The sequence below is a fragment of the Amphibalanus amphitrite genome, unplaced genomic scaffold (assembly GCF_019059575.1).
Source record: "Amphibalanus amphitrite isolate SeventyFive unplaced genomic scaffold, NRLGWU_Aamphi_draft 000246F_arrow, whole genome shotgun sequence".
Taxonomy (NCBI): domain Eukaryota; kingdom Metazoa; phylum Arthropoda; class Thecostraca; order Balanomorpha; family Balanidae; genus Amphibalanus; species Amphibalanus amphitrite.
The window spans coordinates 307,361-529,231 of record NW_024881741.1 but is presented as its reverse complement, the minus strand read 5'-3'; the positions used below and the strand labels follow the sequence as shown (position 1 = coordinate 529,231).

General features: G+C 49.4%; 7 protein-coding genes and 1 long non-coding RNA gene across 13 annotated transcripts; 5 read left to right on the top strand and 3 right to left on the bottom strand.

Annotated features, from left to right (window-relative positions):
• The first annotated feature begins 3,118 nt into the window (after nt 1–3,118).
• LOC122386296 (ionotropic receptor 25a-like) lies at nt 3,119–75,292 on the top strand. Its single transcript, XM_043375369.1, has 17 exons — nt 3,119–3,129; nt 6,956–7,029; nt 18,762–18,911; nt 19,122–19,325; nt 26,298–26,464; nt 31,853–32,038; nt 32,482–32,643; nt 43,297–43,494; nt 53,575–53,796; nt 53,960–54,059; nt 54,490–54,667; nt 54,972–55,155; nt 67,890–68,011; nt 69,344–69,491; nt 72,799–72,968; nt 73,376–73,497; nt 74,844–75,292. Exons 1-17 carry the CDS (start codon nt 3,119–3,121, stop codon nt 75,002–75,004), a joined length of 2,559 nt encoding a protein of 852 aa, XP_043231304.1. The 3' UTR covers nt 75,005–75,292.
• On the bottom strand, nt 46,911–52,661 carry LOC122386316. Its single transcript, XM_043375389.1, has 2 exons — nt 52,534–52,661; nt 46,911–49,854 (listed from the first exon to the last, which is right to left on the bottom strand). Exons 1-2 carry the CDS (start codon nt 52,538–52,540, stop codon nt 48,653–48,655), a joined length of 1,209 nt encoding a protein of 402 aa, XP_043231324.1. The 5' UTR covers nt 52,541–52,661; the 3' UTR covers nt 46,911–48,652.
• An 8,543-nt stretch (nt 75,293–83,835) lies between the features above and the next one.
• On the top strand, nt 83,836–90,320 carry LOC122386303. Its single transcript, XM_043375376.1, has 4 exons — nt 83,836–84,003; nt 84,793–85,001; nt 87,985–88,147; nt 89,569–90,320. The coding sequence occupies exons 1-4, from the start codon at nt 83,860–83,862 to the stop codon at nt 89,905–89,907; spliced, it is 855 nt and encodes a 284-aa protein (XP_043231311.1). The 5' UTR covers nt 83,836–83,859; the 3' UTR covers nt 89,908–90,320.
• Nucleotides 90,321–90,546: 226 nt separating this feature from the next.
• On the bottom strand, nt 90,547–133,182 carry LOC122386304 (serine/threonine-protein kinase PRP4 homolog). Of its 6 annotated transcripts, none has more exons than XR_006257360.1 (17): nt 132,942–133,182; nt 129,164–129,352; nt 128,527–128,884; nt 127,906–128,105; nt 124,828–125,238; nt 124,423–124,545; nt 123,799–124,008; nt 122,839–123,108; nt 117,191–117,307; nt 116,303–116,456; nt 106,227–106,376; nt 105,634–105,855; nt 104,174–104,305; nt 103,733–103,828; nt 92,958–93,005; nt 92,386–92,534; nt 90,547–91,817 (listed from the first exon to the last, which is right to left on the bottom strand). XR_006257360.1 is itself a non-coding variant. In XM_043375378.1 (16 exons), the coding sequence occupies exons 1-15, from the start codon at nt 132,962–132,964 to the stop codon at nt 92,970–92,972; spliced, it is 2,691 nt and encodes an 896-aa protein (XP_043231313.1). In that variant the 5' UTR covers nt 132,965–133,148; the 3' UTR covers nt 90,547–92,534; nt 92,958–92,969. The 6 variants fall into 6 exon arrangements, 2 of the variants coding, with proteins under 2 accessions (XP_043231313.1, XP_043231312.1); XR_006257358.1 differs by having other exon boundaries at nt 92,958–93,255; nt 132,942–133,148; XR_006257359.1 differs by having other exon boundaries at nt 92,391–92,534; nt 132,942–133,148.
• Nucleotides 111,399–112,671, top strand: LOC122386307 (replication termination factor 2-like). Its single transcript, XM_043375380.1, has one exon. The coding sequence runs from the start codon at nt 111,506–111,508 to the stop codon at nt 112,367–112,369; it is 864 nt and encodes a 287-aa protein (XP_043231315.1). The 5' UTR covers nt 111,399–111,505; the 3' UTR covers nt 112,370–112,671.
• On the top strand, nt 121,106–122,679 carry LOC122386306 (tubulin beta chain-like). The gene has a single exon (XM_043375379.1). It carries the CDS (start codon nt 121,235–121,237, stop codon nt 122,573–122,575), a length of 1,341 nt encoding a protein of 446 aa, XP_043231314.1. The 5' UTR covers nt 121,106–121,234; the 3' UTR covers nt 122,576–122,679.
• Nucleotides 133,183–166,179: 32,997 nt separating the features above from the next.
• Nucleotides 166,180–176,702, bottom strand: LOC122386315. Its single transcript, XM_043375388.1, has 2 exons — nt 176,493–176,702; nt 166,180–167,347 (listed from the first exon to the last, which is right to left on the bottom strand). Exons 1-2 carry the CDS (start codon nt 176,526–176,528, stop codon nt 166,661–166,663), a joined length of 723 nt encoding a protein of 240 aa, XP_043231323.1. The 5' UTR covers nt 176,529–176,702; the 3' UTR covers nt 166,180–166,660.
• Nucleotides 176,703–199,263: 22,561 nt separating this feature from the next.
• On the top strand, nt 199,264–203,020 carry LOC122386314. Its single transcript, XR_006257361.1, has 2 exons — nt 199,264–199,502; nt 201,941–203,020. It is a non-coding gene; the product is annotated as an uncharacterized LOC122386314 (long non-coding RNA).
• The last annotated feature ends 18,851 nt before the right edge of the window (nt 203,021–221,871 follow it).

The following is a 221,871-nucleotide window of genomic DNA, read 5'->3' as shown; positions in this document are numbered from 1 at the left end:
AGGGCCAGATACTTCTTTTTTGTATCCTGCATCTTTTGTTACGTCATATATGACAGCACACAGGTCATTTGAACCTTGAGGTCATTATAGTTTTTTTCTACGAAGACTCCCGAACTTGAATAAGTGGGTGTTGGACACCGTTAAATTCAGAATGAGGACAAATGTCCTGACCTGTCAGTAACGAACTTGAACTCGACCTCCGGTCAACACGCCGGATGAACTGCATCCAAGCACATTCGATGCGGCCGAAATGGAAAAATGCGAGTCGCAACTGTTTCAACATCGCTGCTCTGCGATCTCATTGATACCGAGACTGGTGTCTAAAAACCAAAAACGAAGGTCACAAACTGGCCCGACCATAGGATTCACTAGCGAAAATTCGAGACATACGGTGCACAGTGCACACCTCTTATCACTCTCATCATCGCTGAAATCTTCAAAGCAGTTATACAGTATGAGTGGATGTGGGAAATATTTAACTGATTTCTCAGTCTAAGGTGATGGAAAAATTGCAAAAAAGACGACATTTTTCGACAGGGTAGTGGGTACCGGATAAAAAGTTTATTTACCGTTCGATCGCGCTCGAAATGCCACCAAACGACGCGTCGTGACGAAAGCTAGCCGCACACTCAACACAATTTCCGATCTAGGTAAAAATAATGTTTTTTTTGCATATATGATCTTAACCTTTGGCCTCGATCGGCCATTTTGTTGAGTGTGCGGCTATCTATCGGCACGGCGCGTCGTTTGGTGGCATTTTGAGCGCGATCGGACGATAAATAAACTTTGTATCCGGTACCCCGTCCAAAAACGGCTTTTAGCCCCTGTAGGTCAAAGTATTTGATCTAGGTTAAAATGAATGATATTTTTGGAACCAGCGTGCCAAGATCTATCGGTTAACAATAATTTGGTGAAGTTTTGAACTTGAAGCTGGAAACGAAAACGAATACGACGATAACTTCACGCACATCTATTGCCGTAGCTCTAGGACTATTTTTGTTGAAGTTATTTGCGAAAACTAAAACCCCAGCTCGCGGTCGTTGATCTCATCTCTGATCTCTATTATTCCCTAGGTCAAACGCAACACAACCGTCCTCGTAGTTTGTCTATATCTCTAAAACTCTATTTTTGACAGCACTTCGAAGTTCATGTCTATGACGCCGAAGTTTGCCGTGCAGAGGTCTAGCAAAATCGACCTGCAGTCACGTCATCAAGGGGAATAGGTCGAAAATGTCTACTTCAGAAGACGTCTAATTGATGGGGGAAAAGATACTGGAAGTTTCGTTTTCCTATCCCTAAGCGTTCGGAGCTATTGCCATTATTCACGGGGGGGGGGGGCAGGGGGTCGAAAAACGTCCCCGGGCCCGCTAGGGTTAAAAGACGGGGCGTTTCAAAAGTGCCTCAAGGCCTCGTCTGACGCCAAAATAATGTTTAGAATCGTCAATCGATTCCTCGAGTCAATATTTAGCCGTAGCCTGCCTTGGGTTCCAGATGTGTGCAACTGCATCCTATCCCTTAACTTAATGGGTCATTAAAGCACTTTCTAAAATTTTGATTAACCCTCTCCGGGCCTATTGATTTTTTTACATACGCCCGGGCGAGGGGGTTGGTACGACCCCTCTTGCCGTTTAGCCTCTAATGGAGCTAGAGCCTCGCAGAAAAAAAACAAGCGTGTACGCCGTTACAAGGCGCAGCACTTGGTACCCGAGGCCGATTTTAAGGTTTCAGGTCAACCGGTGACTTCTGAGGTCAGGTCAAGTGACCCAAGTCAGGGGTTTGGTTTTTGGTAAATAACTTCGCACAAAATGGCTGCAGAGCCGCGATTTTGGCACTATCGTGTTCACCTAGCTCAAGTACGTCGAATAGTATGCTTTTTGTTCGGGCGAGATCAGCTTAAGGTGATGACCTTGGGTCAAGGTCAGATCAGAGCCCCTCAGTTCACGAAGCTGGTTGAAGGAGGTCATCTCTCATATCATTCGATTTGGCAGCTCTTCCCGAGTAGATTGGTGGAGTTTCTCGACTCTCTAGCTCAATTTTATCAGGAGTTATTGACGAAACCTGGTGAGTTATGACCCTAGTGACGTCATAAATGACATGAGATAGTTTTGGGTATGAGATAGTTTGACCTGAGCCCATGCGACCTTAATGAAAAATCTCAGATATTCAAGTTGTGAGACCTCAGCAGGCTAATACGTCCTGTACGTTTCACCTTGTGAATTGGTTCCTCTGGCACTGAGGGCGTTGCAAAGTTGCGACATCTGATGGCCGTGCAGAGGTTCACTTATGACGTCATAGTTCAGTGACCTGACCTGACCTGAAAATGCGGTTGATGTCATAAGATCTTACTTAGATCAAAGGCTACGTTTCAGCTCTTTGGCTTAGCCTGAGCTACCGTTTTAAAAAAAGTTAAAAACCCTATGGGGGGGGGGGGCACCACCTCGGCCGGCGAGGGTTAAGGCACTGATATGCGTCAAAAAGATGTTCCATAGAAATATGTCCCAAATTTGGTGACGCTACGTGGCACCGTTTTAACGCCATCAGCGTGAAGCTCAGGTAGTTATTTCGATGCCGCTAAATTGTTCCAGTTTTACCCAGACTGTACCGGTTTTTGTGACCCGGTGACCTGACCTGAGATGACTGGGAGTTTGGGGCTCCACTTGACCCCCGAGTCCTCTGTCACAGTATCCGACTGTTCCAGCTCTGAGCGTGACCCCACGCCCCGGCGCTGCGGCCGCTCCCTGTTGGTCCGTCTCCGGGACAACGGCTGCACCTCCGGAGCCATCCCATCGCGTGCGGCTCGGCCAACGCCGCCGACGCCGCCCGCTTAGCCGGCCTTCACTGCGACAATGCCCGTAATAGCGGCCGGGGGAGGGGGGCTATGCACCGGGGCAGCGTGACTGGGGGGGGGGGGGGGGCGTGAAACACTCGAGGTGATCAATAAGGAGTCGGCGGTCCGCCGGCCTGGGTCGGTCGGTACTCAGTACCGTGCCGCCGCCGGGCCCGGCGGCTGACCTGAGACTGATCCGTCTGACCTGCGTCTGACCCTGTCTGACCCCATCTGACCGGAATCTGACCCGCGTCTGATCCGTGTGACCCCGCTGCACGGCCGGCCAGCGAGATGGGCAGCAGGTGAGTTCCAGAGAAAATACAAACACTTGGGTGCTGCGTATGCATATGTAACTTCTTACTAGTATGGTAACCGAAGGTTTGTGTTCAATGATTAAAAACACTTCTAATTATGATTGTGCTGTTCTATTGAAAAGCAGCCCTTGTCTTCTGTACATAAGCGCGGGCGCCTGCTTGGCTTGCTAGAGCCCGAACGAACCCAACTAAAAATGTATGCATTTTAACATAAACGCTTTGACGTTAGGAGGTACATGTTAAAAATTGTTTTGGTATGCTCCAACTAATCGTTAGAGCCCTACCAATTAATTTCATAAACTGATATGTTCGTGCGAGTGACTATGAGTAAAACTGTATGTAAAGTAAGTCGGAAGTGCAGTTGACTACAGCATGACGTTTCACTCCTCACGGGCAATAAGCTGTCTGAAATGTTATGCTGTACCGCTTAGCACACAACTGATTGCATCTTTGGTGAACGTGGAGTCACAGAATTGATCTGAGCTATCGAGCCTGTGTAATGCGGCACAGCCTACCATTCCAGGCAAGTAATCGCCTGTGAGAAGTTACATCGTTCTGTAGTCAAGTACATATACCTATACACTGACATCGCTATGCAGTAAGCTTGCATTCATACCTATTTCCCAGCTGTACTTACGAATAGTGTTTGTCTAATTCAAACAGCCTGCGGTTAAAATAATTAGTGAGATAAGCTGGTGCTTGGATAATTGAGTTTAGATAACCACACACAATATACCTACCTAATGTTCGTGTTTTACAATGTCCGTTTAAATGAGATGTTTCGGGTTTGAATGGACTCTTATTCCACCCTTTGTCTAATCTTTATCCATATCTACCACGCGCTAAAACTATATACTACAACACGTGTACCTACAGGTCTCGCGAGATTAAGCGGTAGGTTTTGCACTTTTAGGGGAAGGAGGGTGAATTGCGCCACCTTTAGGAAAAACGCTAATTGCAAGAAAACCGCTGGAGATATAAGCATGCACTGGTAACCATTTCAAAGAGGAGCTCATTGGCTACGATTTAAGAGCCTCCCGATCAATTAAGAATGTATCGTTTGCTTCTGACAGCTGCTTTTTCAGAAACATGTAAAAGGGCGCATTTGCCAACAACTGCTGTAAATTGCGCCAGGGGGATGGCGCAATTAGAACCCAATTGCGCCCTATACTTTAACATGGCTAAGTGAATGAGACGGAATGCATACACCCTGGCAGTCTAATGTCATTGCGGCTTACTTAAACATTTATAATGTTATTCAGGCTGGATGAATAATAAATGTAGATATAAATCGCGATGTTTTTTGCCCAGGTAGATAACTTAACATGTGTCCGTACGCTTGTAAAAGTGCAACGAAAACGTTTACTGTAACCGACTAGATATATGTGAACGTATGCGCCTATACAGTTAAATTTTCAATCGGTTCTCTCAAAAGTAATAATTTTTATCGTTTTGACAACTTAATGACATCAGTTTTTACTTTTTTATCATAGCTGTCACTTTTCACGCCTGAGTCCATGTTGAAAATGTCGTATTTTGTCAATTACACCACAAGTCGTGGCCTAAATGGCAGCTGCATTATAAGTTTGAAGATAGAGATAATTTGCGGACTGACGACAGCGGGCTGCTCCCTTGCCTGACATTAAACTCCTTCTTTATTGCAATCAGTTAATGATGCATTCATACTGTCGTGATACAATGGCTACACCATTATTCTATTTGCGCCCCCCTGGCGCAATCGCCATGGGCGCAATTAAAATTGCGGCACTTTTTAACAAAAGCATAGAAGTTATCATAAAGATGTTGCAGGAAGTTTACGGTTTCAGTGATATACAATGAAAAACGGGTTTTTCTTTCTAAATATCACTCTGAAAATCACACAAATATCGTAAATTTTTAAAGCCAACGGTTCAAAATGCTGCAAAAAAGTTAAGAAAACGCCATAACATCTTTGTTGGCGTAATGAGCCTTGCTGATTGGCTTCATCGGAGTGTTTGGGCCATAAAATGAACAATCCAGTGGTGAAAATAATGTTTTCGAACACAAAATTCTAAACATGCCATTGAATCCGTGGGAATGTTGGTGGGCGCAATTGGTTAGGAGGGCGCAATACACCCACTTTCCCCTACATTTCCGGTTATATCTCAGAAACTAATCGATCTACGATGAAGCCATTTTACACGATCATGGCCGGCTTGTAACCCAACAGGCAACAAGTCGATCGCATCTTCAACACTGAAAAGCCAACGAAGATATAGCCTGAAGTACCTACACTAAATTTTCTAGGTGCAAAACCTACCGCTAAAACCCGCGAGACCTGTACATGACAGCCACAGCGGCAGGCAAGGTGTACTGTGTCCTTCTTCGGTAGGATAGACTAGGTATATAGGCACACTTTACGAGTATAAAATACGAACATTGAGTAAGAGAGAGAGAGAGAGAGAGAGAGAGAGAGAGAGAGAGAGAGAGAGAGAGAGAGAGAGAGAGAGAGAGAGAGAGAGAGAGAGAGAGAGAGAGAGAGAGAGAGAGAGAGGGAGGGAGAGGGAGAGGGAGAGAGAGAGAGAGAGGGAGGGAGGGAGAGGGAGAGGGAGAGGAGAGAGAGAGAGAGAGAGGGAGGGAGGGAGGGAGAGAAAGAGAGGGAGTAGATTGGCATTTGATCAGGCAGCTCGAATTCATCCGTAGGTACATATTCTAACAAAGAAAGACATGGGCAAATTGCGTAAAATGCATATAACATATAACATATATGGTACCTTATTTGTAACATTTTGCACATACTGAATACCTACCTAAGCCATTTAGTTCCCAAGTTTTTTTTTTAACAGCATTTGATCTTCGCAGATGCCTAATAGGCAGAGGTTGCAATGAGCTGTTGCCCCAGATAGGGTTAAAGGGACACTTAGATCATTTATAAATATGTTGCAGTTACTAAAGCAGCCACAAAAATAATAGCCGCTGTCAGCCATTGTCATGGCGTATTTGGCGAGTTGGTTTGCGTTGTTCGACGAATGTATGCCCATAACAGTATCGAGCATCTATTGGGCGGCATTGTCAAACGTCATATGGAGAATTTCTCAGGCTAACGGTGCCCAATAAATTGCGTACGACAGGTATATGAAGGGAAGACATTAGCCAGCACGGTCGTAAGTGTCGGGCCGAGTTTGTTTCTATTCAGCTGGGTTCACACAATCATAAATTTACAGCTGTGAGTTGAATGCCAAACAGCATAGAATATGGGTGCTCTTCAATGGTTAAACTCCTGGGACCCGTCCTAAAAAGTACAATATACATGGCTGAACTATGCATGACATTCAATACATTTACAAAGTTAATGTCTCTTTAAGTGGCTGCGTTGACTGTGTTAACTGTCTTTTCAATACCTGCCTTCATTGCTGGCTTATTAGGTCGGTAGTCGGTACTCTACTTTTCAGAGTATCTAGCCCTACTAACCTTTACCTAACTCATTGATCGGTGTTTCGGTGTTCCCCTAGCTGGAGTAACTCGTATTGCTCACCGTATTATCTGTTCGCACTGGTCCCCTGCGTACCGAACCACTGACTCCCTGCTGCACTGACTGACCATTTTAAACTTACCATTTTATTATCTCCTATGGTACATACTAACTGACCGTCACCATTTTGTTGTCTCTTACACCGACCGTTTAAACTCACCGTTTCGATGTCCCTGAGGCACCAACTGACTGTTCCAATTCTCGGAACGTTTCAGCATTCCGCGCACTAGCTGACCGTTCGTTCTAACTCACCGTTTCAATGTCCCTGAGGCCCAAACTGACTGTTCTGGCCCTCCGTTTCAGCGTTCGGCTGCTTTGCGCCGCGGCGCTGGCGGCCCTCCAGCTCATCTCGGTCTCCGCCCAGGCCGTGACTCCATGTGAGTACCTACACCAGTCCCACGGACAGACGAACACACTCAGACCGTGACTCCATGTGAGTACCCACACCAGTCCCACGGACAGACGAACACACTCAGACCGTGACTCCATGTGAGTACCCACATACCGGTCCCACGGACAGACGAACACACTCAGACCGTGACTCCATGTGAGTATCCACACCAGTCCCACGGACAGACGAACACTTTCAGGCCGTGACTCCATGTGAGTACCCACACCAGTCCCACGGACAGACGAACGAATAGTGGGTATCTGCCCATACCCACACATCGGTCCGGTGGACAGACGAACGGTGGGTATCTGCCCATGCCCACACACCGGTCCCACGGACAGATGAACACTCGGTATCTGCCCAGACCGTGGCGCGTTCCTCGGCAGACCCCAATAGGGCGCGGGTTAAGCCCGACGCTTCCGACCCATTAAATGAACAATAGAAGCTTACTAGGGTGACCCGCGTGCTCCGCAACGCGAAAAGGGATATTTTCGATCGGCGGCCGGTGTTCGGTTGTTCTTGTGTCAGTTGGGTTATCTATCCATTTCGGTCGATTGCTTTTTGACGGCTAAACGTTTTGGTTTGTGGAAAAAATATCCACCGCATCGAGGTGCCCGTGTCTGATAAGCATGCTTTCCACTTCAGAATCTGTCAAATGTGCTTTATAATTGAGGTGCGTAGTTTTAAGACAAATGAAAGGCGTAGATAATTTTCTCTAAAAATCGTTTTGCAGAGGTTTAAAACGTTTATATTTTTAAGAATACTGTTGCTTGTCATGCAAACGTGATGATTGGATCTTGGAGAGAATTGAATGCTCTTTCTAATGATAGCATTTTCAATTGTCAAGCGTATCAGGTTAAGCAGCAAATCCCGTGTAACTTTTTAGTGGCACATTATGGACAAATACCATTTAATTCAGCGATTTTTTCCACATTGTTTTTGATCAATTAGCTTTTCACAATTTTTCCATGAGAGACGGTACATTTTTATTGCTAATAGGCGCTGTTTCAACTCATTCCGTCTGACGATCACCTGAAATTAATACAAGATATCTTGGCTCGCTCCGCGTCGCGTTGGCCATAAAAAGATTCGGGAGAAAATTTGGGATCGAATGGTGTTTTTCCGGTGACGATCGGACGTCTAGAAGCTTCGATATTGGCGAAAAACTTGCTGAACTTGCAAAAGTACTTGGTACTTGCTTGGTACTTGCCAAAGTACTCGGTACTTGCCAAAGTACTTGGTACTTGCTTGGTATTTGCATAAGTACTCGGTATTTGCCAAAGTACTTGGTACTTGCTTTGCATTTGCATAAGTACTTGGTACTTGCTTGGTACTTGTAAAAGTACTTGGTACTTGCTTGGTACTTGCGAAAGTACTTGGTACTTGCACTCGCCCCCCCCCCCGTTCCCCCGACTCTACTCCCACCCCTACCCCCTCGGGATAATTCCGGGTTCGTCGGGTAGGAAAGCTTGCCACTCTATCCCCCCCCCCCAGAGCCTTGGTATCGATCGGTGTTCGGTCGTCAATAAGCCGAGATATGCACGGCGAATTATTTCAATCGGCGCCGATCAGAATCTTCAGGACGGAGGTACCCACACTCATTCCTGGCCGTATCTCACTTTTCCGAGATTTACGTCAAACTACGTATTTAAAACTACATATTCTACAGCCGAATCTTCAAACTGAGGGTACCTCACTCACAATCGCACGTGAATCAGCCGCATTCCTGGTCATCGTCTAATGCTGAAGAGATATGTGTGTACGCAGCTATCTCGCAAGCCCTAACAGGAAAAGCTCGCTGCAAAAACTGAGCGTTTCAAAAAACCCGAAATCCTACTCAAATGGTATATCAAACAAGATATCTTGGCTCGCTCCGCGTCGCTTTGGCCATAAAAAGCTTCGGGAGAAAATTTGGGATCGAATGGTGTTTTCCCGGTGACGATCGGACGTCTAGAAGCTTCGATATTGGCGAAAAACTTGCTGAACTTGCAAAAGTACTTGGTACTTGCTTGGTACTTGCCAAAGTACTCGGTACTTGCCAAAGTACTTGGTACTTGCTTGGTATTTGCATAAGTACTCGGTATTTGCCAAAGTACTTGGTACTTGCTTGCTATTTGCATAAGTACTTGGTACTTGCTTGGTACTTGTAAAAGTACTTGGTACTTGCTTGGTACTTGCAAAAGTACTTGGTACTTGCACTCGCCCCCCCCCCCGTTCCCCCGACTCTACTCCCACACCTACCCCCTCGGGATAATTCCGGGTTCGTCGGGTAGGAAAACTTGCCACTCTACCCCCCTCCCCCCCCCCCCACACACACAGAGCCATTTGGTATCGATCGGTGTTTATCCCGTGTCAATCGGTCGTTAATAAGCCGAGATATGCACGGCGAATTATTTCAATCGGCGTCGATCAGAATCTTCAGAACGGAGGGACCCACACTCATTTCTGGCCGTATCTCACTTTTACGAGATGTACGTCAAACTACGTATTTAAAACTACATATTCTAAGGCCGAATCTTCAAACTGGGGGTACCTCAGACCGTGGGAACGACTCGGCTCAGCACTGCCGCACGCGCATTCAGCGGCGGGTTGTCGATTTTTCGAGTGTCGGCTGCCGATCTCCCGAGAGCCGGCCACCTGTCAGCCGCCGCTCGGCTCTGTGTTAAGCATATGGGGACGGCGAATTTCTCCCGGAGGGAAGCACCTCGCTCACAAAAGCACGTGAATCAGCCGCATTCCTGTGTGGCGCGCAATGCTGAAGAGATATGTGTGTACGCAGCTATCTCGCAAGCCCTAACAGGAAAAGCTCGCTGCAAAAACTGAGCGTTTCAAATAACGCCAAATCCTACTCAAATGGATATTTAAACAAGATATCTTGGCTCGCTCCGCGTCGCTTTGGCAATCAAAGTATGAGGGAGAAAATTTGGGATCGATTGGTGTTCGTCCCGTGTTAATCGGACGTCTAGAAGCTTAGATATTCACGAAAAACTTGTTGAACTTGCAAAAGTACTTGGTACTTGCTTGGTACTTGCCAAAGTACTCGGTACTTGCCAAAGTACTTGGTACTTGCTTGGTATTTGCATAAGTACTCGGTATTTGCCAAAGTACTTGGTACTTGCTTGGTATTTGCATAAGTACTTGGTACTTGCTTGGTACTTGTAAAAGTACTTGGTACTTGCTTGGTACTTGCGAAAGTACTTGGTACTTGCACTCGCCCCCCCCGTTCCCCCGACTCTACTCCCACACCTACCCCCTCGGGATAATTCCGGGTTCGTCGGGTAGGAAAACTTGCCACTCTACCCCCTCCCCCCCCCACACACACACAGAGCCATTTGGTATCGATCGGTGTTTATCCCGTGTCAATCGGTCGTCAATAAGCCGAGATATGCACGGCGAATTATTTCAATCGGCGTCGATCAGAATCTTCAGAACGGAGGGACCCACACTCATTTCTGGCCGTATCTCACTTTTCCGAGATGTACGTCAAACTACGTATTTAAAACTACATATTCTAAGGCCGAATCTTCAAACTGGGGGTACCTCAGACCGTGGGAACGACTCGGCTCAGCACTGCCGCACGCGCATTCAGCGGCGGGTTGTCGATTTTTCGAGTGTCGGCTGCCGATCTCCCGAGAGCCGGCCACCTGTCAGCCGCCGCTCGGCTCTGTGTTAAGCATATGGGGACGGCGAATTTCTCCCGGAGGGAAGCACCTCGCTCACAAAAGCACGTGAATCAGCCGCATTCCTGTGTGGCGCGCAATGCTGAAGAGATATGTGTTTCCGCGGGTATCTCGCAGGCCCTAACAGGAAAAGCTCGCTGCAAAAACTGAGCGTTTCAAATAACGCCAAATCCTAGTCAAATGGATATTTAAACAAGATATCTTGGCTCGCTCCGCGTCGCTTTGGCAATCAAAGTATGAGGGAGAAAATTTGGGATCGATTGGTGTTCGTCCCGTGTTAATCGGACGTCTAGAAGCTTAGATATTCACGAAAAACTTGTTGAACTTGCAAAAGTACTTGGTACTTGCTTGGTACTTGCCAAAGTACTCGGTACTTGCCAAAGTACTTGGTACTTGCTTGGTATTTGCATAAGTACTCGGTATTTGCCAAAGTACTTGGTACTTGCTTGGTATTTGCATAAGTACTTGGTACTTGCTTGGTACTTGTAAAAGTACTTGGTACTTGCTTGGTACTTGCGAAAGTACTTGGTACTTGCACTCGCCCCCCCCCGTTCCCCCGACTCTACTCCCACACCTACCCCCTCGGGATAATTCCGGGTTCGTCGGGTAGGAAAACTTGCCACTCTACCCCCTCCCCCCCCACACACACACACAGAGCCATTTGGTATCGATCGGTGTTTATCCCGTGTCAATCGGTCGTCAATAAGCCGAGATATGCACGGCGAATTATTTCAATCGGCGTCGATCAGAATCTTCAGAACGGAGGGACCCACACTCATTTCTGGCCGTATCTCACTTTTCCGAGATGTACGTCAAACTACGTATTTAAAACTACATATTCTAAGGCCGAATCTTCAAACTGGGGGTACCTCAGACCGTGGGAACGACTCGGCTCAGCACTGCCGCACGCGCATTCAGCGGCGGGTTGTCGATTTTTCGAGTGTCGGCTGCCGATCTCCCGAGAGCCGGCCACCTGTCAGCCGCCGCTCGGCTCTGTGTTAAGCATATGGGGACGGCGAATTTCTCCCGGAGGGAAGCACCTCGCTCACAAAAGCACGTGAATCAGCCGCATTCCTGTGTGGCGCGCAATGCTGAAGAGATATGTGTTTCCGCGGGTATCTCGCAGGCCCTAACAGGAAAAGCTCGCTGCAAAAACTGAGCGTTTCAAATAACGCCAAATCCTAGTCAAATGGATATTTAAACAAGATATCTTGGCTCGCTCCGCGTCGCGTTGGCCATAAAATGATTAAGGAGAAAATTTGGGACCGATTGGTGTTTGTCCCGTGTTGATCGGGCGTCTAGAAGCTTAGATATTCGCGAAAAACTTGTTGAACTTGCCAAAATACCTGCCAGCTTGCTGTATCACCTGCTACTTGGTAATGTACTGAAAACTTGCTAATGTACTGAAAACCTGCCAAAGGTATTTACTTGCCTAAATACCGCAAAGAAACTTGTTGCTTTCCGACGTTTAAATCAGACGTCGTTAAAAACTTTTCAAATTTCCCTTGGTCGCAGTTTGTTTTGATTTGTTTTCAATGAATTGTTTGCAATTTGAGTTTTGTTTAATTCCAATTCGTATATTAATTCACCTATCTATCTTGTCTCTTATTTGTTGCGTCCTACCTATCAAGCGATTACACTTACGTTGAAAGAGCCGGTGGGTGGTTATAATGCAATACCCTGCACGGTGAACAGCTTGCGAGTTCTGCAGCGGTGCGATTGCTGGGGCTTATCGCTGACTGAAAAGGGTAAATACAGTAAATACAGATGGTTGTGTTGGATCCCTTTGCTTTTGCCCAACATTCAGCGTTGGAATTGTGGCTTTATCGTCTCTCTTATTAAAGTTATTAAACTTTTTGTAGATTCGTCAGGTTTGAAGCGACGCGCGGGGCGACATGCCTCTGGCGGCCGCACGCGGAACTACCGCGCACGGCGGCTCTGGCCGGACGACTGCACAGGTGGCAGCACCTGCCCACATTGCACACCGCCGCCGGGCCGGCCGGTGGAATTTTCCAGCCGTCGGCCGGCCGGTGGCCGGCGAATTTCTCCCGGAGGGAAGCACCTCGCTCACAAAAGCACGTGAATCAGCCGCATTCCTGTGTGGCGCGCAATGCTGAAGAGATATGTGTTTCCGCGGGTATCTCGCAGGCCCTAACAGGAAAAGCTCGCTGCAAAAACTGAGCACTTCAAAAAACCCGAAATCCTACTCAAATGGATATTTAAACAAGATATCTTGGCTCGCTCCGCGTCGCTTTGGCAATCAAAGTATGAGGGAGAAAATTTGGGATCGATTGGTGTTCGTCCCGTGTTAATCGGACGTCTTGAAGCTTAGATATTCACGAAAAACTTGTTGAACTTGCCAAAGTACCTGCCAGCTTGCTGTATCACCTGCTGCTTGGTAATGTACTGAAAACTTGCTAATGTACTGAAAACCTGCCAAAGTACTTGGTATTTACTTGCCTAAATACCGCAAAGAACTTGTTCCTTTCCGACGTTTAAATCAGACGTCTTTAGTCGACCAAAGACTTTGCGAATTTGCCTTGGTCTCAGATAATTTAAATTTGTTCCAATGAATTGTTTGCAATCTGAGTTATGCTTATTCCCAATTCGTATTTTGTTTCACCTACCTAACAATTCCCACTTGTTTTTGCGTCCTACCTTTTAAGCGATTACACTTACGTTGAGAGAGCCGGTGGGTGGTTATAATGCAATACCCTGCACGTTAAACAGCTTGCGAGTTTTACAGCGGTGCGATTGCTGGGGCTTATCGCTGACAGAAAAGGGTAAATACAGTAAATACAGATGGCTGTGTTGGATCCCTTTGCTTTTGCCCCACATTCAGCGTTGGAATTGTGGCTTTACCGTCCCTCTTATAAAAGTTATCTAACTTTTTGTAGCTTCGTCAGGTTAGACACGACGCGCGTGACCTCTGGCGGCCGCTGGCGGAACTACCGCGCACGGCCCGCACACGGGCCTGGCGGCCGCCAGTGGAACTACTGCGCAGGTGGCAGCACCTGCCCGTGGAGAAGCGGCTGGCAATCGGCCGCCCCACTCCCCACCCCGCCCCCACCCAGCTGGCCGCCAGACCGTGGGAACGACTCGGCTCAGCGCTGCCGGCCGCTGGACGGGGAAACCCCGCCCCGCCGCCCGCCGCCCGACACACTGCCGCCGGGCCGGCCGGTGGAATTTTCCAGCCGTCGGCCGGCCGCCGGCTGCCGGATCTCCGGAACGGCGGTACCTCGCTCATTTTCGCACGCGCATTCAGCGGCGGCTTGTCGATTTTTCGAGTGTCGGCTGCCGATCTCCCGAGAGCCGGCCACCTGTCAGCCGCCGCTCGGCTCTGTGTTAAAGGTAGTGTGCCAGCTTTCTTGGACCGTATGGAGTTAATGGCCCAGATAAGGAGAACCGGATTTTTAGAACTTATCCATACCTTCAAAACTCATGGAAACGTCTTAAATTCTTCAAATTTTGAGTACCCCAGTGCGAAATTCGCCCCGACGGGTTGTCGGTCGTACCCCAACCACATTTCACACCACTATGAGCAATAAATGCACACACTGAAATCGCTATTACCGATATGCTCATCCAATCAAGTTTCGATAAACCCGTTCGTCATCAGCTCCTGCGGTTTCGAACACGCCTGTTAGGTGATGCGGTAGACTACGCCCAAAGCCAGGGCCCCGGTAACGTGAGGTAGCCGAGTCAGGGCAGCGTGCGCTGACTCAAGCCGGAGCCGCGCGTCCTCCCGGTGTCATGTGATAGCCCGGGGCTGCCCGCGGAGATGCGGTAGACCGCGCCCAAAGCTGCGGCCCCGGCTTGGGTCAGCGCACGCTGCCCCGACTCGGCTACCTCACGTTACCGGGGCCCTGGCTTTGGGCGCGGCTTCTGCTCATACTTTGTGGTGCGGTGGTGGTGCGTCGGGCTGCGCGCTCTGACTTCGGCCAAGAAAAATGCGTCAGCTGATCATTGTCATTTCTGCCACTTGCGTGCGGTGAAATGGGGTCATAACTTATAAGACGGCTTTTTCATATCAATTATTTTACATAAAATCATATTTCAAACCATAAATAATGTTCGACAGCCAAATAAAAGAAACAATACCAATACGGGCTTACAGTTTAAGGCTCGACATTGTGTTGTCTACGATTAGACAGCTGATAACTCATTCCCGTACGTCGTATGGTCGTTACACTATAATGACCTTTGCTTATTGTCACAAGTGCGCCGCATTCGCGATTGTTGCCCGACGCCTGTTTGCAGGTGAGCCCACTACAGTTGTTATACATATCTAAAAACCGATAAACTTTTAGGCGAAAAAGGCACTATTCCAGGCCCATTTTTGATTTTTTTTGCGATATTAGGTAAAAACAGAAGCTTCTTATCCTAGGAAAATTAAAATGGGAAATCTTTCAAAGGTGGCACACTACCTTTAAGCATATGGGGACGGCGAATTTCTCCCGGAGGGAAGCACCTCGCTCACAAAAGCACGTGAATCAGCCGCATTCCTGTGTGGCGCGCAATGCTGAAGAGATATGTGTTTCCGCGGGTATCTCGCAGGCCCTAAGAGAAAAAGCTCGCTGCAAAAACTGAGCGTTTCAAAAAACCCGCAATCCTACTCAAATAGTATACTATACAAGATATCTTGGCTCGCTCCGCGTCGCTTTGGCAATCAAAGTATGAGGGAGAAAATTTGGGATCGATTGGTGTTCGTCCCGTGTTAATCGGACGTCTAGAAGCTTAGATATTCACGAAAAACTTGTTGAACTTGCAAAAGTACTTGGTACTTGCTTGGTACTTGCCAAAGTACTCGGTACTTGCCAAAGTACTTGGTACTTGCTTGGTATTTGCATAAGTACTCGGTATTTGCCAAAGTACTTGGTACTTGCTTGGTATTTGCATAAGTACTTGGTACTTGCTTGGTACTTGTAAAAGTACTTGGTACTTGCTTGGTACTTGCGAAAGTACTTGGTACTTGCACTCGCCCCCCCCCGTTCCCCCGACTCTACTCCCACACCTACCCCCTCGGGATAATTCCGGGTTCGTCGGGTAGGAAAACTTGCCACTCTACCCCCTCCCCCCCCCCACACACACACAGAGCCATTTGGTATCGATCGGTGTTTATCCCGTGTCAATCGGTCGTCAATAAGCCGAGATATGCACGGCGAATTATTTCAATCGGCGTCGATCAGAATCTTCAGAACGGAGGGACCCACACTCATTTCTGGCCGTATCTCACTTTTCCGAGATGTACGTCAAACTACGTATTTAAAACTACATATTCTAAGGCCGAATCTTCAAACTGGGGGTACCTCAGACCGTGGGAACGACTCGGCTCAGCACTGCCGCACGCGCATTCAGCGGCGGGTTGTCGATTTTTCGAGTGTCGGCTGCCGATCTCCCGAGAGCCGGCCACCTGTCAGCCGCCGCTCGGCTCTGTGTTAAGCATATGGGGACGGCGAATTTCTCCCGGAGGGAAGCACCTCGCTCACAAAAGCACGTGAATCAGCCGCATTCCTGTGTGGCGCGCAATGCTGAAGAGATATGTGTTTCCGCGGGTATCTCGCAGGCCCTAACAGGAAAAGCTCGCTGCAAAAACTGAGCGTTTCAAATAACGCCAAATCCTAGTCAAATGGATATTTAAACAAGATATCTTGGCTCGCTCCGCGTCGCTTTGGCCATAAAAAGATTCTGGAGAAAATTTGGGATCGAATGGTGTTTTTCCAGTGACGATCGGACGTCTAGAAGCTTCGATATTGGCGAAAAACTTGCCGAACTTGCAAAAGTACTTGGTCCTTGCTTGGTACTTGCCAAAGTACTCGGTACTTGCACTTGCGAAAGTACTTGGTACTTGCTTGGTACTTGTACTCGCCCCCCCGTTCCCCCGACTCTACTCCCACCCCTACCCCCTCGGGATAATTCCGGGTTCGTCGGGTAGGAAAACTTGCCACTCTATCCCCCCCCCCCCCAGAGCCATTTGGTATCGATCGGTGTTTGTCCCGTGTCAATCGGTCGTCAATAAGCCGAGATATGCACGGCGAATTATTTCAATCGGCGCCGATCAGAATCTTCAGGACGGAGGTACCCACACTCATTCCTGGCCGTATCTCACTTTTCCGAGATCTACGTCAAACTACGCATTTAAAACTACATATTCTACAGCCGAATCTTCCAACTGGGGGTACCTCACTCACAATCGCACGTGAATTCAGCCGCATTCCATGTAACGCGCAATGCTGAAGAGATATGTGTGTACGCAGATATCTCGCAAGCCCTAAGAGAAAAAGCTCGCTGCAAAAACTCAGCGTTTCAAAAAACCCGAAATCCTACTCAAATGGATAATTAAACAAGATATCTTGGCTCGCTCCGCGTCGCTTTGGCCATAAAAAGATTCGGGAGAAAATTTGGGATCGAATGGTGTTTTTCCGGTGACGATCGGACGTCTAGAAGCTTCGATATTGGCGAAAAACTTGCTGAACTTGCAAAAGTACTTGGTACTTGCTTGGTACTTGCCAAAGTACTTGGTACTTGCTTGGTATTTGCATAAGTACTCGGTATTTGCCAAAGTACTTGGTACTTGTTTGGTATTTGCATAAGTACTTGGTACTTGCTTGGTACTTGTAAAAGTACTTGGTACTTGCGAAAGTACTTGGTACTTGCTTGGTACTTGTACTCGCCCCCCCCCTTGTTCCCCCGACTCTACTCCCACCCCTACACCCTCGGGATAATTCCGGGTTCGTCGGGTAGAAAAACTTGCCACTCTATTCCCCCCCCCCCCCCCCAGAGCCATTTGGTATCGATCGGTGTTTGTCCCGTGTCAATCGGTCGTCAATAAGCCGAGATATGCACGGCGAATTATTTCAATCGGCGCCGATCAGAATCTTCAGGACGGAGGTACCCACACTCATTCCTGGCCGTATCTCACTTTTCCGAGATCTACGTCAAACTACGCATTTAAAACTACATATTCTACAGCCGAATCTTCCAACTGGGGGTACCTCACTCACAATCGCACGTGAATTCAGCCGCATTCCATGTAACGCGCAATGCTGAAGAGATATGTGTGTACGCAGCTATCTCGCAAGCCCTAAGAGAAAAAGCTCGCTGCAAAAACTCAGCGCTTCAAAAAACCCGCAATCCTACTCAAATGGATAATTAAATAAATTCCAAAATCCGTCCAAAACGTCCATTTTTCAAAAGAAAGTGTCCTCCCCGGTGCACGTGGCGCGTGCCACCCCTGCAGCGCACACCATTCGATAGCCCGTTCGATTCTCTACACGATGCTGTTTTCCCCGTACCGGTCGGGCCCACGGTTACCGAGATGTTGCACCGGGACCGGACCCGTGTCGGGCAAATTTGGCTGTTTTCGCCCGTTTTTGCCAGCCGATTAATACATGTAAAGTCTATGACGCGAATTTGCACTTTTTGGGCACGCGCCACGCGCTCGCTATCGATCCGATCGAGCCGAGACCGCTCAAAGGCACGTTGTCCATCCTTGTTCTATAACTTGCGCAAATTTCAGCGCGGTAGGTGCAACGGTGTGATCTGTAACCCGCGCTACGTAGCACCATGTCGCGACCTTCGTAATAGACAGAAACTACGCCCTCCTCAAATAGTAATATAGATTTGTTCAGCGCAATAACTGTAAAACCTGTAGAAAATTAAGTACCTACCTAAAGAAATCATAATAAACAGCCCGTCATAAAATAGACGGCGCACGACCGATGGGTTTAAACAATCGGGCCGAAGCTGGTCAGACAGGGTAAGTGTGCTGTAACTTCTTTGATAATGGTTAACGTAGTTGTGTAGATAACAGAACGAAAAGCATTTCTTGGCAAGAGAATAAAACAGCTGACAAATACAGACACGTAAAAACCCTTGTGGAGAACAGGTATCGTAAATTTTGAATGGAAAACTGTTCTCATGAATGCGTTCGTATTTTAGCCGCATTGTTAACTTGCACGTTGGACGAATGATCGAGACATTTGAGCGATAAAGATGGATATTTCTTTATTCAGTTTCGTGTTATTTATGTTTGCAGTGATTCTGCTGGACTCGACGGAGGGCGCTCTGGAGACGTCAATCAGCAGCGCCATCACCGACATGGTGTCGACGAACGAGGGTCTCAGCGTCAGTCCCCAGTTCGTCCTCGTCGACAGCCAGCTGCAGGACCAACAGAGAAAGGACTTTGGTAAGTAGTTAGGGGACTAAAACCAGCTGCAAGACGCGCAGAGAAAGGACTTCGGTAAGATAGTGGAACGCATGTTGTGTCGTTTCCAGTTTTACTTCATTTGAAACCTTGTATATGTTCTTTTCATTTCTCATTAAAAGTCATATCTCAAGCAATGGAACTGAAGTTCCCTCGTTTTCAACTGCCCTAACCGCTCCGATCGTTGGTCAGTGTGCGGCCAGGCGAGCTCTGCGCTGTCGGCGGTGGTTGACCTGACCTGGGACCCGGTCGAGGGCGTGGCCGAGGCAGCGCAGCTCTCGGACGTGCCCTGGATGAAGCTGGACGTCACCAACCGGCCGTACATCCAGGCGGCCGACGACTACCTCAAATACGCCAACGCCACAGACGCCGCGCTCATCTTCCAGGACCAGACAGGTGAGACCAGACAGCTCTACCGGCACGGGGACGGGTAGAACGGATACATCTTCCAGGACCAGACAGGTGAGACCGGACAGCTCTACCGGCACGGGGACGGGTAGAACGGATACATCTTCCAGGACCAGACAGGTGAGACCGGACAGTTCTACCGACACGGAGACAGGTAGAACGGATACATCTTCCAGGACCAGACAGGTGAGACGGACAGCTCTACCGGCACGGGGACGGGTAGAACGGATACATCTTCCAGGACCAGACAGGTCAGACTGGACAATTCTACCGACACTGAGACCACTGGCGGATCCAGGCTTGCGTTTTGGGGGGGGGGCCAACTCATGCTGGAGCCAAACCTAGGGTACCCCCAAATCCTGTTTTCTCATCGGATTTAGGCCACTTATTTTTCGTCACAGCCCCGACACTATGATTTTTTTTTTAACTAGAAAGAAAAATATATAAATGGTAGCCCACCCGACCCATGCCTTTATATTACTTTGTAAGCACTTACCATTGCTTTTGTCGACCAGTTAACCCGCTTCGAGTCAGTGCTTGGGTCCCTTTGCGGGCCGGGAGGTGGTAAAACACCCCCTGTCTAACTCGGCTCCTAGGCCACGCACTGATTGAACTATGTTTCATTATCGTTTGGGGGAGGGGGCAAACGGGCCACTTTAGACCTCTGGGAAGGTGGCATGGCCCATAAATGCCCCCTCCCTGGATCCGCCAGTGTAAGAGACCATTGGAGCTGCAGTTGGGTACCTCAGACGTCAGGGTACGCCCTCAGATGTATAGGACTCGCATGGAGACCTCTTATGCTATAGTGGACTGAAAGGACCCAAAGGAGCCTGTCAAGGGCTCCCGGAGATAGACGTGGGCCCTCAGGAGCCCGCCAGAGCCCCCAATAAGGGATAAGTGAGGCATACCAAGTGCCTGCAATTGCATATTGCATAAGCCATAACGCCTTTACAAATCAATATATTATGTATCAGTGGCAGATCCAAGGGGGGCCACATGGGTCATGACCCCCCTTGGTGCCCGGGGGCACCACAGGCGTGTCAGGGGCACCACCGGCCTAGCAGGGGCACCACCAGCCCGCCAGGGGCACCACAGGCCTAGCAAGTAGCAAGGGCACCACGGGCCTGTGAGGGGCCCCACAGGCTTGTCAGGGGCACCCCAGGTCTGTCAGGGACACCAGAGACCTGCCAGGGGCGCCGCCGGCCTCGCAGGGGCACCATGGGCCTGTCAAAGGGGCACCAGAGACCTAGTAGGGATACCACAGGCCTTACAGGGGCACCACCGGCCTTACAGGGGCACCTTGGGCCTGTCAGGGGCATCACAGTCCTGTCAGGGCCCAGGGGCACCAGCGGCCTAGCAGGGGCACCACAGGCCTGCCAGGGGTACCACCGGTCTAGCAGGGGCACCACCGGCCTCGCAGGGGCACCACCGGCCTCGCAGGGGCACCATGGGCTTGTCAGGGGCCCCACCGGCCTCGCAGTGGCACCACCGGCCTCGCAGGGGCACCACCGGCCTCGCAGGCATCACGGCATCACGCAGGTCGCAGGGGCACCTTGGGCCTGTCGGGGGCATCACGGGCCTGTTGGGGGCACTTAAGGCTTGTCAGGGGCACCACAGTCCTGTCAGGTCCCAGGGGCATCAGCAGCCTAGCAGGGGCACCCTAGGCCCGCCAGAGGCACCACAGGCCTGTCAGGGGCACCTCAGGCTCCCGTGCTACCCCCCCCCCCCCCCGGGATCCGCCAGTGATGCCACACCACGCGAAACACCGCCAACTACCAGCTGCCGCGCCATAAACACGTGCCAACAACAGTCTTTTTTTGAAGGTCGACTCCGCTCGCGCAACTTTTGACTGACCCTCACTGCTACCATATTGCTTCCATATTATGCTGTGGAAGCTTTACTTCACCAAGTGGCTAAAAACCTCCATCAAGGTATATTTTCTTAGAAATTTTTCTGACGTTTTGGGGGGGGCCAAACAGGCCACTTTAGGCCTTTGGGGGGGGCCATGGCCCCCGTGGCCCCCCCTGGATCCGCCAGTGAGTCTGAGACAGGTAGAACGGATACAACTTCCAGGACCAGACAGGTGAGAGCGGAAAGAGCTGCAGACACTGAGACAGGTAGAACGGAGACATCCTGTAAAATCCATCACCAAAAAAAAAAAATAGTATGTCACTGACCCTATTCAATAGGCATTCACATTAATGTGAAAATTAAATGCTTGGTTATTATCATGACCTTCACTCCTGTCAAAAATAGGTATAGGTACTGAGACAAAAATATATTATTTTAACATTTTCAAATATATCGGTCACAGACATTCATCAGTGAAATATAAAACAAATCCATTGTTCCGTCCCCAAAGAAGAAGAAGACATATGGCCGACACATTTGAAAACGCTAAAACAATGCAACTTTGGCTCAGTATATTTTTGAAAGGAGGAAAAGTACACTTTCACATCCAAAATTATATAAAGTGCTCTGTCGTCAGCTTGAGGTGATCGCTGGTATGACAATTATGCCGGCGATAATTTAAGCATCCATCTTGTGTTTGCCTGTGGCTGACAGCTGAATGACCGGCTGTACAGCGCCGTCAGGTAGGTCTGTCAACAGCGCCGTGGAGCCCGCAGAGCGCTCTGCCTCGGCTACATTGTGGTATAGTAGCTGCCGGATGTCCCAGAGCTGAACAAATTCACCTGGCTGGCGGCCGTGCCGGAACAATGGAGCTATAAACAGTCGACACCGCCCCGGCCATCACGGGAGTGCTGCCCGCCGCCGCTGCCTTTGTGCTGTGTGCTCGCCAGTCGCCTAACAATCAACTACCTATATACCGGGTGGCCCAGAAAAAACGTTCCCAACTTTAAATCAATATTTCTCAGAAAGTGATAAAGATACAACATTAAAACTTCGAATAGTCAATGCGGCACACATTTTCAGTAAATTGTGTGATTTTCATGCTGTTCGGTAAATTACTTTTTAAACGGTTCGCGTTTCAATAATGTCATGTAAACATTACTTTTTTGCACAGATGTTTACTAAAAAAATGTGAGTGAACGGGGCACTTTCACCCCGCGGCACCGCGGCCTACAGCCATGACTGCTACTGGCAGCTAGTCTCATTAAAGGTTCAGACTTCAGGATGACACATTCCCTCAGGCAACCACGATCGCTCTGTGCCAGCGGCAACATTATTGGAAGAAGTTTCCAGTGTTCTAACCATCTTGTGGCTCAAATGCTTTCCTGGCTGACATTCCTGGGAAAAGGTAGCTTTTCAACCAGTCTTTTTTTGTCATCTGCTGGCAATGTTGTTTTTCATAAGCTATTCTGTGGTCTTCTGTCACAGGAACCAGTCTGCTTTAGTTTGTTTTCCTTATCCGGTCGATTTACTGTTTGATCTACTGAAAGGAGGGTAATCACTAATCAGCAGTAATCCATGCACCGTGCCACTCCTGCTCGAAACATGATTTGGTGTTGAAACGAATGGCATCCATGAGCAGTGAGCACCATTTTGGCTCAGTATTTGAATATTTGGCACATAAGTGAGACAAAAATATTTAAAATAAGAACATACGTGTTGGTTTCATTAACGTGCTCTATTTTTTCTATTCTTTTTTATAACATGGGACGGCTAACCCAATCATCACTATCGTTCGACATCGGAAAAAAAGCAAAAACGTCTTGCTTACTTCAACTCAAGATTGCCAGCTTGAAAATGATGGTACAGTGCTATAATTTGGCATACCAATGCGCAAAGAAATGACGCAAACTTGATGAAAATTTTGGCTCGTTATTTACACTCGAATTTGAGATATAGGCCTCCAAAGTTCGGAACGTTTTTCTGGGCCACCCGGTAGTTGACACGTCTTCCATACTCCATAGGTACCTATACTTGCATAAACTTGCAAAATTCAAAATACTTGCAAAGTGTTTCAAAATTCAGATGGTACTTCTGTTAGAGTCGTTTCGCATTTTGTGATGTTGCTTGTAATTTGTACATCAATCTCCTAATGTATTTGATATGCATTTATGTGCCACGTTGAGAGGGACCAAGTAAAAGACGTCTGCAAGATTGACTCCAAAAAATTGTTTCTGTATTGCCTAAAGGTGATATACATAACATTGGAACGCTTTCGTTACAATACGTTGACGAATGACTAGTCCACATTCGGTTTTTAACAAATGGCTCGCACTGGTCACTGTCATCCTCTACTCCAGAATGATGGTCTAAGTAATCAAACAATGGCCTAATCGTTTTCCTTCGAACTGGCACTCGGCTACCGGTCTATGGAAACGAATTAGGAAAGGACAAATCGATGCACCGCCACCCACATTGTTTGTCCACTCACCGTCCTCCTCGCGACGAACGAGCAAAAAAAGGTCATTGCAAAAAAGAAATGTTTACATGATATTTACACAGGGTTTGGGAGGCTAACCGTGAAACAGCACGGGGTGATTACTGCCGTTTTTATGCCTGACGATCACACGCAATTGTACACACGCAATTGTTCTGCCATTATCTTCTGGAACAAGTTTCCAGACACCAAACAAATACGGGTATTGTTGACGTCTGAAAAAATACCGCACAACGGATTCTTAGGCATCTATATATGTGTCTCGCCCATCATAGTCGTCGTTAATGCAGGGATCTAACATGCATCGTTAACCCTCGCCCTGGCAGGGAATTTTTCATAACGCGGCGTGGAAGGGGGGGGGGAAGTCAATGCGAATTTTCAAAGGTCAAATTTAGGGGAAAAGCTGTAATTTTCCAAATTACTAAGCCAATACCTATTGGTGAATCTATGAAAGATAGTGACATGCAACTTTCGCGACCGTGTTTCTCAACGAATTAGCAACAAAAAAAAAGATGTATAATTGCTTGTATTTCAGTCATTTAATGGCGTGACATATTCCCCGGGAACACGGGAGGTCACACCCGCCGGCGGCGGCGACGGTCGCTAATATCTAGAGCTGACCTAGGTTGACCTCGTAAAGGTCAAGGAACAGTTTTGAAGGCGCTTACATAGGTGAAAATTGAAACACAGATTCGGATTCAGGGCCTCAAGAAACCTCACTAACCAAAGCTCATATCACGGAGGTCAGCGTGTGAACATGCGAGGTCATTGACCTTGGTTGACCTTAGAAGGGTCAATGTACAATGTTAAGCTTCCCGTGCAGTCGAATTCTGACATAAATCGCACGGAATAGTTTCGTTCCTGTCGGTAAGATCACGTCCAGTTACGCGGTACTAGGTATGTGTATGATTTTGCCAAAAATGGTCGGAGTTCGGAGGTTTAACCTATTATGACATCATAGCTCGGTGACCTGACATGACCCGGAAATGTTCTTTTTTTTTACCAAAAGCTGCGCAAAGGATGCCTTACAAGCTTTTGAAAATTTCAGACTGATAGTTCGGCGCGCATCGCAAAAAAAACCCTCGGGGGGGGGGGGAGTCGCATCGACCCCGCTTCGACCCCCCTGCCAAGGCAAGGGTTAAGAGTTACCCAAGGAGAGTTTTTAAAAGTTTGCATTATAAGAAGTATTACTTAACTGCTGGGAATGAAACCGTCGCTTCATATTAATCGCCAACCACAAAAGCTAAATTTACGACTATGTATCCTAATGACGATGTATTTAGCCGAAGGACCATGATTTAGCAAGTGCCCGCCTACATTCAACTGAACGACTGATAAAATGACAGAAAGACCTGGCATCAATTTCAGTTCGATCGGCACGATGCTATTACATACTTTGTCAATGGATTACTCAGGCCTATTTGCTGCAAGAACCAGTCAATCGTAAGTTGTAGCCCAGTTGCAGCCTGCAGGCATTCAGTCCAAATAATCATTCAAATGTTCACTACTCGACAGAGAGCCTATCGAACATATCAAATGATCACTGAGCCCCCGCAATGCAGCGTGAACCTACGGGTAAAAACTCTCGGCATACTGTTGCATGCTTTAGCGCATCATCCTTGCTGAGCAGTAGCGGCATGGAATATCTTCAATTAGGGGGGGGGGGGGGCACTGACGACTTTTGGTCCCATTCTTTCCATGCAACGGCCATACGGGTTATGATAAAATGGCAATATCAAGGAGGCATGGTGCCCGGTGCTCCCCCCCCCCCCGCCGTTCCGCCGCACACAGAAAAATATTGACACCGTTAGCGGTGTAATTGCACAGTACATATCTGAGCACTTGAGGAAAGTTAATTTAGTCCCTTCCCCGCTTAAATTACTCGCGCTTCCAAATGAACACCAGGAAGAAGGTAACAGAACACTGTTAGGAGGGTTGGGTGTTTTACTACATGTAGCAAAACACCCAACCCTCCTAACAGTGTTCTATTACCTTCTTCCTGGTGTTCATTTGGAAGCGCGAGTAATTTAAGCGGGGAAGGGACTAAATTAACTTTCCTCAAGTGCTCAGATATGTACTGTGCAATTACACCGCTAACGGTGTTAATATTTTTCTGTGTGCGCCAATGTTGCGGAGGACATTCTGATTTCTGAAGGTACGACCGGGCGGACTCTGTGCGAACCGACTGTTGTCTGTGAACACTGAACATGTTCCAAAATCCCGGCACAAGCCAGCGGACGCCGGATGAAACGACTGTTTCTCATTGAACCCCTCTCAGGCATGAACGGGTGGAATCTGTTTAAACTATTGTCTTTCTGAGAACGTGTTTCAGGTAGGTACGTACAGTCTGTCTTAAAAGTACCGCGCAAAGTGAGGGTGGATCCATCAAGCCTGACCAAGGAAGGGCCTGCTATAATTTGAAAGTCACCGAACCAATTGACCTGAGGAATGGACGAGGATGTCAACTACTTCGGTGACTCAAATTTTGCAGGCCCTTCCTCGGTCAGGCTTGATGGATCCACCCTCACTTTGCGCGGTACTTTTAAGACAGACTGTACGTACGTACGAGCAGACTCCGGATGAACCGACTGTTGTGTGTGACCGTGTTGCAGGTATGAACCAGTCGATTCTGTACCTCCTGGGTAACACCATGCTACGCGTGGTCGTCATGGAGGGCCTCGAGACCAACATCGTCGAGGACCTGAAGAAGATCCGTCCCACGCCCACCTATTACGTCATCTTCGCCGACACGGAGAGAGCCAATCAGCTGATGGCCGAGGTGGGTGGTCTGCGCTGATAGCCAATCAGCTGCTGTTTGGGGTGAGGGTAGCCCGCGAGGAGAGCCAATCAGATAATGACCGGGGAGAGACGTCACACAGAGAGGGCCAATCAGATGACAGTTTATAGTATCAGCTGACGGATGCATATAAATACTGCAACAATGCCAAATACATACTTGTTACTTTTTATCCCAATAATTCCCTCATGCGCAATGTTAACCGAAAAAGCACACCACACACTTTTTCACCATTAATTGGAATTTGGATATGTAACGGAAGTTGGCACAGATTCAGCACAGATTCAGCACAGCACAGATTCGGTAGGGGGAAAAAAGGCCCCGGTAGAGGGAAACCTTTATGACCCGTTTTCCCCTAGAAATGACGTCACAAAGAGGTAAAAATGGGTATCAATCGAAAGCTCTCGTTTACCCAGACACAGTCCTGCAGGAAAATTTCACTTTTTCCCCATAGGAAAGTTTGTACGGGAAAATCAAAATTTTGGGTCAATGGGGGGTCCCCCCCGATTTCGTTCAAAATCGGCACACAGGTGCCCCACCACCAGCCGAGAAACTTTCCCCAAAACGGTCCCCGTTGCATTGACGTTTAAGGCCCGTAAAGCCCCCTAGACTCGTAAAATATCCGTAAAATCGCCTTTGTACGGACAAAAAAGTGGTGCTATGGTAAAAATGGGTATCAATCGAAAGCTCTCGTTTACTCAGACTCAGTCCTGCAGGAAAATTCTACTTTTTCCCCATAGGAAAGTTTGTACGGGAAAATCAAAATTTTGGGTCAATGGGGGGGTCCCCCCCGATTTCGTTCAAAATCGGCACACAGGTGCCCCACCACCAGCCGAGAAACTTTCCCCAAAACGGTCCCCGTTGCATTGACGTTTAAGGCCCGTAAAGCCCCCTAGACTCGTAAAATATCCGTAAATTCGCCTTTGTACGGACAAAAAAGTGGTGCTATGGTAAAATTGGGTATCAATCGAAAGCTCTCGTTTACCCAGACACAGTCCTGCAGGAAAATTTCACTTTTTCCCCATAGGAAAGTTTTTACGGGAAAATCAAAATTTTGGGTCAATGGGGGGTCCCCCCCGATTTCGTTCAAAATCGGCACACAGGTGCCCCACCACCAGCCGAGAAACTTTCCCCAAAACGGTCCCGTTGCATTGACGTTTAAGGCCCGTAAAGCCCCCTAGACTCGTAAAATATCCGTAAATTCGCCTTTGTACGGACAAAAAAGTGGTGCTATGGTAAAAATGGGTATCAATCGAAAGCTCTCGTTTACCCAGACACAGTCCTGCAGGAAAATTTCACTTTTACCCCATAAGAAAGTTTTTACGGGAAAATCAAAATTTTGGGTCAATGGGGGGTCCCCCCCGATTTCGTTCAAAATCGGCACACAGGTGCCCCACCACCAGCCGAGAAACTTTCCCCAAAACGGTCCCCGTTGCATTGACGTTTAAGGCCCGTAAAGCCCCCTAGACTCGTAAAATATCCGTAAATTCGCCTTTGTACGGACAAAAAAGTGGTGCTATGGTAAAAATGGGTATCAATCGAAAGCTCTCGTTTACCCAGACACAGTTCTGCAGGAAAATTCTACTTTTTCCCCATAGGAAAGTTTTTACGGGAAAATCAAAATTTTGGGTCAATGGGGGGTCCCCCCCGATTTCGTTCAAAATCGGCACACAGGTGCCCCACCACCAGCCGAGAAACTTTCCCCAAAACGGTCCCCGTTGCATTGACGTTTAAGGCCCGTAAAGCCCCTTAGACTCGTAAAATATCCGTAAAATCGCCTTTGTACGGACAAAAAAGTGGTGCTATGGTAAAAATGGGTATCAATCGAAAGCTCACGTTTACCCAGACACAGTCCTGCAGGAAAATTCTACTTTTTCCCCATAGGAAAGTTTTTACGGGAAAATCAAAATTTTGGGTCAATGGGGGGTCCCCCCCGATTTCGTTCAAAATCGGCACACAGGTGCCCCACCACCAGCCGAGAAACTTTCCCCAAAACGGTCCCCGTTGCATTGACGTTTAAGGCCCGTAAAGCCCCTTAGACTCGTAAAATATCCGTAAAATCGCCTTTGTACGGACAAAAAAGTGGTGCTATGGTAAAAATGGGTATCAATCGAAAGCTCTCGTTTACCCAGACACAGTCCTGCAGGAAAATTCTACTTTTTCCCCATAGGAAAGTTTTTACGGGAAAATCAAAATTTTGGGTCAATGGGGGGTCCCCCCCGATTTCGTTCAAAATCGGCACACAGGTGCCCCACCACCAGCCGAGAAACTTTCCCCAAAACGGTCCCCGTTGCATTGACGTTTAAGGCCCGTAAAGCCCCCTAGACTCGTAAAATATCCGTAAATTCGCCTTTGTACGGACAAAAAAGTGGTGCTATGGTAAAAATGGGTATCAATCGAAAGCTCTCGTTTACCCAGACACAGTCCTGCAGGAAAATTTCTTTTTTTCCCCATAGGAAAGTTTTTACGGGAAAATCAAAATTTTGGGTCAATGGGGGGCCCCCCCCCGATTTCGTTCAAAATCGGCACACAGGTGCCCCACCACCAGCCGAGAAACTTTCCCCAAAACGGTCCCCGTTGCATTGACGTTTAAGGCCCGTAAAGCCCCCTAGACTCGTAAAATATCCGTAAAATCCTTAAAATAAATCCGTAAAATATCGGCACCTGTGTGCCGATTTTGAACGAAATCGGGGGACCCCCCATTGACCCAAAATTTTGTTTTTCCCGTTAAAACTTTCCTATGGGAAAAAGTGGAATTTTCCTGCAGGACTGTGTCTGGGTAAACATGAGCTTTCGATTGATACCCATTTTTACCATAGCACCACTTTTTTGTCCGTACAAAGGCGATTTTACGGATATTTTACGAGTTTAGGGGGCTTTACGGGCCTTAAACGTCAATGCAACGGGGACCGTTTTGGGGAAAGTTTCTCGGCTGGTGGTGGGGCACCTGTGTGCCGATTTTGAACGAAATCGGGGGGGGGACCCCCATTGACCCAAAATTTTGATTTTCCCGTAAAAACTTTCCTATGGGGAAAAAGTGGAATGTTCCTGCAGGACTGTGTCTGGGTAAACGAGAGCTTTCGATTGATACCCATTTTTACCATAGCACCACTTTTTTGTCCGTACAAAGGCGAATTTACGGATATTTTACGAGTCTAGGGGGCTTTACGGGCCTTAAACGTCAATGCAACGGGGACCGTTTTGGGGAAAGTTTCTCGGCTGGTGGTGGGGCACCTGTGTGCCGATTTTGAACGAAATCGGGGGGACCCCCCATTGACCCAAAATTTTGATTTTCCCGTAAAAACTTTCCTATGGGGAAAAAGTGGAATTTACCTGCAGGACTGTGTCTGGGTAAACGAGAGCTTTCGATTGATACACATTTTCACCCTAGCGCCCCGTTTTTGGCCGTACAAGGGCGAATTTACGGATTTTTTACGAGTTTACGGGGCTTTAAGGGCCTTAAACGTCAATGCAACGGGGACCGTTTTGGGGAAAGTTTCTCGGCTGGTGGTGGGGCACCTGTGTGCCGATTTTGAACGAAATCGGGGGGGGACCCCCCATTGACCCGAAATTTTGATTTTCCCGTAAAAACTTTCCTATGGGGAAAAAGTGGAATTTACCTGCAGGACTGTGTCTGGGTAAACGAGAGCTTTCGATTGATACCCATTTTTACCATAGCACCACTTTTTTGTCCGTACAAAGGCGATTTTACGGATATTTTACGAGTCTAGGGGGCTTTACGGGCCTTAAACGTCAATGCAACGGGGACCGTTTTGGAGAAAGTTTCTCGGCTGGTGGTGGGGCACCTGTGTGCCGATTTTGAACGAAATCGGGGGGACCCCCCATTGACCCAAAATTTTGATTTTCCCGTAAAAACTTTCCTATGGGGAAAAAGTGGAATTTTCCTGCAGGACTGTGTCTGGGTAAACGAGGGCTTTCGATTGATACCCATTTTTACCATAGCACCACTTTTTTGTCCGTACAAAGGCGATTTTACGGATATTTTACGAGTCTAGGGGGCTTTACGGGCCTTAAACGTCAATGCAACGGGGACCGTTTTGGAGAAAGTTTCTCGGCTGGTGGTGGGGCACCTGTGTGCCGATTTTGAACGAAATCGGGGGGGGGACCCCCCATTGACCCGAAATTTTGATTTTCCCGTAAAAACTTTCCTATGGGGAAAAAGTGGAATTTACCTGCAGGACTGTGTCTGGGTAAACGAGAGCTTTCGATTGATACCCATTTTCACCCTAGCGCCCCGTTTTTGGCCGTACAAGGGCGAATTTACGGATTTTTTACGAGTTTACGGGGCTTTAAGGGCCTTAAACGTCAATGCAACGGGGACCGTTTTGGGGAAAGTTTCTCGGCTGGTGGTGGGGCACCTGTGTGCCGATTTTGAACGAAATCGGGGGGGGGGGGACCCCCATTGACCCAAAATTTTGATTTTCCCGTAAAAACTTTCCTATGGGGAAAAAGTGGAATTTTCCTGCAGGACTGTATCTGGGTAAACGAGAGCTTTCGATTGATACCCATTTTTACCATAGCACCACTTTTTTGTCCGTACAAAGGCGATTTTACGGATATTTTACGAGTCTAGGGGGCTTTACGGGCCTTAAACGTCAATGCAACGGGGACCGTTTTGGGGAAAGTTTCTCGGCTGGTGGTGGGGCACCTGTGTGCCGATTTTAAACGAAATCGGGGGGGGACCCCCCATTGACCCGAAATTTTGATTTTCCCGTAAAAACTTTCCTATGGGGAAAAAGTGGAATTTACCTGCAGGAATGTGTCTGGGTAAACGAGAGCTTTCGATTGATACCCATTTTCACCATAGCGCCCCGTTTTTGGCCGTACAAGGGCGAATTTACGGATTTTTTACGAGTTTACGGGGCTTTAAGGGCCTTAAACGTCAATGCAACGGGGACCGTTTTGGGGAAAGTTTCTCGGCTGGTGGTGGGGCACCTGTGTGCCGATTTTGAACGAAATCGGGGGGGACCCCCCATTGACCCGAAATTTTGATTTTCCCGTAAAAACTTTCCTATGGGGAAAAAGTGGAATTTACCTGCAGGACTGTGTCTGGGTAAACGAGAGCTTTCGATTGATACCCATTTTTACCTCTTTGTGACGTCATTTCTAGGGGAAAACGGGTCATAAAGGTTTCCCTCTACCGGGGCCTTTTTTCCCCCTACCGAATCTGTGCTGTGCTGAATCTGTGCTGAATCTGTGCCAACTTCCGTTACATAATTTGGATTGGTCCCTGCCGTATTCGGAGCATTTAGACAAAGAGACGGGAAGCTCGGGTCTAAATCTGATGCCCCTTTATCCCCCTCCCGCAGGCCACCAGCTCGGGTATGACGCTCCCCCTCTCGTCTGCAGGCCACCAGCTCGGGTCTGATGACCAAGGACTCGTGGTGGACGGTGGTGCTGACGGACGGACGGGCGGCCGGCTTCAACCAGGAGGCGCTGACGAGGGCCATCACCAACATCCAGCCGGCGGCCGAGGCATGCTGCAGCTTGGCCGGCCTGGCGGCCGACTGCTCCGCCTGCCCCGCCGACTTCCAGGTCGGTCTGTCGGCCTCGCCAGCAAAGTCCCGTGGACCACCGCAGCATATCCCGTAGCTGGTAGCATCATACCCCGTTGGCTCGGTGATCAGAGAGCCACAAGGCCATGCGGTGTCTTGTCCGGGAATAGTCGGTTTGGCAGGGGAGGAACAGAAACTCCCGACTTGAGGGTCATCAGAACTGCTATTCAATTAGAACCCCAGCGTATCAAGAGAATAGCACACTTCTAACGAACAGTGTTTGTCTATTTTAAAAAGCCTGCGGTTAATATTAACGCGATTCAATTTCAGATAACGGTGCACGCCAGGCGTTTCGATACTCTGAATTAGGTACGGCAAATTATTATTTTCTTCGTAATGAAGCTCAACACCACTTAAACCGAATGAGGTAGCTCGTATAAAAGGAACCGGCTGTATTCTGACATGTGTGTTCTGTCGTTTCAGCTGCCCAGTATGACGGCCAAGCAGGGCATGATGGCCATCCTGCAGGCGTTCGTTCAGATGACCAAGGACGGCCGGCCGACGGCGGTCAAACAGCTCAACTGCGCGCTGACTACGGCTGTCTCGGACACCTTCCGCAAGGACTACTACGCCCGACTACAGCCGGTGAGTGTACGACGGGGGGGACTACAGTCGCCTCAGACACCTTCCGCATGGGCAACTACGCCCGACTACAGCCGGTAAGTGTACGACGGGGGGACTACAGCCGCCTCGGACACCTTCCGCAGGGACTACTACGCCCGACTACAGCCGGTGAGTGTACGACGGGGGGGACTACAGTCGCCTCGGACACCTTCCGCAGGGACTACTACGCCCGACTACAGCCGGTGAGTGTACGACGGGGAGACTACAGCCGCCTCAGACACCTTCCGCAAGGACTACTACGCCCGACTACAGCCGGTGAGTGTACGACGGGGGGACTACAGCCGCCTCGGACACCTTCCGCAGGGACTACTACGCCCGACTACAGCCGGTGAGTGTACGACGGGGGGGACTACAGTCGCCTCGGACACCTTCCGCAGGGACTACTACGCCCGACTACAGCCGGTGAGTGTACGACGGGGAGACTACAGCCGCCTCAGACACCTTCCGCAAGGACTACTACGCCCGACTACAGCCGGTGAGTGTACGACGGGGGGACTACAGCCGCCTCGGACACCTTCCGCAGGGACTACTACGCCCGACTACAGCCGGTGAGTGTACGACGGGGGGGACTACAGCCGCCTCAGACACCTTCCGCAGGGACTACTACGCCCGACTACAGCCGGTGAGTGTACGACGGGGGACTACAGCCGCCTCGGACACCTTCCGCAGGGACTACTACGCCCGACTACAGCCGGTGAGTGTACGACGGGGGACTACAGCCGCCTCGGACACCTTCCGCAGGGACTACTACGCCCGACTACAGTCGGTGAGTGTACGGCGGGGGGTGGGGGGGGGGGGACTACAGCCGCCTCGGAAGGTTTTCCATCTTTGTGACTTGTGCACTGTGCACAATGCAAGTTCTATATTCTGTGATCATGGGAAAATCTAGCAAAAGATAAGGATAAAAGTCAATTAGGGTGCCGGTGGACAGTGAATTACGAGTACGAATGGAATGTAGCTTCACGAAACGCGCCAGCTATTCGCGATCCAATTGCGGTCCGGTTTAAGCATGTACCGTCCTTTCCTTTGCGACTATTTGAATGCCTGCAATGTTTTTAAGTGCTCTTAGGATGGAATGCATGGAAAACTGGTCCTATTCTGTCTCAATGGTCATGGAATGGCGCCGCTGTTGCCCTGTTTGTCCAATCGACAGCTCGCGGCGCCGTTTGGTGACAATCGATGGCGCTCACCTCCGGGAGACAGTGCCGGCGTGTGGCACATAATGTCACCGCTCCTTTGTGCCGCCGGCCGGCCGCCTGACGGCCTCGCTCATACCGAGTGCACACAGTCATAGCGGCGGCGGTGGGCCGGACGGCCATTCAGCGCGCGCGCCGGACACTGCAGGGCGGCCCACATGGCCGGGGCGCAGGTAATTCAGCGGGCGCTCAATGGACCTCATTAGACGAGTAGCGCGCCATTGACGAGGTGCCGAGCAGCGCGTGAAAAACGACCCTGCACCGCTGCAATGCGCCGCCCGCCGAGCGGTCAATGCATGGACGAGCTAGTGAGGGATGGTCGGCAACAGCTGCGCCACTCGGCGCGACAAACGACCCGTGGCGCGCAATTCATCACAGGACTGTTTGAGCGCTATAAATTCTTATTGAAAGCGCATTTGATCCTCTCAAAGTTGACTTTTGAGGTGGCATTTTGCCACGCTAACGAGCCCGCGCCTCACTGGGGGAGGGGCTATTCATAGCCCCTCCCGTTTTTCTGCAATAACTTCTAAACCGCTTATCATATCGCCACCAAACTTTCATTACCTTCGGCTGCATCAAGTTGACACCTTGTGTCAAAATTTGAACTTCGTATCTATCATAGGTCGGCCAGAAATGACTCAGAGTGACGTAATGCTCAGCCGATTTCGACGCAAAACATTGAACCACGGGAATCGCTCCCAAGAGCTCAGTTTTTGAGCTAGATGCGATTCTTTTTTGCATGAAAGGACTCAGAATAGACTGCGCTATCGAGCTGTTATCTCTGATGTACACAATTTGGAACATTTTGAAAATTATATATATTAAATTTCAAAATTTGTATTTTTATCTTTTTCAAAAAGTTTTTGATTTTTCGAGAAAACCGGAATATATATGATAGAACACATGCTTATGACCTACTCTAGCAAGTTTTAGCTAGATAACTTCAAAAATGGCCAAGTTATACGCATTATAGCAAAAAATTCACAATTTAAAATTTTTCAAATCAATTTTTCAGTACGAATTTGACATCGTACACCAATATAAATAGCACCATCGTGTTCTTGAGATCACACTGCATCCGGTAGACATGTTTTTTGTTGAAAATTTTCAACTTAAAAATTTGACCTTTTTTGACCTGAAAGTGACCTGACCTCAGCTATATTCAGATGAAAATGGCCCAAGGGCGGATCCAAGGGGGGCCAACGGGGCCATGGCCCCCCAAGACGGTCAAAGGGGGGGGGCCATACTATCTTTTGCCCCCCCCCCCCAGACATAAGTCAAGTAAACTAAAAAATAAACATTCTCAAAGTTCCTATGCTGAAAAACTGAAATACTGCTCAGCTTTGATGATTGAGTGACCTTGGGGCAAACGTGAAAAACTCTGCCAACCAGAGTCAAAATGCCTGCCAAAATGCTAAATAGCGGCCCTGGTGGCGCAGTCGGTTAAGGCGTCGGCCCGCGGTGCGGGCGGTGCCGGATTCGGGTTCGATTCCCGGTTCCGCCCGTTCCGCGGGCGTCGTCCCCGGCTGTGTCACCAGGTGTGGGGTAGGCTCCCACTTCAGCCGTAGCCTGGGGGCCGGGAGGAGATGGAGCCTTCCTATAATTGGGACAACACAAGAGCCCGTTGGAGGGAGGCCTGAATAATAAAAAAATGCCCTGTGCCGGCGAGGGTTAACATGTAGGAGAAATCGACATGATATCACATTGTTATTCGCATTCATAGGCACGTGTTCTGTACCTATTGTGTACTGGTTGGTTTTAATTGCAAATTTGTTGGAAAATTAGATTGTCGTTAGGCACTTTCTTAAAGAAAAGGGTATTTTCAACGTTTGCCATGGCCAAATGTGTGATTCTTGTCAGAAAACTGAGGAATGATCATAACAACACTGAGTATAATCAACTTCAGCTTGAGAGATTTCAGAAGCTTCTTAATAGCTGAAGCTTCTTCATAGTTCATTAATACTATTAACCAGGAGCTTTCTTGTCTCATGCCTGAATGTAATATGGATTTAAACCTCACCCGTATTGGCGTTTTGTCAGCCGCGAACGTATAGGGGGGGGGGGGGGGGGGGCGTTGCCCCCATTGCCGTTTGGCCGCTGATCGAGCTAGAGCTTCGCGAAAAAAAAAACGAGCGTGCTGCCCGTGACAAGAGGAAGACGATGATACCCAATTTAAGGTCCTAGGTCATTGGTTCATGGTTGACCTTCCAGGTCAGGTCAATGACCCAAAAGTCGGGTAAATTGGGACCTTAGAGCGTCGTAAGTGTGGCTGAGCTTTTTCGGGGTGCTGATCACGAATATCGTGTTAGTGTTGATCCCAGAAGATGTCTTCATGCATTTAGGCCAGGTTGGGTCAGGTCAACCAGTAGTGGTCCTGCCGGGTATTCGTAGTACGTGTCAACCGCCTCTCACAGCTTCGTAACATGTTACGAAGGCACCAAAAGTACTTCGTAAATGTTCAAATGGTTGCTGAATTCGAGTTCAACTCCAAAAACTAGCCTAGAAACATATAAAACTCGAAAAAGTGAACTGAGGTCATCAAAGGTCAATGACCTGACCTGCCCTTCAGGTGACCTTCACACCCATCCAAATGCATGGGACCAACATCATATCACATGTTTGAACGCTTGAAACCACGAAAAGACTGCAAACGCGCGGCTAATGCGAGCCAACATACGCCGAATCGCGATCCCGGCCAAACATGGTCTCGAGAAATAGGTCACAGGTCAAAGGTCACTTGGGTCAGGGTAATTAAAGTTTTAGGGTAGATGCAAAATTGATTAACTCGAGGGTACTGAAGTTTCGTCGCGATTAGCCGTTTTTACGCGAGTTATTCGCGAAAAACCGAGGGGGTGGGGTCTGTTCGACCCCTCCCCCTATACGGGCGAGGGTTAACAGAGGAAGACACAATTTCCCCTTACCTGTACTTGTTTTTGAAGTGTTTCAAGCGTCATTTTGAGAAGGTGCTTTATTCAGTTAGGGGGTGCATGTGCACCCCTAAAACCCCTAGTGCTCCACCATATGTCACTAACTAAACCCACTATTTGAAGTTATGCTTAATGACACATGGGTAGTTTTCACTCAACATAGTATGATAATTAAGCATTAAATGCAAAATTAGAGCTTGAGATTGTCCGGCATTTAGCCCAACAGGATACCTCTTCAATCGTCCTAGCTGAACCCAGCATAAGCTCAGCTTGTCTGAACTCGGACACACCATCGACATTGCCGAGTCTGAATTTGAGCTCGACGCCGGGCCATGGGCCTGAACTTTGTGGTCATGGGCGCGGGAGCTGGGGGTCAGTGGGGGCAGCCTGCCCCCACAACTCTGGGGCCGTGGGGGCGCTGCCCCACAACTTTTCATAGGGCTAGGAACCGTCGGGACAGCTTGCCCTCCCTGAATTAGCGGTTGTGGGTCACAAAGGAAAACTAAAGGGAAGAAAACATTTAAGAAAAAATCCCCCTCTTTACCTGGCTTGACAGCTCATGTGGAAGATTTAAGCCTTAATTCTACGTTACCAAAAAGGTAATTCCTTGACTCAGCTGAGACAAAATATCTCACTTTTTGCAAATGTTTTCGTTTCGTTTTTTTTTTTCGATGAAAAGGCGAAGGGTGAAAAATAAGTGGCCCAAAACCGGTGAGAAAACTAGATTTGGGGGTACCCTAGGTTTGGCTAGTCCCAACTGGTTGCCCCCCCCCCCCCCAAGACGGCCGGCTGGATCCGCCCTTGATTAATGTCACCGACTCGCCGTGACAGTGACGGCGCTGCTGCCCGGCGCCGGCCCCGCCCCCGGGACACCGCGGCTCCCTCGCTCACCGGCCACACTGCCGCGGGGCATGAGAGAGGGACGGAGTCGGCCGACGCTGGTGGTGTCCCTCCGAGACTCTGCACGTCCAGCCACGGTGGCGCGGGACAGGTGCGCCGGCCGTCATCCGGCACACGTACTGACCCGCCTCGGCTCCGAGCTGTCAGCTCCTCGGGCGCGGACGCCGGCCTGTCAGGTCTGGCCGCTCCGGCTCCGGGCAGCTCCCCTCCGTCCGGTCGGCGGACACACCGCGGTCGGCGGTCTCACCACCGTCAGCGGGGCTCCAGGGGTGGCGCCTGGCGGCCGGCCGACCGGCGCTCGGGCCTCATGCTGGCGGGGCTCAACGTGCAGTCACTGAAACCGAAGGTGTTGGAACTGCGACAGGAGCTGGCACGAAATAGATACGATGTCATTGTTTTGACGGAAACATGGATGCGACCCAACACTCCGAACCGGCTTATTAACCTACCCGGCTTCGTCATTCACCGGCGCGATCGACCGGACGGGTCCGGCTACGGTGGCGTAGCAATAGTCACCAGTGAGACTATGAGCTACCGCGAGCTCCCCCAGCCAAGCCCCGGTGACAACAGCAAGCTTGAGTCGCTGTGGGCTGTTGTGGGGACGGGCAGCGGGCGCCGGTTCATTCTGGCCGCCATCTACCGGCCGCCGCGGCGTACGGTGGCCGCGCTCGAGGCGGACTTTAGTGACTTGGAGCGACAGTACCAGGCCGCCGTGCTCAGTCACCCCGGACTGCCAGTCATCGTCACCGGAGACCTGAACTGTGACATGCTATCCGCCGCCGCTGAACCACCGGGCCGGCGACTGAGTGAATTTATGTCGGATTTTCATTTGTCCCAGGTGATTGATTGCCCTACTTATTCGTCTGGTTCTCTGCTCGATGTTATTCTGGTGAGCAGCAGGGAGATTGTCTCGCGGGCCGGCACGCGCACCTGCCACTTTAGCCCTCACTCGTTCGTGAGAGCCGAGTTAGCGTTACCGCGTCCTGACAGGAAGCCGGTTACCGTCGAGTGCCGCGGGATACAGCGTATCGATGAGCTCGCCTTCTGCTGTGACTTGTCGGCCGCTGATTGGTCCCCTGTGTACCAGACCGACAGCACAGCCGAACAGTGGCAACATTTCCTGGACGCATTTACACCGGTGCTTGACAGTCACGCACCGATGAAAAGGGTCAAGATCCACAACCCTACCGCGCCGCCAGTGTCTGATAACACGAAGCAGCTCATGGCTACTCGGCGGCGTGCGCTGCGTGACGGCGACACCGAGCTCTACCGCGAGGTGAATCGCCAAGTCAAGGCGTCAATCCGCCGTGACAGTCGAGAGCACATCAACAACAAGATCAGGGAACAAGGCCCCCGCTCTACGTGGCGCAACCTACGGTCAGTGGTCGCTGGCAAGAAATCACAGGCAGTGCTCCCGTCTGTTGGGGCAGACGAGATGAACTCGTACTTTGTCCAGGTCGGGCCGCGGGTGGCGCGTGAGGTGCGGGAGCGAGACGGTGACCGCGTAGTACCGTGCCGGCTGCCGCGTGTGGGCTCGTGCGGGTTCACAGTCCGGCCTGTGGACATCGATATGCTGCGCAGGGTGGTGTTCTCCATGCGAGGCACCTCTGCGTGTGGACTCGACGGGGTGTCGATCAAGATAGTTAAGCTGTGTTTTGATGTGATTGGTCCGATCTTACAACATGTTATTAACAACTGTCTGACCCGAAACGACTTCCCTGGCTCTTGGAAGCATTCTGTGGTGCGACCCATTTTCAAGTCAGGTGACCCGACTTTGCCGGCCAATTATAGGCCGATATCGCTTGTGCCCGTCATCGCCAAGATCACTGAGCGGATCGTCCAGCGTCAGCTCCATTATTACCTCTCTAGCAACTTTCTTCTCTCGGACAGTCAACATGGATTTCGGCCCAACCATTCGACTGCTTCCGCTCTTATTAACGTCTCCGATAGTATACTCTCAGCCATGGACAACAGCGAAATTTCTCTCCTGTGTCTCATTGACCTAAGTAAATGCTTTGATATCATCAACCATTCTAAATTACTTGACAAGCTCCAACTACTTGGGATTGACGCTGGATGGTTCCGCTCATATCTCGAGGGCCACACACAGAGTGTATGTATCAGTGATGGTAGGGGTCACCGCGTACTCTCCAAGTCACTGCCAAACCATGTTGGTGTGTTCCAAGGCTCGGCCCTCGGGCATTTGTTGTTCACTTGCTTTGCGAACGACATGAGCCTGCATGCCCTTGATGCGCGTATCGTTCAGTACGCCGACGATACGCAGGTGCTCGTCAGTGGCCGTAGGACAGCGATGAGCGACACAGTGACCAGAATGGAGACGACCCTGGCAGCCCTCAGTGACTGGTTTGCGGCCAATGGGTTGAAAGTCAATGCCACCAAGACTGAATTGATTGCGTTTGGCAGCCGGCAGAGCATGCGCAAACTGCCTGACATAAATGTAAGATTTAGAGACGCCGTTTTGAAACCGTGTCAAAAGGTCAAGAATCTGGGCGTGACCTTCGATTCTTACCTCACCTGGGATGACCATGTTGCTGCCATTGTTGGTAAATGTTTCGGAGCGCTGATAGGATTGAGCCAGGTGCGCCACTACATACCAGAGGATACGATTGTGACGCTTGTGACTGCCCTTGTTCTCTCACATGTGCGGTACTGCCTGCCCGTTTACGGGAACTGCTCGAAAGGGAACCTCGCACGACTTGATAAGGTCATTAATTTTGCCGCAAGGGTTGTGTCTGGCCGTCGCAAATATGACCACGTGGCTGATGTAAGGGACGCGCTGGGGTGGCTCTCGGCTGGTGACCTATCGTCGTACGATACGATGGTGCTACTGCACAACACAAGGTTATCCGAACTGGCGAGCCAGCTGACATTGCCGCTATGTTTCGCCGAAATGAGGAGATGCGCGAGCGAGCGACTAGACGGGATAGCAGGCTGTGGCTACCTGGCATCCACACAGAGGCGGGGCGTCGAAGGTTCAGCTACCGTGCAGCCATGCAGTACAACGCTCTGCCCAGTGATTTTCCGGACATGTCAACAAACAAGTTCAAATCATCGCTCAAACGTCGCTTTCAACACTGATTTAGGCTTATGCATATGGGTTGCATGTATGTCAGCTGAAATCTATTCATGCATAGCCATGCGTTTTGGTGAGTTTTGTGTGATATGTTGAGTGTGATGTCTTTTTGTTCCATTCTCATATGACGCGGGAGCGTAATAGCCACAACTACCTGTGGATGCCCCCCATATGTTAAATACAATACAATACAATGGCCTCAAATGACACAGGCGACACCGAATTCGAAATCTATGGCCTAAATGGACCATAAAACATGTGTCACGTGACCGACTTATAATATAAGATTTCCGTGACCTGTGATGACCTGACCCTGACCCGAAAATCAAAGTACAAGTTTGGTACCCTCAGGGTATGTAAAGCATCTGTTGACGAGTGTGTAAACCAAAAATCAGTCTGATCTGACTTGTAAGATGGCAGCCAGAGCCCAAAATGTGAACAATCCTATACGCAGACCCCAGTGGGGCGCGGGTTAAGCCGTTTCGTACCTCGTTTGTCCTCAAATACCGCCGCACGCTGAAAGTATGCAACCTTGCAAAATCTACATAAACTGAAACAATGTTGTTTTTGAGGGTGATCTGTTCTGCCTTTGCTGGCTGTCAAGACATAGGTACTAGGTAGACTATCAATAACTATATACTAATGCTGTTATATCGTGGATTGGAAGCCGAACGAAAAGCTTAGTGATGATCAAAGCGGCAATTTATCAACTTGGAAACTTGACTTGTAAACAAGACCAACTTTGTTGACTGACTATGCCCATAGAATAAGCATATACCTAATACCTACATATGTATAATCCTGCATTGCATCTAGTCGTTATGCGAGTATGTATGTCTGCTCTTTGGGCGCCTCAATATTGCGTGAATATTCGCACAACTACCGTGGCTCAGTGCTCACTAACCCGTGAGGGACAGGGCCATAAAGCTGCACTGCACCCCAGCCATGCGATGACGAACATAGTTCCAGGGCGCTGTAACGACCAAACACCACCGGCATTAACGCCCGGGACGTGTGCCACTTCAGTGTATAATCATACCAAGTGCCGCACACTTTTCCACGCCGCCCGCAGCGCCTGACAATGCTGGCAGTGCCAGGGCGGAGCTGCGCTGTCGTGACAGGCCGGAAGCCCGCAAGGTTCAGCCACTGCCAGCCCACAGTAGAATACGGACACGGATTGTTTAATCGTGACTTCAGAAGCACATTTGTCTTAGGTAGGTATACCATTGGCAGGACCACCAACTGGCTTTGGACCAGCGATATCATCTTGATTCATGTCCATCCGGCTTAGAGACCTAGGAAGGCTGAAGTTGAAGGCTGAATGCCAGCCTGTATGAAGGTAGTCCAACCTAAAGGCCGCCCCACACTGGAACTCGCATGCGGGTTGCGAGTTTGCGGGTTTTGAGTTTGCGGGCATAATACTAATTCATAGAGTGATTAGACCGCTCCCATATGGTAACTATAGGAATGCAGTGAAGCCGGTACACCTTCAGAAACTTACATATAGTCGCAATATCAGCGCAATGAACCAAAATCCGACTCCAACGAAAAACCCGCAAACCTCGCAGAACTCGCAGACCTCGCAGCGAGGAAAATCGAAAGTTGACTCAAAATCAACTTTTGGAATGCGATGCAAGGTGGTTTGCAAGTTAAAAATATGCAGACTCGCTTGCTACATGGTAGCGTGGGTCACTCAGCTTAGATTGTATGATTTGTTTTTGAAGAAACCCGAAAACCAAAAACTCGCAACCCGCATGCGAGTTCCAGTGTGGGGCGGCCTTAATCCAACTGATGTCTTCGTGACGTCACCATTTGACACCGACGGCTGCCGCTGGAAAAGACGAGCGCTGGACAAACAGCCACGTACATACTGCATGCTGCCTAGGGCACTTGTGTGCCTCCTTGTGCGAATAAGTCGACATCGCGTGCACAATGCCCCTCAGTGACTGAATGCGCCCGTGCGAGGACACTTGCCTTGCTGATTGATGAAGGCGTGCTTCATGTATGTGTACCGAAACACGTACCATTATGGGGCTGATGATGATGCATTGATGAATACAAACGCAATTTTGGAAAATAATGCAAATATGTTGACAAGCGAGCGTGAGTGTTTCCTGCCACCTTCTACAAAGTTATAATGTAGGTAGCTATGAAACAGCCAGAGGCTTTCCCGTTGATAGGCAAGTGCCATCTCCCCCAGATTCCTTGTGTGTCTGTTCATTTCTTCTGTGTATTTCCGATCGACCAGCCATGTTAACCTTTCTTTCGTGATTGACAGATATGCGCCATTCAACTTCTAAGCCATCTATCAAGCCAGTTACTGAGCGGCAGATAGCCGTACCTACCGTTCCAAGACACCGCTTCTTCATTAACTAAATGATAAATTTCGTCCCAACCAGTACTGTGACACCCCGCACTGACCTGCGATACGCCACCACACGTTACCTGCACGGCGTCCGGAGCTGACGGACAGTGACGGCGCCGGCCGTACCCGCAGGCCGCCGCCGTCAGAAAGAGCATCCGCTGGGAGCCGGCTCAGCACAGCCTGCTGCCCGACGTCGCCATGAACCTGTGGCAGATGAACGCCACCAAACAGAGCAACCTGGGCACCTGGAGCCTGCCCGGCCGTTTCGCCGTCAACCCCGACCACGTCTTCACCAAGATCAAACGACACTTCAAGATCGGCGTCATTGTGGTCAGTCACAGGGGGGGGGGGGGGCGGCTGCTCCGTGAACGGGTCCTCAGTGCACGTTGCAAAATGCACGCTGCAGCGGGCAGGTGACGCAAATTCGACTCGGGATTGGGGCATGCATGTTTAAGTAAAGATAAATGAGTTGAAGTGTCCTGCTTAAATCATGATGATGAAAGTGTCTCGCATGTATATATGAACGCACATTGCACTCAATAATGTAATGTCACAATAACGCTAATGATAGTTGCATCAATGCAAGCAAAAATGCCAGCATATGCTTATACGTTATATATTTGACTGATTAAAACCATACGACGCGGGTGGTTCTGGCGGTACACTGTGTCCCATCAACATCAGCACGTGCCAGACTGACCTGACCTGACATGTCATACATGTCGCAATTTGTAGAGTGCACACTCGACAGCGCCGTGGTCCCGGTGCAGCCCCTCGGCAGCTTCCGAGACACCGTTATGCGCATGTGTTACACCCCCACAGATTACTCCAGTGCATGTAGTACGTGCGCCGGCTCGTGTACCAGTTCAGGGGGGGGGAGCACGCGTCAGGGGACAGGGGTCCGCTTCTGGGAACGAGAGCCCACTTGTGCGCTACGTGTCCGAACCAAGGCTGGTTGAACCGGTACGCTGCTGAGGAATTGCAGGCCTACTGAGCACTGTTAGACGCGCCTCGCCTAGCCCGTGGCTGATTGGCTGAGTGTAGTCGGGAAAACGGCAACGGTCAGTTGGCTATTCGACGAAATGTGATGAGACCTTGGATGTCAGCGAAGTAGCCCATAGGCGACTTTGAGGTCACGTACTATATGAGGGTTAATGAGAAACGCGCTAGTTGATGTTACCTGCGTCGCACGATCATCTTTAATACTCAGAATCGAATATTCAATATTCAGTTCAATGCGTAGCTACAGGTGACAACATAGGCCTATCAGTCCAAATAAATCTTCAACTTTTATTTTGAGCAGCTAAGAAGGTGCGATACCGTGGATCATCGGAGGTTTTGTGAAATTTGTAGTTACGGAGCGAGCGAAGCGAGCGTAGTCTTTCCTTAGATTAACGGAAATTTCTGAGTATGAACGGCCGGCCGGCCGGCCGGCCGTGCGGACGCTTTTGCGAAGCTTATATCTCAGCAACCACTTGACCGATTTACATGCGGTAATTTTTGTAGGGTAGCTTCATTCCTTCTACCAAGTATTGGACTATTGCCGATGCATTTGGGTGACCCCTTACGCACGTGCCACGTGCAAAACGAAGAGGTGTCATTTAAGTAATTGTTGCAATATCTCGGTAACTACTTGGCCGATTGCGCTGAAAGTTGACATGTAGGTAGGCACCCACTAGGCACTGCATACCCATGTGTCAGAGTTGGGGTGCTGCTGCACGTGCGCACGTGCAGGGGTCGTTTCCAGATCTCGAGAACGGCTGGACCGATTGCGCTCAAATTTGGCACACGGTTAGGGACCAGTTAGTAGGGTGCCGTGCACAAGTCAGTTGGGACCCATTTTGCACGTGCGCACGTGCAGGGTGCCGCTCCCAGATCTCGAGAACGGCTGGGCCGATTGTGCTCAAATTTGGCACATCGCTAGAAACCGGTCAGTAGGGTGCCGTGCACAAGTCAGTTGGAGGTACCCCCTCGCAATTTCGCACGTGCAAGACTCACCCCCTCGCTCGCTCCGTTAGTCGCCCCAAAAGGCGCTATACTGGTAGGTAGGTAGTCGTTAATCGTTTACGTAGATTTCGAAATAAAGCTAGCTAACGTTCCATAGAATAATAATAAATAAACTAATCATTAAACTATAGGTATATCTTTTTATTAGACTAATTATAATTATTTGAAATTCTAACAACTTTCATAATTTTACCAAGAGAGAACGTGTCAGAATTATTGAGTCTAATATTTTGTCACAACTTCTTTGGAATTACTTCTGAAAACTTAACGAAATTTTCGGAATCTCTTTTCGCTTTTCTCACGCATTTTCAACGTGTTACAGCAATACACTTTTCTCCAGCGGTTCTAAGACAAGAGCAATTCGTTATTATACCGCGAAGTCGAACAACTTAGCACGATAAAGCCGCCCCCGTTGTCCAGGCCAGTGCAGGCCATATGCCACAACTGTCAACTGGCGCACGGCCACCCTGATGCAACAGTGTGCGGCCTGATATTTTATGCACGCCACCGTCACCACCTACATGAATAAGACATACTCAGTAAAACCGGCGGAGACGTAGGTGCTGTCGGATCGCGCAGACACCGCGCAGGGCGCAGCCGTGTCTCCGCTTCCTCAGCCGTGTCTCCGTGCCCATCCCCAGCGGCCAGCCGTGTCTCCGTCTACACCTGCGCCCCCGTCCCCAGCTGTGTTGTTCCCGTCTCCAGTCGTGTCTCCGCTTCCTCAGCCGTGTTAGCCATGTCACCGTCCCCAGCCGTGTCTCCGTCCCAGCCGTGTCTCCGCTTCCTCAGCCGTGTCCCCGCCCCCAGCCGTGTCTCTCTGCCCAGCCGTGTCCCCGTGCCCAGCCGTGTCTCTCTGCCCAGCTGTGTCTCCATGTCCAGCCGTGTCCCCGTCCCCAGCCGTGCTCACCCTCCTTTTACCCAGACATCGATAAATCGATGTGTCTGCGTGGGATGGTCAGCGGTGCCATGGGGGTGATCTGGGAGGCCCGGGTGACGCCCAGCTCTGTGAGACGGCGCCCTGGGAGCGCTGAGTAGCCGATTAGGGTGTCTCATGCCGTTCGCTCATCACATGCATTACCTTTGGCTGTTGATGGCCGTCTGCACCCGACTCGTATTACCGCTCGTGTCCTGAGCGGTAACAATACGGGCCGACGACGAATGATGCTAGGAGGCGTTACCTAATATAATAGTCATCATCATCATCAAAGTAACAATAAAATGGGGATGGAGGGTGGGTTACTTTTCCGTTCTCGCCGTCTGTCACTCCGACGCGTTCTCTACACCCTCCTTCACCTCCGCGCTCGCGTCGCCGACTGTGTCACCCCACGTGTTTTCCTCTCTCTCTCCCCTCCCCTCCGCTCCATCCCCTCTGTTTGTCGTGCGCTATCTCGGCGCGGCCCGGCCCAGCGCCCCTGTCCCGTCTCAGGCCACCTCGCTCTCCGCGCCGGCCTCCTCTTGTCGCCGCCCGCCGTTTACCGCCCATGTTCTTTTCGATTGCTCGTTCTGTGTCACCCCCGTCTGCTCACTTTAATCGAGCCCCTAATCGACGATAGGCTGTCCCTATCCCTGATTAGGGTGTCTCATGCCGTTCGCTCATCACATGCATTACCTTTGGCTGTTGATGGCCGTCTGCACCCGACTCGTATTACCGCTCGTGTCCTGAGCGGTAACAATACGCCAAACACGCCAACGGAGCAGAATGTATAAACGGATATACAGAAAAGGTGTGTATTCTCGACTAGGCAAAACAACATTCCAGGCAGGAGGCTGGTGGGGACATGCGCCCCGTTACACAGCAGGGGTCAGCACTCTAGAGCTGAAAAGCCTGTGAGCCGATGGGCGCCGGCGACGGGGTCTGCCAAGTACGAGCGCAGCGTGCACGGCAACGGGACCGGTCGTGGCGATGCATGGGGGCGCAGTCGCCGGAAACGCGCAACGTCATTCCGGCTGAGCGCATCCGCCGCTCCGTTCTGTTTTGTGGCGACGTACGCGATGTCGATAATGAACTTCTTGTATGCTGTCCAGAATAGGAGCTGGCGGATCAAAGACATTATCTGTGCATTCCCGGACCATCCCCTACCCCACACTCCTATGACGCCCATATTGTCTGAGTAAATGCGCACCCGTTTTCCTCCCCATTTGTCTCCCCAGACGAGGCATGCGATCATGACCGGGATGAGTTCGAGCCACGTCATGGACAGAGATGTCGCCTGTTTGATCTCGTCGGGCCATTCCGCTGACCACCATTCGCCGCCCTGACACGCCCCCCATCCCCCAGCGCGAGCTGTCCGTGTGTAAGGTCACGGTAGCGGTCTCCACTTCTGCAGGTGGCACCATAGGGAAGCTGCCGTTCCAGAGCGGCAGGTAGCAACGCCACCAGTCCAGGTCAGCCCGGATCGCTGCATTGACGCGTATGCGTTTCTGCAAGCCGTTCACAGCATAAGCTGCATCTAGTAATCGCCGTGTGAATGCTCGCCCGGGCGGCACGCATTTGCTGGCCTGCGTAAGTTTTCCCACTAACGACAGTAACTCCCGCTGTGTGCATTTCCGGCGGCCCGCCAGCGCTCCGAGCGCCTGATGGAGGTCGGCCACTTTCCGATCTGGCAGGGCAACCGTCATGCGGTCCGTGTCGAGCACTACGCCCAACAGCTCCATGCGATTGGACGGAGGCAGACACTTGTCACTCGCCAACGGCACATTTAACTCGCGACACAAAGTCAGTATCTTGTCATACGTTTCTGCCGCGTCCGCTGAAAACGCGGGTCCGACACCGAAAAAATCGTCCAGGTAGTGTCGCACAAATACACCGCCAGCGTTCGCCTGAAATAACTTTTCCAGGCAGTCTGCAAAGTCATTGAACAGCCGTGGGCTGCTGCGACCGCCGAAGGGCAGACATACCTGGTAATACAGCGCATTTGACCATTGAAACCCTAACAGTCGCCACTGATCTGGCCGCACCGGTATTAACTTAAACGCGTTTTTAATGTCCGCCTTGAATAATTGGGCATTTTTGCCCCCGACTAAATAAATGAGCCGTATAGCCTCGTCGATTGAGGTGTACACCACTCGGAACTCCGCTGGATCGATCCCCTCGTTCACAGCACTGCCCACTGGCTGGGAGAGGTCCAGTATGAGGCGCACGTCCCCGTTTGGCTTGTCCCGAGCACTCAATGGGTTCACCGTGAAATTTTCGAACGGCGGTGATTCAAATGGGCCTCTGGTGCACCCCGTTTGCACTTCTCGTTCTATCGCGGCGGACACTCCCATCACTCGCGAGGTGGCCGAGCGGTTGTTGGTTGTGAACCGTCCGTGGCCTGGTCCGCAGTAGCCAATGTCCGCTCCCTCCCGAAACCGCCGTACCACTAGGTCCCCGACCTCTCTCCGTATGTTTGGACAATCACTGAACAAACGTTCAAGGCGCTCGACGTTCACGCCCGTATCAGCAGGGACGGGCCTGTCGTCCACACTGTCCCCTCGCCGACTATAATCGCGGACCGAACCATGACCGGCCCCGCTGTGCGTCGCCCTGCTGGTCAGCGGCCGTCCACCCGGCGGTGCCTCGGGGTGAAAAGGCGGCATGGAAGGCGGTCGCGTGCTGGGTCGAATTGCACGTCTGGCATGGCGGGTGGATGCGACCCGTGCGACACGGCGTGGTGCACTTGTTCCGGCGCACGTGCTGAAAACACACCTCTTTGTGATTCGTCCCCGCTCGCTCTGCTGTTGTAGCTGTTGAAGCTACACGTGTAGGCCAGAACTGATCGAGATCTAGGGTTGTCAGGAAATCCCGGGGACGCAGCGCCATTGCCTGCCTCGCCCTGCTGTCCGCCGTCTGGACGTCTCTCAGGGAGCGGCCGGCGCTCCGGCTGATCAGCCACGTCAGGTAGCTCGTTGCTTGTAGCCCACACTGTGGGAAGTAGTATGTGGTATGTGTGACGATCGCTGCCACTCGACCGATGTACTCTAGTACATTGTTGGGACTTGGTTCGACCGGATCGGCCGCATCACGCACCGCCACGTAGTTCCGCCGATTCCGCAGCTGCCTCGCTGCCTTGGTTGTGACTGCCGGCAAGCGCAGATCGGCCGGCGCCGCTCCTCCCCGCGCCCGCAGCGGCGTCATGCGATATTCCTCCCGTCTGTCTGCCGTGTCATCATCTTCTGATGACTCCGACGATGACGACTGGTCACGGCGCCGTTTACGCCGGGGCGGGCTGACACTGCGGTTAGATCGGCGGCGACTGCGCTCCCGGCCGTCGTGGTCCTGCCACGGCCGAGCCGGCGGCGCCACCGCTGGACCGCCGGCGACTCCAGCGGGAGGAGGCGGCGGCCGGTCGGCAGTGGCGTGCATGTACACCGTGTGTTCACCGCCTGTTCCTGGTCCCGTGCCCTGCCATGCCTGCTCCCCTCCATATCCGGTCGGTCCCCGGTCACCGCCGGCTCCGGTCCACGCATTTGTCGTTGGTGCAGGCGCCTGTGGCTGCGCGGCCACGTGTCCTGGTGCGTGGCCCGGCGCGGCGGGCGCTGGAGCCGCCATATTATGTGCCGGATGTGGTGTGCCGTCCATTGGTGGTCGCCATAATCCTTGTGGTGGGGCCATTCCCCCGGCGAGGGCGCAGTCCAATTCGGCGCGGAGCCGAGCGTCTATGTGCGCCTGTTCGCCGCTGGCCGCACTAAGCGGCCGTAGTTCTGTGCACACAGACGGGTAAACATCGTTAACGTTTCGTATATCTCCTTATATGGGCACCGCCGGTACCCTAGTGTCCCGCCGGCCGGCCGCCCTCCCCCCCCCCGTCTCCCATGACGGCGCTGCGTCCATTTGTCCTCCCTGACTGCGTGAGGGGTTATCCTGTGCAAATAACTCCCGACCGACTGCTGGAGTCGTGGGTCCCTTCCCAGTGTTATCGGACAAAAGGTCAACCACTTGGCCCCACAGAGGTGACCCCTGCGTCCCTCCCGCGCCTTCCCCTCCCCCTCGTGAACTGGCGGTGGTTTTACACGCCGCGACGCCCGGCGGCGGTGTCACGACGTGACGTAACGGCTCTATTACTGCTGACGGCCGAGTGTTGGCCGCCCGACCGGTGGGCGCGTGCAGCGGAATGGGTGGGGGTAGCCCCGTCCGCGAAAACACAGCTGGCACTCCCCGGCGGCCATCACGGCGACAATGCTTTGATGTGTGCATTTGTTCTGGTGACGTCACCCGGCACCCGACGAATAGCGTCATTGGCTTCATCTTAGTCAGGCGGGGCGCCGCGTCGATATGGTTTAGGCATACCTGACGAACAGCGAATTTAACTGACAACATGATTCATGCATGTTGAATCGCCGCATCAGTACGGTTCAGGCGTACCGGGCGCATGGATGAGCCCACATGGTTCAGGCATGTGTGACTTGGCGCTGCGTCGATATGGTTCAGGCATATCTGACGACCAGCGACTTTTATTCTGTCAACATGAATCAGGCATGTTGCATTGCCGCACCGATACGGTGCAGTCGTACCCGGTGCATAGACGAGCCCACATGGATCAGTCATGTGTGTCGATATGGGTCAGGCATATCTGACGAACCGCGAGTTTACTGTGTCAGCATGAGTTATGCATGTTGCATTGCCGTACCGATACGGGGTAGTCGTACCCGGCGCATGAATGAGCCCACATGGTTCAGGCATGTGTGGCTTGGCGCTGCGTCGATATGGGTCAGGCATATCAGACGAACAGCGAGTTTTAATGTGTCAACATGATTAATGCATGTTGCATTGCCGCAGCGATACGGTGCAGGCGTACCCGGCGCATAAATGAGCCCACATGGTTCATGCAAGTGTGGCTTGGCGCGTTATTGTTCAAGCATGTTTGACGAACAGCAAGTTTTAATGTGTCAACATGATTAATGCATGTTGCATTGCCGCACCGATACGGTGCAGGCGTACCCGGCGCATAAATGAGCCCACATGGTTCAGGGACAGGCATGTGTGGCTTGAAACTGCGTCGGTATGGTTCAGGCATATCTGACGCACAGCGAGTTTTACTCTGTCAACATGAATCAGGCATGTTGCATTGCCGCACCGATACGGTGCACGCGTGCCCGGCGCATAAATGAGCCCACCTGGATCAGTCATGTGTGGCTTGGCGCTGCGTCGATATGGTTCATGCATATCTGACGTACAGCGAGTTTTACTGTGTCAACATGATTCATGCATGTTGCATTGCCGCACCGATACGGTGCAGGCGTACCCGGCGCATAAATGAGCCCACATGGTTCAGGCATTGTGTGGCTTGGCGCTGCGTCGATATGGTTCAGGCATATTCGACGAACAGCGAGTTTACTGTGTCAACAAGATTCATGCATGTTGAATTGCCGCACCGATACGGTGCAGGCGTACCCGGCGCATAAATGAGCCCACATGGTTCAGGCATGTGTGGCTTGGCGCTGCGTCGATATCGTTCAGGCATATTTGACGAACAGCAAGTTTTTAATGTGTCAACATGATTAATACATGTTGCATTGCCGCACCGATACGATGCAGGCGTACCCGGCGCATAAATGAGCCCACATGGTTCAGGGACAGGCATGTGTGGCTTGAAACTGCGTCGATATGGTTCAGGCATATCTGACGTACAGCGAGTTTTACTGTGTCAACATGATTCATGCATGTTGCATTGCCGCACCGATACGGTGCAGGCGTACCCGGCGCATAAATGAGCCCACATGGTTCAGGCATGTGTGGCTTGGCGCTGCGTCGATATGGTTCATGCATATCTGACGTACAGCGAGTTTTACTGTGTCAACATGATTCATGCATGTTGCATTGCCGCACCGATACGGTGCAGGCGTACCCGGCGCATAAAAGAGCCCACATGGTTCAGGCATGTGTGGCTTGGCGCTGCGTCGATATGGTTCAGGCATATTCGACGAACAGCGAGTTTTACTGTGTCAACATGATTCATGCATGTTGAATTGCCGCACCGATACGGTGCAGGCGTACCCGGCGCATAAATGAGCCCACATGGTTCAGGCATGTGTGGCTTGGCGCTGCTTCGATATGGTTCAGGCATATCTGACGAACAGCGACTTTACTCTGTCAACATGAATCAGGCATGTTGCATTGCCGCACCGATGCGGTTCAGGCGTACCCGGCGCATAAAAGAGCCCACATGGTTCAGGCATGTGTGGCTTGGCGCTGCTTCGATATGGTTCAGTTCAGGCATACCTGACGAACGGCGGGTTTACTGTGTCAACATGGTTCAGGCATGTTGAATTGTTGCACCGATACAGCGCAGGCGTACCCGGCTCATAAAAGGGCCCACCCGAATCAGGCATCTGTGGCTGGAAGTACGTCGACGTAGGAGAACCAAAAATTCGATGACTTACCGGTCATGTCCGTTCCACGTGTGTCCTGCCCTCAGTCCTCGAACGCTTTTCCGCTTAAACACTTTTCCGTTCTCGCCGTCTGTCACTCCGACGCGTTCTCTACACCCTCCTTCACCTCCGCGCTTGCGTCGCCGACTGTGTCACCCCACGTGTTTTCCCCTCTCTCTCCCCTCCCCTCCGCTCCATCCCCTCTGTTTGTCGTGCGCTATCTCGGCGCGGCCCGGCCCAGCGCCCCTGTCCCGTCTCAGGCCACCTCGCTCTCCGCGCCGGCCTCCTCTTGTCGCCGCCCGCCGTTTACCGCCCATGTTCTTTTCGATTGCTCGTTCTGTGTCACCCCCGTCTGCTCACTTTAATCGAGCCCCTAATCGACGATAGGCTGTCCCTATCCCTGATTAGGCGCCACGACACGCAGGCGGGACGGGGCGGCGGCGTGCCCCTTCCCCATCGCTGCAGAACGGTCGCACCGCCGCGCGGTCGATACACCCGGCCGGCATTCGGCAATGACATCACTTACACCGATCTGCACCGTGACAGGCTCATTGTCGTACATTATTTATATCAGTTTCTGCAGCGGATGGCTTGGAATCTAAATTTGCCTCAGTCAGTGGTTTTAACAGTGACATTCGCGGTAATAAGGCTATTATAAAATGTCAGGTAGGCAAGTATAGATATACTTGTAAAGGCTTTTGAAATAAATTTGGAATTCTTAAGGGTTCATTTTAGACCGTGATCCATGTTTAAGTTTGACAGATCTATTACTTCAGCAGCCCTGGCTTCAGGCTGAAATCCCGGGCAAAATAAAAGTTACGTATTTCATAAAGATTACGCTTGTGTACTCGTACAAGGATAAAGTAAGAATCTATGCCAAGAAAAGATGGGCACCCTTTCATTATCAATTGTGACATCTGCGTGGGACACACAACAGGCAAACAGGATCAACCATTAGGACCGTATGCGTGTCCGCTGTACTTACATAAATGAATGATCGAGTGAACTGTGATGCCGTCCGCCCGCACTCGCCTCACCTCCCCGCCTCGGCAGGCCAACCCGTGGACGTACCAGAAGCTGGACTCAAAGGGCCGGCCGGTGCTGGACGACGCCGGCCAGCCCGTCTACGACGGCTACTGTATCGAGCTGCTGGACACGCTGGCAGAGAAGATGGAGTTCAACTACGACCTGGTGTTTCCCGAGGACGACGCCTACGGCGCCAAGGACGTGACCACCAACGAGTGGAACGGCGTGGTCGGCGACCTGGTCGCCAAGGTGGGTGCAAGCCGGACACCCGTCCCGCCGCGGCGGTCCGGTGCCGCAGCCGGTGTAGTAAGGTCCATGTGAAGTAACGACGCAATGTATAACCCCGAGACCACTGGGTTGCCCCAGACGTGTAACCTGGACGCTGAGTTCTGCTACTCCCCTCCATTCGCAGAAGACGGACATCGTGATCGCTGCGCTGACCATGACCTCGGAGAGGGAGGAGGTCATCGACTTCGTGGCGCCCTACTTCGACCAGTCGGGAATCAGCATCGGTGCGTGAAAAATGGTATAGAAAACACAGTCAAAATGTAGGCAATCCTGAGCATAACTTAACATGCTCCTCCGCAGCAGTCAGAAACACGTTACGACTTACTCTGATGACAAGTACACGATGCTGTTTCGACCCTGCTACCCATATCTAACTACATAGATACTGTTGTGTTTTGAAGCATCCAGCTATCCAGCTATTTTCTGCTATCCAGCGTTCAGTCTCTTTTCCACTTAACGACGCGCCTATTTAGAACAAGGTCCATATAATGGCTGCCGCGCTGGGCCCTCATACTCAGCGTCCGATATCAGCGTAAGTCTCCGCCCTTCCTCCCGGGCAGCGTGACGAGTAGCGCTAAGCGCCGACCGACCGCGTTTGTCGCCCCGTGTTCTGCACATCACGCCCCTCATCTCTCCCCTGTGGTGCGTCTGCAGTGGTGCGCAAGCAGGAGCCCGTCTACTCCATCTTCCGCTTCATGACGGTGCTGAAGAAGGAGGTCTGGTTCAGCATCGTCGGCGCCCTGGTCGTCACCGGACTCATGATCTGGGTGCTGGACAAGTTCTCGCCGTACAGCGCCCAGAACAATCCCGACAACTACCCGTACCCCTGCAGGTGGGCCCCGTATATACCTACTTCTGCAGGTGGGCACGGAACGCTGGCTGTCGCGCCGGCCTTTTCAATAGACCCAGCACGACTTTATAACTGCCGTATCCCAGCTGGTAGATCCTTAACTGCCATATCTCAGTGGGGACGTCCGGCGTCCAGTGTTCCAACAAATAATCACAGCTTACATAATCATCTCATCACAAACGCCTCAATCCGCAGCGGCACTGAGCGTGCCTCTTTAGCTACTCCCTGACACCACGACATATTCCCGTTCTGATCAGCCCGCGCCGGCGCCCTCTCCGCCCGGCAGGACGTTCACTCTGAAGGAGAGCTTCTGGTTCGCGTTGACGTCGTTCACGCCCCAGGGCGGCGGCGAGGCGCCCAAGGCCCTCTCAGGACGCACACTGGTGGCCGCCTACTGGCTGTTTGTCGTCCTGATGCTGGCCACCTTCACGGCTAATTTGGCCGCCTTCCTCACTGTGGAGAGAATGCAGGTGCGTGGGGGACGCTGGCGCACCGCTAGGGTGCGGTGTCAAGGGGACTGCGCCAGGGGCCTTTGAACTCAGCATAACAGAATCGTGTTTGTTTTGAGTGTTCCTGAGTAATTGTTCGTAAACTTTTGACGTTTTCGTAAAAGTAAGACGACGCAGTTGATAAACATGGATCATAAATTGTTTGTCATGTATGCATTTCCTTGAAATACCTCAAACAATTATACCTAAACCGCGCAAAAGCCTTTGAAGATACGGAATCAGTGCAGAGGCTGAGGAAATGTGACGATGCATACTTACTTGATGTGGGCCGTGTCGGGTAACGTCAACTCTGCTTTCAACATACTGCAACTGTATCTTCTTTCGTGACTAGAAAACGAACCAATTTTAAGCACATTTTGATGCAGCACGTGATCGTTTTTACAAAAAATATCTAGATAGATCTCGGGCCCTTATTTTCAGACAATACTTCAATATCAAGCCACCAACTTGCCATAAACGCTCCTGTGCATGTGACTAACATTGCATTCCAATGAAGAACGGCATCGTTATGGGATACGGGTTGTAAATGTACGCTTATGTGATTTGTGAATGTCGCCATGTGCCGAGCTCTCCAGCTCTCTCTCTCTCTCTCTCTCTCTCTCTCTCTCTCTCTCTCTCTCTCTCTCTCTCTCTCTCTCTCTCTCTCTCTCTCTCTCTCTCCGTCTTTGAGCTGTCTGATGTCTCACTCATTTCTCTACTCTGTCCCGGGACAGACCTCCGTGCAGAACCTTGAGGCGCTGGCCAAGCAGAGTAAGATTGTGTACTCGGTCATGGGCAACAGCTCGATCGCCGCCTACTTTGAGAACATGGCTCACGCCGAGAACGCCCTGTTTAGGTGGAGCAGACGCCGCGCTCTGCGGCCGCACGAGCCGAGCACGGCCAACACCCTGCACCGCCGCTGAACGGGCAGCTGCACACGTGCACCCACTACCTGCACGAGCACCCATAAACCAATCGGTCGTATATAGAGTAATTATATAATAATGCGTTCTTGTGTTGATACACATTGCACACATCGTTCGTATCATTGTCGTTGGTGTCATTACAAACTCACATATGACAAACTTCTTGACGATTCTCGATAGAGGGTTTTTTTAGGCGCGTCCAGCTGAAGGTGCTAGATTTCCACACCTCGCTGAGGGGTGTTTAAACACTCCCTTCTAACTCGGCTCCTTGAGCTACGTAGCGACAGGCAGTAAACGCCGTTCGAAAGAGCGTCAAAAATCATGAAGAAAGTACCTACTTCAGACATTTTTAGATCGGGCAGAAGTCAGGTCAAAAAAGTTCATCAAATATCAAAGTTCACCGATTTCGACAATTTTCGACAAAGTGGCGTAGAATTTGAGAACAGATAGTGATACAAGCCCCAGGAAAAGCCTTATCAATCATTTGTTAGGCTTTTCTTTGATAATGATCTCAGGTTTGACCTAAGGTCAACTATTTGTACTCCAGAGGGCAAAAACTGTTAAAATTAACATTTTCGCGAAAAGTTTCTCTTCAATAGCTGTTGGCTCGAAACTCCACCACACTAATTCCTTCGGTATAGTGTTTTTCTTGTCGAGACGCGTCGAATTAATTATTTTGTCTTTACCATGAAAATTTATTTTGAAAAGTTGACCAAAAGTTAAAGTTATAACCGACCGGAAAAGGTCATATGGCATATCATTCGATTCTTATCGTTAAACTAAGCCTTCACAAGGTATTTATATTTCAGATGCTGCTTTTATGGTCGAGACTTCAGGCTAGCTTAACCGAATTTCGGTAAAACTCGTTTTTTGCAAATCAGCGAACCAATTATACTCAAACTCTGTACAAAACAATCGGCATTTTTCGTTCCCAGTACAGCATTTTTCACTTTGTCTAGATTTTTGCTTCGATATAGGCATGCTTAGGTGTTTTCGCACCCTGTAGCAGCTTTGAACATGTTAACCCGCGCCCCATTGGGCTCTGCCGAGCAACGCGCCCGGTTGGGAGGGGGGAAATTTGCCCCCCTCCCTAAGATCTCAAGAACCACGCAACATAGCGACAAGCGGCAAACGGCGTTGGATAGCCCCAACAGGGAACTACCTTGTGACCAAATTTCATTGACCTAGGTCAAACCGATGACGTCACAGATCAGGTCAAAGGTCGAATTTCACCGTTTACAGGCATTTCAAGAAATGCGTTGTAAAATCAAGTAAAATGCATTTCATTGAAAATCATCGATGGGGTATTGCTCGTCAAACACATATTTTGCTATTTGAGGTCACTGACACCAGGTCAGGTCACAGAGGTCAGGTCACTGAGGGTCACAATATGAAAATATCATGTGATACATGTTTTATGGTCCATTTTATATGTCAAATGCGATTATGTGGGACAGGCAGCCCTTGGGGTCATTTTAGATTATGTTCTGGTGAAGGTCAGGTCATGGTCAGGTCAAGGTCAGGTCAAATTAGGTCAAATTTCAAAGTTGATATTTTTGCATAAAATGGGTATCGATTCGATGCAGCTCGTCACGGGGAGTTCAATGGTGGTCTTTGTTTTGCGCTACGTTCTCTAGAATTGACAAAAAATGAGTTCAAAAATTTGACGTCATCAATTTTGAACAGTTTTTTCGCTATAACTTGGCCAAAAATAGAGATATCGATCTAAAAATTGGTATGTAGATAGAAGAGCAGAGGGACTATCACATATATTCCGTTTTTTTCGAAATTCAATTTTTTGTTTTTTCATACGTTTTTCTAAAAAAAAGTTTTTTGAATTTTTGAGGGCTAAATCCAACAATTTTGAAAATCCGAGATAGTAGTTTTATAGCGCCGTTTTGTGTCTACATGACCATATAAAGAACTTTGAAATTGCTAAGTAACTGTAGCTCTGGTGAGCAGAGGCGGATCCAGCTCAGAGATTTGGGGGGGGGGCAAACCATAACAATTTATCGATTCTTTCCATGCATCGTCCATAAGCGTAATGTTAAAATTATGCCGTTTGGGGGGAATGCCCATTTTGCCCCCTGGATCCGCCACTGCTGGTGAGCGTTTCAAGATTTCATGTTTTTTCAGTGGCGCAGCCAGGGGGGGGGGTGAAAGGGGTGAGATCTCACCCCCGTCTCTTATCCTAGGGGCCCACCGTCGATTCGAACTGTAACGTTATGCAGCCTGACAATTTTTTATCACTAATGTCAAGGTCCGTCATAGGACTGAAAAACAGTTTTCAGGCCTGATAGCCCCCCCCCCCTCGGATTTATAGTCCCATTTTATGATTTAAGGGGGTATATCCAAGGCCCGATCGAATTAATCCAAGGCCTAGGAGGGCCCGTTCCATGGCATGAGAGGGCCATTTCAGGCCCGAGAGGGCCCATTTCAGGTCTGTGAGGGCCCATTTCAGGCCTGAAGGGGCCCAGTTGAAGCTTGAGAGGGCCCATTTCAGGCCCTAGAGGGCCTGTTTGAGGCTTGAGAGGGGCCCATTTCAGGCCTGAGAGGGCCCATTTGATGCCTGTGAGGGCCCATTTCAGGCCTGAAGGGTCCATTCAGGCCCTAGAGGGCATGTTTGAGGCCTGATAGGGCCCATTTCAGGCCTGAGAGGGGCCCATTTCAGGCCTGAGAGGGGCCCATTTCAAGCCTGAGAGGGGCCCATTTTAGGCCTGAGGGGGCCCATTTCAAGCTTGAGAGGGCCCATTTCATGCCCTAGAGGGCCTGTTTGAGGCCAGAGAGAGCCCGTTTGAGGCCTGAGAGGGCCCATTTCTGGCATAAGAGGCACCATTTCAGACCTGAGAGGGCCCAATTACGGTATGAGGTGGCCGTTTTTTCGACATGATAGGGACCATTTCCGGGCTGAGGGGGCCCATTTCAGGTCTGAGAGGGCTAATGTCAGGCCTGAGAGGGCCCATTTTAGGCCCTAGAGGACCTATTTGAGGCCTGAGAGGGTTCACTTCAGGCCTGAGAGGGGCCCATTTCAGGTCTGAGAGGACCAGTTCAGGCCTGAGAAGACTCATCCCAGGAATGAAAGGATCATCCTATGTGTGGGAGCGTCCGTACTCCGTGCTTGGTCTGGGTCTGAGAGGGCCTATCCCAATCCTGATTGAGCCGATATCATGTTTGATATAGGTCAACTCACCACATGCATATTGATGGTCCAGTTCATGTCTAATGGGCCCATCTCAAGACTCAGAGATTTTATGCTTCAGGAAGCCTACCCCAAGCGTGAGGGGGCCCATAGAGGTTTTTGAGGCTCATGGAGGTCCCGCAGTACGATATGTCAGCCTCTGAGAAAGCCATGCAGGGCCCTTAAGATGCCAAGCCGACATCTGAAAATTCCTCTTCTCTTTAGGCCCGTGCCTGCTTCCCTTCCCCTGCTATAGCTAGGTATCTTGGCTATAGCCTTGTGCTAGCGGGGATGCAAAATTTAAAAAAAAACTGCCTCACCGCCAGGCCCCACCCTGACGTCTAGGGGTTAGACGCCTAGGTATTCATCAGGACTCAACACCGGTCCATGATGGCTCCAACCTGACACCTGAGGCTCGCTCCTGCACCGGCTTTTGAGCATGGGCGTAACCACCGCGCTGGAACGCTGGAAATTCCAGCCCATTTTTTGGGGATGCTGAAATGCCGCCCCCGGTAGAGGAAGTCTGCAATTGGGGGTTTAGGGACTTCAAAACGAAGCAAAAGAAACGGCACTGCTCGGTCCACTACATACGCCTGGCCTCAACGTGCCGTTCCTCACTAAAATACCTAGGTAACCTCTATACATGCCTCCCCTCCCAGATGCCCTGCCGCCCCTCCGCACCGACTCTCCCTCAACTTCCTCGGAGCTGTCTATGTGCCGCCCCTCACAGAACCCCACCGCCCTCAATGTGCCGCCCTTCCGCATAATGCTCTATCGCCGTCTGTGCCGCCCTCTCCAGATGACTTGCCGCCCCTCCCCAGAGTACATCGGCGCTCTCTATGTGCTGCCCTCGCCACAGCTTCCCGCCGCCCTCAATAAGCCGCCCCTCCCCACAATGCTCTATCCAGCAGTCGGCGTCGCCCTCCCAAGGCACCTTGCCACCGCTACGTGCCGCCCCTGTTTTATGATTCGCCCCTCCCTATAACGCTGCATTATTTCACATATCTATTATCCAGGGGCGTAGGCAGGGGGGCCACTGGATCATGCCCCCCCCCCTTTGCGATTGGAGGGCGCCAAAGACGCCCTCCAATGGCGAATATGTTTACAGGAAAAATGCGGTTGGAAGGCGCCCTCCGGCGCCCTCCAACCGCTGTGTAGGGTGTAGCGCTCTTATCGTAGTGGTAGTCGCCAATTTAAGCCTGTTGACCGCAGCCATCCTACCCACTGGCGCCCTCATTCTGATCAGAATACTCCTACCTATTGGCGCCCTCCTATAAATCGGCGCCCTTACCCAAAGGCGCCCTCCTGTAGGTCGCCGCCCCGCTATCCGTTGGCGCCTTTCGACTGGTCGGCGCCCTCCTACCAACTGCGCCCTCCTGTAGAATTTTGATTGCCGCCGTCCTCCGTTCTGGCATCCTCTTGTTGATCGCCGCCCTCCTACCCATTGGCGCCCTCCATGGCTCCCTCTTGTTGAATGTTGATCGGAACCCTCCTACCTTTTGGCGCCCTCGTGTTCCCTCCCACCCACTGGCGCCCTTCTGTTGATCGGCGCCCATCCTACCCACTGGTACCTTCCTGTTGATCGCAGCCCTACTCATGCAGGCGCCCTCCTGTTCAATGTCACCCTCTTGGGCAAAGGCGCCCTCCTCACCATTGCCGCCCTCCTTTTGATCGTCAACCTTGCGCCCATCGGCGACTTCCTGTTGATGATCGCCTTTCTACCTATTGACGACCTGCTGTTGATTGCATGGTCATTCTGCCTATTGGCGACCTCTTGTTGATTGCCACCTTCCTATCTATTGGCGCCCTCCTGTTCCTCGCCGCCCTCTTACCTGGTGGCACCCACCTGTTGATTGTCGATCGGGCCCCTCCGTCCTATTGGAGCCCTCCTGTTGATCGCCGCCCTTCTACTTATTGGTGAACTCCTGTTAATCGCCGCCCTCCTACCTTTTGGCGTCCTCCTGTTGATCGCCGCCCTTCTACCTATTGGCGACCTTTTGTTGATTGCCATCCTCCTACTCATTGGCGCCCTCTTGCTGATCACCGCCCTCCAGATAATTAACATTCTTCTGTTTTTCGGTGCTTCCCCACCTACTGGCGCCTTCCAGGTGAAGGTTGGCCGGGGCCCTCCTTCCTATTGGCACCCTCCTGTTAATTGCCGCCCCTCTACCCATTGGCGCCCTGCTGCTGCTTGCCACTAGCCTACCTATTTATGCTCTCCTGTCGAATGTCGATCGGGGCTCTCCTATCTTTTGGCGCCCTCCTGTTTCATGCTGATCGGGGGTCCTCCTATTTGGCGCTCTCCTGATGATCGCCGCCCTCTCAGCCATTGGCGCCTTCCTGTCGATCGCAGCCCTTCTACTCATTGGCGACCGCTGTTGATCGCTGCCCTTAACCCGCGCCCTGGTGGGGTCTGTTTATAACGCGACCTGGTGGGGGGGGGGGCTATTTTTTGCCCCCCCTCGTATCTCCGAAACTACTGGACGGATCCGCAAAATTCAAACGGCGTTCGATAGCCCTGTCAAATTTGTCGAGGGAAACCAAATTTCATTGACCTCGGGGTCACTGATGACGTCACAGGTCAGGTCAAAGATAAAATGTTTCACCGTTCACGGGGCTTCTAGGGAAAGCGCTATAACACCGAGTAAAACGCATTTTGTTGAAAATCAGCGATAAGACGTCAGTTGTCTAGTACATATGTTGCTATTAGAGGTCACTGGTCATACCAGGTCAGGTCACAGGTCAGGTCACCAAGGGTCACCCCATGAACCCAACTTTACTAAGGTTGTGCGATGCATGTTTTATGGCCAGTTTTTCATTTCCAACCCAATGGTGTTGGTTATAAGACCATCAGGTACGGTTTAGGTCACTTACTGGTGGAGGTCAGGTCAAGGTCAGGTCAAAAAAGGTCAAATTTTAAAGTTGATATTTTTGCATAAAATTGGTATCGATTCGATGCAGCTCGTCACGGGGAGTCTAATGGTGGTCTTTGTTTTGCACTACGAGGTCTAGAATTGCTAAAAATTGAGTTTGAAAATTTGACGTCATCAATTTTGAACAGTTTTTTCGCTATAACTTCGCCAAAAAAAGAGGTATCAATCTAAAATTTGGTATGTGGATGGAAGGCGGTAAGGACTATCACATATATTCCGTTTTTTGCGAAATTCAAAAAACTTTTTGGATTTTTTGACTATTATATCCCAAAAATCTATTTTTTGATTTTTGGGGGTCAAAATCCAAAAATTTCAAAAATCCGAGATAGCAGTTTTGTAGCCCTGTCAATTCTACAGCTTTTATGTCCTTATCATTTTTCTGTATTTGCAAAGCTATAGGCCTGACAGCTCTTCCCGCGGAACCCTTTTTTGGGTCGAAAACGGCAGAACATGACGTCACTCTGACGTCATTTCCGGCCAACCTATCATAGCCTTTGGAAAAATTTTTGGTCACCATGTGTAAAATTGATGTCCGGGAGGGTACTGAAAGTTTGGTGACGATCGGCGCAGCGGTTCTGGAGATATATCGAAAAGTCTGGAGGGGGGGCAAAAAATAGCCCCCCCCCACCAGGGCGCGGGTTAATTTATCTACGTTTCCCAGCGTAGCGGCTCTCTTTCACATATTTGGTGCCTTGCCTGTCGAAACTGCCACAAATGAGCGTGCATTCAGCACAATGAATGAAGTAAACCAAAACTACACGCTCTATGCATGAAACCCGTCTTGGTCTTGACAGATTGATCTTACAATAATGACATTTAGGTGCAAGGATCACGATAAAGAAGTCAATGGGCACGGCCGCAACAACAAGCGTTTGAAATTTCGGCGATTGAAATTGGATATGTGTTATGTGCTAAACACTGGATGGATCTGTGAGAAGGCTCGTTCGTGCTCCGGTATCAATCCGATACGGTGATCTGGTGTGGATGCCGCCACCAATTAACTTTTTCTACACCGTCACCCATGGGCGGAGGTTCCTGTACAGTTGGTGTGGCAGTGGCCCCACCAACCTTTATTTTTGCCCCACCAACTTTGCTAAAAGAGTGAGAAGAGCTTTGAACAGAGAACAAATCAGGTGTGCTTAAAAAGCGGAGAAAGGGTTTGTTTTCGAAAATTTCGCGCGCCTTCGGCGCAGCATTTCAAGAACACTTTGTCAATAGGAACTCAGTAGGTACTGATGCCAATCACTTGCAACCTTTTTGCCACTGTGAGATTAACCCAATACCTACCAAGTTTTGCAGCACTGCGCGTCGCGGCTTTCCTTTATACACACGCGAAGAAAAACTGGTGGCGTGGTAAAAAAAAAAAACGCCTCCCCTCCCCCTCCTGAGCGATCGTTACGGATTTTTATCTCGTGACCGTATGGCGCCCTCCTTGGGTGAGGTGGCGCTCTCCTAACCCTTGGCCCCCCCTTCGCAATTTTCTAAATACGCCGCTGTCTATTATGTAAACTTTTAACTAGGATAGCTAACTTCCTGTGGCTGCCCTAGAATTGTCAGCTGGGTTTGACGCCAACCAGTCAGAACTCAGATCCCATTGCAATTTAACTACCCTGAATGAAGTGAACTATTTAAGAGTGTACCTATCATTTATCAATCCGGTGCGTAGTAGCAAAGTCAAACTGCTAGCAACGGGCTGACCGCCCATCTTACGCATGCATATATACCTCATAAAGTATCAATATCTCAAACACCAGAGCCGTGGCGGAGTGGCGGGTTATCTACGTCTGCGCCTCAGAACGTGTAGTCAGTTGACTGCTGATTATTGCTCTTATTTCCCAAAGCGAAAGTTCTTAACCCTTTCCCGTATTGGTGTTTTTATTTCAGCCGCGAACGTGTAGGGGGGGGGGGGAGGGGCCTTGCCGTTTCGCCCCTGATCGAGCTAGAGCTTCGCGGAAAAAATGACCGTGTTGCCCGTGACGAGAACAAGCCGATGCTACCAAATTTTAAGGTCTTAGGTCATCGGTAGACCTTGTCACCTTCCAGGTCAGGTCAATGACCCAAATGTCGGGAAAATCGGGACCTGTTAGAACGTCGTAAAGGGTGGCTGCTATGGAGTTGGGTACTGATCACGCATATCATGTTAATTATAATCATAGATGATGTCTTCATGCATTTAGGCCAGGTCGGGTCAGGTCAGGTCAGGTCAAACAGTAAGGGTTTTGTCGGGTATTCGTAGTAGGTGGCAACCGCCTCTGACAGCTTCGTAACATGTTACGAAGGCACCAAAACTACTAAGAAGTACAGAATTTTGACTCATAGGCCACTTGGCCTTTACGTCCGTTCCAGTCGAGCTGCTTAGTGTGGGTTTTACTGGTCTGTGTAAGGTATCGCGTGTACGAGGTCTGCCCAGTGGGTGTCTAGGTGGGTCTTGAACTGGTTGAGTGTACTGGTGTCGACAACTTCTGGCGGCAGAACTACTTCGTAAATGTTCAAATGGTTGCTAAATTCGAATTTAGCTCCAAAAACTAACCTAGAAACATGAAAAACTCGAAAAAGTGAACCGAGGTCATCAAAGGTCAATGACATGACGTGACCTTCCGGTGACCTTGACACCCACCCTAATGCATGGGAGCAACATCATATCCCATGTTTGAACGCATGAAACCACGGAAAGACTGCAAACGCGCGGCTAATGCGAGCCGACATACGCCGAATCGCAATTCCGGCCAAACATGGTCTCGAAAAGTAGGTCAAAGGTCATTAGGGTCAGGGTCATGAAATTTTCAGGGCAGGTGTAAACTTGATTAACGCGAGGGTACTGAAAGTTTCGTCGTGATTGGCCGCTTTTAACGCGAGTTATTCGCGAAAAACCGAGGGGTGGTCTGTTCGACCCCCCCCCCCCCCATACGGGCGAGGGTTAATACACAAACACGACGGCCCTCAAACACTCACCTGGCTCCCAAAATATAAGTGCCGCCCTTCCCTTCGCATTTGATGCCGCCCCCAGGGAGTTATTTCCAGCCCATTTTTTAAGGAGTGATTACGCCCCTGCTTTTGAGGGGCCCACCCACCTCTGATAGCCACCACGCAGGTCTCAACAGACCATGTCGATTGTTGATATCTAAACCCCCAAGTCTTGGAAGGCCTGTGCTCTATGCAGATTCTTGAGGGCTTTACGTGGGCTTGTAAACATTCCGAACTGGCTCTAGCCTAGCTCGACCGCGCCCCGCAGAGCAGGGCCCCAGGCTTTCCAGTTGTACGCTTCTAAGGGGGGTTTGAATATTCCCTTCTAACCTGACTCCAGGGTTACGTAGCGACGAGTGCGGCGGTAGGCGGCTTTCTAAAGAGCGTCGAAAATCATGGAGAAATTACTTCAGTCATGTTGCAGTTCAGACCAAAGCCCACGTCATCATGTTCATCGAAGGAAAAGTTTCGCCTATTTCGACACTCGAGGACATATAAAGCTATTATAGCGCGCTGAAAGTGGGTTCGATAGCTCTCTAACGCGTGCAATCAGCCATGGGGGGGGGGGGCGTATCGGCCAAACCCGATCATAATTTAAGAAGGCTAGAAAGACGAGAAAAGCAACAGATAGCTGTAGCATGCTTCAGAATCGTAGAGGTCATTTTTCGATTAGGTCATCGCTGAGGTCATTGAAGACGAAATTATGATAAAATTATGATAAACACAAAGACAAGATTACGACGAAAAAATTCTTGTTTTTATATTTTCACAAATAACCGTATAACTCGTGAACCAAAGAGCTAGAGCTTCGCGGAACAACTCATTCGATAGGCATTTCAAAACGCTTTCGCTTTTAAGATTCGACCAATGCCTCATGTCAATGGTTTGGCGACAGAGCAGAGGGCAAAACCATCTAAATAGTCGCATTTTACCAAAATAGTTTTGCTAAGAATTTTTGCAAGAACTTTGATGAGAAAAATTATGCGACATTTAATTTGACATCATTCTCTCGATGCATCGAATATTTACACCTATAATTTCACATAAAAAGTTCAACTTCAAAATGTGAATGCAGATCAAGGTCATACCCTTACTTGAGAAGTTCATGATGGTCGTTGGTCATCAATTGATCCGTATGGATGATTACACCTTCAATACAATTTCATTACTCTAATTCGTCTCCTATATCAAAAGTAAGAGTCGAAAAACTGATGTTGAGCTTTTTTAAAAGTTTTTTGACCTAGCCCGACCATTTGAGTGGCCACTGGCCATCAATTGCACGCTGTCCATCAAATATGGGCAGAATGGTCAGAATGTAAATATGCTGTTATTTTTTACGTGCCTTTTCAGATCAAGAGATATTTGTCCTTTTCCCCGATTTGGCTAGTAATGATCAGGACAATGATCTGACCTTTCGTTGTTGGTAAGGGGCCCCCATTAGGTTGAGGGGGGCCCACTTTGCTGGGGGGCCCATCGCGAACGTCTCTCACCCCCGTCGCCAGAGTTCTGGCTGCGCCACTGTGTTTTTTGCTCATTTTTGTTCGAACATGACCTCAGTTTGACCTCAATAACTCCTGACCTAAGGTGACCTAAGACTTGAAATTTTGTGTAAAGGTGTCAAATTGATGCCCGATAAGGTACTGAAAATTTGGCGGCGCTGCGCGCCGCCGTTTTCTTGTTATTCAGGAAAAACCACAGGGGGGGGGGGCAAATTGGCCCCCCAACGGGGCGAGGGTTAATAGGTGTTTTCAAACAATAGGGAGTAGGTTTTGGAAATTTTACAGCTTAATCAACCCGGATATTTTGAACATAATTTGTAGGTATGCATCTGTATTACGTACATTTATGAGGGTAGGCGTTTTTGAAGACCAGGGAATTATGGTTATGTGAGCTTTATATTCACAAAAATACAAAGATTGAAATCATCCCATTCATGTTTAAGTTCCTTAATTCGAATATAAATGGCTATCGATCAAGAGGTTTCGCATGCCCCAGCCGTTCCGTTTGGAAATGATACCTAAACTATAGCCAAATATTTTACTTATACCTATGCACATACCTGCAGTGCATTTGTTTTGTTCGTGAAAGCACAAGCATGTAGCACTGCATTTATCTGTGAATCCTAATCCCTCCCAAAAGTTCCTGGCAAGTCTCCGGTGGCCGAAGAGGCTTGACCCAATCTCAAATAAGCAGCCGGAAGAGAAGCCTTCATGCTAAAAGCATACACTGCGACCAATTTACTAAAAAAAATGCCTAAACAACTTCTGTTTGTATTTCACTGAAAGTTAGGCACTGCCGATCATTAAACAGTGTGTAACTTGGGTCATGGGTGAGAAATGATAAATACATATTTCATTCATGGTTGAATTCATTGACAAGGTAAATGGTGGAACACGTACTGCTGAAAAATTCAGTTGACAATAAAATAAAATGAATAAATCAATCAAATCAATCATGTCCACCTCGGACCAATTGTGGAAAGGAAGCTGCTCTGGCTGCCTTGAGAACTGGCGACCTGCCGTGGGCCGGTCAGGGTGACCTCCGGTTACCGTGAGGTCAGTAAGGGTGACTTCTGGTTACCGTGAGGTCAGTAAGGGTGACCTCTGGTTACCGTGAGGTCAGTGAGGGTGACCTCTGGGTGCCGCGAGGTCCGTCAGAGGTGAGCTCTGAGGTCACCGGTGTCGCCGGGGCGCCGCCTCCGCCGCTGTGCCGCAGACCACCGTCAAATCGCTGGAGGAGCTGGCCCGCCAGTCGCGGATTCAGTACACGGTAGTATCCAACTCCTCGATCCTTGAGTACTTCCGCAACATGGCCACCGCCGAGGAGGAGCTCTTCAGGTGAGACCGCCGCCGCTGAGGGGTGAGCTGTTTGGGTGAGACCGCCGTCCCCGGCCCCCGCCCCCGCCGTGCAGGTGGGGGCGGGCTCGCTCTGCGGGTCGGGGCGTCAGCTGGTGCACAGCAGCAAGGGAGACTTCCGACTGTTGTCTTGGGAGACTTGCGGCTTCTGGCCGAGTCGGTGTGATAATTAGTTCTGTGATCTGGGCCCGGGATCGCGCTTCGACGGCTGCTGCTGTGTGGTGAAAGCTATAGCGGTGCTATTAGAATCTATATATTTTATTAAAATTTTGCGGGGATTTAGTTCTTTCTTTTCTTTTGTTGTATGATGGCGGCTAAATATCACAACTTCTATGAGCTTCTGAAGTCCCTTCTGACCTTCTCCTCTGCCTACTTTATTTGGGTTTGGCTAATTGCTATCTGCTGAATCAAATGATGTCAATGTCAGTCTTGTCTACTCCCAGCCGCATGCTACATGTTTCTGTGTGCCTGTTACACATACGCACATGGTACAGCCGTGAGTGACTCCTTGTGGGTGGATATTTCGCACATTTCATCCTCAATCGTATGCTGCGTGTTCGGTTTCTTGGTATAGATGGTAATAACCTAGCATTGTTCTGTTCCACGGGTAACCGTCCACTTAAAAGTGTGCTTGTGCTCTTCACTATTTCATGGTTGCATGTACCTACTATTGATGAGAAGTCTGGTGTCCTGCTTATAAATTGTTCACGGTGTTTGAATTATTCATCAGTCACTGTCGGCTGCAGTCGTGTTCGGTGCTAAAAGCGACAGAAGTCACACCTTTACGAGGGCGTAACGCAATGCTTCAACACCTGTTCGCTAGTTTTGAAGCCAATGGATGCATTGCTAGCCATCGCAAAGGCATGATAACTTGAAGGTGAAGTGTTCACAAAAAAATGAAGAAAAGTTGAGAAAAACAGACTAGAGAAAGTCAAGTCTCCTCATTTACAGTGTTGAGGATATCTTTGTCTTTGTAGTAAAAACATATGTAGAAGAAACTCGGGAAAAGGAACGAGGAGGACAATGATGGCTTCAATTTATAGTTCTTGCCACTTATTGGGATTGCACGTTCAGTTGGGCTTTCAGTTACCCACGTCATACAAGCAATGGTAGAATCGGCGCATACCTACATAAAAGCGGTAAAATGGCTAATGATAAAGCAAACACACAATAAAACGCATACACACATTAATCAATCGTAACACTTACTATACAACCTTGCTAACACTTACTATTGAGTAGCTCAACGCTTCAAACTGCTCTCTTCGCTCAGTAATGTCTGTATTCCGTATTAATTGGCCGGGCCTCTGGCAGAGTGTGGAAGGAGATGACGCTCAACTCGACGACCGACCAGGCCAAGTACCGCGTCTGGGACTACCCCATCAAGGAGCAGTATACACACATCCTCAACGTCATCCAGAAAACCGGCATGGTCACCAAAGACTCGGAGGGATTCCAAAAGGTGCGTACTGCGAGCGAAAGTCGCCTGCAAAGTGCGCGCTACACCATCAACACGCATTGGTATAACGAGACTTGCGTGGTGCCAGTATAAAACTGCGCGTCTGTACTTAGTGCGCAAATGAAATATTAGCCGTTTTCACAACGGCTATCTGGTACATATCTAGTCCACATTTGATGCAAATGCCATATTTGGTGCATTTTTGGCCAAATTACGTTCATTTTAGCCGTTTTCACGGCGAGTCATCTTACAAATGCACCATACTTACCAAATTTGCACGTATTAATTTCTTTTTTAACATATATTTTCATGTAACGAATCTATTTCAGAGCTTTAATCGAAAATAATGTCTAATAATTAAAAAATCAGGTATATAAGCAACTGTGCAGCCCAAACTGATAACTAAAAAAACACAATGAACCTAACTTAACCAAATCTGCACCATGCATCAAATGTGAACCAAATGTGTACCGATAGCCGTCGTGAAAACGGCTGTAGTTATCAGTTTGGGAAGCACTAGTTGCTTAATATGCTTATGTATCTATTTTTTCAATTATCAAACATTACTTTCGATTAAAACACTGAAATAAATATGAAGACGATCTACGACATATTTTAATGACTCTTTAGTGCCCTGATTACGGAGCGAGCGAAGCGAGCGTAGTCTTTCCTTAGATTAACGGAAATTTCTGAGTATGAGCGGCCGGCCGGCCGGCCGGCCGGCCGTGGTCACGCTTTTGCGAGGCTTATATCTCAGCAACCACTTGACCGATTTACACGCGGTAATTTTTCTAGGGTAGCTTCATTCCTTCTACCAAGCATTGGACTATTCCCGATGCATGTGGGTGACCCCTTATGCACGTGCCACGTGCAAAACGAAGAGGTGTCACTTTTGTAATTGTTGCAATATCTCCGTAACTACTTGGCCGATTGCGCTGAAAGTTGGCATGTAGGTAGGCACCCACTAGGCAATGCATATCCATGTGCCAGAGTTGGGGTGCTGCTGCACGTGCGCACGTGCAGGGGTCGATTCCAGATCTCGAGAACGGCTGGACCGATGGCGCTCAAATTTGGTACATGGTTAGGGACCGGTTAGTAGGGTGCCGTGCAGAAGTCAGTTGGGACCCATTTTGCACGTGCGCACGTGCAGGGTGCCGCTTCCAGATCTCGAGAACGGCTGGGCCGATTGTGCTCAAATTCGGCACATCGCTAGAGACCGGTTAGTAGGGTGCCGTGCACAAGTCAACTGGAGGTACCCCCTCGAAATTTCGCACGTGCAAAGCTCACCCTCTCGCTCGCTCCGTTAGTCGCCCCAAAAGGCGTTATACTGGTATTAATATATGATACCAGCCCCCTCCAAAGTCATATGGCAGTATGGGCGTGACTTTTCCTACTAGCCCATAGGGTTTTATTCTCAGACGCTGTGTATGTAGATCGTAGATGCATATGTACGTACAACTACGTGCGATATTTACGGTAAGCCACACTTTAGCACCGAGCTGCACCGCGTAACAGGTACGGTGCCAGGTCTGGGTCATCCAGCGGGTCGCGGCTCAGCGCTAGGCCTTGTGCAGCAAAGCCAAAGTTCTCTCTCATTTCCTGGTAAATTTGTCTATATCTCACTAGACGAGTTGAGATGGGGCTGTTGGCTGGCTGTGGAGGTGCTGGGCATGGGTTCATGGGTCCAAGATGATTGTTTTAACCCGCGCCCGGCTGGGGGTCCTGGATTTCCACGCCCTGCTGGGGGGGGGGGGGTGTTTGAACACCCCCCCTTCTAACTCGGCTCCTGGGCCACGTAGCGATACGCGGAAGGCGGCGTTCGAAAGAGCGTCAAAAATAATGACGAAATCACTTCGGTCAATTTTTGGTCAGGTCAAAGGTCAGGTCACCAGAGGTCATTGAAGGCAAAATTTCGCCGATTTCCAGATCGAATGTCGAAAATTTCCAAGAAGCCAACGCATAACTCGGGAACCAATAGAGCTACAGCGCCGCGGAAAAGCGCATTCGATAGCCCTATTAACGCCCTTTCTGAATAATCCTCTCAGATTTGACCTAACGTCAACGGTTTTGCCTGCAGGGGGCAAAAACTGCAAAAATAGCCGATTTTTTTCGGAAACAGTTTTCCTGCAATAACTTTTGACCCAAGCCTTGTATGAGCTTACTTTTACCGGCATCGTGTTCCTCTCGTCAAGACGCATCGAATGAACTATAACTTGACCTTGAAAGGTCAACGTGAAAATTTGACCTCAGGTCAAGGTCATGACCTGACCGGAAAGGGTCATGTTGCATATCAGTCGATCCGTATCGTCGAGCTGAACACATCTAAGGCGTTTTCATCGCTCTAGCATGCCTCTATCAAAAGTTATTCGCGAAAAACTGTTAGATACCATTCGTGACCTAAGATGACCTCAGGGCATAAACAGGGGTCATGGACATTATTTTCATGTTCAGTGTGTCTAAACCACTTGTAATTCAGTGTTTGGGAGTGTTTATAATGTCTTTCGTCCAAAAGAGGCGCATTTCAATTTTCTCCCATTGACTTATAATGGGGAGGTCGCAAAATTGACCTGACCTTAGGTCATCGATATCAAAATACTGAGATATACATTTTGTACATGCTATTGCTCTTAGAAATCGCTGAAAGTTTCAAAGCGATCGGTCACTCGGTGTAGCTATGACAGACATTGAAACTTTTTATGAGGTGAGGTCACTTCAAGTGACCTGGTGACCTGACCTTGAACGACCTTGGTCTGAAATTTTCACAACATGTGTAGAATTGATATATTATAAGGTGTACCAAAAACGGCGGCGCTCCGCGCCGCCGTTTTTGAGATATTCGCGAAAAACCACAAGGGGGGGTGTTCAAATACCCCCCCCCCCAGCAGGGCGCGGGTTAAAAGAGATTTGGTGCAGATTTTGTCAAGTGTGGCTCGTTTGTAAGATAACCCGTCGCGAAAAATGCTTTTGTGGGTTCGTAGTCTAAGCATGCATCGGGCGGATTCGCAGCACGTTCTTAAGAATGACCAGCGCGCGAATGAGACTAAAACACTATATAGTTAGGAATTTACAGCGACTATTGTGAATGACTTTCGTGATATATCTGTGTCGGCATGTCCATGCGTACGGACCATACGACAACTATGGTGGGCTCGTATGATCTCACGGTAAAAATAAATACCTACGTGTACCAAACTGTGAATTTGCCTTTGTCATTCCATGCCTACGTTTGCGTGAAGCTGTGACTGTATCTCTTTAGATATAACTACCTCTGTGCGAAGCCGTGACCGTTTCCCGACCCTCCCGCGGGCAGGTGCTCGAAAACAAGAAGGGCGAGTACGCGTTCATCCACGACGCGTCCATCGTGCGGTACGAGGTGTACCGCAACTGTAACCTGACCCAGGTGGGCGAGCCGTTCGCCGAGCAGCCGTACGCCATCGCCGTCCAGCAGGGCAGCCACCTGCAGGACGAGATCAGCAAAAAGTGAGCAGCCACGTGCCGCACCCCGAGGCCATAGAACATTAGAACGCACAGACTGCACAGGCAGCGGCCGTAACGGCTGACCGTGGCTGCGGCGCTCGGCGAGATACGCTGAAATTCTGCGGAGAGCTTCATTTGCGCTTTGTAGAATCGTAAAATGTCATATACGTTGCGCAAGTGGCTTATGTCGTTGCTGCAGGATGTCTTTATCTCTTAACGGCAAGCGGTGCTACAAGCACCACTTTTCTGATAATCACTTCAACAAGAATTGGCTGTGCCTTGGCTCCACCTATCATTATTCCTTAGCTTTGTCTGACGCTTCATCCACTGCAAATAAATGTCCAACAATTGACACATGTATGCGGGTGTCACCGTGGACTCTTAACGTCATCCGTGGGTCTCTCCATCAGCATCCTGGAGCTGCAGAAGGATCGCTACTTTGAGGGACTGACGGCCAAGTACTGGAACGCCTCGCTGCGCGGAGAGTGTCCCAGCCGGGGCGACAGCGAGGGCATCACGCTGCACAGTCTCGGTAAGAGTCCACTCCGGTCCCAGCCGGGCGACACTTCCTAGTTCCTCGGTAAGAGTCCACTCTGCCCCAGCTGGGGAGACAGTGAGGGAATCACTCTGCACAGCCTCGGTAAGAGTCCACTCCGACTCCGGTCCCAGCCGGGAAGACAGTGAGGGCATCACGCTGCACAGCCTCGGTAAGAGTCCACTCCGGTCTCACATGCCTCGGTAAGAGTCCACTCTGTCCCAGCCGGGGCGACAGCGAGGGCATCACGCTGCACAGCCTCGGTAAGAGTCCACTCCGACTCCGGTCCCAGCTGGGAAGACAGTGAGGGCATCACGCTGCACAGCCTCGGTAAGAGTCCACTCCGGTCCCACAGCCTAGGTAAGAACCCACTCCGGTCCCACAGCCTCGATAAGAGTCCACTCCGGTCCCACAGCCTCGGTAAGAGTCCCACTCCGGTCCCACAGCCTCGGCATGCTCGATAAGAGTCCACTCCGGTCCCACAGCCTCGGTAAGAGTCCACTCCGGTCCCACAGTCTCGGCATGCTTGGTAAGAGTCCACTCCAGTCTCACAGCCTCGGTAAGAGTCCACTCCGGTCCCACAGCCTCGGTAAGAGTCTACTCCGGTCCCACAGTCTCGGCATGCTCAGTAAGAGTCCACTCCAGTCTCACAGCCTCGGTAAGAGTCCACTCCGGTTCCACAGCCTCGGTAAGAGTCCACTTCGGTCCCACAGTCTCGGTAAGAGTCCACTCCGGTCCCACAGTCTCGGCATGCTCGGTAAGAGTCCACTCCAGTCTCACAGCCTCGGTAAGAGTCCACTCCGGTCCCACAGCCTCGGTAAGAGTCCACTCCGGTCCCACAGCCTCGGTAAGAGTCCACTCCGGTCCCACAGTCTCGGCATGCTCGGTAAGAGTCCACTCCAGTCTCACAGCCTCGGTAAGAGTCCACTCCGGTCCCACAGCCTCGGTAAGAGTCCACTCCGGTCCCACAGCCTCGGTAAGAGTCCAATCCGGTCCCACAGCCTCGGTAAGAGTCCACTCCGGTCCTACAGCCTTGGTAAGAGTCCCCTCCGGTCCCACAGCTTCGGTGAGAGTCCACTCTGTCCCAGTCGGGGCGACAGTGAGTTCACCACTAGCCATCTGATTACCATTGCCTACCGTTTCTACCGGTCTAGCCGTCTAAACACGCCGGTCTGACCCGGTCTAACCGTCTAAAAACGCCGGTCTAAACCATTTTAACCGTCTGACCACGCCGGTCTAACCCTGTCGAACCGTCTGACAACCGCGGTGTAGCCCGATCTAACCGTCTGACCACCGCGGTGTAGCCCGATCTAACCGTCTGACCACGCCGGTTTTCGCGACAGGTGGCGTTTTCATCGCGACCCTGGCCGGCCTGGTGCTGGCGCTCATCACCCTGGCCGGAGAGGTCATCTATCACAAGAACAAGTCGCAGACCAAGGTCACCACCATGGAGCAGAAGAAGATCGGCGTCTCGGTCATCAACGTCAACCCGCACAAGGAGTGAGCGGCCCGCCCAGGGATGGGCTCGCGGCGCGGGCCTCAGAAGACGCAGAGACACGTTCAACAAAGGGGTAGTTGCTTTGTTGTCTATAGCAAAGATAATTCGGTCAAAAGATACTACATGTAAATAAGCAATCTTATCGGGTTGGAGAATATGCGAAATGGAAGATAATCTACATTCTGCTGCATGTGTACCGTTGTTAAATCGCGTGACAATGGCTTACACAGAGATTCTATGACGTTGTGAAGCCTTCACATATAAAAAGAGCTTATAATGTATATCTGCTATATCCAGGGGCGTCGCCGACGGGGGGGTCGGGGGGGTCGTGACCCCCCCTCTCTTGAAAACTGGGGGTGTCGACCCCCCCACTTTTTGCGATGCTGAGTATGCTTTTTTAGCTTTTATGTCAGTGAAGCAGGCGTCAGCAACACCAACAAATACATCAGATTCAGAATCGCTTCAAGAGCTCCCTAAAGCCAATTAGCCAATTACCTAAAGTTCAATTAGCTGTGGGCGGGGAACACCAGCACAACAATATTTTTAAGTAGCCACCATTCTAGTACCTTTTTATCCCTCAAAAGATTGGACGCGCCAAAACTGCCCCGAGCTTTCGTCTGATCGTTAAAAAAAATGGTCGCAGTCGATTCGTCGGATCAGTACCTAACTACAAAACTACATACTAGCCTCAGCCCCATGGTTACCGTCACAACTAGCTGTACAGTGCAAATGTCACCTTTCCGTGCTTCTATCCTCAGGATACTGAAATCCTTCTCCTCCACGCCGCAACCCCCCTCCGGGCTGGACAGGCAACTTTATCTCATGCGGGCTGCTCCCTTGGAGCGGCACCGCTGCTCCCGAGGGAGCTGCACCCCGTAGCCGGGTGCAGAGAATGCTTGGGGGGCTGGTCGGCCTGTCCTATGGACGGGCTCAGCCCCGGCGACTCTCTAGGGTGCCTGCCCAGACCAATGTCTCCCCCTAATTCCTATCATCCTTCCGGCTCTGCAATGGTCTTGTCGACCGAAAGGGCCTAACCCAACAAAACAAAACAAACAAGTGCAAATGTAGATTGTAGGGGAAAGGGAGTCAGATGAAACCGTCTCGGGCTTTCGCAAAGAAGTCGCGCAAAAAAGGAGCCGATTGCAACGAAACTTCCGGTGCGCTCGAGTTAATCACCTACTTAAAAATAAATCGATATCCCTGATTCAAATAAAGATGACCTTGGTTCACTTTTTCATAACATGCTTTTAATTTAGGCATATGTAGGATAGTTTTGGAGCTGATTTTGAACTTAGCGCCCATCTGAACATTTAAGAAGTAGTTGTGTTGCTTATACATATGTATAACATGTTAGGAAGCAATCAGTGGTGGTCATCCACTATGACTGGTCGATCTGACCTGACCTGATCTACCCGAAATGCATGGAGTCATCATCTTCGTTCAAAACTAAGATAACATTCGTAATCAGAACCTCGAAAAACCATCACAACTTACATTCGCAGAGTTCTAGCAGGTCCCGAGTTTCCTTACTTATTGGCGATGACCTGAGTCCTGAGATGATCCGAAACCTTGTAAATGGGTATCATCGGCTTTCTCTCGTCACGGGTAGCATGCTCTTTTTTTCCGCAAACCTCTAGATCGATCAGGGGTCGAAAGCATACCTCAGCGGTACTTTAGTATACGTTATACGTTAGCGACTGGGAACCCACCAATAGAAGGGCTACAGTGAAGCAGAAAACATATTCGATAGCTCTTTCAACGCTCTTTCGCTAGCTTCGCGTCAAATTTCATCTCAGGTCTATGTTTTGCCCGTAGAAGGCAAACAGCTAACTGGACAGATTCTGCCGAAACATTTGCTTTGCAATAACTTTAGATTTCGTGAATTTGTATGGTATTTACATATGTTGTCTTATCACCACCGTGTTTATCTCTTTGAGACGCGTCACATGAGTTAAAATTTGACCATTCAGAATTAACGTTAAAACGACCTCAGGTCACCGTTATGTCCTCGATCGATCGATCGAAAAAGGACCTCCTGCTGCATATGAATGGATCCGTGTTGTTGAGCTGAACAGTGAACACCTTCCAGGTGCTGTCATCGCTCTACCGCGTCTTCGTCAAAAGTTGTAGAAAAAAATGCTGGTGGCCATCGATGGACATTTCCACTAAGCACCTTTCGAGTCATCACTCGCCATAAGTTGCACCCTGTCCCTGGCAATGATGAGCTGATTTGTCATGGCTCCAAAGATATTTTGCTTTTCTGACGAACCTTTTCAAAGCAGGAGGCATTCGTGCTTTTTCTAATTTCTCATTATTTTCTAATGATGAGGTCACGTATTTGACCTGCCTCCAGATCATAGATGTAAATCCTCAGAATCATGAATTGCTGACACATATAACCCCATACATTAGGTATGCAGTGTACCAAATTTCGAAGTTATGGGAGAAAAGCTACAAGAATGGCGAGAGGGGAAAGTTTGAAAGAGGTATACCGTATAACTGAACTTGACATGGCGACCTGACCTTAAGTGACCAGTGATAATTTTTACGCAAGTGATGTAGGTAGGTATACCTACCTAATAGGTTATACCAAATTTCGTGGCGCTGCGCGCCGATTTCTTACACGCGCACACACATACATACGCACGCACAAAACTGGGAAGTGTGGCAAAAAAAAACACCCCTACCCATCGGGTGAAGACTGGAAATCCGACCCCCCCACTCAAAAATCCGTGGCGACGCCCCTGGCTATATCAATAGACATATCATATGCTACACAGTTGTACACTGCATCATTAGAACGGTGTCGAATGAAACTGGTTTACGTTGTATTGATCTCTAACGGTCTTATTCTCACACGTTAATGTGATAGCTAAGTGACCTTGCAATATTTGTATTTAAGTGCCTGCATTATTCATCTTCTCTAATTTGAAGGTGTGGAATGATCGTAACTTACGTCTGTTTGTCCAATATATCCTCACATATGAACGTATTTGTCGTAAATAGTTATGGTAATCTTGCATAAATCATACGAGGCCAAGCTTTTAGAAGCTGAATCTGTGTACCCGTCTGAATTGTATTAACGTGCTAGATAATTTAATTGCATCAGTTACATTGCTTGCACGATTTCGAGAATGCTCTGTGTTACCGTTGCGTCTGCCGTCCGTTTCCGCTGTTGATTCGTGTCTGGTTCAGAAATATTTTTAATTACCTATGCCTAATACCTATACGTGTTACTGCTAAACATATAAAGTTATACTCCGTCCGGCCATATAATACACTCGTTTCCCTGTTCTTGATGCAGTGTCTTGAAAAGAATGAAATGAATGGATGAGATGAGGCTAACATAGTCATACGGATGTGCACACTGCACAACATACCGGTCGAAGGTCCGTGCCACTTTTAGTGCGCGGAAATGGATAACGTTAACCCTCGCCCGCACATGCCATTTTCCCATCCTAGAACGCACATGGGGGGGGGGGGTGGTTGCCACCCCCCCCCCCGCGCCATTTCGTTCCTGTTGGAGATAGAGCTTAGCAGTAAAGACCAAAAAGATTCTTTGGGAAGAGACGAATCCAATGATACCCAGTTTTACCTTCTCAGGTCAGTCATTGACCTTCCAGGTCAGGTCAAACTAAAAAATGTTGCTGTTTTGGGTCACCGTTGGATATCAAGTGCGCTGCTTATCAAATACCGATGACGATGCTGTTTTCTGGTGCCAAGCCAGCTAGAACCTCTTTGTCACACTATCCGACCAGAATTTTGCTGCTGAGGTCATTTCAGGTCAAGCTAGGTCAAGGTCAATTATATGTGTTTGTATGTCTGTGTGTGTCTGTGTGTATACTGATGTGTGCACCGATTGTTTTTGGGTCCATATCACATGAAATCATGATCTGAGAAGCTTTTACCAAAAATGCAGTAAAAAAAAACTTCACAAAAAGTAAATTCAGCTTGCCTAAACCGCAATTATCTTAGATGACCTAGGTTGACCTTGACCCTGACCTCGACCCCTGTACATCGTCGAACAACATGTTCCATGATAGGTGGGAGGTAAGACTGGCAAAAAAGGCCGAAATCAGGGTGTCAAAAGCTCACAAGGCCCATGACAAACGCAAGATGTTGAGAATTGGCCATTTGGGTCATGACATGACCTGAAAACAAGGTCATATCTCCGAAACCAAAAATCACAGAAACTTGAAATTTTCAGTGGACATCAAGAAAGGATAGACGAGCAGCTATACGAAAAATCAGCCTTCTAGCTCAAAAAATGTTGAGTGCAGAGCAGAAAGACTGCCTGGGGGGGGGGGTGGCAACCACCCCCCCCCCCCATGTGCGGGCGAGGGTTAAGCAGTCACAACACCACAACCGACCAAAAAGGAGATACCTAGGGTCGTTTAGACTACCGAGGAAAGAAAGAAATGAGTGCATTTCCTTTGCCGTTTCATCTGGTACAAATTCAGAAAACACCCCCCACAGGCTGAGTCGATGGTCAAATAAAACAGCTTCCCCTCGAATAAGGTGGGGGGAAGGGAGGCCGATGACAGGGGGAGTTGTCCCAACAATTAATGCCAGATAAGTCATGAAACTCGCAGGTTTCAACTTTTGGTTAATACAATCCAATCGCTCTAACCAGATGCATTGCAAATATATCATAAGGATTATTACCTATTAATATTGTTTCTTCGTTTATTTCCACTAACCACCAGACGGTGGGCAGTTCATACAGCGCAATGTGCATCGCTCACTCATACACACGCTTTCGATGATTAGTGCAGTAGTTCCAAGGCAGTTGAATACCTGAGTACAGCGTAGTTAGCCTACACACAAGATCAGGACCATTCAAACGTTACACAGCGACGCATTGCCACAAAGCCAGCAGAAAACATTGATCTATCAGTAAGGTAACGTGCTTTTCAGTAAGATAGGTAGCGAATTAATTCAGTTCTAGAACGGTTTCGAAAATGAGTGGGCAAGACGTTCCATAGCTTTGTGCCGATGTACATTGTATGTACATACATAAAGGACGGTTTCTTAAACTCTTTTGCTTGGCATGGCTAGGTCTAAGTTGCTGCACTGCCTGGTCATTCGCTCTGATTGCCTTAGTTTGAAGAGTGACGATAACAACGGCGACTGGCGAGGTAGGGTAGTGTGGGGTAATTTGAACATATTTTTACGTCTTCTCCGTTGTACCAAATTCCAGTTCAACCCTGGATGAAGAAAAACTGCTTCAGTAGCGCAAGTGTCACTTACTTTCACCATGCAAGCCTCATTTTTGGACGAGCCGAGCATACCTTGAATAGCATAGCCTCACTTCTCCACCAAGTCACGGTGTGTTCAAATTGCCCAACCGTGGGGTAATTTGAACATACTGCCTTTACCTGTCATAAAAACGATAGTCTCGCCAGCACCGATGTTGTTTGACCCATAAACAAATAGGCAGAACAATTCTAAACATACCTTCACTTGAAAAATCAACACAACAGCAAAAATAACAGTTGCAGAGTATCAATATCTGCACGCTGCACACCGGTCAGTTGACAGAATTCGCCCCTCTTCAATTAACAGAACGTCTATCATTTTTGTTCGATAAAAACTCTCCCAACCGTACTACATCTGTTAAAGTGGTGCCAATCGAAACCTGGACATTTGGAGTTCTGATTTTGTCCAATGTCCAATTCGGAATTGTTTGGACAAAGGTAGCAGACTGGACAATATTGGACGATGGCTTGCTACACTTCAGCGCTTTTTATAAAGTAATCGTGCATAGCATTGATTGGCGAATGGAAAGCTAGTTAAGATCTCAATATAATGAACAGTTTTCGGCTGGTAAAATTACGTGATAAGCAATATGAATGACGGTTTTGAGTGTTGATAGCTGCATAATTTTCGGACATATTTGGACAAATAGTTGACTTTAACATTTTTGGACGGAAAATCAACAAAAATGCCGGACATTAGACGGATATTAGACGTAAATTTTCCAAAACTGGCATCACTTATCTGCTACTGCCTTGGGTCGAAAATATTGGCAAAAAAACTGGGAGCGTTGTTTTTTTTCGGAGCTATCCCTGTCTTCATTCAAATTCTCACACTATGTTCAAATTAGGGGAAGCCGGGGGAAGCCCGGCATAGTAAGCTCTTTTTCATTTTTATTACATACCATACGTGCTGTATAAAATGTTGATATCCTGTTAGCTAGCTAAGTTCATTGGCCGTGTTTCCCCAAAAATTCGGTTTCGTGGAATAAGTATAAGGTTGAGAAAATCGAGTTTTAAAAAAGTGTTGATTTTTCTGGGGTAAGCCCGGCATAGGGGTAACGCCGGCCACCTCCCCAGCGCTTTACAACGAGTTGATGAAACCATTATGTGTCTTCCAAATATTAACGGAAAGTGAAATATTAAGGTACTGATAAGCTCTGGACATCTTAGAGTTTATGTCACTACTGGTATTTTAGCTAGCGTCTACCACATATACAGTACAGGTCGATGAAAATCGTGATGCAAAATTGACAAAAAATGTGTATTTCAAAATTCCTTAAAATTTCTTTTTCTTTTTACCTTAATGCATCATATTGCATATCATTCAACTCGGCTGATGAAGAAGAACACAACGACACCATTTTTGAAGCTCTAGCTTCAGTGTCTGTCGCGTTATCTGCAAAAACGTAGTTTGACCCTAGTTGACCTTAAGTGACATGACTGGCTTTGTCTATGATAACATGTTTATTTTCGAAATTTATCTTTGATCTAGGTGTGAACCAAATCTGCTCAGTACCTATTATCTCATGGAAAACAGTGGTTTAGTGGCATTGCTCTCGGTTGGGGGTAAGCTTGGCCACTCGCCCAGGGTTACCCCAATGTGCTAATTTTTATTTTAGAACAGCGATATTCGAAAAAAATGTCATACTTAAGCCAGTCTGCCTCGTCACCCTTCACTACAAACAATTAAACGGTCCTTACATAACATTCGGATAAATATTAGTACTGTATGGTATAACATTAACAGTGCAACATATCTCACTTTTTAGCTAAAAACCCTTAAAATATCATTTTTGCGCTATAACTTTAACAATAAGCAATTTTTGTTAGCCTGAACTTTTTTGCTGGCGTTACCTTAGCTGCCACGCTGAAAGGACAAACAGTTGAGCATTTTATTGTGAATAATTTAGCCGGAAACGGGGTGGCCGGGCTTCCCCCGCGCCCGGGCTTCCCCCGGCTTCCCCTACCCCACGCTAAAAGTTATTTTGCAATTTTAAAAAAACAGGGTTCAAAAGCAAATTTCTTGGATTGACGGCGCTGATTAGGTCATTATACAACAAAAGCCGTTGCGTATTAGGCGCTAGCAATGCAAGATTTTGCGCTGCAATGAAGTTGCAATGACGTGTTGTTAGGCGTTTTTCCTTGCGAAATTGATTTTTTACACTGTGCGTCAACATCTTCATTCCCTGAAACTTAAAACCCCGTTCATATGATAGCCCTTTTAGTTACGATAATTTCTCTCATTGGTCTTATTGTCATGCCACTTATGGATTTTCCGTAATTTTCTGTTATTCACACTATGTTCAAATTGCCCCATATGTTCAAATTACCCCACCCTACCCTATATTCTGAAAACAACTCGTCAGTGTCTCCTTTCTTCAGATGTCAGAGTATACCTCGCCAGTCGCCCCAATCTTCCAAGTCCGCTTGGACTTGGAAATCGCCGCCAAGTCCCAATCTTATGCTCCAAGGTCATCCCGCCACGTTAGCCTATGAAGTTCATGGCCTGCAATGCACCTTGCATTGCAAATGGTTGGTTTAGTTACGAGAGCATTGGTTGGCACTTGGCTGTGGATAAGGCACCTAAGCAGAAGGCGAAGACTATGCCTATTGCCTATCCTATGGGCTATGATGGACTTATAGTGCCTATGGAAACTCTCACGCCTGCGCTGTTCCAAGCGGCGATGCAGAGCGCGGAAAATCCAGACCCATTATCCGGATCCGGATATTGAAACCGGGTGACTGGATGAAGATGCGAGACTTACCAATCCCTAGAGCAGACTTATCCCGTTTGGACACAATAGCCTACGTCACCTTGCATGGTATCGGCACCACGAGACAGTCAGCTGGCGCAGTTGACGGGGGGGGGGGGGGGGTTGCCATGGTAACTGGACGCCGTCGGCGGCTCCCAGGCTGGTCAGGCTCAGTAGCTCTGGGGCATCAGTCAAGGCCCAGCTGCAATAGGGCACCTACAGTGTCCCGTGCCAGCCCCTGGAAGTGAAGCGGAGCTTAGTGGCGTCAGCGCCTTTTCCTCTGTGAGGTGACTTTTCATTTATAACGGTAGCTTTTAAAAGCTTCGAGCTACTTCGCTAGTTCAGAAACAATACCTATAAGAAAAATAACAAACGCTTACGGTATTGTCTGCTGAGTGCTGACAATATAGATGAAGGAACATATGCGAAAAAGTGAAGGGGGCGGGGACCAGTTCACCTTCAAAAGCCCAAAACACGCTTCATCCTCAGGCAAAGTTTTGCAGTCTTATGCGCCATTTGCTTACCTCTACGAGATTGTCCTCCAAAACGGATTGCATAAATACTGTTTTTATCAACAATTTTATCCCGTATGAGTTCGGAAAATGCGCTATAAGACTCCCTAGTGGTGCTTTTCTCATACCTGGCCCGCCGTCGGAGTTAGCGCTTAGGACGTAGACTGTGCCGCAATGCGCCGCTGTTTAGCGGGTCAGTATAACCTTGCAGGCGCTACGCCGCACTGCAGTGGAGCCCGCTGCATTCGCTATAGGCCAGAGGCCTCCCAACTGCGAACTGTAACGCAACTCACAACTGGGCATTCTAGGCTCATCGGACATCGAAGAAGGGCTGAACGATGCCGTTCTACTTGGATGACATTCTTAATGAGAAGAAGGGACCGCCACCTGCCCTGGACCTATCCAAGGCACGAATGCCAACCAAAGAAGATTTCGACAAAGTCTTCGAGAAAGTTCCCGACTACAAGATCAAACCTGGAAAGGTCTGTTAAATCACTGTAGTCAAACCACGATGCATAATGTTTGGTGTGGTAATTGGTAACAATTATCATATAATAGCGTAATATATAATAATAATATGTGATATATAATAGTACCGTAATTAATTATAGCGTAATTAATAACACTATTATTTATTCCACTATGTAATTATTCTATACACTGTGTAATTATGTATCAAGGTGGCCTCCTAGCTCCTTTCATGAGACATTTTTAAGTGATGCAATGGTGGTAGCATGCCTAAATCCTTCACAATCGATTTCGTATGTTCATCAAGTTTGTTCCAGTTGTTTGAGTGCGGTCGTGTGTCAGGGCCCACTTTGACAGGCATGTATACGCATAGTCTGTCCGTCTGTCTGTCTGTCTGTCTGTCTGTCTGTCTGTCTGTCTGTCTGTCTGTCTGTCTGTCTGTCTGTCTGTCTGTCTGTCTGTCTGTCTGTCTGTCTGTCTGTCTGTCTGTCTGTTTGTCTGTCTGTCTGTCTGTCTGTCTGTCCGTCTGTCCTTCCGTCCGTCCATCTGTCTGTCAGTCTATGTATCTGCCTTCCCCGTCTGTCACCTGCAGGTGCGGCCGGAGGAGGGCCGGGTGTCGGGCGCGGGTACGCCCTGCTTTGTCGGTCTGTCTGTCTGTCTGTCTGTCTGTCTGCCTACTATAGGTAGGTATCTGCTCCTTCCGTCACGCAGGTGCGGCCGGATGAGGGCCGGGTGTCGGTTCCTACTGTTACAGACAGGTATGGTCTGTCTATCTATCTGCCTTCCCCGTCTGTCGCCTGCAGGTGCGGCCGGAGGAGGGCCGGGTGTCGGGCGCGCTGCACTTCCGCAGCAGTCGCTCCGAGCGGCAGCCCGTGCAGCTCAGCTACCCGGACCCGATGCCCGCCAGCATGGCCGGCGTCAGCCTGGACGATCTCTGCAGCACCGACATCAACTGGAGGATGCTCACCATGGCCCGGCCCAGGGGCAAACTGGAGGACGAGTTCTTCTCAAAGTGAGCCAACGTCTCACAAATCGAGGCCCAATGACCATAACACCGCCATAACAATGGGATCCATTCCGGGACAGGCGAAAGTAATGGCCTTTTTCATGACAGAACGCCAGGCACCTATCCGCAAAGAAGCAAAGGAATCGACATTTCATTCGAAATAGTACCTAAACACATACGATTTTTTCTGGAACCAAACGGATCAAGCCACTAATATATCTGCCCAATATTCCGTCGTGAATATTGTCTATATTGTATAGATAGAATATTGTCTATCTAGTCGTGAATGTTATCTATCGCAGGCAGACTTCGGCCGCATCCTTTTCACAATGACATGCGCATCGCGATTCATAGGTATTTCTTTTTACTGCAAACTATTGTGCTATTGCAATGTGAGATGTGGCTGCTATTCCTTATCTTGATTACTGTCGAGACCAAAACAAAGGTCAGAGCTAACAAAAGAAAAAATTTGAAAATAGTACATTAAAAACATACCTACTCAAAGACGACATCGAAGAACGCCAAAAATGTCAGTGTCACCTCTGCCGTTCACTCTCCATGGAGACATGGAAATTCTAATCTATTTAGTAACAAACGACAGGGCACGATGGACACCAAGCAGCGTCCGTCGTCAGATCAGGTCAGGTCAGGTCGGTTGTTCCCCATAACACGCGCTAGGAGATCGGCCGACGTATAGGCGAAGACGGGCCGAATTCCAGTGTGGCGAGTACGGCCCGTTATATCAGACAACCAGCCGAGCGGACCGGGACCGCCACCCGGCACGGCCGTGACCGTGACGAGTCGACGCCCACTGAGTCGGTGTCGACTACAGAATGATGTTCCACTCCTCAGAAGCTATCAGTTGTGCCGTTTATCACGCAAACGGTCGATTGTGAGCATTGGGACAAAGCTATGACATCAGCGTAATGGAAGTCAGCCTGGGACAATCCGGTTGGCCCCACGCGACGCGAGGGACACGGAATCAGCCTGGGATGGGGGGGGGGGGGGCGTCCCTGGCACAGAGTGGTACTACATGTCTGACCTGCAATACCTTCCTAGCATTGGTATTGCTTCTGGCACTATCGCCAATGGACACCAAATGTGACATCGTATTCTGATCTAAAAACAGAAGTGGCATTATTCATAGGTATGCGATGATTGGGACGAATTATAGTGACCTAAGTTGACACATGTCTGCTGCCCGTCAGACGACCCCAAAGCACTGACCTTAACCCGCGCACCGACGGGGGTCTGCGCCAACTTAGTACCGACGGGGGGGGGCGGATGACCGCCCCCCCCTGAGATCTCGAGAACGAAGCAAGATAGCGACAAGCGGTAAACGGCATCGGATACGCACGGACAAGGTCTACAATTTTTACTAAGGTCATTTTCAGGTCAGGTTAAAGATGACGTCACAGGGGTCGAAAAAGTCAAAATGGCGGCGCTAGATATGGAGAGGGTTTCTCTCGAATAACTTTCGAAGTAGTCTAGATAGGAACAAACTAAGGGCATCATCGTGATCCTCTCGTCAATCCGCATCGAATGATATATATGTTGACCTCGAAAGGTCAAGGTCAAAGGTTGACCTCAGGTCACGTGACCTCGAGGTCATCATGTATATCATTCGATGCGTCTTGACGAGCTGAACACAATGAGACCATCCGCGCGGCTGTATCTTGTTCCTGTAAGGAGTTATTGGCAAAAAACCTTTGGTGACCTTTGATGACGTCACATGACCTTACAGCTGCCCAACAGCAAAACAGACCTCAAGGTAGTGAAGGTTGATCGTATGTGAAGTCATGTATGGTATATGGGGCCATTCCGACCCGTTTTAGTGGTAAAAACAGGGAGTTGATTTTTCCCCCATTGACTTATAATGGGGAGGTCGCGAAATTGACCTGACCTTAGGTCACCGACATCAAAATTCCGAGATATACAAATTGTAGCTACTAATGACCTTATAACATCCTGCGACTTTCAAAGGCCTCCGACATCTACTGTAGCTCTGGTACGGTGACAAAGTTGCAAAAAAGTGACTTGAGGTTGGGTCATTCAAAGTGACCTGGTGACCTGACCTTAAAAGTTAGGAAGTTCAAACTTGCACACCATGTGTAAAATTGATAAGAGAATAGTCATACCAAATTTCGCGGCGCTACGCGCCGCGGTTTTCCCGCTATCCGCGAAAAACCTCAGGGGGGGGCGGATATCCGCCCCCCCCCGTCGGTGCGCGGGTTAAAGGAAATAGTTCACTTTTTAACATGGGTTTTGAACTGGAATAGCAGTTCCGTAGCTTGGGCTGAGACGAGCATAAATCAGGAGCTTTTACAGCCCAACGATCACCCTAGGCAAAGATATTCTATTTCTCGTGCCGAAAAAGGTGTCTTGCGTTGAGGATGTGTGCCTTGCATATATTTCCATCCAGTATGAAAAGAGCATGGGTCCCGAAAATTATTCAGAAACTAGAGAAATTATCTACGAGAACTCTAGAGAAATTCTCGTACTGATCAATTAGGACATTCAGGGGAACATTATCAGATCGAGCAGATCGCCCAAATGCCGGTGGCTGCGATAATTTCTCTGTTTCTGAAGAATTTTCGGGACCCATGCTCTTTTCATACTGGATCGCGTGTGCCTTACAGAAACTGAAAAGTTCTTCCTATATCAAAATATAGAAAAAAAATCTTTTGTTATAAAAAGGTTTTATTTTCTTTGCTGATTATTTTGAACATAAAAAATAATAAATCGTTGCAAAAAAAAAATAATTTCGTGAAAGTGAACTATTTCCTTTAATTAATGCCGGACCACAGTTGATAGGTCTGTAACCTGTGCGCTGTTCCCCAGACTCCTGAGACCCAATGGCCTCAGTCGACCAGCGACCTCAGTTGTCGCTTGTCCGCCTTTTCCCAGAAGAGCCCCGTGACCTCAGCTGCCCCCAGTGACCTTCGTCTACCCCAGTGACCCCGGTGACCTCTGCTGACGGCTGTCTCAGACTGGTGTCGCTGGCGCGGTGTCGGAGGGACTGCCGGAGGACGTACCAGGGCCCTCCGCTGCCTCAGCTGGTGCCCCGGACGCGCGCGGCCAAACGCGGCAAGGGCCAGGCGGTCGAGATGCGGTTCGCTTCGTGCCGCGAGTGTCACGAGGAGCTGTGCCAGGTCAGTGGGCGGCGTCACCGGCCGCTGCGCTGTCCGGCCGCCACCCCCAGTCAGTGACCATGCGACACGTCGAGAGTGGCGTCAGAGCCATCAGCCATCAGTAAAAGGAAACCGTTCCCAGTTTCTTCTGTTGCCTAAGCGTCACGGCTTACACTTCTGAGCCGTAAGTAGGTTTACCCTACCTATATCTACAATGCCTTGTCTAAATCAATGGTAAACTCTGTGTACGATAAAGCTATGAAAATGAAAAAAATGAATGGCTGTAGGGGAAGGTGGGGTAAGACGGACCAGCTAAGGTTTGAGGCCGCATATCTTGCTACACTGCTCTCGTAATTCATATTATTTATAGTCTTCGGAATGCTCAATCCTTCCTCTGTTGATATTTGTAAAGACTAAATTTCAAATTAAAGACATCTAGGTGGTGGATGCTCTTAAAGAGGGACATGTCAAAAACTCAGACAAGAAAAAACGTGGGGTAAGACGGACCACCCAGCAGTGCCGGCTATCCGCGCATGTGTGTTACACTTCTGCTCTGTACTCTTGTAAGAAAAAGATACCAGAATGGTAAAATAACAAAATGAGCCTTTATTCTTTACTCATGTGTGATGGAAGTGCAGCTAAAAGCTGGAAACATGTGTGTTGATTGTCGTTTGGCATGAATGCATGCTAACTGAGCACTTGCATGCATTGCTCACATGCAACAAAGACTCCTTCCTGAAAAATTAGCTTACTTAAACTTGTGTCAATGTTTTGGAAAAGAACTTTCCATATGCAGAGTACAATGGACCACCACAGGGTAAGATGGACCACAGTGGTCCGTCTTGCCCCAAATCTAAATTCTGTCATTATCATGACGTATATGTCAAATAGCCCAACAATGCAAAACCTTGCCTTTCCTAAAGTGTGACTATAACTAAGTTTATAACTTTGTTCTTCACAGTTAAGTGCAAAATAGAAACTAATCATGCAAGAAAGGCGCCGTAATTGAATCACCCGTAGACCTCTTATATTAGATCGGTTTGACGAAAAACAACATTTTTCTCAATAACTCAAAAGCTATGCATCCTAGCAGCATGAGCTCAAGGTGGCCATTGTTACGAAGGAAAACAAACATAGTGAGTGCATAAAGCAGTAGATACCAGCAGCGGTTCAGCCGGGAGGGCTGGTGGTCCGTCTTGCCCCGCTGGGCCGTCTTACCCCACCTTCCCCTATACCTAGATGAAGGGAAATTAATGAATATTTATGTTCCAGTAAGTGAATAAATGAATGAATGATGAATGATCTGACCAGTGACCATAGTCCAGACTCCAGGGTCCGGACGATCGTTGAGACCAGTAAAACAGATTTATTCCGACATGCTTCGTGTTCTATATTTTTATGTGCTGCAGCAGTCAATCAGCTGCCTGTCCCACGTTTTCCAGGGCGCCTGCAAGGAGTACAACTACGACTGCTACTCGCGGCTCATAGTGGACGATAAGGACGAAAAGCAGGACGTGGCCCAGGGAATCAGCGCCCTTATCAACGGCACGCCGGGCGCGGCCGCCGCCAGGAAGAAGACCGGCGCGCGCAAGCCGGGGGTGCCGCGGGTGCGCAAGAAGCGGCGCAGGAAGAGACGCCCCGAGCAGGAGGAGGCCGAGGGGGCGGCGGGCGCGGAGGCGGTGCGCCGGGGCGTGGCCGAGCTGTCGGTGGGGAAGGGCGCGCAGCCGCGTCTCACGCCCCAGGAACCGGCCACCGGCCAGCACTCGACGCGCCTCCGGTAGCCGGGGCGGGGCGACACGGCCTGTGATGGTGGATGAGCAATGGGCATGCTGCGCCGTTCTGCGGAGTCGTCAGTTTCAGAGCGTGCATTTTTGCGGTTAAACGGACGGAACCTGAGGGCTAGTCAATATCATCAACGTACCAGGTCACGAGCTCGTTATTTAAAATGTGTTGCTTGGTTTGACCAGTCTTTTTCATAAAACTAATCCGAATCACTGAATGAGTGGGTTGGAGACTAGGTCACACTGCGCCAGCCGCCGGACAGGGCAATCGTGGGACGCTATTGGGATGCTCGTCTGGTAGTTGCAACTGGAACGTGACCGGCCACGCAGTTCTTTCATAGGTTCAAGATGTAGCTATATTGTCTTGTTACTAAGTGGATGCAAATAAAAATTAATAAATCGCCTAGAATACCCAAGGTATTTTTGAAATTCAACAAAGACGCTGCAAGTCACCGAACTTCAGTGGCCTGGACTTGCCTAATGCCTTCATGTGACCTTAGTTCATTTTATGATAATCAATTTGGAAGTAGTTAGTAAACTACCAATGAGGCCCGAAGGTTCTGGAAGGAATATTTATAGTGAGTTCGACACTCTCCCCTTTCCAGCAGCGTATCCGCAACCAGAATCCATTTACACACATTCTCTGAACAGGTCTCTGTATTCTCTAGGCACATCGAAAGACAGGTTAGGTACACCAGACGGCACCATCAATCACAAGAGCGACCACTGCCGGCGACGGCCCGGAGCGACGAGTTCCGGAGCGCCGGCCGCCTCCCCGGCCCGGAGCGACCGAGCGAGGCCCGGGGCGACGGCCGCGCCCCTGGCCCGGAGCGCCGCCGCCCTTCGCTGCCGGTGGCTGAAGTCCCGGTGTTGTCAACATCAGCGTCCCTGCAACAGGAGCACACAGACAGACAAACGGCCGACTCACCGCTCGCGACACTCTCACCTCCTCTGAGCACTGAACTCACCTGTGTTAACTATCAGCTCACCCGAGCTCGCACCTCTGAGCACTGAACTCACCTGTCTCGGTTCACCCGAGCTCTGAAATTCAATGTCTCAGCTCACCTAAGCTCCCAGCTCCGACCATGTGGCGGTAATAACAGCGCCCCTCCGTATAGCGGTAGTAACAGCGTATAGCGGCTGATGCGCTATATAGCCTGATAATACTGACTCAACTCAGAATGAAGGACACCAGCGTTGCACTTAACAGAGATGCAAATAGATGACTTTTTTCGGGGAGATGTAAAAAAAAATAACCTAACCGTAACCACTGAATCGAATCATTTCACACATCTGCCTAGCCTACCGGCAAACGATTTAAGTCTTCACTAGTAGATAAATGATACCCACGATTTCGTTCAGTCAGAGATAGGAGGCTGAAACTTGACGACTGTCCCATACAAATGTATAGTGACGTTAAAAGAAGAAAACAGATTCGGTGGAAGAAAAAAATGTGGACAACGCTCCCAAAAAGTCGAATGCATGGCTTTCCCTCGCAAAACGATCGCAGAGGCGTCGATGCTGCCATTCTGCCTTACTGAAGCGGACGGCATGTGACCGCAGATTTGCGTTTGTCGCCGCTACGATTCGGGAGCGGTCTACACAGGCCGGCACCAGTCCCACGGCAGTGACCCGAAGCTGAGCCCCGCTGCGGTGACCAGAGTGACTCTATTCCAGCTCTGCTGACCTGTCCACCGTGCCTCCACTCCAACTGCCTGACCTGTCAACCAGACTCCTACGACCTGACCTGTCCACCACGCCTCTGACCCAACTGCCTGACCTGTCAACCAGACCCTCCTGACCAATCGTCAGCCACTGACCCGGAGGGACGGGCGGCCCGGGTCCTCGCAGGGTGACGGTGGCTCTCTCAGTGGGCGGTCCTCGCGCGCTGACCCGGCCTCGGGCCCCACCTGAAACAGCGTTAGAACAGACAGACAGCTGTCGTCTACGGGGCCACCGGCAGCGGGTGGGGAGCTCGGGAAGCCGGGAACACACAGGGGAGCGGGAGCCGGGGAGGAAGGACAGGGATATAGAGGCTCGACAGTGGGGCAGGGTGATGATTACGGGACAAGAGGATTGTGCTGCAGGAAGGGGTGCTTGGCCACATACAAAGTGCGGTGCCCACTGCTGCATAACACACTGAAGAAAAGACTAAAGAGAAGCCAGGAGCCCGGCCTTCGATGGCTTAGTTACCGTCACTGCAACGTGTAGGCGAAATCCTGACAAAACCAAGAGGAAGAGAACCACAACCTGAATGCTTCCGTTGACATTTTCGACTGCCAATGCAAACTGATATTTGGGCTGACATACATTAATCGTTTTTGAGAACGCTTGCGTCAGTGTAACGCAATTTAACCCTCCGCTATCAGCAAAGAGCTTCTTAAATGACTTGTGAATAGTCATTTAAGAAAGCCATCGCTGCGGCGTTCGGAAGCATGAGACGGTGGTTCTCGGCTCGGCGCGCCGCGCTGTCGGTACCCTTCCTTTGTGCGTGTGAGCGCCGTCGGCTGCGCTGCCGCCACACTGTAGATAGACCGGTGGACGCTCGGCGGCCGGCGCAGAGTCGGGACGGCGCCGCGCCGCTCCCGGGCAGCGGCTGCGCGGGCTAGCTGGCGGCCCGCGACGCGCTAGCGAATCGGGAAGTGTGTCAGAATCGTCCGGCTCAGCCCACGCTAACACAGACATGTATTTACAGGACATGTCGGCACGGGAAGCTGGTGGTCTGAACAGCAGATGATGGCACGGCCCGATCCCCGTATAGGTGACTGGCGAGATACGCCACTAGACCCAGTAAACGCGCCTCTTACAGAAGCAGCGGGGTAGCTCAGTCAAACACGGCGCTCAAAGAAAACCGGTGCGCCATCAGTCTACTGTTTGTATCATGACACCAAACTGCCTTCATGACATGACACCAAACTACCTTCCACTTACTTCTGTGCTTTACATCTACTGACAAGTCAATCGCGCGATTATAAGAACACGTTTGGTACAATTCACACAGTGTAACAGATGTATCAGTGTGTGGTAGTGCCCACTTTGCCTTTGTATACCTTCGCACCCCTCTACACCGCAGGCGACGGCCACTGCCGATGCAGCACCTGCACGCAGAGGGAGAGAGAGGCCACACTCGGTCAGAGCGCCAAACGACAGACACAGACTCAGTCACACACAGACACACACACGGACACAGCCGGCCCGGACACAGCTAGACCCGAGTGGAGACGGCGGCGCCCGGCGCCGTTAGAAGCTCTCCTGCACAAAGGCGTGCCGGAGCGCCTCCGACGGCGAGATCCGCTTGCTGGAGTCCATCATGAGCGCGCGCTCGAGGAGCTCGCGCAGCTGGTGCACCTGGGAACGGCCGGGGACGGTCAGCCGCCGGTCCGGACAGTCAGCGGACAGTAGCTGGCGGTGGGCACTGGTCGGCCGAAACACTGCCGCCGCTCGGCACACGGGCAGGGCCAGGGCGGCTGCGGCAACCGACAACCCTCAGCACGCTACAAGGAGAAAACGTACCAGAGCGGTCTCTAAATGAACTGAATTATAGCCATCCCTACATAGGACGTCAGCGCTGGAAATCTGGGATCAGCTTGACTTAGGAAAGGCCCATTACCAAACGACCTCAAACATCACGAACGCTGCCAGCAGAGTGAGGATACGTACGGCTTTAACAATGCCACAATTACTGACCCGCCACCAGAATAATTTTCAGTTGGTGCTTATGCTTAAAGGAAAAGGGCCGCCTTCGTGAAATATGAAGATATCGTTGTTTTTCATTTTGACATTATTATTTTTCATTTTCTTTTTAAAACTGGTGCCAGAAGCGCACAATTCGCTAAAAAGTATTTAAAACTATTTAACATATTGGTACTATGTTGATTGTTGATACTCTCTACGGCACCTACTGTATGATGGCATAGCGATGACGTCACACTCAAGAGCCAATCAGCGTTCAGAAGACAGACTCGTCGGATTGTGTCAGATAAGCTGATTGGTTAAAGCTGAGCAGGTTGGAGCTAATTGGTAAAAAACCAAAGCCTCGCCGCGGGTGGCTGTATTGTCGGATAAGAACGCATTCCTGGGATAAGGACGCAATCCTGGCGTATTTTCTTTTAAAATTGCCGATAACTACGAATGGAGGCCGAAATCGGCCGTAAGGAGGTAAACAGATAGGTTTTCGGAAACGGGCTACAAGATGGCTATCTCAGCTTCAATCCCCATGTTAAAGGTGGCCCTTTTCCTTTAACAGAGCTGGGAGTAGTTCTCAACATAAGAAAACCAGGAAAAATTGGTAACCGGACAAAAGATCGTAAAGCAGAAGATCGTATGGCAGAAGATCGTAGGCAGTTGATCGTATGCAAAATATCGTAATGGATAAAGATCGTACGACATAATGCTCGTATGGACAAAAGATCGTATTCGCTAAAGATCGTCAAGGAAAATGATCGTATGCCAAAAAGTCGTAATGGATAAAGATCGTACGACATAATGATCGTATGGACAAAAGATCGTATTCGCTAAAGATCGTCAAGGAAAATGATCGTATGCCAAAAAGTCGTAATGGATAAAGATCGTACGACATAATGCTCGTATGGACAAAAGATCGTATTCGCTAAAGATCGTCAAGGAAAATGATCGTACGCCAAATGATCGTATGAGATAAAGATCGTACAGTCAAAATATGGTATTCACATGGTGCAGCCCAACTCCAGCGCACACAAAGCTTATCAATTTCTGTGTTCGCGTAGTAAGTGGCCGTCGTAAGCTCGACCATACCTACATTGGTGTTATTTCAGAGCTTAGATGGCTCAATGACACCTAAAAGCAACGCGCTGTATATGTGCCGAATAAATGAATGTATGTGCTGCCGTTTTCATGTAGGTACCTATTTGAAGTGAATACAACTAAACCCATGTCCCCCCCCCCACCGCCTGGAAGGTTAAAATGCTGCTTAAGCGGCTGAAGTAAACGGCGTTAAAAATACTTTTTCCTTCGCACTGTTACATTTTCATTTGAATCGTCATCGCTTTACGAGTCATCAACAGATGTTTATCGCGTTATCACTATTGAAGTCGCAATTCTCCTAGTTATAGGATCCTAGTTTCAATCCAATCCTAGTTATAGGAGTCATTGTTATCGAAGGCCGGTTAAAGACGTCAATTGTCCATCATTGGTTCGAAATCGCCCCAGTAATTACCGAGTTACTGAAATGGGAACAAATTTGGCACCTCTTCTTTTTGTATTTTGCACGTGCATTGGGGGTCACTCACATAGATCAAGGGTACCCGGCCTTTGGTAGAAGGGATGCAGCTACCCTATAAAAATTACCGCAAGACAATCGCTCAAGCCGCTGCTGAGATATGGGCCTCTCAAAATCATTACTTTTGCAAAACTGCTTGAACACCCTTGACTTCTCACGTGGCACCAGGGCCTCGGCTAACATGTTAACTGGTGGGCCAAATGGCCCACCAGTGACCCGAAATGGCCCACCAGCCTCAAAGATTTGGCCCACCAGTAATTTTCCGAAAAATCTAAGCTTTCACGTTTTACATCACGACGTAGGTAACATTGTGATACAGACAGAGACAGAGGCCCTACTACATTGTTGCATTTATTAAAAGTAAGAACTTGATCGTCGTTGCCCACCTAATACCATCACCATTCCCGGTTTCTTGAGACAGCCGTAGGTTAAGCCTCGGTCACCCTTCACCGGATTGGACCAATGGACGAGAAACGGATGGCGTCCGGTGATGTCCGGGGTCCGGGGGATGTCCGTTCGTTTCCGTTGGACGTCCGTTTCTCATCCGTATCCGTTCCATGTCCGTTGGTGTCCGGTGTGCTCAACCGGACACCACGGGACATGGAACGGATATTAACGGATGACAAACGGACGTCCAACGGAAACAAACGGACATCACCGGACGCTGATAGTTCTCGTCCGTTTCTCGTCCGTTGGTCCAATCCGGTGAAGTGTGACCGAGGCTTTGAATTTTATGCAATAATTGTGAAAGACGTCTGCCTCTGTCAATTACAGATAGTGTCGGCGGCTTCCTGCCGATCGAGGTCTGCGAGAGTTCTTGCAAGCTTTCCTATCGATCGAGTAGTTGCAGTCACATATGCAAGAAAAACTACGAATAAAGAACAGACCAGTTCAGACGGTCGGGGATAAGCCTGCGAGCGATCTCAGACGGCTCGCCGATAGACACGGTATAAGCCAGAGTCAAACTAGAGGTAGTGTCGGCAACTTCTAGCCGATTGAAGTCTGCAAGCGATATTATGCGTCTTCACGACCGGTATGATGCTTGCAGTCGCACATCTGACCAGTCGGACGAATTTCAAACCGTTCACAGTCAGCGTTCCAAAAATTTCTCATTTGGGCTGAAGATGACACCCAAGAATAAGAATGGATAATTTTTCACTCTCACATTTTGGGTGGCTAGAATTTTCCACTCAAACACCCAAGAGAAATCTGAAGTTTGGGACACTGTTCACCTGAAGTGTACATCACTTGTTTTTTTTTTTAAGAAAATATTAGGGTTGCGCAGTGCGCTTGAGCTTTTTAGTCAATTCTTTTCCATGCGAGTCGCGACACCAATAGGCTTAATGATCATTTTCAGAGATGTTGGGGTTGCTGCTACAACCCCCTTTTGGGGTTCCTGCCACAACCCTTTATATATAAAGTTGCACTCGTGCTGTTCACAATTCCTCCCGATCCACCCGACAACGCCCGATCCCGTCCGACCGCTTTCGAATCTCCGACCAGTCGGCGAGTGATCCATTCAGGGCTCGCTGATTTTTAACATCCGACCGGCCGTAACTTATCGTCCAAAGTTGTATAATCTGCATGCCCTGTAATCTGCGTCAATATTTTGTGCATACTTTACTTGTGCGATTTTATGTGCACCGCCGGAGTATCACCACTGAGAGGTTTGTGGGTCCCTACTCCTACTCTCTCCTCTCTCTGAAGAGTCGGGGGGGGGGGGGTCCAGCCCCGCTTTTTGCATTTTTTTTTTAATGCCATCCTGACATTCTTTGCAGAATAAAGTGGCCAAAATCTGGGGAGAAATCGAAAATGGGGGAGGGGCTATGGCTACGAAGGTCAGTCCATGTCGCTGCCCAAGTGGCCCACCAGTCAAAATTCCTTAGCCGAGGCCCTGCGTGGCACGTGCCACGACGGCCACTGAGATGTATCAAAAGTAGTCAATTACGGGGAAGAAGGGATGGGGCTACCCAGCAAAAAAGACCGCAGGCCAATCGGTTCAGCGGTTGCTGAGATATAAGCCTCTCAAAAGCGTTACAGGCCGGCCGGGCCGGGCCGCTCATACTGAGATTTTCCCGTTATATTCAAAAGACTTCGCTTCGCTCGCTCGCTCGTAACAACACTATTCTATACGATTATTTACTTTACGAACGTAACGTTACGATCTTTTGTCGAACGATCTTTTACAACATACGATCTTTATCTTACGATCATTTTCCTACGATCTTTTTTGTACGATCCATTGCTTTACGATCTTTTGCTTACGATCCTTGGTCGTACGATTTTTTGCGACATACGATATTTATCTTACGATCATTTTCCTGCGATCTTTTTCATACGATCAATTGCTTTACGATCTTTTGCTTACGATCTTTTTGTCGTACGATCTTTTACAACATACGATCTTTATCTTACGATCATTTTCGTACGATCTTTTGCATACGATCAATTGCTTTACGATCTTTTGCTTACGATCTTTTTACCGTGCGATCTTTTACACCATACGATCTTTATCTTACGATCATTTTCGTACGATCTTTTTCCATACGATCTTTTGTCTTACGATCTTTTGTCACGTAATCGAAAAATTGGCATCTACAAATACCCTGTACCTCCTAGTCACTTGCAGATTAGAAAGAGGACAATCAAAACTAATCTACAAGTGAAAGCAAAGGCATGGGAGGAATAATATTAATGACAAAATAAAAACAGCCATCAGTTAGCAGCGGTGAGGCGCGCGTTACCAAACTAACCTATTTAACTGTTAATCAGGGAGACGAGGACGATCAGATATTTGAGACCACGAGGACGACCGAATATTTGAGACAGGAAGTAGTGTTCTGTTAAAACAGCATTCTCCGCACACATCCTGCAGGTTAGCGTGGGAACACAGTACCTACAAACTATCGGTTCACGACAGCCACATTCAGTGGCCGGCGCGGACCGGTACTGCGCGCGCCGGCTCGAGTGTCACAGAGGTTAGCACATCACCTTACAACGGTTGCCAGTCGGTGCGAGCGACTTTAGCGAGTGTCATTTGAGCGAACGTCATTTGAGCGAACCATTTTCAGCGACTGGCAACTTAGCGAATATCAAATTGAGCGATTATCAAATATAGCGATTATCAATTTAAGCGAAAACTATGTTTCAGCGACATAGACATAGACATAGACATAGAACATTTATTTCGCTCAAGATCCGACAATTTCGGGTTTTCACTTGCGCACGTCCGGTTGGTAAAATTGCACTAAAAATAGGATAACACATGTACCACACACCAACATCCATCCGCATAAAATTGGAGACACATGCATACACGCAGCTCAACTCTTTAGTCCGGTTCACGCCGTACAAATCGGTAGAGTGCTTTCCTGAATGAGTCGTGATCTCTTCTGCCCTGGCACACATCATTGTACATTTGTACGCCACTATACGCAAGCTGGCGCCTACCAGTCTCTGTTCGAATGGCTGGTAGTCTCAGCCGATTGTTCTGTCGTGTCTGGTGGTCGTGTCCGTGTTGGCGGTCTGCGTCCGTGATAATATCGTGTAATGCCTGGGGAAGCTCTGATGCCAGCACTTTGCTGACCATCTGGACGCGGTGGTATTGAGCAAGTTGAGATGCTGTTAGCCATTTGAGGTCTTTGAGCACTCCAGAAATATGTTCAAACTTTTTCTTTCCGCTGACCACTCTCGCTCCAAAATGTATGATTTTCTGTATGCGATGGAGTTCTGTTTTTGTGCACGTGCTATAGATGGACAAACAGTATCTAACGGCAGACATAACCAGAGCGCTGACCAGTGGCTTGAGCGAGGTTTTTGGAAGGCTATGCTTTGCATGCGTCAGCGCAACCAGAATGCCACTGCATTTTCCTACCACGTGGTCTACATGATCTACGTATGTCAGGTGCCTATCCATATAGAGTCCTAAATTCTTAACTACGCGGGATTCCTCGATGGCTGTGCCGCAGAAGTTTACCGATATCTTCGGCTGGTTTTTCAGCATCGCCCTCGTTCCAAAAAGTATCATTTGCGTTTTCGCGGCATTGACCTTCAGCCGGTTTTCATTGAGCCAATTTGCGAGTTGATCGAGAGCGCGTTCGAGAGTTGTGATCATCGCGTTAAGATGTTTCTTTGGTCCGGTTATAAGAAGTTGGGTATCGTCTGCGAACTGAATAACTTCTACATCATCAACGTAAAGCCCAATATCATTCACATAGATGGCGTATAGAATACAACTAAGAGAACCGCCCTGGTATACAGATACACCGCTGTCATTGGGTAAAGTGTCGGACATGATCGGCTCTCCCTCACCCGCACTGACTTTGACCTGTTGAGAGTGGCCGGCCAAGTAGCTCGCGAACCAAGTCACATCGATGCCATACAGTGCTAGCTTCGTGAGTAATCGCTGGTGGTCTACGCTGTCAAAACATTTAGACAGGTCGAGCAACACTAAAATGCTAACACTGCCTCCGTCCATCGCTCGATAAATGCGCTCAGTCACTACAGCTAAAGCGGTCTCTGTGGAGTGCGACGCCCTGTAGCCATGCTGGTGGTGTGTGAACAGACCGTTGTCTCTGAAGTATTGAGCCAGCTGTTGCTGCACGACGCGCTCAATCACTTTCATTGGAGCTGGCAGTACAGACACAGGGCGATACTGAGACGGTTGCGACGGTTTGGGTGTTTTGGGTAACGGTGTGATGACTGCATGTTTCCATGCCGTTGGTATTTCGCCACTAGACAGACTAGAGTTGATAATATTGAGCAAGACAGGCCCGATACTATAAAAGAATTTCTGCATCATTTGCACACTTATACCCTGAAGACCCGTGGCTGTCGATGGTTTCATGCTGTGCACGACAGTCATCAGCGTATCAATGTCCACAGTATCCACCTTAAACTGACAGGTATGGACCCGTGGCAGTCTCACCGGCTGGGTGCGAGTCGGTACTGGCACGCTATTGGCAGTCTCTCGCCCCATCTGAGAGAAGAATGCATTTAGTGCGTTTGGTGTGACGTGCGGTACATCACAAGCTCCCTTTTTGTCGCCTATAATCGGCTTCAACACACGCCACATTTTTGCAGGACCTTCTTTCTTGCACTCATTCTCTAGATAGGAGGCCTCGTCTGACCTGATTGCGGCTCGGCACTGGCGGTTGAGAGCCTTGTACCGCTCGCGTCCGGCGGCCGATGTATCTGCGAGCGCACGGCGCCGGCTGGCCATCAGGTCACGGGTAGCCGCGGTCACAGGTAGCGCCCCCTGTGGTCTCCCCCGCACTCGCCGTATCGGTGCTACCGTGTCCAAGGCTCGGGTAAACACGGCCACAAATGACTCCCACGCCGCCTCAGTGCTGCCACTCAGCCACACCCCGTTCCAGTCAATGCGCGACAAGTAGACATTGAACTCGGTTGAGTCAACGCTGCCCAGGCAACGCTTTCGGATAGAGACACTTCTGTGAGCGCGGCTCTTGCAGTTTTGTCGTATCATTATCCTAGTGTAGTCGTGCGGGCCTCCTAAATGGCACCGAGTAACACCGGATCTCACAACGTTTCCGCTCTGGCTAGTTGCGATAACGTCAATCAATGAGGCAGCTGGTCGGTATGTTGGCCTTTTCAAATTGACAGGCACTAGGCCGTTCAAGCGCAACACTTCCATTAGTCTAACGCCCGGTGTACTACCCGTGTTCTTCAGTAAACACGCGTTAAAGTCACCTGACAGTATCACATGCTTGCGTGGGTGAGCTGTCATCATGTAGTTTAACTGGGCGTTCAGGTCATCTAGGTCTGCAGTTACTTGATGTACCGTGTTGGTGGGGTGTCTGTAAGCTGATGCGAACAGGATCTGCCGACCATTTCCCGACTGTATCTGCGCCCAGATTATCTCCAAATTCGACTGTTCTTGATTTTCTGTCACTGGTGTGGGCAATACCACAACCTTGAGTGTTTCTTGCGCCAAAATTGCTACACCGCCGTGGCCTGCCGCTAACTTGCTCTGTTTAGGGCGGTCGACATATTTTTCATCGACTACAGTTTGAGCGACTGTCATTTCAGCGAAACACTTCATCGTCCCGTAACGGTGTATTTTTTTCTTTTTTTCTTTTGCGAGCGTTCGTGCAACGAATGCTTCCGGAACTTTTCATGGTTATCCGGAACTGGATGGCGGATGTCACGTCCAAAGTTCAGACGTTAAGCTCCAAATTTAATGCCACATGTCTAAAAAATTACATCGGTTCGATTTCACCCCCTCCCCCCCCCTGCTGTTTGCCAATAATGATGACCAAACGTTTGTTCAGAGATTCATATTGCTTGTGCTGTTTTTTCGCGAAATTCCCCTGCTTGAGTTTGGATCAGTTCCCCCCATGTTGTAAAATTTGTTCTTGCCCCAAGCACCGTACGAATTTCCAGATATTTGGGTGAGGTCCATGAAACATAGACTGGATCCCCATGTGCCATCCCTCGAGTTTATTATTGGTCCTTGGCATTCCTTCCATCGTCCTATCTCTCACGTTCCACATTTCCAGATCAAAGTGAGGCCAGATATTTTTGTGGTTTCCAAGCTTAATTTGCCGCGCGCAGCTTGAAGCATGACACATACCAAGCGGGTATTCCAAGGGCAAGAATTCCCGAAAAGTAGCAAATGATTGACTTCCGTCGCGTTCGGTTTCGCTGTAACTGTGTTCGCTCAATTGGTCCCCCATTGACCTCCATATATTCGCTCAATCTGGTTTCGCTGATTCTGGTCCTCGCTTAAGTTGATAATCGCTGTGATTGAATTCGCCGACTTGACAATCGCTGAAAAAGTCAATCGCTTAAATTGATAATCGCTGAAAAGGCTTCGCTCAAATGTCGTTCGCTGAAATGACGCTCGCTCAGGTGTCGCAGAACCGTTGCCAGTCACTGAGGACTGGGAAACCCAGATTTATATGAAAGATTAGGAATGGCGCACCACGAGTAAACAACATAATGCTATTCAATGCCAAAACAACTTACTGACGTGAGATAAACCACGTATAATAAACGACGTGAGCACTAGTCCAAGGTTGGCAGTGGGTGGCAAAAACTGGTCTTGCCAGTGGTTTTAACCGGTTTAAAACGGCTGGCAGAAACAATTGTGGCAAAAACTGGCAAAAACGGCAAAAGCTAGCTAAAACTCAAGTGGCCAAAATTTGGCTGTTTTTTTTTGTAGTAAGCCATTCGTTGAAATGTACAAATGCATGCCTGGATGTCATTGGGATGCACTCAACATCCTGAACTTTGCCTCGCTAGTTTTCTGCTGCTCAAAACGTCTACGGTGCGTATCAGCTGTGATAACTGTCATAAAGCTGCCCGATTGTGTCCTATGTAATTTTCGAGCTTATTTATGAAATTCCCAACTTGTCTATGACCTTTGCAGCCCCGCAACGCAAGGGATAAGAATACATTCCACATGCTGTCACTTTTCTAATCACCACAAGTCTGAAAACGCACGATAGTGTGCGCCGACGTACGCCGAATCGCAATTCCGGTCTGGCAGGGTCGAGAAACAGGTCACAGGTCAAAGGATATTTGAGTCAGGGACAAGGGTCGTGAAGTTTTTAGAGCATGTGCAAAATTAATTAGCTCGAGGGTACTGAACGTTTCGTCGTGATTTGCCGCTTTTTTATACGAGCTATTCACGAAAACCGAGGGGGTGTTCGTCCAAACCCCCCAAAAGTGCAAAGGTGAAGATATGAAGTACTCTGGAATGATATTATTATCTCACTTCTGGTTGAAAGCATATAGCTTTCACTGAACCATCCTCAAAATGTTTCCTATTCAAATGCACGCGTAGGCACAGCGTTAAGCTGATTTTTAGCTTTGGCCAGTTTTTGCCACTTTTTGCCGGTTAAAATGGCAACGGCAAAAATGCCTACCCTGAGCACTACCCTTGGCGATGTGTAGAAGTGGGCCAGCCTTGTTTACCATTCTTATATTTTCACAAATCACAGCACTGCACTGATTTTGGCACTTATGCATCACCACTGCTCACATTCGCCTGGCTCAGCATGTTCGAAATGGAATTAGCTTGCAATTGCTACAAAAAAAACGGTTCTGCTTTTGCAGATAATGCAGTCAGTCTTTCCGACCGTCTAAGGAACAAAAAGAAGCTTCGCCTATCACGGAAGCTCGGGTTCGTCGGTTTTCCTAAGATTGGCGGTCGAATTTTACGGGTAGATATTGAGGGTTTCAACTTGGTTTCAACCGTCCAAAAAGTGAAATCAACAGCAGGCATCATATCATCAATATGTATGTAATACAACTGAACTACGGGAGGGAAAAAAACACTATTATCGAAACTGTACCAAATGAAGAAAAAAGTTTCATCAAACTTCAAAACTAGGAAGCAAGTAAATTAATTACTTAACAGACGCCAACCTAAAAAATGGTGACTTTTAAGTTGACTTAATACCTTTGCATAAAAAGCGAACAAAAAGTATTGTTACTTAAAAAAAAGAACTGGAACAAGTGCAATGGTGACAGGAGACCGTGAGTGGTACCCCTGATCAGAAGCACCTATCGCCGGCCAGCCGCCGGCCGAGGCGCGTGACTTACCTTCTTCAGGTGTTCGGGGGAGAGGTTCTGCACTCCGATCAGCTCCTGCAGCAGGTCTCGGGTCGGAGGAATCGACGACATCACGATCGTCTTTTCCTGCGGACGAACAAGACAGACGTAAGAACCGGCTTACCGCCTACCGGCGTGCTACATAGGGTGCGGCGGTGCCCGACCAGCGACTCGGTGTCAGTGAGTCCGAGGCACCCTTGTTGTTCTGCACGTCAGATGGTAAATGGCGACAGATCCACGCTAGACATGGAGAACCCAGCCCACCATCTACCTCAGATAAGTAAAACTTTTGGATTAAATTCCTACCGGCGAGCCGGGTGCGGGATAGCATAAATCAGTATTGCAACGCATCTGTAATCTGCATATGCAATCTGCACGGAAAATGGAGATGTCGGCTCGGTACAGACTGCGTCCGGCAGGCAGAGGACTTACCCGCTCAGTGACCTTATCCACCTCCTGGCAGAGGAAGTTGCAGTTGCCATCGAAGTGCTGGTCCTTGAACTGACCCTTCCTCACCAGCTTGTTGGGGATCTTGCCTTTCAGGTCCATGAAGAACTTGAGCATCTGGGAAATAGAATAAGGCACATACATAGTTATTTCACATTGGTAAAAAGTAAAACGAGCGTTTTCCGACATTACTTGAGGATGGCAATGAAGGGGCTAAAAAATTGGGGCCGAGTGTATCAGCTGCAAAACTTTCTTACGCTCTCCCTCGTTCGCATCAGTGTTCGAATGGTTTTATAAACTTGCATTACGTAGCATAAACGCGTTTAAGTAGTCTGAGCCATGCGATCACGTATACCAGCGCCGGTTCATGACATACAGCCGTGTGAAAGGTGAGGACAGCCTGTCCGGCCACCTGGTCGGAAGTCGGCGCACGGCCAGCGGCTTTACTGGGGCATAGGAGTAAAGACTGATGATTATTTGAGCTTGGGGCGTCTGGACTACACGGGAAGGGAACGAAGACTCAACAATTCAGTTAATGGAAAGTGTTATACATTACGATGCACACTACATAACATTGCTGAACGCAGGCCAAGGATTTCGGGACGTCACTGAACAGACCAAGCTCGTGACCCATGCGCCTACGCCTTGATGTTTACTAGGAGCATCTAACAGCATTCTCAACCAAAGCTGGACACTCTGAGCGATTGGATAGTGTCTCGAACGGCAGTTCAGTTTCGGATCCCCGCCGGCGCCCGCCGACCGACCCGTCCCCGGCGCACCGTTCGTGTCCGCGGGAGCAGGGACGGACGGGGAGGGGCCGACGCCGCTCACCTCCCCGACGCAGCCACTCCCGGGGCCGTTACGCGTGACAGGTGCACTTTGAATTGCCTCCGGTCCGGTGGGCCGGCGTATCGACAAAACGCCGCCACCCTCCTTTGAACACTCAATAACAGCGGGCGACCAAGGAGACACGACTCGACAGGCACGAGAGCCGCCTCAGACCAACACCAAACGGCCCCACTTAATTACTCTCAACAGCGAGCGGACCTTAAAAGGCTTTGAAAAGAACAGATTAACTCTGAGCCATTTTCGAGTTCGACGCCTTAAAGACATTTTAAATCGCACGGAACATCACAAAACACAAAACAGTGATAATTGCAGCCTTTATCAGAAACAACCTATTCGTTAGATCTTTAAGTAGCTAGCTTAAAAATATTTTCAGGACCAGGCAGCTGCTTACGGAAGGCTGATAACGGCGGAAATTATTGGACGCCGTACATTTTGCGCAATCATGAATGATGCCAATGGCTAAATTTACGGGCCGCAAAGTGCAAATTTGAATGATTTTTGCGCATCAATCAGTTACAATCATGAACTGCTTTGCCCACCCAATAACACCAGCGACACACCCACTACCACGCCTGCCCACGTCTTCTGCCCCGTACCTGGTTGTTGGTTTTGCCGGCGAACATGATGCGCCCGGTGTAGAGCTCGTAGAGCGTGCAGGCCGTGGACCACATGTCCACGCCGAAGTCGTAGCGCATGCCCAAGATGATCTCTGGGCCGCGGTAGAAGCGCGACACCAGGTAGGGCGTCACCTCGTTCTCAGCCACGTTGCTCGCCGATCCGAAGTCGCACAGCTTCAGCACCAGCTTGTTCTCGTTCACCTGGCGCCGAGAGGGGGGGGGGGGAGGGGGGTCAGACGGGAGACGGGAAGCAGGGGAGTGGGGAGCTAATAAAAGACCTTTGTGAGACGTTGGAGTGCGGACATTTGGAATCACCTGACTGCTTTGCTGGCGTTCACATAGAAGGTATTAAAGCTACAGAACTGAAAATGATACTACAGCAAAAAACGTCTAAGTACAGACCAATTCAATTCTTCCCGATGCGCTGCAAAAGGCGACAATCTACCGTAGTTAATACTTAATTTATTATAACCAGTGATGCCCCTCCCCCGTCATCGTCTGCTGTCAGGGCACACCGCGGCGGCACCAGGGCTGCGGCAGACGCCGCTCAGGTGCGTCGCTCTGGTACGTACCAGAATGTTGTCGGGCTTGATGTCGGCGTGCAGGATGTTGCACTTTCGGAGCAGCCGCAGCGCCAGGAACATCTGCTGCGCGTACGAGCGCACTGCCTTCATGTGCAGGCCGATCTCCTTGCCGTTCTGCTTGCCGTACTTCTTCAGAATCTGGCGGCAGAACGGACAGGGTACGGGTGAGAATGGAGACGCTATTGGTAAACACACTAAGTATGCAGGTTCAAGGAGAGGAAAGACTTTACAGCTCATTTCAGAGAAATATTTCTAAATTGCATTCATATTTTAATAAGACTGGCTCTGTTCGACCGATAGATCATCGACGCCCGACGGAGCTGCTACCGATGGCCGCTTTAATTTTCAATATAGGCCTAAATGGAGGTATAACGGGCCGTAACGTTTCGCCTCCTACGTGAAAGACCCGGTGCCGAGCAGGACCCGGCCTTCAATCCCACGCTCAGGTCAAGCCCATCCGCATTCCCCCTCACGCTTCCCTTTCCGGGCTGGCAGTCACCCCCACTAGACAAACGGTGGTGAGGGCAAGCCCTCGTTGGACTACAGCCTCTCCCGGGTCACTGAGCGCCAGAGCGGGCTGTCCCATCGGGACATTCACGTCCCATCGGAATGGTCTCTGACTCAGTAAAACCGTCGGAGCACCGTCGGGTGTCCCGCGCCGTCCGATGTACGGGACTCGGTGCAGTGCTCCTGCACGTGAAATCAATAATTTTTGGTTTGGGTCAAAGGTCAAATTTGGCTTTGGGTGCTGAACTCCGGTAGAAGTCAGGTAAAAGCCAAGATTGTCAAAGCCACCCAGGTCACTAAGTTGATCGAAAGAGTTGATATCGCATACAATTCGATTTGGAAAGTCTTTCATAGTACAAACGTGGCTTTCCAGACTCGCTAACTCACTTTGATAGGGAGTTATTGACAAAAAACTCTGATGACCTTAGTGACATCATAACGACTCCACGCAAGCTCACAATGCAAAAATTAAACATCGAACCTTACAATGAGTGCAAGACATCACGATTGCAGGCGTTCGAGAAAGTCCAACATAATTTCCGGCGAAGAAAACCCCCATACCTATTTCCCCATTTCCCCATTGAGGTAATGCGACCATCATGACCTCAGGCGACCCTCAGGAAAAATTCGAGATGCACATTCTGTGAGGGCACGGGAGGCTACTAAGCATGTACTGTAAGCTTCATCGCCCTTTGAAGGATTCTCTAGCCTACAGGTTCCGAGCTATCGCGAAAACAAAACGTCCGGGGTGGGGTGGGGGGTAGGTATACTCGCCCCCGGCCGGCGAGGATTAGGCATTAGAGCCCTTCAAAGAAATTTTTGAAAGTCTTTGATTATATGGAGTATAGTATGTCATATGTGTAGGGGAGACCCGGGAGGTATGGGCCGGTTTCATGAAAAGGCAATTTTCTTCCAGTGGGCAGTGGCTAGACTCGGTTTTTCACTCTGTGTACGTGAAATTGCCTTTCGCCTGCAACGTGTGCCTGATATTAGGCATCTTGGATCAACTATTTTGTCTCGAGATAACTTTCAATAAATCATGTGCTTTTTCGATCCATCAAAATGCACCGGGAGGTATGGGCCATGGCCCGGGAGGTATGGGCCGGTGCCATGTTTCATATTATTTTCTCGACAATGAGAATAATACTCGTAGCTGGTATCTACCTCGATCTCTCTTAGAGCCCAGGATCCGCATAAGCGGCCAATAGCTTGCTTCAGTGGCCCAAACCTCCCGGTTAGGACGCCATAATGTGCGTAGCATCTCAGCTCATAATCTTGCAAGAAAGCTTCATATTGTCTATCCAGTCTTAATTTGCATGCTTTCAATAAATGAACTCCGTGTCGTTAAACACATAAAGCGACTTTATGTCGCTTTATGTTAGCGATGGTCGGACATCATAAAACGAGCCTGGTTCAAATTTATCACGAATTTTCTGTATGTGCCGTATTTTACTCGAAGAGGGCAACAACGCTTTATCGCCGCTCATTGCCATAGAAGACTGAGGAAGGTTTTGAAAATCACGTGGGATGTAATCACTGAATGGCTGGTACCAGTTAACACCGTCAAATGTGTAAAAATGCGCAACACTTCTTCAAAACTGCGATGGCCCATACCTCCAGGGGGCCCATACCTCCCGGGTCTCCCCTAAATCCATGGCCTCGTTTCATAAAGCGAGTCCGTAACTTACGCCAGTTTTTGGGCTTGTATTACAAGCGCATGTGAAGCGATAAATTTATTTCCCCTTCTCACTTCTGTTCTTGCTTGCAAGATAAATAAATTCAACGATTCAAACTATTGTCATCGCTTCACATGCACATGCAATACAAGACCAAAAACCGGCGTAAGCTACGGACTCGCTTTATGAAACGAGACCCATTTCATTTCGTGAATAATTAAACAGTGCAAGTAGTTTTGGTGATGCAGTACACCTTTTTGCGTTAGCTTTTGACCATTGGACAAAACATTTGTACACATTCGCCTTATAGGTGGCGTGGCGCCACAACTGGGCGGTTGGTCGCAAAGAATCGCCATCGTGCAAAACCAGAGGCGGATCCAGCTCAGAGCTTTTTTTTTGGGGGGGGAGGCAAACCATAACAATTTATCGATTCTTTCCATGCATCGTCCATAGGCGTAATGTTAAAATTATGCCGTTTGGGGGGGGGGGCAAATGCCAATTTTGCCCCCCCCCCCTGGATCCGCCACTGTTCAAAACTATTCGGCGGTCTTCCTCTACGACTCAACATTGAGCGAACGGTTCAACATTGTGCAAAACAAATCATCAGTGGTTGAAACTATTCGTCATATGCCGAGATGTCTTGCTCAATGCCGAAGTCTGGAGAAGTGTCAAACTGTTTTGCACAGGGCTGTGGAGTCGGAGTCGGAGTCGGAGTCGGTCGGAGTCGACAGTTGTGACCGGAGTCGGAGTCGGAGTCGATTTTAGAAACCCGAGCCGGAGTCGGAGTCGGAGTCACCGAAAATCTGTCGACTCCGCAGCCCTGCTAGGTCTGCGGAGTCGGAGTCGGGAGTTGGAGTCGGTCGGAGTCGACAATTCTGCCCGGAGTCGGAGTCGGATTCGGAGCTGGTTTTTGAAAGCCGGTGTCGGAGTCGGAGTCGGAGTCGCCGAAAATCCATCGACTCCGCAGCCCTGGGCCTCACTTGCAGATTTCTCATTTCAGTGTTCAATCTACTTTGCTGAATGGCTGAAATGAAACATACAACGCCGGAAAAGTTGTGCTCAATGCCGATTGTCAAAATGGCTCCTTAAACCCTTATGGCGAATGGTTGAATTCATTTAATGTGCAAAAAGGTGTAGTAGGGGAGAGTGGGGTAATTTGGCCGCTTTTTTTAGAAAACGATGTAACTAAAAATCGACAACACATTTCTGCATTTTCTCAACGCTGACAGGTGTGGCATACATTTTACTTTCTTGAACAGTAAACTTGAAATGATAGATTAACTACTTATATTGAAATTGTGACGTATTACAAAGGACTGCAAAGCGGCCAAATTGCCCCACTAGCAGGGTTATTTGTCCGTGGGTGTGGGTCAATTTGGCCGGTGTTAGTTTGAGGCCCTGATTTTGGTTATAGAAGAGTCAGCTTCACATTCAGCAATGGCGTGTGTCCTGCGACGCATTTGAAGCATTTTGGAGGTTTGACTCAGCCGTCACAGGGGTCGAAAATAGTCAAAATAGCGGCTTTAGATGCGATGACCTTGACCGTTTTTTACGAATAGCTTTTGAAGTAATCAAGCTAGGCCAAAACTAAAAGTACCATCGTAATTCTCTCGTCATTCCGCATCGAAACATGTATGTGTTGACCTCGAGAGGTCAAGGACAAAGGTTGGCTTCAGGTCACGCTACCTCAGGTCGCTTGACCTCAAGGTTACGTGAGTCCAAGGTCATCATGTATATTAGAGGTGGCAAAAGATGAAAATTTTGGGAACCAGACTCGAACCAGACCCGGTTGGACATTTCTGGAACCAGTCGGACTCGGTCTTAGTTGGAATCGGAACCAGTTGGACCCGGTCCCCAAAAGTCAATTAATACAAATTACTTGTAGACATCATTAGTTGCATCATGTATAACAGCCTATTTCCCACTGGGAATACTCATGAGCTTGTGTGCAAAGAAACATTCACTTCATTCACTTCATATTTTGCAATAATGTGTAGTGTGCAAGATGTATAGTTTGTGGTAGGACCCGGTTGGACCCGTCAGAAAATTTCCAGGAACCGGTCTGGACCCATATGGGTCCAGACTGGTTCTTTGGACCGGGTCCTCGGGTCCACATTTTGCCACCTCTATTGTATATCATTCGATGCGCCTCGACGAGCTGAACACAATGAGACCATTTGCGCGGCTGTATCTTTTTTCTGTAAGTATTTATTAGCAAAAAAGCGATAGGTAACCTTTGATGACGTCACATGCCCTTACAGCTGTCCAATAGGAAATATGGCATCAAGGTAGTCAAAGTTGGTCATGAATCGTGTCCTTTATGGTATAATTGACCATGACAACTCGGCCGTCCCAGCATAGTGACTCTGAGTGCACCGGCCAAGTTGCCCCGCTAGTCCCGGCCAAATAACCCCACATGGCCATTGTGAAATTTTTGTCTTTTAAGTCGTCATGGCTGTACAACACTAGATGAAATTGCTCTTGGAACCGCTGAACACCCTAAAAAATGGCGCTATAATGTTGGAATCCGTTTACAGCCCAAATACTACATGTTATACAAATAAGTATGTTATAAGTAAGTATGTTATACGGAAGTAAAAGTTACCATTTTCTAACGAAATTCACCTTTTATTAATTTTGAATAAAACTATGAGGGGGAAAGTTTTGACATTTGTTCTCGAGTTAGTTCTGCCGATGACAAATAAATAGACTAAAGGGACTAAAGTTATTTCATTCACTTTTATCAGCTTTCGTACAGGTGGGGGCGGCCAATTTACACCACCGGCCAAATTACCCCACTCTCCCCTAGATGCCAGATGGTGATTGTAGGTATGTAGCAGTGCAAACCACAGCGTATATTATAAATAGTGCAAACAGCGTTTTAGTGACGAGGACGAAAATACTGCAGCAATTTAGAGCTGCGTCGCTTTCGTCTACAGCGTAATTAAACTCGCCATGTTTGTATTCGAAAGTTGCATTATTTCGTGAGTTGTCTAGCGAAGGGGGTGTGCAAACCGCTAGAATCAGTTTTCATTATTTTTGCCATATTTTGCTTGCTTTGGACCACCCGAAGAAAGTGCCAAAATGGGATGCGATGGTGGCACCATCCCACGAAGAGACGAGCTAGTGAGGACAAAGAAACAGGGTGAGCAAAAAGACAAAGATTCTGTGAGAAAATTTAAGTGGCATAACTGTACTATCAGCCAAAGCAAGTTAGAGAAGCCCATTGTGGCATGCGAGTTGGGAGGCTTGTACAGTAAATCATCAGTGCTTGAAGTGCTGCTGGATAAAGATAGCAAGCCTGTCTCGGCTGAGCACATCAAGGGCCTGAAGGATGTCAAAGTCCTGAACCTCACTGAGAACTCGGCTACTTCAGTTGTGCCACATAAGGGTGATAGCACTCTGGACACAGAGGCATCAGAGTACATATGTCCTGTTGTAGGCCTGGAGATGAATGGCAAGTACAGGTTTGTTTTTCTATGGACCTGTGGATGCGTATTCTCGGAACGGGCCATCAAAATGGTCAAGTCAGACACCTGCCACCAATGCAACAAGCCATTCACTGATGATGATGTCATAGTTCTGAACCCTGATGATGATGAGCTGGAATCAATGAAAGTGCGGATGGAGGTGAGGCGGGCCAAGGCCAAAGCCCTGAAGAAGTCCAAGAGGACAGCAGAAGGTGATTCTGTGACTGTCAGTGAACCACTGGCAAAGAAGAAAAAGGTGGACACAGAAAGGAAGACAAAGGTGCTCGCTGGTCCCTCTATTAATCTACCAAATAATGGCAAACTCATGGATCCTGCTTATGCAAAGGCATCAGCCTCATACAGTGTTGCCAGGGATGAGCAGAAGACAGAAGTGTATAAATCTCTGTTTACCTCTCATGAGTCTGCCAAGACCAGGCAGACAGCTCACTGGGTCACCTACAATCCCTTGTTCAACTGAACAGCAGCACTAGTGCATATGCTGCTGTACAATGAGATGTTCCCCCTCATGAACTTGTGATTGTGTCTGCAACCATGCCTGCCAGGCCAAAGGCAGTGTTCATCTGTAGTTGTAAAGTGAGTGTCTGATGGTGTAATTCATGTGGTGTGCTCGTCAGGCAGTGTCTTGTATGGTTATGGTCCACTTAATGATGTCAATGGTGTTTGTAGCACCAAGAGTGTGATATGCATCACTGAAGTTGTATTTGTAATGTCAAAAACTATTGAATCTTGTGTAATAACGACCAACATCGGTGAGATAAATCTTTGTAGCCTGCTGGGTGGGAAATGTGGCAGATGTGTGACTGGACTGGGCACAAGCAGCTGGACTCTAGAGAAAGAACGCTCACTGACAGAGGCTTGGTAATTTAGCACATACATCAGCACCACTTCACCAGTCATTACCACACCACTAGGACATGAAGTTGCACACTATTCTTCTCAGCAGTTATGATTCATTCACAGATCAAACAAAAGCAACACATTGCTGCAAGTGTCCTCTGGCTGTTTGGCTGATGACTCCCCGACTTGAATGTTCTTAAAGATATGTCGCACAATGCTGAACTAATGGTTTCCATCCAGCGACATACCATGAAAGGTATAATAATAAAAATATGTAAATGTTGGCCAACTGTTTTAGGGAGCTTATAGGACAAAATGGTCCTCAGATTTGGCAAACCCTGAGACATGACAAAAACATATATGTATATCTCACAACACAAAACAACATCAGGCGTAGCACAAAATAAAACTCGAAATTGAAATCTATTTTCCTGATTTTGAATGTAAGTACCTACATGAAAACAATTAAATCCAAAATAAATAAAAAAAAAATCAGCACAGCTTATGATTTCGGTCTTTGTTGAAGGCAGTGTGTTCTGATTTCACACATTACTGGCCGGTCAATACAAATGTTTTGCTCTCCAATTTGTACAGTTCATCTAACAACACATGTACTGTGTGAGGTGCTAATTGCTATGTTCTGCACAAACTGAAGAAACATTGAAGGGGCGTCAGCATTCAAAGAAAGATGAAAAGAAAAGTTCCATTACCAGCTATCCTAACGAGCTCTAATAAGTACCAAAGAAAGATACGAATAATGGATCATCAGTCTAGGATCTAGCCATTGTACGGTGTGTCTAAAAAGTATGTCCCCTGGTTTGGCTCTCCCACCGTAGGCGAATCAGTAACTTGGCGGAATCCGCCGCCGAGGTAGGGAGGGTCGGAGAGGGGAAGGGAGGGGAAGGAGGGGCAACCGCTCGGGACCAGACGATACCTGGCTGACCCCGCGCTCCCTCCATGACCTCCGTCCTGCCCTCAGGCGAGGACCGATTTCCTCGGCCCGTAGCGGCCGAGCGGTGAAGCCGAGCTCGCGGGGCGTGACCGCACTGGCCCAATCTTATAAAGGGAGTGCTATTCTTTTCACGGCATTAGGTAATATTTATAGTGATACGAGCGCTCAGCAGTGGATGTGTGAAAATACAGTCCAAAACAAGCGGAAGCATCAAGCACACAATTCATTCAAAATATGCTCTCCCATTCCAATAAGTCACCACTTCTATGGCGGGAGTATTTTCTTAGAGCGTAAAATTCGCGCTGCTGCAAACGAAGACACTATCGAACTTCATGAAATCGGGCGCTGGGATCCCGTCAATATACGATGAAATTAAATGCGTTAAAACAATTTTGCACGTAATAGCCGTTTCCTTTAGCCAATGCCCAGTGACGTCATATCCATTCCCCGGCGTTTATAAGACTGCCTCCCCCCCAAGCACCGCACGAGGAAGAGAGAGAGAGAGAGAGAGAGAGAGAGAGAGAGAGAGAGAGAGAGAGAGAGAGAGAGAGAGAGAGAGAGAGAGAGAGAGAGAGAGAGAGAGAGAGAGAGAGAGAGAGAGAGAGAGAGAGAGAGAGAGAGAGAGAGAGAGAGAGAGAGAGAGAGAGAGAGAGAGAGAGAGAGAGAGAGAGAGAGAGAGAGAGAGAGAGAGAGAGAGAGAGAGAGAGAGAGAGAGAGAGAGAGAGAGAGAGAGAGAGAGAGAGAGAGAGAGAGAGAGAGAGAGAGAGAGAGAGAGAGAGAGAGAGAGAGAGAGAGAGAGAGAGAGAGAGAGAGAGAGAGAGAGAGAGAGAGAGAGAGAGAGAGAGAGAGAGAGAGAGAGAGAGAGAGAGAGAGAGAGAGAGAGAGAGAGAGAGAGAGAGAGAGAGAGAGAGAGAGAGAGAGAGAGAGAGAGAGAGAGAGAGAGAGAGAGAGAGAGAGAGAGAGAGAGAGAGAGAGAGAGAGAGAGAGAGAGAGAGAGAGAGAGAGAGAGAGAGAGAGAGAGAGAGAGAGAGAGAGAGAGAGAGAGAGAGAGAGAGAGAGAGAGAGAGAGAGAGAGAGAGAGAGAGAGAGAGAGAGAGAGAGAGAGAGAGAGAGAGAGAGAGAGAGAGAGAGAGAGAGGGTTTAGTGTTTTGCAAATTTTGCATTGTTGACCTTGCGTAACGTCATTTATGACGTCATTGCGGCCATAAGTTTTTCGTCAATAGCTCCCGATCAAATTGGGCTAGCGAGTCGGGAAAACCACCATTTACCAATGCAGTGGAAGACCTGTCGAATCAAATGATATGCGATATCACCTCCTTTAACCAACTTCGTGACCTAGGACTCTGACCTGACCTTGATCTGAGGTCAACCTCAGTTGACCTCAACCGAACAAAACGTATGCCTATACCATTCGACACCTCTGAGCGAGGCGAAATAAACGATTATGCAAAAACCGCGGCTCTGCGGCAATTTTGCGGTTATTTATCAAAAACCGATTTCTTGCCTTGGGCTATATTACCTGACCCTGACCTGGTTAACGCGTTATAAGTTTCCTCGGCGAACACTATTGTTTATTAGGCGTCTACCAAAGATGAACTATCCAAAGTTCTCACTTTATGAAAATAATGTAAAATTTCCTTTTTATTTCAATCTTGTTTTTCTTTCTGATCAATTAAAGGAAAACTGAAACAAAACATTAAAATAGCAAAAACAAAAATGACGAGTGTATTTTTCTGTCACAAATTTCCAGGAGTGTTTTTTTGCAGCGATAGTAGCTCGGCATCGTTTACTTCGATCCGGATATTGTTGTTCAATGGTGGCCTCTGCGAACTTAGAAAAGCTGTTTATGGTCATGAAGGCCTGCATTGGCACACTATTACCACGATGTGGTTAGCCAGATGTTTTTCTTCAACGCTCCCTTTTGGCTCAGACACGTCGCTAAACGTGGCACCCGTAGCAAACGTGTCAAACGTGGCAAAACTTCACAGTCCCTACGAACCCTCATCAGCACTCCTTGGCTTGGTGTGTGACCCCTACCCTTTGGCCGAGACAGCCGCCAGCCTATACCGCGCGCCGCGCGGCGCACCGCTCCTTAGCGGGCGGGGGAGCGCACCACGCGCTCCCCGCCCACACCCCTCCCTCCTTCCCGAGGTCGTGTCACGAAGGTTCGGGATTACGCTACTATCAGCCACTGCGTAGCTGCCGCCCAGCGCATGGGAATGCGTGGTTTGGTCCGGATTCAGCCAACTACCGGCTCGCGACACCAGCGCCGCGTGGTGGCGAGGGGACATTCTTTTTAGACATACTATACAATGTACATGTCATACTCATTGTTTTCTTTTTCAATCCCTCGAAAGTTGGCCTATGACGGATCCTTCATATATCTGATGCAGACATTGAAATAAATAAGATCTGTGCCGGTGGCCCTTAAAAGCGACATCTCAACTACCAGCACCAGCTGCCAGAGACCGGATTAAAGCACCTAACTTCGCCCACGGCAGGCGAACATGACTCCCTGAACCAAACCACATGCCGTCCCCGTCATGCGCCGAACTTTGGCAGTGTTCGTGGAGAGGGTAGCGCTGCCTGTCGCTGACTCACCTCCCGCAGGTTCATGGAGAGCGGCTCGAACACCATACACAGGTGCGACTTGTGGAAAAAGTGTCTGAACAGCCGCAGGCAGTGGTAGCGGTCGTCGGCGTCGGCGTCGTTGAGCTTCTTCAGCGTCTCCAGCTCCTTCAGACCCGTCTTGTGCCTGCAGATATATAGAGTGACGGGTTAAGGCCACCCCACACTGGAACTCGCATGCGGGTTGCGGGTTTGCGGGTTTTGAGATTGCGGGCATAATACTAATTCATAGATTGATTAGATCGCTCCCTTATGGTAACTTCATGAATACAGTGAAGCCTTCAGAAACTTACATATAGTCGCAATACCAGCACAACGAACCAAAATTCGACTCTAACGAAAAACCCGCAAACCTCGCAGAACTCGCAGACCTCGCAGCGAGGAAATTCGAAAGTTGACTCAAAACCAACTTTTGGAATGCGATGCAAGGTCGCTCGCAAGCTAAAAACATGCAGACTCACCTGCTAGATGGTAGTGAAGGTCACTCAGCTTAGATTGCATTATTTGATTTTGAAGAAACCCGAAAACCCAAAAACTCGCAACCCGCATGCGAGGTCCAGTGTGGGGCGGCCTTTAGAGATGGAATAAAGGAGCATATTCTGCCTCTTTGTTAGGTGATGTGTTGCGAAAGCTCAATCTACACATTTTATTGAACTCTGAAGGCTGCACTTCAAAGTTCGCTGGACAGGCGGCTCAGTACTTTTTCTACATTGGTTATCCAGCTGTCCAAGTGCCTTGTGACCAAATTCAAATGGTATTTTACAAGTGACGGAAAAGCCAACGTTTTGAAAAGCCAACTCAAAGGCACAAATAACGAAGGATGAATTCTACCCGGGCGGGGTGGAGGGAGCGGCCACTGACATGATCTCGTTGTTGCGGATGATTTTGACGGCCACCTCCTGGTTGCCGCGCGCCTGATCTCTGGCTCTGACCACGTTGGAGAACACGCCCTGGCCCGTGTAGCCGTACACGGCGTACCTACCGACAGGAGAACAAAGCCCGATCAGACTCCGGGGTACAGCGTGAACGTAGCATTATTTCGGTTTAGAGCGCACAAACAGTGTGTTTCACATCGTCCATTCACAGGGGATCGAAAAAAAACGCATTGCTTCTTTGTTTCGATTTGTCTCTTAACCCGCGCACCGACGGGGGGCGGATATCCGCCCCCCCCCCTGAGGTTTTTCGCGAATAGCGGGAAAACCGCGGCGCGTAGCGCCGCGAAATTTGGTACGACTATTCTCTCATCAATTTTACACATGGTGTGCAAGTTTGAACCTCCTAACTTTTCAGGTCAGGTCACCAGGTCACTTTGAATGACCCAACCTCAAGTCACTTTTTTGCAACTTTGTCACCGTGCCAGAGCTACAGTAGATGTCGGAGGCCTTTGAAAGTCGCAGGATGTTATGAGGTCATTAGTAGCTACAATTTGTATATCTCGGAATTTTGATATCGGTGACCTAAGGTCAGGTCAATTTCTCGACCTCCCCATTATAAGTCAATGGGGGAAAAATCAACTCCCTGTTTTTACCACTAAAACGGGTCGGAATGGCCCCATAAACCATACATGACCTCATATACGATCAACCTTCACTACCTTGAGGTCTGTTTTGCTGTAAGGTCATGTGACGTCATCAAAGGTCACCAGCGGTTTTTTGACAATAACTCCGTACAGGAACAAGATACAGCCGCGCGGATGGTCTCATTGTGTTCAGCTCGTCAAGGCGCATCGAATGATATACATGATGACCTCGAGGTCACGTGACCTGAGGTCAACCTTTGACCTTGACCTTTCGAGGTCAACATATATATCATTCGATGCGGATTGACGAGAGGATCACAATGCTGCCCTTAGTTTGTTCCTATATTGACTAGTTCGAAAGTTATTCGAGAAATCTCTTCATACCTAGCGCCGCCATTTTGACTTTTTTGACCCCTGTGACGTCATCTTTGACCTGACCTGAAAATGACCTTAGTAAAAATTGTAGACCTTGTCCGTGCGTATCCCTTGCCGTTTACCGCTTGTCGCTATCTTGCTTCGTTCTCGAGATCTCAGGGGGGGGCGGTCATCCGCCCCCCCCCCGTCGCACAGTGTGGCCAAACGCCAGATTAGCGCGAATTTAATCAAAAAACGAATTTTGGAATTTTGAATTTTAATAACTATCAGTCGATAGGAAATTGTCCAAAGTATGTCAATACCATAATACTTTGGTTCAATGTCTTCCTTTCGGTGTCCAAAAGGCTAGCTAAAGTGGACCTACGCAATGCCGGTCCCGGCTGTGCTGAAATCATCGAAAACCCGCGTCATGTTTACAACACATTTTGGCGTAATTGTCGGAAGGGTTTGGAAATAATTGGAGTGGCATATGACTACTGAGCCTATATTTGATAGTATACCCGAATTCTATACGTATCCTTGGAGTAACCGATGAGTTATGCTCATTTGAAAATGACCTTTTCAGACATCCCCTGAAAACACTGTCCATCTTAAAAACGTAGAGATATAAGAAAATGGCCAGAAAACTCCACGCCAAATCTACCATGAGAAGATTCGCCACACTTTTCTGGACATGATCCATTCAAGAAACCCTGCCCCAACCTGCCCCACGGCCTTTGGCTCAGCTTTGAACGTATCGGGTTGGCCCGCCCGGGGAGGTCCGGCTACAAGGTGGGCGCGGCGGCGGCTCCGTAACGTTACGCGGATGGCTCAACCGCTGTATTTCTGACTTGTTATATTGCAGAATACGGTCGCCAATGAATAAATCTTGACAATTTTTTAACCCTCGCCCATATAGGGGGTGAGGGTGGGGGTCGAAAGGACCCCTCTCGGTTTTTCGCAAAAAGCTCATGTAAAAAAGCGGCCGATCGCGACGAAACTTTCAGTACCCTCGAGTTTATCAATTTTACACCTACCCTTTAAATTTCACGACCCTGACCCCAATGACCTTTGACCTGTGACCTATTTCTCGAGACCATGTTTGGCCGGAATCGCGATTGGGCGTATGTTTGCTTGCATTAGCCGCGCGTTTGCAGTCTTTTCGTGGTTTCAAGCGTCTACACATGTGATATTATGATGTTGGTCCCATGCATTATGGTCGGTGTCAAGATCACTTGAAGGTCAGGTCAGTTCAATGATCTTTGATGACCTCGGTTCACCTATTTTAGTTTTACATGCTTCCAGGCTAGTTTTTGGAGCTGATTTCGAATTTAGTAACCATTTGAACATTTAGGAAGAAGTTTTGGTGCCATCGTAACATGCAACGAAGCTGTCACTGGCGGTTGACACCTATTAATTATGAATACCCGGCAGGACTGGTTGGCCTGACCTGACTTAACCCGACCTACGTTCGCGGCTAGCAAAACACCAATACGGGCGAGGGTTAATGACATGAAGGTGCTTATGGTGTAAGTCTTTGTTTTTACTCCCATTGCTGAGGTTCAGTCCTATCGGTGCGTGTATTTCAACAACCATCTAGGTACCGATTCATGTGCTTGACCAGGAACATTCACACAGAAACATAATTAGATGTTGATTTTTTTTTTCAAGCAAACTTTGGAGAATCATAAGAATTTACCAGAGAAATGATGGGAATTTCGTAAACGATTCCTCCTCCTAACATGCTCATCATTGCTGGGACCCACAATTTTATGCCTCTTATTTGCGGTTAAATTCCAGGATTTCGTAATCAGAGTCTGAGTCGTTCGGAGTCAACAGTTCTGACCCCAGTCAGAGTCGGAATCGGAATCGTTTTTGGAATCCGGACCAAGACTCGTAGTCTGAGTCACCGAAAATCCATCGACTGCGTGGACTTGCCATGGCTGCGGAGTCAGAGTCTGAGTCGATCGTATAAGTCGACAGTTTTGCCCGGAGTCAGAGTTGAAATTGACTTTTGAAAGCCGTAGTCGGAGTCGGAGTAACTCCATCGACTTCACAGCCCTGGCCTGGTAAGCACATCACCCGTCGTAAGCTAGTTCTCCTTACTTTTAGAGGCGGAACTATGCCATTATATGTCAGCAAGCATTTATCATGCATCGTAAAAGGTCTCACATATGTTTAAGTGTCAATTTTGCAACCAGCGGACCATTTTCAACGGATCCGAGCAGCGCTGGGATTTAATTCGCGCTAAACTGGTGTTTGGCCACACTGTGCGTCGGTGCGAAGTTGGCGCAGACCCCCGTCGGTGTGCGGGTTAAGTTTCAATTTTCAAGGTAGGTGCTAGACACAATTTTACTAAAAAAAAGTACGACGAACCCTCGCATGATGAAATCAATATTCCCTGAAACATTTATAAATTGTAATTAATGAAACAATATTTGAATAAACAACGTCTGGAAATAGTAGCGAAAAGCGCCTACAATATTATCGCTGGTACAGATAAATAGCATGTTGGTAATCCAGCACTTGTAAGCAATCATCAAACGCCCAAAGGATTAAATGCAAAAAAAAAAACACGCACACACACAAAAGTCGTGAAAATTTCTAGCCAACAGTATGGTAACAAAAGGCAACAGACACAGTACATAGCTCATGATAGTCTGGGTACAGAAGCACGATACTAAAAAAGCAGCATAATGCAAAATTTATTGTCTTATAAGCATCATGCATATTTCCCGCATAAAATCGCGTTAAAATAAACAGACAAAAGACAATTTTATATACCCTGAGAATGGCAACGGAAAACAAGCTCTTCAATTTACAACAAAATCCAAAACAAATCCTCTCAAAGCGAAACATGTCAATGGTGTACGCGCGCGCTTCACCTCGCGATTAACAATAGACGGTAGAAAAGCGACTAGAGTTTCACAGCAGGAAATTAAACTGGGGTGGGTATGTTATTTTACCGGTTTTAGTGTTAATTGTTTTGTCCTGTCTTTCGTCTCAATTGTAACAAACAAAAAGCAACGAAAATGAGAGAAATTGTCCACATTCAAGCAGGCCAATGCGGCAACCAGATTGGCGCTAAATTCTGGGAAGTTATTTCCGACGAACACGGTATCGACCCCACCGGTACCTATCATGGCGACTCGGATCTGCAGCTGGAGCGAATTAACGTCTACTATAACGAGGCCAGCGGCGGTAAGTACGTGCCGAGGGCGGTGCTGGTCGACCTGGAGCCCGGCACAATGGACTCTGTGCGCGCCGGGCCGTTCGGACAAATATTCCGGCCGGATAACTTCGTCTTCGGCCAGTCCGGCGCCGGCAACAACTGGGCCAAGGGGCATTACACAGAGGGCGCCGAGCTGGTGGACAGCGTCCTCGACGTGGTGAGGAAGGAAGCAGAGAGCTGCGACTGCCTGCAGGGCTTCCAGATGACGCACTCCCTGGGAGGCGGCACCGGTTCCGGAATGGGCACCCTCCTCATCTCCAAGATCCGTGAAGAGTACCCCGACAGGATCATGAACACCTTCAGCATTGTGCCATCGCCGAAGGTATCTGATACCGTCGTGGAGCCGTACAACGCCACCCTCTCCGTTCACCAGCTGGTCGAAAACACCGACGAGACTTATTGTATTGACAACGAGGCGCTTTATGACATCTGTTTCCGTACACTGAAGCTCACGACGCCCACGTATGGCGACCTGAACCACCTAGTTTCGGCCACCATGTCCGGCGTCACCACCTGCCTCCGGTTTCCCGGCCAGCTGAACGCCGACCTCAGGAAGCTGGCCGTGAACATGGTGCCCTTCCCGCGTCTGCACTTCTTCATGCCGGGCTTCGCGCCGCTCACCTCTCGCGGCAGCCAGCAGTACCGGGCGCTGACCGTGCCCGAGCTCACCCAGCAGATGTTCGACGCCAAGAACATGATGGCCGCCTGCGACCCGCGCCACGGCCGCTACCTCACCGTCGCAGCCATCTTCCGTGGACGCATGTCCATGAAAGAGGTGGACGAGCAGATGCTCAACATCCAGAACAAGAACAGCAGCTACTTCGTCGAGTGGATCCCAAATAACGTCAAGACGGCCGTGTGCGATATTCCGCCACGCGGTCTCAAGATGTCATCTACCTTCATCGGCAACAGTACTGCCATTCAGGAGTTGTTCAAGCGGGTTTCGGAGCAGTTTACCGCCATGTTCCGTCGCAAAGCTTTCCTCCACTGGTACACCGGCGAGGGCATGGACGAGATGGAGTTCACCGAGGCCGAGAGCAACATGAACGACCTGGTGTCCGAGTACCAGCAGTACCAGGACGCCACCGCCGAGGAGGAGGGAGAGTTCGACGAGGAAGAAGAGGAAGGAGATGAGCAATGAAATTCAACATCAACAGCACCTTACCTGGCAACCACTGTCCTGTCAAAATGTCTGTTAATACCATGTCCCCTGTCCCGTCCAAATTATACAAAGCCCAATTCCAACGTTGTTTCTTTACTTCCGACGCAATCCGCGGATTTACCAGTAACCAGTTCGTTCCTCCGCGTACATCTCTCCTCACCCAGCAGCACCCTGCTGCCCCCCCCCCCTCTATCGTTCCCTGTGGCCCCCTCACATCCCCCTTCCGCCGCCCCCCGTCTCACCGTCCGTCGAGCAGCTCGCCGATGCGGACGCGGTAGTAGCCCTCTGCGTCGTCCCAGTTGTCACGCAGGTGCGGGTTGTCGGTGAAGTGAGTGACCGCCTGGTCGCCGGCACCCGGACTGTCGAAATGCTCGGCGAATATGTCGGTGGCGGCGCTGAGGGCCGCCTCGCGGCTCTTCTTGCGCGCCGCCTCGCGCAGCTCGGCCTCCATGGCGGCGGCTCGCTCCAGTTCGCTGGGCCGCCGCTGCCGCTCCGGAACGGCGGCAGGCGCGCTGGGGAGAGGAGGGGTCAGAGGTCATTATCCTGGGACGGCGTCACGGCACCGCAGACACTGGGGGAAAAGAGGCCACAGACCATTATCCTGGTACGCTGAGGACTTTCAGAGGTCAGAGATCACAGCGACAGGAGAGGTGAAAGGTGACAAAACACTTCAGGTCAACGCTCTGGGGCGCTGCGGACAGAAGAGGTTACAGGTCACTTTAAGTCATCATTCCGGGACGGGGGGGGGGGGACATTTCGGGTAAAGTTCAGCCTAACTAGGGGAGGCAGCAGAGACGATGAAAGGAGTCAGGTCACAGGTCCCCTCGGGAACAAATATGCGTGCTAGCAAGTGAGACTGATGTCTACATTTTTATCGGCGCTCCATGCACACATCTCGTGAGTTATCATACAACAGCTGGTCAAAGATACAGGGTGCACCGCGACCAAGACAGGCACGAGGCTGGTGGCGGAGACCGATCCCCTGCGTATGGACAAGTCGGCTCTCACCTGGCGGGCACGGAACTGGCGGCGGAGGGCCCATCACAGGCGCACACACGGGCCAGTCGGCTCTCATCTGGCGGGAAATGGACTGGTGGCGGAGACCCATCCCCTGCGTATGGACCAGTCGGCTCTCACCTGGCGGGAAATGGACTGGTGGCGGCGGAGACCCATCCCCTGCGTATGGACCAGCCGGCTCTCACCTGGCGGGCACGGGACTGGTGGCGGCGGAGGCGTTCAGGCTGTCGAGCACCTTCAGCTCCGGCGGGCTGCCCGGCTGCGAGTGCGACCAGGAGGCGGCCGAGTCCTCGGTGCCGGCGCCCAGCTTCCTCAGCAGCTTCTCCCGCTCGCGGCGGCGGCGCTCGATCTGCGCCTCCTCGTCGTCGTCTTCGTTCACCTCCAGATCCAGCAGCCTGCGGCACCGGGCAGCGACGGTAAGGCGGCAGACGGTGAGCGGGCAGCGACAGACGGGGCAGAGGAGACAAAACAATCCCGTTCAAGGTCAGCGGGGGCTTGGCTGCGGTTATGGAACGGGATTGGCCGGACGACGCAGAATCTTCGTCGTCCGAGAGACTCCGAACGCGGGCTTAGTGTCCATTTATACCAGGTTTATCATCAGTGTTGAGTAAGATAAGCAGTAAGCTGGCAATTATACATATATGAATTATTTTATAATTTTTTGCTGAACCCTTCGGCTAAACCTATATGATCCAAGTCCGGACAGTGCGTCCCACACGGTCAGTGCCGGGCAGCGGGCACCGACCGGGGCCCGGGCGCCGGGAGGGCTCCCGGCCGGCCGGCCGCGGGTGTACCCGCCGGGCACTCACTCGTCATCGCTCTCCTCCTCCTTCTGCGCCAGCAGGCCCTCGGACAGGCTGCCCTTGAACTTGTCCTTGTCGTCGTCGTCGTCCCGCCGCCGGCGCCGGTCCCTGTCCCGAGAGCGAGAGCGGCTGCCGACAGACACCACACGGTTACCCACATACGATTACATCTGCGTACAACGAGCTCAGAGGGCGATCGACTGAAGAGTGAAGGCGAGCCAACGCTGTCAACACCGCGAGTTTAACTATTGCTCATACCAGAGGATAAAAATCCAAATTAATATATTCAGCATTTATGTCAATACCAACAACTCACAACCAATGCGCTGCTATCAACAGTTATCCCAACAGTACCCTAATCACTGAAGTGGAAAGTGACCCAGCCCGTCCGTCCGTCCGTCCGGTTCTCACCGTCGGTCCCGGCGGCCGTCGCGGTCCTCCTCCAGTCGCCGCTGCTCCCGCCGCTCCATCAGACGCTCGCGGCTCTCGCGGCGCTCGCGGGCCTCGCGACTGGTGCCGCGCCGGTCCGGCTCGCGGCCGCGGCGCCGCTGTTCGGCCAGCCGCTCCCTGTCCCTGTCCCGGTCCTCTGGCCGCTCGTCCCGGCGGCCCTCCGAGTGGCGGCGCTCCTCTCTCCTGGAGCGAGACTCCTCGCGGTGCGGCCGAGAGCCTTCGCGGTGCGATCTGGATTCGTCTCGATGCGATCTGGACTCCTCGCGATGTGACTTGGACTCATCTCTGTGTGACCTGGACTCATCCCGCCGTGACCGGGACTCCCCTCTGCCCGAACGGGACGATCGCCGGTGCGAGTCCCTCTCACTGGATCTGAAACGAGACGGGTCGTGTAACAATCTGGCATTCGACATGTTGAGTTGTAATGTGACAATATATATTCCCGACCGGGGCTGGGAAAATGCGTTTTATTCACCGAGGTTTTTGTGCGGAGGACCGAGTGCCGGTAGGCACGAGGTCCGTAGCCAAAAACCGAGGTGAATAAAACTGCATTTTCACAGCCCAAGGTTGGGAAGAGATTTACCACATGCCGTATCGGCGCAACAGTTACAGGGTGGGGCAGAAAGATTTACCTCTTGATTTTCTTAAATATTTCGGCCCCGAACAAAGATATGAAATTGATTTCTGGCACATATATGCAGTAACATGTACACATCTCAGCAACGGCATTATGACTCCATAGGGTCACCTTTGTCCTTCACCACTGCCTCGAAACGTTCCTCTGCGGAGGGGCACGAGCGCCGCACGGTGTCCCCGCCAAGATTCGACGGTGCCGTCTCGAGGGCCAGCTTCAGGGCGGCGATTCTGCTGTGTGCCGCTGCACACACCCTCCTCTCCAAGATGGTCCAGATTGCGAAGTCCATCGGGTTCAGGTCTGGACTTGATGATGGCCGAATGTCTTTGTCCCAGAACCCAGGCATGTGGGTCTCCCACCACGGTTGAGCGATGTTGGCCGTTTGCGGCGGCGCACCGTCCTGGACGAAGACGTATCCGTCTCGGAACGACTGAGTGACCCAAGGCAAAGCGTGTTTCTCCATCAGATGGACTTAATCCTGTAAATTAGCTTTTACAGCCTCCTTGATGAAGACCAAGGTTCCTTTTGAGCCGTCGCATGCGACGGCAGCCCAACCCAAGACACCAGCAAGCTGCTGGCGACGAAAAATGGTGCGAATAGCAGGATCAATGCTGGATGGACCATCTGCCAAAAATCTGACGCTTTGGGAGTGTCTCTGGGGCTCAAGCATGAAAATGTTGTCATTGGACCAGAAGAATGCCTTGTTACCGGCGCTCCTCATCTCTTCCAATGTCTTTTGGGTCCTGTGTAGCCGCTTTTCCCTGGATCCCGCCGAAATTAGGTGCCGATGTTGCACACTGTATGACATGAAGCCCAAGCCGTCGTTTATGATTCTCCTGGCGGTTCTTGGCGAAACACCGAGTTCCCTTGGCAGTTTGCGCATGCTTCGCCTAGAACTTGAAACGCCTTCTTGTGCACGATATTTACCAGCTTTTTGAAGCAGATATTCCTTGTTCTGCCTGGCATGGACTTCGTCGACACTAAGGCTGTCTTTTTAAGTCATTTAATTACATTGCAAACAGTTTTTACGGCAACACCGAGCTGTTTGGCAGCGCTTCAGGAGCTATGGCCAACCTACTTCAGCGCCGCAATTTGGGCTCTCTTAGTCATCTTCGCTATAGCTCGCCAACAGATATTACAAAATGCAAAAAGGATCATAATGTTGATACATGAGTCAGTTAGAAAGCTGCATGCAAAATTTTATCAAAATCCGTTTATAACTTTTTGAGTTATTGACCGAAAATAAACAGGTAAATCTTTCTGCCCCACCCTGTAATATTATATTTATTTGATATTATATATTATATTCTTAATATTGTCTTAATATTATATTAAAACTATGTTCATATTTATAGTAACCGTAATTATTTTTTGTGTTTTTCATTATTGGGCTGCGTTGAGTTGAGTATGAATGAGATGAAATTCCCTACTTCCCCCTTATTTAGGGTTTGAAAAAGCTGAGGATGAAGATGGTGGAGAGCCAGAAGATAGAATAAAGATATGGAGTCCAGCAGGAGTGAGGAAATCGTGAGGAAAACTGAAAATTGGGTGAAACTCTGAATCAAACACTTCTTGGATCCCAGCTGGAACAATATCAAATGTTTCATTGCGGCGCGTTAAGATGCTTCGCGCATTTAAATTGTTCGTTTTTGTTTTGCGTGCATTATGTAGTAATTATTCTGACCATGTTCTGCAGCAATAAATACATTGACATTGAAACGATAACCCTGTTTAGTTGAATTACGTTGACAGCAAAAGTAAGTAAACACGCAGCCACTGTTGCTGTTGCTGTTAGTGAACACACAATCCGTAAATATCTTCTTTGGATTTGGTTCTTCCGCTCAGAATATACAGTAAAATTTTGTCTGGGAAAATCAAAAAGCCCTAGGGCCGAATCGTTTCCCAAATACCTTCAACATTAGCCGAGGCGGGCCGAAGCCATTTCCCAAATGCACGTGCTAATGTTAAAGGGATATCTCGGCATGTGGTAATTATTTCATAAATATGCAAGATATTGCAACAAAAATTACCCGACGTTTCGTTTACTATAACTAACTATGCATTACCCTTGAAAAGTTATCGTAAACGAAACGTCGGTTTTTTATCCAGGCCTCCCTCCAACGGGCTTTTAATTGTCCCAATTACGGGACGGCTCCATCTCCTCCCGGCGCTTGTACCTCACCCCCAATTTTTGCTGCAATATCTTGCATATTTATGAAAGCTGGAATTCCCCGAACACCAGGCCGCATCATACCCATAAGTACATATAATTTCCACAGCGCTTTGAGCTCGAATCTCCTTTCATACCTAGCCTCTCACCCTCCCAGCTCCCCGCCCTACCCCGAGCCGCCCGCCCTCCTCCGCAGCCTGCCCGGCCCCCGGGCCGCCGCGGCCGCCGCCCTCACCTGTGCTTCCTGCGCCGCTCCGACCGGCCGCCGCCGCCCGCACCGCTCGGCTCGTCGTCACTCAACTCGATGACGTCCGGCATGGCCTCGACGTTGATGACCTCCTGATGTCCGGCGGCGCGCCTCTGGGCGGCGGGCCGCTGCGCCAGCTCCTCTCGCACCTCGGTGAACACCTCGTCCAGCCGGGCCTGCAGCAGCGCCTGCCGAACGGCCCACGGGAGGACGTCAAACAGATGAACGTCAAAGGCACAGAAACAACGATATCGGGCTTCACTGGGAGCCATTCGGCCACCACAACACGGAAATACGTGCACAGTCCATCAGGAAAGACGAGCAGAAATGCTGCCTAGACCGGCTCGCGCCACCAGTGAGCAGTAACCCGCCAGTATTTGTCATCGATTGGGGCCCTCCGCTGTTTATCACGAGTATTTAGTAACGCTTCCAAGGCTAAAATGTGTTTCCTAGCTACACTAGCCTACAGTTTCCTGTTCAGCCTATTTTCATACTGCCCATTCTCACTGCGACCTCGCCTGTCTCCCGTCCCGATCAGCCATTCCACCCCCATGCTCCTACCTTCTAGTGTATACCTACCGCTCAGCCTTTCCGCCCCCGCGCCCCCACCTTCTGGTGCATGAGGTCGTCAAGGTCGAGTGTGTCCTCGAGCGGCGCGGTGGCGTCCATGGTGTCCTCATTGCTGAGCGGCATGGAGGGTCCGCGCCGGCGCGCCTCCTCGTCTGACGAGTCCTCCACGTCCACCAGACGGATGACCGGCGCCGGAGGCGGCACCGGCTGCGGCGCGCCGTTCGACACGGCCGGTGCCGGCACAGGCGCGGGGACCGGGGCGGGGACCGGCGCGGGGACCGGCGCGGGGACCGGCGCGGGCGAGCCGGCCCGCTCGCCGTCGCTGTGCCGCGGGGACGCCGAGGACCGCGAGCGGTCCCGATCCCGGTCACGTCTGTGCCGGTCCCGCTTGTGTTTCCTGAGAATGAGCGGTGGGCTGTCACCTTCAGGCAAACTTTCCTCCATAATGCATAGGAGATATTTTATGAGCTTTGAGAGAAGCTTGCTTTGAATAACGGTGAGAACATTATGAAAAGGATTGGATGTCATGAAATGCTATTCACATAATTAGAGGACTTATTGTCTCACAGAAAAAAAGCTTAAATTGAATTTTTATAATCAAGAGCATCTTCACTTAACATAACAAATCACTAATCAGTATAGCTTATTTCACCCTCGCGCTGCCGACTCTTCTCACTTGTGTTTGCTGCTGGAGTGTTTATGTTTGTGACTCTTGGAGCGGTGGTGGTGCTTCTTCTTCTTCTTGGAGGACCTGTGTGACGACCGGCCACGCGCGTCGTCCTCGGGTGAGGCGCTGCGCGAGCGTTTGGAGGCCGACTCGCGACCGAACTCGTCCGGAGACGATATGTCTGACATACCCACGTAGCTGAAACGGGGCCACCCCATCAGCGACGGCTCGGGTCGGGGGTGGCGGGGCTGACAGGCTTGTGTGAATGTGATGATCTACCAAAACACTTCATAGTTCCGTAAACCAGAGCAACTTTGTACCACTTTTTAGGTTTTTGTTGAATATCTTTTTTAATTGTTGTCCAATCTGGCTAGTTTTTTGCAACGTGGAAGCTACAACCTTTGTCAACAGTTTGCTCTAGAGTAAAAGAATGCTAGCATCTTGAGTTATTTTATTCTTTTTATTGAACAAGTGGTCTAAGTTGTAGAGGGGTTTTACAACTTTGTACCACTGATTATAATCCTATTTTATTCAATGCTAACGAATAAAATGGTATTTTACAGAGCATCTTTGGTCCACATAAGTTCTTTTAAAAAATATCCTGACACACCAGGACTTCAACTGGCTGAAAACAATCACAGAAACACTGGTTTACAATGGGGCAACAGTTTCACAGTGAACGGCTGTTCCGGGCTTTGGATGGAGTAAAATCACATGGGCACTCTGGCTTTTAAATGAGCGGCTGAGTAAGAACCACAAAACTCAGCACCTTCAGAAGTCACTTGACAGTTCTCTAACAAATGAAGGTGAATTGTCCACGGGTGCCAACCGGGATGGGAGGCTGGAGCTTGCGGATGACATCGCTGAATAAGTAGGTAAGAATATCATCATGCCTAGGCCACTTAAACCTATTACCAAACTGCTCCATGGCACGGATTTTCGGCCCATCATCTGCGACAGCCACCACCTCACCCCGATACACCCTCCCTTCGTACAGGAACTCTACAAAATCACCAACTTGAATGCTGTTCCTGCTTGGAGCTGGTCCTTCACTTTGTTGTTCCTCAGGGTGTCCCTCTTCCATGAGGGACACCCTGCAGCATAACCAATCGACTATCAACATCAATAACTTCCAGCATTGACTGTCATAAATGACGAAAAAAGTATGCTATAGTGACGAGAAGCTTCCTAAGAATGATTTCCTGGTGGACCAAAGTTGTAGCATTTTGACGGAAAAAGTGCTTGCAACTTTGACCACCACCCCTAAAAAATGACCATAAAAAGAAAATGGGGGTTTTCTTCCTCTAAGTCTTTGGAGAACTCATGTACTTACTGTCTAGATAGCCAGTGTCGCTCCAGTTCTTACCAGTTCCGCTCCTTACATCATCCTAGCAACTTCTGTTTTTTTTTGCGCCAAAATCAAGGCTTTTATTATAAAAATTCTGCTGCTGTCAATGTCACATAACAAAAGCAGGTCTGTTCACACATAGTTAGGGCACATATTGGGCTAAATTGCCTGCATGAAAAAATGTCCTAAATATTACGATGGATTTATAAAAAAATCAGCAAAGTATCTTTTCCATGGTGGACCAAAGTTGCACCGATGGACCAAAGTTGCTCTGGTTTACGGTTCGAAAGAAATGTTTTAATGTTTGTAATCCACATATTGACAGGCTAAGAAAAAAAAAATGCAATCATATGACAATTGATCTGACAGCCATTCCAGTATGCAGAGCATGACTGTCATTGCTGACTGCTGAGCCAAGCATGGTCTACCAAACCAAATTTCTAAAATTTAAATACAAGATATTAAATTGAAATAGACTCTGGACAATTGCAGTGCTTAATAATCCAAGGTAGAGGCACTTAAGTAATGAATTGACACTATCGAATGTTAACAAAACACTGAAGGCCAATTAGCTTACTGACAAAGACTGCTTCACTGAAATGATAAAAATATGTCTTAAGCAGTTAATATTGAGGCATACAAAAATAATTACAAAAAAGGAAAAACTAGCTGGTGAGAATAAGGAATAAATGACAGTTTGACCAGTCACAGCTAATGAAATCTTGAAACCTGCAGGCTGAAGAAGATGTTAATGCAAAATGTTAATGCTGATTTTGCAAATAATGCACAACGGAACTTTAAGAGCCAGTCAATACATGAGCTTTGATGCTGAACTGCTTTCACATCCAGAAACTAGAACCATCACAATCAATATATTGTAATGCAATGCAAGTGATGCAACACTACCTGAATGATATATATCTATGCAACTAGGTGGAACAAAAAACAGATCAGGTAGAAATCTTCCTCAGAAACACAACATTCGACAAACTTGGTCACTCATGAGAACACTTATCATTTTATACCTTATCCCCATATTTTTCTTTGGCATGCACTCATGCTATGATTGACCTTTTTCTAATTATGTCTGTTTTGCTATCAATGAGTCCATTGTTGAGTCCAAAACAAACAAAAAGAGAGTGCAGACACTTAAAAGGAGGGAATTTATACCTGAGCTGTATAAACCATGAGTAATATCCTATTCAAATGAATTTCAGGATTCCTTTATCAACACTTCATAGCAAGTTGCATTGAGTTGAGTGATTAATTTATCATGTGTGACACAGTTAAGTGATTGATTTATTGAATATTTTATTTTTTAAACATCCAATAGCCACCAGATATTTTACAGCGGACAATTGTTAGTATAGTTACCATAGGATATACTGCTATACTGCCATATTTATAAGCTATACTGAACTTAAGGCCTTTAGTAGGTAATAGGTATGGTTACATCAGGTTTCACATTTTATAAATCATATTTCATGTTGGATAAAAATACCAATAGCTTTATGACATAAGTCAATGTGTGATATTTGTAGGGGAGAGCACTTCCATATTTAGAATCTACATTAACTACCTGGATGCTTCATTAAATTTCCCGTCCCACAGCCAAGTGTATTTTATAATTAATCCCAGATGCTAAGCAGGAAATTTAATGTTCCAGTGAATGATATATCTAATTGGTAAACCCTGGGTGGGAATGAACCATTTGCTAGACCCCTAGTTCCTATGAGGGTACCGTTTCATGGCACACTGCTGGCTGCAATCAGTGCATTTTGTGAGCTGACATCATAGGTTGTAGTTTAAGGGAATAGTTCACTTCCCTGAGTTTTTTTTTGCAATGGATTTACAATTTTTATGCTCAAAATGATCAGCAAAGAAAAAAGAAACTTTTTATAAAAACGATTTTTTCTACACCTTTTTATGCATAATTTCAAAAAGTTAAGGACCAAATTCAAAAATTTTACATTTGAAATGCACGTGAACATTTTGAATTTGGTCTTCAACTTTTTGAAGTTGTGCCCAAAAAGGTGATATTTTAATAAAGGAAGAACCATAAAAAGGAAGAACCATTCCATATAAAATATTGTTAGACTCGTACGCATTATTTTGTGTCAACCAAGCATATTGCGCAGTTCAAACCCATTGGCTGTAAGCAGCATGCTGATCGGCTGACGATTACATGGCTGCATTCCTCAGCAAGGCACTCTTTATGGAAAGGAAATGAAATATCCGTCTAAGGTTTGTTGGGCCGTAAAATGAAAAGCTTCTGATTTGTGCTAGTCTCAACTCTAACTATGTTACTACAAAACTGCTATTCCAATTCAAAAACCCATGTTAAAAGTGAACTATTACCTTTTAACATATTATGTCATGGGTCTTGACTGGAACAAATATTTCGCTGTTTTTCATTAATCGAAATTCTTTTTTACCTACCTTTCAACCTGAGAGAGCGCCATGGTGGAGCAGTATCTCCTATGTTCTTGTTCTTTGTCTCCTTTACGCCTGGGATCGTTTGTAGACCTACACAATCAAAGTTTTCCCTCTAATAACGATATATCTCCTGCATTAATATTTCTCTCAGAAATCAAATTTTCTTATTCAATACACACGATAAAGACCACATGCCGTCAAGGAAGCGGAAATAAACATAGTGCTTGTGAAACTGATGTCCATCAAATAAGCGTCGTATTCGTAATCGTACTCAGCGTCATGTCCGTGAAGTTAGCGTCAGCAACAGCAACGAATAGGTAAGTACAGTGTCGGATTCAGAATCGCTTAAAGGTAGTGTGCCACCTTTGAAAGATTTCCCATTTTATTTTGCCTAGGATAAGAAGCTTCTGTTTTTACCTAATATCGCAAAAAAAAATCAAAAATGGGCCTGGAATAGTGCCTTTTTCGCCTAAAAGTTTATCGGTTTTTAGATATGTATAACAACTGTAGTGGGCTCACCTGTAAACAGGCGTCGGCAACAATCGCGAATGCGGCGCACATGTGACAATAAGCAAAGGCCATTATAGTGTTACGACCATACGACGTACGGGAATGAGTTATCAGCTGTCTAATCGTAGACAACACAATGTCGAGCCTTAAACTGTAAGCCTGTATTGGTATTGTTTCTTTTATTTGGCTGTCGAACATTATTTATGGTTTGAAATATGATTTTATGTAAAATAATTGATATGAAAAAGCCGTCTCATAAGTTATGACCCCATTTCACCACACGCAAGTGGCAGAAATAACAATGATCAGCTGACGCATTTTTCTTGGCCGAAGTCAGAGCGCGCAGCCCGACGCACCACCACCGCACCACAAAGTATGAGCAGAAGCCGCGCCCAAAGCCAGGGCCCCGGTAACGTGAGGTAGCCGAGTCATAGATGGCCTTGGCCGAGTCGGGGCAGCGTGCGCTGACCCAAGCCGGGGCCGCAGCTTTGGGCGCGGTCTACCGCATCCCCGCGGGCAGCCCCGGGCTATCACATGACACCGGGAGGACGCGCGGCTCCGGCTTGGGTCAGCGCACGCTGCCCTGACTCGGCTACCTCACGTTACCGGGGCCCTGGCTTTGGGCGCGGTCTACCGCACCACCTAACAGGCGTGTTCGAAACCGCAGGAGCTGATGATGAACGGGTTTATCGAAACTTGATTGGATGAGCATATCGGTAATAGCGATTTCAGTGTGTGCATTTATTGTTCATAGTGGTGTGAAATGCGGTTGGGGTACGACCGACAACCCGTCGGGGCGAATTTCGCACTGGGGTACTCAAAATTTGAAGAATTTAAGACGTTTCCATGAGTTTTGAAGGTATGGATAAGTTCTAAAAATCCGGTTCTCCTTATCTGGGCCATTAACTCCATACGGTCCAGGAAAGCTGGCACACTACCTTTAAAGGGACCCTCCCACCTTAACATTAGTTTTGAGTTGAGATAGCCAAATTGGTGGCCATGGCCTGAAAATACCGGTTTGGGCATTCACAACATCGAAAAATGCTTTAATTCGGATATATGGAATTTCAAACTTGCAGTTTTCGGATTCTAAGGGGCTAATGCATTGGTATGCCCCCTTAGAATTTGTGACGTCAGCGGAGATCTAACGATTTTTAAATCTTTTACTAAAACGTTTGGCAGCACGCGGTGGTATATGCTGCTTTGCGCGCAACAAATGCCGCACTTTCAAATAAAGTCGCTAGGAACAGCGGAGATCGCAAAAAGTAAACAAAAGTAAAAGTCTAATATTTTGAAAACCGGTGAATATTTTTCGATGAAATTTGGTAGATATTCATTTTTGCTCTTGCTGAACCGAGCGACATCACTTTTAGGCCAATTCATTAACTTTTTTGAAGGTGGGAGGGTCCCTCTAATCAAGTCAACTGGGGGACGGGGAGTACGAATATGACATTTATTTTGCCCTGGCTCCCCTCCTTCATCCCTTACTCGTCCCTTAAAGGACGGGGCGAGTCTAAAAACCCTCAAGGCTTCGTCTGATCGCCAAAATAATGGTCACAATCGATTCCTCGCGTAAATTCCTAGCCTCAGTCGAAGGTTCCAGACCTGTGCTTCCTATCCCTCATCCCTAAATCGTCCCTTAAACGACGGGGCGCGTCAAAAGTGCCAATAAGCCTTGAGGCACTTTTGACAAAAGTGCCAAAAAAGCCTTGAGGCACTTTTGACGCACCCCGTCCTTTAAAGGAAAAGGGCCACCTTTAACATGGGGATTGAAACTGAGATAGCCACCCAGTAAACATGCCGACGTCGGTCCGACGTCGGCCGACGTCGGGGTGACGTCGGCAACTCGGCATCGGCATGCCGACGTCGGCCCGACGTCGGTCCAACCTCGGCACGACGTCGGCTGGATGTCGGATATGCCCGCATGTTCCGACGTCCGGCCGAGGTCCAGCCGACGTCAGGCCGACGTCGGACCGAGATCAATTGCTGAGGTCCAGCCGATGTCGGGCCGACGTCGGGGCGACGTCGGACCGACATCGACCGCTGTTTTACCGTTGAAATAATATAAAATACATGTTTCATGTTTCATGAAGAGCTTCTGTATTCAAAATATCCTCAGGAAACTCAAATCTTCCTCCACGCCGCAACCCCCTGATCCGGACTAGACGGGAAACTTTAACCCATTTGGGATTGCCCGTAAGCCGAGCTCGCCCGTAGCCGGGTGCGGTGAGTGCTTGGGGGCTGCTCAGTCTATCCATGTCCGTGAAGTTAGCGTCAGCAACAGCAACGAATACAGCGTCGAATTCAGAACCGCTTCAAAAACTGCCATCAGGTCAATTGGGGGAAGGGGAACACGAATATGACATTTATTTTGCCCTAGCTCCCTTCCTTCATCCCTTAATCGTCCCTTAAAGGACGGGGCGCGTCGAAAGTGCCCCAAGGCTTCGTCTGATCGCCAAAATAATGGTCGCAATCGATTCCTCGGGTCAATATCTAACCTCAGTCGAAGGTTCCAGACCTGTGGCTCCTATCCCTCATCCCTTAATCGTCCCTTAAAGGACGGGGCGCGTCAAAAGTGCCCCAAGGCTTCGTCTGATCGCCAAAATAATGGTCGCAATCGATTCCTCGGGTCAATATCTAACCTCAGTCGAAGGTTCCAGACCTGTGGCTCCTATGCCTCATCCCTTAATCGTCCGTTAAAGGACGGGGCGCGTCAAAAGTGCCCCAAGGCTTCGTCTGATCGCCAAAATAATGGTCGCAATCGATTCCTCGGGTCAATATCTAACCTCAGTCGAAGGTTCCAGACCTGTAGCTCCTATCCCTCATCCCTTAATCGTCCCTTAAAGGACGGGGCGCGTCAAAAGTGCCCCAAGGCTTCGTCTGATCGCCAAAATAATGGTCGCAATCGATTCCTCGGGTCAATATCTAACCTCAGTCAAAGGTTCCAGACCTGTGGCTCCTATCCCTCATCCCTTAATCGTCCCTTAAAGGACGGGGCGCGTCAAAAGTGCCCCAAGGCTTCGTCTGATCGCCAAAATAATGGTCGCAATCGATTCCTCGGGTCAATATCTAACCTCAGTCAAAGGTTCCAGACCTGTGGCTCCTATCCCTCATCCCTTAATCGTCCCTTAAAGGACGGGGCGCGTCAAAAGTGCCCCAAGGCTTCGTCTGATCGCCAAAATAATGGTCGCAATCGATTCCTCGGGTCAATATCTAACCTCAGTCGAAGGTTCCAGACCTGTGGCTCCTATCCCTCATCCCTTAATCGTCCCTTAAAGGACGGGGCGCGTCAAAAGTGCCCCAAGGCTTCGTCTGATCGCCAAAATAATGGTCGCAATCGATTCCTCGGGTCAATATCTAACCTCAGTCGAAGGTTCCAGACCTGTGGCTCCTATCCCTCATCCCTTAATCGTCCCTTAAAGGACGGGGCGCGTCAAAAGTGCCCCAAGGCTTCGTCTGATCGCCAAAATAATGGTCGCAATCGATTCCTCGGGTCAATATCTAACCTCAGTCGAAGGTTCCAGACCTGTGGCTCCTATCCCTCATCCCTTAATCGCCCCTTAAAGGACGGGGCGCGTCAAAAGTGCCCCAAGGCTTCGTCTGATCGCCAAAATAATGGTCGCAATCGATTCCTCGGGTCAATATCTAACCTCAGTCGAAGGTTCCAGACCTGTGGCTCCTATCCCTCATCCCTTAATCGTCCCTTAAAGGACGGGGCGCGTCAAAAGTGCCCCAAGGCTTCGTCTGATCGCCAAAATAATGGTCGCAATCGATTCCTCGGGTCAATATCTAACCTCAGTCGAAGGTTCCAGACCTGTGACTCCTATCCCTCATCCCTTAATCGTCCCTTAAAGGACGGGGCGCGTCAAAAGTGCCCCAAGGCTTCGTCTGATCGCCAAAATAATGGTCGCAATCGATTTCTCGGGTCAATATCTAACCTCAGTCGAAGGTTACAGACCTGTGGCTCCTATCCCTCATCCCTTAATCGTCCCTTAAAGGACTGGGCGCGTCAAAAGTGCCCCATGGCTTCGTCTGATCGCCAAAATAATGGTCGCAATCGATTCCTCGGGTCAATATCTAACCTCAGTCGAAGGTTCCAGACCTGTGGCTCCTATCCCTCATCCCTTAATCGTCCCTTAAAGGACGGGGCGCGTCAAAAGTGCCCCAAGGCTTCGTCTGATCGCCAAAATAATGGTAGCAATCGATTCCTCGGGTCAATATCTAACCTCAGTCGAAGGTTGCAGACCTGTGGCTCCTATCCCTCATCCCTTAATCGTCCGTTAAAGGACGGGGCGCGTCAAAAGTGCCCCAAGGCTTCGTCTGATCGCCAAAATAATGGTCGCAATCGATTCCTCGGGTCAATATCTAACCTCAGTCGAAGATTCCAGACATGTAGCTCCTATCCCTCATCCCTTAATCGTCCCTTAAAGGACGGGGCGCGTCAAAAGTGCCCCAAGGCTTCGTCTGATCGCCAAAATAATGGTCGCAATCGATTCCTCGGGTCAATATCTAACCTCAGTCGAAGGTTCCAGACCTGTGGCTCCTATCCCTCATCCCTTAATCGTCCCTTAAAGGACGGGGCGCGTCAAAAGTGCCCCAAGGCTTCGTCTGATCGCCAAAATAATGGTCGCAATCGATTCCTCGGGTCAATATCTAACCTCAGTCGAAGGTTCCAGACCTGTGGCTCCTATCCCTCATCCCTTACTCGTCCCTTAAAGGACGGGGCGCGTCAAAAGTGCCCCAAGGCTCCGTCTGATCGCCAAAATAATGGTCGCAATCGATTCCTCGGGTCAATATCTAACCTCAGTCGAAGGTTCCAGACCTGTGGCTCCTATCCCTCATCCCTTAATCGTCCCTTAAAGGACGGGGCGCGTCAAAAGTGCCCCAAGGCTTCGTCTGATCGCCAAAATAATGGTCGCAATCGATTCCTCGGGTCAATATCTAACCTCAGTCGAAGGTTCCAGACCTGTGGCTCCTATCCCTCATCCCTTAATCGTCCCTTAAAGGACGGGGCGCGTCAAAAGTGCCCCAAGGCTTCGTCTGATCGCCAAAATAATGGTCGCAATCGATTCCTCGGGTTAATATCTAACCTCAGTCGAAGGTTCCAGACCTGTGACTCCTATCCCTCATCCCTTAATCGTCCCTTAAAGGACGGGGCGCGTCAAAAGTGCCCCAAGGCTTCGTCTGATCGCCAAAATAATGGTCGCAATCGATTCCTCGGGTCAATATCTAACCTCAGTCGAAGGTTACAGACCTGTGGCTCCTATCCCTCATCCCTTAATCGTCCCTTAAAGGACGGGGCGCGTCAAAAGTGCCCCATGGCTTCGTCTGATCGCCAAAATAATGGTCGCAATCGATTCCTCGGGTCAATATCTAACCTCAGTCGAAGGTTCCAGACCTGTGGCTCCTATCCCTCATCCCTTAATCGTCCCTTAAAGGACGGGGCGCGTCAAAAGTGCCCCAAGGCTTCGTCTGATCGCCAAAATAATGGTCGCAATCGATTCCTCGGGTCAATATCTAACCTCAGTCGAAGGTTGCAGACCTGTGGCTCCTATCCCTCATCCCTTAATCGTCCGTTAAAGAACGGGGCGCGTCAAAAGTGCCCCAAGGCTTCGTCTGATCGCCAAAATAATGGTCGCAATCGATTCCTCGGGTCAATATCTAACCTCAGTCGAAGATTCCAGACATGTAGCTCCTATCCCTCATCCCTTAATCGTCCCTTAAAGGACGGGGCGCGTCAAAAGTGCCCCAAGGCTTCGTCTGATCGCCAAAATAATGGTCGCAATCGATTCCTCGGGTCAATATCTAACCTCAGTCGAAGGTTCCAGACCTGTGGCTCCTATCCCTCATCCCTTAATCGTCCCTTAAAGGACGGGGCGCGTCAAAAGTGCCCCAAGGCTTCGTCTGATCGCCAAAATAATGGTCGCAATCGATTCCTCGGGTCAATATCTAACCTCAGTCGAAGGTTCCAGACCTGTGGCTCCTATCCCTCATCCCTTAATCGTCCCTTAAAGGACGGGGCGCGTCAAAAGTGCCCCAAGGCTTCGTCTGATCGCCAAAATAATGGTCGCAATCGATTCCTCGGGTCAATATCTAACCTCAGTCGAAGGTTCCAGACCTGTGGCTCCTATCCCTCATCCCTTAATCGTCCCTTAAAGGACGGGGCGCGTCGAAAGTGCCCCAAGGCTTCGTCTGATCGCCAAAATAATGGTCGCAATAGATTCCTCGGGTCAATATCTAACCTCAGTCGAAGGTTCCAGACCTGTGGCTCCTATCCCTCATCCCTTAATCGTCCCTTAAAGGACGGGGCGCGTCAAAAGTGCCCCAAGGCTTCGTCTGATCGCCAAAATAAGGGTCGCAATCGATTCCTCGGGTCAATATCTAACCTCAGTCAGAGGTTCCAGACCTGTGGCTCCTATACCTCATCCCTTAATCGTCCCTTAAAGGACGGGGCGCGTCAAAAGTGCCACAAGGCTTCGTCTGATCGCCAAAATAATGGTCGCAATCGATTCCTCGGGTCAATATCTAACCTCAGTCGAAGGTTCCAGACCTGTGGCTCCTATCCCTCATCCCTTAATCGTCCCTTAAAGGACGGGGCGCGTCAAAAGTGCCCCAAGGCTTCGTCTAATCGCCAAATTAAGGGTCGCAATCGATTCCTCGGGTCAATATCTAACCTCAGTCAGAGGTTCCAGACCTGTGGCTCCTATCCCTCATCCCTTAATCGTCCCTTAAGGGACGGGGCGCGTCAAAAGTGCCCCAAGGCTTCGTCTGATCGCCAAAATAAGCCTTGGGGCACTTTTGACGCGCCCCGTCCTTTAAGGGACGATTAAGGGATGAGGGATAGGAGCCACAGGTCTGGAACCTTCGACTGAGGTTAGATATTGACCCGAGGAATCGATTGCGACCATTATTTTGGCAATCAGACGAAGCCTTGGGGCACTTTTGACGCGCCCCGTCTTTAAGGGACGATTAAGGGATGAGGGATAGGAGCCACAGGTCTGGAACCTTCGACTGAGGTTAGATATTGACCCGAGGAATCGATTGCGACCATTATTTTGGCGATCAGACGAAGCCTTAGGGCACTTTTGACGCGCCCCGTCCTTTAAGGGACGATTAAGGGATGAGGGATAGGAGCCACAGGTCTGGAATCTTCGACTGAGGTTAGATATTGACCCGAGGAATCGATTGCGACCATTATTTTGGCGATCAGACGAAGCCTTGGGGCACTTTTGACGCGCCCCGTCCTTTAACGGACGATTAAGGGATGAGGGATAGGAGCCACAGGTCTGCAACCTTCGACTGAGGTTAGATATTGACCCGAGGAATCGATTGCGACCATTATTTTGGCGATCAGACAAAGCCTTGGGGCACTTTTGACGCGCCCCGTCCTTTAAGGGACGAGTAAGGGATGAGGGATAGGAGCCACAGGTCTGGAACCTTCGACTGAGGTTAGATATTGACCCGAGGAATCGATTGCGACCATTATTTTGGCGATCAGACGAAGCCTTGGGGCACTTTTGACGCGCCCCGTCCTTTAAGGGACGATTAAGGGATGAGGGATAGGAGCTACAGGTCTGGAATCTTCGACTGAGGTTAGATATTGACCCGAGGAATCGATTGCGACCATTATTTTGGCGATCAGACGAAGCCTTGGGGCACTTTTGACGCGCCCCGTCCTTTAACGGACGATTAAGGGATGAGGGATAGGAGCCACAGGTCTGCAACCTTCGACTGAGGTTAGATATTGACCCGAGGAATCGATTGCGACCATTATTTTGGCGATCAGACAAAGCCTTGGGGCACTTTTGACGCGCCCCGTCCTTTAAGGGACGAGTAAGGGATGAGGGATAGGAGACACAGGTCTGGAACCTTCGACTGAGGTTAGATATTGACCCGAGGAATCGATTGCGACCATTATTTTGGCGATCAGACGAAGCCTTGGGGCACTTTTGACGCGCCCCGTCCTTTAAGGGACGATTAAGGGATGAGGGATAGGAGCCACAGGTCTGCAGCCTTCGAATGAGGTTAGATATTGACCCGAGGAATCGATTGCGACCATTATTTTGGCGATCAGACGAAGCCTTGGGGCACTTTTGACGCGCCCCGTCCCTTAAGGGACGATTAAGGGATGAGGGATAGAAGCCACAGGTCTGTAACCTTCGACTGAGGTTAGATATTGACCCGAGGAATCGATTGCGACCATTATTTTGGCGATCAGACGAAGCCTTGGGGCACTTTTGACGCGCCCCGTCCTTTAACGGACGATTAAGGGATGAGGGATAGGAGCCACAGGTCTGGAACCTTCGACTGAGGTTAGATATTGACCCGAGGAATCGATTGCGACCATTATTTTGGCGATCAGACGAAGCCTTGGGGCACTTTTGACGCGCCCCGTCCTTTAAGGGACGATTAAGGGATGAGGGATAGGAGCCACAGGTCTGGAACCTTTGACTGAGGTTAGATATTGACCCGAGGAATCGATTGCGACCATTATTTTGGCGATCAGACGAAGCCTTGGGGCACTTTTGACGCGCCCCGTCCTTTAAGGGACGATTAAGGGATGAGGGATAGGAGCCACAGGTCTGGAACCTTCGACTGAGGTTAGATATTGACCCGGGGAATCGATTGCGACCATTATTTTGGCGATCAGACGAAGCCTTGGGGCACTTTTGACGGTCCTTTAAGGGACGATTAAGGGATGAGGGATAGGAGCCACAGGTCTGGAACCTTCGACTGAGGTTAGATATTGACCCGAGGAATCGATTGCGACCATTATTTTGGCGATCAGACGAAGCCTTTGGGCACTTTTGACGCGCCCCGTCCTTTAAGGGACGATTAAGGGATGAGGGATAGGAGCCACAGGTCTGGAACCTTCGACTGAAGTTAGATATTGACCCGAGGAATCGATTGCGACCCTTATTTTGGCGATCAGACGAAGCCTTGGGGCCCTTTTGACGCGCCACGTCCTTTAAGGGACGATTAAGGGATGAGGGATAGGAGCCACAGGTCTGGAACCTTTGACTGAGGTTAGATATTGACCCGAGGAATCGACTGCGACCATTATTTTGGCGATCAGACGAAGCCTTGGGGCACTTTTGACGCGCCCCGTCCTTTAAGGGACGATTAAAGGGACCCTCCCACCTTAACATTAGATTTGAGTTGAGATAGCCAAATTGGTGGCCATGGCCTGAAAATACCGGTTTGGGCACTCGCAACATCGAAAAATGCTTTAATTCGGAGATATCGAATTTCAAACTTGCAGTTTTCGGATTCTAAGGGGCTAATGCATTGGTATGCCCCCTTAGAATTTGTGACGTCAGCGGAGATCTAACGATTTTAAATCTTTTACTAAAATGTTTGGTAGCACGCGGTGGTATATGCTGCTTTGCGCGCAACAAATGCCGCACTTTCAAATAAAGTCGCTAGGAACAGCGGAGATCCCAAAAAGTAAACAAAAGTAAATGTCTAATATCTTGAAAACCGGTGAATATTTTTCGATGAAATTTGGTAGATATTCGTTTTTGCTCTTTCTGAACCGAGCGACATCACTTTCATGCCAATTCATTAACTTTTTTGAAGGTGGGAGGGTCCCTTTAAGGAATGAGAGATAGGAGCCACAGGTCTGGAACCTTCGACTGAGGTTAGATATTGACCCGAGGAATCGATTGCGACCATTATTTTGGCGATCAGACGAAGCCTTGGGGCACTTTTGACGCGCCCCGTCCTTTAAGGGACGATTAAGGGATGAGGGATAGGAGCCACAGGTCTGGAACCTTCGACTAATGTTAGATATTGACCCGAGAAATCGATTGCGACCATTATTTTGGCGATCAGACGAAGCCTTGGGGCACTTTTGACGCGCCCCGTCCTTTAAGGGACGATTAAGGGATGAGGGATAGGAGCCACAGGTCTGGAACCTTCGACTGAGGTTAGATATTGACCCGAGGAATCGATTGCGACCATTATTTTGGCGATCAGACGAAGCCTTGGGGCACTTTTGACGCGCCCCGTCCTTTAAGGGACGATTAAGGGATGAGGGATAGGAGCCACAGGTCTGGAACCTTCGACTGAGGTTAGATATTGACCCGAGGAATCGATTGCGACCATTTTTTTGGCGATCAGACGAAGCCTTGGGGCACTTTTGACGCGCCCCGTCCTTTAACGGACGATTAAGGGATGAGGGATAGGAGCCACAGGTCTGGAACCTTCGACTGAGGTTAGATATTGACCCGAGGAATCGATTGCGACCTTTATTTTGGCGATCAGACGAAGCCCTGGGGCACTTTTGACGCGCCCCGTCCTTTAAGGGACGATTAAGGGATGAGGGATAGGAGCCACAGGTCTGGAACCTTCGACTGAGGTTAGATATTGACCCGAGGAATCGATTGCGACCATTATTTTGGCGATCAGACGAAGCCTTGGGGCACTTTTGACGCGCCCCGTCCTTTAAGGGACGATTAAGGGATGAGGGATAGGAGCCACAGGTCTTTAACCTTCGACTGAGGTTAGATATTGACCCGAGGAATCGATTGCGACCCTTATTTTGGCGATCAGACGAAGCCTTGGGGCACTTTTGACGCGCCCCGTCCTTTAAGGGACGATTAAGGGATGAGGGATAGGAGCCACAGGTCTGGAACCTTCGACTGAAGTTAGATATTGACCCGAGGAATCGATTGCGACCCTTATTTTGGCGATCAGACGAAGCCTTGGGGCACTTTTGACGCGCCCCGTCCTTTAAGGGACGATTAAGAGATGAGGGATAGGAGCCACAGGTCTGGAACCTTTGACTGAGGTTAGATATTGACCCGAGGAATCGACTGCGACCATTATTTTGGCGATCAGACGAAGCCTTGGGGCACTTTTGACGCGCCCCGTCCTTTAAGGGACGATTAAGGGATGAGGGATAGGAGCCACAGGTCTGTAACCTTCGACTGAGGTTAGATATTGACCCGAGAAATCGATTGCGACCATTATTTTGGCGATCAGACGAAGCCTTGGGGCACTTTTGACGCGCCCCGTCCTTTAAGGGACGATTAAGGGATGAGGGATAGGAGCCACAGGTCTGGAACCTTCGACTGAGGTTAGATATTGACCCGAGGAATCGATTGCGACCATTATTTTGGCGATCAGACGAAGCCTTGGGGCACTTTTGACGCGCCCCGTCCTTTAAGGGACGATTAAGGGATGAGGGATAGGAGCCACAGGTCTGGAACCTTCGACTGAGGTTAGATATTGACCCGAGGAATCGATTGCGACCATTATTTTGGCGATCAGACGAAGCCTTGGGGCACTTTTGACGCGCCCCGTCCTTTAAGGGACGATTAAGGGATGAGGGATAGGAGCCACAGGTCTGGAACCTTCGACTGAGGTTAGATATTGACCCGAGGAATCGATTGCGACCATTATTTTGGCGATCAGACGAAGCCTTGGGGCACTTTTGACGCGCCCCGTCCTTTAAGGGACGATTAAGGGATGAGGGATAGGAGCCACAGGTCTGAAACCTTCGACTGAGGTTAGATATTGACCCGAGGAATCGATTGCGACCATTATTTTGGCGATCAGACGAAGCCTTGGGGCACTTTTGACGCGCCCCGTCCTTTAAGGGACGATTAAGGGATGAGGGATAGGAGCCACAGGTCTGGAACCTTCGACTGAGGTTAGATATTGACCCGAGGAATCGATTGCGACCATTATTTTGGCGATCAGACGAAGCCTTGGGGCACTTTTGACGCGCCCCGTCCTTTAAGGGACGATTAAGGGATGAGGGATAGGAGCCACAGGTCTTTAACCTTCGACTGAGGTTAGATATTGACCCGAGGAATCGATTGCGACCCTTATTTTGGCGATCAGACGAAGCCTTGGGGCACTTTTGACGCGCCCCGTCCTTTAAGGGACGATTAAGGGATGAGGGATAGGAGCCACAGGTCTGGAACCTTCGACTGAAGTTAGATATTGACCCGAGGAATCGATTGCGACCCTTATTTTGGCGATCAGACGAAGCCTTGGGGCACTTTTGACGCGCCCCGTCCTTTAAGGGACGATTAAGGGATGAGGGATAGGAGCCACAGGTCTGGAACCTTTGACTGAGGTTAGATATTGACCCGAGGAATCGACTGCGACCATTATTTTGGCGATCAGACGAAGCCTTGGGGCACTTTTGACGCGCCCCGTCCTTTAAGGGACGATTAAGGGATGAGGGATAGGAGCCACAGGTCTGTAACCTTCGACTGAGGTTAGATATTGACCCGAGGAATCGATTGCGACCATTATTTTGGCGATCAGACGAAGCCTTGGGGCACTTTTGACGCGCCCCGTCCTTTAAGGGACGATTAAGGGATGAGGGATAGGAGCCACAGGTCTGGAACCTTCGCCTGAGGTTAGATATTGACCCGAGGAATCGATTGCGACCATTATTTTGGCGATCAGACGAAGCCTTGGGGCACTTTTGACGCGCCCCGTCCTTTAAGGGACGAGTAAGGGATGAGGGATAGGAGCCACAGGTCTGGAACCTTCGACTGAGGTTAGATATTGACCCGAGGAATCGATTGCGACCATTATTTTGGCGATCAGACGAAGCCTTGGGGCACTTTTGACGCGCCCCGTCCTTTAAGGGACGATTAAGGGATGAGGGATAGGAGCCACAGGTCTGGAACCTTCGACTGAGGTTAGATATTGACCCGAGGAATCGATTGCGACCATTATTTTGGCGATCAGACGAAGCCTTGGGGCACTTTTGACGCGCCCCGTCCTTTAAGGGACGATTAAGGGATGAGGGATAGGAGCCACAGGTCTGGAACCTTCGACTGAGGTTAGATATTGACCCGAGGAATCGATTGCGACCATTATTTTGGCGATCAGACGAAACCTTGGGGCACTTTTGACGTGCCCCGTCCTTTAAGGGACGATTAAGGGATGAGGGATAGGAGCCACAGGTCTGGAACCTTCGACTGAGGTTAGATATTGACCCGAGGAATCGATTGCGACCATTATTTTGGCGATCAGACGAAGCCTTGGGGCACTTTTGACGCGCCCCGTCCTTTAAGGGATGATTAAGGAATGAGAGATAGGAGCCACAGGTCTGGAACCTTCGACTGAGGTTAGATATTGACCCGAGGAATCGATTGCGACCATTATTTTGGCGATCAGACGAAGCCTTGGGGCACTTTTGACGCGCCCCGTCCTTTAAGGGACGATTAAGGGATGAGGGATAGGAGCCACAGGTCTGGAACCTTCGACTGAGGTTAGATATTGACCCGAGGAATCGATTGCGACCATTATTTTGGCGATCAGACGAAGCCTTGGGGCACTTTTGACGCGCCCCGTCCTTTAAGGGACGATTAAGGGATGAGGGATAGGAGCCACAGGTCTGGAACCTTCGACTGAGGTTAGATATTGACCCGAGGAATCGATTGCGACCATTATTTTGGCGATCAGACGAAACCTTGGGGCACTTTTGACGTGCCCCGTCCTTTAAGGGACGATTAAGGGATGAGGGATAGGAGCCACAGGTCTGGAACCTTCGACTGAGGTTAGATATTGACCCGAGGAATCGATTGCGACCATTATTTTGGCGATCAGACGAAGCCTTGGGGCACTTTTGACGCGCCCCGTCCTTTAAGGGACGATTAAGGGATGAAGGAAGGGAGCTAGGGCAAAATAAATGTCATATTCGTGTTCCCCGTCCCCCAATTGACCTGATGGCAGTTTTTGAAGCGATTCTGAATCCGACGCTGTATTCGTTGCTGTTGCTGACGCTAACTTCACGGACATAGTCTATCCTTTGGTCAGGCTCAGCCCCGGCAACTCACCAGGGCCGGGCCCAGTTCATATAGAAAGGCCAGTCGGCAAGTGTCACTTTGCCAAAGTGCCACTTATCAAAGGGACACTTTGGCCGTTTTCACGACGGAATAGCAGGCATCTATTTAATCCCCATTTGATCCTTTGGTTCCTCAGGAATTTTAGTAGTTCTTTTTAGTAGGTTCCCCAGCTTTCGAATGAATGGTGCGTTAGTTTGCTATTTTTCTATTGAATATCACATCGATTTACTTTATCTAAGGATTTATCACTAATATCAACATAAAGCGTAAGCACAATTATAAAATTATGAAATTATTAAATACTAGTACAATAGTTAAAAAAAGATACTGAGTTGCCAGGCTACAAAGAATATATTCATTTATGGCGCACGACAGACATTTAGAAAGCAGCGCCCTGTTTTATTGCACGCTGCTAGCCGCTTCCATTGGGTTTTGCAGGCCGACGTCATTGGTCGTTACACGTATGATGTCACGCGACTTGTGGCCTGTCACGGCTCTTTAATGATCTCCACTAAATGAATGCAACAGTGGCCTTTTAAGTTGATCTCTGTGGCCATCTGTCTATGGAGCGACCAATATGAAAGTTGGGTGAATTTACCGGGGTTACATGACTATGAGCAAGCAAATGTGTATCAGGAATGGATTTAGGTGGAGAATTGCGCTGGACCATGAGTGCTCGAACGCTCCCAATTCCACGCCGGTTTGGCTTTGGAGCCGAGACAGATGATGCGGGTCAAGGTCACCGCTGGGGTAACGGTGGATTGGCTGCGCCCGAGCACCCGTAACGCGGCACAATTCTCCATCTATGGATTTTCCTATTCGCTCAGCATTGTGATAGGCGTTCGTAATAGCATTTACTCTGCTCATGTACAGTGGATCTAGTAAGGATCTCCAGACGAAACTAGATGGCGTTGAGCCTCAGTCGAGTCCATGTGAAATTGAAGGAGAGGTCACTACCGAGCTGAGCCCGGTGGGGAGGTGGGGAGGGGCGAGGGGCGGGGCGGGTGGCGAGGTCACGGTGCGGGTGACCTGTCAAACAGCCCCGGCGCGGTGGGGCACTGCCGCAGGCAAATGGCGCAGTCCAGCGTTGTTCCATATCGCGGTGTGGGCCGGGCGGCCGGCTAGCTTGGCAGTTGGCTGCTTGGAAGGAAAGGATAATGAGGCATGGGTTTGCTGTGGCCGGTTTATCTACTGTCAACTATGATGAACCCAAAAATGCAAATGTGATGTTTGTAATGCAGCTGGCAATGCAATGCTAGCGAATGCTCCGGGCGCCCAGTAGCTATAAGGATTAATATTATTTATTTATGTCTCCTGAAATTTTCATTGAATATAACTCAAGCAATAGAAAGATCGCATCGTTCGCCAGTTTTTTGACCGGCTGGCGTTTCTTGCCAGGGGTGAAAAATTGTATCGTTTTGTCGTTGTCGACGACAACCGAGAAGACGATCCTATGGCGACCACGCGCAGCGCCTGAATAGACTTAGACCTTCCGCTTAGTGCGGTTAGTAGCGCGCAATCCATTCGCGTCTGCCCACCCAAGCCAATCGCCTCTGCCTACGCAAACCATTCTCTGCCCCTACCCCATCAAATCGACTTGCAGTTCTCGAGTCCGTTACCTCCCTACGCGGCGGCATCCCAGTGGAAAATTTCCTGGTAGTTACAGACATATTCCAACTCCCCGGAGCTTTTTAGTATATACTGCGTCGTTCGACCATCGTTCGGACGGCCGACCGGCGACCCTCATAAAGGCGACCAATGACATACCAAGTGGTCGCCGTGGTTGTCCACTGGCAACACGTGTCTGGCAAATCTAGTACCTTCCAGGACTCGGCCGGCCCCTGCCCGCACCCTTCAGAGCCGCCCCTGGCCGGCGCGGGTCAGTTAGCGTCCCCTCCAATCCGCCGGGGCTCCTTTTGTGACGTCATACCCACCCCCGGCGGCGCCTGGGGGTAGGTCCGCAGTGGGACCGCACCAGTGCCGGTAATATTTTGATGTGGGGAGGGCACGCCATGTCATGCCCACGAGGATATGGTGTCTCGGGACTTCCAAGGTCGAGGAATAAAGATCGCCGGACATTTGAGCCTGACAGCTGAGCGCGCTGCGCTATCAAGGAGAGGAATTAGAATGTATTCGCACGCAGGGTCCGTGGCTTCTGCACGACTGAAGTGCATGTACTAACTTGAGCACGTTTTGTTCAAAGGTGAGTGGAAGTCGACCAGTGGCACCGTCGAAGAGTCGCGGAAAGGGTCAAAAATGCTATCGAATCTTTTCCGCGGCGCCGTAGCTCTATAATTGGTTCCCGGGTTGCGTGCCGCTGTTTCGAAAAAAAAATAATTCAATGGTATCTGGTGACCTCTGACCTTTTACTTGACCTAAAAAATGAATGACATATTTTCGTCCTTATTTTGGACATTCTTTCGAATGCCGTTTACTGCTTGTTACTACTTGACCTAGGATCAGACTTAAGAGCGAGTTGTTGACCCCCCCCCCCCCAGCAAGCTGTGGAAATCAAGGACCCTCAGCGGGGCGCAGATTAGACATCTTGAGTTGACAACCAAATAATCCCGTTTTCTTTCGGCCGACAACCACCGAAGCACTTTTTTCAGCCCTGCTTGCGTAGAGCGCCCTTTGGCAAATAATTATCACGCAGGTGATTGGTAAGATGGGCCTTTAAGGTCAAATCAAGTCGCTAAGAGAAGATGAGGAAAAGTAGACGAATGCCACATTTTTGTGCATGAAGTCTCGAGTTAAAAAAAAAGCTAAAAGTTAATGTGTAAGCTAAAAACAATCAGATCAGTTAATAAAAATATTTGACCCGAAATTAGCCTCTGTTTTGTCTGACCATGATTGCGTGTAAGACACCGGTCCAACAGGGTTCAACCCGGCCCAACCTGGTTCGGCTCCCCCTTTTTTAATATTAAATTTGGCCCGAACCTTTTGAATGAAAGGAATCACAAGGACAGAGTCCCCGCTAAGCTGAGCTTGTTGCGTTGACCCTGCTCTCTACCCTTCGATCAAACAATTCCTGGTCTATGGCAGAATTATAGTCCAAATTTTAACGTGCGCACATAGTTGCGCACGGGCGGTCCCCTCACTGACTTCACCTGGCAGCGGCCTGCCACCAACCACAACCATACCCGTCAGGAGGCTCAAAAACGTCAAACACACGTCGCGTTTCGAACCCGGACTTTTGCGACCGGGACATGCGCTCTCACCACATGGCACATGGAGTCCAACGCTCTACCGACCGAGCTACCGGGACGGACATTTACCTTGGGGTTTCGCCTCGTGACATTGACAGATGTCAGACACTTTGGCCGAACTCTAGCCGAAACAGAGCAAGCTGCGCAGGGCGATAGGTGCTCGTAGCGTTGAGGTTGGGTAACCTGTGAGCTGAATGCGATGTCGTGAGTTCGAGCCCCTACTCCCGGGTCTGGTTTTATCTCGACACGAACCAAACCTTTCCTTCTACTGCAGCACAGATAGGGTAGCCTGGGGCAAGACGCCCCAGATAATTTATTTTGCTACATAAATTTTGTCCCACATCACCTGAAAGGCCAAATTTGTGCTCAATGCGTTCTTTGGACATTTTACTTTAAATTGCACCCCTCAAATTGATTCACTTATGATCGGACTCCAAGCTAGGAAGTGATTTGTGAAGCAACTGCAAATGGGGCATTTTGCCCCAACCCCAGGGCAAAACGCCCCACGGCCTGGGGCAAGCAGCCCCATACCTTAGATTAAAGATTTAACATGGTAGTTGGCTAAATCTTATGTGAGAGGTCCGTTAGACCTCTGGAGGCACGGCACTGAAGTTAGCACATTCCATCCTGTCAGGTGCTCAGCATATGACACTGTTGTATGAGCAGGTTTTTCACATACCTCATAAGACCAAATAATAAATTATTGCAATGCAAATGTTAACAAAATACTTCCTTTGCCATCCAGTTGCTGAGAAAAATACACATAAAGGCATAGAAACTTACTGTTCGCCAGCTACCGAACATTAGAAAGTGGGTAGCCCCAACAACACAAGAGGTAAAACGCCCCAGGGGCTTTTTGCCCCGCGACCTACTGGGGCGTTTTACCCCATCACGTAGTTCGGTCAGAGAACAACGCCTTGCACTCCAGTAAGACATAATTTAACACGAACCAACCCGGCATGATAAGCGTTAGACAATAGTTGTTCAAAATACATAAAAGTCGTTAACCTAATGTGGACCATAAAAGAACGCCATGATTCATAATCTGACAACAAAACATAAAAATCACTCAAAAAACGCATTTTTGGCTATATCTCCCGAAAGAGTCATCACAATTTCTTTCCAGTCTGCTCATATAATGATCATATAGTGCACGTTTAATAGAAGAGATGATGTTTCCCCAGAACCCTGCCAGTTCCGAGAAACATCGGTGAGGCGTTTTACCTCGGCGGGGCGACTTGCCCCGGTCTACCCTAAGCACGATGCCATCTTTCCCGAATATCTTTCCCCAATGTCCTCTCAAAAAGTCAAAATTATCGCTTATAAATGTTCAGCAAAGTTTTATTTTTAAGAAAATATTTTTGGACATTTTTCTGGAGCCATTTCAAATCTTTTTTTCTTTTCTGATTATTTTCGGCCCGATAAAACCCGCCGAAACTGAACGTGCCAAATGAAAAATATCTAACTCAAATAACAGTTTAGAACAGCCTCATCATGCATCATGAAAAGCATCATGCAACTATCGACTGAATAGTTGCATGCTATGAATGCGTCCTAGATTTCAATTAGTTATCATTGTTCAACATTTTGGCTGGAACTGACGCTGCTTCTGGCATGCCCGTTTGTTTGAGATAATGATTCCCAGTTTCAGTCGCATTTTTGCTGGTTCCACATGAACAGGATACCACCATACCGGAGTGAACGCACCCGCAACCACCATCCCCTCCCCTCAGCCTCGGCGCAGTGGCGGGCGGCCCTAGGCGGCCCACTCCAACTCCCGACCCTACGCACGCCCCATGCACCGTGATACCGCGTCACTCCCCCTCCCTCCTTCCCCCACAATGACCGGTGACCTCACTTCCCTCGGGATTTGGACTCGCCCTACCCCGACCGTAGCGCCACGTGGTGGCTCTGGAGATCTTAAATAGACCCACTGTACCTATCCCCGGTTATTTAAAAGAAGTTTTTGTGGGGGAATATCACGGCTTTAGGTACTCGGTGGCCCTATTCACGACTTTCAAAGAATGCTCCGATAACTAAACACCGCACAGACCTACTGCATTAGTGAATCTGACAGAAGGTCTGTGGAATTACATCCCCCCTCACCACACCCCTAAAAACTCATCCAGTGTCCAAAACCACTTTTATCGACTCGCAAAAAAAAACCACACACACACACACACACACACACATACACACACAAAGCATGGGGCATGTCAGCTCTTAGTTCATTTATCATTGTCTTTACCATGGTTCAATTGCATTGCGCGATTTAAAGCACGTGTGAGTGCCTATAAAGTATATATGTAGAAAATAATATCTACAGCAAAACATCCAAAATTACAAAGGCTACAATGCTTAAAAAGTAGGTTCATCAAGGAAGCCCATTTTTACTTGTGTTGTGTTCCCAACCATGCGATTCCAACGCGGGCTATTCGCAACGTCTGTTAAGGCACGTTAACAACTGACAAGCCGCCACCGCTGCCACTTATTCATAGATGGTTGATATCGCAGCTTGGGCGTCAGCAGCGCGGCCCACAACGCGTCGGCGCCAGCGCACGCAGCTGTTGGCACTCGGCAGCCGGTGTTGCGACTTAACGGCCGGCCGGCCCCATGAAGGAGAAGCTCTTGGTGAAGCTTTGTGATCGCCTCATAGCCGCCTTGGATGTCATCTTTCTTGGCAGATCCATCCGTTCAGATGGTACGGTGCAGTCTGGATAAAGGACGAAGTCCAACGCCGCTAACCCCGCGACCGCCACCCCACAACGTGGCCGCAGACCGAACGGGCGTGAGGGCCGTAAGGGCCACCCCGCCATCCGGTAGGTGGCTGAGCAGCCGGGCGCAGCGGCGCCTGGGCGGCGGCCGCGCTGAGGTGAAGTCCCAAACCGCCATGTCGCCATCACCGCCATCACCATTGCTGCAGCTGTTCCCAACCGCCTCAATCGCCGCCGTTTTGCCAGCAGTCGCGCCGCGGAATGGCAGAAGCTCCAGAGTAGCCTCCAGCGCCCCTCTCCGCACGTGTGCAGGTGCACTGCGGCCGCCGGGTCCGACGTCCAGGCAGAACATGATATTTCCATGCTGCTCCGACGGTGGGCTGGTCTTGTTTGGGCGTTCCTCCACTGTGACGTCGGTCACGCCTGCCCCGGCCAGGGCGCAGAGGCCGACGTGTCACCATCCGGTTGCAGTCCTCAGTCGGGTCGCAACGTGTACCTCTTCCGCAGCGTGGAGCGCGCTCCCGCTGGGCAGCGATACAGCCAAAAGTAGCATAGCATGCGGGCGGCCAGCGCTGCGCCGGACAGCGGACCCATGCCGGGGGTATGCCGGTCTCGGCCATTAGCGGGGTCGTCGGGGCCAAGGCTGTACATACAGCTGGTGACCGCGTGAGCCGCCAATCGAAGCTCACGGCTTATAAGCTCGACGCGGGCATCACACGCCGTCCCGATGGGAGCTCCACGACGCCGCCGCGAACTCCAGCGCGGCTCGCAGCGCGAAGACCAGTACGGACGGCCGGGGCAAACGGCGTGCGGGAGTCGCAGGCGACGTTCTGCGGACAGAAAGGGTTGGGCATAAGCTGGTCGGCAGGACACTCTTGAGCCGAGCCTTTGATGTAATTACAGATGATCCAGAAGCATGCACAAAAATTCATGACACACTATTCTCATTTATGTATTTGCTACATATGATATGATATACCAGCTCATGATCAGTGACGCATTCTGGGCAATATGTTCTAAAGTGAAGTAACTGAAGTTACAGCTTAAAAGCTTAAAAAACAGCTTAAAAAAAACACACACACACACACATTCGATAGCTTATGAGAATAACATGCCTTGTGTGCTTAATGCAGGAAATTTTTTTTTTTTCACTTTTTTAGAAACAGCAAAAGAGTTGTCAACAAGCCATGTCAACTATCTAAACAATTTTTATGGAAACTGCTCTAGCTAGCTTAAAGTTCCACACTACGTTTCCGGAGCACCGTACCCAAACTCAGTTCATGTTACAAGAAAAAACAGTAATAACCCGGCAGTTGCTGGGGTATTTCGCCACCCACCGTTTGCTGGGGGGGGGGGGGGCGTTAAACGCCCCCAGCCGATAACTCGAGAACCAATAGGCGCAGCGAAACGCACGAGGCGGCAAACGAAAGAGCGCGACGAGACGCTTCAGATGAGTACTTTAAAGTTGAATTTTGAGGTCACAGGTCGGGTCAAGGTCAGGTCAAACACCTGAAATCGGGCTTTCAGTAGCATGGACTTCAGGACTTCGCAATGGGCGCCTCTCGCCATAAACTCTGTCCAAACGGTGCACAATCCACCCTATTAGGCCTACAAGAGTGTCAGCTCCATATAGGGGTCAGTCAAGCATAGGTCAGGGTCAAGGTCAGGTCAACCGGGTAGGCACATATCCCTGAAAATCAAAACTGATATTCGCAGCCTGTGACACATGTTTTATAGGTAATTTGGGGCGTAGAACACGATGGTGACATTCATTTTATCATATGTGCACGTGTTTGGCTCAAAAACTTCAATTTAAGAAATTCATGTATCATGGTCGTGAAGTAGTCACGAAAAATTGCCAAGATTCAGTTCAAGATTTTGGAAAATGCGGAACGATAATCAATAATCGAAGATAGCCATTTGATTGATCATGGTATTGGCAGTCTAATGGCGTTTACGGCATGTCTGTATGTCTATTCTGTGATTTTATATGATTTTTTGAACATATGCCGTTTTTGGTCGAAAACTCAGAAATCATGACGTCACTAAAACCTCGATAGCTCAAAAATTTTCCGACCGATTTTTTTTTGAAACTTTGTCACAATAAACTTTAATCAATTCCCTACAGGTACCCAAAATTTGGCGCGCCTGCGGCGCGCCGTTTTTATGCTATGGCCCGGCGAAAAAAGTGGGGGCGTTTAACGCCCCCCCCCAGCAACTCGCGGGATAATGCCTCCTAATTTTGAATGAAATATAGGTATGAGTAATTTGATTTGGAAAGCAACAAATTTCCGCACATCATTTTAGCCAAATTACTATTTTCTTCAGCCATCAGGTTACACAAAACTATAGTAAACTTTATGATCTAGTTTACACAAAACCAAAGCCCCGATTTTAACAAATGTAGATAAAATTTAAACAATTTTAAAAAATGTATCGTGGAGAAAATGAAAAGTGTAGATTTGTAAAGCCGGGATATTTCAATTTCACGGATTAGGCACTTAAAGGAATATCTTCGCCTTTCTTTGAGCCACCAGCCTTCACCCAAGTTTTACACGAATGTAGTGAAGCAGACAATGTGGCAACTCAAAATTGTGATGGTTTGAGATAATTATGACGGTAGAAGAAAAAGCAACACAAGGTTCCTTACCCTCGTTTTTTCACATGGGTTCAGATGAGGCTTCAACTGTTGCCGACCTGAGGAGCTATAGGGACTTGAGCTTTCCAAAACTCAATTTCTAAGGGCACTGAGCAGTGTTTGGCTTTCACACGAATGCGATAGTAAGTTATATGAAGTTGACAAAGCAAGCAAAGCAAAGCATGATGCCCCGCGCGTCCGCCCGCGACCACGCCCCGCGTCCGACTCCCGACCGCCGCGTGACCCGAGGCGCCCGGCGGTCACGTGACCTACCGGCCGGGACTGCAAACGGCCTTCACCACCATTCTTGTATGACGTCATATCCTACTGAGGTGCTGATTGGTCGGAATTAGATACCTGAAGGTAATTATCTGCCGTAGTTATTTTTGTTTCATTGTTTTGCGTGTTTTCTTATATGAAATGTAATTAAAAAATTTGTCATATTTTAATCACCATTAAAACATAACTGAATAGGTATAAAAGAGAACTCGATATATACTTTCCTTGTTTTTAAGAATTCCGGAATTAGATACCCGAGGGAGCAAAGAGGGAGCAAGTTGCCACGCTGATTTAATACCTCATAGTCGAAAGGTGGGCTACTTGAACCAAAAATTGCTGTGTTTGTAAATAAATAAGTGATTTGAGGGCAAAAAATGCCCGGATTTAAACTTCTAAAATTATTTTGAACATAAAATATTTCAGTTTGAGGGATGTTAAGGCCTCTAAGGGTAGGTACTTTTTAGGTATCAAATAAGTTCCTCTGCGAAAGTTCCGTCGTGAAAACGGCCTTTGGGAAACGTTGGTGCAGGTGTGTAAGAGTGGCTATATGAATCCATTGTGGGGTCGCCCTTTCCAATAAGTGTCACGTAACAGCAATGGGACCAGGGACTCTATATGAACTGGACCCAGGGTGCTCGCCAAGAAGACCAATGCAATGTCTCCATCCTATGATCCTTCCGGCTCTGAAATGGTCTTGTCAGACCGAAAGGGCATAACCCAACAAAACAAAACAACTTTTTAGCTGGCTGCGTGGTGTAGTGGTTAGCGCACTAACCTCGCGTTCGAATAACACGTGGTTCGAATCCCGTCGCCGGCTGATGCTTTTGGCGTGTTGTCCCACTAAACATGCCGACGTCGGCGACTGGGGGGCTCGAATCCCGCTGCCGGTTGATATTTTTGGCGCGTTGTCCTAATAAACATGCCCACGTCGGTCCCGTCGGTCCAACGACAAACGATCTCGTCAACCTCGGCAAACGATCTCGGCCCGACGTCGGCTCGACGTCGGCTGGACTTCGGCTGGACGTCGGAACATGCGGGCATATCCGACGTCCAGCCGATGTCGGGCCGAGGTTGAACCGACGTTGGGCCGACGTCGGCATGTTTACTGGGCATCTTGTAGCCCGTGTCCGAAAACCTAACTGTCTACCTCCTTACGGCCGATTTCGGCCTCCATTCGTAGTTATCGGCAATTTTAAAAGAAAATACGCCAGGAATGCGTCCTTATCCCAGGAATGCGTTCTTATCCGACAATACAGCCACCCGCGGCGAGGCTTTGGTTTTTTACCAATCAGCTCCAACCAGCTCAGCTTTAACCAATCAGCTTATCTGACACAATCCGACGAGTCTGTCTTCTGAACGCTGATTGGCTTGAGTGTGACGTCATCGCTATGCCATCATACAGTAGGTGCCGTAGAGAGTATCAACATAGTACCAATATGTTAAATAGTTTTAAATACTTTTTCGCGAATTGTGCACTTCTGGCACCAGTTTTAAAAAGAAAATGAAAAATAATAATGTCAAAATGAAAAACAACGATATCTTCATATTTCACGAAGGTGGCCCTTTTCCTTTGGGGATTTGGGGAAAGGAAAAGGGCCACCTTCGTGAAATATGAAGATATCGTTGTTTTTCATTTTGACATTATTATTTTTCATTTTCTTTTTAAAACTGGTGCCAGAAGTGCACAATTCGCGAAAAAGTATTTAAAACTATTTAACATATTGGTACTATGTTGATACTCTCTACGGCACCTACTGTATGATGGCATAGCGATGACGTCACACTCAAGCCAATCAGCGTTCAGAAGACAGACTCGTCGGATTGTGTCAGATAAGCTGATTGGTTAAAGCTGAGCTGGTTGGAGCTGATTGGTAAAAAACCAAAGCCTCGCCGCGGGTGGCTGTATTGTCGGATAAGAACGCATTCCTGGGATAAGGACGCATTCCTGGCGTATTTTCTTTTAAAATTGCCGATAACTACGAATGGAGACCGAAATCGGCCGTAAGGAGGTAGACAGTTAGGTTTTCGGACACGGGCTACAAGATGGCTATCTCAGTTTCAATCCCCATCCCAGTAAACATGACGACGTCGGCCCGACGTCGGGCCGAGGCTCGGCCCGACGTCGGCCCAACGTCGGTTCAACCTCGGCCCGACATCGGCTGGACGTTGGATATGCCCGCATGTTCCGACGTCCAGCCGAAGTCCAGCCGACGTCGAGCCGACGTCGGGCCGAGATCGTTTGCCGAGGTTGACGAGATCGTTTGTCGTTGGACCGACGGGGCCGACGTCGGCATGTTTATTGGGACAACGCGCTAAAAATATCAAACGGCGGCGGGATTCGAGCCCCCCAGTCGCCGACGTCGGCATGTTTACTGGGACAACACGCCAAAAGCATCAGCCGGCGATGGGATTCGAACCCCCTGTCATTCGAACGCGAGGTTAGTGCGCTAACCACTACACCACGCAGCCAACTATCGAGTTTGGTTTGTTTTGTTGGGTTATGCCCTTTCGGTCTGACAAGACCATTTCAGAGCCGGAAGGATCATAGGATGGAGACATTGGTCTTCTTGGCGAGCACCCGGGTCCAGTTCATATAGAGTCCCTGGTCCCATTGCTGTTACGTGACACTTATTGGAAAGGGCGACCCCACAATGGATTCATACAGCCACTCTTACACACCTGCACCAACGTTTCCCAAAGTGTCCCTTTGATAAGTGGCACTTTGGCAAAGTGACACTTGCCGACTGGCCTTTCTATATGAACTGGGCCCGGCCCTGGTGAGTTGCCGGGGCTGAGCCTGACCAAAGGATAGGCCGAGCAGCCCCCAAGCACTCACCGCACCCGGCTACGGGCGGGCTCGGCTTACGGGCAATCCCAAATGGGATAAAGTTTCCCGTCCAGTCCGCATCAGGGGGTTGCGGCGTGGAGGAAGATTTGAGTTTCCTGAGGATATTTTGAATACAGAAGCTCTTTATGAAACATGAAACATGTATTTTATATTATTTTAACGGTCAAAACAGCGGCCAATGTCGGTCCGACGTCGCCCCGACGTCGGCCCGACGTCGGCTGGACCTCAGCAATTGATCTCGGTCCGACGTCGGCCCGACGTCGGCTGGACCTCGGCTGGACGTCGGAAAATGCGGGCATAGGTATCCGACATCCAGCCGACGTCGTGCCGAGGTTGGACCGATGTCGGGCCGACGTCGGCATGTTTACTGGGATATGTTAAAGGTGGCCCTTTTCCTTTAACACTCGCCGGGTTTTCTGCATACGCGCCGGCCGAGGGGGGGGGGGACGGGTACGACCACCCCCCCCCTCGCCGTTTCGCCCCTGGTGAAGCTAGCGCGTCGCGAAAAAAACGAGCGTGCGCGCCGTTACGAGACGCAGAGATTGGTAGGTACCTGATTTTAAGGTCCTAGGTCAACCGGTGACCTCTGAGGTCAGGTCAAGTGCCCCAAGGTACGGTTCGCTTTTTGGTGAATAACTTCGCAAAAGCGGCCGCAGAGCCACGATTTTGGCATCATCGTGTTTGCCTCGCTCAGGCGCGTCGAATGATATACTTTTTGTTTAGGTCAGGTCAACTCAGGGTGTTGACCTCAGGTCACGGTCAGGTCAGCGCCCTCTGGTCACGAAGTTGGTTGAAAGAGGTCATGTCGCATATCATTCGATTCGGAAGGTCTTCCTGAGTCCATTGGTGGCTTTCCCGACTCACTAGCTCAATTCAATCGGGAGTTATTGACGAAAAACTCATATGACCTTGAGGACGTCATACATGACGTCACACAAGGTCAACATTCCAATTTAGTGACGCAGCTAACCTTGTAAGGAGTGCATCAAATCACGATTCTGTGTGCTTGAGATAGTTGGAGATCGTTCCCGGCGCCAGAATAGCAGTTTTCATTTTCCCCATTGACTTATAGGTATATACCTACCTAACCCGGCAGGCGGTGGGCCTACCAGCCACCTTCCGCGCGGTGGGGGGGGGGCACTTTTTTGTCCCCCCCCCGTATCTCCGAAACTACTGGACGGATCCGGAAAATTCAAAAGGCGTTCGATAGCCCTGTCAAATTTGTCGAAGGAAACCAAATTTCATTGACCTCGGGGTCACCGATGACGTCACAGGTCAGGTCAAAGATAAAATGTTTCACCGTTCACGGGGCTTCTAGGGAAAGCGCTATAACACCGAGTAAAACGCATTTTGTCGAGAATCAGCGATAAGGCGTCAGTTGTCTAGTACATATGTTGCTATTAGAGGTCACTGGCCATGCCAGGTCAGGTCACAGGTCAGGTCACCAAAGGTCACCAAGGGTCACCACATGAGCCCAACTTTACTAAGGTTATGCGATGCATGTTTTATGGCCAGTTTTTCATTTCCAACTCAATGGTGTTGGTTATAAGACCATCAGGTACGGTTTAGGTCACTTTCTGGTGGAGGTCAGGTCAAGGTCAGGTCAAAATAGGTCAAATTTCAAAGTTGATATTTTTGCATAAAATGGGTATCGATTCGATGCAACTCGTCACGGGGAGTCTAATGGTGGTCTTTGTTTTGCGCTACGAGGTCTAGAATTGCTAAAAATTGAGTTTGAAAATTTGATGTCATCAATTTTGAACAGTTTTTTCGCTATAACTTGGCCAAAAAAAGAGGTATCGATCTCAAATTGGTATGCAGGTAGAAGGCGGTAGGGGCTATCACATATATTCCGTTTTTTTCGAAATTCAAAAAACTTTTTGGATTTTTCGGCTATTATATTCAAAAAATCTATTTTTTGATTTTTGTGGGTCAAAATCAAAAAAATTCGAAAAATCGAAATAGCAGTTTTGTAGCCCTTTTAATTCTACACCTTTTATGTCTGAAACATTTTTCTATATCTCTAAAGCTGTAGGCCTGACAGCTCTTCCCGCGAAACCTTTTTTTGGGTCGAAAATGGCAAAAATGACGTCACTCTGACGTCATTAGCGGCCAACCTATCATAGCTTTTGGAAAAAGTTTTGGTCACCATGTGCGCTAGCTACTCCCGGGAGGGTACCGAAAGTTTGGTGACGACCGGCGCAGCGGTTCTCGAGATATATCGAAAAAACTAAAGGGGGGGGGGGGCAAAAAATGCCCCCCCCCCCCCCACCGCCTGGAAGGCTAATGGTGAGGTCACGAAAATGACCTGACCTCATATGACCTTTAGGAAAAATCCGAGACATACAAGTTGTGGGACTTGTAATGGATACTAGATCCTGAAAGTTTCATTTCCCTGTGAAAGCTTATCTGGCAGTGAGGGCGTTGCGAAGTTGCGACATCTGAAGACCGTGCAGAGGTTCACTTATGACGTCATAATACTAGGTCAGTGACCTGACCTGACCCGAAAATGCGGTTGGTGTCAAAAGATTCGGCTTCAATCAAAGGTCAGGTATGCCAAATTTCAGCTCTCTATCGCCAGCGTGTTTGGAGCTATCGCGAAAAACCCCTATGGGGGGCGGCACCCGCCCCCCCCCCTCGGCCGGCGAGGGTTAAAACGCAAATTCTTGAGCGGAGGAGCGATCTGCCGAAAAAAACTCCGACTGTAAGCTTGATATGGAACAGACTATAGACGAAATGTCTAGTACCTAATTCGGTCTAGTACACGTTTAGCAGTTTGTTAATCGTCTAGAGGAGACGTTTAACAAAGCAGTTACACGACATCTGATAATTTTCTCTCTTTGCACGTGCAGCAATGGTTAACACTGTCTATGGTGCGGGATAAGCCGAGATAAACGCATGACAATACATTCTAACCCGCGCCGTGCTAGTGGCCTTAACTTTCCGCCGAGTGCTGGAAGGGAGGGCCCCGCCCCCGTCTAACTCGGCTCCTGCGGTCACGTAGCGACACGCCATAGGCGGCAATCGAAAGAGCGACAAAAATAAGGAAGAAAATACTTCGGTCATCTTTAAGGTCAGGTCAAATGTCAGGTCACCGACACCAGAGGTCAACAAAGGTCAAATTTAGTCAATTTCAATAACTTTGGAAACTGCCAATGCAACGGCTAGCTTGGGAACCAATTGAGCTACAGCGCCGCAGAAAAGCGCATTCGATAGCCCTTTTACAGACCCTTCTGAGTATTGTTTCAGATTTGACCTCAGATCAACGGTTTAGCCAAGGTTTAGCCTCCAAAGGGCAAAAACGGTAAAATTAGCCGTTTCACGAAAAATGTTCTTCGCCAATAACTTTTGACTCAAGAGAGTCACGACATTACTTTTGGCAGCATCGTGTTCCTCTAGTCGGTCGAAACGCGTCGAATTAACTATTTGTTGGCTTTGAAGGGTCATTTTGAAAATTTGACCTCAGATCAAGGTCATGACCTGACCGGAAAGGGCCATGCTGCATATCAGTTGATCCGTATCGTTGAACTGAACACAGCTGACGTGTTTTCACCGCTCTAGCACGTCTCTATCAAAAGTTATAGCCAAAAAACTGCTGGTGACCGTTCATGACCTGAGATGACCTCAGCCTCAGGGGCATACAGAGGGGTCACAGCCCACAGGTGCATTTTTCCGATTCATTAACCCGCGCCCGGCTGGGGGTCCTGGATTTCCACGCCCTGCTGGGGGGGGGGGGGTGTTTGAACACCCCCCTTGTAACTCGGCTCCTGGGCCACGTAGCGATACGCGGAAGGCTGCGTTTGAAAGAGCGTCAAAAATAATGACGAAATCACTTCAGTCAATTTTTTGGTCAGGTCAAAGGTCAGGTCACCAGAGGTCATTGAAGGCAAAGTTTCGCCGATTTCCAGGTCGAATGGCGAAAATTTCCAAGAAGCCAACGCATAACTCGGGAACCAATAGAGCTACAGCGCCGCGGAAAAGCGCATTCGATAGCCCTATTAACGCCCTTTCTGAATAATCCTCTCAGATTTGACCTAACGTCAACGGTTTTGCCTGCAGGGGGCAAAAACTGCAAAAATAGCCGATTTTTTCGGAAACAGTTTTCTGCAATAACTTTTGACCCAAGCCCTGTACGAGCTTACTTTTACCGGCATCGTGTTCCTCTCGTCAAGACGCATCGAATGAACTATAACTTGACCTTGAAAGGTCAACTTGAAAATTTGACCTCAGGTCAAGGTCATGACCTGACCGGAAAGAGTCATGTTGCATATCAGTCGATCCGTATCGTCGAGCTGAACACATCTAAGGCGTTTTCATCGCTCTAGCATGCCTCTATCAAAAGTTATTTGCGAAAAACTGTTAGATACCATTCGTGACCTAAGATGACCTCAGGGCATAAACAAGGGTCACGGACACAATTTTCATGTTCAGTGTGTCTAAACCACTTGTAATTCGGTGTTTGGGAGTGTTTATAATGTCTTTCATCCAAAAGAGGCGCATTTCAATTTTCTCCCATTGACTTATAATGGGGAGGTCGCAAAATTGACCTGACCTTAGGTCATCGATATCAAAATTCTGAGATATACATTTTGTACATGCTATTGCTCTTAGCAATCGCTGAAAGTTTCAAAGCGATCGGTCACTCGGTGTAGCTATGACAGACATTGAAACTTTTTATGAGGTGAGGTCACTTCAAGTGACCTGGTGACCTGACCTTGAATGACCTTGGTCTGAAATTTTTACAACATGTGTAGAATTGATGTATGATAAGGTGTACCAAAAACGGCGGCGCTCCGCGCCGCCGTTTTTGAGATATTCGCGAAAAACCACAAGGGGGGTGTTCAAACACCCCCCCCCCCCAGCAGGGCGCGGGTTAACCCGCGCCCCGTAGGGCTACCGGCGGACCCTACCACCCGTAGGGGGGGGGGGGCCGTTTCGGCCCCCCCCCCCTAAGATCTCGGAAAGTTACCGGCCGATTTTCAAAATTCAAACGGCGTTCGATAGCCCCACTCGGGAACTACCTTGTGACCAAATTTCATTGACCTAGGTCAAACCGATGACGTCACAGGTCAGGTCAAAGGTCAGATTTTCACCGTTCACAGCCAATTCAAGAAATGTGCTGTGAAAGCGAGTAAATTGGTAATTTATTGAAAACCATCGATGGTACATTGTTCGTCAAACACATACTTTGCTATCTGAGGTCACTGATACCAGGTCAGGTCACAGCGAGGTCAGGTCACCGGGGGTCACAATATGAATGTGTCGCGTGATACATGTTTTATGGTCCATTTTACATGACAAATGCGATTATGTGGGTTAGGCAGCCTTTGGGGCCAGCCTAGGTCGCGTTTTTGTGAAGGTCAGGTCAAGGTCAGGTCAAATTAGGTCAAATTTCAAAGTTGATATTTTTGCATAAAATGGGTATCGATTCGATGCAGCTCGTCACGGGGAGTCTAATGGTGGTCTTCGTTTTGCTCTACAAGTTCTAGAATTGCCAAAAATTGAGTTTGAAAATTTGACGTCATCATTTTTGAACAGTTTTTTCGCTATAACTTGGCCAAAAAACGAGGTATCGATCTGAAACTTGGTATGTAGATAGAAGACGGTAGGCACTATCACATATATTCCGGTTTTTTCGAAACTCAAAAAACTTTTTGGATTTTTTGGCGAATATATAAAAAAAATGCTTTTTTGATTTTTGGGGGTCAAAACTCAAAAATTTAAAAAATTCGAGATAGCAGTTTTGTAGCCCTGTCAATTCTACACCTTTTCTGTCTTGATCATTTTTCTGTATCTTCAAAGCTGTAGTCCTGACAGGTCTTCTCGCGAAGGTCTTTTTTCGGTCGAAAATGACAGAACATGACGTCACTCTGACGTCATTTGTGGCCAACCTATCATAGCCTCTGGAAAAATGTTTGGTCACAATGTGTAAAATTGATGCCCGGAGGGGTCCTGAAAGTTTGGTGGCGATATCTCCAGCCGTTTAGGAGATAGTGACCGAAAAAGACAGGGGGGGCCGTTTCGGCCCCCCCCCTACGGGGCGCGGGTTAATCATCGTTACTTATGAACCGATGTTTGAGAGGGTTTTGAACGACACTCTTCCATAAGATGCGCATTTCAATTTTCTCCCTTTGACTTATCACTTAGGTACTTAGGTAGGTAATGGAGAAGCCGCAAAATTGACCTGATCTTAGGTCACAGATAATAGATATAAAAAATAGGATAAATACATTTTATACATGCTATTAGGTACTAATATCAATCGCTGAAAGTTTCAAAGTGATCGTTCAGTCAGTGTACCTACTACCTAGCTATAGCGAGCCTTTGAACTTTTTCTGAGGTAATGTCACTTGACGTGACCTGGTGACCTAACCTTGAACGACCTGGGTCTGAAATTTTCAGAACATGTGCGGAAATGCGGCCCTGGTGGCGCAGTTGGTTAAGGCGTCGGCCCGCGGTGCGGGTGGCTCTGGGTTCGATCCCCGGTGCCGCCCGTCCCGCAGACGTCCTCCCTGGGTGTCTCACGAGTGGGGTGGGCTCCTACGTTAGCCGTAGCCTAGGGGGAGGGGTAAGGAAGAGGAGGAGTAGGAGCCTTCCTGTAACTTGTAAATGGGCGCATTGGCCTGTTGGAAGGATGACGAAAAGAGATGTATGTACCTACACGCATAACAAAAACGGTAGCGTTGCGTGTTTTTGAGATATTCGCGAAGAACCTGCGGGAATGGGGCGTAAAAACGCCTCCCCCAGCACGGCGCGGGTTAATACCTTTTGCTGTCAAAGTGGAAGCACTTAATTGGAATTAGGCGGAGCAAAACGCATTCAATTAGCAGAGGACATGTACGATAACTACTCAATGCAGGAATGAGAACGTTTGAATAAACTTCCGAACGGTTATGGCATAAAATAAAAATAAAAATTTAAAAAGCGTAAGAATATTGGGAAAGTAAATATTGCCTGGGAAAGTATGCCTTTTCGTCTCTCACAGAATAATGGCGACAGGCCGGAAACCCAGGTCTTCCTCATTCGAACGACCGCGAAGAGAAGTAAGCATTATTGGGCCTCATAAACTGGAGCTGACGCCAGTTATGAAGGGGTAAGACGAAGGGTGGCCCCTTTACCCTAGCCTCCCCTACCTAGTGATAACGAAGAAGGCGGACGGTCGCCGCTGCTGAGACTGATGGCTCTTTTACCGCGTGACACCGAAATGCTGCCCAAATGTCGCACTTCTTTGTTTTGGATCGTAGTAAGTTTATTATTATTACAATGTAACATCGCATCACAATTCACAATTGTACAAATATCAGCCTCGTCAGGCATCGATGAACGTGCTCTTAGCTAAAAAAGAAAGAAAAAATAACAGCCGTGAAGCGCAATACAACACACGTGTGAAGAGAACCAAATAAGTCTATTTTCGAAACTTACTTACATTACAGAAAGGCAAGTAAATCTAATATCTCGCTGCAAACAGCGAGCTGCAGGACCAGCTGACGGACCCTAGCAGGTACACCCTCGGGCTCCACCTGACCGTCGAACGCTCTGTGGGAGGGTGCCGATGGGTTGGCCGCGCTGGTGGTGATGGTGATGACTGCCCGCTGTGAGTGAAGTCGCGGCCACCGCTGCAGAACGCTCCGGCCTGCGGCGGCGGCCGCGCTGTTCTTTGTGGGTGGATGATGCCGTTCGTGCCCTCCCCGCTGTCCGGCGCGGGTCCGATCACACCGGCAGGATGAGGTCGCCGTCGACGGCCTCCTCCAGCAGGTCGCGGATGTAGGCGATCTCTGGTCGGGTGAGCGGCGGCACCGCCTTGGAGATGGGCTCCGGCGACAGCCGAGTGGCCGACACATCGGCAATCGCGCGCGCCATCACCAGGCCCGGCTCGGCGACGCCGGGCTGCTGCGCCTGCTCCAGCCGGTTGTCGGCCTCCATGACGGTGCGCAGCTGGAGCGCGGCCGAGCGGTGCCAGGGCGCGCCCGTCTGCGTGGGCTCGCCGGAGAGCGACTCGGCCAGCAGCCGTTCCAGCGCCTGCTGCGTCAGCGGCACCGGCTCCAGCGTAGCGCCGATCCCCGGCGAAGGCGACGGCATCGCCCGCTGGATCTCGATGGCCGTCGTCATCCGGTTGAGGACGAACTGGCGCCAGACCTCGGGCTGCGGCAGCTCGGCCAGCGGCGTCACGCGCGCCGTGGTGGTGGTGGGAGCGGCGGTGGTGGTGGTGGGCGCCGCGGTGGTGGGCGCCGCGGTGGGAGCCGGCGCGGCCGCGCCCCGGGCCGCGGAGCGCAGTTCGGAGATCTTCTGGACGGCGGCCAGGCCGCGCAGTGCGGCGGCGTGGTGCAGCGCGAAGGCCTCCTGCTGGGCGCTGAGGGTGGCCTGCGGAGCGGCCCGCGCCGTCAGCGCCACGACCAGCTGCCGGAGGACACAGACAACCGTCAGATAACGAGTCAGCTACGGGAGCCAGTGAAAGAACGAGGCCCAGCTGAGGCCAGCCACAGATGTATAGGTCAGGGAGGCATCGGTCAATGAATGAGCCCCAACCGGCGCGTGGGAGGAAATCTCGGAATGGTCCTCAACCATAAGCAGTTGTAATAAAAAACACCCCTTTTTACGCAAGGTGGGAAAAGCCAGCAGCATCACTTCGTTTAGTCACTGAAGGATTCAGTCATAATTGAAGGAATTCGCGTTAGGTGACTGCATAATGTGATGGTATGGTTATGTGTTCATTTTAATGATCAGTGATCACTGACATGCGCATTGCCTTGTCAGTAATTCGGTCCTACAAGGGTGGGTACATGATCCCATGATCCTTGTGACCGCTGGTCGATTTAACCCGCGCGGGGCTGGGGTCTCCAGCCGAACGCGCGGGGCTGGGGTCTCCAGCCGAACGCGCGGGGCTGGGGGGGGGGGGTGTGTGTGTGTAAATTTACCCCCCCCCCCTGTTATCTCCCGAACTAATGATCCGATTTGGAAAATTCAAACGCCAGTCCAAAGATCTCATCACGAACAACTAAAAACATGTAATTAATTTAAAGTTTGAGGTCAAGGTCAAGGTCAGGTCAAGGGTACAAATTGCAAGTTTCTAAAGTATCGGCCTTGCACCGTAGTTGCCGAAGAATGGAGTCATGTACTGAGACTGATTGCCCAAAACGTGTTCTTAGGCTACCAAGACAATATTCGTTGCATACAATATCATTCAGAGGTCAAGGTCAAGGTCAGGTCAGGTCAGGTCACCAAAAACAAAATATAGAAAAGGGCATGTGCGACATATGTTTTATGGGTCATTTTACTCATAGAATTCAATAGGCACACTCAATAAGTGATATGGACCACCTCTGGATGAATTTCAGGTCGAGGTCAGGTCAAGGTCAGGTCAAGTGAGGTCAAATTTTGAAGTTGGTTGTTAATGTCTAGAAAGGTGTCTATCTGATTCAGTTTTTCACGGCAAATCGAATGGTGCTATTTTTGTTTCCGTACGAGGTCTAGAACTTCCAAAAAAAATCATTTTTCAATTTTTTTTTTGTGTCGTGACGTCATAAAATTTTGAATAACTCCCACATTTTTGAACCGATTCTTTTAAAAATTGGTATATAGGTGCACATAGACCACTTCTCTGACATATATTCCGTTTTTTTCGATACACTTAAAATTTTGGATTTTGTAATTATTTTCCCAAAAAAGTCAGTTTTTTGAAGAAAAAAATTGGGCCAAAATCCAAAATTTTCAAAAAAAACGAGATACCCATTTGATAGACAAAGTAGCATTACGTATAACCTTTTTTGTTACGTCTTGATTTTTTAAAAATGAAGATGTTAGCGGCGTTTGAAATTTTGCCGTTTTTGAGGCGAAAATGGCGAACATGACGTCACTAAAACGTCAATTTCTCAAAAATTTTCCGACGGATTTCGCTCAAATTTTCAGGGAACGTGTCAAATTGATGTAAGAAAAGGTACTGAAAGTTTGGCGGCACTAGCGCCGCCGTTTTTGAGATACCTATTGCAAAAATTCGCGAGGGGGGGGGGTAAAATTTACCCCCCCCAGCCCCGCGCGGAGATAGAAGAAGTCCAACTCGGTCGATAGTCGATAACCCGATGGTTGCAGTTACCAATGTCGCTGGTTTTTTCGCAGTTAGATTGTAACGTTTCTCTTTCCTCGACCTCTGACCTGACATAATGTTTCGACGGTTTTGTCCTTCGTGTTGGGATCTACTGACATTTACGCGTTATAACAGACAAAAGTACCTAATTGTAGTCAAGGAAATGTTTGTACGATACACATGATCAATTAATAACGCATTCTATGAATCGCTCATTCTCCTTTCAATCGGGAATTATACGATGATCGTAAATTTTCCGAACGCTCCATTCAGAAGTAGCGGGTAACCAGAAGCGACACGCAAAAACGCTAATATTTCAGTGCGTCCGCTACCTTTGAGCAGCACGGTGAACAGAGCTATAAGCGGACATCGGCCGCGGCCGATGGCTACACGATAAGGACGTCGCTCCATTTCCCACGGAGGGTTTTCCTTCTACCAAGTCTTGACACACATTATGCAACGCAGCCGTCACTGCAGTAGCTCGCGGTTTTCCTGCCGCCGCTGATCTGCTCAGCAGACTCGGGCCCGGCCCTCCCTGCGGCCAGCGCGGCGCACCGCCCGCGATCACCATCTTGGTCCGCAGTTCCCAGGCTGCGATCAAGATTATCTACTGCACTACGCTGTGATCGACGCTACTGATTGAAATGCTGCTGGCTGACTGCTGTCAGGGCTGCTGTTTGGCCCGGTAGCAGTAGCGTCGCGCGGTCAAATCGGCCACGGTCGCTCCTGCAGTCTGTGCTGCTGACTTTGGCCCGGCGGTAATTGTAATGCGTTGACCCTGCTCGGTCAGTGTTCTGACTGACCCAGAGCCACGCTGCGGCGGCTCGAGGTCACGGCGGAGCGCAGATCGCCCGTGCGTGAGTGGTGGTCAGCGGCGGCCCGTGCGTGAGAGGCGGTCAGCGGCGGCCGCTCAGTTCCAGGTACAGCCGGCAGTTTAGGGATGACGCGACTGGTACGGCCCGGCCCGGCGGGGGCACAAGGGGCAGCCCCCTCAATTGCATGTTCCAGCACCGATCTACACTGTGATATTACAATGCGGGCGGGCTCGATGGTCTCTGCGCGCCAAATCAGGGCCCCGGGCACGTGTCATTGACGGCGCTCAATTGTGTAATGAATGTCAGGCACGTCGACAAACTGGGCTATGCAGGAAATATTGCGCGCTGAATGTAGGTGACGGAACAGGATGTGTGCTTACACATCGGCCAGTGACGTATACGAAGTTCCAGTGGCGGAGTCACTGAACGTGTAACTTGTAGAGTTATGCTGTTTGATTTCACTTGAATTTTCGTTGATGACTAATTTGAAGTTCAAAATGTGCGAAATTATTCTTCGCTAATGAAGGATCATTAAATGCCCGCTGTTTTGGACATACATGTAAATGCCGACTGTTTGGACATACATGTAAATACCGGCTGTTTGGACATAGACATCCATCTACCAATCAGACAGCAATTGATGGCTCTTCACCTTCCAGTAGCAACTTACCAGTATAACGCCTTTGAGGGCGACTAACGGAGCGAGCGAGAGGGTGGGTCTTGCACGTGCGAAATTTCGAGGGGGTACCTCCAGCTGACTTGTGCACGGCACCCTACAAACCGGTCTCTAGCGATGTGCCAAATTTGAGCACAATCGGCCCAGCCGTTCTTGAGATCTGGAAGCGGCACCCTGCACGTGCGCACGTGCAAAATGGGTCCCAACTGACTTGCGCACGGCACCCTACTAACTGGTCCCTAGCCGTGTACCAAATTTGAGCGCCATCGGCCCAGCCGTTTTCGAGATCTGGAAACGACCCCTGCACGTGCGCACGTGCAGCAGCACCCCAACTCTGACACATGGATATGCAGTGCCTAGTGGGTGCCTACCTACATGCCAACTTTCAGCGCAATCGGCCAAGTAGTTACCGAGATATTGCAACAATTACAAAAGTGACTCCTCTTCGTTTTGCACGTGGCACGTGCATAAGGGGTCACCGACATGCATCGGGAATAGTCCAATACTTGGTAGAAGGAATGAAGCTACCCTACAAAAATTACCCCGTGTAAATCGGTCAAGTGGTTGCTGAGATATAAGCCTCGCAAAAGCGTCCGCACGGCCGGCCGGCCGGCCGGCCGGCCGGCCGCTCATACTCAGAAATTTCCGTTAATCTAAGGAAAGACTCCGCTCGCTTCGCTCGCTCCGTAATAATCTATGCCCCTTTTTCCTCTCACAGGGCAAAATTGCGAGAGTTTGACAGAGCATACGGATATGGACTAGGATTCCTAGTCCATATCCCTATAAGCAGGTAGTCACCCGTCACACCGTCCGAACGGAAACAGCAGAGTCCCGGAACTTTTTGATAGCACCTCGTATTTCCAAAAGTAACGGAAAATGTATCTATATCCCTACGATTGAAGCCGTCCTTTTAACCATTCTAGTAAGCAGACTACCAGTAACAATTTAGACTTTGTTCTTTAGGTGAATGACATTGCGGAAATTCTGACACTGAGATTGATCGCGTGCAACAATGGTCCGAGGGCAATGGGAAATGGAATAGTTTGACTGACTGCATCATTCCGCTGTCCGATTTGTGGGATTCTGTAAATCACCTGCAGTAGCCTGCAGTACCCCGCCGAAAATCCCATGGGCATGGATAGTGAGTTCGAGCGGTCCGTGCATCATATCCAGCTGAACAGGACACGCAAAACGTCTTCGAATCCGCATATCAACAGCAGTGTTTCCGGACAGGTTTCCCCATGAGTTCAGGCTGATGCACAGAGTACCTAAGGAGTGCGGCATCCGAGCCCGCTCCAGTGGAAACCCAGCTCAGACAACGAGGAAAGATAGGCAGGAACATGCACTTCCAAAGTCTTTAAACGCATGTCTATGGTGAAATGCAGTGAAGTAACTTTGTAACATCACCGGCATTGCGTTTACAATATGACGCATAAACACCGTAAGTGCCTCGCATAAACACCTAAGTGCTCACAAGACTATAACAGCCAACAGATAAGCGAAACAACCAGGACTTTTCTACTGTTATTGGATGGTGGATCGGCCCTTCAATGGGATCCCACAAACACTGTGACTTGTGGGATTCGCTCCCAATCGTCTAAAGCCCACGCAATCACTCTGGACACAATGGTAACTATAGCGTGTGCACTGTGCAATGTGTGCATTGTCGGGGGTATAGCCAACAGGATGCTGCGGCACCAATGCGGCGTCAGAGAATGGAATTACCGAACGGGATAATCACGCCTTAGCCGGTATCGCAGCATCGGGGGCCTCGTGTTCAAACGGTGAGATGGCATTTAATATGCAGCATTCCTGGAACAAATCCTGATCGTATCTTTTTGGTGAGCGGCATTTTTCCTGTTCTCAGTGAGCCCGACCCCGCAAGCCTTATGTATTCATCAAGTCATGCAAGCGCTCTGTGAGTCAGCTTCAGAGATGGGGCCGGCGCTGTAGAAAGATTCGGTACCAAGCGGGATCCATCGGTCGTCTTTGCAGCTGGTCAAGACAGGCAGCTGTAGCTGCTCTGCCATTGTATTTACAGCTGACAGGCATGTGCAGCTGCTGCAACTGTTCATTCCCATCTGTTCAGATGCTTAGGAGACACGATAGCCAACCGCTCTGGTGACATTCTGCAGATGGTCATTGGTCAGCTACAGCCGTTCTGTAGCGAGCAAGAAAACTGAGATTTGAACTGAAGCGTTTCAGACGGATAAGGAGCAGATCTCTGTGCGTAAACAAATCTATTTTTTTTCCCAGCTGGAACGGCTTCCCTGTTCATGTTTAAGCTCCTTAGGCGGCGACTGGGGGCGGACAGTTTCAGCCGTTGCAACTGGACAGAAAACTCTCAGCTGAAAGAGAGAGAGAGAGAGAGAGAGAGAGAGAGAGAGAGATACAGCTACAGATATTTAACTGGCTGACTGTGCCTCGATAAATTATTCGGGAATCGGGTGAGATCGAAAACTGTTATTAGGGGACTCGCACCATTACGTAACAGACAGATCCGTATCGGGCATTATATCATGATAAAACCTAAGCCGTCACATTTGGAGCGCATGCATCCCGTTATGGTCAGCTCTTATACTGAGCTCAGTTCGGTGCACAGATCCTGATCGTAATCACCGATTGGTAAAATTGGGCTTACCATAACGATAGCCTGCCCGCATTGACGGCTTTACCTGCACTTGGAGCCCACGGTTACACATTTAAAAAGTTTGGAGCGTTTATATTTTTGCCCTTGAAGCTTGTAGCAAAGCCCACGACGGTAATAAAGTGCCTATAGGACATGTTGGATCCTCTGCGATAATGGCGCATTAACGTCTAGCTGTTGAGCTAGCTGTGGTTCCCGCGTGGAGCTCGCGTGCGGGGTGCTGTCGGCCGCCGACACCCAGTGTCAGCACCTGTCCCATTAGGTCACCGTTTGTCACACGGATGAAGTAACCGCCACAGTTTATATGTGGTGTTATGCCTACTGCTGCGCTTGAATACACGGATGCGGGAAAGGCCTGGTGGGTGTGGAACAGTCGGTAACAGCGGTAAACAGTCCTTTGTGTGCACCACTGTGCGGTTCTAAGCCGTCTTTACTTTCGCCAGTGGACCCCAATATAGCGTTGAATCAGACCCAGGTAACAGGTTAGGAGGTGTGGTTAATATTAGTCAACTCGCTCACTTAATGGCCATAAGACAGATCAAATGCAAATGCCCAGGCATTTGGAAACATTTTCACTTCTTAGGCTAGGCCTCCTATTAGCACTAACGCTCGAACTAACGCTTACTCACTAACTAACGCTTATGGGGGGGGGGGGGGGTTGGATGGACTCCCCTCCCTGAAACATTGAGGTATTGTTAGGTTAGGTTAGGTTCGCGAATAACTCGCTAAAAAGCGTCTGATCAAAGCGAAACTTTCAGTACCGTCGAGTCAATTCGTTTACACCTTGTCTTAAAACTTCATGACCCTGACTCAAATAATCTTTGATCCGTGACCGGTTTCCCGAGACTATGCAAAGCCGGAGTCGGGATTCTGCGTATGTCCGATGTCGTCGCACATTTTCCGTGTGTTTCTAGACTTTTTGTGATACAAACGTGCCAGTATGTAAAATAATGCTTGTCTGAGTCTCATGCAGTATTGTGGGTGTCAAGGTCACTTGATGGTCAGGTCAAGGTCATTGACCTATGGTAACCTCGGATGGCTATTTCGAGTTTCACGACTTTTTAGGGTAGATTTTAGAGCTAATTTCGAATTTGTCCCTCATCAGAACAATTGAGAAGTAGTTTTGGTGCCTATGTAACATGTTACGAAGCTGTCAGTGGTGGCTTTGGATAGTCGGCAGGACGCCTACTGGTTGACCTGACCTGACCTGACCCGACCTGCACCGAAGGCATGAAAACACCATCTTTGTTAAAGATAAATACCTAATTCGAAATCCGGACCCTGAAGCCCCTATAACAGCCTCTGTTTAAAAAGTTCTAGCAGGTCCCGATTTTCCCGACTTTTGAGTCATTGACCTGGCCTGGAAGATCAACCAATGACCTAGGGCCTTGAAAATGGGTAGTTTCGGCTTCCTCTTGTCACGGGCAACGCGTCCGTCTTTTCCGCGAAGCCCTAGCTCGATCATGCGCCGAAAAATTCAAGTTGGGGGTCCAATGAACACCCCCCAGTACCCCTGTATCATGTATGTATGTTAGCGGCTATAAAAAACACCATATCCAAATACCATTAGAGGCGAGAGTTAACTACATACATGTATTGGTTCCAGTATGCATTACTTTGCTTTGTTTCATTTTGCATTTACCTATGCGTGCATTTTTGTGCGAAACATTTTTGTATTTCAAACATTGCTACTTCTGTAGTTCGGCTTTGTGCCTGAATTGATTCATTTCCTGAATCATTGAATAAACATCTGAACAAGTCTTGCTGAGCTCAGCGTCGATGAACGTTAAGCATAATTAAATGTAGAGATCTATATTTCCATAGCTATAGCACATCAATTATGTCAAAGAAAATAGCGCATTCGCAAAACCTTTTCAGCATTTTTTTTTTTTTGTATTGAAGCTTGCACAAAATATATTAGGTAATCTGTGCGTAAGTAAAAGAACTCAATTAGATGCTGAGTCATAAAGTGAGACGTTTGAAACTTTGTCAAGCTACGAAAGCAATTGAATAGTTTCGCACCACTAGGTACACTGGGAACGTTCCGCAGTGTTGAGCCTCAGGCTGAATGTGGCATAACTCACGGTTAAAAGATGTTGAGCGTTTTAATATTGTCCTACCTACCTAACAAATTTGTGTTACAAATATATTAAGTGCACACAGTTTTCTGCTAATTATCTTCGGCAAATCAAGCATTTATCCTTGGAAAAAATATCATGCCTTTAAGGTTCACTAAATTCATGATGATCATAATCGATTCTCCAGTCGATGCTAAGATGAATATTGCAACAGGTGGCACACGAATTTATGGTAGGTATTAGGTACCTTATATAACGATGTTTTGCAGTTTGAACTGGTTTGATAGAAAATGCAGGTAGATACGGACAACATAGGCATGTGCAATGACATACCGTCCCAACTTTTAACTGTCCAAAATGCACAAATACCGATTGTTTATGTGTTTGTGCAGTGTCTGTGGTGAATCTGAATTTTCAAATAGGTACACAAAGTCGCATGTCGCAAGTTGAGAAAATTAAATCCACTTTCACCCACACCGCCCATATGGGAGGAAAGAGTGGAAGCTACATATTCCACAGCTGTACCTTGCAGGCTGCACGCCAGAACAGCGATCACAATCACTGGAACGGGAGACAGCTCGCGGCATCACCAACAGAGCAGGACGGTGACTTGTTGGTGATCACCAACAGAATGAAATGCCCGCTGACTAGGCCTCACTTCGCACCGCACTTCATTAACCGCCGGCTGGCTTAGCCGCTCACTGGCAGACTTCCACCGACAGAGAAATAGTCGCGTTGTGACCAGATTGTACCCACTAACATTGAAATAGCCGCTACCTGGCTGAGTTTCCCTCACTAACAGAGATATTGTTGCTTGCTCGCTAGATCCTTATTCTTACACAGAGAGATAGGTAGTCGCTTGTTGGCTATATCACTATCACAATTAGCAAGACAACCCACTAACGGTGAGTGAGCTGCTGACTGGCTGCTCTCACAAGTAGCGATTGATGCCAACTTGTGGGAAGTAAGTTGGCTTCTTCTCACCACGGAACATTGGGCAACTATTTTATCCGTTAAATCCGTTTTATACCTAGAAGTTAAAGCATATAGTTTGTTTACTGCTAGGCTTTCAAGCTTTCGAATGAAATGTCAATTGCTTTACTTTTTGGCTTTCAAATTCAGTGAAATGTTTCATATTTCAAGTTCCAAACGCCCAACGTTCCGTCGTGAAAAGAGCTGCTGCTCCCGGCTGGCTGCTGCCACAATGTCCCGCCGGCTGTCCGGTCAGTGCCGTCTTTCACTCACCGTGAGCAGCGGAACGGTCGACGGTAGGGGCCTCATGGTCGGTCCGGAGCTGCAGGGCGACTGACGCCCGGCCGGCGTCGACACACCTCTTCACTGCCGGGCGGCGCAAAAATGGCCCGCTTCCTGACAGCGCGGCGGGGCGGACACTCTCCGGGCGGACTCACCCCAAGGCCGGACGGACCGCCACTCCTAGACGGGCGGGGCGGCGGTAAGGAGGGATGACCCGCCCCATTGCCGTTCGGTTCCGTGGAAGTTTGATTTGTACCATCTGGTACGATGCACCGTGCCGGCGGTTACCACCGAGTACCGCGGCTGTCCGGCACGTGCGCGTGAACCCCTGCTAATTTCCATTGTCCAGACGTGCGGGCTGATACCGTTGGTTGAACGGTAGAGCTGTATGTATGTTTGTATGGTGGAAAAACGATTAGCATGGGTGAGATGAGCCCCATTCTGCAGATGTGCACGTGCAGAGGACCAGATTCAACATATTCATAGTGACAGGACCGATTGTACTCAAAGTGCTTAGCGTTTTTTTTTTTTTTTTTTTTTTTTTTTTGCTTTACCGGCGAATGTTTGGTGACCGACACAGGACAGTGAGTGCCGTTCTGAACGCGCATGGTGCATTTCAGCATCCCGAGAACAGGTAGACAGATTGCGTTTGCACCTATATCATTACAATTGATTGGAAGGACTGTTTGCAGTTAAAGCCAATAGTTTCTTTCACTGTTACACTGTTCTTCTGCGGAATCAATTTTGTTTTATGCAGGGAACGATTTTAATCGCGGTTGGCCCCTACATAAAACGAAGGAACGTTGGTCTACGGCTCTTAAATTCACATCAAGTATAATGTAGGTACGGATATTTTGTACTTTGTAATAGTGCCAAAGCTGCATATAACTATATCTCCCTATATATATTCCGAATCATTTATAATTAATTTCACTTTCATTAAGTCACTTGGTATTCTCGCAGTACCAAATCGTTTTTTCATGCCATTGTTTTTGCACATCATGTCATGCTTTCGTCGCAAAAAATTAGGTATAGATAAAAAATGTTTTTTTTTTTCTTGAATCAATATCAACTGAATTGAATTTAATAATCCCCAAAAGTTGAAATATTATGAAGAGGTATAGCGCCATGAGGAAAAGAATAATGGCAAATCAACATGTTCTAATTGATCGAATTGAAAGAGTCGAAAGAGAAAATGGAAAAGATAAATATTAAATTCACAAATTGGGTAATTCGAACACGATTCCATGTCAGCCAATCACCAGACAACCAGCTGGTTATCGGTTGATACAGAAGTCGAGTTTTAATGTACCCGAATTCGTAATTGCAATTTTTTGACGATCCTGTCCGTATTGATAACACTTGAATAACAAAAATGACTTTAAATGCCTGTGAACTCTTACGTTAGGCTGAAACAGACTCTTTCCGCGTTCAGGAAATCGCATGCAAGAGCCTATTCAAATACATTATAATGCTTCCCGCATCAATCGCATCCGGGAGGTGCGTGCGATTGATGCGAGCGTGCTTCCATGTATTTGAATAGGCTCTCGCATGCGATTTCCTGACTGTGGAAAGAGTCTGTTTCAGGGGTTAGAGGGCCTTGGTTTCAGGCATAAGTCAATCAACAAGCCCATAGCTCGATTGTGTGAATATCATATATGTTACAGACCGTATGAAAACCCAGTCCGTTTGCAAACGGCCTGGCCCAGTCAGGCCGTTTGAAAACGGCCTGAAAAAGCCGGCCGTTTGCAAACCGCCTGAAATATCAGGCCGTATGAAAACGGCCTAGGCAGTTTGAAACAGCCTAGACAGTTTGAAAACGGCCTAGTCAGTTTTCAAACGGTCTGGCGGAGTACAACAGCCTCTGAAGATTGAACTTAATGGATCCAGGTTGGTCGATGATCAGGCTGCATCCCTTTGAATGCTTGCGCATTCCATTTCGAATGACTCGTCTACATACGTCGAACATTTTTTACTGTGGTGATGCTCGGCCCGTCCGTTTTTCGACAATATTACTAATTATACAAGTTCACGGTCCGCCTGTGTACGGCCATCCAGTTGATGGAGCCTGGTGAAGCCACTACTGGTGAGGTCTGGTGAAACGTATCACTACAAGACTCACCGATTATTTTGCGGCATAAAACGCCGGAGCGCGCAATGGATATCAGAGTTCACATCAGTGGCGCGCGAACCGGGGGGGGGGGCTAGCGGGGGCTGAGCCCCTCCAACTTTTCGGCTGGGGGGGGGGCTCGTAATGTATTTGAGCCCCCCTCCCCCAGCTGGAGGAATCGAAATCGGAAATCTACCAACATAATTTCATAGATTCATACATAGGCGCGGGAACCGGGGGAGGGGGCAGTGGGGAAAGCTTGCTCCCACAGCTCTGGGGCCGTGGGGGCGGTGCCCCACAACTTTTCATGAGGTCAGGAACCGTTGGGGCAGCTTGTCCTTCCCAAATTAGGGGTTGTTGGTCATAAAGGAAGAAAGCATGTAAGTGAAAAAATCCACCTCTTTCACTGGCTCGCACTGAAAACAAATGGACACAGTGAGGGCATGTTCTGTACTGGTAACACATCAGTCATGTGTTAATCGCACCCAAAACACAGTAAGGCTGAGTATTTTCACGCATGGCGGGACCTTCGACACGTTTGATAACACATAAAACAGAATAATGACACAATTTTCTCGTGCCAAGCACGCTGGACGAATGTAATGCATCAGTGTATCAAAATCATGTGTTGTCAGATATGGTAGACGTGTACCCTTGCACAAATACACCGTGCCATCCACCAGTGAGCGATCTCTGAACCTTAACTTCAGATGGGGATAATAGAGGGCGTTTTTCGAGCACCGACTTTTATGCTGGGTTTTTGTAAAAAATTTGCTTAAGTGTTTTGAGAAAGGTCAAAATGCACAATACAGCCGAGGGAGTCGATACATGATAAATTGTCTAGAGCAATATACGCTGATTACATCAAGTGCAAGCTGAAGCATAGCTAATTAACGTCTGCTTGGAGGAAGAAACTCCTCCGTCTATATAGGATATATTTGAAAAATCGGTGGCTGTAAGTTCCACCTATCCGTGCTTCTATCCTCAGGATACTGAAATCCTTCTCCTCCACGCCGCAACCCCCCTCCGGGCTGGACAGGCAACTTTATCTCATGCGGGCTGCTCCCTTGGAGCGGCACCGCTGCTCCTGAGGGAGCGCACCCCGTAGCCGGGTGCAGTGAGTGCCTTGGGGCTGGGTGGCCTGTCCTCTGGACGGGCTCAGCCCCGGCGACTCACTAGGGTGCCTGCCCAGACCATTGTCTCCCCCTAATTCCTATCATCCTTCCGGCTCTGCAATGGTCTTGTCGACCGAAAGGGCCTAACCCAACAAAACTAAAGGCTGTAAGTTCACCTATCCGTGCTTCTATCCTCAGGATACTGAAATCCTTCTCCTCCACACCGCAACCCCCTTCCGGGCTGGACAGGCAACTTTATCTCATGCGGGCTGCTCCCTTGGAGCGGCGCCGCTGCTCCCGAGGGAGCGCACCCCGTAGCCGGGTGCAGTGAGTGCCTTGGGGCTGGGTGGCCTGTCTTCGGACGGGCTCAGCCCCGGCGACTCACTAGGGTGCCTGCCCAGACCAATGTCTCCCCCTAATTCCTATCATCCTTCCGGCTCTGCAATGGTCTTGTCGACCGAAAGGGCCTAACCCAACAAAACAAAGGCTGTAAGTTTACAGGCTAAGGTGATCGTTAGTTCGCTCAGCGACTGGCATTTCACGGGTTTGTTTTGAGCTTCTCCTACGCGCATCCCTACCCTTCTCTCCCAAGTTTCTTCCAGCAGTTCCATTCCCTGCCCCTCTTCTGCCATCTACCACGCCCAGTTTGCCCCACTATGGGGAAGCGGCGCCGTCAGCGCCCGCTATCCGATTCCCTCTCCGATTCCGACTCTGACTCCCCTCTGAATCCGACTCCTGATCCGACTCCTCCCTCTGCCATGGACACCGATTCCCGCCCGACCGTCAACCCTCCCTCCTCTGCCCGCCCCTTGACTGATCTACCCGGTACTGACCCTCGCTCGTCCACTGACCACGCCCTGGCCTCTGACCTACACCCGACCTCTGACCCCGCCCGGCACTCTGACCCTCGCTCGTCTACCGACCTCGCCCGGAGCCATGACCACCGCCCGTCCTCTGATCACGCACGGAGCTCTGACCCGCGCCCGAACTTGGCCAACGCACCTGCCTGTGACTTGGTAGACCGCTCTCCGCTCGAGCCCTACTTGGCTCTCGATGGCTCGTTTCTGGTTGTCAAGCCTCACGATAGCGATTTTTCTTTCCGTAAGATCAACGTTTTCTGGCCTCAGAAGCAGATCGCTGCTATCTGTGGACAGTACGGTCCCGATATCGAAGCCCCAGCTAATGGTACACTGATCATCAAAACACACAACCGAAGAGATACCAAGGCGCTCCTGAAGACGACGGTTTTCTGTGGAAAGCAGGTGACGGTATCTCTCCACCAGGCTCGAAACTCCTCCAAAGGCACGATCTTCGCCCCAGAGCTCCGCCACATGTCCGAGGATGAAATCCTCTCCGAACTTCGATGCGAAGGAGTGACACACATCCGTCGACTGACCACGTTCCGAGATGGTCAGAGGAAAGACACCAGCCTGCTCGTCCTCACATTCGAGACCACCACTCTGCCGGAAAAAATCTCAATCGGATGGCTCAAAAAAGACGTACGAGTTTTCATCCCTAACCCACTCCGCTGCTTTAAGTGTCAAAGATTTGGCCATGGAAGTTCCACGTGCCGTCAGTCGGCCCGCTGTCAGAAGTGTGGTGAAGCCCCTCACGAGGACACGGCATGCTCCAAACCCATCACGTGCCTCAGCTGTGGTAGCCCCGATCACTCGGTATCGTCCTCCCAGTGCCCCACGTGGAAGAAGGAAAAGCGCATCTGTGAGATGAAAGCGAAGTCTGGATGCTCCTACCCAGACGCTCGCCTGCGCGTGGAGGCCGAGACGGCCACTCCGACCCCTGGTAGGACTTATGCTAAGGCCGCCAGTACCGAGACAGCTTCATGCAGTACCCAGACCGACCCGATCGCAGCACTACCCCCTCTCCAGCTGCTCAAACCTCTGAGCACATCCACCTCCGCATCCACAAACACGAACGACGTGACTGAGACTGTGTTTGGAGACCCGATGCCTTCCTCCCCTCCTGACTCACAGCTTGAGGTCTCGCCGGTGATCGCCCCGCAGGCCAAGCCCTCTGCCGGAGCTGGTCGCTCCACTGCAAGCTGGACGCGAGTTCAGCGGTCAAAAGGACCCCGCCCTCAGCCTCCATCAGAGGATGGACGAACACCCACCCCTCGCATGTCACGACCTCCGACTAAAGTATCTATGGGACACAACCGTGCGGCAAGTTGGGCCTCGCCCCGTCGTAGTACGCTACCAAACAACACCCTCTCAAAAAAACAACTATAAGTTCCATACTCCAGTGGAACTGCCGAGGCCTAGTTTCTAACTGGGCCGAAAGCAAGATGTTTTTTCTATTAGTAGCCCCGATTGTTATAGCTCTGCAAGAAACCTGGCTTCTTCCAACAGACCCCTACAACTTTTCTTTGTTCAACTACTCTCTGTACCGCTATGACGAGACAGATGGCGAGAGACGCCATGGCGGTACTGCACTCTACATCAATAATGATTTTGTTCATCAACAAATAACTCTCAACACACAGTTACAGGCAGTCGCCTGTACTGTTCGCTTGAACGGTCGCAATATAGATATTTGTTCTATTTATATTCCTCCGAACACAGACAACCATACATTAGAAAGGCATCTTGATAATATTATAGCACAGTTTCAACATCCATTTCTCTTGCTCGGAGACTTCAATGCCCACAATCCTATGTGGGGTCGCAACATTCGAGTTTCCGATGAGCGCGGTGAAATAGTTGAACGTTTTCTTGATACTAATCAGCTCGTTCTCCTTAACAAAGGAGACAATACTCATTTTTCATTAGCACACAACAGTGAATCGGCCATTGATCTCTCCATATGCTCTCCACAAATCGCTACCTTCTTTGACTGGCAAGTGGATGGTGACATTCATCATAGTGACCATTTTCCGATCAAACTTCAGACAACCTTCCAATCGGAGGCCGATGCAACATCTGCTTTCGTTCCTCGTTGGAACCTGAAAAAAGCAGACTGGGTTAGGTTTGAAGCTTTCTGTAATATTGATCATGAACAATTTCAATTTCCGGAGCAAGGAATCCACTTCCTTACAGACACCATATTGACAGCGGCAGAAGAAGCCATCCCAAAGACATCGTATTCATCTAAACACAAACGAGTGCCATGGTGGTCCCAAAGTGTGGCACAGGCTATAGCAAAACGTAAACGAGCTTTTCGTTTATATTTACGACATAGCAACAATGCAACTCTACTCCTTCGCAACCGAGAAAGAGCTAGTTGTAGGAAAATAATTAGAGAAGCAAAACGAGCTTCCTGGAAGTCCTTCCTCACTCAGCTCAATTATCGAACTCCATTAAGTAAGGTATGGAACTTAGTTCGTTCATTATCAGGTAAAAGAAGTTTTCACTCCCTGCCAATTCTACACGTTAACAATACAAACATAACGCAACCTCAAGAAGTAGTCGATACAATCGCACAAACACTAGCTCGGTGTAGTTCTTCGCAGCATTATCGAGCTGGTTTTATTGAATATGCTCAGCAGCATTCTCGGCTGCCAACAAACGCATTTAGATCAGACAACACTGAAGAGTACAACACTTTATTTACTTTGTCAGAACTACAAAATGCAATTGCCTCGACCGGGAATACATCTGTTGGACCCGATCAATTGCATTATCAGTTCTTCCGACACCTTCCAAGCGGTACTCTCCAGTTTATTTTATGCACATTCAATGATTTATGGGTGAAACAAGTTTTTCCTGAAGCATGGAAGGAGGCTATAATCATCGCTTTGCCCAAACCAGGAAAAAACCGCCAAGACCCGACCAACTATCGTCCCATTTCTCTCACCAGCTGCTTTGGCAAGATATTTGAACGGATGATTAAAAAACGCTTGGAATGGTTTCTTGAAAAAAATGAACTACTCTCGAAATATCAAAGTGGATTCAGAAGATATCACAGTACCTTAGATCACATTATTCGCTTAGAAACAGATATAGGGGAGAGTGGGGCAATGGCGACACCATAAGCATTTTGCTCAATAGCGTAGCTATTTGAAGCTATTTTATGGTGATTTTGACTGTGGCTATAGCCAAAGGAATAGGCTTTCAGATAGCACCCAGTTTTAGTATCTCAGATCACTGATGACAGATTCAGAGCCTACGCGAAAATGTGGTGAAAAATGGAGGCAGAGGTCGATAAAATGCTTGGAGTTGCTCCAACGAACATCTTAGTCCCATCACTGTCTCCAACTTAGCCCTCGCCTGGCGGGAGGGGGGATGCAGCCTCCCTAAGTTTTTTTTTCGCGAATAGCGTAAAAGGTGGTGTCGCGTAGCGCCGCAAAATTTGGCACAACGTCTTGGAATGAGCTTCTTGCGACATATCCTGAAAATTTCAGGTGCCAGTCATTTCAGGACCTGGACTATGACTATGAAAAGTACGACCAGTATTGGTAGTTGGTACTCACACCTTTCCTTTGAATTAGACGGATAAACAGGCGCCATGCCTATAAATTTGCCCAAGCAAATGATATGCTAGATGAACAATGCATGCACAACTGTCTAATCACTGCCAATTGCCGCGTCGGCACACCGGCATCTCCTCACCTTCTCCCCACACGGCCTTGACTCCCCAACTCACACCATCACACTACTGCATACGGTGACCGGTCACACGGTGGATCTGAAAGCCTACGTTTTCATGCCAAAGTCTGAAACAACTAACGATTATCATCAGCGTAGAAATGTTGAAATTTAGCATTTTAAAGCTTTTAACTTAAAACTTTATAAGTGTGTTTTAACGCACTTGTCCTTATTGATTGAGAAAAGAGCGCACTTTTGATCGTATTACCTTATACGAAGTAACGCAATCGAAGTGTGATTCCGGTCCACTGTGCGTTTTCAGGCGCGCTCGATAAAACACCCAGGCCTGGAGAAAGTTGGAAGGGTGATTTTCTGATCCTCTTTACCACAAAATGACCCTAAGCGAAAAAATGCCCGCGGGGCGCTGCCAACGCGTGCCAGCGGCCCTGCTAGTAAGGGCGAAAATCAATGCATGTGTATGCGGAGCACACCCTTAGCGCTACGATGGCTCCTTGGAGACACCTGGAGAAACCTCTGCCGGCAGAAGGGTCAGGTCCCTCGCAGACGGTGCGGCACGGCGGGAGCTCAGCGGGTGGCCTAGCCGGAAAGAGGATAAAAATAGCCGACTGGCCCGACCCAGCGAGGGGTGACCGAAGGGTGACCAGGAGTGAATGAGGGAACATACACGCGGTACCGAGCAGCCGATAACAGCACCGGACGATTAGAAAGTCATAAGTCAATGCTGTATTTTAGGCGTAAGGAGGCATCCATGTAGACGGGCGCGGACTGTCTCCAGCTCTTCCAAGTATTGCTAATATCTTGCTCCAACGAGCGTTGGCACGTTGGAAGTTTTATCGACCACTGAATGGAGGTGCAAAAAAGCGAGGGGTAATGCCGGCCACTAAGTGCAATAGCGCAAAAGTCGAAATATGGTCACTGGTATTCATCCTTAAACCGTTCTTTCGATGGAAATTTAAGTGAGAATTAAGAAACGACAACTGTATTCAGCAGTTAACAGTGCACTGCACTGCAACACAACACTGCACTCGCTGCAACACAACAGCGCGGCGCCAACAGAGCAGCAAACTAACACAACCGTAAACACAGCAAGCAAACTAACACAGCCGTAAACACTGCAACCAGAAACGTTGAGCTTTAACGACAGAAGTCGCAAACAAAACCGCGTGGAGTCATTCCGGACACGTGTCCGGTATTACCCCGAGGTCAGCTTTATTTTAAGAAAGCAGGCAGCAGTCAAAGGCATTGCGCCGCAAACGCCTCACATCCAGCAGTCGCCTAAGAAAGGCTTAATTGAAGGTCATTGCAAAGCAGCACTTCTGAAAATGCATTAACACATTTCACAGTCAGCAAATAGATGGAACAAAAATTAAAAATCAGATACGAAAAACACATTTAACGCTATAAAAATGAAAATAATGGAGCTACCGTGACAAACTTGCACCGCGTGCTAGAATGGCGCTCAACTGAAATGTAAACAACATCAGCTGATTAGTGATGGACAAAGTACTCACAAGAGATGGGTGGCCGGCATTACCCACCGTCCGCCATTGCCCCACTCTCCCCTACGAAAGGGATTCAAATTAAAAAAACATACCACTGCCGTCTTCCTTGATATTACCCGGGCTTACGACATGGTACACCGGCCGACTTTACTTTGCAAACTCCACAAGATTGGCATACGTGGACATCTGGCACACTATTTGGTCGGTTTCCTCACTGGTGGTCGTAGTTTTCAAGTACGCTTTCGTTCAATTTTGTCCAACACTTTTTTGTTCGAAAATGGCTTACCACAAGGCAGCTGCTTATCTCCCATACTTTTCAACATTATGATCAATGATATTTTCGACCAGATTTCTCCAGGTATACAATACTCTTTGTTTGCAGATGATTGTGCGATATGGTGCACGGATAGGGATCCAATACACTCGATTCCACGTCTGCAAAATGCATTAAATAGTCTAGATGACTGGTCTTCGAAGAACGGCTGCATTTTTTCTCCTACTAAATCCGCTGTGATGGTCTTCACAAAAAACAACAGAATGTTAGAAGAGTCTACCTTGCGCTTATCAGGACATGTAATACCTCGGTTGAATTCATTCAAGTATCTCGGAATAGTTCTGGACAATAGACTGTCCATGACTAAACACATTGCATACGTAAAAACAAAATGCAATAGAAGAATGAATTTATTCCGATGCGTAGCTGACGCCGATTTCGGTGCCGATCGCCACACACTTCTTCAATTATACAAGTCTTTAATATTACCTATAATAGAATACGGTTGTGCGGTATATTCAGGAGGATGTGACAGCGCACTGAACAAACTTGATGTAATACAAAACTCATTTATTCGAGTCGCAATTGGCGCAATGAAAACGTCGCCTATTCCATCGTTACAAGTTGAATCAGTAATATCACCATTGCGCTTCAGACGTATTGAGCAAACATTGAGATATTCTTGTAAAATAATGTCACACCCAAATCACAATGCTTTTAAAACACTAACAACCTTACCGTCAATACACCACAATTATCGTGGTCCAGCGGAACGAAGATCTGGCCTCACAATAGCATCTAGAATAAGAAAGTTCTGCTCTGAAATAAACTTCATTCGGCCAAACATTCTTCCACTACCGTTGCTTTTCACCCCTCCATGGGTAGATAGGTCTTGGAAGGTCTCATTTCTCCTCGATTGTCCAAAGGCCACCGTTACAGAAAATGAAGTACAACAAAAGTTTCTTCAGCTGCGGCGCGAACACTCAACTTTTCGTTTCCTCTTCACCGATGGCTCAAAATCTGATGACCGTGTATCTAGTGCTGTATATGACCCTGTAGACAACTTTTCCGTACAAACTCGTCTTCCTGATGGCACAACCACTTTCATAGCGGAACTTCATGCAGTTTTAAAAGCAATTGATTTAGTTTGCGAAAGACCTTGGATGAGGACAATGATTTGCACAGATTCGAAATCTGTAGCTCAGTCCCTGAAAGTGAACATTCCGTCATCTCATATTCTCATACTCATATATAACAAACTGCACACTTTGTCAAGTAACGGAAAATGCATTAAGTTCCTTTGGATTCCAGGTCATAGTGGCATCCATGGAAACACAAAAGCAGATGAATACGCAAAGAAAGCCTTGACTCTTCCAACTATCGCACACATTCCCATCGATTATCAATCAACACAAGCAGCTATTAGACAGGCAGTGTTCAAGGCATGGCAAGAACAGTGGACACAAATAACACAGTACACACAACTCAAGCAAATAAAACCAAAAATCGAAATATGTCACACAGCTAAACGGAACAACAGATATGAAGAAAAGGTACTAGCTAGAATGAGATTGGGCCATACAAGGTACACACATAGCTATATTTACACTAAAGATGCTCGTCCTTGGTGTACAATATGCAATTGTGCACAAACAGTTACACATATCATCATCGATTGTAGAAAATTTGAAAATGAAAGAAGACAGATGGTTGAACATTGCACCCGGAAGAATATGCGTTTCACACTGGGTTCCGTCCTTGGTGATTCAGAAGAAACTTTGATCGAACTCCTCTTCTCTTATCTTCGTGAAATTAGAATACTGGACAAACTTTAGCTTGGCAAACAGACGAACACTTCATGATGTAAATTAGTATATTGATAGTTACACAATACACATGGGCATGAAATGGTCTCTTCGGCCGAAATGCCCCAAATTCAAATAAATGAAAAGGCTGTAAGTTTATCCCGGCTGTCTGGACAACTGTATTGAACAGTAGTCCTCCGCTTTGGGGCTTCGTCATTTGGTGCCCTGATTGGGCCGTCCCAAGGCCGGGCCGTCCACGTGACGCGTTCACCCTTCGGCTCTGAAGTGGCCGACCGGGCGCAACTCCAGCTCGCGCATGGGTCGGCGGCCTCGTATGGGTCGGCCGCCCGCGTGCTCAGCCCTGACCGCGCCCTGACCGTATGGGTCGGCCGGCCGGGTACTCGGCCCTGACCGCACCCGAGCGCCCGATTCCACTCGGGGCCCGGCTTTGGCAGTCAGCCTGTCCAGCCAAAGCCATAGTCCCTTCAACTGCGCCCCGGCAACAAACTACATAATCACCACGTGTTTCCTTCTTTCACTTGCGGTTTGTGTTAAATTTAGTAACATATTTACCTTGTATTCTGCAAATGTATTCACACAAGCCTTATGTGTTGAAGACACAATGATATTGTGTTTAGGACACAACACGACTGGGTTAACACATTTGTAAATTGACACGTCTGCGACGGGTCAAAAAATGCATGATGCAGGGTACACAAGAAAGCCTACTATGGACGTCAAACCCCTTGAGACCCCACTTTTTTGCGATAATTTTTTAATGCGTCAGCTCTCGTTGACAATATTCTGGCAATGTGTGTTTCAGAACCTGCCGAAACTTTTATTACTAAGGTATTTTGACGCCAAACGATTATGAAAGGTACTTCTCATTCACTCGTAATGTTAAATTTCACGGAACGAGTCTGCTGTTTGGGTAGAGGCTACGCGCTCATGGGGCGGAGCCACATAATGACGTCAGCGCTAAGCTCCGCCTTACCCCTCCGGCGCTCCTTGCCCGGCGACCGGTCACTCGCGTCTCTCGCTCCATTCAGGCTTGATGGTGGGCGGTAGCTGGTAGCGGTAGCGAGCGCTGGTAGATGACATTTAGAGCAGATGGCACTGGTGGCGGGGCTCGAGTGTGGCCGAGCGCAAGCCTCTGCCCGGGCCTGAATTGACCTTAGCATTACGAGTGAATGAGAAGTACCTTCCATAATCGTTTGGCGTCAAAATGCCTTAGTAATAAAAGTTTCGGCAGGTTCTGAAACACACATTGCCAGAATATTGTCAACGAAAGTTAACGCATTTAAAAATTATCGCAAAAAAGTGGGGTCTCAAGGGGTTTGACGTCCATAGTAGTTAACACGCTCTGCCTGTGCGTTTTTAGTCGTTTTTTGTGTCATTTTGTTTTCAGTGCGGAAACTGATTTGGCAGCTTAAAACCTATATTCCAGGTTGCCAGTTTCTTCACTCAGTTGAGACGGAATACCTGACTTTTTTGCAAATATTTTCGTTTCTTTTTAGTTGAAAAGGCCGAGGTCTGAAAAATAAGTGGCCTAAAACCGGTGAGAAAACTAGATTTGGGAATTGGGGGTACCCTAGGTTGATCTCTATTATGGTTCAGCCCCCCCTCCCCAGTCTGAAAGAAGAGCTGGTTCACAAAAGAGTCCTCACCGCGCCCGGTCGACCGCCGGCGGCTGGCCGGTGGCGTACGCCGGCAATACTTGACTTTGCGGTGGAAGGCGAAACTTTGAAGTCCGGGGGAAGCCCGGGTCGACCGGACGCTATACGGGCCGGGTCTCAGTTCTGCTAATCTCTTCCTGACCAGGCCTTCATTCGTCATCGGGAAAATCAGGGAGCACTTTCCGGAGCTAGCGAAAATCATCGGGGATCACGAATGGTATCGCGATAACGAGACATGCTGAAGATAGGCGTTCAACAATAATTTTCCGACGGAGAATATCCGAGTGACAATATTTCTCCGGATGCCGAATGCACCACAGGATTTCATGGTGCCATGTAATGTCATGAAACGGTCGTGCTTCAACAAACTCAATATTGTCCAGCTGTAACTTTATGCAGACCAGATTGTTTTCAAAATGCCTAGACCGTTTGCAAACGGCCTGGTGTCTGGAAAGTTGTCATATGGCCTAGACGGTTTGCAAACGGCCTGAAATTTCAGGCGGTTTGCATACAGCCTGGAATTTCAGCCCGTATTCAAACGGCCTGACTTTTCAGTCCGTTTGCATACTGACTGGGCTGTCCAGGCCGTTTGCAAACGGCCTGAATCGGGCCAGGCCGTTTGCAAACGGACTGAGTTTTCATACGGCCTGTAACATATACACTACAGGGCTACTACTATGAACGTCAAACCCCTTGAGACCCCACTTTTTTGCGATAATTTTTAAATGCGTCAACTTTCGCTGACAATATTCTGGCAATGTATGTTTCAGAACCTGCCGAAACTTTTATTACTAAGGTATTTTGACGCCAAACGATTATGGAAGGTACTTCTCATTCACTCGTAATGCTAAGGTCAATTCAGGCCCGGGCAGAGGCTTGCGCTCGGCCACACTCGAGCCCCGCCACCAGCGCCATCTGCTCTAAATGCCATCTACCAGCGCCCGCTACCGCTACCAGCTACCGCCCACCATCAAGCCTGAATGGAGCGAGAGACACGAGTGACCGGTCGCCGGGCAAGGAGCGCCGGAGGGGAGGGCGGAGCTTAGCGCTGACGTCATTACGTGGCTCCGCCCCATGAGCGCGTAGCCTCTACCCAAACAGCAGATTTGTTCCGTGAAATTTAACATTACGAGTGAATGAGAAGTACCTTTCATAATCGTTTGGCGTCAAAATACCTCAGTAATAAAAGTTTCGGCAGGTTCTGAAACACACATTGCAAGAATATTGTCAACGAGAGTTGACGCATTAAAAAATTATTGCAAAGAAGTGGGGTCTCAAGGGGTTTGACGTCCATAGTAGAAACTGCTCACTTGGATTAGGAAAAAACTGGGAAGTTTTGAATATTTGAAGGTAAAAATACAAAACATTATTTGGCAACAATGACCGATACTTTTTCGAAAAAACGAACGAAAAATGCGTGATAGAACTACATACCTATGCATGCCTGTATTTCTGTAATAAGCACTCGCTGTTAGGTACAGGTCTCGCGGGTTTTAGCGGTAGGTTTTGCACCTAGAAAATTTAGTGTACTTCAGGCTATATCTTCGTCGTCTTAGGCTTTTAAGTGTTGAAGATGCGATCGACTTGTTGCGTAACAAGGCGGCCATGATCGGGTAAAATGGCTTCATCGTAGATCGATTAGTTTCTGAGATATAACCGGAAATGTAAAAGTGCAAAACCTACCGCTTGATCTCGCGAGACCTGTACGTGCACTGTGGAGCGTATGCATGTATAAACAAACACATGTTAGCAAGTTGTCTGTCGCACAATTAAATGCATGAGTCGCCCAGATGGAGGTCTGCAAGTGGGCAGCCCCGCCGCTCCTGAACAGGCAGTCCGCCCGCCAGAGACGGCCGGACAGACGGACAGACGAACAGACGGGACAGCCCGACAGACGGACAGGAGGAACCGCACCTGGGGCAGACTATATCGGAAAATCAGAGCGGCGCGGCGGCATTCGCGGAGAGGAAGAACAGGGCCTCAACTGCAGTGTTTTTCGTTACAGTGTCCAATGTGTTCGCCTAAACTGGGAGGATGCATAACAGCCCATCGAATAAATTCAACGTGTGGTATGTAATCGGCTGCATTCAAATTCAATGCATTACCCTTCCAATAATAGCTGACTTATTTTAAAGCAGTATCAGAAACATTATTAAATATATACCTCCAAATGTGATAGATAGGTGCTTTGTAGTTTATACCTAGGCATGCTACATGAATACTTGGCTCTATGACAAGATGGCGGTAATGGGTTGTTACGAGGTGAATTTTACTTCAAAGTCTGCATATTAAATGCAGTTTTTAAGTAGCGTCTTCGGTGAAATGAAGCTAACAATAGCCGCGTTTACATAGGGCTAGTTGCCAGATAGTGGAATTTCCACTAACAGAGGGTTCCCGAGAAATACGCCATGGCCAATATCCTGGACGCAATTCGGTGTGCAGACGAAAATATGCATGTGAGTGCTAGAAATTCGTAAATTACATGATTTCATTGACTTTTTTTGTTAAAAACACGTGATGACAAGCTCAGCAAATCTATTCATGGTGGCTTACGTGGCAAATTGGCTTTCCTTCGTGGGATAATGCCATTCTCATTAGCTCTACTTTGATTAGCGTATGACTGGTGTTCGTGTAAAATAAGCAATTTTCCCTATTTCCTTCATCAATTTGGTAGCTGAAACAGCTACCAATTTACTTCCACTATGACAGTTTCCAGTAACATATGCTACTGATTGGCTAATATTAGCCAATCAGATCTCTGGAGATCCCCGTAGTGCGTTACAACTATGACGCGGCAAAGACATATTTGGATATATCATTTCTGTATTGATATGCCTATCTACATACATTGCATTGGCCTTGTGTGGATGTCATGAAGAGAAATATTTTGGCCTAAGGTCAGTGAGACGCTAGTTGCTACTCTTCTATACGCTATGCCCTTTTTCAATATGATTACGGTCACGGTGTCGTGTTCTGACTGCAGACTCCTGGTAAGTTTGTGCAGGTCTCACGGAAGGGGCGAGGGCGCTCTTTCGCTGTTCGATCCAGCAGGCAACAACAATGATTTTTTGTAAGGGAGTATCAATGGAAGTCACAAATTTATTTAAAAGTTGGTAAAGTTGTTTTGGTTTAAAAGCTGGTGCATTTGCCTTGTTAAGGGTATGGAACCTCAATATATTGCTAAGTCTCATATTTCCAGGATGTTGATAGGTATGTTTGGAAAAAGATGTTTTGATAATGTCGAGAAATGTAGCAAGGACTTTTCTATCTTCAAATCAGTTGCTTGCTACAGTTTCATGATTTTAAGGTGTGCATGAAATTATGAGAAAAGGTAAAAAAAATATGAACAAAAATTTCGTTAATTCATGATGCATGATAGAACAAATAATTTTCTTTTGTTGATTAAAGCAAGGCTTGCGACTGAACCATAATGTGCATTGACTGCTGCGCAGTGTCCCAAAATTTGTAGATGTGGGTGGGAAACGACATCCAAATGCAAATCATTTTCCACTCTCACCTCCAGTTTTCAAGCCCAATTTTCCACTCCCAATTCCACTGAGAAGGAGCAATTGCGGGAATGGTTGTTTTACATGTGCTTTGACACAGTTGCAAAATAGGTACCTTCATATGTATATCATAGAAGTAATTACTGGTTATTATTATTGGATATTTTTTTTTGCAGCATTCTCGTCAAGTAAAATACATTATCTTCTTTAAAAGGACCATAGTGTGAGGTGTAAATACAGTCTGTAAGGTTGTCCAGACTAATTGTGCCCCTATTTGTACAGCCTCGGCTGGAGCCGCAGCAGGCGCGCTACGGGGTTCCGGCGCCGACGAGCAGCCGAGCGCAGCAGGCCCGCCACCGGACTCCAGCGCCGACGAGCCGCCGGCCGCAGCGGGCGGGCTCCAGGGTTCCAGCATCGATGAGCCGCCGGCCGCAGCAGGCGGGCTCCAGGGTTCCAGCATCGATGAGCCGCCGGCCGCAGCAGGCGCGCCACCGGGGTCCGGCGCCGACGAGTAGTCGAGCGTAGCAGGTGCGCCACCGGACTCCAGCGCCGACGAGCCGCCGGCCGCAGCGGGCGCGCCACGGGGGTCCGGTGCCGACGAGTAGTCGAGCGTAGCAGGTGCGCCACTGGACTCAAGCGCCGACGAGCCGACGGCCGCAGCGGGCGCGCCACGGGGATCCGGTGCCGACGAGCGGCCGAGCGTAGCAGGTGCGCCACTGGACCCCAACGCCGACGAGCCGCCGGCCGCAGCGGGCGGGCCCCGAGGTTCCAGCGCCGAGCCGCCGGCCGCGGCAGGCGCGCCCCGAGGCTCCAGCGCCGATGAGCCGCCGGCCGCAGCAGGCGCGCTACGGGGGTCCGGCGCCGACGAGCAGTCGAGCGTAGCAGGCGCGCCACTGGACTCAAGCGCCGACGAGCCACCGGCCGCAGCGGGCGGGCTCCAGGGTTCCAGCATCGATGAGCCGCCAGCCGCAGCAGGCGCGCCACGGGGGTACGGCGCCGACGAGCAGCCGAGCGCAGCAGGCGCGCTTTTGGACTCCAGCGCCGACGAGCCGCCGGCCGCAGCGGGCGGACTCCAGGGTTCCAGCATCGATGAGCCGCCAGCCGCAGCAGGCGCGCCACCGGGGTCCGGCGCCGACGAGCGGCCGAGCGCAGCAGGCGCGCTACTGGACTCCAGCGCCGACGAGCCACCGGCCGCAGCGGGCGGACTCCAGGGTTCCAGCATCGATGAGCCGCCAGCCGCAGCAGGCGCGCCACCGGGGTCCGGCGCCGACGAGCGGCCGAGCGCAGCAGGCGCGCTACTGGACTCCAGCGCCGATGAGCCGCCGGCCGCAGCAGGCGCGCCACGGGGGTCCGGTGCCGACGAGCAGCCGAGCGCAGCAGGCGGGCCCCGAGGTTCCAGCGCCGAGCCGCCGGCCGCGGCAGGCGCGCCCCGAGGCTCCAGCGCCGTTGAGCCGCCGGCCGCAGCAGGCTCGCTACGGGGGTCCGGCGCCGACGAGCAGTCGAGCGTAGCAGGCGCGCCACTGGACTCAAGCGCCGACGAGCCGCCGGCCGCAGCGGGCGAACTCCAGGGTTCCAGCATCGATGAGCCGCCGGCCGCAGCAGGCGCGCCACCGGGGTCCGGCGCCGACGAGTAGTCGAGCGTAGCAGGTGCGCCACCGGACTCCAGCGCCGACGAGCCGCCGGCCGCAGCGGGCGCGCCACGGGGGTCCGGTGCCGACGAGCAGCCGAGCGCAGCAGGCGGGCCCCGAGGTTCCAGCGCCGAGCCGCCGGCCGCGGCAGGCGCGCCCCGAGGCTCCAGCGCCGTTGAGCCGCCGGCCGCAGCAGGCGCGCTACGGGGGTCCGGCGCCGACGAGCAGTCGAGCGTAGCAGGCGCGCCACTGGACTCAAGCGCCGACGAGCCGCCGGCCGCAGCGGGCGGACTCCAGGGTTCCAGCATCGATGAGCCGCCAGCCGCAGCGGGCGGGCTCCAGGGTTCCAGCATCGATGAGCCGCCAGCCGCAGCAGGCGCGCCACCGGGGTCCGGCGCCGACGAGCAGCCGAGCGCAGCAGGCGCGCTTCTGGACTCCAGCGCGGACGAGCCGCCGGCCGCAGCGGGCGCGCCACGGGGATTTGGTGCCGACGAGTAGTCGAGCGTAGCAGGTGCGCCACTGGACTCCAACGCCGACGAGCCGCCGGCCGCAGCGGGCGGACTCCAGGGTTCCAGCGCCGACGAGCTGACGGCCGTAGCGAGCGCGCTCCAGGATTCACGCACCGACGAGCCGCCGGCCGCAGCAGGCGCGCTACTGGACTCCAGCGCCGACGAGCCGCCGGCCGGAGCGGGCCGGCTCCAAGATCCACGCACCGACGAGCCGCGGGCCGCCGCGGCCGGCCTCCATACGGAGGACGACACAACATCACCGTTCAGGTAATCCGCGCTCCAGCTGCAAGGCGCGGCCGACTCGGGGTAAAGTGGACGTACAGAGGTACGAATCACTCTCCGCCCACCCCCGCCAGCCGCGCCTACTGAAAATGGGCCGCGCAACCCTTAGCAAAATGTCCAGGCGTATTGCATTTGAAGCAAATAACCTCTGCAGCACTTGTCTGCTGTCGATCCTTACTGGGCTTGGTACATTCCCTACGCCAGTGTCCCTCCAGGCCACAGTTCGGACACGGCCCCGGCGGTGAACGTCTGTGAGTCCTTTCCTGTCGTCCTGCCTGGAGTGCATCCACCTTCTTCTCCAGATTCGCCACAGCCAGGGACAGCTTGGATACCTCATCCTCCAGGCGGTGCTCTTGAGACTGTTCCTCAATATGACATACACGAGGTCCCATTACCTGCTCCAGCTGTCGAGCTCTTTGCAGTAGGTCCCTGTAACTTTCTGTTTCCTTCAGGGTCAGTAGTAACTGCACTCTCATAGCTTCATCAACATTGTTCAGAAATGTGGAGCGACAAACAGTTCCCAACTGTTCTTCACTGAAGGGAGCATATGCTTTCCTGCCAAGGCTCTTCAAAGCCTCGCCATACTGCATGACAGTTTCTCCAGGCATGCGTGAACGCTTGGACAGCATGATGGCATAATCTGTAGGGAGAGCTGGTGTATGATACTCAGCTTTGAGCGCCTTTTTCAGTGTGTGAATGTCAGTACACTCCATGGCAGGCAACTGGCGATAAAAATCAAAAGCTGGTCCAGTCAGGCAGGCAGGGAGCTGCAGGAACTGCTTTTGTTCTGACCACTCATTGGCTTTTGACACCACTTCAAAATGGGCCAAGAATCTTTCCACATCACCAGAACCATTAAATCTGTCTGGCTTAACAGGGGCACACGCCATGTCCTGTGTCCGTGGCTCCTTGGCCGCTACTTTAAAGAGAGTGCTTGAACTTTTTCATCCACGCTATCACAAAAACTCATTGACTTGCTGGAATTCTGCCACCTCAAGCGTCTTCGGAAGCAAGAGTGGGTTCCAGACTGGGTTGAATGGCTGCCTCCAAATGTGAGAAACTGTTCACTCAGAAATACAAGTATATTCAACCCAGTCGACGCTGTGGGCAAAGCGGGACAAACAGATAGTTAGAACACTTCCCAACAATGCCAACCACCGCATGCAAGCAATGCAAGGCGCTGCCATCGCATTCGCTTAGCATGCCAGATTAATCCAAAGTGGACGTGCAAACATGCCAACAGTACATGCTCCAGTCCAGGCCGTACAAATAGGGGCACAATTAGTCTGGACAACCTTACAGACTGTATTTACACCTCACACTATGGTCCTTTTAAAGAAGATAATGTATTGTACTTGAGAATGCTGCAAAAAAAATCCTCCAATAATAATAACCAGTAATTACTTCTATGATATACGTATGCAGGTACCTAGGTATTTTGCAACTGTGTCAAAGCACAAAAGAACAGCATTCTGACAGCTCACTGTGTTATGTTGAAATGGCAAGTTTGGTTAAACTTCGTCAGCGCTGAACTTTGATTTTAATGGCTAATTATTTTGTCATTTCAGAGTGTTAATGGAAACAGACGATACTGAACTGGGGCCGGACGCGGCAGGCGACGTACGCTGTGTTGCGCTGGGCAAAACAGTCCAAGATGCTGGTAGCGGGTGAAATACGCAGCTGCTCGTCGTCTCCTAGAGCGCCGCGGACGCCGTGGACTGTGCCATCAAAGTCGACGGAAAGTCGGTTCCAGCAGCCGACCGTCTCAAACTACTCGGAGCCACCCCCTCAACCTGCTCCTTCACTTCGGGGCCCATTGCCGCAGTCTCCGCTCCCGAGTGCGCCCCGGATCCAGCAGCTTCGCAAGCTGACAGCGCGGCGCTGGGGACTAGAGGAACGACAGCTCTGCGCTGTAGCGTCTGGATACGTCCGTGGAGTGCTGGTGCACGCGGCCGCCACCTGGCTCCCGGTGACGCCACAATCCCACGTGGAACTCCTCCAGAGGGAGATGCAGGCGGTGACCCGTATATCACCGGCTGCCCCTTGTTTATCCCAGCCCACGCAGTGATGGTGAAGTCCGGACTGATGCCGGTGCCCGCTGGCCGCCCGGCGAGACGTGCTGGTAGCGAAGCTCTTCGCCAAGGCGCACGCGCTCCCCGAGGGCAAGCCCTCAGGACTATCGCGGAAGATGCCCAGCCCAGCCGACTGAAGTCGGTGACGGGCTGGCGTGGGGTGGAGCACGAAACCTGGCGAGCGGCTGGGATCGCCCTGCGACTCGACCCCCTGGTTGCATGCCAGCGCGCCGCCGTGGGAGGTGGCCGCCTTCCCAGACTTCACCTTCAGGCTGGACATCGGGACACTGCAGCGCGACGCCTCGGCTGATGAACACCTGGCGGCACAGCGACACTTGGCCACCCTCCCCAGCAAGCCATCAGGGTATGAACTGACGCATCGGCGGAAGCGGGAGTCCGCAGCGGAGAAGCCTTCGTGGAGTGTACACGGGTGTGGGAAATGAATGCTAAGTGTATCCAAATTGAAGGCACTGCTCTCGAATGATATAAATACTGAACAGCTTTGGATTGTTTGTATTCCAAATGTTTACATTCAGGACGAGTACTCCTTGTCATTCGGTCGTCAACTCCTCTCTCCGACCCCGGCTTAGCGCAGTCACGTATAACCTAGAATTTGGCCGAGGGCGGGGGAGGGTAGCGGAGGAATCCCGTAGAGAGAGCCTCCTACCTACAGAGGGCCCTCTACCCGAGGAGTCAGAGGGGCCCTAGTGGTCAGACACAGACACTAGCGGCTATTCACAGGAGGCCCCATGTAGTAAATTGAAGGACCCTAGGTGGCAGGCGAGTCGGAGAGCCATGATTGTCCTGACGTGATTTTTGGGGGATTCCCATGAATTTCGTTCGTCTCCGACGTCAGACGTGGTTTTGGCCAACGTGGGCCTTCTGCCAGCATGGGCCTTGAAAACCCCTAGGGGGAGGCGCACCCCGTCCGTCCCCCCTTGGGTACGTCCCCGGTCGGTCCAGCGGCTCCACACGCGCCTACCGACACACAAGAAACTCTTGCATTATGTTTGCTTCTGACGCAATCATGACAGAATGACGCTCTTTTGATATGAATGCTGCCATTGCTTTGGAGTCGGTCTTTTGAATTTCTGCGTTTTTTGGATCGGCTCCACTCTCCAGACAGTTGGCTCAGCGGTCAGCCTGATCGACCAGAGCAATGCGACACCTATACCAACTTGATACCAACCTTCTTGGCGGGGTGGTCAATTCATGAAGTGCGAATGCAAAACATGGCAATAGATGGCGGAACGAACAGCATGGGGATTAGGCTGGGACAGGCATTGAGGAATGAAATCCGTCACTTCCCAGATTTCGAACGCATCCTTAGAGTGCATTACTTTTATGTGCTTGCGTTCGGTCTTGGGATTTCTCAGCAGATGTCGCCAACAGTAGAGAAATTGATCTAGAATGTCTCGTTATCGGAAAAATATGGTAGCTATACGCCAAATGGTTTTTGCGTTTAGCTACCATATTACTTCCGATATGACTGTTGACATTACTGCCGATATGACCGAGCAGTGCATTGGCAGTATGCCAAGGGCAGTAACATGCCGTCAGTCACGTCAGTCATCGGCCTTGGCTATCTGTAAGAATCTTGGCAGGAATCTTGGCCTTTTCTTGGACCCATAGCCTCGGCCTTCGACCAATCATATCGCCGAATTCGCAGGCAGTGAGAGACAAATGCGGCGTGCCGAAGACATATTGGGTGTCTCAAAATCACTGAGAGCTCTATAGCTCAAAATTTAATCCCTGTACTTTTTTAGATCTACCCCGTGGAGTGGCATTCTTGTGAAAATTATGTAAATGTATTTATCAGAATAATGGAGGAGTGTAGGAGGCGGCGGGTGAGGTGCAGAAGAAGAAGAAGAAGAAGTTGTACCTATCCAGTAATTTTATCTTGATCTGTGGACTAGACAGACTAGATTCTGATGAAGAAATCGACAAACTTGAACTGCAGGTAAGGTGTTGGTTTGTCATGCCGTTTGTCTTGAAACCCTTTCCTTTTAATCTTTCAATTAAAATCATCAACTCCTATCCAACCCACCAATGACCAAAGAGCCGACAGATCTCACTTAGTCCAAATTTTCGTTCAGAGGCCAGTTTTACTTTACTCGATTTACCAACAAAAATAGCTGCCTGGAATTTTTCTCCTTATATATCCATTCCAGGTAGGTACAACATACAGAGAGTAAACACGATCGGCATATAAGCAGGGAGGGCTTCACCATTTAGGTACGCTCCATATGTGAATTAGCCTTTAGGCAAAAAAAAAAAAATCCGGCAGGTGGCTATTTTCTGTTTGTAAAACTGGCCTCAGATGGAGTGCTATCATTTGATTTACCATCACACGATGAGGCATCAACAAAGTTTGTTGTTTTAGAATCTTGGAAGTTGGAAAACTTTCTTGGGAGTGGCACTTGGTAGACATCTGTTTGAGATTCTGCTAGAGCAATAGGTCAAGGTAGCATCGTGCTCAAGCCAGCCAAATTTTAGACTGCCAACACAAGAAAAATGCTTGTTAATCAGATTTCAGGCATCAAAATATTAGGAAAGGCATCAATAGGCATTTATTCAATTCTGGTGGTAAAAATCATGACCATATATTGGCATGACGTCAATTTTTAATTTGTTGTGGTTTGAGGCTTGAAGATGCTCAAATAGATGATATTTTTGATGCGTGTGTTCATGAAGACTGAAGTCCAATGAAAATAAAAAGCAGAAATTATCCTCACCTTACCTTCCCTACTAACCTTCAACCTCCAACCTATCCTATCGGCCTACAAACCACCATTCAGACTTCATCTACACGCAGGTTTAACAGTTTATGATGAAGTAAGAAATGCTCAGCTTGTAATCCAATGCCTTTCAAAGCCAATTGGCCTTTTTGGCCTTGCGAATGGTAAACGGAGAGAGAGAGAGAGAGAGAGAGAGAGAGAGAGAGAGAGAGAGAGAGAGAGAGAGAGAGAGAGAGAGAGAGAGAGAGAGAGAGAGAGAGAGAGAGAGAGAGAGAGAGAGAGAGAGAGAGAGAGAGAGAGAGAGAGAGAGAGAGAGAGAGAGAGAGAGAGAGAGAGAGAGAGAGAGAGAGAGAGAGAGAGAGAGAGAGAGAGAGAGAGAGAGAGAGAGAGAGAGAGAGAGAGAGAGAGAGAGAGAGAGAGAGAGAGAGAGAGAGAGAGAGAGAGAGAGAGAGAGAGAGAGAGAGAGAGAGAGAGAGAGAGAGAGAGAGAGAGAGAGAGAGAGAGAGAGAGAGAGAGAGAGAGAGAGAGAGAGAGAGAGAGAGAGAGAGAGAGAGAGAGAGAGAGAGAGAGAGAGAGAGAGAGAGAGAGAGAGAGAGAGAGAGAGAGAGAGAGAGAGAGAGAGAGAGAGAGAGAGAGAGAGAGAGAGAGAGAGAGAGAGAGAGAGAGAGAGAGAGAGAGAGAGAGAGAGAGAGAGAGAGAGAGAGAGAGAGAGAGAGAGAGAGAGAGAGAGAGAGAGAGAGAGAGAGAGAGAGAGAGAGAGAGAGAGAGAGAGAGAGAGAGAGAGAGAGAGAGAGAGAGAGAGAGAGAGAGAGAGAGAGAGAGAGAGAGAGAGAGAGAGAGAGAGAGAGAGAGAGAGAGAGAGAGAGAGAGAGAGAGAGAGAGAGAGAGAGAGAGAGAGAGAGAGAGAGAGAGAGAGAGAGAGAGAGAGAGAGAGAGAGAGAGAGAGAGAGAGAGAGAGAGAGAGAGAGAGAGAGAGAGAGAGAGAGAGAGAGAGAGAGAGAGAGAGAGAGAGAGAGAGAGAGAGAGAGAGAGAGAGAGAGAGAGAGAGAGAGAGAGAGAGAGAGAGAGAGAGAGAGAGAGAGAGAGAGAGAGAGAGAGAGAGAGAGAGAGAGAGAGAGAGAGAGAGAGAGAGAGAGAGAGAGAGAGAGAGAGAGAGAGAGAGAGAGAGAGAGAGAGAGAGAGAGAGTTACCTAACTCTATCATGTAAAAACTGTTTTGAGAAAATAGCACTGTGTTTTATCCTGGCTTCATGACTCTCTAACGCTCCTTGAAACACCTGCTTGTTTTCTGACAATTGGTGATACAGAAAGGGTCTGCATTAATGTCCAAGTATGGTCATTTAGGATCAATTTTTGGTGCCCTCGTTTTATATTATTCCAGTAGCCTTAGTTTTCCCAACTGACATGCGCTGAATTTGTCGCATGTGACGTTACACCTGACGTGCGCCGAAATTTTAGGTGGAACCCTGCCACTACACCAAACATAACTTATGGCATGATCACTGCTCAGTTGCGCAGGTTCACCAGAACAGCGTCATGGGTGCAAAATGACCACCGCAGCGCCCGTAAACCCTTATAAACAAACAAGCAAACATCAATTGCGCAGTTAATGCCGATTTTCACAATTTTGATTGTCTGTTGATGTTGTTTGGTCATTTCAGGACTCGTGGCGCTGCTCGCCTCCTCGCCAATGCGAACGCGTTCTCTGAGGACAACCCGCCCAAGGCTACCATGGCGAAGCCACGCCACCGCGCCGGCTATAGACTCACGGCCTGAAGCGAGTTTGGGCGCGACGGCTGGCGAGCCAAGGCGGCGGAAAGTCGTCTGGCGGAGCTCCCGTCTGAGGCGAGCTTGATCTGGTCAGACAGCTCCGCCACCGATGGTGTGCTAGATGGAGGAGGAGGGGCCACCCCCCCCCGAACTGCGACATCCGAGAGGTGCGTGTCGCGGCAGGCGCCCTCTGCTCTAGCACGCGCGGCGAGCTATTCGCCCTAAGAGCGGTGTTGGAGGAGCTGGCCGGACGGATGGTACCGGTCGATATGGGTCGACCGCCGTCTATCCCAACGGTAGCGCCGATCGACGTGGGCGCTACCTCCAAGGCAGGCGCGCGCGCGCGCGACAGGCGCGCCACGGCAGGCGCGCGCGCGACGCTGCGCGCGCCTGGCAGCGGAGCTGGCCGGACGGATGGTACCGGTCGATATGGGTCGACCGCTGTCCTGGCTCCGTCCTGGAGGCCGACCGTGCAGTCGTTATCGACATCTGCCAGTACCTGCTCTGCATCGGCCGCCTCCCGAGGCCGGATTCCCACAATGCAACGACGTGGAGTGCCCTGCTGCCCGATGCCGCGTCTGCCGCGGAGAGGCTGGCACTCCACGGTATGTGCTGCTGCGATGCGCGGCGCTGGCGGCGTTGCGACAAAGAGCCTCGGCAGCTGAACTGCTTCAAGCGACGTAACGATATCTGCCCTCCCCTCCCCTATCGAGCCGCGTGGGTGTGGACGGACGGGTCGGCAGACGCGAGAACCTGCAGCGAAGTAGCTGGGGTCTACGGGGTTGGGCGGAGTCCTACCGATGAATGCCGCGAGTGCTGCAACATTGGCTCGGTACATCTCGGTACATTTTCCCGAGTCTGGTGTGGCTACGGGGAGACGGATTTGGTGACCCTGGCTGCCGCCGTGAGAACCATCCAGAACCGTACGGCTATGCTGCGGCAGCGGCTGAAAGGAACGCAACAACAATAACTACAACAGCAGCTGCTAATGAAAGGGGAAATCATGGAGCCGGATGACCCGGCACATGGCGCTCAGCCAGCTGAGAATGAGAGCAGCTATCAAATCGCCAGCAGGGTGCTGCGGCTGGTAACTGACGACCTTGGTAGAGAGAGCGCCTCCGCTGATGCGGATGAAACTACCCCCTCTCGGGTTTGTTTGACGCCGTCTCCGTCGACTCTTTCGCCTGGGGCGGCTGGCGACCGCGACATTTCTTGTGCAGTGACTCGTAACTATGTTCACCAAACTTTTAAAACTCCCCACGTTAGCATCTTTAAAGAATGTTTTCCTTGTACACTGCTGCAATGTCTTATGTAGGCATATTGTAGGTACAGTCTAAACGAGTGTGGAATGCTTTGTTGTGCTTGTTCTGTATTTCGTTTGCTATTCATCACGGTGACTATGATTTATTTTGACCAACCCTTGCCTTGTTACAATTTTAGTGGATGGTTTCTGAACTGCTGTTTGCATTATAGATGTTGCTAGTGCGTAGACGCCAAAGATTACTTTATACCTATTGACGCGCCAGATAAAGGAGGTGAAGTAATCCTCTGATCTATACCTACGAAATTCCTTTATGTGTGTTTTGTAATAGATATTGGCGGTTTTCTTATGTGATGTGGTGTAGAGCGTGGCTGAGGAAGGCGATGTTTAAAGTTGCTAGTTATTTTTCAATACATCTACGATCGGACTGTCGTGCTTGCTGTAGGTCGGACTTCCGTTCTTGATGGTGATGTGCCGGTAGTTCACAACAATGCGGCTGCCGGCTTTCGATTATAGTATAGATTTAGATGCATTTAAAGTGTTTGTATACGTAGTTTGCTACGTATACAAACCATATATGTTTGTATACGTAGTCCTGAGTTTCGAGATATTATCCTTGCGGGCTTCTTGCCAACAGATTGTCCACTTCTGTGTCCAGTACTCATCCCACTCAGGAGGCTCAGTTGTGTTTGCCAACCCCTATACGGAAACATTGGCCAGATAACTGACTACTACTGAAATTTTAAGAACGGCGTGGGCAGTAGGGCATAACGAACGGTCCTCAGGTTCAGTAGCCACGGAGCACCTTCATTTAAGGGGGGGGGGGGGGCACCGCCGACTTTTGGTCCCATTCTTTCCATGCAGCGCCCATAGGACAATGTTAAAATGCCAAAATCAAAGGGGGCACGGTGCCCCGGTGCCCTCCCCGTTCCGCCGCCTATGCCCTATGCTCAGGTTATTTCTGACCTGACAGGCTCAGGGAGGATTGCTCTTTGTTGTTTTTCTCCGATGAACCCTCTTGCTGCACACTGGCTGATCCAAAGGATGGAAGGGACAGGGGGGGGGGGGTGCAGACGTATGAAAAAAGAACACAATGTTCTTTCTCTAGCGCACGAAATCAATTCTTAAATGAACATAAAACGAATAAGCTTCCGTTAGGCGTTAAGAAGCCCCCGTTCCGTATCTTCCGTTCCATTCCACGACTCGCAACGTCCCAGTGACTTGCTGCAGTAGCGTCATCTATACCTCGCCCTTACTGCCGGGGAGGCCGCGAGTTGCGACATCTATACTATGTCTAGGCCTGAAGTACCTCTTTAGTGTTCATCCGCCACGATGTATTTATTTTTGTCAATCGGTTTGGTCCTTCTGGCCGGATAGGTCGTCAGAATTATCTGAAGGTGCCTGAAATGTCTCGTTAGTGGAAAAAATGTCTCGTTAGTGGAATTCCACTATCTGGCAACTAGCCCTATGTAAACGCGGCTAATAATACGTTTGCATTGTTGTTGCTTATTTTACTTGCCCTCACATGCCACAGGCAGCCTAAAAAAATGACGACTGACGAGGTCTTTCATAAGCCTGTTCACGGTGTCAGCCGCTAGCCGTTTATACCACTTATTTTTTTTTTCACTTGTCAGCGTGCATAATAGTGCTGAAGACTGGCATTATGTTGACTTGTGTTTTATCTTATTTTCAACGTTTTGTGTTGAGATAAGCTGGTTGTGAAAGTATCATTCGATGAACGAACGCAAGAGCAGGTTATCGGCAGTTGATACCCAGGTGGGCCTTAGCCAAAACATGTATTATTGTTTCAACAGCCTGAGCTGCCGTTCACTAAATGTAGGGGAGAGTGGGGTAATTTGGCCGCTTTTTTTAGAAAACGATGTAACTTAAAATTGACGACACATTTCTGCATTTTCTCAACGCTGGCAGGTGTAGCATTCATTTTACTGTACTGGACAGTGAACTTGAAATGATAGAGTAATTACTTATATTGAAATTGTGACGTATTACAAAGGTCTGCAAGGCGGCCAAATTGCCCCACTAGCAGGGTTATTTGGCCGGGGTTGTGGGGCAATTTGGCCGGTGTTAGTTTGCGGTCGGGATTTTCTGTTATATTGCGAGTCAGCTTCAGATTCAGCAATGACGTGTGTCCTTTGACGCATTTACCACACTTTGGAGGTTGACTCATGGGGTCAAAGGGGTCAAAATAGCCAAATTAGCGGCTCTAGATGCGAAGACAGTTTTTTACGAATAACTTTTGAAGTAATCAAGCTAGGCCAAAACTTCGAGTAACGTCGTAATTCTCTCGTCATTCCGCATCGAAACATATATGTGTTGACCTCGAGAAGTCAAGGTCAAAGGTTGACCTCAGGTCACGTTACCTCAGGTCGCTTGACCTGAAGGTCACGTGAGCTCAAGGTCATCATGCATATCATTCGATGCGCCTTGGCGAGCTGAACAGAATGAGACCATTTGTGCGGCTGTACCATTTTTATGTAAGGATTTATTAGCAAAAAACGTTTGGTAACCTTTGATGACGTCACATGCTCTGACAGTTGACCAATCGGAAGTAAGGCATCAAAGTAGTCAAAGTTGGTCATGAATCATGTCATTTATGGTACAATTGACCATGAAAACTCGGCCGTCCCAGCATAGTGACCATGAGCGCACCGGCCAAGTTGCCCCGCTAGTCCCGGCCAAATTACCCCATATTGCCATTCTGAACATTTTTGTGTATAAAGTCATCATGGCTATACGGAATTAGATGAAATTGCTCTTGGAACCGCTGAACACCCCCAAGAATGGCGCTATAATGTCTTAATTCGTTTTTAGCCCAAATACTACATGTTATACAACTTTGTAAACAGAAGTAAAAGTTACCATTTTCTAATGAAATTAACGTTTTATTAATTTTGAATAAAACTACGAGGGGCAAAGTTTTGACATTTGTCCTCCAGTTATTTCTACCCATAACAAATGAATAGAGACTAGAGTTATTTCACTCACTTTTATTAGACATCGTACAGGTGGGGGCGGCCAATTTACACCACCGGCCAAATTACCCCACTCTCCCCTACACGAGTACCTTATTTAACTCTTAAATATATCGACACCTTTTTTTAAACCCCACATTTGTTCTCCCGTGAAGTTCAGACAAGTTGTTTAGAAACCTTCAAAAAAGGTACAGTCACTCGATTTTTCTTAAGTTTGTCTGTCTTGGCAGATCAAGCAATGACAGAGCAAGCTTACGAACACACAAATTTGATCAGGATCGGACGATTGGACACTTCTAAAAAGAGATCTTTCGTGCTTCCATGGGCGCCGCCACCGGGGGGGGGGGGGGACGGGGGGGACGCGTCCCCCCACTCTCAGAATGGAAGGGGGACGTCCCCCCCAAACTCATTACGGAGCGAGCGAAGCGAGCGTAGTCTTTCGTAGGTTAACGGAAATTTCTGAGTATGCTGTGGTCACGCTTTTGCTAGGCTTATATCTCAGCAACCACTTGACCGATTTACTGCGGTAATTTTTGTAGGGTAGCACTAGATTCCTTCTTTCTAACGAGCATTGGACTATTCCCGATGCATGTGAGTGACCCCATATGCACGTGCCACGTGAAAAACGAAGAAGTGTCAGTTTTGTAACAATTTCAATATCTCGGCAACTACTGGGCCGTTTGCGCTGAAAGTTGGCATGTAGATAGGTATAGGTACCCACTATAGGCAATGCATATCCATGTGCCACAGTTGGGGTGCTGCTGCACGTGCGCACATGCAGGGGTCGATTCCAGATCTCGAGAACGGCTGAACCGATTGTGCTGAAATCTGATACATGGTTAGGGACCGGTTAGTAGGGTGCCGTGCAAAAGTCAGTTGGGACCCATTTTGCACGTGCGCACGTGCAGGGTGCCGCTTCCAGATCTCGAGAACGGCAAGGCCGATTGCGCTCAAATTTGGCACATCGTTAAGGACCGGTTAGAAGGGTGCAGTGCACAAGTTAGTTGGAGGTATCCCCTCGCAATTTCGCACGTGCAAGGCCCACCCCACCCTCACGCTCGCTCCGTTGGTCGCCCCAAAAGGCGTTTTACTGGTTGTTATCCTACTCGAAATTTGATAAGGCCCTTCGGTCCAATGAGACCATTTCAGAGCCGCAAGTATGAAAGAATTAGTGGGAGACATTGGTCGGGGCAACTACCCCAGTGAGCCACTTGGGATGAACCCGACCAATTTAACAGGCAGCCCAGCCCACTGGCACTCACTGCACCCGGCAAAGGACTAATAGCTCCAGTGGAGCCATTCCTGCATGAGATAGAGTTGCCCGTCCAGCCCGGAGCAGTGGGTTGCGGCGTGGAGGAGAAGGATTTGACTGTTCTGAGGATGGAAGAGATGGAACGGCCGGTGCCGAATCTGAGAGGGTCGAGGAGGTTTAGATACTCAGTATACGGGTTGTGGGCCTACATGCATTGGTCTGACCCCTGCCACCTCGGCCAACAAAATCTCCAACTCTTATCCGACCTGTCATCGCGGAACTGCCGATTTTTGATATCGTGATCAACGTGTGTCGTATAACACGACTGGCCGAACACTGGCCTAATATATTTCGTCTAACCAGCCAAGAGCATGACTTTACACCAATCCGACCTCGAAGTCAAAATCCGAACATTTTCGAAGACTTCAACTCCGACTCTGGCCAAAACTGGCCAAAACAGTCAACTCCGACTGATTCCGGCTCCGACCCCACACTTCTGCAGTCACGCTACACTAAATTTCCAGCTTCTAAGAAATAAGCTATACGGTTGACAGGACCACAAAACTTTGAGGCAACTTGACTACTTGACTTGGTTTTCCTGACCTAAGGTTTTCTGGTATCAAGCTTGTTGCACGAACTGCAAAATTCGTATTTTGGAGCAGTTTTACCTAATGTTTTTTTTTTGCCAATTTTCGCGGCGCTTCGCGCCGATTCGTCCACAAACCAAAAAGAGAGATTTGTGACTATACAACGCCCCCTCCCCCACACGGGTATGCAATATGCATTACCTATGCAATATGCATTATCGATCATATTAGTGGCATACATCAGCAATTATACCGTGATAGAACACGAGGCTTTGCCGTGTCAAACTGAATCGGACATCAGATGTGTATATAGGTATAGGTACTCGGTGGGAATGCGGTCTATAGCCATTACTTTAAGGAATACCTAGATATGGGTGTCCATTTTTCGCCAAGTCGGGGGTGCCCGAGCTCTCCAAATTCCCCGCCGGCTCGGCCGGCTTGGCTTTGGACAAGGCCGTATAAGAGAGGTAGAATCATCCCGCAATTTCCAATGGACCTGTCGCTAAGCATTAGCGTGACGTCACTGGTGGATACCGCGCGGCGCCCGGCTCCAAGCCGTACGTCGGGTACATTTGGCACTTTATCGTTGCTATTACTGAACGTAACGACAACTAATGACTCTTTATAACTTTTTTACCCACCTAAAGCTGATTTCCTTGCCGATACATTGCCGACCCGAGGCCCGAGCCCCAGGGTTGACAATCTTGGGATATATGGGTCGGATGGGCGACCTGTTGTTGTTGTTGTTCCTCCCGGGCGACCTCTAGGGTCGCCCGTCAGCCAGCGGCTCCAGATGGCGCCTGAAGCCGCGGGCCAAGGCCGCGACGACGTCGCCGTCGCGCAGCTGCGCAGGGTCCACGTGTATGTTGCCGAGCAACCGAAGGCGCAGTCCGGCGAGACTCGGGCATCGGAGCAGCACATGCTCCGGTGTGTCCGCCTCCTCCTTGCACACGATACATCGCGCCGCAGGGCAGTCCTTCTCGGGGCAGCCGGGGCACGAGTTCGTCGGAAGGCGGCCGATACGGTGGAGATACTGGCGGGCCATTCCCCAGTGACCGGCCCTCAGTTGGTGTACATCCACCGCCTCGCTCCTGCTCACGCCGGAGACCGGGCTCGGCATCCGGTCTCCCCAAATTCGCCGGAAGAAAGAATCCGGCCACGACTTGCGCCATGCCTCTGCAGCCGTCCTGGCCACGGCGCCCGTGATGGTGCGGACATCCGCTGGCGCCTCCTGCTGGAGGCCGGCTGCTTCTCTCGCCAGCTCGTCCGCCTTTTCGTTGCCGGGGATACCGCAATGCGCTGGTACCCACTGCAGCATCACCTCTTGGCCTCTGGCGGAGATGCTGAGCAGCAGGGCCCAGATCGCCGCGCCCATCGGGGTGGTCTGCGATCCCGCCCCTCCGGCCAGCATGGACAGCGCCGCCTGGGAGTCGGTACACAGGACCACGGGTCCCTCTGCCTCGGCACCTGATAGGTTGCTGACCTCCTCCAGCGCCGCTTTGATAGCGCACAATTCGGCGCGGGTGCTGGAGCACAGGCGTCCTGCGGCGACCCTGATCTCCCTGGCCTCCCCATTCCTGAGTATGAGGAGGGCGCCGCCGCCGCCGTTCGTCGTGCCGCCCTCCGCCGAGCCATCGCTCCAGATCCAGGTAGCGGCTTCTGGGAAGGTGGCGAGGTAGTTCTCGGCGGTCTGGCGGCGAATCGCGGCGGGGGCGTCCCGGCTAGCAGCCCCGCTCATGTTCGGGGATATCCTGATGGTGCCCGGGTCAGACCACGGGGGGAGCATCACCTGCAGGCGCTCCTCCACCGGCACATCCTCCAGGTGGCATGCTCGGAGGGCCTCTCTCCCTAGGCGTCTCCATCCAGTGGTCGACTTCAGTCGGCGAGGGGGGTCTTGATCGGCGATCACTCGCAGCGGGTCGTCTTCAGGTAGCGATCTCGCCAGGCAGAGCATCCTGGCGGCCAGAGTGCCTCGCCTGACCTGAGCGGCTGGTAGTCCGGCCTCTGCCATGAGCGGTGCTACCGGGGTTGAGCGTGTGCAGCCGGTCACCACGCGAGCCACCGATCGTAGCTCGCGGTCCAGCTGCTCGACATGTCCGGGGGGCGTGGCGGGTAGCCACGCCGATGCCGCATACTCGAGAGCTCCTCTGATGTAGCCATTGGGAGCTCCTCTGATGGGCGACCTCGCGACGGGAGAAGGAACGATTGCAATTGTTGTGTCCCGCACCGCCGATTGCATTCTCTATCTGCACCCGGAGGGGGGGGGCAGGTGCACGTGCCCCCATCGGATCAGGGGGCCTCTCGGGCCCGAGGGGCTGAGGAGTGAGGGTCCACGCTGGCATTTTCGACTCAGAAGGGCCCCACAGGGCTCGAAAGGACACCTTATATGCTCCGAATAGCCACACAATAGCCACACTTCTCTCCATAAGAGCCACACACCGGCTTTTTATTGTTCCTTGTCGGCATTTGAGGGCCCCTTGCCGGCCTCCCAGGGCCCATTGGCGACCTCTGAGGGCTACTTGCCGGCCTCTGAGGGCCCTTACCGGCCTATCAGGGACTAGCAGCTCTAAGGGTTCTACACACGCCTGTGATGACCCCCTAAACCAATGGTTGAAGGCCCCCACAACGGCGCCTGCGAGGGCCCTCACCGGCGGCTGTGAAAGCCCCAAAGCGGTGCCCAGCTGAGGGCCGCACACTGCCACCTCTGAGTTCAACCGACACCCCTGAATGAAGTTCCAAAGGCCCAAACCAGTGCTTCTTAAGGCCATATATCGGCGGCTCTGAGGGCTCAACGCCGGAGCCTCTGACGGCCTAAGACGGGACCTTCGCATCGGACGGCCACTCACCGGTGACTTTTGAGGGCCCCGCACCGACGACTCTGATGGCCCCCACCGGCGTCTGAGAGTACCTTGCTGGTCTCTGAGGACTCCACAGGGCTCCTGATGACACCGCAGACCTCGTAAGGGCCCCTTGTCGGTCTCTGAGAGTCCCTGTCGGCTTATAAAGGGTTCGAGCCAGCAGCTCTAAGGGTCCCACACCCGACTGTGATGACCCCACACTGCAGTGTCTCTGAGGGCCCACAATGGCAACTGTGAGGAGGACCCTCACCGGCGCCTCTGAGGGCCACACACTAGCACCTCAGAGGGCCCACAGCGGCACCTCCGGGGCCCCGCACCAATGCCTCTGAGGGCCCACACCAGTGCCTCCAAAGGCTTCATAACCGGCGGCCCTGAGGGCACTACACCGGTGATTTTTGGGGGCCTACCGAAGGCACAACACAATCCCTTAGTCTCGCTGAGTTTCCATCCCAATCCCATACCGGCTCCTATCCCAATTCCGGCTCTAGCAATCCCCCCCCCCCCATGGGTCAGCGGCGCCGCGCCGGTGTCGGTGCTGGGGGCCAGCGCCATCGGGGCGGCAGTCGGCCACGCGCACTCAATGGTTAGCGCTTAGCACCGGCGGCTAGCGTACGCCCGGCGTGTATCAGCCGTGAGCCGCTCCAAAACGGCTGCAGTAACTGGTCGATATAGGCAATAAGCAGGTGGATTGATAACCGGCAAGCTTTTGTATTTTACGATGGCAAAGGGTCGAAGTCGGCTGCTAAGCCGTGAGCGGATTTTATCAGATGCAGGTTCACTATGACCTTTATCCTGGTCCTGGTCCGCTGACGCACCCTTTGGAGAGCCGAATCACAGCAAAACTACATCCACGACTGTATCTATACGGCTTACGCTTTTCTGAAAACGTCTGCGTTTGGCCTCCTACGGGCCCGGCCGGCCGGACGGCCCCGATTGGTGATCCACCAGTGACGTCACTGGTAGTGTTAAGCTGATTGGCGAATAATACATGGGGAGAACCGGGACGACATCCCCCTGGCTTTGGAGCCTCAACAGACCGCGCGGGTCAAGGTCACCGCTAGGGCGGCGGCGGATTTGCTGCGCCCGGGCACCCCCAACTCGGTAGAAATCGACACCTATGTACCTAAACTACTTTCCTCAAACCAGTTGTTTGACCACAGTTTTATGAGTTTTTAAACTTAAAATGGTCAGGAAATAATGAATATTTAGGATTCATTATTTTATAAGGATTTTATATTTATTTTTACATCACTATTTTTCATCTTTCGTAGAGGCTACTTACCTATATTGCAGCGGAAGCTGATTACGCGTTGACCAAGCATAGTACGTAGTTCACTTCAAACCAGCTGAATGCTGATTGGCTAGCATTTTTCCGTAAGGGAATGGATTCCTCGGTAAGAGAATAACAAAGTGTAATCTATGGGAATGACTTAAGTCTTCAAACCTAAAATCGATACCGATATATTTGGCTAGTGATCGTTGGGCCATAAAAGCTCCTGATTTGTTCTCGTCTCAGCTCAAGCTACACAATTGTTACTTCAGTTCAAAACCCTATGTCAGAAGTGGCATATTTGCTTTAAACGTTGAATGCATCCGACCGAAAAAGCCACGGAAGAGTGTCTACTTTTGGGGTTTCAGTCGGTCAGTCCGTCCCCCCCAGTCAAAAATCCGTGGCGGCGCCCCTGCGTGCTTCCCGGAAATTCACCGAAGAACAGATGTGGGGTTTAAAAAAAGGTGTCGATATGTGCATAAAAAAGTGTCAACATCCTACCTCCGATCTCTGTGTATGTCTCTCTCTCTCTCGCTCTCTTCTTCTCTCCCTCCCTCCCCCCCCCCTCTCTCTCTCTCTCTCTCTCGCCCTCTCTCCTCTTGCGACTCTCCATGAGTTTAATGTATTTGTTGACAAGTACCTACATCACAAAAATATCTGGCAACACCTACAGCTTTGCAGCTTATCAATATTGTTGCTGATCTAGGGTAGCCTGGGGCAAGACGCCCCAGATAATTTATTTTGCTACATACATTTTGTCCCACATCACCTGGAAGGCCAAATTTGTGCTCAATGCGTTCTTTGGACATTTTACTTTAAATTGCACCCCTCAAATTCATTCACTTATGATCGGACTCCAAGCTAGGAAGTGATTTGTGAAGCAACTGCAAATGGGGCATTTTGCCCCAACCCCAGGGCAAAACGCCCCACGGCCTGGGGCAAGTAGCCCCATACTTTAGATTACAGATTTAACATGGTAGTTGGCTTAATCTTATGTGAGAGGTCCGTTAGACCTCTGGAGGCAGTACGGCTCTGAAGTTAGCACATTCCATCCTGTCAGGTGTTCAGCTATGACACTATTGTACGAGCAGGTTTTTCACCTGCCTCATAAGACCAAATAATAAATTATTGCAATGCAAATGTTTACAGAATACTTCCTTTGCGATCCAGTTGCTGAGAAAAATACACATAAAGGCATAGAAACTTACTGTTCGCCAGCTACCGAACATTAGAAAGTGGGTAGCCCGAACAACACATGAGGTAAAACGCCCCATGGGGCTTTTTGCCCCGCGACCTACTGGGGCGTTTTACCCCATCACGTAGTTCGGTCAGAGAACAACGCTTTGCACTCCAGCAAGACATAATTTAACACGAACCAACCCGGCATGATAAGCGTTAGACAATAGTTGTTCAAAATACATAAAAGTCGTTAACCTGATGTGGACCATAAAAGAACGCCATGATGAATAATCTGACAACAAAACATAAAAATCACTCAAAAAACACATTTTTGGCTATATCTCCCGAAAGAGTCATCACAATTTCTTTCCAGTCTGCTCATATCATGATCATATAGTGCACGTTTTATAGAAGAGAGGATGTTTCCCCAGAACTCTGCCAGTTCCGAGAAACATCGGTGAGGCGTTTCACCTCGGCGGGGCGACTTGCCCCGGTCTACCCTATATCTTTCTGTAAAGTTTCATGACATCACGAAGTTCAAAAGAGTTTTAATCATGGATTGCCATGATGTGAAAGTTTTGCGGAAAATGACAGCAGACGTTTGGTGTTGTGCCTATTTAGGCATGTGCTGGATGGCTCTTTCCTCAGCCTCTAATTGGATAGAAATTCTCTGAGAATTCGACAACCCTCAATACCTTCTTCTGGGCATGCTATAAATTGTCCGCAACTTTGAAGAAATTATGATTTAGGCTTAAAAGTCGCCTATTAGAGCCTTGTCCCTGCCGCTTCCAGCATTTTCAAAACAGTTGTTTGTTCTGCTGTTTTCAAACTGCGACTTAGGTACTGAGGCGTCACTGTTGCCGAAGGTGGCAGCTGCCAGATGCTATAGAACGGCCTGGCCAGCTCCAAATTCACCGTAATTTATACGACCTAGCCCTATTCCGGGCCGGAATCTGAAAGGTTTTTTAAGTTTCGTTTGAAATATGTTTTATGTTTGAGGAAAAATAACAGTAAAGCTTTATGGTTTGCTCATTGCCCTTTGTATTCAATTCAACATACCCAATGCAATTTGTTGCAAACATGTAAAGTAGGACGAGTAAGTAAAGTAAAGTAAGGTAAAGTAAAGTAAAGTAAAGCAAAAATGTATACCTATAGAAAAGATTGGGATGCAAAAAAAAACTATTCACCGGCAGTGTATCGAGGATAGGTATATGTTGCTATTGATTTGAAAGTGCAAGCGCGACGTTTCCAGCTCATGAACAACGGCTGCTTATATTTGTTGACTTGGGCTAAATTAATCTACCCCACTATATTTTCTCGCACTGTCAGTGTGCACGGTGCACGACCGCAGCATATTTACCATCCTATCTGGTGTACCGTTATAAGAGTTTTGTTCACGAGCCTTTTTCACTTTAAAATCGATTGACGAGCGGCACGCGATTGTAAATGTCTGTTAATGATTTTAAAATTGATGTTGGCACGGACCGGTCAAATGTTTTGGCCGGTGTACGCTGTGGCCAGTCAAAATACAACAGGTTGTCGTTAAATTATAAGCGCATTGTGACTTTCATCTATCGGTGACCAAAGGCATGCAGGACCAGTAGAACAGTATAGTTGTCTGTTGAAACGTGGAATGACCAAGAATAAAGAACGATATATTTTGTGCTCATCTACATATAATTACGGTATGACAGAGTATGCCGGTGTGTGACATTTGTCCTAACTTTTATTGTGCTTAAAATTACACAGGTACGTTAACCCGGCAGTTGCTGGGGTATTTCGCCACCCACCGTTTGCTGGGGGGGGGGGGGGCGTTAAACGCCCCCAGCCGATAACTCGAGAACCAATAGGCGCAGCGAAACGCACGAGGCGGCAAACGAAAGAGCGCGACGAGACGCTTCAGATGAGTACTTTTAAGTTGAATTTTGAGGTCACAGGTCGGGTCAAGGTCAGGTCAAACACCTGAAATCGGGCTTTCAGTAGCATGGATTTCAGGACTTCGCAATGGGCGCCTCTCGCCATAAACTCTGTCAAAACGGTGCACAATCCATCTTATAAGGCCTACAAGAGTGTCAGCTCCATGTAGGGGTCAGTCAAGCATAGGTCAGGGTCAAGGTCAGGTCAACCGGGTAGGCACATATCCCCGAAAATCAAAACTGATATTCGCAGCCTGTGACACATGTTTAATAGGTAATTTGGGGCGTAGAACACGATGGTGACGTTCATTTTATCATATGTGTACGTGTTTGGCTAAAAAAGTTCACTTTAAGAAATTCATGCATCATGGTTGTAAAGTAGTCACGAAAAATTGCCAAGATTCAGTTCAAGATTATGGAAAATGCGGAACGATAATCAATAATCGAAGATAGCCATTTGATTGATCATGGTATTGGCAGTCTAATGGCGTTTACGGTATGTCTGTATGTCTGTTCTGTGATTTTATATGATTTTTTGAACATATGCCGTTTTTGGTCGAAAACTCAGAAATCATGACGTCACTAAAACCTCGATATCTCAAAAATTTTCCGACCGATTTTTTTGAAACTTTGTCACAATAAACTTAAATCAATTCCCTACAGGTACCTAAAATTTGGCGCGCCTGCGGCGCGCTGTTTTTATGCTATGGCCCGGCGAAAAAAGTGGAGGCGTTTAACGCCCCCCCCCCCAGCAACTCGCTTGTTAAACCATAACTAAGTTTTTAATTGTTTGGATGGTTGGCCAGAGTAAAGACGTCACATGATAGTCAAAATTGATGTGAAAGTTACTAGCAAATGCCAAAAATTGTATTGGTTCTTTTTTAAGCATACCAAAGAGAAATAAAAGTAACGTACTCGGCTTTTCCGGACAGTTTCGTGACTGCATTCTTGTCTCTTCGTCAGCGGCATACAAGTAAGTAGTAACATACACATTTTCGAAAGCACATTTTCAAAACACTTTCAACAAAAAGAAATAATATAGACGAGCTTTCGACAACATTGCCATCATCAGATCATCAAATTTTGTAATGTAAAGATCGCGAATCTGACCTGTCCTCAGGTCACTTTTTTAATTTTGATCTCCTGGCTAGCCGTGAGGCTATAGCCGGGGCGGGGGGAAAAGTGACTAGCTGGCAATTGGCCAGTTCTTTGTTTTACGTTACGTTAAGCGCCGGCTATTCAATTCTGGCCCAAAACTAAGACAAAAGCAAAAGACTACGTCAAACCGGCTCATGTGGCGTCCGGTGGGAGCGAGGCAAGGGATGGCCAGAAGGGTGCCAGACTGGCGGCCGAGAAGAGATTTTCAAACTTGCTGCTGTAACTTGAAGCTAGCTGTATAAAGTGTAATGTTGTATGGTGTGGTGTATGGAGTGGGATGTAATCGCCAGGAAAAGTCCTAAGTAGAAAAAAAACCTGGTGCCTATCCAAGAGGGAAAAACCTGTGCGTTGTTGCCAAATTGCACAGGGAAAATCCCTTTCCAATATCAAGTTACGCCACCTGGCAGGTGTTTAGGGGTATTGAGGACATAAAGAATCTGAGATAGAGGATATTACTCCGTGAAAAACTAGCGCCTGCGTAGATATTTACAATTTTTCTGAAGTAGGGTCTATAAAATCGCTCTTGTGACCGGTACAGTACAAAAGAAACAATACAACTTTGGCATGTTACAGATCATTTTCATAACAATTTAAACCATAATGATACAATGTTTTGCCCATACCACGACCACAAAGGACATGTCACCAACTGCTATACATATAACTGCCTACTATTGACTACATTTCTATGCCTTTTTTCCTATGCCCGTTTCCTATACAGACGAATTCAACTAGGATTAAGTGTTTCATTGTCAACCAGCTCTATAGATGCAAGGTAATAATTATGCCTAACAAGCAGCTTATATTTTGTAGGCATTGAATATATTACGATAAAAAAAACGTTGGATACATCCGCCTACAATCGTAGATGATTTAGCATAACAGTACGATCCTTTTAGGCAGCCGTGGCAACAAGTCGCGTGCGATGTACAGCGATGGACATATGGGACATCCTAAATGTGATTGAAATAACTTTCGTCGGACTCACGCCAGTTATATAACCAGAAGGCTTATAGCCGTTCCATTGCGCCCAGGGATAGGTTGATTTTTGAAGTGATGCATTCTAAGCAACCATACAGCTAGGCACAGATAATTCGCAAAAACGTTATCGTCATTATTTCCAGGATTGCAAATATTCATTAGAGGTGACCTATCCTTGACCATGATTCGCCAAAAAGTTTTTGCCCTGATTTGGATTGCAAGTAATCATTAGAGTCCGTAACCCATACTTGAGCATAGCATTGCGGTGTTCATCTGTATAGGCGTTATGATAGATGTTTAATCGCGCGCTGCCACAGAATTCGATCAACCTTCCTGAGGGCTTTCAGAGATAGGACCTTGTTTCGGAGGCTTCGAAAAACACGTTGGTGCGTAACGCCTCCTTATTGCATAGCATTCGACTGGAGTATTATTCTTTATATGCGTGACCTATCTACATAAATGACCCGTGCAACATCAGACTGGCCCAGCACATCACAGAGATCGGCACATACCTATGTAGAGATCGACAATTTAAATTAATATTTGTATATGTAGTATGCACCCGACCGGCACACCGTTTTGTGCCAATTTTTCAAACTCACGTGCTCTTATATGTGCTCTTATATAACATCTTTTACCTTATATATTATATGTGCTCTTATTACTCACCAATTCTTATCAAATTTTCTATAGCATAAATCTCCTATTTTGTTGGGCTGAGGTCAACACGATGGTCACAGGCCACAGCTCATAAGTTGAAATCCTTTTACAGAAACTTTCAACTAACTTTGGTTTTGGGAACTTATGGGAACGAAGATGTGCTTTCTGTTTTGTGTTTCTGTTTCGAGATGTTAGTGTTCAGTGTTAGTGTTTCGAGATGTAACTTTTTAGTCTCTACCAGTACTGAAGCATTTCCTTGTTTGGTGTACCTATTTGCTGACAGCGATGGGATCATCCAAGATCAGTTGAGGTCAAAAGACTCTTATGGTAGGACTGCCAGGGAGCAAGACATAAAGATTTATATCCACTTAAGTCTGACTTTGCAGTAAAGCCATAGTTTTCCCGGCGAATGCTTCGTTATATTTATTTATTCAGAAACCATACCGGGACACCGAATTTCGGGTGCAGTATGCCTTGGGCTTTTGGTGGTTCGGACGTACTGTCTGGCAGTCAAGGTCAAACAAAGGGAAAACGGTCGTGCCCAGCCGCGGAGGCCACGGGCCTGGTCAGCGCCCTGTGCTGACGCCGGCACGCTGCCGTCCATGCAGCCGGTAACCAGCGCCTCACAGCTGTCCGGAGCGCTGGAAACAGCAGGTCACCTCGCACAGTCTGGAGGACAAGGATCCACCCGGCAATCAGGAGCGCCACAGCTCCTGCGGTGGTCAGGAGAGTCGAGCTGTCGCACAGGTCCGGGTCTCGGTCCGTTCCGGGAACTGCCGTTCCGTACCGTGCTTGGCACTGTTCTGTTCCTTTGCTTTAGGTATGTACCCCGCTCCCGGAACTGACACATGTCGTGCACCTGGTGATAAGGAGCCTCTGATCAGCGGTCAGCACCTTGCGCCGCATTGACGTCACTCATTAGGGGTTCGTCTGCCGCCCACGACACTCGCCGAGTTTGCGGCACACGCACTTCTCGGAAACCGCGCCAGCTTCCACTTAGGAACGTGACATATTTGTACGGCCGTCGTGACGCACGCCGTAGGAATGAGAGCGCCAACTCCGGGCGTGGTGTTCAGTGGAACACTCGCCAACGCCCGGCGATGTGCTCCGAGAACCCTCACCAGCGCCCGGCGAGGTGCTGCGGGAAGCTTCTGATTCACGTCACCGTGTTACGCCGCCGAAAGGCGAGCTGCTGTCGCCGGTAGAATCACTGACGTTACGCGTCATCAGTACGAGTCTGCTGACGTCATCATCTGCCTACAGACGGATGCCGCCGACCGGGAACAAACCGCTGACCTCACTTCTGAACCTACCTGGCTCCAACTATTTCCCCCAACGAGTCGAACATCACCCTGCTATCGCGGTTCGCTCAACGCCGATTCACACGGCGTTAACAGCGACGCCTACGCTTCTGAATTTACAGACACACGCACACATAGTTCTTAGGAAAATGCTTTGAAGTTGGGTATTGAAAGTTGCTCGAGGACTCGAGGGTGGCCCGGGTAGGACAAATGCTAAATGCTTAGAAATCGTTAAAATGTAACGGGTGACTTTCATGCTGTTGCGAGGCCATCCATGTTTGACTAACGGACCCTCCATGTTTTCGTACCTGTAGAGTAGGTTTTACGTGTAACGCTCGTGCTGCTACATGCATTAATGTATTTTGCTAAGTCCACCTACATACCTCAGCGGCACCATTCGTCCTTCATCCTACCATCGCGACAAGTACGAACACATATAACTGCCACACTCACGACGGTCGCTCAGGAACTCTAATGTACCTCATTATCCCGTCATTTCAAATGAGCGTAGATGAAGACGAGCCGAACAAAGTTAAGCTCCTTGTGCAGATCTCGCCTTTATTATCTGATCTTCAATTCCAGGGAAACGGCAGAGTTTACGGGCACAGACTTATTGCGGCCATAAAGCCGGACGCGGCGCCACCGTGCCGTATCCCGCGCTGCGACTTGACATGCAGCCCTTCCATTGATCCCTCGGTGCAGCACCCTCACAGAGATGACTGAGAATATTCCATCGGCTGAGACCATGAACCAGACGAAGGCCGAAGGGATTCCACCATTTATATCTATGACTCGACCGGTGTCCCCGGTGTATATGTTACAGGCCGTATGAAAACTCAGTCCGTTTGCAAACGGCCTGGCCCGATTCAGGCCGTTTGCAAACGGCCTGGACAGCCCAGTCAGTATGCAAACGGACTGAAAAGTCAGGCCGTTTGAATACGGGCTGAAATTCCAGGCTGTATGCAAACCGCCTGAAATTTCAGGCCGTTTGCAAACCGTCTAGGCCATATGACAACTTTCCAGACACCAGGCCGTTTGCAAACGGTCTAGGCATTTTGAAAACAATCTGGTCTGCATAAAGTTACAGCTGGACAATATTGAGTTTGTTGAAGCACGACCGTTTCATGACAGATTACATGGCACCATGAAATCCTGCGGTGCATTCGGCATCCGGAGAAATATTGTCACTCGGATATTCTCCGTCGGAAAATTATTGTTGAACGCCTATCTTCAGCATGTCTCGTTATCGCGATACCATTCGTGATCCCCGATGATTTTCGCTAGCTCCGGAAAATGCTCCCTGATTTTCCCGATGACGAATGAAGGCCTGGTCAGGAAGAGATTAGCAGAACTGAGACCCGGCCCGTATAGCGTCCGGTCGACCCGGGCTTCCCCCCGACTTCAAAGTTTCGCCTTCCACCGCAAAGTCAAGTATTGCCGGCGTACGCCACCGGCCAGCCGCCGGCGGTCGACCGGGCGCGGTGAGGACTCTAATGTGAACCAGCTCTTCTTTCAGACTGGGGGGGGGGGGGGGGGGCTGAACCATAATAGAGATCAACCTAGGGTACCCCCAATTCCCAAATCTAGTTTTCTCACCGGTTTTAGGCCACTTATTTTTCAGACCTCGGCCTTTTCAACTAAAAAGAAACGAAAATATTTGCAAAAAGTCAGGTATTCCGTCTCAACTGAGTGAAGAAACTGGCAACCTGGAATATAGGTTTTAAGCTGCCAAATCAGTTTCCGAGCCAGTGAAAGAGGTGGATTTTTTCACTTACATGCTTTCTTCCTTTATGACCAACAACCCCTAATTTGGGAAGGACAAGCTGCCCCAACGGTTCCTGACCTCATGAAAAGTTGTGGGGCACCGCCCCCACGGCCCCAGAGCTGTGGGAGCAAGCTTTCCCCACTGCCCCCTCCCCCGGTTCCCGCGCCTATGTATGAATCTATGAAATTATGTTGGTAGATTTCCGATTTCGATTCCTCCAGCTGGGGGAGGGGGGCTCAAATACATTACGAGCCCCCCCCCCAGCCGAAAAGTTGGAGGGGCTCAGCCCCCGCTAGCCCCCCCCCCCCGGTTCGCGCGCCACTGATGTGAACTCTGATATCCATTGCGCGCTCCGGCGTTTTATGCCGCAAAATAATCGGTGAGTCTTGTAGTGATACGTTTCACCAGACCTCACCAGTAGTGGCTTCACCAGGATCCATCAACTGGATGGCCGTACACAGGCGGACCGTGAACTTGTATAATTAGTAATATTGTCGAAAAACGGACGGGCCGAGCATCACCACAGTAAAAAAATGTTCGACGTATGTAGACGAGTCATTCGAAATGGAATGCGCAAGCATTCAAAGGGATGCAGCCTGATCATCGACCAACCTGGATCCATTAAGTTCAATCTTCAGAGG

Excerpts from the sequence above, each read along its gene's own strand:
- LOC122386307 (XM_043375380.1), top strand. The coding sequence starts at position 111,506 with ATGGGATGCGATGGTGGCACCATCCCACGAAGAGACGAGCTAGTGAGG.
- LOC122386296 (XM_043375369.1), top strand. Across the intron at positions 55,156-67,889 it reads TCACTGTGGAGAGAATGCAG|ACCACCGTCAAATCGCTGGA; the intron begins GTGCGTGGGGGA and ends GCTGTGCCGCAG. Across the intron at positions 68,012-69,343 it reads GCCGAGGAGGAGCTCTTCAG|AGTGTGGAAGGAGATGACGC; the intron begins GTGAGACCGCCG and ends GGCCTCTGGCAG.
- LOC122386315 (XM_043375388.1), bottom strand. The coding sequence starts at position 176,528 with ATGAGGCCCCTACCGTCGACCGTTCCGCTGCTCACG. Across the intron at positions 167,348-176,492 it reads CGACCGTTCCGCTGCTCACG|CTGGTCGTGGCGCTGACGGC; the intron begins GTGAGTGAAAGA and ends GTCCTCCGGCAG.
- LOC122386304 (XM_043375377.1), bottom strand. The coding sequence starts at position 132,964 with ATGGCGCTCTCTCAGGTTGAAAG. Across the intron at positions 103,829-104,173 it reads TGGATAAGGTCACTGAGCGG|GAAAAGACGATCGTGATGTC; the intron begins GTAAGTCCTCTG and ends GTTCGTCCGCAG. Across the intron at positions 93,256-103,732 it reads CCCCCGAACACCTGAAGAAG|GTGCACCAGCTGCGCGAGCT; the intron begins GTAAGTCACGCG and ends GGCCGTTCCCAG.
- LOC122386303 (XM_043375376.1), top strand. The coding sequence starts at position 83,860 with ATGCCGTTCTACTTGGATGACATTCTTAATGAGAAGAAGGGACCGCCA. Across the intron at positions 85,002-87,984 it reads GAGGACGAGTTCTTCTCAAA|ACTGGTGTCGCTGGCGCGGT; the intron begins GTGAGCCAACGT and ends CGGCTGTCTCAG. Across the intron at positions 88,148-89,568 it reads GTCACGAGGAGCTGTGCCAG|GGCGCCTGCAAGGAGTACAA; the intron begins GTCAGTGGGCGG and ends CACGTTTTCCAG.
- LOC122386306 (XM_043375379.1), top strand. The coding sequence starts at position 121,235 with ATGAGAGAAATTGTCCACATTCAAGCAGGCCAATGCGGCAACCAGATT.